The 203,776-nt window shown below is 38.3% G+C and overlaps 1 protein-coding gene across 3 annotated transcripts; it reads left to right on the top strand.

Moving 5' to 3' along the window:
- The first annotated feature begins 42,056 nt into the window (after positions 1-42,056).
- Positions 42,057-180,684, top strand: KIZ (kizuna centrosomal protein). Of its 3 annotated transcripts, none has more exons than XM_081290177.1 (13): positions 42,057-42,242; positions 47,467-47,529; positions 50,689-50,851; positions 59,403-59,495; positions 78,328-78,709; positions 79,483-79,783; positions 122,508-122,592; positions 131,875-132,040; positions 133,003-133,068; positions 146,047-146,151; positions 148,290-148,386; positions 179,131-179,174; positions 180,262-180,677. In XM_081290177.1, exons 1-13 carry the CDS (start codon positions 42,154-42,156, stop codon positions 180,363-180,365), a joined length of 1,758 nt encoding a protein of 585 aa, XP_081146303.1. In that variant the 5' UTR covers positions 42,057-42,153; the 3' UTR covers positions 180,366-180,677. The 3 variants fall into 3 exon arrangements, with proteins under 3 accessions (XP_081146303.1, XP_081146305.1, XP_081146304.1); XM_081290179.1 differs by having other exon boundaries at positions 42,151-42,242; positions 78,328-78,973; positions 180,262-180,678; XM_081290178.1 differs by lacking the exon at positions 50,689-50,851 and having other exon boundaries at positions 42,171-42,242; positions 78,328-78,973; positions 180,262-180,684.
- The last annotated feature ends 23,092 nt before the right edge of the window (positions 180,685-203,776 follow it).

Genomic DNA, 203,776 nt, shown 5'->3' on the forward strand with positions numbered 1-203,776 from the left:
AATTTTCCCAGCACCATTTGTTGAAGATGCTATCCTTCCTTTATAACTTCACTCAGTCTGCCTTGTTGGATGACTTTCTAATTATCAAATCCAATGGACACTTGTCAAGAGTGTTCCTTAAGGCTCTATCCTTTCTCCTTCTCTCTTTTCAATCTATTCAATCTTATGGGTAATGTTAACTTTATCTACATATTCAATCCCACATGTATATTGAGGGCTAACAAACCACTCTGGCCTCTCTAAGATGTCAGCTCTCTACCAGTGGCTGGTGAATATGTACAGATAATAGGCATCTCAAATTCAATAAGTGTAAGTCCCAAATCTCCACCTTCTCCTTTCCAACCTGCTTCTCACTCTATCTAGCATTTGCTATATTGATAAATGCCTCCTACACTGTTGCCTAAGCCAAAAATGAAGAAGTTGTTCCAGATTTCTACATTTCACCCACTGGAGACAAGCGAAAACAGGTAGAATTGACTCATTGAAAACAAAGATGAGAAGACCTTCAAAAAGCAACAAGTATATAAGAAAAATAAACAAGAAAATAGAAAAGGCAAGCTCAACAAGCAAATGAATCAACACCTAAAAAGAAAGATATATCTTGGTCTTCATTCATAAATGACACAATCATTTATGCTGAAAATCCAAAGAATTTACAATCTATAAAAACTAATGGGTGGGGCTGGGGATGTGGCTCAAGTGATAGTGCACTCGCCTGGCATGCGTGCGGCCCGGGTTCGATCCTCAGCACCACATACCAACAAAGATGTTGTGTCCGCTGAGAACTAAAAATAAATATTAAAAATTCTCTCTCTCTCCTCTCTCACTCTCTCTTAAAAAAAAAAAACTAATGGGTGAAGGGGCTTGGGTTGTAGCTCAGCAGTAGAGCGCTTGCCTAGTACCTGCAGGGCTCTGGGTTCCATCCTCAGCACCACACAAAAACAAAATAATGGTATTGTGTCCAACTACAATTAAAACAAAATATTTTTTTACAAAAACTAATGGGTGAAGCAAATAAGGCTGTTCAATAAGTTCAATATTTTTAAATAATTTTATTTCTACTATACCAGCAATAAACAATTGGAAAATGAATTATTTAAATACCACTTACAATGGTATCAAAAATCAAATACCTAGGAATGAATGTAAGAAATTATGTGCTAGACATTTACATTACTATAAAATTGTGCAAATAAACTAAAGATCTGAATAAATGTAAAAATATACCATTTTAACAGATTGGCAGATTCAACATTGTAAAGATGGAAATTCTTCTCAAACTGATCTATTCATTCTAATCAAAACCCCAGCAAGTTTTATTTTAGAAATTAAGAAGTTAATTTTATAATGTATATGGAAATGCAAAGGACCTAAATTAGCAAATACAATCATGATTTTTAAAAAGAGAGAGAGAAAAGTAAGAGGTCTACCAGATTTCAGGAGTTACTATAAAATTACATTAATTAAGACAGTGTACTATTGGTGTAAAGACAAATAGTCCAGTGTAACAGACTATAGTCAAAAAATAGACCCAAAAATGTATTCAATTATTTTTCAGCAGATTCCAAAACAGTTCAAAAGGAAAAAAGAATTAGTTAAAATATATAATATGGAACAATTTGAAATCTATATTTTTAAAATGACTTGACCTCTTACCTCACACCATCTAAAAAACCCCAAAACATTCATATATATATATATATATATATATATATATATATGTGTGTGTGTGTGTGTGTGTGTGTGTGTGTGTGTGTGATATATATATTGTGTATACATAAATATACATAACACATATACATATATGTATTTACACACACACACACATACACACACACACATTTGTGAATTTGGAGTAGAGAAAGATTTCTTAAACAGGACACAGCCTAGTAAAGAAGCACACACCTGTAATCCCAGTGTCTCAGAAGGCTAAGGCAGAAGGATCACAAGTTCAAGACCAGCCTCAGCAACTTAGTGAGGCCCTAAGCAACTTAGTGAGACCCTGTCTCAAAATAAAACATAAGGTCTGGGGATATAGCTCAGTTAGTAGAGTGCTTGCCTCACATGCACAAAGCCCTGGGTTCAATCCCCAACACCACCAAAAAAAAAAGAAAGAAAGAAAATAAATAAATAAGAAAAAGATCTGGAGTCTGGGAAAATGGCTCATATCTGTAATCCCAGTGGCTCCAGAGACTGAAGCAAGAGGATTGCAAGTTCAAAGTCAGCCTCAGCAACCTAGAAAGATCCTAAGCAACTTACAGAGACCCTGTCTCTAAATACAATATTTTTAAAAAGGAGGCTGAGGTGTGGCTCAGTGGTTAAGCACCCCTCTAGGTTCAATCCCTGGGTACCAAAAATAAATAAATACGACACAAAATTACTGACCATAAAAAAACTGGTAAATTTGACTTTATCAAAATTTAAAACTTCTAACCCTTAAAAAAAAACATTAAGAAATTGAAAAGAGGTTGAAGGTATATAGCTTAGGGGTAGAGTACATTCTTAGCCTGTCTGAAGCCCTGGATTCAACCTTCAGCCCAAAAGGAAAGAAAAAGAAAGTGAAAAGGCAAGATACATAGGAAAAAATGTTCTCAATTTTTATGTTTGACAAAGCACTTATACAGAATTTACAAAGTACACTTATTACAAGAAGAGATAATCAAACAACCCAATTTTGTAAGTGGACAAGAGGCTTGAACAGGCTCTCTCAAAAAGAAAATATCCAAATAAAAAATAAGCCTCAATAGCATCACTCATCAGGGAAATATAACTAAAAACCACAATGACATACCTGAAATAGACTTCCCTTCAATGCCTCAGTCTTAACACGGAGATCTGGGCAGTACATCACAGCATTCACTCTTTTTCTGAGAAACATCATATTGAGGGATACTTCTATGCTTTGAATATTCATGTCTCTCTAAAATTCATGTTGAAACTTAATCCTCATTGTGGTAGTACTAAAGATTGGGGCTTTGGGGCTAGGGTTGTGGCTCAGTGGTAGAGTGTTCACCTAGCCCCTGGGTTTGATCCTCAGCACCACATAAAAATAAAGGTATTGTGTCCAACTACACCTAAAAAAATAAATAAATATTTAAAAAAGGATTAGAGCTTTTGGGGAAAATGATGAAGACATGAGGGCCCCAACCTCCTGAATGGGAGGAATGCCCTTACAAAAGAAGATTTCAGCAATTTAGCAAGACTACCCCAAAATAAAAAATAAAAAAGGTAGAAGATATGGTTCAGTGGTTAAGCATCCCTGGATTCAATTCCCAGGACCAGAAAAAAAAAAGGGCAAGACCTGCTTGCCCTTTGCATCTGTTCTGACTTGTGAGAACTCAGCAAAGGTGTCGTCTTGGAAGCATGAAGCAACATTTGCCAGACACTGAATCTGCTGGTGTTTTGATCTTGGACTTGTCAGCACCCAGAACCATGAGAAAATAAATTTCTATTCTTCATAAATTACCCTGTTTAGGTATTCTATTATAGCAGCACATACAAACTAAGACAGATACCCAGAGAATCAAAACATAACCCTGGAATTCTGATTAGATTTGGGCAGTTAAGTATAAGTACTCCTGGCCCAGGTTCCCTGTGGCTCCACTGGATCCATGAACTTAGTTGATAGTATAAAATGGGCATATTTGGTAGTTGGTACAATCTCCATACTAGTTCTTTTACGAACAGAGTATGAGCTATCTGTGGAGAAGACTACGGGAAAACCTAGAACCAGCCCCCTCTGCACCTAGTCAAGAGGTTACATCAGAAATAATATAGTATTTGGGGAGAATGGAAAAACTGAGATCCACCCTTAAAGATCTAAATTAAAGAAGGATTGTACCCATTTATATCTTCATTTAACTCACCAATCCATCTTAGAAACACAAGACAAATCCTATAGAATGATAGTGGACAATGTATAAATGCAACCAAGTCAAAACTGCAATTGAGGTTGACTAACATGCTGCCATTGATTTGGAGAATGTATTCTATTCCATACATGTTGAGAATGAGTACCAGAAGCAGTTTGTGTCCACTTAACATGTCCCAGGGCTAGGTAAATTCTCCCTCCTTAAACTTATGGACCAAGTACTCTATAGTCCATAGAGACTTGAATGGTCAGATACCTACAGAACACATTAGTCTCAATGTCATGTATTAATGACATTATGTAAACAAGACCAAAGCATCAAGAACTGGCAAAACACATGTGCTCCAGAACATGGGAGATAAGCTGATAGAAAAATACACATCATTGCCTAAAGTGGCACCTTGATGATTTTCTCACCTTTGTCCCATCTGCTTTCCCCATTCCCTTATGTTTTCCCTAAGAGTAATTCCTTATAGGTCACTGGTACACACACCCCCCCAAGGAACCAGATTTAAAATGGTATCCAATCTGATATGTCACATTTATTAGAGAGGTTTGGGCTGGAGAAGTAAACTTGGATATTAAATGGATAAAGATAGAATTTAAAGCCACAAGACAGGGTGAGGTCACCATGAGGGTTGGTATTATTCTTTCATTATAGAGATTGTAAAATAGAGAACAAGATACTTTCATCTCAAAAATAACTCAGGAAGAATAAAGTATGCCTTTTTTCCATATTTTTATTGGTATATTACGGTTGTACATAATGGTGGAATTTGTTGTTGCAGATTCATACAAAAACACAATATAACAATATAATTTTGGTCAATATCATTCTTCAGTAGCCTATGCCTTTTTAAGTATTATTAAAATGTAATTACAATAGAATGATAATAGCTAAAGTTGATTCTTAAAATTGGGTATATACTGGCATCATTATACCATTGTTTTTATTTGTGTCCATGTTAGAAACTTTTATATAATAAACTTTATATAATAAAAATCATATAAGTAATATGCTCTCCTTTAAAATATAAATAATTATATAGTAAAAATCTGGAAATAATGTAAATTTTTTTAAAGAGAGAGTGAGAGAGGAGAGAGAGAGAGAGAGAGAGAGAGAGAGAGAGAGAGAGAGAGAGAATTTTTTAATATTTATTATTTTTTAGTTCTCGGTGGACACAACATCTTTGTTTGTATGTGGTGCCGAGGATCGAACCCGGGCCGCACGCATGCCAGGCGAACGCGCTTCCGCTTGAGCCACATCCCCAGCCCCTGTAAATATTTTTTATATGTTAACAATAGGCCATATTTATAAGGTAGTTTATTGGCACAATGAAATTTTGCACAGCAATGATAATGGTGGACTGTTTCTACCTATAATAATATGGATGAACCTTGCAAACATGATGTTATATAAATCCAGATAAAAAATAATACATATTGTATGATTCCATTTATGTAAAGTTCAAAAGCAGCAAAATTAATCCATGCTATGAGATAGGAGTGTAGTTACCCTTGGGAGGGTATTGACTGAAGGAGACTTCATAGGAGCTTCTGTCATGCTGGTAATGTTCTTTTCCTTGATAAGGTGATGGTTATATATGAGTCCATTTTATGAAGATTAGATGGCACACTTACCATTTGTGTACTTTTCAATACATACATTATACTTTCTGGTAATATGAACTGTGAAGGGTCTGAAATTTTAGCCTGCCACAGTCTCATGGATGCTGGTGGAAGACACAAGATCCCTGATCACAGATAAAGAATTTCATTACTCACAGGAATCATGAGTTTTGTGTTTGCATCAATTCCCTTTGACTCCAAAGTACCACAAGGGTCACATGAAGGGTGGCCTAGTGGGTGATATACACATAGTAGGTTTGCATCAGATCTGAGAACTTCTAGCTTAGGGAAACCACAGTCTTTTAAAGCAATTCTACTCACACATTGTCCTGAAAGGAGACATTATCTGTATTATACTGGACAGGAAACCAATCTGCTCCTCTTCAGAGGTTCAGAGATGCCCTCTCTATCTTCCAAATCTGTTCACTATACTAACATCCTTGAGAAGATAATTGATTTTATTCAGGTTGAGAGTAGAATGGTGGAGAGACTGTGGAGAATAGAGAGAAAGAATTGGGAGAGACTGATCAATGAGTCCTAAGTTATAGTTAGATAGGAATAAGAAATTCTAGTGCGCTATTATACAGTAGGATGACTATAGATAATGTGTAATACATACTTCAAAGAGCTAGAAGAAAAGATTTTGAATGTTTCTACCATAAAGAAATGATAAATGAAGACAGATATAGTTAACCCAATTTAAACATCACATAATATACATATATATCAAAATATCATATTAATATGTAATTTTTATATTTTATGCATTAGTTTAAATTGTTTTAATAAAATAAAATTAAAATATTTTTAAATAAAAGAAAAGATAGTCTGGAACAAAAACTGTCAATTCCTCTGCTCACAACACATTCAGAAATACAAGAGATCTATAGAGAACTTCCTAAAGAAAAATGTACATTCAAAAAAATCATTTAAGTATATCAAGATAGACAAAAGCAAAGATGAAGTTCCTTTGACATTCCCCTTTGCCAACTCCCAGAAGTGAACATGATTTGTTTGGTACATGTCTTTCCAGAACATTAGCTATACAATCACAAGTATTTCCATCTATCTTTCTGTATTTGTATACCAATATACATATACATTATACACACATACATTATATATGTATGTTTATATACACACACATCGTAGAGAGAGACAGTAGACAGACAGACATAATATTCTACATGTCAATCTGCAACTTGTTTTCACATAAGGGTTTTGGCATTACTTCCCTTCCTTTCCTTGTCACTTCATGCCAATGAATCTTCCCTCTTCCAACCTGCTGCCTAGAAAGCCACAGCATAGAAGTGCCACTGTTTAATGAAACATTCCCCTTTTGAATGTGTTCAGTTACCCTACCCTCACTCTCATTACATATGGTGCTTAGATAGCTATTGTCAGATAGGACTTATTATAAATTTGTGTAAATATTTACATAGAGTGGATCCCAGGGAGGATTGCTGCCAAATTGCCCTCCAAAAACATCATCCCAGTTACATCTTGCTAGTAGCTTATGTGAGTGCTCATTTCCCCATGACCTTACCAACCTCATACATATACTTCTCTTTAATCTTTGTCAATTGGAACAAAGAGAAAAATGGTGTCCTGTTGGTGTTTTAGTTCACATTTTCCTAATCTCTAGTAAGGCTGAGCATATTTTCATACCTCATTTCTTGGGTTGCCACTTGCCAGAAACTACAATTGGCACTTCATGGAACCAACTTTTTTCTTCACAACCTGTGCCAGTCAGTTTTCTATTACTTTAAGAAACATCTGAGATAATAAACTTATAAGGAGAAAAGGCTTATTTTGGCTCTTAGTTTCAGAGGTTTCAGTGCATAATCAGTTGGCTTCATTGCTTTTGGGCCTATGATGAGGCAGCACAATATGGCAGGGAGCATGTGGTAGAGCCAACCACTCACCTTATGGTGACCAGGTAGCAAAAAAAAAAAAAGAGAGAGAAAGAGACTGGCACCTCATAATCCCCTTCAAGGACACACCTCCACTGACCTAAGGCCTTTCCCTAGACCCCATTTCTTGAAGCTTTCACCACTTCTCAACAGCACCAGGGGCTGAAGACCAGGTCTTTAACACATGGTCTTGGGGCACATTTCTGATCCAAACTATAGCACAATTCATCCCTGGTATAGTAGTGGGGAAAGAGCCATTATTTTTCCCATGTGACAAATGAATAAATTGAGACTTGAAAGTTAAATGATGAACTTAAATTCACACATTTACTGTTTGTAGCAGCAAATTATTCCTGCAAATTCCACAATTTCTGTTCTCTTCTTGTTAGTTAAGAAAAAAAAAACTCAATTGTGGTAGGAGCAGCAACCTGTCCACCCTCAAATTCACAATTCTCAGCTTCCTTCTAGGTAGAGATAGCTATATGACTAAGTTCTTAACCAGGACTAAGTTCTTAACAAGGGGGAAGATGAAGCTGTTCCCCATTTAAGGGAATGATGACTGGTCTGGCTCTTTCACCTTTCTATCCTTCTGTTTTCCTCCTTCAAATGAAATGATTAAATCTGCAGCAGCCATGGTAGGACCATGAGGCAATCTTGAAATGGAACTGAGATTATAAAAGAGGTGAAGTAGAGAATCCAAAGGAACCAGGGACATTGATAGCATCATAGAACCTATTCTCTTCCATCCTAGAGTACCCACTTCTGGAATTCTGGTTATATAAGCAAACCTGCTCTGCTTTTCTTTTACAACTGATGCAGTGTTAGAGCCAGGATTTGAACCGAAGCTAAGCCCATGTCCTTGACCCTTAAACTACATTGAGTTACTTTATCTTACCCAAGCAATAGTTACCATTCAAAAGGGATGATATTACTAATTCAAGTCTCTATCAGTGGCCAATAAAAACTGGAAAATTCTTGCTCTGACTATTCTTTTTCAAGACAATTGGAGTTGCAAGTTTTAACTCCAAGTAAGAATAATTTCAACTTCCCAACAGCAATAGAAGAGGTAGTGCTTGTGAAAGATGAAAGGAGAAGTTAGCTAACACTGCATAACTGTCTTTACTGATAGTATCTGCACCAATGAGTGTGGACTTATAGAAAAAAATATGACAAATGTTTAAAACAAAAAGTTCTGATCCTGGCTTCACCAGGATCACCACTGGCTTCACCATTGTGTTTTCTGTGGATCTTATTTTTTTTAAAATCACATCATTCCTCCCTGTCTCCCTTTTCTTACATGTTAATAAAATTGATCCTTGTGCCATAGGCTTACAATAGAAGTGCAGTGACAAAATATAAATAAAAGCTTTTTTTGAGAAAAATCAATGCTGCTCTGAACATGGAAGGAATCATTCTATAAATATTGAATTCCTAGTGTATGTGTCCCCATGCACAGAGAGAGCCTGTAGTTATCATTATCAGATTTTAGTGACCTCAATTTTCTCCCTCTTTTTTAGCCATTATGTCATGGGAGATCCCATGAGACACAAGAATAAAGTCAGAATGGAGCAACATTGTCACAGTGAAGGGCAGGTGTGCTTCTCTACTGTGTGTGTGTTTGTGTGTGTGTATGTGTGTATGTGTGTATGCATGCCTGTATGCACTTGAGATTTAACCTATTTCTCATTGAGTTTCATATATTTCATGCAAAGAATTGCTGAATATTCATTGATCTATCTAGTATCCACAAGTATGCTATTAGAAATGCATTACTTATCTATAGTTTTGAAATGTTGAAATAATTCAGTGTTGATCCTTTGCAAGATAGGTTTGCTACCTTTAAACCAAAGTGACAATAACACCCAAGCCTCCTTCGGTGTCTCTCAAGTTGTGCTCATATCCTTGATGCTTCTAACAAACCAGACACTGCCTGTGAGAATCCTGGATGTCACCATTAAATTGAAAAAGGCCTGAAATATCAAAACCTCACTTCTGGTAGGGAAGGGAAGCGAGGAAAGAGCAAACGGATGGTTATTCATGAATCACTCCCAGCCTGCCATGATAAATAACAGTGGTCTCGCTCTCTCTTCATCAGGCTCATAATTTTCTCCCTGAAGGTGTTTCACCTGCATGGAAAGAACTGGGCTGGAGGGATGTATAGTAAAAAATGATTTTTAAGGCCTCTTAAAGCACAAAAGCCAGTGTTTCGGTTATGAGCCCTTCTTTTTGCATATAGCAATGTCCAACTCATCTCAGCTAACAGGGGAGACTGGACTAAAACAGCTTGCTGGGTTTGGTCTGGGGTCTTATGACAATCTAGGAATGTTATTAAGAGAAAACTAAATAATTGATTATAGGAAGTCCAGATTTGAGCTTCTGCTACATTAAACATGGAGATTTACTGTCCAGATATAGATTCTGCATACAGGTGCAGAGTATTCTTGTCATTTCCATGTAAGAAGGATGGTATGTTAGTTATTTGGAATGAAATAGAGCAATGCAAAAATGATCTGCAAAAGTGGGGCTTCTGGATGCTTCTCTGCAGATTTCTGAATGTCCTTCCATTGTTTCAACAGAGAGTTGCTGCTTTCATGGGCACTGACAGGCAATGCAATATGACACGTTAGCAAACAATTTTACTGTTTTCCTCTCTCTCCTTATGAAGGATATTTATAGACTCTGAATTGCATTCCGTTCAGCTTTCCCACACAGTTCTCTTCTTGGGCGTGGATTAAGTGTAGATCTGGGTGTTGAAAGACATTTACATAAGTGCTGTTTGTGAACATGAAGGCCAGTTCGTCTATTATCGCCAGAACATTTAAATCTTAATGACTGGCATTGTTGTCTAAAAGACGGTGTTTTTCCTGCTGAGAAACTGCATTAGATTCAAGAAACGGAGCTCATTTCCATTCTCTCAGCAGTCTCTCTAGAAATGACATGCAGTGCTTGAAACTGTTTATTTCCAAATTCAGGCCTCCCTCGCATCAGTCATCAGCTTCAATTACCAGTTTTCCGGAGCCGAGCCATCAGGCAGTCTGACACCGGGGTCCGGCCTAATTCCCACCTTCTCCAGAGTCAAGAGCATAATGTGCGGATGAAAAGGTGCAAAATAGCCTGGACTTCATTAGCATGCAGGGCCTGGCTGTTCATTTGCTGGCTGCGAATGGAAGTTCTGACGCTCCGAGCTTGCTGCAAAATGAGAAAAGTCCTCTTCAGGGGAGATGAGGTCCTCAGTGGTGAGGAAAGGTCATCAAAAAGACAGCCGCTGCCCTTGCTCCCTGCTCTCCATGACTGCTTATTGATTCCAGGAACACCTCATTACACGCCGGATCAACATATTATTGCCATGTTCTGGGACTGAATTGTTTACAAGTGTCTTTATCGCCGGCAAAGGCCTGCCCGGAGATGCGTGACTACACTCATTTGGCTGTGACCCGCCAATTATGTGTTATCCGATATGTTGCTGGGTATCTTGATCTTTGCCCAGGTCTTCTCCTGGCATCAACACAGTCCCATTTACTACTTCTTTCTAACCACTCTTTGGGAAAGTAGCCATTAGCCTGTCAGTGTGTGTAAATGTGTGTGTGTGTGTGTGTGTGTGTGTATTAGTTACCTCTGTTACAGGAAATCTGAGCATCATTGCTCCATTACTTACTATGCATGAGGTTCATAATCATTTGGGGGAAAGAAATCCTTTATCTCTCTCTCTCTCTCTCTCTCTCTCTCTCTCTCTCACACACACACACACACACACACAACCACCTGCATCTTTTATTGCATCCAGAATAACCCACACAATTTGCAATCAGTATGCACAGCAGAGTGTGATACAGCTTGTTCCCAAGCCCCTCTGCTTACATATAGGCCCTATGCGAGAGCTGTCATATTTTATTTGGGCAGGCCACTGCAAACCACTGCATAGGACCATTTTAATCTTTCATTACAGACACTTCTATGGCTCCATAAAAGGAAGAGTAGAATAGCAACTCGATTAAAAACTCAGTAAAGAGATTGTACAAACCCTCCACCCCCAAAAGAGGAAAGATAAAGCCATCATTTGGAACTGAGTGCACTGATTAAGCAAACCTGTTTTACATATCCCTCCACTGAGAAGAACTGACATGACTGTAACAGTGCTGCAAATTGACAACTTTCACTTGTTTTCATGAATATTGGTGGAGTAGGTTTAATGATTGCCCCAAACATTTGTGTCCCATCTTAACTAGATCTTTAAAAAGGGGCCATTTCACTTTTACTTCTGGTTGCCATTGGAAAGATGACACCTGTAGTATATTTATTTTCAGAATTTTCCCAGATTTGTGTGGTAATTATCTTTAATTTTCTCCAGGCATGTTTTTTCTTTCAATTTTTACACAGGCATTTTGCAAAGTCACTGAATTATTCTTTCTGAAATTCCTCAGTCCTGGCTTTCTGACAAATGACTGACTAAAAAGAATAAATAAAGACCCCCTTATCAGGTGCTTCAGCTAAATTGGAGTCAATGGAGAGATGTTTGCTCCACCAAGTGTTTAAGGGCACTGCAGATTATGTAGTATCATCAACCAACAAATAGCCTTTGGAAGAGAGGAAGATGATTGGAAGGATTACTCTGGGTTTATTTTTGGAGACATAATTGCCAGTGGAGAAGTTTGGTCAAGGGATAAAGATGGAACAAGAGGGTCTGTTTACAGAGGTTCCCATCTGAGGAGTAAGTCTCAATGTGATTGGGACTCAGAATAAAAAAGGGTGACTCTCAATACCTAGGAGTCATCAAAAAGGAATGTCTTTTAAATCTTTACAAACTTAGAGTGTAACGATGTCACAGTAGCAATGTCTGATCCACGGGCCATTTAGGATTGAATGTTCTAGGCAGAAACTTCTATCCAGAAGCTTTTGCTAATTTTTACAACCAGCTCATCTGTTATTTCAACCATAAAAGAGAACTCAACTCTGTTATATATTTAACACCTCATTTTCTTTATGGATCCCAAAACTGGTACCAAAATATTTTTCTCAATTAACAGAATGGCCAGTAATCCCAGATTCTCTGGCCTTCTTCCCATTTTTAGAAGTCTCAGGTACCTACTTATATTTTCTGATGAGTAATGGAAATGCATACAACAGTCTGCAAGTACAATGATATGGTAAAATAATAACAAAAAAATTACCTTGTTTTAAAAGTCATTTATTAAGTACAATTTTGCTTCAGGGAATTTTCTAGAAATTTTACATACATTTACTTATTAAATACAACTTTGTGCTAGAGACCTTTCTAGAAACTTAGCATACATTTATTTATTGATTTCTCACAATATCCGTGTGACTTAGATATTGCTATTCTCATTTTACAAATGAGGAAAAGTTTTCACAAATCTAATAGAGCTTTTCCAGTGTTCTCAAGGTCACATGGCTAGTGACACAAGCAGAATCTAAACACAGGTGTGACCCATGGCACAGCCCATATTCTATTCTGCCTCCTCTAGAACAGAACATCAATTACAAATTTCCAAGAACCTAGGAGAGTAGGGGTATAGCTCAATGGTAGAGTGCCTACCAAGCATGCATGAGGTCCTGGGTTCAATTCCCAGTACTGCCAAAAAAAAAAAAAAGTAAGAAAGGACCCAGAAAAAAGCATTTCTGCATGCCAGCCACTGATGCACAAAGAGTTACTACTAGTTGGGATAATGAATAGGACAAAACCATCATTCAATATCCTTAGCAATGACATAGGCTGAAGTCAGCCATCTTTGGTTGATATAGTGAAGAAAGTTTTGATCTAAAAGGGCAATTTAGCCATTTAATAAAAATTGGGGTTGGAGTTGCAGGGAGAATAGGTTCAAGGAGTTATAGAAATGGCCCCCACTAATCAGTAGGAGCAATTGAGGAAGTCTTGTCAGTCTTTGTCTCTTCTATTCATCCTGGTTGTCCACCAATCTTCCTTTAGGGTTCTACTAAAACAAAACAAACAAAAACCACTTAACAAAACTCATTTTCAGGGGTTTATAATGGCCCATCATCCTACAAGCTTACTTGGCCTTTAGAAAATTAATGATTAAGAGTCGAATCACAACACAGGAGACAGGATTCCAAAGACTTGAGAGATATCCATCCACTGACTGCAAGAGCCTGTTCATAGGTTCTGGAATCTTCCCTTGGCTCATGGTTCCATTTTTCTCTGCTGTCCCTGAGAATGAGAGCCACTTTCTAACGCCCAGTATAATGCATAATTTGGCATCACCTCCTGTATTACTGGTCTAGCTGAAGTGAAGAGAGATGACTCATTCACAGAGATCCCTCCTCAGTTCACTTTCTTCAGTATTAGGGATCTCTAATCTTCCAGTGCATCTTTGCTGCTCCAGCTTATTCTGTGAGAGAAAAAGAAACACTGTTCTCATCAGTTAATTTGCACTAAGATGCCGATCCAAATTCATACCCTTTCTTTTCCAATTTCACTGCCAACAGGTAGTAGTCACATTTTAAAAGTAGGCAATAGTACATCATGCGAGGAGGGATGGAATTTGAGCCTTCCTGGCAATTCATTCCATTCACAAATGTGGACATTCCTGCAGGTAGATATGTCTGTCACCTGAGTCTCACTTAGGCTGGGAAGATTCCAGAAATATTTGGTTTTCAGAATATGCAATTGAGGATTCTAGATAAACATACTAGAAATGAGATCTACTAATCTAGGTATTAACACAGGGGCATATGCTTGCTGGTTACTTTCTCCCTCAGCTCTTACTATGGCCAATGTCTTGGCATATATATGCCTTAAGAGTCTACCATGTGGGCTGGGGATATAGCTCAGTTGCACAAGGTCCTGGGTTCAATCACCACCTTAAAAAAAAAAAAAAAAAAAAAAAAAAAGTCTATCATGTGCTCCAAACCATTTCAAGGAGGGTTGTTCAATCTCTAACCTGAATTTTCTGTCCTTAAGGAGCTAAGAAGAGGCATCAGTAGAGTGTCACACAACATTAAATGATTAAGGAAAAAATAGAAAGTGTATATAATAAAAGATGGCCCAGGATTTTGAGCAGGAGAAGAAATAGAAGATCCCTTTGGACTAGCTTATGAAAAAAAGATTTCCTAGCTGGGCATGATGGTGCACACCTATAATCCCAGCTGGTTGGGAGGCTGAGGCGGAAGAATCACAAGTTCAAAACCAGCCTCATCAACTTAGCAAGGCCTGAGCAACTTGGTGACATCCTGTCTCAAAATAAAATATAAAAAAGGGCTGGGAATGTGGGCTCAGTGGTTAAGTGTCCCTGGGTTCAACCCCCAGTTTAAAAAAAAAAGAAAGAAATACAAGAAAAATTTCTATATAAAGTAGGATAAAAATTTGTCTTGGGGAATTGAATAAAAGAAAGAGGGGTAAATAAATGTGGCAGTATCCAAATATGGCCTCTGTCAGTTCCTTCCATCCCATGAAACTTTTTCTACTAAGAGAAGGAGAACTATTTCCCCCCCCTCCTTGAATGTGGCCCAAACTTATGACTTGCTTTGACCAATAAAATGAGACCACAGTGACATTCTGGGATTTTTGGTTACACAGGTCTTAAAAGGACTAGCAAATTCCACTGCCTCCTTCTGAAATCCCAGTTGTCATGCTGTAGAGAAGTCTAAGATAGGCTGTGGAATGATTAAAGGCCACATGAATATAGGCCCTGGGAAATGAGAGACTATCTTAGAATTTCCACATGAATGAACCCAGCTGACCCATTTTGCTCAGAAAGTCCTATATGAATTCTTGACCCTCAGAACTGTGACCACTAAATTATGGAGTTGTTGACTAAGCAGCAATAGATACATGATAGAGGAAAGATTAAAGGGAATATAACAGTGATAAGCTGCTTTCCACATTTAAAAAATGGCATAAGTAAAATAAAAATTAATTCATATGGTATTTGGGGAGCTTGAAATTGAGTAAACCAATCTGGCTAGAATAGGCATTTCAGATGAGCAAGTGGAAGAATATAGATTGATAAACTTGGCCCAAATAACTTTAATGAAGGAAAGAGATCTTCAAGACTATCCATCTGGTACCCTCTGTAGTGGGTGCTGTCAATGTCCTGTCCCTTATACATCAGGGTATATCAGTCAATGTCCAACCATGAGCACCTGCATTTCATGGCTTGGGAGGTTTTATGTTTTGCTTTGTTTTTTTGGTGTTTTTATTTGTTGACCCCTGAAGTTCATTCTGTCTATGCAACAGGCTGGGGAAGTGCTGAAGAAGACATACTTGCAAAGAATAGCCTTCAGTTAATGACTGAAGGGAGTCATGTATAAATATCCCAGCTCAAATGGATTCACCATAAGGCAACTGTTTTATATTGTTTCTCAGAGTTCCTGCAGTAGAATCAAATTCCAATTGCCCAGAGTGGTAATTTGCTGTATGATCCACTTTAATGTCTGCCTTCCCTTCTTTTTCTCTCAACCCTACTGGTATTTTTTGAGATCACCTTCCAAAACACTATTTGCTTTTGGAGAAACCCAAACTAAGATGTTTTTATTTTACACTTACAAAAAAATTAAGCCAGGAGGTAGATTACTTTGAGTGGATGCTGTAATAAAATGAACCAAAATATGCGATTTTCAACCAAAATAGAAATTTACTTGTCTCCATATTACAGTCCAGAGTGGGAGGGCAGGCTCTGCTCTAGGAAGTCATCTTGACAGCCCAGGCCATTCTGGGAAGTTTTGCCATCCTCAATACATGACTTGGGTTAGCATCATCCCCAGAAAACTAGAAAGAAAAGAAAGTTACAAGTATAAGATAGTAAGTAGTCACATCACTTCTGCTTGCATGCCATTGGTAAGAACTTAAGCACATGGGCCATATATAACTGCCAAGGAGGTTGGGAAATGTTGTTCAGCTGAGGAGCCATAGGTACAACAAGAAAAATAATTGGTGAGAAGTGATAGACAGAGTGTGTAACACTGGGACATTAGGTGACTACCCAAATGCCTGCAGTTTTTCTGCCCACCACCGTTTTTTACCTTCTATTTTCACTTTGATTCCAATCAGACAGTAGGTCTCAAATGCATGTTGTTGAGTCTATTGGATTGAACTTTCTGGCCAAAGCAAATAGCATAGGAGGCACAGAGTCCCTATTGAAGTAGGACAGAATTTTCAGGAAGCAGGTTTATTAGCTGAAGCTGGCTGGTCCAGAAAGCAGCTAATGCCTGAAAGTCTCCTCTGGACCAAGAATCTAGAAATTCTTTGAACTTTATACCCAGTAGGGGCAGGGAGGAGACTTGATGTTTCACATTTTTGCAGAAGTCTACATAAAAGTAGTTTTTTTTTTCCTTTGAGTTCTCAGAAAGTGCTTTTTGCCCCATTTCTTAGAATAGTCAGGGGTTTTACAGGTTATACCACAAAAGCAGAGTAACATTCATCAAATCAGTGATTAAATTTAGTTTTTGCAAGACAGAACCCAGCAACAGGAAATAGGATGTCCAACCACATCCAGCCCTTTTTTCAGAGATCTTTGCTGATATTTTGTTAACAAGAACAATTGTGGAGAGAGTCCCTGGAGAAGCTTAATTAAGATGCATTGGTGCTGGGCATGGTGGCCATGCCTCTAATCCCAGAGGCTCTGGAGGCTGAGGCAGAAGGATTGCGAATTCAAAGCCAGTCTGAGTAATTTAGCAAGGCACTTAGCAACTCAAAGAGACCCTATCTCTAAATAAAAACACAAAAAAAGGTCTGAGGATGTGCCCCTGAGTTCAATCCCTGGTACAAGGGGCGGGGTGCATTGGTGGAGGAAGGGGTGACACTGCACTATTACCTGTGTCCCTTTTTTTTTTTTTTAAATAGAGCTAGCCAGTTTCTTTGCTGGCCCATGTTGTCCCTCCATACAGATTTTAAAATGACATCTGTACTGCTTTGTTCAGAAGAGTGTCTTACAAAACATACAATCTATAGTGACAATAGTGTGTAGGGTTCCCCTGAAGTTATATGAAGTTCAGCTTGACTGATTGTAATCCTGGCCAAGAGTGGGAAAGGAAAGAATCAGGAGGCTCACTGACATCCATGTTGTAAAGAGACATCTTACAGTCATATCTGAAGAAACTGGTCTTGTTTCTGTAGCTTCCAATTATCTTCTACAAATCAACACAGCTGCTCCTTTTTGAACCCAGTATCTGGGGTGGGGAATGCTAGAAGACTAAGCACAGTTCATTTAAATATTAAAACAAAGGAAAATGAGAGCAAACAGGTTTATCTAAGTGAACCCTATTCAAAACTTTTACTTGCTAACCTATTTTTCTAATTCAATATTTTATAGAGTTGGATTTAAACTGGATACACACACACACACACACACACACACATATACTGTATTTTTTAAAGACAGTGGGAGTAAATGAATTGGAAGAATTTGTTTAATAGCTCTGCACTGTTCATATCTCTCAAATTTAAAAAAATGGGGGCGCTGGGGATGTAGCTCATGGTAGAGCACTTATGCACACGACCCAGGGCCCTGGCTTTAATCCCCAGCACTAGGGAGGGAAAGGAGAGAGAAATTTTACCCTAATAGAGATTACACTGAGTCTTTAGATCATTATTCTGTCCTATGGCCCTTCTTTAACTTTCCCCAAGAAAAAGATTATGCATCTTTTATAGATATGCTGGAAATCACCATGGCTTTATCATTATTGAATACCACCTATTATTATATTCCCAATGTTTTTATTGCATGTGAACATGAGTAGGAGTTTCCTCTGATTTGAACCCTATATGCAAAGACAGTACTCTGGATTTTTTAATCCAACAATGTCTGGTTATATTCATAAATGAGTATAGTCAATAAATGAGTATAACCAGAGATTCCTTCCAAATGTAGACCTTAGCTCAGTAGACTGTTTTGAAAATATGTGTCTAATCACCAAAAAGCCAAGCATTTATCAGGATAATCCTTCTAAACTCATCAACTTTAATGGTATCCAGACGGCTTTTCTGGAGAGGGCTCATTAGTAGAAAAAAAAATCTCAAAATTTTCATGTTCAGTGATTTTACTTACACAGTCAAAAATATAATCAGAGTTCCCTGCCTTCTTGTTTAATAGCCATTTTCTGCCCATATACTGCTTTGAAAAATAGTCAAACAAATGTAAAGAAGATAAATATGGAGCATAAACGAACTACCGCCAAAGGGGGTAGGTTGTGTGCATAAAAATGAGTAACACCAGAGCTGCAGATTTAGAAACTGAATATGTTGGTGTTTAAAATTAGAATGGCTCCCAAAAGAATTGATAATGTTCCATTTAAGAAAAGAAATGTTTTCAAATCACTCTGCTGACTAGAGATGTCTGAATCAAAGTCAGAAATTAATAAAAGGATGCAGACGGACCCCCCCCATCATAAATAACAGAGATGATCTGTATGCATATAAAAGCCTACAAGGCCTGGCAGTGTCTATAGTTCTACGGGGAAAAATCTAATGAAATGCAAGAAGAAAATGTTAAATATAGAAATGAATATGCCTAGTAGAAATGCTATTGTCCTATTTGTATCACACAATGAGTTGTTTTCTGAAAAAGTAATTCTTCAATTGAGTCCAGGCAAGCTCGTATTCATTGTAAAGTTGTATATTTAGACCTATAGACTGAAGAGTTTGCCTATCTTTAAAGCTCGATGCTACCAGAGCTCATTAGAGTACAAGGACAAAACTCTATCATATTACTGCTTCGATCCTACTCAGAACTTCTGGGTAGTTTTCAGTGGCTTCAAGTACTTAGATTGTCAGCAGTATAGGAAATAGAAAGTAGAATATTGAATGCATGAGGTGTGTACATCAAACACGTGGGAATGCATAGACAGGGAGATAAAGACCCTCTTCCAACATTCTGTTATATTGAAGTCGCTGCAGAACAATTCCAGGGTAAACACAGATTTGTAGTCCACAGAGCTGCAATGTGCAGGATGCAAGAATTTGAGCAGTCTGAATCTCATTCAAAATCAAATGGTTCCTTTCTATTAGGAACAGGCTCTGCTACGGGTGTCGGAAATATAAAAGACCATAATCGCAGTCACAAAATCTTCAAATAGAGAAGGATAGCAAGGGGGAAGTATCTAAATTTGGGCCTGTTTGGACACAGGACAGCATCATTCTACAAGTGCTCCTTCCCTATTTGGGACAACACAATATTATGGCTGAAGTGTAGGAAAATGTGTGCCCTCTCCATATGTCTTCCCACATATTTATGCTTTGTGGGAAACTGCTTTCAGGATGAGGGTGGATCATCTTGGGGTGAAGGTAGGAAGGAAGGTAGCCCTGTCAAAGAGGACAAGTCAATTAAGGACTACTCCCACCCAAAATAACTTACCCCTGTTTTATGGTGATTCAACTTATTTTTACATATTTATTTTTGGAATAAATAATACCTGCATATAGGGAGAAAAGTGAAAGGTACAAGAATCAATACAGTGAAAAGTTGGTCTCCCTCTAGCCCACTACCTTGGCTCCCTTCCAGTAGCTCCCCCAGAGCCCTTTCTTGCAGATTTTTCCAAGCACAAGTCCAGTCACTCAATTTCAAGAGTTAAAAAAAAATCATAAAACAGCCCTCCCCACAACACCCAGGTCTTTCCTTCCTAGCAGGTTGTTCTTCATTCAGCTGTACTGCCCAGCCTGTTTATGCACCTCCGAGTCTCTAACAGAGGACCTGCACCACCTTGATGACCCCAGTGGATTTTTTATTTAAGGGTTAGGGTTATTACTTAATGATAATGGCTTATTTTACACATTGTCGTCTGTTGATGTTTAAAAGATAAGAAGACATTTGTTGGGGCTGGTGCCTACAGCCCTCAGAGGACTCCGGGAGACCCTGCCAAAACGTTTCCAAACTGAATAGTCATTGGGCTGCCAGATAATTCAGAAACTATTTGTATGAGCTGTTTATCAAATTATTAACCGCACAGATGTTGTTTGGTTGAAGAGCAGCTGAATCCCCTCTCTGGCAGCCGTGGAGACAAAGGTCTCCAGGAATAATTGGAGATGTGCACGGAATATTAAATTAATTTACTGCTCTTAATTCTTATGCAAATTCTGACCTCTGATGGCGCCTATCAATTACCCCGCGCTCAGTGAAAGCGAAGGCGACAGTTTCTTTTCTTCTCTTTGCTTTTTTTTTTAAGAACTCGAAAAAGGAAATATTTGCAATAAGCAGGCAGTAGGAGCACCGCGTAACTGGAATTGTTTAATTGAATCTCCTAGTTTTCTGGGACGACCGTGGAGGATAAAACCCCAGGGTACCGGGGAGAAGGCGGGAGGGGTGCAGGGGAAGGAGGAATTTGTTGGTTTGACTGAACACCTGAGGACTGCGGGGAAATGCAGCAAAGAAAAGGGACCGGTGAAGTCAAATAAACATGGGCTTACAGGCGGACTCGCGTCTTAGTAATAGCGCCAGTTTGCGTTAGCGCGGGGCTTCACGGTGGCTGGCTATACCAATTAATGCTGCGCGTTTTGGCAAATCGAAAAGCTCGGGGTCCAACCTGGAAGCACCTTTGCATGGCTTTCCTCTACCGTTGCCTACAAGGTCTCTATCGGAACACTGACTTCCATTTACTTTCCTTTTAAGGGTTTTAACCAGCCTTTACAACCTGGAACCAACAAAAAATTTTGTTGCTGTTCTTTGTTTTGAAAAAACAAACTATTCTGCAGCTTCATGTTCAATTCTACTGAAATCCCGGGTGGGCCGAAATAAGATTTAATTGTCTCCTGCGTGGAGAAGTGACACCCACTCGTTTCCCTAAATTGAGCAAACGCCCGTGCTTTGTCTGAATGTGTGGCTTAACGCTATGCGGTTTCTACGACCGGGTGGTGAGTTCTAAGACTGGGGTTTCCAAGTCTTTCATCATCTTTCTAATAAGGGAAACCAAATCGGGCGCATAATGTCATCAGTCCCGGCCCGACCTCGCCGGGACCTCAGCAGCCCGATGAGGTCGCCAGCGGCCCCCAGCGCAGTCACGACGCGCCGCCTTTCAGCTCCTGGCGGTCCCCACAAAAGCCAGACAACAATATCAATTAATCATGCAGCGGGCAAACAAGGAGATTTATCCCGCGACAAACAGCCCCACCGAGAGCCGCTGAATGGGCGTGATTAGCATGTGAAAAGGCGAGCAAAACTCCGCGGTTCAACAGCTAAAGAGCAATTTGATGGGGCTGGGATGGGGAAATTACTTGATTAGCGTCCGTCGGAGAAGAGAGCGGTTACTGCCCCTCGGCCAGGAATCTGAAACGGGAACAAAACGCGCTGGTAAACTCGGCGACTTGGAGGGAGCGCGGGCGAAGGAGGGTAGCGTGGGGACCCGCATGGCAACGTGATCGAGGGTGGGGGCAGAACAGTGGGCAAAAGGGCTGACCTGCCAGCCACCGCCGATGCTGGTGGCCAGAGCAGACAGGAGCCGCACCAACTGGCTCTCACTGCCCTAACTTAGGACTCTCAGGCCTGGACGGGGCGGACACAAGATTCCCCCACCCAGTGCTGGAGTTCGACCCTAATTTAATGCGTTGCTGGGGTTCCGGCCGCGAAGAAGGTGAGCGCGGAGGGAAAGGCCCACCCACGCAGTCCCTGGAGTCTCCTCTGGTGTCCTCAGGGGAGCAGCCCGCTGGCATAGCAGCCTCCGCCAACCCGCGGGCTCCGGACCCAAGTCAGAGTCGCTACGTTGGCGGCGCGGCCATTCAATCAGTAGCTTTGCGGTTTGGTTCGCAAGGGCAGTGAACTTTGGAGCAGAGCAGTTTTCCCGAACTTCGAATTTAACCATTCTGTTCCTGGCATCTTGGAAAAGCCGCCTGTTTGGGTTTAGTACTCGGCAAGAAAGGGTTCTTCGGTTGCACCCTCCACCAGGAGGAGATGGAGAGTTAAAAGGGAGCGCCCTCACTGCGTGCGGGCGCCGCTGGAGGCACGCAGGTGGGCGGAGTGTGGCGTTAGGTGAGGGCACCACAGCCTGGGGTTACCGACGGAATGGAGCAGACTCCGGGGCTCTCCCTGGGCTCTGTTGGACAGTCAGTCACAGGCTGCCTTGGATTTGGACAGCAGGAGCAGATTTGGTGGGGTGGGAAATTGGGCTTCGTGGCGTTCTCCCCAGATCTAGAGTGAAGCGCCAAAGCCCGTGGCCCAGATTTTGGCTTGGATACACTTGGGCCTTGTGGATAGGCTCTTATCTGCGGGGTAGAAGTGTGTCCTGGAGAAACGCTATAGAGAGTAGCAGCGAGGGTCCGCAGGACAAGGACTAGTGGTGAATGAAGGCACGCTGAAACCTTCTGCTCCTCATCCCCCCTCCCTGTTGGACAGCGCCTACGTCTGCCCAGCAACCTTCGACCTTGCCCCAGAGCCAAAGCCTGGGCCTATCCAAGAAAGGGCAACTTGGTTGCTCCCGGACCTTCCCTCTGGGCTCACAAAACTCCCTGCTCCCTGGCTCCTCCCAGTGCCAAAGAAGGGGAAAGGCTCCCACCTTGTCCCCAAACGCCTAGACTAACAAGCTTCTGTTCTCTAGACCCGGTAAAAGGGTGCTTCCAGCTCATGCCCCCAAATAGGGGTACACCGGTGAGGCTCCAGCATCTGGCTTTCAATTTGCTTACGAGAGGGAGTTTCTTACAAGGCCTTCCTGAAGTGCATTAACACAAATATAATAAAGACTTAACGGAAACGGGAGGGAGGGGAATAGGGCGGGGGTACTTCAACCGGCAGATTTGGCGGTCATAAATACACCCCGCCCCTTGTCACAAAAGAACCAAGAACCAAGGCGTCAAATCTTATTTTGCGTATTAAAAAATAAGTGGGGAGTGTATCGCCCCCATCCAACTGAACAATTGTCACTCAGTTGAACAGTGTCAATTAAATCACAGTAAGTGGTCGACTTCAAAAGGCTTAATTCTGTCTGAAATGTCTCTGGTGGCGGGTGTGCAGAAAACTGCAGCTCGCTGCTCGCCTTCTTCTCTTTCTTTCTCGACTTGGCGCTAATACCGGAATGCTGCTCCCTCCTCCTTCTGCCTCCTTGGTCCGACCCTTGGAGCCCTGGCTCTCGGCTTGGCGCCAGTTGTGAGATCAAAAATGGGCGCCACGCCTTGGCAGACTTTGAGGGCGCACCAGTAAGCAGGGCGCGTCAACTGGACCCGCGCGGTTCTGTGGCCGCCGGACACTCTGTGCTAAGAACCAGAGACCCTTGAACTCGGTGCACGCCGGGGCCGCAGCTCCCCAAATCCGAAGCGGTCTCCGAATATGCGAATCCTGCAGGCAATTTAGAAAAGAAAAAAAAAAAAAACAGAAATTTGTGTCTCTTGCTCATCTTTCTTTGCTCTGCGACTTGTGGCTCGAAGCGCTTCCTCCGGATGGCTGGAATTGTACGTTTTAATGCTAAAGCCAAGTGGCTGAACCATCCAAAGTTGACGGGTGGAGGGGGCGGTGGCAGGGAACTGAGTAGCTGGATGCCTTTGCCTGAGGGGTGGCAGAGCTATTCTCATCAATAGCAACGACTCTGTAGTGACTTTGTAGTTATTTTTACAAGTTCTGCCCGGTGCCCATCGTATTGCCCTGAAAAGCAAAAGAGGCCGCTGCAATTTATTCCAATGGGCGGTTTTTAAGAAGCTGGCAATTTGAACCGGCTGGGTGTTATTTAGTGCAATATGAAATCAAATGATCCTATTTCTCAAATAACAGTGTCTGTGAGGAGAAGTGAATCCTCTGAAAGGGTAATTGTCTGCTGATGGTGTTTCCCATTATACCCGATCTTGGCCTAAATGGTGTTCGGCAGCAGGGCGGAGAGTGAAGGGTGAAATCAATGCGCGCCAACTCCCGCACCTCTCTCGTCCTGGCAACGTGGAACAACGCCATCCAATGCACCACTGATTTCGATATCATTTTACAGGTGTCCGAAATCATTAGAAGTGAATGTTAATGTGAATGACAAAATAAAACTCACTCTTCCTCCTTTATCAACTTTGGGAATCGTTAGTGTCCTGGTCTTGATTAATCAGCAGATTATCGGTAATCTGGGAAATAAAAACCCTATTTTGGTGCCCCACATCTCCGCTACCCTCCACCCCCGTGTTTATTGAGAACTCGGAATTCTTGGGAGGGCATACTTAACGTCTATGACCTTCTTGGTCGGATTTCTAGAACCCAAACTTAATTTCTGGGAAAGGTACTGTGTCTGCCAGAGACACGTTATTTATCCTAAAGTGTGTGGGATCTTTGGGAGAAAAAGATTGGCCCTGGAATTTTAAAGTTGCCCGACACGGGTCCCACAATGTTTTTGGTAACCAGATGTAGAGATCAGCTTGTGTCTGGAAGCATGGACAAGGAGTAAATTGAAGGAATTACTTTAATAACAGGGACAAAAGTGGCACCCTGGAACCTGCTGTCGACCTTGGGGAGTGTGAGTACCCTAGGTCGAACGCCAGCAGCGGGCACACAGGAAATACCCCAGGCGCCTCTCCTTAAAATTATTTTTGACTACAGAGGCCACTGCTTGCAAAAGCCTTACGGGTAAACACTCTTTTATTATTACTAACGTACCTTGAGGGGAGTGGTCTCTTTGGATTCTGTTGGCCCAGGCAATGCGGTAGGAGTGGTGGCCTAAAAGAAAGGCACATCCAGGTTTAAAATCACCCGGTCCAGGAACGCAGCACGGCTTCCCGGGTATCTCCCCCTCTGGTCCCCTTTCAGATTTTACCCTCCCCCAGAGTTTTGTGTATACCAAATATCCTGAAATTATAGTCACAGCCTACAGCCTGGATTTGCTAATTTGGAGAATTTCAACTGAGCCTCTTAAAATCAATGTGTGGTTTGTTTCTGCTCTAGGTAGGCAAGTTTTTCCAGTTCTTTTGGGGTGTTTTGGGAGGGGTGTGTGTGTGTGTGTGTGTGTGTGTGTGTGTGTGTGTGTTTTTCTCCATACTATGACCTATTTACAAGCCCATTTGGTTGTTCATGATTTTCCTCCTTCCTTGGTGCTATTTCCAAATATTTGAAGAAACTGACAAAGAAATGGTCATTCCTGCATATCCAAGGAGCTGGTCCTAGGAAGTTGCCATCCCTTTCTCAGAAGATTTGGCTATCGCACCTGGAGCTAAAGGCCCAGGACTCCAGGAGCGCTGTTCCTGACATTTTCTCCGGCCTCTGGCCCTGATTTCAGTCCACGGGCATCTCCTTCTGGATACCATATCCCGTCTGAAAATCCAACCAGGGGACAGCCTGGACTCGGGTTACTCTGGGGCCCTGGTGATGGAGCTTTAATTTCCACCCTCTAGCTCTGGGTCTGGAGAAATCCCCGGGGGTCCAGTTTGCTAGGGTCTTCTGGGGACCCTCCTGCTGGGGGTCCTACCTTATTCGACTGGAGGTTAAGCCCTAAAATCTTTTCTGTGTTCCGCAGTGGCCTCTCAGGTGCCGATCTGAGGCTGCGGTGCCCAGCGAACAGCCAGCCGGCGTTGTACACAGCCACCTACATCGTTCGAGGTGAAACTACGTGGCAACGGTACTTTTACCTGGAGCGGTTCTGCGTTCACACTTTTTCCCAGGGGAAGGAGTGGCCACACCCGAGTCTCTACTCGTTCTCTACTCCCCATTCGGGAGGAAAGAGCGATGACCAGGAGTCCCTCCAGTACATCAGTTACACGCCTCTACCCCCACGAAACCTGCATCTAGTGTAATCTTTCCTCTTCTGCGTAGCTTCGGGCTCTTGTGCTGCTTAATACGCCCCGGTTTTCCCCACAACGTACCGGAACCCAGGATGGAGTGAACCCCGCGTGCCACTAGATAGGGTTGGGGGTCCGTGGACTGCGGAATATACGCGGCTTCGGGTGACCCAATTTGACCACCACCTGGGCCCTGTCTGCAAGAGAACCCTCTCTTAGTCGAAGGTGCGCAGGGAGGTGGGGACCGGAAAAAGACCCAGTTGGGCCAAGCCACACGCCCCCTCTTCCCGGGGATCTCGGGGTCCCTGAAATTCTTCAAGCCTCTGTGGTGGAGCGAAGTGGGATTTAAAAATCGGCTCTCTCCCTGCCTGGGGCCATTTTCCAGCCCCTTCGTCTCCCTTCGCTTTGGGAAGAGTTAGCGGCTCTAGGGCTCAGACCTAAGCTGTCCGGTGTCTTACCCCTCCCCTTGGCCATTCCGGCTTCCCCCATCTCCCACCCCATGCACCCTCTCCTCCCCAGACCCACTGACCTTGGGAAGGCGCAGACTCGGGGTTGCCCAGCCTAGCCAGGCACTGTGCAAAGGATGAGCGCGTCTCTCTGCGCAGCCCAGACCCGCTGGCTGGTCGGCTTCCGCCCAGGCGGTCGAGATAGTGCAGAGCTCCCCTCCCCCACACCTTATAATTTAATCACATGCGATATTAAATTATCAAGCCGCTCATTAATCATCCGCTAGTTACTGGGATTGAACACGCAGCCGTGTGTTTTGACAGCCCAGAATTGTTCATGGGACTCGGGGTGTGTCTGGGTTTGGGGGATGGGGGCTCGCTAACCACTCTTGAGAAACACTTTGAGGCCCAGGCAGGAGGATGGGGGCTCTTACCCGGAAAAAGATTTGGAGAAGCACAGGCTGGGCTTCAGAGTTTGGTGGAGGGTTTGACAACAGCCCAAACGCATCCCTCCCAGGCCCCTTTCCTTAATATTTGGATTTTGACCACGGTGATTAAGACAGCCGGTGGTGTATAATCAACATCTTAATTTGCAGTTTTTCAGAAGGGTGAATTTGACCCGAATCTGCGCATCTTTATTACCCACTGTGGATGGTGTGAAGTTAATGCGTTTGAAATACAGATGGAGCCAAATCACTGAAGTCATTTCGAAGGATAACTTTTCCCTAATTCAAATGGGGCTGTCTTTCGCATACTACAAATGCGAACAAAGGAAAATAAAGAACTTTTTTCAATTAAATGCTTAGTTTGGGTTTTTTATTTTATAATTGATGAGTTCTCCTCTAAAGTCTTTAGAAGCTGGCTTTATTTTCTGTGATTTCCCTCCCTTTCCCTGTTTCCATTAGATTGACCTTTTTCAGTGAATATACTAATTAAAATTAAGTTATGTTTTTATTCCACAAAATACAAAAAGCAAGTGCTCATAAAAAGCTGTCTTAATGGTACAAAGAAGGGTTATTAGCTCTCAGTATTTAGACAATAACATACCAGCAGAACAATAAGCAAAAAGGAAAGCATTCCCCACCTCTTTTGAAGGGGTAATGTAGCTATGAATCTGTTAACCAACATATTTTTTTAAATATTTAATTTGAAATTGATCTTTAGAAGAAATGTAATCTCCATGTTGAGTCTCTTCCCACCTTAGCATAAGACTAAGCTGGATGTACCAGAAGGCCAGTTTCCCTAGGAAAGGGCCACAAATTTAGCTAAGTTAGTAAGCAAAGTTTCTGAACAAATCTTAGATCCAATCAAATTGTTTTCCCTTTTTAAAATATAAAATAAAAACAGATATCAACCCAAATCAGGTTCAAAATCCTTAGCCATTTAATTGCATTTGATTTTCCTACCAGAAACTGTGATCAATTTAGTAAACAAATAAATACATAAATCCTGACCCCATGGTTATGTTTTATCGTAGAATATCATCAATAATATTAAATGTGTCCCAGTGTATTCATGAGCTGTTTTCTCTCCTATTAGTCTGTTGTCTGCATTTTTCTACCCTGTTCACTACACACAAAGAGATAGGTATCAAAACTCAACACACACACTGACACACACATACACATACGGACACACAGAGTTAGGTAAAATTCATAAATCCTACAAAGCTAGTGGGGGGTGGGGGGAGGAAGCCATAATATGGTGTGATATTTTTTCATAAGCCAATGAAAAAAAATATCTTGTCCACCTTTATCTAGGCAATTCATGCCTACGTATGTTGTAGAGTGACAGAAATATTTGTTATCAGGGACTGAGAGATCACTTTCCATCTTAGGATCTCTTTCTAGTTAAAGTGGGCCATTCGCATCTGCCTACTTAAAAAAAAAGTATTTGAACACTTTGTCTTAAAACTTGGGACTTTGAACACAATCTTTCAGACAGCATGATTTTCAGAATTCTAATTGTCTGATTCGGAAATATAGAATAAGGGTCATGACTGGATAAGAAACTTTCAAAAATCTTTTTTCAAAAATAAAGTTTTTGTTGACTAGAGTCACTGAAATGAGAAAAATCAATTCTTTCCATTAATTTGCCTTTTACATATATCATTCCATTTCACTCTTGCTGGATTGGTAGAGATATGAATGGGGATGAGAATTTAATTTCTACTCCTAAGTCTCAGGGAATTTATGGCACTAGTTTACAACTCACAGCCAGAGCAAGAACTTAAATTTCTTTACTCCTAGTCCAGTGCTCCTTCCAAACAACACTGCTTAAAATAGCTAACATATGAACTTTGGAATATTTCTCTTTTATAAACCCTTCCCCATCAATTGAGCGGAACACTTTGGTTTTTCTGGACCTCTTTCAGAATATAACAATTGTAAAAAGTGTTTTCTTTTCCTTCCTTCCTTCCTTTCTTCATTCTTCCCTCTCTCCCTCCCTCCCTTCCTTCTTTCTTTCTTTTCTTTCTGATGCTGGGAACAAAACCTAGGTCATTCATTCTAGGCAACTGAGCTACACTTCCAGTCCCAGGGAAAAATACTTTTGACTGGGAGGTCATCTCATCTTAGTCCCAAGTCTCAGATATATGACCTTGGAGAGGTCATTCACCAACTTGAACTGGGTTCTCTCAGAAGACAGCCCTGAGCCTAAGATATGAACGTAAGTAGATGTTTTGAGATTCCATTTCAGGAAGTAGGGGAAGTAGAGGAAAAAACTAGGAAGGGGAACAGCAATACACAAGTTAACATTTTCTGCAATGGAACTTAATTGTACTAGAGGAACTCTGGGAGGCAGTGTAGACACCTGGCTTTAGGGATAAGAAATAGTAGTATCTATCTCATTGGTTGAACAATACTGCAGGTAGGTGTTAATTTATTCTGCCTCACATTGGCACCACAGGAGGCAGAGCCTACTCTGGCTAAAGAAAACCCTTAAGCAAAGAGCTGCAGGTTCTGGATAGCAAACCAAAGTGCATGGAAATTGCAAGAGCCTTGTATTTTCCCAAAATGGCCATATCTTTATCTCCCAGCCTATATGGTCTGCAATGTAGCCTTGCCATTCTCCTTGAGAAGTAGATGCTGTGACTAAAGGACCCACCCAGAACAATTGTAGAGGGAAAGTGTGTTTGAGGGCTCAGAGTTTCAGAGGTCTCAGGCCACAGAAGACCGGCTCTGTTCCTCAGGGCTTGAGGTGGGGCAGAAAGTCGTGGGGGAAGAGTGTGACAGAGGGAAGCAGCTCAGAAAGCAGAGTGGGGGGTCTCTACTTGCCAGAAACCAATATACATCCCAAAGCTATGTCCTAATTCCCGCCTCCTCCAGCCACACCCTACCATTTCAGTTACATTCAGTTAATCCTTATCAGGGGATTAATTCTAAATTAATTGAATTAATTAATTACACTAATTAGGTTAAGACTCTCACAACCCAATCATTTCTCCTTTGAATCTTCTTGCATTGTCTCACATGTGAGCTTTTGGGGACATCCACACCCAAACCATAATGATGAGTGGGCCCAGTGATTGTTTCCACCAATAGAACACAGTGGAAATGTGTGGTATAAGTTCTAGGTGTAGGCATTAACTGGCTTTGTAGCCTCTATTTCCTGTTTCTTGAATGCTGGCTCTTTAGACATACCCTATAGAAACACCCTTTCAGAACCTAGCCAGTGGAGGGGGATCCTATAGGCAGGCATGCAGTGCATAGCCCCAGTGAGCTCCCAGAAAACAGCCAGCAGCAGCCAGCAGCTTTTGGAGTGAGTCATCTTGCATTGTTCAGCCCACTTGAGCCTTTGGAATACTGCAATTCAGCCTACATCTGACTAACCACATAAGAGCCACAGCAATATTTGGTTTTGCCTGTCAATTTGATTAAGCCATAGCCCCCAGACATTTAATCAAATACAAATCTAGGGGTTGCTGTGAAGGTATTTTATAGATGTAGTTAACATCTAAAATCAATTGATTTTTTTACACCCCTGGGGATTGAATGCAGGGGTGCTCTACCACTAAGCTACATCTCCATCTTTTTTAAAAAAAAATATTCTTTTATTTGTAGATGGACACAATAACTTTATTTATTTTTATGTGGTGCTGAGGAGTGAACCCAGTGCCTTACACATACAAGGTAGCACTCCACCACTGAGCTACAACCCCAGCCCCCACCATCTCCACCCTTTTTATTTTGAGACAGGGTCTCACTAAGTTACCTAGGCTAACTCTGAACTTGTGATCCTCCTGCCTCAGCCTCCAGAGTTGCTGGGATTTAAAATCAGTTGACTTTAAAATAAAGGACACTATCCTTGGTAAATGTGGGTGGGCAATATGGAATTAGTTGAAAGCCTTTAGAGGAGAAAATGGGTTTCCTGGAGAAGAAATTCTGCCTCAACTGCAGCATGGACTCCTGCCTGAGTTTTCAGCCTGCCATACAGATTTCAGATTTGTCAAACCCTACAATCATGTGAGTCAATTACTTTACACATGCACCTGTGCAAATACACACACACACACACACACACACACACACACACACACAATCATTCCTTGGTAGGGATTGATTCCCAGATCTTCCAAATTTGCACACACTCAAATCCCTTTTATAAGATGGCATAATACTTACATATAAATCATGCACATCCTCCCATAAACTTTTCTATTTTGCACTAGAGATGGAACTGAGGGCTCTGCTTGTCCAGCTCCCCTCCTATATTCTTTAAATCATTTCTAGATGACTTAGAATACCTAAAAAATGGAAAAGATCTACAAATAGTTTTTTTTTTTTTTTTAAAGAGAGAGTGAGAGAGGAGAGAGAGAAAGAGAGAGAGAGAGAGAGAGAGAGAGAGAGAGAGAGAGAGAGAGAGAGAGAGAGAGAATTTTTAATATTTATTTTTTAGTTCTTGGCGGACACAACATCTTTGTTGGTATGTGGTGCTGAGGATCGAACCCGGGCCGCACGCATGCCAGGCGAGCGCGCTACCGCTTGAGCCACATCCCCAGCCCCTACAAATAGTTTTTATACTATGTTGTCTAGGGAATAATGACAAGAAAAAAAATCTGTATATGTCCTGTAGAGTTGCAACCTTTTGTAGACCTAACTATATACTATATGTCAGCAACAAGGTCATATTTTCCCCTCTATTTTTAATCCCCAGTTGGTCAAATCCATGGGTGAAATTTGAAACTCAGGAAATCAGGATTATGTTTGTGTATGTATGCATATGTATTTGTGTGTGTGTGTGTGTATTCTGTTTCCCTGGAAAACTTGATAAAGGCCCCAAGCAAGAAACAGCAGAACCCAGTAAACCCATAAAACCATAAAAAGTAATCTAAAATATTGCTTATCATACAGCAATAGATACAACAGGAGGTGACTGTGTGTACTGTATTCTGCCTCAGTTTCACCATCTTTATAGTGAGTATCTTGTTCTAGACTGACCTATTAGATCTTTTCAAACAATGAACAGTTGTTGTGTGGATGATCATGGGTTAACTTTGATTTCTCTGTCTTCTATGGGACCTTGTACAAGAGAATAAACTCTCCAAGTCTCAGGATAAAAGTGCTTACTTTGTGCTATTGTTAGGATTGATGGGATCCTGAATGTTAAAGGCCCATCTGGGAGCTGAATCTGGAACTGAATCACAGCGCTCACTCAGTACACATCAGTGTCTTTTGACTCATATTTTACGCTCTCTGCAAAACCTTTTTTTGTGTCCCTAAGTGCTAACTAGTACCTTTAAGCCCCAGTGCTCAAAAAGTCCATACTTACTGATCCATCATAAAGTGTTCCACTAAGGAGATAAAGGCTATATTCATAGCTAATGTATATTGTGTTTCTAAACAGCAGATTCTGTCAGAGTCCATTTTCCCTTGACCCTTCCTGGAGGTTTCATTCATAGTTTCTGTGCAGTCAAGGGCATCCTGCATTCTTTGCTTGAGAATATTCTTTGGGGCTAGGACTGCTTGACAGAATACATGGAAAATGGGAAATACTAGGAAGTAGCCTTAGTCCACTCAGTCTGCTATAACAAAATATCTCAGAATGGGTACTATGGCAACAACAGAAATATCACTCAGAGTTCTAGAGACTTGGACGTACAAATCAAGGTGTTAGCAGATTCAGTAGCTGGTAAGGGCTCCCCACTTTACAGATGGTGCCTTCTTGCTGGATCTTCATGTGGCAGAAGGGCAAAAGGGACAAATGGTCTACCTCAGGTCTCTTTTGTAAGGCACTAACTCCATTCACAAAAGCTCTACCATCACACCTAGTTACTTCCCAAATGCCACACCTTTCAATGCCAACACACTGAGTGCTAGATTTTAACATGTGAATTTTAGAGGGCCTCAAACAACTGTAGTTGGAGTTAATACCTCAGGAGGACCGCAGCATTGATGGGTGATGCGAGTGGGTTGATTAAAAAGCCTACTTTCTCATAATCAATAGGATTCTTTTCCATTCTATATGATTCCTTAGAGGTCCCCAGTTGAACTGAACCATAGCTGCCCATAGTGGTAATCTGCTCATTCAGGCCCCTGATATCTGCTCCTGTTTATAGGAGTGTCAATTATAGACCAGTGGGCATTATGCTGCCATTGTTTCAAGTGTATTATTACTCATCTGGTAAGATTAAAGAATATAGTCTATAGTCAGAAGACCTGATTTCTTTTTAGTTTACCTTTGTTAATATGCACTAGTTTGATCATTTGTCAAATGAGCTGTCTTGGTTTCAAATCTCAAAAGCAGATCTAACACAAGATTTTTGAATACAATTAGTTCATTTAGGAGGCAATCCCAGGAAGTGATTAAGAGAGAGAGGGCATGAGAAGGGAAGGGAAGAAAGCCAGATATCAGGCACCTAAATGAGCAGGTTACTACTGTGGGCAGCTGTGGCTAATTTCACCTGAGGACCTCTAAAGGACCATGTAGAATGGAACAGCAGCATCTTGATTAAGTAGTAGGCTTTTAAATCTACCCACTCATCAAGGCTGGGCATCTCATTGGCATACATTATATAAAAAATATATGTGTGTGTGGCTGGTGGTGGTGGGGTGGACCCCAGAATCTTGTGCATACTGGGCAATCACTTTATCATTAAGCAACAACACAATTCATTTACATTTTAAAATTATATAATAACTAGATATTGAAATGTATATACAAACATACACACATGTATATGCACACAGACATAATACAGCCATGTGCTTAGAGTAACTTAGGAAGGCCACATAAAAGAAGCAGTAAGCCAGGAAATCCCAGTGACTTGGGAGGCTGAGGCAGGAGGATCACAAGTTCAAACCAGCCTCAGCAACTTAGTGAGGCCATAAGCAACTTAGCAAGACCCTGTCTCAAAACAAAAAGGGCTGGGATATGGCTCAGTGGTTAAGTGCTCCTGGTTCAATCCCTGTCACGGGGGGAGGGGGGAGGAAGGAAAATAAGAAAGCAGAAAAGAGGGGCTTGAAATGTAACTCAGTGCTTGCTTAGCATGCTTAAGGCCCTGGGATTGATCCCCAGTACACACACACACACACAGTGGGAAAAAATACTGAAGGGCTGATAACAGGGATAAAAAAAGGGACATTTTTCATGGTGTTTTCCTACTCACAAATGAATTTTGTACGTTTGGCTTCAAAAATAATAATGGAAACATATATGTGAGTTTTTGGAAGCTGCCACCACAGAGAGAAGCTAAACCATGAAATGATACAGACTATATGGAAAAGCAGGTCAAGGTCTCTGAACATGTACCCTACCAAAATCCCAAAGGGATATTCTTCTTGCCTCCTGACAAAGCAATGCTTCCTTGTGCTGCTTGGAGGCAAATTCTACCCAGTGTGATTCCAACAGCATCACACAGTTCACTCTTTAAACCTCTCAATAACCTTGAGTGGAAGAGTACTATTACTGATCTACAGGTGAAGAATTTGAGGTGTAACTAGGGTCACACAGCTTGTAAGAGGAGGTAGTAGTATACCACATCACTGAGGCACCTCAGTCAAAATTCTCAACCTCTGAATTCAAGCACTTCTCAAGGACATAATGGTTAAGCATTGCTTTGAGTGGGGAGGGTGTTCTGTGTAGCTTCACCACTGAGATGCCCATGAATGAATGAAGCCAACATTTCTACAAAGACCCATGGATAATTGTAGACAATGAGAAGTAGAACATTCTACACCCAGTGCCTTGACACCTTATAAACATAAACATATTGCTAACGAATGAAATGACATTTATTATGCAAAATTCCTTGGTTTTAACTTGCTTGTGAGTGAATCATAAGAGAAGGTCTAGAGCATCCCTTTGTTTCCAACCTTTATAGTTAGAAGTACTTGTTGAACCCTGATGAGAAGTTCATCTGAGTGGCAATTATGAAATCTATCAAATGATTTCTGAGGAGAATCTTGGCATTGAAAAGATTGCTGATATGTGAGATCAGCACCTACAGTCTGCCACTCATGCACCCAGGGATTCAGGGTTGCAGTGCTGTCCCTGTTTGGCACATCAAGGTCCACTCCTGCAGGGAGAAAAGGGTATGAGGATTTGGAGCTTTAAGTCTAGTCAAAAAAGCTGATTCCTTTTTGTCTACAAAGGGATAATCCTGGAAACCTCATGGAAGCACAAATTCAAGGACTTCAGTAGAATCATAGGTATACAAATGTTGTAAGACAGAATGAGCCTATTTCATTTAACCAGTATTTATAGTTAGAACAAGCATTAAACTATAACATTTTTCTACTACTACTCTATTATTTTGCATTTGAGTTGTTATTTGGCTTTCATATAGTTCATATATTTTTAGAAACCCATTTATTAGCTGCTAGTTTATATGATTTGAAATAAAATGAGGAAATCTATTGTTTTTATTTTATTATTATTATTAGTGTTGGGGAATGGAGTCAGGGACTCATGCATGAGTTTTCATTTTATTTATTGGAATGTGAACTTACTTCTTATTCTCTTAAATTAGCTATTACAAGTGTCATTAAACCAAATGCTCTCAGTAATCAAGCCTTCCTGTATAAATCAGGGTTTATCAGAGAAAAAGAACCAAAAGGAAATATGCGTGTGTGTGTGTGCGCGCGCGCGCGCACACACACACACACACACACACACACACAGATTTTGGGGACAGGTTCATGAGATCATGGGGATGGGGGATATGAGTCTTTTCTCCTAAATCCTCAATTGACTGAATGAAGGCCCACCTACATAAGAGAAGGTGCTTTTAATATGATTTGATATCATATCAAATAATATTTGGATGTGATCTGAGTGTGTCCCTCAATGGTTCATGTTTAGGAAGCTTGGTCCTCAATTTGGTGGTGTAGAAGTATTGGAATCTTTAAGAGGTGGGGCTTAGTGCAAGGTAATTAGGTCACTGCCAGTGCTCCCCTCAGAAGAGCTCAATATAGTTTTCATGGGACCCCAGTTAGTTCTTACAAGAGTGAGTTATTATAAAAGAATGAGCCTGACCCCTGATTCACTCTCTGGGTTCCTATCAGACCATGTAATTGCTCTCAAATGTGCTCCAACATTCTGATGCCATCCTTTCTTAGGCTCTAATCAGAGGCCCAAACAGTGGGACCACCTGATCTTGAACTTCCAGCCTCCAAAACTGTGAGCTAAATAACCTCTTGTATTTACAAAGTATCCAATTCCAGGTATTTTGTTATAGCAATGGAAAATGGACTAATACAGACTATAATTTACTTTAAAGTCTACTGATTTAAATGTTAAACCCATCTCAAAAATACTTCACAGAAACAACTAGACTGGTATTAATAAAACATGGTGCACCATAGCCTATATAGGTTGATGCATAAAACTGACCGAATCACCTCCCATCAAGGACAGCATCACTCATTCTAATTCCTGTGTTTCCACTTCCCAGTGAAAGTCCTCTCTCTTTTTCTACTATGTTTCTCCATCTTTCCACTTTAGATCTACATTGTCCAACACAGTAGTTACTAGCTACATGAGGTCCTTTAATTTTAAATGTTAATTATTAACATTAAGTTAAATGAAAAATTCAGTTTTTCAGTTGTATTAGCCACATTCAGTTACACAATAGCCACATGTGGCTAGTGGCTACCATATTCATAAGGCAGAATGGAACATTTCCATCATTCTAGAAAGTCCCATTAGATAGAGCTACACTAGATGGTTCTTCATTATATCTTGCTTTCATTATCTAAGCCTCTCCTCTCTTAATCTTCTCATTCTAGGTTTGTGGTTTCTCTTATTATCTGTACAGTCACATAAATCCTCATTTGAGAATTCTTTGAAAAGATAATTTGATGTATTTTCATACTCTCCATGGAATGCTTGTGTATGAGTCAGGATAAGCAAGGCAAGCTGGTGAAACAAAACTCCAAAATACCAGTCGTTCGATACAACAGAGGTTTATTTCTTGCTCAAGTCATACTTACATCCTCTTTGTAGTCATCCACTCTTCTTCCAGTGCCTAAGAGTTCTCCATTCGATCCACTGCATCTAACCAGACAACTAATGAAAACTGGGGGAAAAAGATCATGTGGGATGTTTGGGGACTAAGCCTGAAAGTGTCTACATCATTTCTGCTCATATTTCATTGGCTGAACTTGATCATGTAGACCCATGTAACTGCTAGAGATAATGAAAAATATAGTTTTTCTGAGCTTCAAGGAGAAAAATGAAATAGAATATTGAACACATAATGTTGTATCATAGTATGTAGAAAAATGCATTCTATGTTAATGTATATTATTCTCCAAACAATAAATCACCTATATGTAAAAACCTTAAGGATCACATAGTATATGTTTTACATATAATATGAAATTATTTGGATATAATTTGAATTTGTCCTCCAAGTTTTTATGTATTGAAAGTTCATCCCCAGTGTGCAGTATTAGGAGGGTGGAAACAATCTAAGATGTTTAGATATAGGACCTTTGGGAGGTGCTCAGTATTAGATAAAGTCATTAAAGTGGTACCCCTGTGGTTGAATTCTGGTGGCTTTATAAAAAGAAAGAGACCACAACAGAAACACTTTCACATATGTGCTCTTTGTCTCTTGCCAACTGATGCTGTGTGCTACTTTGGGACCCTGCCAGCAAGAAGGCCAACAGCAGCGGCCAAACCAAAGGAGATATCTAAACTTTGAGCCTCCTCAACAATAGGCCAAAAGAAAACTCTTTTCTCTAAAACTTACCCAATCTGTGGTTCTTCATTATTAGCAATAGATAACAGATTAATATATCACATAAAGAAATTAAAGGGCTAGGGATATGGCTCAAGTGGTAGCATGCTTGCCTAGCATGCATGAGGCACGGGGTTCTATTCTGACTACCACATAAAAATAAAATAAATATATTGTGTCCACCTAAAACTAAAAAATAAATATTAAAAAAAGAAATTAAAAATGTCAATTAATGAGTTTCAAGATCATAAAAAGAAGGATAAGAGAAGACTGGGGTTGGGGCTGGGGATGTGGCTCAAGCGGTAGCGCGCTCGCTCGGCATGCGTGCGGCCCGGTTCGATCCTCAGCACCACATACCAACAAAGATGTTGTGTCTGCCGAAAACTAAAAAAAAAAAAAAAAAAAAAAAAAAAGAAGGCTGGGGTTGTAGTTCGGTGGTAAAGCACTTGTGTAGCATGTGTGAAGCACTGGGTTCAATCCTCAGTACCGCATATAAATAAATAAAAATAAAGGTCTATCAACAACTGAAAAATACATTTAAATAAAAGAAGGATAAGAGATATGGACTCTGGAATAACTCTGTGTCCAAATCCTATCACTAGCATTAGCTTGACAACATACTCGTAATGTGATCTTAGGAGTGTTGTTTAATATTATGATCCTTTAAAGGAATGTCATAGGTTTAAATGAAGCAATAATGCTTGCATCAGTATAAGTCCTCAATGGCAGAAAAAGTTACATACACAGATATATATGATATCATAACTCTACTTCCAAAGCATAGGATACAATAGTGATTAAAAGATGAAATATTTTCCCATATCTCTTATGACTTCAATCGCATCCCCTCTAAAATACACATTGAAGTCCTAACTCTCAATATCTCAGAATATGACCTTATTTGGAAATAGGGTTATTGCAGATGTAATTAGTTAAAATGAGATCATAATGGAGGAAGGTGGGCCCTTAATCTAACATGATTGGTGCCCTTACACAGAGGAAGAACATTATGTGAACATCAAGGCAGGGGATGTGCTTATAAGCCGAGGGAACACCAAGGATTACCTGAAAACTACCAGCAGATAGGAGAGAGGTATGGAGCAGATTCTTCTTCATCAGCCCTCAGAAAGAACCAACCCTGAAGATATCCTGACCTTGCTCTTTAGCTCCCAGAACTGTGACACAATAAATCGTCTTGTTTAAGCCACCTAATCTGTGGTGCTCTGATATGGCAGCCTTAGCAAATTAATACAATATCCAATTTGTTGACTCAGATATACAGGATTTAGTGGTGTGGGGGAGAAAAGTACATGGTAAATGCATTTTAAAATGTAAAATTCTAATTTTAATATATCTCTAAAGCCAACTTTTTCATTCATTAATTTAATTGTTTTTGAGTTTCAAAAATGACAATTTCATGTGGTTCACCATAAGATCACATGATTACTGAGCTGAAACAAGGGTTTCCCTTGCTGTTTGCTTAATAAGGCTATCAGGGACACATATCTTGAACTAGAATTTTTACACAGATCACCAGCTATATGACCTTGGCCAACTCCCTTACTCTTCCAGAACCTTTTTTCTCCTTTTTAATATAAGGGGGTGAGGATAGACTCCTCCTCCTCCTCGTCTCTAGCCAAGACATCATGAGTCTTATAGGAAGCCTTGACAATCTAGCAGATTATGGCTCACAGTCCAGGTAGGCTAAAAGCAGAGCTGCTTACAGTAATCAGCTTTGATAATATAAAAAAAAAAATTGAAGGAAAATACTAAAAGAGATTTCCCCAGCAAATTAAATATTCAAAGAGAAGAACTCTAAATTATTAAAGTCTGTCACCATTTAGAATGCACATTTTTAACATAAACACATTAGAAATATTTCATTCACTATGTGTTGTTAGTAGAGGGTGTCCTCCATCTAGATTTCATGGTATTAATGAATCAACGATAGAATGCAAATTGTCATTATTTTGAATTATCTATTTATTATTGAATTATACTTAATTTTAGACTTTCCTAAAATGGCCTAATAAATGGCTAATATCATCCTAATAAATGATACTAAATCTGTATCATCTGCTTCCTCTATGCTATTTACTGAAAATAATTATAAAATAGCTATATTGTTTGGGAATTTCATCTCCCCCTGAGATGAAAGCTAACCTGAATGGGGGTGGACCTAAATAAAATATCCTAAAAATGTAATGCATATTTTTTTGGTGAAGGTTATTAGTAAAATTTTGGTCACACTAAAATCAATAAAATCAACAGTTGTATACTACCTCAGAATCAATTTGATACAATGATTTCATATAGCAACTAAATAAAGTTACATCATTGCTACCCTTAGACCTGGGCAAGAGAACCGTGCCCTTAGCTTCTGTATATTATAAGCCTGTTCTGACTCTCCTCTGGCTACTTATTTGAACAAGGCAAGGAGGCTCCAGGGTCAGAGGACATGCCATCAGAAGCTTACACACTCATATTCCCTTGTAGGACACGTTACAGGTATCCACTCCCTGATTCCTGCTTAAAGAAGCTACTTTCCAAGGCCTTCAAAAACCTCTTTCCTGGGCTGGGGCTGTAGCTGAATGGCAGAGTGCTTGCCTAGCACATGTGAGGCACTGGGTTCGATCCTCAGCACCACATAAAAATAAAAAACAAAAGATTGCTGTCCATCTACAACTACAAAAAAAAATAAACAAACAAAAAAACCCTCTTTCCTGGTTCACTGAAGTTCAACCTGAAGTTCACCCTGAGGCCAAGAGAAGGTAGGCATGTAAACCGCTGGGATTTGTGGGTGTGGGGAGCAGGAAAGGCACACATATCTTTGTCCCTGGGTGAGGTCCTTCACGGTGCAAGACTGAGCCTGGGGTGAGAAATTAGGGTGTAGACTAGGGAAGGAGTCAGAATGAAATTCCATCCTGGATTTCCAGGATTTTGTGAGAGCATATGGGTCAATGTATGAGAAGAGATCCTTTTTTACTTAGTTTATTATCTTGATTTGTAACTGTTCATATTTAGGCAGATGGTAGGAGGACCTTCATCCCTATTCTTGTTCTGGACCACCAGAGTGTGAAAGAAAGACTAAGTAATATTATGATTTTATATTCTTGACTGTTGAGTGTCTCCTGTTCTAATGATCAATTTACTAGTGTAAGTCACAAGTTGCACATAAGTGAAATTAATAACTGAATCACCAAAAGAAGTGAACAATAAGGGATTAAAGTTTCTTTTTTTTTCTGCCCTGTGGATTTTAGAATATGGTTGCCTTTCTTCAGGAAGCTTTTTGTCATGTTGATGATGGTGTTGTAAAAGCTAATGCTTCCTAAGTGCTGGGCCCTCTTATAAACAATAACACACTGCCAGGCATGTGCCATCAAGCTGGTAATTCCAGTAGCTCCGGAGGCTGAGGCAGGAGGATCACGAGTTCAAAGCCAGCCTCAGCAAAATGGAGATGCTATTTAACTCAGTGAGACTCTGTCTCTAAATAAAATACAAAATAGGGCTGGGGATGTTACTCAGTGGTCGAGTGCCCCTGAGTTCAATCCCAGGTACGTCTCCTCCCCCGCAGCCAAACAAAAACAAAAACAAATCAATAACACACATTAACTAATCTAATTTTAAATTAATCCTGCTGTAACAGCCTCATCATTTTACGTATAAGGAAACCTGGGCTTCAGTGAAGAAGGTAATTGCAGGTGGCCACAGCCTGGTAGTGGAAGAAGATATCTGAGCCCAAGCTGTCTCAGTCCACAGCTTCTGCTGGAGGATTCTACAGGATGTCCGGAATATTGTCCATCAGAGAGGTCTGCACAAATAAATGTCTGTTTCCCAAGCAACTAGTTAACAACCTTTCCCTCTCCACCCATGAGCACCTGCAGCACTAAACACATCCTTAGAGGCAGCGTGGATTTTCAAGTAAGGGGTTGAACACAGCAGTATTTGGGGTTGTTTTTTGTGTGGTATTTGTTTTGCTTTTAGGTGCTGGTGGGGAAACAAGCTTACCACAGTGCCTGGCTCTCAGCAAATCCTGAGAAAAAAGGAGGGAGGGCAAGTGGAAGGAAGCGAGAGAATGCATTTTGTAACGCAATTTGTGCAAATCCCGAAGGATGAGGCAAGGGAAACACGGGGGAGAAGAGGGAAGCACACCCAGGACTCAGGGCCGCTTACCCAGCCATCTGCCTGTAGTCTCCGCCCGTGGGCTCAGAGGCCGTGGGATCTGCATTCACCACCTCCCCGCACTAGTTCGGCTCTCGGAAGACGTCTGCCCCGCCTTTCCGTGACGTCCTGCCTTCGCCCTCTACGGCGCCCCGCCCCGCCCCGCTTGGCATCTCGCCCCGCCCCACGTAGCCCCGCCCCCTGCAGGAGGCCTGGCGGCGTGTTTACCCGCAGTGCATGATGGGGCGGTCTCCTCGGGCAACCGAGACCCATCCGCTGCCCAGCGGCGAGGCGAAGAGGCCGGGTGAAGTGGCGGCAACATGCACCAGGCCCCCGCCTCGTCAGCACCCCTGGCGAGCCCCGACTACTACGAGAGGGTGGGCCATCTTCAGCATGGGCTACGGGACAGGTAGGGACCATGGGAGAGGGCGGGGAGTGGGCCCGCGCCTCTGAGGGTCTTCTGTATGCCCTGCCCTCTGTTCCTTACCATTTTCCCCTACTTGCGGTTCACCTGGGCCCGGAGTCCGCCTGCGACGCCCCAGAAGCTCCGAGTGGAGCCTGGAGTGCAAAGTTTGCCAGAAATACCTCTTGTGTAAGTGGTGCGCGCCGAGAAAGGTGAGACACCCCTCCCCCTACAGAAACTAAAGCCGGGTCCCCCCTTGAGGATGCGGCTATAAGTGACTCTGGATTTGCCCATAAGTGAGAGTGTGAGTTCTCCTGCCTGTCACTCTCCATCAAGTCTTATGAATTTCTCTAGCCCCCTTCTTCATGCCCCCTCCTCACTCTCTCTTCAAATTGTCATCCCACCTTGACAGCTGCACTGCATCAATGATGACAGGTCCAGGAACACAGGCTGGAGAGAGTGAGTGTGTTTGTCAAACATATGCCCTATTCAAATGCTGGAGACTTTTTTGGGGGGGAAGCTGGGCCTAGCTAGATATCCAGGAAAAAGATGAAATTTCTAGCAGGAGAAGTTCAGCTTCCAGAGGATTCGTATTGCCTTTGATTAAGACATGAAAGATGAGAACCATCGAAAACAGTTACATCTAAGAGTGCATAAAGAGGGAAAATTATGAAGCAATTGACTATTAATAACCAAATGAAAGATAAGTTGTTGGAACTCTTATTTAGCTACTAAATTAATTGGAGTTAGAAATCTCATTAGTTGACAAGAAAGGAAATAGATTTTTGGATCTCTTGATAAACAAAACGTTTAATGAGTATTAAAAGTTATAAAACCATTCTAGTAAACGGGAGAGCTGCGTATGTCACAATTCTAAAATGATAACAGTACAGTAATTACATGTAAGGTAAAGGCAGAAGTGATTTTGAAAATGAATTGCATTCATCTTATGCTGGATTTAATTTTTGTCAGTTATTTTACAGAGCATCTACAACAGGCCTCCTTAATTGTCCTCATTATATTTTATCTTCTTTTGAACATCCAAATTTCTCCCTAACATACTGTCATTCGCCTACTCCAGGATCTTCTTCATCTGCAAATCAAAAAAAAAAAAAAATTGTTCCCTATAGAACCTTCCCTGCCCCAACACATTTTTTGCACCCTCAGCATTCCTATAGCACTCTTCATGGAGGCTTAAGTTCTTGTTGCCTAGACTAAGAATTCTAGGGGCACAGGAACCATATCTAGCTGAATTTTCAGCTCACAGTAGAGGACCTGTGGTGAAGGAGGCCCTTGATAAATATTTGTTGAATTTATGAAAGAAATCCCAAAGTTCAACTAGCTATGTCTAGGAGTTATGAATATCTTAAATAGAACTGAGCAGCCACATATTGTTACTAAATAATGACCATTTTCCAGCCAACCAGGTAGAATGGATCCTATGATATTTCCAAGATGATCTTAAGTGTCTGCATATACCTGATAATTAAAAAAACAAGTTAACGTGTTTCAGTACATGTAAAGTGTTTTTTTTGACTTTGTGTCTATTCTATTTGAAGGGTGGCTAAGCTATCCCAGGTTTTTAGCTATTTGTGTCTTAGCCAAAGATTTGATCTTAAAATGTTACTGATTTAAATGGTTTTCTTTCTGAACTAAGTTAACTGTGAGTTATTTTTGATTCCTATACTAGGAATAAATGGCTGTTTATAGTCTTTATGGTACAATAACTGTGAAATGATTGCCCACTTTATGTTTAACACTTATTCCTTTAATTATTAAGCAAGGTGAGGCTGTTGAAATTGAGAAATTCAAGTCAAATTTTATGGCCTATTCACACTTCTGTTTTTGGATTCATGTTTTACTCCTAATTTAGAATGTATCTATTGCTGTGTGTATTCATTTTTCATTTGAAGAATCCATTACTAATTCTAATTAATACACAGTACACACAAAATAGAAGCAAATAACTTTAAATACATAGAAAGCTACGGTAAAAATGTGGAAATCCGAGTTCTAATCCATGACCAGTTTTGAGATCTTGAGCAGTCATTTGGCCTTTCTGAACCTTGATTCTTTTCTAGAAATAAGGGGACTTGACTATTAGAGCCACATTTTTTTTTCTACTATAATGGGTTTGAAAGTTTTTTTTTTTAATTGTAAGCTCTAATTTTGCAAAACAATATATAAAGAATATCATTGTCCATGTCCTATTTGAATGTTTGGGTGTACTTTTTCCTAAAAATCAATCTCATTGACTACAGGGTTCATTGTCTCTTAAAATTCTAGTAATTTCAAAGGTTGTAAGCTGGGAAGTAGTCAGATGTTTAAATTTAGAAACTTCTTGAGAGTGGAAGATTAAAAAATAAGACAAAAAACAAATGAACAACAACAACAACAAAAAAAACCCACCTTTTATTCTTTCTCAGCCCCTTTAGAGGAGGTCATTGAAATTTTACCTGATCTAATAATCATGCTTTTCCCTTGTAACTGCCATGTTTCAAGCCCAAGTCATCTTATCTGTATTCTCCCATAGATGGAATTTTATTATCTGAATGTTTTCCTGTGTTTATACACTATTTTCTTTTCATTGTGGTAAAAGTCAATAATTGAATCTAGAAGAGTCTAATGGAGTAACTTGTTATAGTATGTATACTGCCCTGCCCATAAACATGGTAGAAACATAAGTAGAATCAACTCTTAGAATTATTGTATATAAAAACATCTTTTTAAAAGGCCCATTAATTAGTTCCAGTTTTTTCTCTGCCAATATTGATTCAAGGTGACATATCATAATAGTCTAGAAATTGACACAGATCTTAGTTGAATAAAGTTGAAGACAATGGAGAGTTGTGCTGTTGAAGCAAAAAGATGAAACTCAGACATATAAGGACTATCCAGCTGTGTAAAACTTCACAAGATCCAGATGAGGAAGGGGTATAATGGACTAAAAATGAGGACTATTTAAGTATCCCAGGACAGGATTCTGTAGTAGAAACTTAATATGTAGGAATTATAAGGTAATCCAACAATAGGCTTTTCCCTGCCTTTTTACTGGGATAACAATCTACTTTAAGTCTTACATCTAAAACAGATGCGAATGACTTAGCATTCAGAGGTGCTGCAGCATGGATGAGGGGTTTAGAAAATAGGTCAGTGATAAGATTAGCAGCATTTTTGCCTAAAATAGAGGACCAAGAGGTGTTTGATTTTGGTTTTTTAGTATGTGAAATGTTCTGATAGAGAGTGTGACCAGTAGGTATCTGCATCTACTTGAATAAAGGACAGGAAAAAAGAAGTTTTGCTTTCATTATTAAAAAGAACTTGCTGCTTGGGAGGTGATGGATTTCCAAAAATTGTGATCTTTTTTCACTAGATACCATGATTAATCTTTTAAATTACTTTAAAGTAAATTCAAGATTACAGAAAAGTTGGAAATGTGGGACAAAGACTTCTAATATTCCCCTTACCCAGATTCTTCAACTACTGTTTTATTACATTTTCATTTTCTCTATCTACCTATCTAAAATCATTAGTCTTTTTAAAACCAGTTGACAGATAGGATGCCCCATTACTCCTAAAATCTCTAGTGTGTATTTCCATAAAACAATGACACTTTCGTATATAATCACCATACAACCTTCCCAGTCAGGATTCATCCTTGATCTACCAGTCTACAGATTACCAGCAGATTTTACCAGTAGTCCTAACAATGTATGTTAGGACTATCCGATTACATTTTGTTTACCATGTCTCTTTAGCCGTTTCCAATCTGAAATGATTCCTCAGTTTTTCCCTTTTTCATGTTTTTGATAATTTGAAAGAGTTCAATATTTGCTCTAGAAAGTGACTCTCAAGCTGGATCCATCTGATGCCTCATGAGCATACCACAGTCATTCATTTTTGTCAAGAATACCACAGAAATAAAGCATTGCATTGGTGGCACAGGGTCATAGATGCACTTAAAAGTCTTTCTGGCCTACTAATTTAATGACAAATTGCCCATACTACCCAATGATTCATTCTTTTTATGGTTGTTCCTTTTAGTTATACATGACAGTTCATTCCTCATGATCAAAGTACTCAACTGATTTATGAACTCTTTGAAGGGAGAAAAGTGATTAATAAAAATTTCTAATGTTGAATTTGTCTTAATAGCCTTTAGTTAAGGTTGAACCTGCCAAAAACCACCAGCCTCATGGTTTTGGCTACTATTGCCACCTTTGCTACCCAGTTTCTCCAGCTTCTTCTCCAGGCTTCCTCCTCTACTTCACTGCCAGCACTCACCTGACCATCACAGATTAAGTCTATTAGTAGGAGCTGACAAGCTGGGCATGGTGGTGCATGCCTGTAATCCCAGCAGCTCAGGAGGCTGAGGCAGGAGGATTGCAAGTTCAAAGCCAGCTTCAGCAAAAGCAAGGCGCTAAGCAACATCTGTAAGATTCTGTCTCTAAATAAAATGCAAAATAGGGCTGGGGATGCTCAGTGGTTGAATGCCCCTGAGTTCAATCCCCAGTACCCGCCCCCCCCCCAAAATAGCTGACAAGTAATGGTGACATTACAAAGTTATAAAAAGACATTTCCTGAAATTTGAAGTGATAAGTGTTAAGCAGCTTGCTCTTCATCAAATGTGAAGCCAGATTTGCTTTTCAGAATCCTCTTCTGAACTCAGCCATTTGGCTATGCCCCAGCTTTGCTGATTGGGAGCAGAGGAAGCTGCCAATCTTCAGTCCAAAGTGGATTTGGAGAAGAATCGTTGTCCAGGCCTATGTTCAAATGCTGCTGACTTAGAGAAAACTGGCCATATTTTACTGATTTATCTTCTTTTTTATTTATCCTTCCCCTGATATGTCACCTGCCTTAGGACAGGGCCTTTGGCTAGCCATGTTAGTCTTCAGACTTAGAATAGTACCTGACTTAGCACAGGCATGCAAGAAATGCTTGCCAAATTAATGAACTTGCTTCCCAGCCTTTTTTCAGGATATACTTTCCCCCTGATTTCAAAAATCTTTTTGCTTCATATTTATGTCTTTTGTTTTTTAGACTTCCCTGGTGAGTGGTAAATATTTTTGTGTCTTTGTATTTCAAACACATTTGGCATTTTCTTCTTAGAAATACCAAGAGAAGTAGTCTCTCAAAGTGATATGATTTTGAAGATGATCATGGTCTAAATTTATCAGTTTATTACTTATCAGTGTAATGATTTATGCAATGCTTTCTTTTTGTATAATAGTGAAAAGAAGAGGTTGGACCTGGAAAAGAAACTTTGTGAATATAATCAGTCTGATATATGCAGGTAAGAGATGATAGTGGTGACATTTTTCAAGCCAATTTACATATGATGCCATGACATCATATGTAAATATGTTTAAATTTTAAATCAAAATTTAAACCCTAATATGTCATAAATTCTGTATTTGTAATGATTTGAAGTGAATGCTGCAATTTAATATAATCACTATCAATAAAAATTATTTTAATCATTTGGTATTTGTGTTATTTCAAGACTGTTTTGCATAAGTATTTTAATGTGAGATACAGTATATAGTCTTATCTTTTTGATCACAGTTTAAATGTATTGAGCTCCTATAATGGTTAAGGCATATAACTATAATAGCCAAATTTTGAAGAAAACTGCAATAGGCAGGATTACCTAGTATCTCGTTTGTTTATGGATATATGAGAATTACTATTAAAAGTATTATAAGCAGTAGTAAATATATATGTATGTGTGTATATATATATATGCATATACATGTAATATATGTTAAGAATAGATTTTTAATGTTTAATTTTATTAAACTTCATCCTTAAGCCAAATGGATAGCGTTATCTCCTATATAATTCATATGAAGAGTTTCTGACTATAATAGCATTAAACTTGTGATTTATCCATGCCACACTAAGAGTGAAAAATGAAAAGATCTCATCTAAAAAAGAGGTCTAAGAATTCTTTAAAACCAAATCACCATTAAGTCAATTTATTTTCTTATCTTCAAAATTATTCTTTGGTTTTAAAATTTAGTATTTCTAAGGTTTCCAGTCAAGGAAGACATCCTTGACTGGAAGAGATGACCATTCTCTCTGGAAAAGAGACCATAGGCTTGTCTTGTCTCTGGAAGAAATAGTATTGAGAATGTCATGGCATCAAGAGTGGGCCCAAGGGGCTGGGGATGTGGCTCAAGCGGTAGCGCGCTCGCCTGGCATGCGTGCGGCCCGGGTTCGATCCTCAGTACCACATACCAACAAAGATGTTGTGTCCGCCGAAAACTAAGAAATAAATATAAAAAAAAAATTCTCTCTCTCTCTCTCTCTCTCTCTCTCTCTCTCTCTCTCTCTCTCCTCTCTCACTCTCTCTTAAAAAAAAAAAAAAAAGAGTGGGCCCAAGTCTGAAGAGATCTGTGCAGTGCCATTTTTCTCACTGATGGTTACAGGGGCAGACAGAAGACAGAATACAGTCTGTTCTTGGGCAGCTTCTTGGTATGGTAGTATAGGAAAGTGAGTGTGAGAGAAGTATGTGGATAGCTGAGGCTAATGCTATATTAGGTTGCTGCAGCTGAGGGATTCTCTGTTGTCCCTCCATATTTCATTTTCATCATCTCTTTTCCCCCTTCCCCAAAATTCTGCACTAACTGAAACTTCAATATCTTAAGCACTATAAGATTTTTTGTAGTATAGTGTAAGCAGCAGGCTCTATTGGCAAGTGCTTTAGTTAAGTTTGAGACTCTCCACTTCTTAGTCAAGTGACCTTGAGAGATTATTTCAATATTCTGTGACTACATCTGTCAAATGGTAATAGTGATACTTATGAGAACTCAATGAGTTAATATGTAAAGAGCCTTAAAACACTGACCCAGAGGTAGAGTTAATAATTTTATTTTTATTGTATTTTTGTTAATATCCTCATTATTTTTCCTATTTATTGCTTTTGTGCTTTTCAACATGCTGTTGCCTCTGCCTGGAATGTTTTCCTCTACATCTCTTCATTCTTGCTTTTCCTCAGTTTGGGTTTACTTTTATTCATCTTTCAGGTCTTAGCTGAAAACTTATTTACACTGGGAAGGCCTCCCTGCCCTTTCAACTAGGTCAGATTGCTTGGTCTAGAAAAATTTCTTTAGTTTGCCTCATAGCATTTATCACACTGTTTTTAGTTGTTTTCTTTTCTTTTTTTTTTTAGAGAGAGAGAGAGAGAGAGAGAGAGAAGAGAGAGAATTTCAATATTTATTTTTCAGTTTTTGGTGTACACAACATCTTTGTTTGTATGTGGTGCTGAGGATCGAACCCGGGCCGCACGCATGCCAGGCGAGTGCACTACCGCTTGAGCCACATCCCCAGCCCAGTTGTTTGTTTTCTTATTGACTGTAGCTGCATCTATGAATGATTACATGGATGGATAGATGACTTACTTATTTAATCAGCTTTGAAGAGTATTGGGTAGCAGAAGGCATGGTTACTATTGTACTTACTTCAGGTAGACACTGGATACCACCACCAGCTTACTAATATGCTTGAGTATGAAAGACAGTATGTTAGGTTCTGCCTCTATTACTGTCAAAAATACAGCAGCAATAAAAATAAACTTTTTATTCAGTAAGAAAAATGGAGACAGCCAACCATAGCCAGAGCACAGCATTATTAGCACAATAATTTCTTGAAAATTGTTGGTTTAGGGTTAAAGGTTTAAGGTCTATGATTAATTAATTTTGGAAACCTTCCCCCATCTTTGCAAATTGGTGTTTTGAGAATGAATATGTTTGTGACTTTTTAAACTATTTTTGCTTGATGAAAAAGTATTGAATAGTTTTTTGAGGCAACAACATAAATGCTGCACAACCGGTGCTCTTTTATAATTTAAATATTTTGTGAAGCATTAAGAATCAGAATTAGCAGTGTCAGTACCATGGAGAGTAAGCTGTGGGTTTTTTTTTCCACATAGTCCATATATTATTAGAGAATACTTTAATAATATTGTTGTAATGTCTAAAAATATTTTTATGTAATCTAAATGAAGCTTTTCTGGTATTTAAAAATTTCTGCATTTTTTTGGATTATGGTTTATCGTTTGATTCTGTTTCCATGTGAGCAGATAGTTTTAACATTGTTTTATAAAGATGTCTGTAGGTTGTGTATCCTAAAATGGTCATGTAGATACCACTGTTGAAATCACATTTAATTTTGAGAAATAAATCCATATAAATCTTTATAATAAACACTATTATCATGTGTTCTTATATACATTTCTCAGGAGAGTTTTTGCCATGATGTAACCAACACAGTATCTTAGTGGCATCATATTAATTTTCTGTAAAAAATATATATGTTCTGTCCTTTGGATTTTATTGTTTGGTTAAAATATCTTAGATTTGATTTTCTCATCAACAGTTTTATTAAAGAATACTCTTCTGCTTAGGTTGAGTCAAAGTCTAACTCTGTTGTTAAAAACATCTTTTTTCAGAGTTAAGCTGAAATATGTAAAACTAAAGAAATACCTGAAGGAAATATGTGAATCTGAAAAGAAGGCTCGTACTCGAAACCAAGAATATTTAAAACGATTTGAGTGTGCTAAAGCTCATGTTGGACACTTTACCACAAATATAGAGAAGCTTCAAGAACTGAAGGTGATGTCTTGTTTTGTACTGTTTTGTAAAATCTTTTTTTTTTTTTTTTGTACTGGAGATTGAACCCAGGGGCACTTAACCCTGATCTTTTGTAGTATAGTGTATATTTTGTAATATAGTGCAGTATACTGTGCCATGTCCCCAACCCTTTTATTATTTTATTTTATTTTGTTTTTTTTTTTTGATTTTTTTTAAATTATTTTATTGTTGGTTGTTCAAAACATTACATAGTTCTTAATATACCATATTTCACAGATTGATTCAAGTGGGTTATGAACTCCCATTTTTACCCCGTATACAGGGTTTTGCTAACTTACTTTGTTGCTCCAAGCCACTGGGAATACAGGCTTACATCACTGCACTCAGCTAAAATCTTTTTCACATTAGTGGCAGTCACTAATGTTCAGCTGTTTGTGTTGAAGACTAAGTATCAGCTTTTTTCTGTAAATTACCACATGACCAATATTGATCTTAAACCTTTAAGTTATATTTTATAATATTCCTGCTATAGTTGAAGAATTAATGGAATATTTACAACATAGGCAAGGTCTGTAGTCAGTACAAGGTATAGGGTCTAACGTGGTATTTATTGAAGCAATCATTGAATGTGAGCAGCATTAGGGTTTCTTTTAGAAATTTTTTCCTTCTTAAAAAAAAATCATTTTTATGTGGTCTGAGCTCTTTCAGGTCAAATGTGCACTTGGGAAGCCCTGAGGGGTGGAAATGGCCCTCAGGATTCTTTCATGCTCCTTGGCTATGTGACCTAGAGCAACTGCTTTCTGAGACCATCTCTGATTCGGGCTCCTTATTCTTCTCCAGTATTTGGCTTCCTGCTGCTCCACAAATTATGCTTAGTGTGGCAAGCCAGGAAAGAGGCATTCTTCCTTACTATTTTCCCTGATTAGGCATGATACCCAAATTAACCAAATAAACACTAGTTACAGGAAAAATTGGCTTATGTATTTCCCTTTCTTTTTGTTCTAGCAGATTTTCGCTAGCTTAATTTTATTGCAGAAATTTCAAATATACAGAAAAAATCATAAAAGTTCTTTTAATGAGCACTTATGTATTATCTACTTAGATGCAACAATTTAAATATTGGCTATATTGCTTTTTGCATGCCATTTGTATTTTTTTTTCTTTGAGCCATTGCAAGTCTGTTGCATATATCATGACACTTTTCTCCTGAGCACTGGAGTGTGGATCTCCTGAAAATAAGGGTGGGCTCCTACATAATCATAATGCATTGTTATATAAGAAAATTAATAAGAATTCCATAATATGATTTAATATATATAGTTCATATTCAAATTTCCCCAGTTCTCCCCAAAAGTACCTTATATTTCCAGACTATAAGCCCACTATTATTTGTTGTGTTGTGTTGTTAGTTATTTTTTTAATTTTTTAAATCGGATTTCATCTCCTATGGCCTGCCACTTAACATTTTTTCTTTTTCCATGACATTGGGTATTTTGAAAGTAGGTCAGCTACTGACCATTGTGAATTTCCCCATTTTTACTGTAAAATGGAAATGTGGTTGACACCAGCACTACCCAACTAAAATTTCTGCAGATAGAAATGTTCTATATCTATGCTAATGCTAATTCGATGGCTACTAGCCATATGTGGCTTCTGAGCCATTAAAATGTGGATCATGACACTAAGGACTGTATTTTTAATTCTGTTAATTTTAATTAATTTAAGTAGTTACAGGCAATATTATACTTACTACAACATCCCATAAGGAAGCCCATGATATAAGATAGTCCCACCTGAGTGATGCTGACTTTGATCTTCTGGGTAAGATAGTGATCTCTAAATGTGATCTCTGTTGTTCAGCTTTGTAAGTAGTAAATTATCTGTGGAGTAATGTTTTGGCATCACTGGACTATCGTGTTCATCACTAGAATTTTATCTAGTGATTTTGGGATCTGTTAATAAATCTTGCCTGAATCAGTTATTACAGTGGAGATTATGAAATGATGATTTTTCTGTTTTTATCTTCTGGTGGCTTACTTTTCTATAACAAAGAGCATTTTCTTCCCTCCCTCTACGTATTCTCTTTCTTTTTTTTTTAAATATCACAGTGGACTTATGAATTCCTTAATCAGTATATTATCAATTACTATAATTATTTTTTGTTGCTCCTGTTGTCCCAAACTTGGCTAGTGGGAGTCTGTTTTTAGGGTGCTGGTTATGGAACCAGCGTTTTGTGTATGCCAACTTCACGTTCTACCACTGAGCTACACTTCCAGCCAATGGGAATCTCTTAAGATTGGCTCCTGTGTCCTTTTGACAAAACCCCTTAAATTCTAAGCCTTCTTTGCTTTAAACATAACAAGATATTTCAGGTTGCCTAATATTTTCCCTGTCTTAGAAATAGATATTGCCTTTTACCTAGAGAGCTATGGTTGCTCTAAGCAGGGAAGGGTGTTTAGCAACCAAGCTCTGGGGGTTAACTGTGCTCAATCCATAGCAAGTTTTAGCTACAGCACTTCAGTTTTGTCTCTTACTAGTATTCAAGTAGAATGCTTAAATTCCAAAAACCACTTTTTGGAGATTTCACAGAGAAAAGTGAGAAAAGTGTCTACCAGAGAAAAGTGGTAGACAAAACAGGGAATTTTTACCTTCCCAACTGAATAAAGGACATAAAAGCAAATGTCCTCTTACTTTCATAAAATAATAATTAAATTATATTTATTAAAATTAATAATTAAAATAATTCTGCTAATGGCTTAAAAGAACAGATCATGTAGCTACAGTTGTGAAAGACAAGAGTTCTATGAAAAACTGTTCTGTAACCATCACCCTGAGTCTAAAGTCAAGTGCTTATTGTGTGTCCATAAAACTAGACAGTGGTGTCAGTAACTCAGCCAGTGATACCAGTAGTTCAGTAGACTGGCCACTAAGCATAGATTCAAGTAGGGGATGTTGGTCCTTTGTGTCTTCTCATTTCTTTCTGCTGCTTTTTTCTATGCCAGTGTCTGGTAGTGACCTTAGATATGATGGAACCACTCATCTCCTGTTAATGCTTCTGCATTCAGGTATGAGATCTTTACCTTCTTTGTAGGCCAACCTCAGATAAATCGTAGGAGAATGGTGTCCATAGTGCTTTGCCCACACACCCCAAAGTGCCAGGGATATTTCCCCCTGAGAAGTGTATACTTAATGCAAATGAATTCCAAATTGGTAGAATTTCAGAAAGTGAAACAAAGTAAAACAGTGTGGGAGAGGTGGGTATTTTGCCCGAATTTTACTAAGATTTCTCCTTCTTTATAGAAATGGGATGGGCCCTCCTTAGTACCTATGTAATGTTAAAATATTTTAAAATGGGATAAAAGCTGAAAAAGAGTTTCAATTGATTTTATGAATCATAATGTTTTCTGGGGGCCTATAATAATTTTTAGGGCTTGCTAAAGATATTGCTCTTCTTAAATTGTTTTGAGAATATTGTGTGGCTGTGTTGCCACTTGTCAGATGGGTGAAGAGGCTGAATAAACTCAATGCAAGAATGTAAATTTTGTCAGGCACAGTGGCATACACCTGTAATCCAAGCAACTTGGGAGACTGAGGCAGGAGGATTGCAAGTTCAAAACCAGCCTCAGCAAAAGCGAGGTGCTAAGCAAGTCAGTGAGACCCTGTCTCTAAATAAAATACAAAATAAGGCTGGGGATGTGGCTCAGTTGTCATGTTCAATCCCTGGTAAATGCAACCCCCTCCCAGAAAAAAAAAAGAGAAAATGTAAATTTTAGTATTAATAGTGCTGGAAGATTATGTCTTTCACTTCCTCATTCTGCTCCCCAGAATGCTTTTATAGAGGGGACCCCAGTTGGTCCTAACTTAGAGCAGTTTTTCCCAGGTGCCCTTTGTCCTTGTCTCAGATTGGATTCTCCCTAAGCAAACCCAGAGATAATGACTATAAGTGGTTTATTTGTAAGATAAAGAAACATCAGTAGGCAATGAGAGAAGTGAGGCAGGGGATGTGACAGGGTATGTTATTGAGCCAACTTTCACAGTAGGCACTAAAGCTTAAGCATACAGGGAAATTGGCAAGTGGTTGGAAGCATTTGGGATATGTATACAGTGGCTCCTGAGCAGCATGAATTGAGAATTGATAGGTGGAGGTACAGGGAGTAGAGAGCCAACCATATGCTCCTATGAGCAGAGCAGCCTCCCCAGGTTCTGAGGAGGCATAGAGACCCAAATACTGGAACTTGGGAGCCCCCAGAAAGGTCCCAGGGACAGGTGTAGAGCATTGCAAACATCTGCATAACTTCCCTCACAACAGCAGTGACGTGCATGGAGCTGACACATCAGGGCATTCAAGAAGGGTCCCCTTACTGGGTGAGAGTTATCATCTTATTATGTTTCTCCCCTGCCTGAAGTGCTGTTTCAGTATTTTTAGGACAAACCCTAGATGCTGATCTCTGCCTGCATACAGCCCATCTAGCCTCAGTCTTGCATATAAACACACATGTGCGCATGCTCTCTTTCTGCCTCTCCTTGTTTCTCTCTCTTACACAAGTATACAGATGTGTACAATTTTCTGCCTCCTTTCTCCCTGACATGTCCCCATCTCCTTATTCCCATTTCTGTCTCTCCCTTTCATCTCTTCCCTATTTCTGTCTCCTTGCCTCTCCCTACGCTCAATACCCCACCTCTTTCTCCCCGAGGTCCTCTAGCTTGTTCACCTCCATATCTTCCCACTGTTTCTATACATCTTTTATCTCCTGTACACATGTGTACTTGCTTTCTCTCACACTTTCTCTAACATGCACATATGTACACACTCATACTTACTCACATGCATCCTCAGTACTTTAAACCTGCTGAATAATTTAGATTTCTTTGAAATTTTCACATTATCTTATAACCGTTTTTCAACTAGAAGGCCTTTATACCCTGACCTGCCTTAAGTCTGTGTCATAATTAGTAAGCACTTCCTTCATGGTATTATAATTGTTTACATGTCTGCTTTCCCATTTTGCATCAAGATCCTTGTCTTGTTATTTCAATGCTCTCAAATGTCTGACCCAGAATATGGCATGCAGTAAGCACTCAGTAAGCATTGAGATTCCCCCCTTGACTGAAAATTAATTCCACCATATTTTTTTTGTCTCTTTCTCTTATGGACCATGAACAGCTATGAAAGAATTAATGTGGAATTGATTATACCAAATGTTATACCTTCCCAGGAAGCATTTGGGCTTAATAGCAGAGACATCATGAAAATATGTCACTATTAAAAGCTGTGATTCTCCTTGAAAATTCTGTCATTAGGTTATCTGTGCTGAAAGGGGATAAAATTTGAGAACAGTTCTCTTGAGTGCTCATTCAGATTTCTACTAAACATTATGGCAGACATTGTGGGCAGGTCATGACATTCAGACTCCTGAAGGACAAGATCTGTAGCAAATCCTATTCTTTATCAACTAGTATGTCTTGCCTGTTAATAGTTATTAATTGAATAAATAAATGTTCCCCCAAATCTTTTGGTAAAAGTTCACCATCTAGAAGGAAGCAGAGAAGAAAAAAAACTGTGAATTATAGTCTCATATTTTGTATTCACCCAAGAATCAAATCAACTTACTTAATAAAACCCATTTTTTCAACTGTAATATGAGGAGGTAGATCCAGCTGATCTTAAATATCTATTCAATTCAACTATTCACTTTTCTATAATTGAGAATTACTGTGCAATCCCAAGGACCAAGTGAAACAAGGAAGCTTGTGAAAAAGATAGTGGTGGCATCATCAGGCAAACAACAGTGTGACAAAAGAAAATGGAGGAGGGAAAGTAAGAATATAGAAAGATGAAGGAAGCAAAAAGGAAAATGGGATGGTCACAGAGACATATATATCCCAGTGATTTGAAACATCTGCAAGAACCTTCATCTCCTCTTCCCATGTTCACAGCTTATTGTTAACAGATTTTTGTAATTAAGCTAAAATAAATTGTGCAGTGAGGTACTAAATGGGAAGATCCTTTTAATGTTTAGGTGGGAAGCATCAAGCTAATATCATGAAGCAGTATAGTAATGAGAAGAGTGACTTACCAGGTGGGCTAATTCAATGCTCTTAGGTTTATTAAAATAGCTTTCATTTCCCAGGTTGAGGGCAAAGATGAGAGGATTATCCTTACAGGAATCAGACAGTGCTACTAGGGCATGGGTTGTTTAGCCCATGAAGCAACAAATTTGACCATGAAAAGTTTAGGTCATGTGGCAGGAAGGGGACAGGAATACATTCTAAACCCTGATGTATTGTGAAAATAGAAGAAACACAGAGGGCCTGATTGGAGAAGAAATTAGGAATGGAATGTTGAAAGACTGACGATTAGAGATAGAGGTGCAAATAAGGTCATATGTACTCTGATGTCACATGAGATGTTTTTAACTGGGAAAGTCTTAGAAAGATTAATCTACCTAGTATTTTCCAAATTAAAAAAAAAAATCTTTAAAGTAGTAGAATCCTTTGTTTATAATGCAATTAGAACGAAGTGGGACTAGGGAACCTTATGGTCCAGCAGAGCCTAGTTGAAAACCCCCCCTCTCCAGCTTTTCAGAAGGTGGATTTTATTGTTAATAACCAAGTAAAAATAAATGTATAAAAACAAAAGGCAAAAAATAAATAAAAGGCGAAAGAGAACAAAGTACTTTTAGGTAGTGATGTGTCTGTCCTCTTAGTGGTTGCAGAGTTATTGTTTTATCAATTTGTCAGTAGTACAACTCTGGTTTCAAAATACATTGTACAGTTTTTCTGTGCGTTAGTACTTTAGAAAGAGTAACCTATAGTTCAGTAAAATTTTCAGATATATTAAGAAAAATCTAAATTGGACTCTTTAAGATACTTTTCTTACTCTTTTTATTTTCCTTGGTACTGGGAGTTGAACCTAGGAATGCTCTCCCACTGAGCTACATCCCCAGCTCTTATTATTTTTTATTTTGAGATGATCTCACTAAGTTGCCCAGGCTGGCCTTGAACTTGTGATCATCCTGCCTCAGCTTCTAGGGTAGCTGGGATTTCAGGCACATGCCACCATACCCTGTATTTTTTTTTAACTATTCTTTATGAAGCCTTTATGTAGTTATCACTTTTATTTTGCTTCAACAAAATGAATTGAATAAAACTCATGTTTCCATAAGAAAATGCTTTATCTTTGGAAGGTATTACTTAAATGATCCCATAATGAAAATATCAGGTACAAAGCCCACTGATCTCAAAGAGCAAAAGGAAATGTTTGTAGCCACAAGAAAAAATAATTTTTAAAAAATCTCTAATTAGATGTTTATATCGTAATCTAGTTAACCTCCCTTTTTAAAGATACTTTCCTTTGGAATCTGTAAAGTATGCCTGTTTAAGGCACTTAAAGTTAAAAACTTAACATCTATAAATTTAAAGGAGTAGATGTAAAACACAGAAATGTAAATTGTATTTTCATAATTGCCTTATTTGTTTATCTTTTATTGGTTTATTTTATTGTCACTTGTACTGGCTTTATAAAATTTTAATTAGGTATCTATTTTATCTATTTAGATTATTACTGCCCTTCATCATGTTAATAACATTTTGCTACAGAAAAAATGCCTATTATTAAAAAGGGGGCAGCATATAATACCTTTTAAAATATTTTGAGGGAAAGAAATCAGTTTTGGCCATTATTGCCTATGCATTTTTTGTTTGTCAAAACAAAGCTTAGGCCTGTTTACCATTCAGACTGAGAACTGATGAAATAGCTTTCTAATTTGATTATCTCATAGGTGTGTTTCTTTTTTAACTTTATTTTTATGTATGTTTTTATTGCAAAGAGCAGCTGTTTTATTTAGAAAATGTTCTGATACTTATCTGTGATGGAACACAAGCAGTGACTTTTTTAAGGCTTTAATTACTAGTGTACTGAATCAAGGTGCTTTTTCTATGCCTTGCATTTAAGAAAAGTCATTTGATGATTTAATCATTTCAATCTATTACAGTGTGGTAATGATGCAGACATTCTTAATGTAGTTATTAGTACCAGAGCAAACTTGATTTTTAAGGTACTGATGACTGACTGCAGTATATTTCTACTTTAAGTTGATGTCTAGCAAATAATATACATAATGGCTGTGACTGTTAGGACCATGATATAATGTAGATGTCATGTAGATAAAAATCAGTTGGACTGATTTTTTTCCCCTTTAAGATATAACTTTTCAAAGAAAATCTTTGATGTCAAATGTTTTACTTTCATAACCAAGTAACTAGATTTACATGATAATATAATGAAAGAATCAAGCTGTTAAATATATCAAAGTTTTATTCCCTAAATAGATTTTAATAAGTGAAACTCCATCAATCCTTGTTTTATTTCAAAATGTATGTAAAGTTTTATTGAATTCAACTTTTTGGTATATGTTACTTTTGAAATTGTCTATTTTTCTAAGTTGAATTTCTTGATAACATCAGCTTTTACTTTCTCATTTACTATTCCTTTTATGTTATTAAGACTGCAAGATATGAATAAGTTCTAGTTAATAATATCCAGCACAAAATCAAATTTGTTTATATTTAGATTGAATATGAGTCTCAACTTAAGAAGATGCAGCTACTCTCAAAAGATAGACTGGGAATAAAGGGTGAACTGAAAAATGAAGACAGACAGAAGGTAACAAATTAACATGATAAAATTTCTATTAACAAACATCTTTTTGGTTAAATTTTTAAGTGATTATTTAAAGATTTTTACCTATTTCCTCTTGCTTTAATGTCTAACTTTAATTAAATTGGCTGAAAGCAATCACTTTGGGGTTAAGATTTAGATTTCCAAGAAAACCTCAGGGTTAGTAGGTAAAATTGTGTTTTTCTAAATAATGCTTTGTAACTACTTTTTCTTAGTTGGAGAAATGTTTTCAATGAAAATGTGGTATTTTGATTCTTTCCTTTATATATAATTTTGTACATTTTAACCTTCTCACAGAGAAAGTGGAAAGAAGAGATTGCATATCTAAGCAATAGACAAAAAGACCAGCAAGGAATACTTAAATAAATTCTGCTATGTATCTGCCATAATGCAGGCTTCTAATCCTCCTGCCTATCTCCATATAAATGATTCTGTTCAAGACCATAGATGTTTTCTTCACTAAAAGCAGTAAAGCTCTTTTAGATGAAATGTCTAAAAACATCTTGTAATAACTTGGAGCATGCTGGCAAGAGTAGTCACTTGTGACTATATGTGAAACCCCCTCAGCCAGTCGATATTGTAATAAGCAAAAATGGTAGCATCACTCCATTATTCAGAAAAGCCAACAGCGTGCTTGTTCCTTAGGCTGCAGCATTCATTAAGAAAAGCTTACTGGGCTGAAAGCTGGAAACAGATGATAACGGGATATGATTTTCATATTTAATGCTTTCCTTGGAAGAGTATGTGTGCTACAGATTGATAGAAGAATCAACTGCTACTTTACTAAAAGACTTTCAGGTTTGCCCTATAGCTACCGATGGAATCATTCAGCCAAGAAATTAACTTTTTCTCCTTTTACCTGCTTTATATATCTGCTAAGCAGGCTGCCTGGCTGCCAGTAAATGTTATTATGCAGTTAACTGTTTGGTATTTAAGACTCTTATCAGAAAAGAAACAGAGGCCACACTATTTTGTTTTTATAGTAGGAGGAAGGTTTTAGTTTTTCTTTCTTCCGTGCATTAGCAGGCATTAATCTGAGTTTATAGGAAGTTTTAGTTTTTCTTCCCCATAGATTAAAAAGTTAAAAAACCTAGAATTTAGAGCATTCTTTAAACTGTAAGATACAAAACACCAAGCTCCAACAACCTTGACCTATATAAAAAGGCCTTTAATGATAAATGATTTATATGCCATTAGATGTAGACCAAATGTGGTATGATGTGATAGACTTCTAAACCATTCAGCCAGTTTTCCTGTTTGACATTCAGTCATGAAATAATTGACATGTTTTTAATCTACAAACTAGCATGTTCTTTCTATGCCATTTCTGATAGACACATTCTTAGTATGGCAGTGTCAATGGTACTTAAGTAATGTGGGAGACTTTTTTTCTATTTGCGCTACCTTTTTTTCTATTTGCACTACCTTGCACAAAGTTATGGAGTCTTTTAAGTTATATTTAAACAGAAACAAGAGACACAGTGCTGACAACACTGTAAAATGTTTAATAACTAGAATGAAGTTTTTCCCTTTTGATTGAAAATTGTCATCTTTGACTATTTGACTGTAAGAATCAATTAGGTAACATTTTGAGAAACTTATATCTTGCCTTTTTCAATTTTCTATTAATGTTCAGTCAATTAAAAGGTAAATATATTGCAAAAAAATCATGACTTAGTTAATCCTTATTATACACTAATTCCCAGATTCTTTATAATATGAGTAATGTTGTATTTTTATTGGAAATCCAAGTTCCTTTTCTTTTAGTAGTCATATGAATTAGCCTCTGAGCCTAGTGTCTCTGGTCTCCAAGGACTTACCTAGTGCACATACAGTCTCACTGACTGAATTCAGTATATAGTTGTTGAGCAACTGTTCTGTTTGAGAAGCCACAGTAGGTCCCTCTATAAATGTCACAACTCTTGCTCCCAAGGTGCTTTCTCACAAAGCAGTACTCTTTCTAAGGCACAGGATAGTGTATGATAAGTGACAATTACAGGGAACAGGCATGAGCAACATGAAGAAAGGTGGGACTGCTTCTTTTGCAGTGAGTAACCCAAGCCTTGGTGGAGGGGTTGGTGCTTGAGCAAGCATTGAAGGATGAGTAGAATAACGATCAGTGGAGGTGTGTAGATACTCTAGAAGTAGGAGATGTTTTAAATAAAGGAGTAGAAATAGGAAAGACCAGAGGGTAGTTGTCCAGTCTGCCTGAAATCTAAAGAGCTTGTAGAGATAATGGACAGATAAATCTTGAGACTTGGTACCTGGAACTAATGTCCCAGGCTCAAGAATTGAGATTTACTCCTAGAATTATCATTGTAAGAGTGTGTATTGGGGCAGATGATGGAAAGACTTGTGAGTACAGTGGTTCTCTTATAGGACTGAAGCTGCAGGAAGATGAGGCTAGCAGTACAAAGCAGTATGAACCTGGGGAATGAGTGTATGGAGCTGAGGAAATCAGGGACAGTGTGAACATGAGGAATTAACCAAGGGCCTGGATTTGGGGTGGTTGTTGCAGGGGAAAGCACTAATAAGAGGGGAGGCTGTATCAAATTAGTGATGATTCTGAATCATAAAAAGATAGTTTTAAAAATTTAGCAAAAAGCAATGACTTGCATGCCAAGAAGAAAATCATCAAGTAGTGGTTGTCAATTTTTTAAATGTAAAACTCTGGCTCAGTTTTGTTGTAAGACATCCATTGTTTGCATGCATCCAGTGGCTGCTCTTTAGAGTCACATATTCTCTTAAAAGGATGAATAACTGGTTATTATCCCCCAAGTTTATTTGCATTCTTTTATAAAAAATGTTTATTTGCTTTTTTTAGTTCTACATGACAGTAGAATGTATTTTGACATATCATACATACATGCAGTATAGCTTCCCATTTTTGTGGTTGTACATGATGTGAAGTTACACTGGTCATATATTCCTATATGAACATAGGAAAGTTATGTCCAATTCATCCCACTGTCTTTTTCCTATTCCCATCCCCCCTCCCTTCCCTTCATTCCTCTTTGTCCACTCTTAATTTAGTTAGAAACTTAAAAAAGTAGATAGTGAAAAGACAAAGTCAAGGCCTCATTTGAATTCTCACAAATTTTACTATAATTTAATAATCCTCCTCTCTATTACATATTGTTATTTTTTATTTTGGGGTAAACTCTAATTCTTTTTATCCATAGGCATGTTCTTCGACATGTTCTTCTGATTGCTGAGTGTTTTGGTATGAGCTGTGATTAGAGAATATATATATATAAAAACATCAAAACGTATGTAGTCATGGCATTTTTGAGTGAGAGTATAAATTTTCTATTGTCCTGTGACATATATTCTATTAGAAACAGAAATGAACTGATAATACTTTGCCAGGGCTGGAGAACACTGCAAGATCAGGGAATCTCATCACAGGACTAAAGTCTGCTTGGGGAGTGTCCCCTCCATTGTTGTAACCCTACCTGCAAGGATCATGGGGAGAATGGCTGTGTAGGTTGTTATTTCTACAATAGTTAGTGACTTTTTCTGTGTGTTAAGTGCTACATTCACATTTTATGTGCATCAATTCTAACCCTTTCACATCTTTATTTTATTTATTTATTTTTATCTGATGCTGAGGATTGAACCTAGTGCCTTGTGTGTGAGACAAGTGCTCTACCACTAAGCCACAAACCCAGCCCAATTCTAACCCTTTCAATAATCCTGAAAATAGATGCTATTATTATTCCTATTTTATAAGGCTCAGAAAGGTTAGTTAACTTGCTCAAGGCTACATAGCTAAACAGAGCCAAAATTCAAATCCAGAACACTTGTGCTATTAGCCACCTTGCCACAATGTCTTCAAGGTAGTATGAAGGCAGTGCTTTTCAAAGTCAGGAGAAATTCCCATTGTGATAAAAACAACTTTAGGGACTACATTTTTTTTTTTTAATTATAGTTGTAGAGGACAAAATGCCTTTATTTTATTTTTATTTTTATGTGGTGCTGAGGATCAAACCCAGTGCCTCACACATGCTAGGCAAACACTCTGCCACTGAGCTACAGCCCCAGCTCTAGGTACTACTATTTAACCTAACCACAGGAGGAAATGAAATAGTCTCCCTTGGTGCTGTAAGATTCCAGTTAAATCAGGTCAACCATGGCAAGCAGAGTGCCCATTTCTAAACTGCCCAGAAAGGAGCATCCAACCTTGTCCAAGCAGAAGAAATACTTTCAGCTCAACTGAAGAAGAACTTGAAGAGAGAAAGCCTGAATAGTCATCAAAAACAGATGTATGCCTTCTGTGCAGGGATGAGCCATGCAGTAGCTTTAGCCATGAATTTTAACTTGTCAGCAGAGGTGACTGAACTGCAACCAGGAATAGCCCTACTGTAGGAGAGGCATCAGACAGAAAGTGACACCCCAGTGTTAGATGGCAAGAAGCATTCTTTCATTCCTAATAGGTCAAGACTGCTTCTCTCAGAATCTGAGCAGTATATATAAGACCAGAGCAGCCACTGTAGGGCAAAGCCCGTTGCCTATGGGTAAAGGAACAGACACCTTTATATAAAGTGTCCTAAAACTATCCTGCAATATCCCCATTGAAAAGCAAATGACTGAGGTTGGAATTCCCTGGAAGTATATCCCAAGATAAGAATTTGAGTGCAAACAGTTTATTTAGTAGGTAGTCCCAGGAAGTACATACAATGGAGGAGGGAGTAATGTTGACACAGGGAAGAGAAAGAAGCCATTGGGAGTGTGTAATTGAGTAGATCACCATTGTGAGCCTGTGACACTCAGATCCACAGGGAAGCCTGGAATACTGTATAGCATGTGCTCCAGAAGTATCCTATCCATGAGGAAGGCAAGAAAGGTGTTTCCCTTCTAACTCAGCCACTGAGTGATGTATCTGGCTGCACTACCAGCTGCTGCATGGCTGCTGACAAAAGCACTCAGGACGGGCTGGGAATGTGGCTCAAGCGGTAGCACGCTCGCCTGGCATGCGTGCAGCCCGGGTTCGATCCTCAGCACCACATACCAACAAAGATGTTGTGTCCGCCGAGAACTAAAAAATAAATATTAAAAATTCTCTCTCTCTCTCTCTCTCTCTCTCTCCTCTCTCACTCTCTCTAAAAAAAACAAAAAACAAGCACTCAGGACAAGAGACACAGGTGTTTGCAGGACACTATGTATGTATTAGGATGATGAGGGACCAGGGATATGGGCCAGTCTTTCTCATACCTACTGTGGGAAAGAACAGTGAGTAGAGGAAGTAGAGTTGAATTATTAGAGTTATCTATGCAAGGCCAATTTCTTACCTTACCAACTCACAGTGTTGCCCTCAAAAACAGCCTCCTTGAATCACTGCTCAATTTTAAATAATACAAAAGCTCTCAAATGGAGTTCTAAGCTGCTACCTTCATGGGGATGACAACCTTCGACCCTCAAAGTTATGGCTGTATTTGACTCTGAGCCATAACAAGTAGAAAGGTTTTCTTTTTGTATTCAGTGGACGTCTTCTACATTAATAGCATTTTATTTATATGTTTTGGTTCATAAAACAATGAAAAATTATACCGAATTATACACATAGTTCCTCAAAACTAGATGCCTTAAAACTAGATGCACAGACCTTTTTTCTAGGAGAGGGTAGAAAGTGCTCTTCTCACAATTCTCTAGATTATGAGCTGTTGCAGGGCAGGGCCTGGGCCCTTTCCGCCTGCACCAGCATGGCCTACCATCATGAAAGGATGAAGAACTGAGATCTGTTCTCTTTGAATGAGGTTTGTGCCCTATTTCATGTGGAGCTGAAAGATAGATGAAGTTTGGACTCTTCTTTCTTTGATTCCTTTTGGGGATACCTTTGAAGTAGCGGATGGAGAGTATGGCTCAAATCAACAGCTAATATTTATATTAGTCTTTCTTTGTTTTATGTACTGTTCTAGGAAATATGTATATATATATATATATATATATATATATATATATATATATATATATACACATATACACATCCATTATAACAACCTTACAAAATATATACTATTTTAATACTCATTTTACAGATTAGGAAATAGGTACTCAAATAAATTAAGCAACTTGTCTCCAAGTCACACAATTAGTAAGAGGTAGAGTTATGAATCACATTCCAGCAGACTTGTCTGGAAGCTTTTGTTGTTGTTTATTTAAATTTGTTTTCTATTTTTTTTTTTTTGTCTTTTAGAAACATTTTTTTTTGGGGGGGGTCTGTGGCCTTAATTAAAAATTTGTTGGCTCTGGGGATGTCATGTGGTGGCAGAGTGCTTGCCTGGCATATGCATGGCCCTGGGTTTAAGCCCCAGCACTGCAAAAAATAAATAAATAAATAAATACATACATACATACATACATACATACATACATACTTCTTGCCCCTCCACCCCCCAAAAATTGACCTACTTTTCAGTTACTGGATGAAGTCATTTACTTTGGAAAATAGTGGAAGAGGGCATTTCTTGAAAGAATTTGTTTTCTGTCATAGTCAAAAATGAAAAAGGGCTGGGGTTGTGGCTCAGTGGCAGAGCGCTCACCCACCACGTTCAAGATCCCGGGTTCAATCCCCAGCACCAAATAAAAAAAATAAATGAATAAAATAGAGATGATATTGTGTCCAACTAAAAAATAAATATTAAAAGAAAGAGAAACAGATATTTTAAAAACAGCTTTTGAAGGAACATTTGGCTAGGTAACTATCTTCTTTTGCTCTCCTTAATGTTAAAATACATGCGACATGTTTGTTAAATGAAAGAGGCTCTCACAAATGAGAAAATTGTATTCACAGATATAAGTACATGATATGGAGTGACAGAAAAGGAGAGAAAGTGAATGAGAAAGTGAAAAGAAACGTAAGTCAATTTAGCAAGAGGAAAATGCATTTTGTGGAAAATACTGTTTCTTTTGATAGTGCAGAAGATTAGAGAAGTTCCACAGAACAAATATTTATTTCTTATTCTTCAGAAAACTTTCCAAATATCATTTGCTTATATTTTTTTCACTATATTTTTAGAAAGAGATATTTTCTAAAATATCTGAAATCTAAAAATAAGTGTTACTGCCTAGAAATTTTGGGGGAGTAATCTGACAATGACCATCATAATTAATATACACATATTTTGTCCTAGTAGTTTTGCTTTTGATCATCTATTCCTTAGGAATAAGAACTTTAGTTCAAAATGACAAAATATCCTTTGTCTGTTGTAGCATTATCCATAGTCTCAGAAAATTGGAAACAGCTGTGCACGCCTGTAATCCCAGCAGCTCGGGAGGCTGAGGCAAGATGATTGAGAGTTCAAAGCCAGCCTCAGCAACTTAATAACAACCCTAAGCAACTCAGCGAGACCCTGTCTCTAAATAAAAAATAAAAAGGGCTGGGGATGTAGCTCAGTGGTCTAGTGCACCTGAGTTCAATCCCCAATATCCCAGAAACAAAACAAAAAAACATGTAAACAATCCGAAAGACCAGACATAGAATTGGCTGAGCTGAGGGAGGGGATGGTACATCCTCATGTTCCGGTACTCTGCACATATTAAACAGAACCAAGTGTGTTCCTCTTGATCAAGGCAGGGCAGGTGTCCAGGGTATATTGCTAAGAGAGAAAAGCAAATTGAAGAGGGCTATGAATGATTGTGCATGCTCTCTCTTTTGCACAAATGCCCAAACCCTTATCTGGGGGAATTAGGTTTATGTGTGTTTGAAGAAAAACATGAAGGATAATATAGTAAGTGTTTTGGCTTAATTACCTCATGGAGAGGATGGAGAGATAAATAATAGAGCTTGTTCATTTTTTAACATTTTATTTTTTTAGCTGTAGTTGGACACAATACCTTTATTTTATTTATTTACTTTTTATGTGATCCTGAGGCTCAAACCCAGCGCTTCACTGCCGAACCACAACCCCAGCCCCTAGAACTTGTTCTTTTTTTTTTTTTTAATTTAAATTTCTTTATTAGTAGTGTGATCTGGGATGAAAACCACTTACGTGTGCACATTCTCTAGAACATTTTAAATGTGAAAAGATGAGTCCAAGAATAAATCTTTTCTGGAATTAATCTCCTCTATTAAATCTCATATTTAAAATATGAATTTTGAATTCCTGGTCTTAGTACCAGTTTTGCAGCACTGCCTCAAATTGTGCTTGTCTTTTGAGGTAGTATACATCATGCCAAGAATTTACAATGAATTTAAATAGACTTTCAGTAAAATATGACACATTATCTTCTGTTCTGAATTGAAGTCAGATCCAAACCCCTAGAACAAGCAAATCATTCAAGCTTATGCTTATTCAGCAAGTATGTACCAAGCATCTACTATTAGGAATATTTTGTTTTTATAAAGTACTTGTGTTTCCTGAAGCTTTAGAGTGCTATTCAAAAGCATACTTGCATTAGTTGTAAATGTACATTGCCAACTCCAGGGCAATCACTTAAATTTTTTTTTTAATTTTAATTTTAATTTTTTTTATTGTTGGTCGTTCAAAACATTACATAGTTCTTAATATATCATATTTCACAGTTTGATTCAAGTGGGTTTTGAACTCCCATTTTTACCCCGTATACAGATTGCTGTATCACATCAGTTACACTTCCATTGATTTACATATTGCCATTCTAGTGTCTGATGTATTCTGCTGTCTATCCTATTCTCTACTATCCCCCCTCCCCTCCCCTCCCCTCCCCTCCCCTCTCCTCTTCTCTCTCTACCCCCTCTACTGTAAATCATTACTTCCACTTGTATTATTCTTCTCTTACCCCTCATTTCCTCTTATATGTAATTTTGTATAACCCTGAGGATCACCTTCCATTTCCATGCAATTTCCCTTCTTTCTCCCTTTCCCTCCCACCTCTCATCCCTGTTTAATGTTAATCTTCTTCTCAAGCTCTTCGTCCCTACTCTGTCCTTAGTTACTCTCCTTATATCAAAGAAGTCATTTGGCATTTGTTTTTTAAGGATTGGCTAGCTTCACTTAGCATAATCTGCTCTAATGCCATCCATTTCCCTCCAAATTCTATGATTTTGTCATTTTTTAATGCAGAGTAATACTCCATTGTGTATAAATGCCACATTTTTTTTATCCATTCGTCTATTGAAGGGCATCTAGGTTGGTTCCACAATCTTGCTATCGTGAATTGTGTTGCTATGAACATCGATGTAGCAGTGTCCCTGTAGCATGCTCTTATTAGGTCTTTAGGGAATAGACCGAGAAGGGGAATAGCTGGGTCAAATGGTGGTTCCATTCCCAGCTTTCCAAGAAATCTCCATACTGCTTTCCAAATCGGCTGCACCAATTTGCAGTCCCACCAACAATGAACAAGTGTACCCTTTTCCCCGCATCCTCTCCAGCACTTGTTGTTGTTGGACTTCATAATGGCTGCCAATCTTACTAGAGTGAGATGGTATCTTAGGGTGGTTTTGATTTGCATTTCTCTGACTGCTAGCGATGGTGAGCATTTTTTCATGTACTTATTGATTGATTGTATGTCCTCCTCTGAGAAGTGTCTGTTCAGGTCCTTGGCCCATTTGTTGATTGGGTTATTTGTTATCTTATTGTCTAATTTTTTGAGTTCTTTGTATACTCTGGATATTAGGGCTCTATCTGAAGTGTGAGGAGTAAAGATTTGTAGAACTTGTTCTTTACATACCTTTACATTGAGCCTTATTTCTATAACTTATTAATATTAATAAAATAGTTTGTAGTGCTGCCATGACAAAATACCACAAACTGTGTAGTCAAAACAACAGAAATTTATTTTTCACAGTTTTAGAGGCTACAAGTCCAAGATTAAGGTGCTAGTAGGGTTAGTTTCTGGTGAATTCTCTCTCCTTGATTTACAGACAGTGTTTTCTTCTATTGTTCACACATGGTCTGTTCTCTGTGTGCACACATACACACAAAGAGAACACAGTCTGATGGTGTCTCTGACTTTTTAAATAAGGACATTGATCCTTTTGGATTAAAAATCCCACCTTTATTATCTCATTTAACATGAATTACGTCCTTAGGACCTTTCTCCAAATAGTCACATTGGTGAGGAGAATTTCAGCATGTGAATGGGAGAGGGAGGTCACAATTCAGTCCTTAACAATGGTAAAGTAAGATATTTCCTTTGAGAATGTGACATGTTAGTTATTATTAAGGGATTAAGTAAAAACAAAAATTTACCAATTTGACTTAAAGACTTGCTTATACAGAAATTAAGAGTGATAACTTGTACTATGTGAAAAACTGAAAATTTTGTCTAATAGCTCCATTTCTACTTAACTTGCCTGTAGAAACAAATATTAAGACAAAATTTAAATTTTCTTAGCATTTTGTAAAACATGAACTATATATAGCAAATATATTGTTTCAAAGTGAAATAATGATGATGATCTACCTACTTGGAATACTGACTAATAACATTCATAATAAGACATCATTATATCAATTCTAAACTTGCTAATATCTCCTTGTTTGCTTTGCTGTTATTTTCCCCAACTTCCAACATTTTGGGGTGTGTGTGCCAGGGACGAATTCAGGGGTACTCGACCACTGAGCCACATCCCCAGCCCTGTTTTATATTTTATTTAGAGACAATGTCTGACTGAGTTGCTTAGTGCCTTGTTTTTGCTGAGGCTGGCTTTGAACTCAAAATCCTCCTGCCTCAGTCTCCCAAACCACTGGAATTACAGGCATACAACATTTTTTAAGAGATTGAAGATGGATAATTATGACAGGAAAAGAAAGAACTGACCTAACATCTTGGATTATAGATGTAGCATTAGCATTCAACAATCAAAAGTAATGAGGGCATGGAAAAGATAGTCAGACCCTTAAATACTGATATATGTGCCTTCTTTTCTCAATAACATTTTTTTTCAAAATCTTTTGAATTCCTAATACTATTACAATGTCAACAATGATGTAAACATGGCATTCTCTTTTCAGTTTCAGACTGCTCTGAGAAGATACATAATAAGGCTCAGAATTTAAGATTAAAGAGTACCTTATTTCTTCTTGTTAAGAAAATAACATTTTAAAAAGAAAAGACATCTGTCTTAAGACTTGATCTCAGCAAATGGGAAAACTGTTAGCCTACAAAAGCCTGGCTTATATTTTATAGTGTTGAGCCAGTACAAAAGTATTAGCAGTTAATTTTTTCAATTTTCTCATAGATTTTTAAATAAAGTTTTAAATAGTTGCTGGAGATAATGTAGAATTTACATTTTTAGTAAATTTATATGTGGTGGAAAGGAGGGATAAAAGTTTTTTCTTTAGTATGTGACTGTCCTTACACTATTTGTTCAAAAGACTTTTCTTTTCCCCCTTGTATTATCTTGACTTCTTATCAAAAACCAGTTCACTATAGACACATTTATTTATTTTTTAAAAAAACATCTATTTATTTATTTATTATTTAGTTGTAGATGGAAAACAATGCCTTTATTTATTTTTATATGGTGCTGAGGATCGAACCCAGGGCCTTGCAGGTGCTAGGTGAGTACTCTACTGCTGAGCCATAGCCCCAGCCCAACACATTTATTTCTAAACAATCAATTCTATTCCACTGTCTGTTTTTATCCAGTACCACATAGTATAAAATTACTCTAATAAGTAAATTTTGTAGTGAGTTTTAAAATTGGAAAATGGGAGTACTACAACCTTTTTCTTCTTTGGAATATTGTTTTGGGTATTCTGTATTCATTGTATTTCCATATGAATATTAGTATCAGCTTGTCAGTTTCTGTAAAGATGCCAGCTAGGATTTTGAATCTGTAAATCAATTTGGGGAGTATTGTCCTCTTAACAACATATTGTTAAGAGGACAATTCTTTCTACTTGTTTAGGTTTTTAATTTCTTTCATCACTGTTTTGTAGTTTTAACTATACAAATCTTGAACTTCTTTGTTAAATTCATTCTAGTGCATTTTATTCTCTTTGATGCTATTGTTAACAAAATTGTTTTCCGATTTCCATTACAGATTCTTTATTGATAATGTAAAAAAATTATTTCTACTTGTATGTTGGTATTTATATGTTGATTCTGTATCCTATAACCTTGCTGAACATGTTTTTACTTCTAACAGTGTGTGTGTGTGTGTGTGTGTGTGTGTGTGTGTGTATTCCTGAGAATTTTCTTTATACAAGATCATGTCATCTTCAAATAAAGGTAGTTTATTTGAATATGCCTTTCTCCTCCTCCTCCTCCTTCTTCCTCCTCCTCCTCCTCCTCCTCCTCCTCCCCCTCCTCTTCCTTCTCCTCCTCCTCTTCCTCTTCCTCCTCTCCCTCTCCTCCTCCTCCTCCTCTTCCTCCTCCTCCTTTCCTCCTCCTTCTCCTCCTCCTCTTCTTCCTCCTTCTCCTCCTCCTCTTCTTCCTCCTTCTCCTCCTCCTCTTCTTCCTCCTTCTCCTCCTCCTCTTCTTCTTTCTCCTCCTCCTCTTCTTCCTCATTCTCCTCTTCCTCTTCCTCCTTCTCCTCTTCCTCTCTTCCTCCTTCTCCTCCTCCTCTTCTTCCTCCTTCTCCTCCTCCTCTTCTTCCTCCTTCTCCTCCTCCTCTTCTTCTTTCTCCTCCTCCTCTTCTTCCTCATTCTCCTCTTCCTCTTCCTCCTTCTCCTCTTCCTCTCTTCCTCCTTCTCCTCCTCCTCTTCCTCCTTCTCCTCTTCCTCTCTTCCTCCTTCTCCTCCTCCTCTCCCTCCTTCTCCTCTTCCTCTTCCTCCTTCTCCTCTTCTTTCTCCTTCTCCTCTTCCTCTTCCTCCTTCTCCTCCTCCTCTTCCTCCTTCTCCTCCTCTTCCTCCTCCTCCTCCTCTTCCTCCTTCTCTCCTCCTCCTTTTCATCCTCCTCTTCTTCCTCCTCCTCCTCTTCCCCCTTCTCCTCCTCCTCTTCCTCCTCCTCCTCCTTCTTCTACTTCTTTTTTTCCCCTTCTTCTATTTCTTTTTTCCCCCTTGCCTTCCTGCCCTTGCTGGGGCCTGTAGCACATCATTAAGTGAAAGTGATAAAAGGGGTATTCTTGTGTCAATTCTAATCTTGAGGGGAATGCTTTCCATCTTTTACTATTCACTGTGACTGTGGTTTTTTTCATAGATGCATTTTATCAGGTTGGGGGAGTTCCCTTCTGTTGAGGAATATTCATCATGAATTTGTGTTAGATTGTGTTAAATGCTTTTTCTGTGTGTATAGAGATAATCGTATTTATTCTCTTTATCCAATTAATAGGATATATTTCTTTAATTGATTTTTTAAAATCTGAGAATATTTTTCCTATTTTGACACCAGATTTATTTTATTATTTTATTTTTTACATTGACAGGTAAAATTGTATGTGTTTGCCATGTACAGCATGTTGTTTTTGAAGTATATATGAATTGTGGAGTTTATTGATTTTTGTATGTTGAATAAAGATTGCATTCCTGGGTAAAACTCCTATTTAGTAATAATGTGCAATCCTGTTTATATGTTGCTTGATTTGGTTTGCTTTATTTCATTAAGAACTTTTTATCTCTATGCATAAGAAATAGGGCCCTGCAGTTTTCTTGTGACATCTTTGAGTTGGGTGTCAAAAACCAGCATGATAAACTGGGCAAGAAATGTTTTTTTCTCTCTATTTTTGGAAGAGTTTGTGAAGGATTGATTTTAATTCTTTAAGTATGGGTAGAATTCATCAGTGAACCCCTTTAGTCCTGGATTTTCTTTGTGGAAAGTTTTTGATCAGTAATTAAGTTGCTTAACTTCTTATGGGTCTATTCAGATTTTCTATTTCTTGAGTCAGTTTTGATAGTAACTTTGTAAGATTTTTATCTAATTTGTCAAGGTGGTCTAATATGTTGGCATACATCTATTCAAGATTTCCCTTGTAATATTTTTTATTTCTGAAAAGTATATATGCATTGTTTAAAAAAACAGTCATGTTATTTTAAAGTACATTCTTTTAGTCTCTGGCCTCAATTGAAGTGTTTAATACATTTATGTTTAATAGAATTACTGGTATTTACCTATTTTGTTCCTTTATTTCTCCAACACTACTTCCTTTTGTGTTAAACAGAATATTCTAATGCACCATTTTAATTTTCTTGTCATTTATTTTCCTATTAGTGCCCTGGTATTTCAGTTAGCATCTTTTATAGTTTGGATATATTTGAGTGTGTTTCCCAAAAGTTCATTTGCTAGAAGGTTGGTCTTTAGCATTGTGATATTTAAGTGATGAAACCTTTAAAAGGTGGGACCTAGTGGAAAGCTAGGTTAGTGGAAAGTTAGAGGGTGCTGCCCCTGGAAAAGATTGTCATTGTTGTTGAACCCTGGTTAATTTCTGTAAGAATAGTTATTTATAAAAGCAAGCATGACTTGTGAATATTTCCTGACTCACCATGTGATTTCTGCCCCTTACACATGCTTTCATAGTGATGCCATTTACCATCTAATGTAGCCATCTTCACAAGAGCCAATCATATGGTAACACCATTCTCTTGAGTTTCCAGAACTTTGGTATAAATAAAACTCTTTTCTTTATAAAGTAGACAGCTTTAGGTATTTTGTTATTGCAGTAGAAAATGGACTAAGACAACATTTATAATAATCTAGTTTGTATTAATACCAACTTAATTTCAGGAGCATATAAAAAGTTTGCATCTATATAACTCCATTCTTTCTTTACTTCTTTGTCATATTATTATAATACAAGCTATAGCTTTGTATCTTACATGTTACATATTTTTAAAAAATTGTTTTTAGTCGTTGATGGACATTTATTATTTATTTATTTATATGTGGTGCTGAGAATTGAACCCAGTGCCCCACCCATGCTAGGCAAGTGCACTACCACAGAGTTACAACCCAGCCCCTTATATGTTGGATATTAATACAGATTTATAATTATTGTTTTACAAAGATGTCTTTATATAGGAGAAAAAAGTTGTAAAACAGCAACAAAATATATGTATATCTCATCACCTTTTGTATTTACCAGTTCCTTTACTAGTATTCTTTATTTCTTAATGTAGATTTGAGTTACTCTTGAGTGTTGTTTTATTTCAGCCTGAAGTGTTTTTGTAGTATTTCCTTGGGCAGGTATGGTAGTAACAGAGTCTGTCTTTGTTTATCTAGGACTACCTTAATTTCTCCTTCAGTTTTGAAGGAAAGTGTTGGCCAGTATAGAATTCTTGATTGACAGTCTTTTACTTTCAGTACTTTGAATGTGCCAGCTGACCTCCATGGTTTCTTTTTGGGGGGTGGGTGTTACTGGGGATTGAACTCAGGGGCATTCAACCACTGAGCCACATCCCCCAGCCCTATTTTGTATTTTATTTAGAGACAAAGTCTCAATGAGTTGTTTAGCTCCTCGCCATTGCTGAGGCTGGCTTTGAACTCACAATCCTCCTATCTCAGCCTCCCAAACTTCTGGGTTTACAGGCATGCACCACTGTACCCAGCCCTCCATAGTTTCTAATGAGAAATCAGCTTTTGTCCTTATTGAGGAATCCTTGGATGTGACAGCATCACTTCTCTATATTTGCTTCCAAGATTCTCTCTTTGAGGGTTGGGTATAGCTCAGTAATAGAGCACTTTTCTAGCACATACAAGTCTCTGGGTTGCATCATCAGCATCATATATACACCAAAAGATTCTTTGTCTTTTAGTCATTCGATTATGATGTGTCTAGATGTGAGTCTTTATGGGTTTCTCACACTTTGACTCTATTTAGCTTCTTTCATGTGTAGCTTATTTTTAATCTAATTTAGAAAGTTTTCTTTCATTATTTTTTTAGAACTCTTTCCTTCCTTTTCTTTCTGAGACTTTTAATTGTATGCTTATGTGTCTCACAGGTCTCTTGAGGCTGTATTCATTTTTCTTTGTTTTCTATTCATTTCTCTTTCTTTTCCTCAGACCAGAGAAATTCAATATTGCTGATTCTTTCTTCTGTCTAGTCAAATCTGCTGCTGAGGCCCTATAGTTAATTTTTCATTCTGGCAATTGTACTTTTTAACTGCATAAATTCCACAATTATATTCATTTCTATTTTTTATAACTTAGATTTCTTGTATTGATTTTTTTTGTGTGTATTTGTGTGCGATGCTGGAGATGGAACCTAGGTCTTGTGTATACTAGGCAAGCACCCTTAACACTATACTACCCTCAGGACCTATTGATATTTCTTTATATCAATAAATCTCTATTTGTACATTATTTTCATACTTTATGTTAGTTATTTAGACCTGATTTCCTTTAGTTCCTTGAACATATCTAATATAACTTTTAATGCCTTTAGTAAGTTTAATACCATACTTAGGCTTCCTGAGGAATGGTTTCTAATGACTGCTTTTTTTTTCTCCATGTAAGACCCGTAGTTTCTTGTTTCTTTTCATTTTTCCTGCTTTTTTATTGAAACAAACATTTTAAACAATAAAATGTGACAATTCTCCCCTTCTCAGAATTGTTTTTGTGTTTTTTGTTTAAGTGACTTTCTGAACTAATATGTAAAATCTGTATTATTTTTCATGTCTGTTCACTGATGTTTCTGTTTAGTTTACTTAGTGAGGGCAGGTAATGACTAGACAGAGCTTTCTTTAATACTTAGAACTAGAATTCTCATAGTCTTTGCCAATAGGCCCTGATGTGTGTTGGGGGCATATTTTGTACACTCATCCAGGTAGTTTGCAGCCCTACCTTAGTCTTTACTTCCTGCTTGTACAGTGCTTCAAGGCAAGCCAGAGGTGAAAGTTTAGGAACTTCTTGAAATATTTCCTGAGCATAAACACATCCCTGAGCATATAGGTAGCCATCTAGATTCCCAGAAATAGGTTGGAGCTTTTCAAACCCTCCACATGGCAGCTCTTTCACTGGCTTTTCCTTTAATTTTTTTTAAAATACATGACAATAGTGGAATGCATTACACTCATTATTACCCATATACAGCACAATTTTTCGTAATTTTGTATATAAAGTATGTTCACGCCAAATTATGCCATTATAAATGAACTCTTTTTTTGGCATTACAATTCTTAATACACATATATACTACAATTTTTCATATCTCTGTTTGTATATAAGGTATGTTGACACCAAATTCAAATCTTCATACATGTATTTTGTATAATGTTGACCTTCATATTCCACCATCCTTGCTAATACCTTTCCCCCGTCCCTTTCCCTCCCACCCCTCTTCCCTATATAGAAATAATCTTCCTCCCATGCTCTCCCTCCCTACCCAACTTTGAGACAGCCTCCTTATATCAGAGAAAACATTTGGCATTTGTTTTTTTGGGATTGGCTAACTTCACTTAGCATAATCTTCTCTAACATTGCTGCTGGTTTTCATTGTGAGTACAAGTTTTGAAGTTTACTGCAGACCTCTGGGGAAGGAATGGGAATAAGATAAGTTAACATACCATAAAGCTCTCTGTTGTTATCAAGATACAGCTGTTTTTCTTAAATGCACTCCCAGGTTGCTGCAAGCCTGGTTAATTTCCAGAGTTCTGAAAAGTCATTCTGAAAAAATTTTCCCAGTATTATCATCTCTTTTGTGGAGCAGAGAAATTTTAGAGGTCCTGATTCTACCACTTTCTCTGATATCCCTGTCATTGGTTGGTTCACATCAAAGTTATTTCTTTTACTTTTGCATAGAAAAGACAGTATATTTGAAGAGAAGCAAGATCTGGATTGTTTCAGCTGTGTGTATGACATTTTCTCTCTTAATAGTTGACCCTTGATTTTTTCATCTGCAGAGGGGTGCAAATACATCTCCCTATATACTCTATTTACCTCTGTGAAATAAATGTTCTTATATGTGTGGAAGTGTTTTGGTTCCTTTTGAAGAAAAGCACTTAACTTTCTGAAGTCTTCATGCTTGTTACCTCTAGTTCCTCTTCCCTCTATGCATCCTTGATGAAGCCAACAAACTAGTTGCTTCAGTGTCTCCTTGCTCTCTCTCTATATATCTCTGTAAGAGATTATGCTCATTCTTCCTATACACATGCCAATAAGTGGAAATTGCTTGAAATTTCTGTAAAATTACTTGAAGATGGTCAGGAAAAGTAGATATTGTTTACAGTTGGACTATAAATTATGAATATTTTGTACATGATCCAATATATTTTAATTCTGTCCTTAAGGCTATTATTAGAATTTTTTTAGAGAGAGAGAGAGAGAGAAGAGAGAGAGAGAGAGAGAGAGAGAGAGAGAGAGAGAGAGAATTTTTTAATATTTATTTTTCAGTTTTCGGTGGACACAACATCTTTATTTTATTTTTATGTGGTGCTGAGGATCGAACCCAGCGCCCCGTGCATGCCAGGCGAGCTCATTACCGCTTGAGCCACATCCCCAGCCCAAGAAATTTTTATATTACTTATAATACTAGAAATAGAACTTTGAAACCTCCAATAGTTTTTTGTATACCCATTCCCATACCATTTTTTTCCTTTGGTCAAGTTACTTTGATCAAATAGCTCCATTGAATCTGAGCTTCTCCATGGTGTGCTTTTAAAACTCATAGCTTTTTTGTTTTTTTTTAATTGTAAAATCTATACATATCATAAAATTTACCTTTTTAATTTAATTTTAAGCATGCAGTTTAATTATATTAAGTACATATATTTCTTTTTTTTTCAAAAAAATTTCATAGTTTCTTGGCATTAGTTGCTTTGTGGATCACATTAGTATTAAAATTAAATAGCATGGACTGTACTGTTTTTGTTCATCATTACATGGGGAGGAACAAGTTTTATAAATTATGGTAAGTGCTGATTTCCATGGTCATGGTTCTTTCATTTTTTAAAACAATCTGATTGAAAAAAAAAAACCTGATTGTTACACATAATGTTTAACTCACATCTCATTGCAGGTTGCAGTGCAAGCAAGAATTAACTTGGGGACAACTGTGTCAAAAGGATTGTATCAACCAGCAACAATGTTTATGGGCCGCCAAATGTCAGCTGTCTCAAGCCTTGGAGCTTTTAGTATAGAGCAGAAATCTCCCCAACCCACAAAGAACTTTTCAATTCCTGACCCACATTCACACCAACAGACAGCCCAGAGAAGCAATGTGACAGACAGCTGTGTAGTACAAACTAATAGTGACACAGAGTGCTTAAATAAGTCTGACAGAATAGATGGAAAGACATCTCTTCAGATTGGTGAGAAAACGCCAGTCACAGCCAGTGTATTGTCTGAGGAGGAACAAACTCATTGCTTGGAGATAGGAAGCAACATACATCATAGCAATGGTAATTTATCAGAAGGCAAAAAGTCTGCTGAACTTCATTCCTCGTTACAAAAAAGATTAAGTCTAGAGAACAGGACCACTGATTTAAAGTGTGACAGTTCCAGCAGATCAGAGGGATCAGAGGGAGAAATACTGACACGAGAACATATTGAAGTTGAGGAAGAAAGAGCCAGCCCGCCTGTCTCTGCGATATCAGTTTCAGAACACTGTGCATCTGAAAATAAGTGGTCTCAAGAGAAGCATTCTGCTTGGGAAGGTTTCTCAGGTGGGGTGAGAGGCTGACTGAGTTTGCAGATTTTTGTTAGTGTTTCATTTTTCTGGGTGTTAGTGATCTTACATAAGGATAAAATATACTCTATTTTTTTTCTTTGCCAGAAACCCAAATAGTGATTATTATGTGAATGAATTCCATTTTAATGAATTCATAAATATGTACATGTAAATGGTATTTTACAGTTAGTTTACCTGATAATTTAAACTCACTATGATTTTTAAAAAATATTTTAAAGTATTTTTTGAGGGTGGAGGGTGTAGCTCATTGGTAGAGCACATGTTTAGCATACATGAGGCCCTGGATTTGCTCAAACCCAGCACAAAAATAACAAATTTTTGAATATAATAAAAAATAAGATAAAAATATTTTTGGGTTTTTAAATACTATCATTAGTTGTGGGTTTTTCTGCATATTTTTAACTGATGGATAATTCTATTCCACGTTACCTTGATTCTCCAGAAAGTTCTTGATCAATAATCTGTTCATATCCCCTTTTACAGATCATCTTGCCCATGAGGACCCACAGTTACAAAAAATGCAGGAAGAACAGGAGAAGGAAAGTTTATGCAGTAGCAATGACCTCACAGTCTCTATAAGTGAAGATGATCTGATTTTAAAGAGTCCAGAACCACAACCAAATCCAAGTGACAAGATAGAGGGAGAAAATGGAACAGAGGCTTTAAAATTAATCCACCCTGAGCAAGAAAGAGATGCCCTCTCCACTGAAAAAAATAATCGTGTTTGGCAAACCCTAAGCTTTCCTGATTCAGAAGAGGAATTCTCTGCTAACTCACCGAGACAGTAAGCCTTTTTTAAAAAAACTGTTCTGTATTAATTATAGATATTTTTAGAGACCATTCCACTGGGAATGTTTTGTTGAATACTCAGCCACAAATGTGTAAATTTCTTAAGTTTCATAATTAGTTCATTAGATAATATCTGATTTTCTTTCTTCTTTCCTTTTTTTAACAAAATAACTTTTAAAAGTCTAAGTATCATTTAATTGTGGTGATTGGCAATTTATAATTATATCCAAACAATCCCTGGTTAGTGCATAAGTTATTTTACCCACTTTCTATCTTCAGGCCTTTTAAAAATAAATCCATTTTGAAGTTTTGTTATGATAAAAAGTGACAAATGGGTAAACTTACTAGGTATTCAGCTTTAGAAACTAAAAGTTTTAAAGATTTAGAGACTAAATTAATTACTTTATCCTCATATACTTGTCATTTTTTATCATATGATTAAATAAGCTAGTAAGGTTTTGTCATGTCATTCTAAGTCATATTTCCTCTTAGGAATATAAATATCTAGCTATTGGAGTCTCTAATGTAAGACAGGAACACAGTGTTATATATTTTGTGCACTTACAATATTGAACTCATAAAGACTAATGTATACTTTATACTGTTGATTTATTTCATCCAAGTTTTCTATCTACTGTGTTGAAAACTGATTCTGTGATTTAAAAAAAAATTAGCATCAATAGAATCAAATCTCTTTTAGGTGGAGAAGGAACCTAAGTAAACCTAAGATAAATCTCACCTTGTACATGTATCACATAGTAGTGTTACGTTTTACAAATGGGGCAGAACACTCTATACAGCTTGCCTTCCAATCCCCCCACGCCACCCTCAGAACTTTCAGTTACGCTGTGATGCTGGTCACTTTTCACCTCAATCATCCTGACAACAGTGGAAAACTGAGTAAGAATTCTTTTATATGAGGGCATATGTTCTGTTTCAGAGCACCCTTATGTTTTTTAATACATTGCCTCTTGCTGGATACAGGAGCACATGCCTATAATCCCAGCTACTCAGAAGACTGAGGCAGGAGGATCCAAATTTGAGACCAGTCTAGGCAACTTAGTAAGATCCTACCTGCCTGAGAAATAAATAAATATATAAATAAATAAAAGGGCTGGGGATGTAACTCAGTGGTAGAACACCCCTGGGTTTAATTTCCAGTACCACTTTAAAAAAATTGCCTCTTATTATTCAGTATACACTTACAACAAAAAGTTTAATTGATAGTCTGACTCAGATGTTCAGGATATATTTATTAAGAGCATGTGTAAGTTCAAAATACATGTTACTATGGTTTCTGCCATTGGTAAATTTGATCCATTGGAGAACCAAGCCAAATGGATTTTTTTTCTAGCAATAATATATCTCATCAAAGAGGTATTACTTCACAAATTTTTACACCAGAAACTTTGTTCCTAGAGGTAGAAATGATCTGTTTTGCATTTTGTGTTTGTAGGCTTATTTTTGGAAAAGTTTTGCATTTTGTGTTTGTAGGCTTATTATTGGATAAGTTAGTACATTGGTAGGCTAATTAAGGGACTACCATATTTACCCAAGAATTGGTGGTTTTCTGAAATTAAAAAAATAGTTGTGTAAATATGTGGAATTACTGTTTAACATTTCTCTAAATGTCAAGAATATTCTATCTCCCATTCTCCTGCACAAATGACCTTTTTCTATGACCTTAAATCCAAGCTTCTTTGAATTTTTGGATGTAGTTTTCAAATATTTATTAGAAAAATTGGCATTTGGTGAATTTTTGAATACTTACATAAATAAGATGCCCTGCAGAATGAAAAGGTCAGTCAATAATTGGTGTGTCACTCTTACCAAATTTGAGATTATTGATTTTTTGTGGTAAAGCATTCCCCAGAAATAGGTTGAAAGTGGTTTTTAAATAATGCTGGCTCACTTGCTCCCCACTGCTTTTAAAGACATATATTCTTTCTCTTAAAAAAATATATATGTATATATATATGTGTGTGTGTGTGTGTGTATTAGTTGTAGATGGACACAATACCTTTATTTGTTTATTTTTATGTGGTGCCAGTGATCGAACCCAGTGCCTCACACATGCTAGGCAAGCACTCTACCACTGAGCCACAACCCCAGCACATATTCTCTTAATTTATTTTTTAGCATGATCTCTTATTTTCCTTGCTCTGAGAGTTATTAGTCTGGGATTATAGCATTGTATTTATGGTGTTAATACCATAATTGCAGAAGTTTAGGATCTCAGTTTACTTTAGAGTCTGTCAGGGGCCTGGATAAAAATCATGTGAATTAATTTTAGTTAACAAAGATGAAGAAATGGTACAAAGAAAAATACACCAAGAGGATGTAGGCTGGGCATGGCAGTTCATGCCTGAATCCTAGCGTCTCAGGAAGCTGAGACAGGAGGATCGCAAATTCAAAGCCAGCCTCAGCAACAGTGAGGTGCTAAGCAACTCAGTGAGACCCTGTCTCTAAATAAAATACAAAATAGGTCTGGAGATGTGGCTCACTACTTGAGTGCCCCTGAGTTCAATCCCTGGTACCGCCCCCCCCCCCAAAAAAAAAGAGGATATAAACAGGAATTTGGAACCTCTGATATGGTGACAGTGATAAGAACAATGATGATAGCTATTATGGTTTAGCACATCTATGTACCATCCAAGTTGCTGTGCTTGAACTTGGTCTTGAGTTTTCTAGCAGCAGAGGTGAAAAGGGATGTGTAATATTTTTGGATAGTTCACATCTAAAAAGAAAATTGAAACCAGGTGTTGTTTTGGGTTTTTGCTTGTATTTTTAATTTTTATAAAACAGTGTTATTGAGGTATAGTTCACATGCTATTCAAGTCACACATTTTGAGTGTACAGTTTAAGGCAATTAATTTAAAATGTTACAGTAAAGTATATGTAACATAAAGCTTGCCATCTTTAGGGATGTGGTAAGGTTCTTGCCTAGCATACCCAAGGTACTGGCCAGTACCACAAAAAAACAAAACTTGTCATCTTTAAATACATAATTTGGTGGTGTTAGTTATACTCTAGTTACTGGCAAGTGCTAATCTACTGCTCTATGAATTTTCCTATTCTAAGTACTAATTATAAGTGGAATCATATAATATTTAACCTTTTTATGTCTAGCTAATTTCAGTTAGCATAATGTCTTCAAGATTTATCCATGTTGTAACATATATCAGACCCTCATTCCTTTTTTATGATTGAACACTATTCTCTTGTATGGATATACCACACTTCGTTGTCCATTCATCTTTCAGTGGACATTTGGGTTATTTAAACCCTAAAAGTCAAGTTTGGGTTTTTGTTTTTGTTTTTTTTTTTTTTTGAAGTTTCATGACACCCTCCAAAAGATGCTTCCAGATATTGAAAACCAGACTGTAGTTCATGTACAATTTCTCCATCACAAGCTATAATCAACTCTTTCACAAGAAAGTATACTAGAATGAAACCAAGTAAAATAAATGTTACTAAAAGGATGACCTTGAATTTCTATTCTTAGTAAATAATTTGCTACAAAAGTTGGTACAAAGCTGTATAACTTGTAGTAAAATAACATTTGTTATTTTTCATGTGGCAAATGGTTGGCAGAGTGTCAGTTGAGGCCACAAGGATGACTTTCTTCATGCCTTTCATCATCTGGGAGGCTAGTCTGGCCTCTCACCTAGTGGTGGTAGCAAGGTTCCCAAGACAGCAAGAGAACAAGCCCAAGCACATAAGTGCCTTATAGTGTCTTCTTGTATCATATTTGCCAATATCACAGGGCCCAGCTCAGAGTCAGGACTAGAGAAATCCAGTTCATCTTTTGGGCTGAGCAGTAAAATTGCATTGAAAAAGGGTACACACTCGGGGATGGGAAGTTATGATCATTTTGGCAGTCTACCATAGTGATTCAGGACAAATGCAAATGAAGAAAAGGTCAGTGTGAGTCCAAATAATCAGAAAAGGTTTTATGGGAGGACCAATGAAATATCTAGAAGGCTGGGTCAGTTTTAAATAAGGAGTGAAAGAGCAACTTAGGTTTGGAGGAAAAATGCATGAAGGAATGCAGACACAGAGGACATAGGGGCATGGGATGGCCAGAGCAAAGGGACGTGACTGAGGGCTTATTGATGGGGGACCTGTGGGAGTTGAGCTTTACTGTCACCTAAGGAAAAATTGAGAAAGGGCTTGAATATAACAAACAAAGGATTTTACAGATATTATAAAGGTCCCAAATCAGTTGACCTTGAACTAATCAAAATGGGTGGGTCCAACCTAATCAGATGAGGCTTTAAAAGAAAATGGGCCCTTACTGAAATCAGATTCAGAGCAGCTGAAATATTCTGAAAGAAGCCAAATACCATCTTGTTGAAAAACTACATTGTATGGAATGGTTTTTACAGCCTTAAGAAAGGCTGAGGACCTCAGTCCTGCAGCTACAAGAAAATGAATTCTGCTGAAAACCATTGAGCTTAGAATTGTACCCGGAGCCTTACCTGAGATTGCAGCCCCAGCTGATACCTTAATTTTAGGCTGATGAGACCCTGAGTGAAGGACCCCATTAACTCATATCCAGATTCCTGTCCCATAACAGCTATGAAATAATGTTTGTGCTAAGTGCCAAATTTGTGATACTTTGTTATGTAGTAATAAACAATTAATACAATCCAACTGAAGAATTTGGAAGCAAGGATTTTATCTTTGGAAGCACTGTATGGGTTAAAAGTATCTACTCATAACAACCAGAAGCAGGCTCAGTCACATGTGTTCCAGGAATGAATGGGAATAGGGAGCCAAGCAACAAGCAGCCCAGCAGGCAAGGGAACCTGAGCTTTTCCTCGATTTGTACTCTCATCATCTGAGGAAATGTGTTTCCATGCATGGCCACTTTCAGGTAAGCAAGGATAGAACATGGTAGAATGATAAGGACTTGGAAAAGTGGTTGTGCATGTCTACATTAACCAACAAGCCATTTCTTGTGCTAACATATTTCTCTGGCTCTTCTCTAGACCTTTATCATATCTGTAAAAACCTTTGTTATATAAAATGCCATAATCACAGGAATGAAATTTTGAGGATTTTTATTTTGCTTTGTTTTTTTATAAATGCACAATAACATGTATCTGCCTTTATAGCAGTATACAAAATACAGAATAGTTTTACTGCCTAAAAATCCCTCATGCTCCATCTGTTCATCCCTCTTCTCTTTCCTCAACTTGAATGCCTGGCAAGGGTTGGATTTTTTACTGTCTCTGTAGCTTTGGCTTTCCCAGAATGTCATATAGGTGGAATCAAGCCTTTCAGATGAACTTTTTCACTAAGCAGTATTTATTTTAGGTTCCTTCATATCTTTTTGTGGCTTGCTAGTTCATTTTTTTTAGCACTGAAAAATATTTTATTATCTAGATATAATATGGTTTATTTATCCATTTACTTATTGAAGGACATCTAGTGGCTTCCAAGTTTTGTCATTTATGAAAAAAGCTGTAATAAACATCCATGTACAGGTGTGTGGACATACATTTTCAACTTATCAAGAATGCAATTGCTTGGGGCTGGGGATGTGGCTCAGTAGCGCGCTCACCTGGCATGCGTGCGGCCCGGGTTCGATCCTCAGCACCAAACAAAAATGTGTCCGCCGAGAACTAAAAAATAAATAAATAAAAGAATGCAATTGCTGAATCATATGACAAGCTTATGTTTAGCTGTACCATTGCATTATAATAGTAGTGGATGAAAGTTGTTAGTCCACATACTTGTGAACATTTGGTATTCTCAGTTATTTTTTTAAATTTTAGCCATTCTTATGAGTGTGTAATATCTCACTGTTGTTTTAATTTACAATTCCCTAATGGCATATGTTGCCATTCTTTTCATATGATATTTGCTATCTCTTTATCTTCTTTGAAGAGAAATCCATTTGAATCTCTTGCCCATTTTTAATTCAGTTCTGTATTTTCTTATTGTTGAGTTTTAATAGCTTTTTTGGTATTTTGCTTACAAATCCTTTATCAGAAATATATGTCTCCTGGTCTCTGTCTTGACTTTTCCATCTATTATAACAGTATCTTTTGCACAATAGAGATTGTAGACAATTGGCATATATTATTACTTAAATATTTGATATAATTCACTAATGAATGAGGCTGGAGGATCACAATTTCAAAGCCAGCCTCAGCAACTTACCAAGACCTAAGTAACATAGGGGAGACCCTGTCTCCAAGGGCTTGGGATGTAGCTCCTCACTATTAGAGCACTTCTGTGTTAAATCCTCAGCACCAAAAAAAAAAAAAAAAAAAGAGGAAGAAGAGGAAGAATTCACTAGTGAACCTATTTGATCTGGGTTTTGGAAGGTTAAATATTGATTCAGTTTATTTAATACATACAGATATTCAGATTATCCAGTTCTCTTTCTATAAATTTTGGTAGATTGTGCCCTTCAAGGATGGTCCATTTCATCAAAATTATCAAATTTCTAGGTATATAATGTTCACAACTGTTCCTTTATTATTCTTTTACTATCTATGGGATAACTAATGATGGTATCTTTCTGATTTTCACATTTTCTGATATTTGTGTCTTTTTTCTTTAGTTAGCTTGATGTAATGGTCTAGATAGTTGTATCTTCACTAAATTCCTGTGTTGTAAACCTAACCTCCAGTGTGGCTATAATTGGAAACAGGTCCTGTGAGGACATAATAAAAGTTATATAAGGTCACAAGGATGATGCCCTAATCCTGTAGGACTCTTGCCTTTATCGATGGAAGAAGCACCAGAACTCACTGTCCTCAACCATGTGAAGAAATAAAAAGGTGGACACCTGCAAGCCTTACCAGAAACTGAGTTCGCTGATACCTTGATTTTGAACTTTCCAACCTCCAAAACTATAGGAAATAAATTTGGTTGTTTAAGCCAACCACTCTGTGGGATTTTATATTTTGTTTGCTCTGAAAGCATACTTCCTAATCACAATAATGATTTTGTTATTGTATTTAAATGTGTCAAGGTATGTTTTGTTGCCCAGAATGTGGTCTTTCTTGGCATATGCTCCATGTGAGTTTGAGAAGAATCTATATTTTGCTATTGTTGGATGATGTATTCTATAAACGTCACTTAGATCTAATTGATTGATAATGCTATTCAGTTTGTCTGTTTCATTACTAAATGCCTGCTGGATCTGTCAGTTACTGATAGAGGTATGTGCAAGTCTCCAACTATAAGGATTTATCTCTCTCTACCTACCAGTTTTTGCCTATGTATTTTGATGCCTTATTGTCAGGCATGTACGCATTAAGGATTTTAATGATATTCATAGATACAAATTTTTTGGTATTTTTTCCTTGGTGTTCTCTGAGCTTTCCAGATTATGGTTTGGTCTGTCATTAATTATGGAAAACTCTCAGCCATCATTACTGCAGATATTTCTTCTCTTCCTTTCTCTATTTGTTGTTGTTCTGGTATTCCCATTACATGTATGTTACATCCTTAGTAGTTCTCCGACAGTTCTTGGATATTCTATTTCATTTTTCTATTTCTTCTTTTTTCTTTATACTTTAATTTTGGAGGTTTGTTTTGACATGAACTTCAAGCCCACCAATTCTTTCTTTTTTAAAGAGACGGGGGTCTTGCTACATTGCTGAGGCTGACCTTGAACTCCTGGGCTCAGGGAGGATAAAGGGATCCTTCTGCCTGATCCTCCCACGTAGCTGGGACTGTAGGCACATGTCACCACACCTGACTACTGATTCTTTTTTCTTGACTATGTCCAGTCTACTAGACATTATGTATTAACTTTTGATGTTTACCTTTTTTTATGATTTGAAAGTATATAATTCTTCCTTCTAAGGCCCCATATTAAAGAATTAAGATAGTCTCCCTTCTAAATATAGTACAATAATTGAAAAAATCCATCCTTTAATTCCATTTTGATTCAACCAAAATTTCCTGAATACCATTAGGCCCAAAGCTCTTGCGTAAGCTATGGGTTGTGATAATTTAAAATATGACTGAAAATTCTTTAGCATTCCTCTTAACCTTCCTTTGAATATGGGTAGGCTTTAAATAAGTAGAGCATGGGTAGAAGTTGATGCTATGACTTCTGAAGTTGAGTTATAAAAAGTCATGTAGTTTCTAACCCTGTTTGCTGGAACACTCATTCTCAGAACCAAGAGCTGTCATATAAGAAGTCTGGTCATGCCATGGCTATTGTTGCTAAAGAAGTTATGCCTATTTAGGCATATTTACTATGGTCTGTAGTCCCAGTAGAATCTTCTCCTTCCGCCATCCTCACCAGGGTTTCAGATGCACAGGTGAGTTTCCAGAGAAGCCCATCTTCAATATCACCAAATGAACTTTCCTGATAGCATGTGAAACAGGAGTATTGCTCAGCCAAGCCCTGTCTGATTTCTTTTTTTTAAATATTTATTTTTTTTAAGTTTTTGGCGGACACAACATCTTTATTGTATGTGGTGCTGAGGATCGAACCCAGGCCGCACGCATGTCAGGCGAGCACGCTACCGCTTGAGCCACATCCCCAGCCCCCTGACTGATTTCTTAATCTACAAAACCATGAACTACTAATAAATTAATAAATTGGTTACTGTTTTAAGCTACTAAAATTTTTGGTTTTGTTTTATTTTAAAAAATTTGTTTTTTAGGGGCTGGGGTTGTAGCTCACCTAGCATGCATGAGGCACTGAATTCGATCTTCAGCACCACATAAAAATAAAATACAGGTATTGTGTCCACCTACAACTAAAAATATATATATATATATTAAAAATTTATTTTTTAAGTGATTCAGGGGAGGTGCTGTTGTTTTGGACTAGGATGGTAGCAGTGAAGTTATAAGAAGTAAATAGATCCTGGGCATATTTTTTACAAATACCAGCACAATTAGTTACAAATTGGATGTGAATTGTGAGCAAAAGGGAGCAGAAGGATGATCCTAGTTTGGGGGCAGAGTTACAAAGGGAGTAGCTATTGAGGTATTTATTGAGATAAGAAGCATATAGGAGACACAGGTTTGAGGGAAAAGAAAACTAAGATGGAAGTTTGGAATATGTTAACTTGAGATACCTTTTTGACATTGAAGTGGAAATGCTGAGTAGACAGATGAATTTTATGAATCTGGAATTTAGAGAGATGTTAGGACTAGAGAAATAAATTTTTAAATCATATGAGGATAAATGTATTTTAAAGCCATGTGCCCTGAGAAGATTGCTAGGGAGTGAACATAAATAAGAAACAGACCCAAGGCCTAACTCCACATTCAAGGTCAGGAAGATCAAAAAGAACCAATTCAGACCAATTCAGAATTATAGGGGAGTTCAAGGAGAATCAAGAAGTTGTTGCAGATGCCAAGTAGTGTTTTGAGTGGAGTTTAGAAAGATTAAATAACCTTTAAAAAACTGTTCAGTGGTGCTTCCAGGATCCAAACTGACAGTCTAACGTCCACATTCATGCTCTTACTCTTTTATGTTTTATCACCCAAATCCTAATCATAATGGTGAGATACCCTTCAAAAGCACCAACTCTGCCAGGCACTCTTGTAAGAGTTGTTTATTTTGTTTGTTTGGTTTTTTTTATAAATATAATAATTAGTTTAATCCTATCATCATCACTATTTTACAGATGAGAAAACTGAAGCACAGAGAGTTGGGTAACATACCCAGAGTCACAGAGTAGCTCAGTACACTTTGAACATGGCCATCTGGGTTCAGAGTTAGCATTCTTTTTTTTTTTTAAATATGTTTTTTAGTTGTAGATGGACACAGTACTTTTATTTATTTATTTTTATGTGGTGCTGATGATCAAACCCAGTGCCTCACACATACTAGGCAAGTGCACTATCACTGAGCTACAACTCCAGCTCTCAAAGTTGGCATTCTTAGGGGCTGGGGTTGTGGCTCAGTGGTAGAGTTCTTGCCGCACATGTGTGAAACACTGGGTTCAATTCTCAGAACTGCATTTAAATAAATGAATAAAATAAAGGTCCATCAACACTAAAAATATATATATATTAAAAAAAGTTGACATTCTTAACTATTACCAGTAACTCTTTACTCCTAGTATACTGTTTCCCAGTAATGCTCATAGCTGGTTTATCATCAAAGGTATTTTGTAAGGTTAAATATGGAAGCTTAATAAACAAATTAGATTCTTTAATAAGGAAAAAAAACTAAGCAGTGACAATTTGACCTTTTGCTCCACCATATTGATTTTTGTGCCTTCTAGCTGCAAATAAGCTGATGAAGTACTATGTGCCTTTCTTCAAGATTGAACAAAGTACAGAGTTGCTTTGTTCTTTCTCTGACTGGAGTGAAATGAAACCCTTGGTTTCTCAAGGTCGTAAAAATGTGATCACATAGATTGAATCCCATTCTACTGATTTTAATTTAACCCCTTTTCAAAGTTAAATATAGGTAAGAAGTTATTTCATTAGAGAAAGATTTGCTGCTAGAAATCATATCATCTAGAATAATAGGTTAGAATGATGTTCTCTTAAAATTTAAATTTACTTTATAAGGAACTGGAAGCATATTTAAAAATTCAGTATTTCTTTAAATATGATGATGTCTTCAGATGTTCTTAGATGGCTGGTTTCTTCAACACACTTTTGTTTATATATGTATATAATTTGTTATATATATATATAATTTGTTATATATATATATATAATTTGTTTATATATATACATATATACATGTGTGTGTATGTGTGTGTGTGTGTGTGTGTGTGTGTATAATATACCCTCTGCCCTCTCATTACGGGTGACCTTTGACACCATAAAGATTCTGGTCTTTGTTCCCAAAATAAGGTGATTGTGTGTTATACTTTTGGAAAAACAACCCAGTGCTGTTAGGTATGGCCATTAGAGTATTCCCTTTGTGTTCTGCCTGGAACTTCATTTTCCCAGTCTGGCCTCTTCTTTCCTATTGGCTGACCTATTTTCATCTAAAAAAATGCAAGACTTTCCTTATCCTTATTTTGGTTTAAATATTCTTTTTTTTTTTTTAAAGAGAGAGTGAGGGGGGGGGGAGAGAGAGAGAGAGAGAGAGAGAGAGAGAGAGAGAGAGAGAATTTTTAATATTTATTTATTTATTTTTAGTTCTCGGCAGACACAACATCTTTGTTGGTATGTGGTGCTGAGGATCAAACCCGGGCCGCACGCATGCCAGGCGAGCGCACTACCGCTTGAGCCACATCCCCAGCCCTGGTTTAAATATTCAAAAGTTTAGAACTAGGTTTCCTGGGAAGGAGTACTGAGACCTGATCATCAGAAAAGTAGGTGATAATCAGAGTTATTATCACCAAGTGTCTATACAAGAGATGTTAAAAGAAGTCTCCATTATCCAACTTGAACCTAGTTCCCCAGCCTTTGCCATCCATCTCACCAGAGGCTTCTGGCCTTTGTCAGAGTACAGGTGACTTGGAGCAAAAGGGATTATAAGTACTTATAATGGTGCTCAGGAGCATAGGTCTCTAATCCTAAAACTATATAATACTCCTCTCTCCCTCCCCCCCTCTTTCTCCCTCCATCTTCCCCTCTCCCCATGCACACTCATGCCTGTGCACACAGACACACACTATTACCATGTCAGTAAGGTTCCTGTATAATAACGGGAATACAGCTAAAAGAACTATCTGTTCATAACTTTTTAAAGAAAAAGTCTTGGTTGTTTCTCCCTTGAGATGGCCTGTATTCTACCTTGAATGGGTATTCTGGGCTTTCCTAAATAAATTTTTGTTCCTTTATAAAATTTTTTTTTAATTAAAAGAAGAGGAAAGTCTCTAGGGAAACCAGAAGACAACAGGGAGACAAAAACAAGAAACAAGGGCACCCAAGGAAATTTTAGCTTCTGATTACTACATTTACAACTATAGCAAACAGTAAACACAGTCTTACTACTAGGCAGATGAACATAAAACCTCCTCCTGAAGGCCTGTTAATCTGTTTACCCTAAAGACCTATTTACTTACTACATCATGTCTGCTTTTCAACAGAAAATTAAAAGGTTATACTAGAAGAAGATATGGCAGATTTGGGGAATCAGACTGGGAATTTAAAGTAACTGTGGTAGAGGTAGAATAGAAAAAAATGTACAGCATGAAAAACAGGTGAGTGATGTATAAGCAGAAAGAAAATAGGTTAGGACTATAGCTCAGGGGCATGCTTAGCATGTGTAAAGCCCTGGGTTCAATTCACAGTATCAAAAAGAAAAGATATCTAAATAAAATACTAAAAGTGAAACACAGTAACAGAAATGAAAATACCTTTGATGGGCCTGTCATTGGTTTGGACATGGTGGAGGAAGATAGATCAGTAGAAACTTCTATATCTAGATTAGTTAACCCAATCAGGGTTCATCCATGTTATAGATCAGTAATACTCCAAAGTAGGTACTACATTTTCTTTAATCATTTATCAGTTGTTTCTACATCTTGACTCTTTTGAATAGTGCTGCAGTGAGCATTGGAATACTTTTTTTTTTTTTTTTTTTTTAAGATCCTGATTTTCTCTTCTGGATAAATAACCAGACGTGGGATTGCAAGATCATATTGTAGTTCTATTTTTATTTTTTAATTAATTAATTAATTTTTGGTACCAGGGATTGAACCCAGGGATGCATAATCACTGAGCTACATCTCCAGCCCTTTTAATTTTTTATTTTAAGACTGGGTCTTACTAAGTTGCTTAGGGACTCACTAAGTGCTGAGACTGGCTTTGAACTTAAGGTCCTCCTGCCTAGCCTCCCAACCTGCTGGGATTACAGGCATGCATCAACATGCCCAGCTGAGAACTAACAGTAGTTTATTCTAAGTGGAACAGGTTTACCCATGGTTTCAGAACTTAGATCTATCTGGAAATCAGACCCTGGTTGTTCAAATGCAAATAATGTAGAAGAAAGCAAAACATGGGTAGATTTCCAGGAAAATAAGCTTAATCACAAACAGGCCTCAGAGAAAGACCATGAATAGTAGCTTCAGTCATTTATCCCAACTAAGCCTAAAGTCATCCCAGCTCAGGCTTCGGACATGAAAGCAGGAACTTCCAAATAATTCCTGACCCTGCATTTCAAGTCACACCAAAATTTTCAAGGGGTCACTTCAGACATTGTGGAACCAAAAAACCCACCTATACTGTGCCCTGACCTCATCCGAATTCCTGACCCACAGAATCCATAAGCATTAAAAAAAGAAAAAAAAAAACTTGTTGAATTGCTTAAAATGCTAAATTTGTGTTATTTTGTTACATAGCAGTAGCTAAGTAGAACAGCCATGATGGTTGGTTTGGCTGGTGAAGGAAATTAGCCCTTCCACATTATGTGGGAGGTCTGCAGTATGAGTAAAGGCCTGAAGACAAGCCAATGTGGCCTTTGTCTAGGAAACTGTTGGCTGCTCCAGCCAAAGTGGTAGCTCACAAATCAACATATAGCACCAATGCAGGCCAAGGGATGCGTTCAGGATCTGCACAGTCTTTTCCTCATTTCTCCAGTCGCATCATATAAGCAGTCACATAGTCTAGATTCATACTGGTCAAGCCACACCAAGGGCAAGAATTCTACGGTGCTGAGGATCGAACCCAGTGCCTTCCACATGTGAGGCAAGCACTTTACCACTGAGCTACAACCCCAGTCCTTATTATTCAGCCTTTTATAGAAAAGGATTTTCTAGGCCATATTGCTAGTGATTATCTTTGGAATGGGCCTGTGCTTTGTGATTAAGCTCATTTTCTTCAAAAATGCTAACTCATTTTTGAAACAGGTTGCACGTTTGTCATTTTAAGGTAACTCCTAAATTCTTTTCAGTGAAACATAAATTTGAATGACTGAAAAGCCTCCATTAAGAGTTTTTTCCAAACTCAGCTTTCTGGCCTTATTGAACATTCAGTTATTAATTATCTTGATGTCTCAGGATGTGGCTCAAGTAACAGGAACACTGCCTTAAATACTAAGCACGTTAGTTATGTTTTATTTCTGTAAGTCCAAAGATAGAGGAGGCCTTTTAGTTGGTTAATAATTCCTCACTTTTGTCATCAAAGACTCAGGTCCTTTTCATTTTTCTTCTTAGTCTTTTTGATTGACCTTATCCTAAGTCCATGAGCAAAATGGTGGCAGCAGTACTATTATGGACTATTATATAACTCCCAGTATGATGGTATTTGGAGATGGGGCCTTTGAGAGGTAATTAAGGTTAGATGAGGTCAAAATGGTGGGTCCTCATGATGAGTATAAGTGTTTTTATGAAAGAAGAGATTTAAGAGAGTCTCCCTTTATTCACCATGGGAGGACACAGCAAGAATGTAGTCATTTGTAAGCCAAAAAGTGGGCCCTCCCAGGAACCAAATTAGTTGACCCTTGATTTTAGACTTTCTAACCTCCAGAGGTATGAGAAATAGATTTTATCGTTTAAGTCCCTTGATCTATTGTATTTTGTTGTAGTATCCTGACATATATGCCACAAATTTCGTCTGGATATCACAGCTTCCAAAGACAGAAAAAGACTCTCTTCTTGAGAGAGAACAAAAAAGAAAGTCTTCCATAGACTTTCCTTCAGTTCGTGTTGACTAAAATTTAACCACAGGCCCATTCCAAAGATAATCACTAGCAATATGTATTATAATTGACCTAGAAAATCCTTTTCTATAAAAGGCTGAATAATAGGGGCTGGGGTTGTAGCTCAGTGGTAGAGTGCTTGCCTCACATGTGGAAGGCACTAGGTTCGACCCTCAGCACCACGTAAAAATAAATAAAGGTATTGTGTCCATCTACAGCTAAAAAAATATTTTTTATAAAAGGCTGGATAATAAATAATTTAGGCTCTCCTCCTCCTCTTCCTCCTCCTCCTCTTCCTCCTCTTTATTTTCCCTTTAAATCTTACCTCGAGGGCTGTACAAAACAGATTGAGACTCTATATGTCATCCCTGGCTTAGACTAATCATGATCTACTCCTGAACCAGGCACAGAGTTACTTTCCCTGCAGAGGAGAGAGAACCTTTGGTTGTGTAGGTGGTGTCACAGCTTTTGTTAATGGCCTTCAGAATCTTCCTATAAAGGGGATGCTTTTAACCCCCATTTTTAAAAACATCTGTACCAAACATTTTTCATGCCATACAAAGTATTTTATATTTTATAATCAAATCTTTTGTATGCTTACAATAAAAATAAAACTGATACAGAAGCAGTAAATTATTGGACATTTTTATCCTTTTCATCCTCTTTGTAAAATTCATTTTCTGTTTATACCTATTAGGACTCTGTTATAAATCATAGAGGACCCAATTTCAACAGGTTTAAGTAAAAAGAGACTCTACTAGCACATGTCAATGAAGCCAAAAGTCTGCATGGTGGCCTTGCCCAAAGCTCAACTGTTGCCAGTGGGCTCTGACTTCTGTTTCTTGGCTCTTCTTTCTCTAGACTGGCTCAGTTCTCAGACACAGTAGCCAGAGATCTTTGTCCTGTCATTCTGAATCAAAATCTCTCATTGACTGTGACCATGTCATGTGCCCAGCTCCTATATAATCGCTGTAGCAAAAGGAGTATACCATTGGTGCATGCCTGGACCCTATGCTTCGTGCCCCACTCAATGTGTATGGGTTCAAATGGGGGAGTTGTGGTTCATCAGAACAGTTGGCATTTGTTACTGGTGACTGGTTGGCAAATCATAGAACTGTCCTTGTTTCTCTCTGTCCTTGGCTTCACTTCTCAGCCAATACCCTGATTCCCTCTATCAACCTGTAGATACTGACTTAAAAGAAACCCAAGAGAGCAAGAGTAAATCTTTCCAACCTTTACCTTCTCAACCACGAGGGTTTTTATCAATGCATTTGTTAAGTGTAGGATGGTAGAGTTGTCAGAGAATGGACTGAGAACATGTATCCATTTCTTACAGGGAGTCTGCAGCCATCACTAATGATTCTTGGCTACTAGAAACGCATAAGGAGTTCAGGCTGGTTACCCCTTTATGGGTGGAGGGAAGCATCCATTGTAAATTCTCCCAGGCCTTTCAGCTCCTCATTAAGGAACTTAAAAAAAAGTTGTTCAGGCAGCGGGGGAGGCTAGTTCGGAGAATGAAAATGGAACAGAATGATGAGCTCTGTTTGGAGGCCATGGCAAGGGAAAGGCAAGGATTTTACTTCTGCAGTCACTGCTACAATGAAGAGGACTTCAGCACAGACGGACAGTACCCTGCAAAATGTAGCCCATAATTCAAGCTGTCAGCTTAATCACACTGTTTCCAGGTAAAGAGAAGGAGCCCTTGTTTCCTGGGTAAAGAGAAGCAGCGTTGTTTGCTGACCCCCGGTCCACAGCCTGCCACAGACCGCCCTGCTCTGTTGGCCTTTGTGTCACTGTCCCCTCCTTCTCCCCTTTTGGGCATTGTGCTCCCTTCAAGTGGCCCCCTAGAAGGGACCACCCAGGGGGCTACACAATGGGGACCAAAGTAGCCACCAAAACATAGGTTTTGTAAGATAGGCTGTTAAAAGAAAAATACTGTTTAACTATGTATGTGTTTGTCCTTTCTACACCCGTTTTGTGTGGCAAACAAAACCCCACATACAAACTTCACTGTGGCCTCACATACAGCTGTTTCAGCCATAGGGTATCAGGCTTGAGATAGTTGCCTCCAGTTTATTTTCCCAGGGCACTAATTCTTAATATGGTTTATATTCACATGCTTGGATTTATGACCAGGATATTTGATATCAAAACAAACATGTTGCACTGGCCTTATTATACTGTTTTATCTGTAGGCCTTAGAGTTGGAGTCTGGGCATTGCTCTTGAGTGAAATTTGTCTGTAATGCTGCTGAACAAAAGCTAGCAGCCCGGAATTCGTTCTCAATAGCCATTTACACCTCTGTAAAAGGATTAGCTCCAGCCGATTGTTACACTGTTTAAATCTTAATTTGCATCCTTATGGAGGTAGCACTTCTGCAGACCTCTCTGTGGTCTTAGTTGTATTTGTATACCTGAGGGTGAGAGGTCACTAGAGGGTTTCTCTTACTGGTGAAGGTACTAAATGGTTTCAGTCTGCCACACACAAATTGCATTAGTGTCTCAGGTTTTGACTGACAAGTCTGATTTGGTTCATTAGTTATATCTTATAGTAGTTGTTGTCCTTATGTGTTTGGTACGTGGATACATCTTGCTACATCTGTTTAAATCTAAAAATCTTTGTGGGTCTTAGGAGGATTTTACAAAGTTAATTATAACCAACAGATTTCTTTCAAAATTAAATATAAAATAAACAGCCATAACATAATAAAATGATAGTCTTAAAAGTAATTTCTATTCCAGATTATATCTTAGTATGATTGCCCTATGGCAATAAATGAAATTCTTTTCACTAGTGTAAAGTTGAGTTTCAGATGCTCAGCACTGGCCTGAAGTGAGTTTTATAGCGTAAGATAGTGGAATGGCAAGAGATAGAGGGCAAAGCAATGGATGGACACTAGAAGGTCATGAGTTCAGTCTAAAAAAAAGAAAGAGTTATGATTCAGCTGTATTAAACAAATGAAAATTGAACCAGGCATGGTGGTAGATGCCTGCAATCCCAGCTACTCAAGAGGCTCAGGCAGGAAGATGGCAAGTTCAACAACTTAGTGAGACCCTGTCTCAAAATAAAAAATAAAAAGGTGATGTAGCTCAACTGTAAAGCTTCTCTGGGTTTAATTCCTATTTCAAAAAAAGAAAGGAAGGGAGAGAGGAAGGAGAAAAGAAAGGAAAGAAAAAAAAAGGTACAGGAGGAAAATGGGGAGAGAAATTTGGCTTGGTTGGGATGGAAATAGAAAATTTGGAACATTTGAATGACCACTCCCACCATTTTTCCATCATGAAATATTTGTCCATTTACTCACCAGATATTTATGATGTCTTTGCCAAACTTTGTGCTAGCCATTATAATGATGTTGTACATAGAGCAAAAATAATTATATTGTTTGCTAAGAGTGGTCAAGATGGAAAATATAATTTAAAAGGACCCTGCAGTCTACACACTTTCTATGTAACAGATATGCCAGACAGAAGGAAGGTAGATGCAATTGTCTATAAGTAAATATTACCCTTTTAAGAAATCTTAAAGAAAATTGAATGCATGGCTGAAGGGTATTTGAGGGCTCCCCAGGAAATGACAGCAGCATCTTGGTGTTTTCAGACCTGTGAAGAAAGGCACTGTGGCCAGGCATTGGAGCGGCAGGGGCCGAGGGGGGTTGGCGCAGGAAGGGGGAGGTGGGCGAAAGCAGGGTCTTTGGTGTTCCAAGGAAACAACCACAATTAGATTGTTTTTTGTTTTATAACTTTCAAAAATGTTGAGACAGTGGCTGGGCCTCACAGAGGCAAAAAGAAAGTATTATGATTTAAAATTGTAAGTAATTAGGAAGCAAGGAAACTTGTGTATTTTACTTTTATCTGTCTACTTTTTGTGTTTACTTTTTTGTGCACATGTGCCAAAAGAGAACAAAGGGGGGAAAATCCAGAGAACTTACTTTTGATTTGCACCTGAAAAGAAGTTTTTAGTATATGAGCTTGACCAGAAAGTTTATTTTAATTTGTTTCTTTGTTAGAAGAAAAAAAAAAGAAAAGCATGGAGCCACAGACCAAAGAAGTTTAATGTAAGAAAGCAGTAAAGCTGGGATTTAAAGAAGGGAAGCTAGAGCTCCTGGGAGCCAGACCAGGAAGATAGGGCCAAACCTGTAAAAGCAGCAGGTGAATTTCCCAGTTCTTAGCAGACACTGGAATTTGCCCCTTTCCCACCTCTGTGGATATGGGTAGTTCCTAAATTAAATATTCTTTACTTATGGGCCACTTCTCTAAGAATTGCTTTTTGTGTGTGCACGCTTCATTTTGAAATAGTTTCTTTCCTTAAAACTTTGTTCTGGATGGGACCAACAATGCCTCTTACTGAAAATTCACCCACTTTATGATTCTTTAGTCTCATTAAAAACCTAGTAAAAATATTTTACATAACATGTAAATTATGCAGTTGAACTTGTCACTATTATTATCACTGGTTTCCACACTGTTTTGAGACTGCTGACCCTAGAGAAAATAATACCTGCAAGTCAAGCTTATTGTGCTGCAGTTGAAGCATGAAGCATGGAGTTTAATTCCCTAAAAGGTAGCATTCTAGGAATATGCAAAAATTATCTGGTAGGATTAAGGACAAGTTTAGTTTCTGTAGCTCTTATCAGATTATTTTTGCCATGAAGTAATTCTCAACTGGCAGAATCAAAAGAAAAAGCACCGTACCTTTTCTATCTTCTGTTATTTTTTTTAAACTGTTTCTTAATTTGAGTGTTCACAATGGCTTGCAGTGGAGTTGTTTTCTTTTAAATTATCTCCTAAATTATGTATGACTAAAAGATGAAATGTGGCAAGAAAGCAATTATTTTAAATTTGGCCCAAAAAACTTTTAAAATTTATTATGATTTAACTGCTGCTGAATAAAAGAAAATATCCCTCTTTAAAGTGTAATTGGTGTTTCTAGGGATTGCTTGCCATTCAGCAGTTGTGTTCACCTGCTAGACTTTACAGGGAACAAGAGGATGATGATAGGGCTGGCATGTTGGTGTCAGGCCATTTCATATATTCTCATGAAAGATTGGACAAGGTACCTGAGGTCAGTTCCCTTCCAGCTGGGATTATTTTGTAGAAATGCACATAGGAGATGAAACAAATTGAGGTCTTGAGTTCCACAGTAGTTATAGTGTTTTTATAACACATAATCTTTAATATTTTGCTCCATACAATTTTGGAATTCTTTAGTAGAGTTATTTTCAGCAAAAGAACTACTGAATATTTTATAATTAAAGTCTGGTGTAAAGGTATGGTAGAAAAATATAGGTAGAAAGGAGGGAAAAAAATAGGAAGGACAAGGAGATTATAACCTTAATCTGAAAGCTTTATATTAAGTTCAGTCCCAAAGCCAGTTTTCCACCAGGCCTGTCTGCTTCCAAATTTCTGGGAAATCTGAGACCTTTGCTCACCATCTTAAAATTACTGAAAATTTAACCACTTATGAAAATTTCCCCTGCCCAGCTTTCACCAAGTTTCCTTTAAAAGAAGGACCTAACACCTTCAAGGTGCACCTCACTGTCCACAGTTTCCCTGAATGTGTACTTCTTGTTTTCCTAAACAAATCTCTATGCCTCAGTATTTGAAGCATGCTGAAATTCTTTTCTGTCATGTACCTTTTCTGTCAAGGACCACATGGTCCTGAATTGTGATATTTCTCTCTGGGACCTCCTTGGACCCCCTTGGGTAGAACTCTGTTAGAATTTCTCAGCACAGACTAATCATATTTTAGCTAGAGAAAATTCTACATTAATCTAGAGTAGCTCATAAGTTTTGTACAGACAATTCTTGTGGCCATTTTATTTTTTTTTTAAATTTTTTTATTGGTTGTTCACAACATTACAAAGCTCTTGACATATCATATTTCATACATTAGATTGAAGTGGGTTATGAACCCCCAATTTTACCCCAAATGCAGGTTGCAGAATCACGTCGGTTACACATCCACAATTTTACATAATGCCCTATTAGTAATTGTTGTATTCTGCTACCTTTCCTATCCCCTACTATCCCCCCTCCTCTCCCCTCCCAACTTCTCTCTCTACCCCATCTACTGTAATTCATTTCTCTCTTTGTTTATTTTCCCATTCCCCTCACAACCTCTTATATGTAATTTTGTTTAGCAATGAGGGTCTCCCTTCATTTCCATGCAATTTCCCTTTTCTCTCCCTTTCCCTCCCACCTCATGTCTCTGTTTAATGTTAATCTTTTCTTCCTACTCTTCCTCCCTGCTCTGTTCATAGTTGCTCTCATTATATCAAAGAAGACATTTGGTATTTGTTTTTTAGGGATTGGCTAGCTTCACTAAGCATAATTTGCTCTAGTGCCATCCATTTCCCTGCAAATTCTATGATTTTGTCATTTTTTATTGCTGCATAGTACTCCATTGTGTATAGATGCCACATTTTTTTTTATCCATTCATCTATTGAAGGGCATCTGGGTTGGTTCCACAGTCTAGCTATTGTGAATTGTGCTGCTATGAACATCGATGTGGCAGTATCCCTGTAGCATGCTCTTTTAAGGTCTTCAGGGAATAGTCCGAGAAGGGCAATAGCAGGGTCAAATGGTGGTTCCATTCCCAGCTTTCCCAGGAATCTCCAAACTGCTTTCCAAATTGGCCGCACCAATTTGCAGTCCCACCAGCAATGTACAAGTGTACCCTTTTCTCCACATCCTCGCCAGCACTTGTTGTTGTTTGACTTCATAGTGGCTGCCAATCTTACTGGAGTGAGATGGTATCTTAGGGTGGTTTTGATTTGCATTTCTCTGACTGCTAGAGATGGAGAGCATTTTTTCATGTACTTGTTGATTGATTGTATATCCTCCTCTGAGAAGTGTCTGTTCAGGTCCTTGGTGGCCATTTTATTGATCACCCTGTGCCAAGACCATAGGAAGCACTAGACTGATAAAATAACCATAAAAAATACATACTGTAAAAATAGATGTGTCATTTAATTTCTTTTATCTGTGTTTAAATTTGATCTCTCTTTCAATGCATAGTGTCATTAAGTTGTATGTTCAGCCTTGTGCTGAGTTCTGTGAAAAACTTAAAAATTCAGAAGTTCAGTTACTGTTCTCAACAAGTTTTTGGTCTTGTTGAAGAGATTAGGCAGACATGATATAACCAGAGAACTGTGCAATATAAGAAGTTGTCTACATTGTGCTAAAGGAATTCAGGATAAGAAGATCCCTATGCATGAGGTAGTCAGGGAACTTCTAGAGGGGCATGAGCCAGTCCAAGTAAGCCTGACACTGAAGATTAGGTTGGAACAAAGGTTATCTGACATTTGCCCTGGAGAGGCAGTCAGGTGTTTCTGAGCATTGACATGCTGTGGTGGTGGTAAGAGGGAATTGGGGAGATTCAGATGCCTACAATAAGGGGATGCATTTTCTGTGGAGAATTTTAAACAGTATCTAAACCACTAAAAATAGGACTGCATTTTCTTAACACCATTACTAAGAATGTCAGATAAAATTCTCTCCCATGGAGGAGACTTACCCACTGCAATACTTACATTTCCACCAGCATTATCACAAGCCTGCCAAGTTCCACCATTACATTCACGTTTTAGAGGATGGGCAAAGATATTAAGCTGTGGGCCTTGCTCCAGGTTTCCAGTCTTGTTGGAGAAGTGAGACTAAAGACTGTCTAAGCAGGCGATCATAGCCAGTGGTCCACGGGTCTGCCATGGGCTGCAGATGCCTTCTATTTATCCAGTGCAGCGCTTATCCTTGTTTTGAATTTGTTGCCATGATTAAAAAATTAGATTTCACATAAAAATAAAATTTGCAGTTGTTAATTTCTAGCTTCTTTTAAGAACTAGAAAGATCTAGCCTTACTGGGACACATAGTAGGAGCTGAGGGTGATTGACCCTTTGATGGAGGCATTTGCCCAACCCTCTGAAGACTCAGCCCCAACCCCAGCCCCAGCCCCAGCCCAACAGCAGACAGCAGAGCTCCAACTCCAGCCTTCTCCATTACCTTCCCAATAAGCAGTGAACACCTGCCTCCTTCTCACACTTACCTGCTTTCCTTTGCATAAGATCAGCCTCTTTGTTACTGGCTGCCAAACCAGGGAACCTGCCTGGATCCTGGTTGGTGATAGGGTTCAGCACCCACCCACATTAAGAAATGTGGAAAGGAAAATTGAATTTAATGCAATTTTATCAAACCAGGGAGAAGCAATTAGATTGTTTCTCAGCCTGTCCTACAGAAGCAGTTTTAATTTATAGAAACAAAAGCCAGGAGATATATGCATATGGATATTTAGCTAGGCTTTGTTAGTGAACATGTTCATTTTAGCTTCCTTACATGCCTGCCCCAGATATTGTTTGTTTGTTTGTAGTTTTTATTTGTTTTGTTTTCATTCTCAGCATGAGGGAATTCAGGAGCAGAAACACTTGGGACCTTTTAATTTCAAAGGGACTTTGTTTAATCTCCTCACCAACTCTGTCCAGGTCAGACTGCCAGGCTAAACCCTCTCAAAAACACTGCTATCAAGAAACCAGAGATGGATCAGAAATCCATGAGTTTATTGCTGTACTCTGTCAAAAGTTTCATATTAAATTTATTTCTGTTACTATCCTGTTACCACCAACAGCAACCCCCACCCATCCAAACTTTTCTCTCTGGCTGGTCTTCATACCCCTTTTACCCTGCCACTTCTTGTTACCTTTGCCTGTGTCTTGGCTTCAAACATTACTACCTCTGTCCTACACTCTAAAATCTGGCTAACGTTCCTCTTCTTTAATCAGATCCTTGGTACTCCAAGGATCTCTCTGTTACTTTATAATTCCTGCTAGTGTGATGGTCTCTTAAACTACTCTGAAGTTGGTTTACCTCTTGGGAATTAAGGGCATGTGTTGTTCTGGGAGTTTAAGTTTTCCAGGAAGAATCAAGATCTAGATTTTGCCTAAGTAGCAAGAGGTTTTTCATATGTATATAAGTCAGGTAGGCCTGGATTCAGAAAGTTTAAGGGCAGCAAAGCTCATGGGCAGAGGACCCATCAGAGTCTGAGTTGTACCTTACCTCCAGCAGATGGACCACATCTCCTCCATATTTTTTGTGGTGTCAGACATGGCCATTAATTAGATTTAGTAACTTATCCAACTGTAATACTAATTATCAATGAGTAATATTTTGTAAATTAACAGATTGCTTTGTAAGTTGCTTTGTAAATAATCTTCATCTTCTTTTTGTGACACATGTTGAATATTCCTGTCGCAGTCTGGCTGGGCACAAAATCACGAACCACTCACAGCCTTGTAGATTCAAACAGCAATTCTTTATTCCCGAACTCACACCAGCCCTCTACAAACTCGTTCTGGGGCAAATTCACGTTCTGGGTTCTGGGCAAATCCAAGTTCTGCCGCCAAATTCACGTACTCCACCAGGCTTTGAATCCCAAATACTTTCTGAATCCCAGGAGAACTCAAGGATCCGGCGTGCCTGAGGCAGCAGGATACGCCATATTCCCAGCAGGGTACACCTTAAACCTGGAACCGCCCTAAACCCAAGGAGCTGGATACTCCCTATTCCCAGCAGGATACACCCTAAACCTGGATCCGCCCTAATCCAGTAGGATCCTCCCTAAACTCGGATCCACCCTGGTCCTTGAGCAGGGTCACCTTTCTCAAACATACATGCATTGTCATAGCAAATGTCCAAGGCAAGTCCATTTCCACAAGTCCTTCCTCTAAGCAACATGGGGTACGCTGGCAAGGAAATTTCGATGCGTCATTCCTACTTGGCAGTGGCTCTCAGCATATTCCCAACTGTAAATTGTTATGTATCATGTACATGTACAAATATGTAACCACAGCTGTTGTTGAACCATGATGAAAAGAAAGACCACCAACTCCAATTTTAAATTAAATTAAAGCAAGCTTATATTGTGTACACAGAGAGAGCTGGCCAGCGACTGTCTCACCCAAAGCCAGGCTGAGAACAGTCCCCCAGCCCAGGAAAAAGGTTTTATAGCACAAAAAGTTACAAAGGGGGGTGTCTTGGGAACTTATGGCTAACAGGATTCTGGCAAGCATAAAACAAAGGAAGATAGCAGGTTAATAATCTACATGGCTTTACATTTCAAGGTAGGGAGTAAATTGAGATTCCAACATCAGAATTTATGAGGTGCTTCTGAGGTTTTAGGGAGGGTTGTTATCTTGTCAAGGAAAGCCAGAGTTTATGAGGGTCTACTAAAGTTTTAGGAAGGGTTGTTATCTGGTTAAGTAGAGCCCGGCATGGGTGAGTTTGGAATTAACCAAGATTAGCCCACAGAATATGGTCATGCCAAATAAATATCTTTGTAAAACAGAAATGAACTTTTCATAACTTTGTGACGAGATGGTTCCCAATCTTAGGATAGAATTATTGGGTTCATCACTGTCATTATTATGCTAATTATAATGCACTAAGCCAGGTGTGGTAATGCATACCTGAAACCCCAGCTATTCTAGAGGCCATGCAGGAGGATCACAAGTTCATGGCCAACCTGAGCAATTTAGCAAGATACTGTCTCAAAATAAAAAACATGTGTTTTGGTATCAGGGATTGAACCCAGAGGGCACTTAACCATTGAGCCACATTCCCAGCCCTTTTTTATTTATTTATTTTTTTTTTTTTTTGAGACAGGATCACTAAGTTGCTGAGGCTAGCCTCAAACTTGCAATCCTCCTGCCTCAGACTCCTGAGCCACTGATATTACAGGCATGTGCCATCATGCCTGGCTCACTGTGTTGTTGTTGATATCTTCTCCCATAGTGTTTTAGAATCATGCTCTCCCCACCCCGTATAGACATATTTTAAAAGGTAGTCACAATCCAGTCTGTTTGGAGACTGCTATGATTTGGAGACTACTATGATATAGTGGTAGACTTATAAGATTATACTACTTATCAGTGAATACCTTTCCTCTTTCCAAACCTTACTTTTCTTCTTGAGTATATGGAAAATTTGCCAGGTGCAATAGTTATAATCCTAACTACTTGGGAGGCTGAGACAGGAGGCTTTCAAGTTCAAAGCCAGCCTCAGCAACTTAGTGAGGCCCTGCCTCTAAATAAAATATAAAAAGGGCTGGGATATGGCTCGATGGTTAAGTGGGTTCAGTCCTCAGTACCAAAAAGAAAAGAATATAGAAAATTTTACTGCAGTGGTGTCTGAATAGGAAAATGAGTGTCATTTTTCTCCATTTAGAAATAGAGTATGTAACCTATATTTCAGCCAAATTTTCAATTTCTTAGTGGTGACAATTTAAGTAAATTTTATATGAATTGTGGAGATCTAACTTTGTTATTATGATTGACAATATAAAATTAGCCTTTTCTGCTGTTAAGATTTTATCTAACATTTCTATCAGTCTTGGAATGTGGAATGAGATTGCCCAGCTGTGTATTTGAACATCATTAAAGTCATCAAAGGGTTAGAAGTTACTTCCTCAGATGAATTTAAAATTGCCACATACAAACAAGTTTTTCAGCCTCAGATGGATTTAAAACTGCTGCAAACATACAAACAAGTTTTTCAAGCTGCCCTGTTTTACATCTTTGTCAAGAGACAGTATAGTTGTTGCATTTTTATGTCTAGATTATATTACAGATATATTTCAATAAACCACAGCAAACCACCATAGATTCTAGAAACTGGCGGTCTATGCTTAAATAAACATCTCCTAGTAGCACCTGTTTTATTTTATAGGCCCTGTAATCACAGTGACATTCTGAATGAAGACCTTGAAGCTTTCAGAGAAGCTGTCCTTCACTAGCTTTCCAGATTCTCAGTTTAGGGCCACAGCAATGAAAAGCAAGTCAGGTATTACTGACATGAAATTGCTACTGTGGTAGAATAGCTATTCTTGTTCCCAGTGCTTCAAATCTAAAGGATCACAAAGTGGCAAAATACTAATCCATACTGCCCACAGAGGGATACATACTTGTCATCATCAATACAATATTTTTATGAACTTCCCCATCTATTATAAATGTATTTGGTTCTAATTGTTAACTGGACTTATCCACTCAGTGCCTGCTAATAGCAGTGTTTGATTAGGTTTGTACCTAAACTAAGGGATACAGAAAAGTACATGCTTTGATGGGAGAGGCAGGGAGGCATAGCTTTTATTGTATTCGTGTCCTGATTAACAATGCAAGATATATCCAGCATAGCTAGAGGGAAGTCCTTAGCAAGTCCAAGTCCCAGGTGTTTTCCCCAGATTTTCAAGGTCAGCCTATCTAGTTCTTCAAATGTGATCTCTGGGCCAGCAGTATCAACAAGATCTGAGAGCTAGTTGGAAATGTTGAGTTCGCAGACCCCATCCCAAACCACTAAATCAGGAATTCTGAGGGTGGAGCCCAGTTTCTGGGCTTTTTTTTTTTTTTAAATACATGACAGTGGAATGCATTACAATTCATATTACATATATAGAGCACAGTTTTTCATATTTCTGGTTGTATACATAGTATATTCACAGCAATTCATGTCTTCATACCTGTACTTTGGATAATAGTGATCATCATATTCCACCATCAATAATTACCCCATGCCCCCTCCCTTCCCCTCCAACCCCTCTGCACTATCTAGAGTTTGTCTATTCCTCCCATGCTCCCTCTCCCTACCCCACTACGAATCAGCCAGTATTGGGGCTTTAATGAACCCTTGAGGGGACTTTAGTTCCAATTTGAGAACCACCATCCTAAAGGTGTACCTTAAATGGCCATAAAGCTGGAATTAGAGAGAGGAATAGTGGTTTCTAGGGTAGCAGGCACATATTGGCCAAGATTCTTAGACCTCCTTTCTATATTAGTCAGAAATCTATTCTACACCATCCACCCGCTGTTTAGATAGTCTTGAGTTTCTATTCATGGCTTTGTGGCATCTGGGCCATTTCATTCATAGTATCACAAATGTGTCCAAGCACATTGCCACAAGGCTGTAATCTTAGCTACTTGGGAGGCTGAGGCAGGAGGATCACTGGTTCAAGGCCATCCTGGTGTAACCCTGTCTCAAAATATGGGGATGTCGCTCAATAGTAGTGATATTGATAACATTTATCAATGAGATTGCCCAGCTAACTAACTCTTACTTTTGGTGGGAGAACTGACTATATTTTCTCTTATTCAAATATATGTACATTGCTTACTAGCAGAGAACAAATTATTACCCAGGAGTAGTCAGTAAATGCTTATTCGTGAAAACCTGTCCTATGTGTTTGGCTAAGAGAGCCAGTGACTTTTGGCTCAGCTCACATCTAATACCATCTTCTCCACTTTTCTTTTTTTCTTTTTTTTTTAGAGAGAGAATTTTTTAATATTTATTTTTTAGTTTTTGGTGGACACAACATCTTTATTTTATTTTTATGTGGTGCCGAGGATTGAACCCGGGCTGCACGCATGCCAGGCAAGCGCACAACCGCTTGAGCCACATCCCCAGCCCAATCTTCTCCACTTTTCTTATGAAACATTGGCTATTTTATGTTCATGATACAAACAGGGAGGAGGACAACTGCATTTTTTTTAGAGTAGAATTCAGCATACATTGAATATATCTTGGATTACATCATAGGGTGGATAGAAGTCAGGATACTAGTCTCTGAAGGGACGCAGACACAAACTTAACGAGATTAGGCAGTTCCATTTTACATTAGCTTCTGCATCTGCCCTAGTGATATCTGAACTAAGGAGGATGCTAGAAATGACCATTTAAGTCAGTAGTTTTTTTAAACTTCTTTCCCATTTTTATCATACAGAATAAAACCTGCAGTCTTAAAATGCTCTTCCACAAAGTGGTGGAAGAAGCTCACATGGGAGGAGCTCCACAAGGTGTTTGGTGTTGATGCATTGCAAGGCTCTTTAACTGATCTCCTGCTTCTTTCTGGCTGCCTTTTATATCTGTTTATGTACTATTTGGCATACCAAATAATGTGGTATGTGACATAGAAAGTCTATTTGCATTTATAATTCTCTGGGCAAACTGACTTTTTATCCTAAATGATTCATCATGTGACTCTCTTAACTCAGGCTGCCAAACTGAGATTGTGGGTGATAAGATATGATGTCTACATCTACTAGACTAACGATTGTTAAAAGTTTCTCAGCATTCATAACACAGCCTTGATTTCCATTATGAAAGGTTGCATTTTATAGGACTATTGATCTACAGTTCTGTATAAATCAGCTTTCCATAAGAAGCAATCCTTCTTTATGACCAACACAAATTTTAAAATTAATATCTAGAGACTTCAAGGATGCTTTTTTACCACAGTGATTTTTAAAAGCCAGATAAAGAAGTCAGAAATGATGTCTGCTGTCAGCATTATGTTCTGTTATGATTAGAATTGCCACATATGTTGTCACTATAGATGCTTTTTTTTTTTTATGCACACTGATTGTCACTGGTTTACTCTCTGGCCTTGGAATAAGTTCCAAGTGTGTTTGACCTATGAAAGATAATCAGTCAGTTTTTGAAATGCAGATTCTTTATAATGGATTTTAATCAGCAAGTGACCTCTTTTTCCCTCCCCCCCATTCTCCTTGCACCAGCTACTGGCTGAATCTGTTAACACCCAGGAGTTCTTTCTGGGAACTCCCCTAAATGAAATATTTCTCTCTGCTTGGTGATCTCCTTGTAAGGGTCCGGCGAAACGTCGGAGAAGGAAAGACCACACGAGACTAGCTTCATGCAATGGCAAGGGGGATTTTATTAGGGATCCGTTCCAACGCGTTGGGACTCTGTGCTCACTCAAGAAGGGAGAGTAGCCCAGAGCCCAGAGCAGAGGTCAAGCAGAGCTTAAGTACACTTTTTGGAGAGGGCGGTGGGCTTTGCATACATCAGAACAAATCATCATGAGGCGCGGGGAAATTGAACAACAATTCTGATACGTGATTAGTCCATTCATTGGCGGGAACAGTTTGGGCAGGGGTGATTGGTCACTTCTAAGTGGGGTACACATTCAAACTGATTGGTTCTGGGGCCTGGATGCCTACGTGCCATGTTACCTGGAGCCCTTAGCTATTAAACAACCAGGGAATCAATGGAGATATTTACTGAGCAGCTCCCGCATTGTCCTAACAAGTTTACAGAGATTGCAGGTTCCGGGGATAGCAGGGGAATTGTAACAATAGGCTTTTACCTTTTAGCCCAGGCCTTGTAATCTAGAAGCTTTACAATGCCCTAGTCTTTTACACTTTAACTCAGACTTTTGCAGCTTAGAATCAGCTTAGAAATTTTACCTTTACATCCTGAACCCAAGTAATCAACCAGCCAATTAAATCAACTATTCTAGAAACATTGATTTGGAAAGAATGATCTATTTTTAATTTTCCCCCATACTGGAGATTGAACCCAGGGCCTCCAGCATTGCTAGGCAGGTTCTCTAGTGCTGAGCTACATCACCAGTCATACATCATACTTTTGTTTATTAATTGTCTCTGATGTTATATAATTCAAATCCAGGCAAGATGGAAAGGCTCTAACAGGTTATGAAATCCTTAAAGCTTGTCAGAGTGATGTTCAATGTAGCAGTGGCCCTGCCTTGTCCCTGATGAAACAACAGCAGCTGCATCTTTTTTAATCTTTTCTGTAAAGTGGAACATACTCTAGAAGATATGTAAAGATTTCTGAATTCATGCTCACAGAATGAAGCAGAAAAAAGTTCAAAACCACTGCTGTCATCATTATTGATTTATGTTATATCAAGGATTAAATATTCAAAGACCTTTATATTAAAGCCTTATTACTATAAGGTGAAGGGCCAAATATTAATTTAGACAATTATGAATTATTAAAATATGATTCATGTCATTTGGGTAATTGATTAAAAATTTTTACTCGTTATTACTTTTAGGAAAACTTATTTTAACATTAGGTAGTTTTATCATATATGAAAAACACAAGACTACCCACCAATTGTTCATTTTTTTCCAGGAGTAATTAATTGTCTATTAGTACCTAGATATATTCCAGATATATTATGCTCTTAAACTCAGGCTTACATTGAGTCAGGCTTATACTGTTCAGACTACATTATGTAAAAAAAACCTTTATTTTATTCTGTCTATATTCAGAATAAAATTCAAAATATTTACTACTTTTCATTAAAAACTTTGGTCAAATTATCAGTCTGTTATAAAACAATTGTAGTTAGAAAATGCTGATATATTTAACTTGTAGTTTTCTGATTACAAGCCACTTTAAGAATATGAAACTGGGGCTAGGGTTGTGCTCAGTGATAGAGCACTTGCCTAGCATGTGAAAGGCCTTGGGTTCGATTATCAGCACCACATAAAAATAAATAAATAAATAAAGCTTTAAAAAAAAGAATATGAAACTAATTAAACATGACTTACAGTACAATACTTTTATTATGTTTTGAATTAAAGGAGTACATAAGTATCAAACATCAAATTTTTTATTTTTTTTATTTTTTATTTTTTTTTTGCTATTTGCTTCTTTTATTTTATTGGCATTAGCACTGTTGGTGCAGAAACAGTGGTGAGCAAAACTGCTGGGCCTTACGGGTCCAACTTCCTAAGTACAGTATCCACACTTGAGTACAATGGTGGTCTTTTTTTTTTTTACTTTTTTTTAATTGATTATTTAAAGCATTACATAGCTCATGATATATCATCTTTCATACATTTGACTCAAATTGTGTTTTGAACTCCCATTTTCACCCCATCTTTTTTTTTTATTATTGGTTGTTCAAAACATTACAAAGCTCTTGACATATCATATTTCATACATTAGATTCAACTGGGTTATGAACTCCCATTTTTACCCCAAATACAGATTGCAGAATCACATCGGTTACACATCCACATTTTTACATGATGCCATATTAGTGACTGTTGTATTCTGCTACCTTTCCTATCCTCTACTATCCCCTCTCCCCTCCCCTCCCCTCCCATCTTCTCTTTCTACCCCATCTACTATAATTCATTTCTCTCCTTGTTTTTTTTCCCATTCCCCTCACAACCTCTTATATGTAATCTTGTATAACAATGAGGGTCTCCTTCCATTTCCATGCAATTTCCCTTTTCTCTCCCTTTCCCTCCCACCTCATGTCTCTGTTTAATGTTAATCTTTTCCTACTGCTCTTCCTCCCTGCTCTGTTCTTAGTTGCTCTCGTTATATCAAAGAAGACATTTGGCATTTGTTTTTTAGGGATTGACTAGCTTCACTTAGCATAATCTGCTCTAATGCTATCCATTTCCCTGCAAATTCCATGATTTTCTCATTTTTTAGTGCTGCGTAATACTCCATTGTGTATAAATGCCACATTTTTTTTTATCCATTCATCTATTGAAGGGCATCTGGGTTGGTTCCACAGTCTAACTATTGTGAATTGTGCTGCTATGAACATCGATGTGGCAGTATCCCTGTAGTACGCTCTTTTAAGGTCTTCAGGGAATAGTCCGAGAAGGGCAATAGCTGGGTCAAATGGTGGTTCCATTCCCAGCTTTCCCAGGAATCTCCATACTGCTTTCCAAATTGGCCACACCAATTTGCAGTCCCACCAGCAATGTACAAGAGTACCCTTTTCCCCACATCCTCACCAGCACTTGTTGTTGTTTGACTTCATAATGGCTGCCAATCTTACTGGAGTGAGATGGTATCTTAGGGTGGTTTTGATTTGCATTTCTCTGGCTGCTAGAGATGGTGAGCATTTTTTCATGTACTTGTTGATTGATGGTATGTCCTCCTCTGAGAAGTGTCTGTTCAGGTCCTTGGCCCATTTGTTGATTGGGTTATTTGTTATCTTATTGTTTAATTTTTTGAGTTCTTTGTATACTCTGGATGTTAGGGCTCTATCTGAAGTGTGAGGAGTAAAGATTCGTTCCCAGGATGTAGGCTCCCTATTTACCTCTCATTGTTTCTCTTGCTGAGAAAAAACTTTTTAGTTTGAGTAAGTCCCATTTGTTGATTCTAGTTATTAACTCTTGTGCTATGGGCGTCCTATTAAGGAATTTGGAGCCCAACCCAACAATATGTAGATCGGAGCCAACTTTTACTTCTATCAGGCGCAGAGTCTCTGGTTTGATATCAAGCTCTTTGATCCATTTTGAGTTAACTTTTGTGCATGGCAAGAGATAGGGATTCAGTTTCATTTTGTTGCATATGGATTTCCAGTTTTCCCAGCACCATTTGTTGAAGATGCTATCCTTCCTCCATTGCATGCTTTTAGCCCCTTTATCAAATATAAGAAAGTCGTAATTTTGTGGATTGGTCTCTGTGTCCTCTATTCTGTACCATTGGTCCACCCGCCTGTTTTGGTACCAGTACCATGCTGTTTTTGTTACTATTGCTCTGTACTATAGTTCGAAATCTGGTATCGCTGTACCGCCTGACTCACATGTCCTGCTTAGAATTGCTTTTGCTATTCTGGGTCTTTTGTTTTTCCATATGAATTTCATAATTGCTTTATCTATTTCTACAAGAAATGCCCTTGGGATTTTGATTGGCATTGCATTAAACCTCTAGAGAACTTTGGGTAATATCGCCATTTTGATGATGTTAGTTCTTCCTATCCATGAACAGGGTATATTTTTCCATTTTCTAAGGTCTTCTTCTATTTCTCTCTTTTGCGTTCTGTAGTTTTCATTGTATAAATCTTTCACCTCTTTTGTTAGGTTGATTCCCAAGTATTTTATTTTTTTTTTGAGGATATTGTGAATGGGGTGGTTGTCCTCATTTCCATTTCAGAAGATTTGTCGCTGATATACAGGAATGCCTTTGATTTATGTGTGTTTATTTTATATCCTGCCACTTTGCTGAATTCATTTATTAACTCTAGTAGTTTCTTTGTAGACCCTTTTGGGTCTCTTAGATATAGTATCATATCATCCGCAAATAATGATAATTTAAGTTCTTCTTTTCCTATTTTTATGCCTGTAATTTCTTTTGTCTGTCTAATTGCTCTGGCTAGTATTTCAAGAACTAAATTGAATAGAAGTGGTGAGAGAGGGCATCCCTGTCTTGTTCCAGATTTTAGAGGGAATGCCTTCAGTTTTTCTCCAATCAGAATGATGCTAGCCTGAGGCTTAGGATATACAGCTTTTACGATGTTGAGGTAAGTTCCTGTTATCCCTAGTTTTTCTAGTGTTTTGAACATAAAGGGATGCTGTACTTTGTCGAATGCTTTTTCTGCATCTATCGAGATGATCATGTGGTTCTTATTTTTAAGTCTATTGATGTGGTGAATAACATTTATTGATTTCCGTATATTGAACCATCCTTGCATCCCAGGGATGAATCCTACTTGATCATGGTGCACAATTTTTTTTGATATGCTTTTGTATTTGATTCGCCAGGATTTTATTGAGGATTTTTGCATCTAAGTTCATTAGAGATATTGGTCTGTAGTTTTCTTTCTTTGAAGTGTCTTTGTCTGGTTTCGAGATCAGGGTGATGTTGGCCTCATAGAATGAATTTGGAAGATCTCCTTCTTTTTCTGTTTCTTGAAATAACTTGAAAAATATTGGTATTAATTCTTCTTTGAAGGTTTTGTAAAACTCTGCTGTATACCCATCCGGTCCAGGGCTTTTCTTGGTTGGTAGTCTGTTGATGGCTTCTTCTATTTCCTCCTTTGTTATTGGTCTGTTTAAATTGTGTGTATCTTCCTGACTCAATCTGGGCAGATCATATGACTTAAGAAATTTATCGAAATCTTCACTATCTTCTATTTTATTGGAATATAGGGTTTCAAAATAATTTCTAATTATCTTCTGTATTTCTGTAGTGTCCATTGTGATATTGCCTTTTTCATCCCGTATGTAATTTGAGTTCTCTCTCTTCTCTTCATTAGCATGGCTAAGGGTCTGGCGATCTTATTTATTTTTTAAAAAAACCAACTTTTAGTTTTATCAATTTTTTCAATTTTTTTTTGTTTCAATTTCGTTGATTTCCGCTCTGATTTTAATTATTTCTTGCCTTCTACTACATTTGCTATTGTTTTGCTCTAACTTTTCTAGGGTTTTGAGATGAAGTGTGAGTTCATTTATTTGTTGTTTTTTTTTTTTTTTCTTTTATTGAGGAATGAACTCCAGGCAATGAATTTCCCTCTTAAAACTGCTTTCATTGTGTCCCATAGATTCCGATATGTTGTGTCTGTATTTTCATTTGTCTCTAAGAATTTTTTGATTTCCTCCTTTATGTCTTCTGTAACCCATTGTCATTCAGTAACATATTGTTCATTTCCCAGGTGATGCAGGATTTTTCCCTCCTTCTTTTATCATTGATTTCCAGTTTCATTCCATTATGATCAGATAAGATGCATGGTATTATCTCCACACCTTTATATTTACTAAGAGTTGCCTTATGGCATAATATATGGTCTGTCTTTGAGAAGGATCCATGTGCTGCTGAGAAGAACATGTATCCACTTGATGATGGTTGATATATTCTATATATGTTGGTTAAGTCTAGGTTATTGATTGTGTTATTGAGTTCTATAGTTTCTTTATTCAGCTTTTGTCTGGTGGATCTGTCCAAGGGAGACAGCGGTATGTTGAAGTCACCGATAATTATTGTGTTGTGGTCTATTTGACTCTTGAACTTGAGGAGAGTTTGTTTTATGAACGTTGCAGCACCATTATTTGGTGCATACATATTGATAATTGTTATGTCTTGTTGGTGGATGGTTCCTTTTAACAGTATATAGTGTCCTTCTTTATCCTTTTTGATTAACTTAGGTTTGAAGTTGATTTTATTCGATATGAGTATGGCCACTCCTGCTTGCTTTTGAGGACCATGTGAGTGGTATGATTTTTACCCCCAACCTTTCACTTTCAACCTGTGTATGTCTTTTCCTATCATATGAGTCTCCTGAAGGCAGCATATTGTTGGATTTGTTTTTTTAGTCCAGGTTACTAGCCTTTGTCTCTTGATTGGTGAATTTAAGCCATTAACGTTTAAAGTTACTATTGATATATTGTTTGTACTTCCAGTCATGCTTATTTATTTATTTATTTTAATATGGCTCATTTTTCCTTTTTGGTTATTTTTTTTCTTCCCTTTACTGAGTTACCTCCCACTGTTAGTTTTGGGTGCTGTTTTTCAATTCCTCTTCTTGTAGTGTTTTGCTCAAAATGCCTTGCAGTGCTGGTTTTCTGGCTGCGAATTCTTTTAACTTTTGTTTGTCGTGAAATATTTTAATTTCATTGTCAAATCTGAAGCTTAATTTTGCTGGATACAGTATTCTTGGTTGGAATCCAGTATTTTTCAGCGTTTGAAATACGTTGTTCCAGGATCTTCTTGCTTTCAACGTCTGTGATGAAAAATCAGCCGTTAACCTAATTGGTTTACCCCTGAATGTAATCTGCCTTCTTTCTCTCGTAGCTTTTAATATTCTCTCCTTATTCTGTATGTTGGATATCTTCATAATTATGTGTCTTGGAGTTGGTCTATTACGGTTTTGTATGTTTGGGGTCCTGTAGGCTTCCAGGGTTTGGCAATCCATTCCATCTTTCATATCTGGGAAGTTTTCTAGGATTATTTCATTGAATAGATTGTTCATTCCTTTGGTTTGAACCTCTATACCTTCTTCTGTCCCGATGACTCTCAAGTTTGGTTTTTTTATGACATCCCATATCTCTTGGATAGATTGCTGGTGATTTCTTAGGATCCTTTCTGTGTTGACTATATTCTTTTCAAGTTGATAAATTTTGTCTTCATTATCTGATGTTCTGACTTCTATTTGATCTAGTCTATTTGTAATATTCTCGTTTGAGTTTTTAATTTGGTTTATGGTTTCCTGCATTTCTAGGATTACTGTTTGATTTTTTTTTTAAATCTCTATCTCATGGTAGAGCTCATTCTTTGCCATTTGAATTTGCTTATGTAATTTGTTTTCAAAGTATACTTTCGTTGTTTGGACTTGCTGTCTAATGTGTTCTCTAAGATTCCATTCCATCTGAGTTAGGTATGCCCTGAGTTCTTTCTCTGTCCATTTTTCTGATGCCTCTAGGTTCTCCTGTTAATTTAAGTTTTCCTGCATTGTTTGTAATCCTTTTTTCCCTTGTTTTTTTTCATGGTGCTCACGTTACTTTCCAACTCTGTTTGACTGCTGCGTTTCTGTTTTCTTCTTTAAATTTGTTTTGGTTTTTATAGTTCCAATATCTCTCCTTTGTGTTGGGAGACAATGTTTAGAGATATTAGATTTAATTGTGATTTAAGGTAAATTCATTAGTTTCATTAAAGGCCTACAGAATTTGATGGCATATATAGAATTGAGGTTTGAACTTAGGATTTTATGTTGAGGTCGGGCGCTTTGATGGTATGGAGGTTAGTATATGTTCGCTTCTTTGGGGGGTTGCTCAAATGCAGGCGGATATTAACAAGATAATAGACAGGAGTACTTAGTGGTAGTTAAGGGCTTAGGCGGACTATGGACCGATTCGTAGTATTCATCTATTTGCATTTAGTAAGTTGTACGTAGTCTGGGTGTTCATGCTTAAGAGGAAAGATGGGGAAAAGGTAAGGAAACAAACCAAGAAAGAGAGAGGGAGAGAGGAAAGAAAGAGAAAAGAATAGAAAAGAAAAATAAATGATAATAAAAAACAATAAAATGCAGTAAAATAAAAAGTACATTTAAAAAAATAATAATATAATTATAGAAAAGAAAAAAATTACAATTTAAAATTTTTAAAAAATAAAAAATAAATAAAAAAGGGACACTGTTAGGCTTCTATTTTCTTCGCTTCCAGTAAGTGGTGCTGTGCCTTCCGGGCCAAGATTTTGCCCTCTGGCTGTAGGAAACAATCTGTGTGAGGCTGCTCCCTCCTCCCCCCACTGGTGTCTCTCAAAACCTGTTAGCTTAGGTTAATTCTTGGTTTCTAGTCCCCTGGCTTCTCCTGTCAGCCAGGCCTTTCCCAGTGTGATACCTCTCAGCAGTTCAAGCTACACTCTGTGCCTGCAGTTTCCTGGATGTGGAGCGCGGCTTTTGGGAACCGGCACCTTATTGTTTTGATTCCCTCCACTAGCCCCTCCTCTGAGAGCTGGCGAGACAGGTTTTGTTTTCGCCGCTGGTTGGAGGTCAGGTGCCTTTACCTTTCCCCACGCCTCTATTTACGCTCACTCTGTTAATCACACCCCCGGAAAGCTGGGGAGAGATTTTATGCAATTTCCCCGCTGTATGGGAGATGGTTTAAGTGACACACACCTGTTCTATCGCTGAATGAGCTGCAATCTGTCGAAAACTGGCGATGGTGACGTCACCTCTCCAAGATGGTGGCCGCTGGCTTCCTCGGTGGGCTGACCGGTGTGGAGGACAGAACTGGACCACTTCCTTCCCCCGTCTCAAACCCAGAACCCAGCCCAGAGCACAGTGAGGTCACAGCCGGCAGGAGCCCACAGAATCTGCAGCACCGTTTCTCTGTGTTGCTAGCTCACCGTTTCCCAGCGCACCGCAGTCTCTAGCAGTGGGGTGGGCCGCTGAATAAACAGTTTGTATCTCCAGGCGGACAGTTTACTCATGGTTGAGCCCCAGTAACCAATCCTCGGGCGATGGAAATCCTTCCTCTAGGTTTCGGTGCACCCCAATTTTGCTGGAAATTCCTAACAAGATAGCTTTTGGCCATTCTAACTTGTCATTCACCCGTGCAGTGACGCGGTACACAGGGGTGATGCACTCCATTCACTGCCATCTTCCCTCTTAAAAAATTTTTTTGGTTGTTGATTGATCTTTATTTTATTTATTTTTATGCAGGGCTGAGAATCGAACCCAGTGCCTCACAATGCCAGGCAAGTGTGTTACTGCTGAGCCACAGCCTCATCTCAAGCTTTTTTTATTTTGCATTTTTTTGGCATTTTTGGGGTTTTTGTTGTTGTTGTCGTTTTGTTTTGCTTTTCAGTGAGGCATCAATGTTACACATTTTCCAATTGTAAAATTCAAGAGAAAAAAAAATTCTTTAAATTCATCATACCCACATATCAGTTCCTGATTTGGTGTGTTTATGTAGAGACATAAGCAAGACTTCATTCAAGGATAGCCATGATTCTTACACTTCTTGCCTAATATGTATTAAAGTAAATCTGCAGGAAAGCTTGGTTTGGGGCTTTATGGATTGGCTCAGCTGCGCAGAAGTCACAAATCCTAGACTGTTGTACATCCTTTAACAGTTCATTTGCTATTTGACCATGAGCAAATAAGTTAATTGGTTTAGCCCTTTTGTGGGAAATAAATACAATAAATGGAAACCTTAGCTGCTAGTTCTTGCACACTGCGATCCAAAGGGCAGTTGCACTTGGCTGGAGTGATAGTAAGTATAACCTCACCTTGGCTTTGTTTCTGCAGAAAACCACATGTATGCATCACCAGAAAGACTCTCTCTCATTATTTAATTCATCCTAATTAAATTTGCTTTCAAAAACACAATTGACTTATGGGAAATATAATTGCTGAATAGACTAGAATTTGCTAGAGGCTAGTCAGTGCATTTTCTCAATAGGAAAATCTAGTGAAAAACTAAATATAAATGTAAAGATTTCTTCACCTATGACATGGAGTCAGAACAAAGGAATTGAATGTTAATTTTTTTTAATATCATTGAGGTATAGTAGGAACCAGCAAAGACAAGTTGCTGAAGGGGGCTTTCTATTAAATGAGTCAGAAGCCTTAGAATCATCCTTGGAAGCTTTTCCATAAGTTACAGGATCCCATTGATTTATCCCACTTTATTCAAGCCTTAGTAAAAACTAAGGTCGGGTTAGGCAAATGTTTTAATATAATATATTCAATAAAATTTTGAATTGACCTATCCTTACTTTTTTCTAATTTAATTGGTTACTTTTTAAAATTTATTTTCATTGTTGCTTAGGATCAAACCCAGGGCCTTACACATGCTACATAAATGCTGTACTATTGAGTGACATCTCTAGCTCCTTCCAAACATTTTTTTTGAGCTCCAAGTACAAACTTTATTTCTATTACAAGAAAACTGATATTAATTATAATAGTAAAATAAGAAGAGAAAGGGGCTCTGACCCTTGGTTTTCAGAGCAAGTATGAGACTGGGACTTTAATCTTGATCAAGGCAGAGCCCCAGCATGGCCCTAATGGGGACAGGAAGCCCATAACTGTCCCCATTAGAAGACAAAGGATTCAGTGAGGACACTGTACCCATGAAGAGCAGAAGGCAGTGATACCAAATGACAAGGAAGCAGCTTAAAACATCTCCTTGTCCACACATCTTCTAAACATTTTACTATAAAAAAATTGCAATCATACTGAAAAGTGAACATCTACCACTCAGATTCTGCCATTGATGTTTTAATGCACCCTCATATTTTTCTATCCATTATTCTGTTCATTTATCAGTCTCTTATACCTGTGTATTTCAGAGTAAGTGTCAAATATCAGTACTCTTTTTTAAAACTTTGTATTTGAAAATTTTTAAACATTTGAAGCTCCACATACCTGTCACTTAGCTCCATCAACTGTCCACATTTTGCCAGTCTTGTTTTATATCTCTCCTTTACCTGCATACTTCTCTTGAGTAGTTTAAAACAAACAACATATCATTTCACTTACAAATACTTGCATCACTAACATATAAGGATCTAATACAAAATTCTTTAGTTATCCAATGACTGGATATTAATTTAATTACCTAATTAGAATTCAGTTAGTTTACTTAATGCCTAGTCCATGTTTTTTTTACATTTGTTTTGTTTGAATCAGGGTTCAAATAAGGTCCCCCTGTTACAATTGGTTGGTAGGTCTCTTAAAATCTCTTATTTAAAATTTTATAACAGTCTCTCCTTCTGCTTTTTTATACCATCAGTTTGTTAAAAGAGTGAAGTCATTTGTCCTGGAGAATTCACATGCTGGATTTGGCTGGTTATATTTTTATGGTATTCTTTAACCAGTTCCTCTCTCCCTCTATTACCTGTAAACTGTTAGAGATCTGGATATGTGATTGTGTTTCAGACTAAGCAAAAGGATGTTATAGGTGGCACTGATACTTCTCATTCCATCTCCTCAGGCAGCATATGACATCTTATCATCCCATTGTTAGTGATGCTGAGACTGCATTGGCAGATTGACGCCACCAGTATAAAAGTGTATTGTTATATAATTTTCTTAGTCATCTCATATATGTGGAATCATACAGTGTTTGTCTTTTTTGTGTCTGGTTTATTTCAGAAAGCATAGTGTCCTCAGGATTCATGTATATCATTATATTGGATGAGGTTTTCTCCCTTTTTAGGACTGACTCCCAAGGCTTTTATTATTTTTTAAAGTTTTATTTATTTTTATTATTTACTTTTAAATGAACTCACAGATTGTTATGCTGTGTTTCAGTCCATTACATTTGTTATTCTTTTTGTGGCTCAGATTGTCCCATCTTTGACCAATGGGAGCCCCTTCAAGATGATAGCCCTTAAGTCCTTTTGACATGACTCAGTAATCTTTAAGAGCTTCCTTATTTTCTGATACAGCAGGATGCTCCAGATTCATCTTGTACATTTTCTGCAACCATATAATGAGACATTTCTTTTGGTTGCTTTTAGTTTAATAATATCACTGTCTACACAGCAGTATAGACTTACTTTTTAAAAATGTTTTATTTGTTTTAATTAGCTATATGTGACATAGAATGCATTTATGCACTTTGATACATAGATGAAATATAATTTCTCATTTTTCTGAGTGTACATGTTGCAGAATCATATTGGTCATACAGTTACATATATACATATAATAATAATGTCTGTTCCATTCTAATATCTTTCCTATCCTCACATCCCCTCCCTTTCCCTCCCATCACTTCCCTCTACCTAATCTATGGTAACATTATTCTTCCCTAGTGCCCACCCTCCCACCTCCAGGGCCTTATTGTGACTTAGTGTTTGCATATTAGAGAAAACATTCAGCCTTTGGTTTTGTGAGATTGGCTTATTTGACTTAGCATGACATTCTCCAACTCCAACCATTTACTGTCAGATAACATAAATTTACTCTTCTTTAAAGCTGAGTAATATTCCATTGAGTATATATACCACATTTTCTCTATCCTTTCAACCATTAAGGGACACCTAGGTTGATTCCATAGTTTAGCTATTGTGAATTGAGCTGCTATAAACATTGATGTGGCTGTGTCACTATAGTATGCTGATTTTAAGTCCTTTGGGTATAGACCAAGGAGTGGGATAGCTGGGTCAAATGATGGTTCCATTACCAGTATCCTGAGGAATCTCCATACTGCTTTCCATAGTGGTTGCACCAATTTGCAGTCCCACCAGCAATGTATGAGTGTGCCTTTTTCACCACATCCTCGCCAACATTTATTGTTGCCTAGATTCTTTTTTTTTTAAATATTTTCTTTTAGTTGTAGGTGGACACAATATCTTTATTTTTATGTGGTGCTGAGGATTGAACCCAGTGCCTCACATGTGTGAGGCAGGCACTCTACCACTGAGCTACAGCCCCAGCCTGTGTTGCCTGTATTCTTGATGATTGCGAGGCTAAGGAACTGAACAGACACTTCACAGAAGAAGAAATACAATTGATCAACAAATATATGAAAAAGTGTTCAACATCTCTAGCAATTAGAGAAATGCAAATCAAAACTACTCTAAGATTTCATCCTGTCAGACTTACTTTTTAACTTTCTGATAATAGTATCTTAATTTTTTCTTAAATTATAAGCAGAACATGGTAAAAGTGAAACAAATGTGATCTGTTTCTCTTAAGAACATTTAGGAAATTAACCATTCACACAGTACTTCCTACACAAGTTACAGGAACGATTGAAATACTTTAAAAAAAAAAAGTCTTTCTACTTACCTTTAATTGGAGGGACTTCCAAAGTTCATGGCTACACTTTGGAATCACTTCATGAGTTTAAAAAAACCAACAGTTAGGCCATACCATAGCCCAATTCCATTATACTCTGTAAGATATTAGGTACCAGATTTTACAAAGCTTCCCAGGTGGTTCTCTGTGCAGCCAAAGTTGAGAATGCTCATTTAGCAATGAAATCATAACCAAAAACTTTAAAATTAAAAAAAAAATATTTGGACTTAAAGCTCATAGTTTCTTTAGTTCAGAATATGTTTGGTTCCAGACTTTTCTGGATAAACTTTCTCCTACTAACTTGCCTTTAAAAATGTGGGAATATTATGCTGTAAATCTGTGGTGTGTCTTCTGTTTCTGTTTTACAGATCTAAACAAGTCCCAGACTTACTGGGGGCACATTTGGGTCAGTGTATTACCACCTTGAAAGAACATAATCCTCTGAAAGAAGAGGTAAGTAACCTGTTTTCTTAATCAAAATTGTGGACCAGCCAGGCATGGTGGCACATGCCTATAATCCCAGTGGCTTGGGAGGAGAATTACAAGTTCAAAGCCAGACTCAGCAAAAGTGAGGCACTAAACAACTCAGTGAGACCCTGTCTCTAAATAAAATATAAAATAGGGCTGGGGATGTGGCTCAGTGGCCAAGTGCCCCTGATTTCAATCCCTGGCCATATTGTGCGCTACTCTAGTCCCAAGCTAGAGAGACTTTGTTCAGTTAGTAGGTTTTAGAGAGCTACTGGAGGTGTTTGGACAGTGCTATGAAATGATTTCTATAGTCCCTTAGGGAATTTTATTTATTTGTTTTAGGATTGAGGCAGTAAAAGAGGGAGCTCTGCCATGGTTTGGGAAAGAGAAAGGAAAAACCTGACTCTGGAGCTGGCGCGGAGGGAGAGTTTGAATATGCTGAATAGAAAATGAAAACAGTGAGCAAATTCCTGAGGAGCACAATGAAAGGACCAAGAAGCCCAGATTTAGTGTTTCTATTATTTATCATTCCCTGAAAAAGTCATATTCAGAGAAACACCTTTCTTCTAAGTTGATTGTCTTGTGAAAGGTCTTGTTTCAAAGTATGTTTTTTTTTTTTTTTTCCATTTATATAACAAGATTTTCAGACTTCTAAGTTGGTTGGTTGGGGGTTTTGTTTTTGTCATCCACATAGTTCAAGGATTCTACATGTGTCCCTCCCTCTATCTCTAATGTCACATACCCGTGTGGCTATGCCTTCTAAAGCCCCTTAAGCCTTTCAGAGCACCTTTAGTAGTCCTCAAGCCCCTCCTTTCCTTGCCCCCCCAAATTAAAAGAAAGTAGAAGGACTTTTTTTTAAGCATTCCAACCACGTCTGTATACAAAATAGGATGCACCCACCAATCCCATGCCCCAAATCCACCAGTCCTTTCCCCACTTCTTCTGCCCTCCCACATTCACTTATCTTTTGTCATTTTCTCCTGTTCTTTTTCTCTTCTCACCCCCTCCTCTGCTAATCCTTCCCCCTATCTTTTTCTTAGTGGGAAAGATATTTTAAATGATTATAGATAGAGACAGAGCCTCCTGTGTGTCCTTTATAGATTACAAGCCCATCTTCAGAGGTCATCTTGTGCATATCCTTCCTGTGAATTTTCATTTATTACATTGTGTGTGACTCAATAAACAATGTATCATTTTTTTGGTTAGAGATGGATACCATTTGTATGAATTTTTCAGTATGCTTTAAGAAAAGCAAGACATTTGTGGGGTCTTTTTTTTTTTTTTTTTTTGGTGGGGAGGGGTTGGCATAATGAGGATTGAACTCAGAGATGCTCTACCACTAAGCCACATCCCCAGCTTTTTAAATTTTTGTTTTGAGACAGGGTCTTACTAAGTTACTGAGGCTGACCTCAAATTTGCAATCCTCCTGCCTCAGCCTCTTGAGTTGCTAGGATTACATACTTGGCTCTACTGTACACAGCTGATTAACATAGATCTTAAGAATTTTGTTTCTATTTTTTCATTTTCTTTGACACTCTTTTGTAACAACATTGTTTTCTATTTTTGTTCATTCCAAGTATATCATATCTCAGCCACATTAAGAATGAAATAATTATTGGTTGACTTCCTTTTATTATCTAATCTTTTTTTAAAAGGTATTATTTACATTAGAAGACATGCTTCAAGTTACAAGCAACCAACCTATTCATAATTTTTCAAATAATACCTTCATTTAGTGGGGAAGAGCGCTGCCCAACTAATAACTAATGAGTCAAATAATATTCTGCCTCCCCCAGTGGATGTTTATTCCTTTTTAACTTATCATAGTCTCATCTTAGTGATAATCATAAAATGTACCAATAAATTAATGACACAACCCATTTTTAAAAATGGAAAAGGCAGTTTTTCAAACATTTAAATCTTTAGGTGTGGCTGAAGAAATGCACACCCCCAAAGAAGCAATGTTACCAAAATGATTGAGGCAAGGCAAGCCTTATGAACTTTAGAAATTTCCAAAATGTTTTTGTGGGCTCTGAAACTGTTTAGGTTTTACACATAGTGTGTGTGTGTGTGAGGGTGGGTGTGTGTGTGTGTTGCAGGGAATCAAACTCAGGCTCTCACACATGCTAAGCAAGAGTTCTACCACTGAGCTTTGTCCCCACACCACACCATCCTTTTATGATTAGCCAAATACAGTATCTTTTAATTGTTTTGTGTATTGAAGTAATATATAAATTTAGTAAATACTATGGGTTAAATATCTCTCTTTGGATAAAATCTTAAAAATAAGTCATTTTCAAAATTTAAGAAAGCTTTATTAGAAATTACTCAACCGAGTCTGGTAAAGATTAAAATATTTACTTTGATCTCTTGGGTAAATGGCTAATTAAACAGCCACATGAAAATCATGTTTACCTGTGGGTCCCTGTGCTGTCAGCTCCAGTCAATCCCTTCTCTTGAGTAAATACATCATCAAAGCCACAGAAACTCAGATTATATCCTCTTGAGACCAGATAAGATCCAGCAGTGCCCATATAACCATTGAGCAATTACATAATTGAGCTGCATGCTTTTAATTCAGAAATATTTGTAATTACTTTATCTGGAAAAAAATGTGAGTTGGGTGCTTCATTAAAATACAAATTGGGCTGGTGCAGTGGCACTTGCAGCAGCTAAGACAGGAGGATCACTAGTTCAAAGCCAGCCTCAGGAACAGCAAGGCCCTAAGCAACTCAGTGAGACTCTGTCTCTAAATAAAATACAAAAGAGGATTGGGATGTGGCTCAGTGGTCCAGTTCCCCTGAGTTCAATTCCTGGTACCCTTCTCAAAAAAAAAAAAAAATACAAATTGACTTAAAAGTCCTTTTTTTCCTAAGTGATACTTATTTCCAATTGGGAGAACTTCAACAAGGCAGAGCAACTCAGAATAAGTCAAGTCATGTCCCCCATCATACACATACTAATTTTATTCACCAGTAAGATTCAGTCCCTAAATGATAGACTGTTTTCTTGTTCTTATTTCCTAAATACTCATTTGCAGACTCATATGAATATTTCCTCTTTCTTATAATTGTTAAATGCACAAAATATTTTCCTCTCCTTTCACTTAAGTATAATTTAAGTGATGGTGCTGTTTTCCTTTTAAACACTAAAAAATTACTTCTGGTGTCCAGAAAGAAGTTTCTTGAGGAAAAGTCAATTAAATCTGTGTACTAGGGGAAAATGTCATCTACCATCTATAGCCATAGTTTTTAATTCCCTTGCTTTTTTGCAACTGTGTTAGTAGAACTGGTTTATATGTAGAAGGGAATTTAATTTTATCAGCTCCTTTCATATTCAGTTTGTATTTGTACCACCCTTACAGAAATCAGATTCCTTTAGAGCTATCATGTGTTTTCTTTAAAAATCAAGAGGAAGCAAGAAAACTTTGAAATACCAAGATAAACAAATATAATTCATATATAACTGTTGGCATTGAGGTTAACATTTAATATTATTGACAAACATGTGTTCCATTTTTTATACACATAACCTCCTTTTTTTCTCCACTTGCCTCAAAAGAATTTTCTTTCATACATGTTCTTCTACCTCACTTCAAATGAGTTTACACAGGTTCCTTGTCATTCTCTCTTTAACTAGTTACCTGTTGTTGAACAAATAAATTTATTCTAATATTTCATCCCGTAAGAAAGCTTCAGAGAACATCTGTACAATTTGGTTTCTTCAAGTATCTATGATATATCCCTAAAATGAATTCCTAGGTATTAGATTGTTAGGTCAAAAAATATGTACATCTTTCAGGCTTTTGCTATTCATTGCTAGATCTCATTCTGGAAGGGTCATAGGAATTAGCCATAATAAATGAAAATATCATTTCTCTGATTTCTTTATAAAACAAATATTATCAATTTTTTGGAACCAATTTGAGAAGTAAAAATGATATCCCTTTTTTTGTTGTTGTTCATTTGACCTTTTTATTCCAATTGAGGTCAAACTTTTTCCTACCCAATTGTTAGCCATTTGTACTTTTTTATAATTTGCCAGTTCATGTTCTTGGCTCATTTGTACATTAGATAAGTAATACCTTTTCTTACTGATTTATGAGAACTTTTAAAATATAAATTTGTACATTTTGTTTAAATATTTTTAGCAGCCTTTCCTTTTTCTTAATGGTGTCAGAACACAATGTCCTTTCCATTAATAGCTATGTATGCATTTGAATATATAAATTGGTAAATTGTTTCTTGGTGTAACTTAAGTCAACCTAGATGATTCTTGTGTTTCTAAACATTATAAAATCCATATTTAAACTGAACTTTGAGGAAAGTTCTAATAGAATTGGGTCTATAATTCTAGAAATAAACTACTAAGTATAGTTCATAGAGTGACTTAACTGCTGTAAAATCTGAAATACAGAGGTATCAGCATCAGTCACTCATAGATGCCCTGGTGCTTGATTTCCAAGTCTTGTCTCCTGCTCCTGGAAAGGCAGAAAGGTGAGGGACTTATTTGTTGGTATTGATCTAGGCTTCAGACTACTGAGAACAGTGAGATACTCTTCAGTTTCCCTTCCTGGGCTCCAAAAATATGTAATTCAAAGACAGCCTTTATTAGTAGTAGACAAGTTAAAAGCTCTGCATAGGCCATTCATAAGCCCTATCAGAAGGACCACGGTAGATTATCTGGCAGTATTTTTTTGAGAGGGAACTCTAATTTGCAAAACTCATTCAGTCCCAGTGTGAGATGTGTAAAACAGCTTGCTAACCCTTCTCTGGGCCTTTGTCCCTTTGCAGGCATGAGTTTGTTTCCTCACTCTTAGATAAGCTCTTTCAAATTGGGGCTTCCCCACAAGTACCTATTTTGGGAACATCTGCAAGCATTGTGTGTTGAGAGTTTTTTACAGATGTTTTCCCTGACTCTGAAGAAGTTGTCTTTGACTAGAATACTTATAACCTCTCCTTGCCTAAGACTGACTTTTGTTTCTGTATCCCCTTATCATTATTTCCTGCTTGTTAGGAACTTGTGGATTCCTTTACAGATGACCAATTAGGCAGATCCACAGCTCTCTCTTTTGGTTCCATGGTCTAGTAGAGTCAAATCATTCATTCTTATGTTGCAATTTTACCATCCGCCAAAATCTTTATGGATATAAATTACTCATTTTTGAGAAATTGCCTACAGAAGTATTCTAAAAGATGAGTGCTTTTTAATTTTTTTTAGTTGTAGATGGACACAATACCTTTATCTTAGTTATTTATTTTTATGTGATGCTGAGGATTGAACCCAGTGCCTCACATGTGCTTGGCAAGTGCTCTATCACAGAGCTACAACCTCAGCCTGAGATGAGTGCTTTCTTTTATAAATGTTTCTGTCAAAAAAATTCTGGAAATGAATATTGAGTGGTGAACATAAATGGGATAAAATACATAAAATCAATTAACCCATTAAATCCTATCATCCCAGATGAGCAAAACCTGTAAAAACTTAAATTGGGCAATCAATATACCACTTATAGTAATTTTGAAATAATGTTATGCTTTTAGAGTTGTATTCTTTTAAGAAAAGTAATAAATAGATGGTTTTTCAAGCATTTGAAAATATATGTATATTTCATATATATATATATATATATATGAAAATTTTGTAGGATATATAAGGATATGTAAAGTTTAGATTATGATTTTCAACATATTTTAAGTGTTAATTTTATTGAAATATTCATAGAATTCAAAATATGGGTTTAATGTGTTAAATTTGGAGTAGTATGCCCACCACATTACTTACTTCACCATCGAGTAGAGATCTCACCATGGAGAAGAGATCTCAGCACAGAACCAGTTGGTAGTATTGTTATTCTTATCAAACATATGGGGACATATTAGAAAGATATTACAGCATTTTATTCTGTATTCTTTTGAAGCCCAGTTCAAATCCATCTCAAACAAGAAAAGTGTCTATATGAAACAGACACATGAAACAGATCAATTTGTAGCATTAGGAGTGTCAGTCTAAAATGCTTAACAGATACCAGCTCTCTGAAGCAGAGTTTATTTGTGATTATAGATACATGCAATCCTGGATACACATGCTGTGGTGGACCATAGGTGCATCCAAAGTGGTTAGACAAAGGGGCAGCTTTAAAAGAGAAGTGCTAGAAATGGAGAGGTCCACATAACTATCTTAAAACAAAGACCTTGATTATAGGAGCTTGTTGCAGAAGTTAGTGTTCATGCCCCAGTGGAGACAGCTATTGTTAGGCAAATGTACTTGTTTAAACAGCATACCAGGAATATTGCAGCTGGCTTGTGTGGAGTGGAATACTGCAGTTTTGAGGAATTCCTTGCATAGATTCTGTCATAAGCATATATATAAAGGACTTTTCTTATATGGCCTTCTGGTTCCATTTTGTTAATTTGACATGTCTCCTTTTGATTCTGATACCTTGCATGGGGACTAGAGAGAAATAATCTGAGTCATTTATAATCCAAAACAGTTTCAGGATTTAGGGGAGGAGAGCAATGATAAAGTTGTTTTATTTTAAATTACTTAAAAATGTCTGAATCTGGGACAGGCCCAGTGGTGCATGCCTGTAATCTCAGCTACTTAAAAGGCTGAGACAGTAGAATTGTAAATTTTGAGGCCAGCCTCAGAGATTTAATGAGATCCCATCAAAAGACAAAACAAAAAGGAAAGCCAGACATGATGGACTATGCCTGTAATCCCAGCAACTCAGGAGGCTGAGGCAGGAGGATGATGAGTTTGAAGCCAGCCTCAGCAAATTAGCAAGGCCCTAAGCAACTTCCCTGTCTCAAAAAATAAAAAGGGCTGGGGATGTGGTTCAGTGCTTAAGCACCCCTGGGTTTAATTCCCCAGTACCAAAAAAGTCAAAACAACAACAACAACAAAAAGGGGTTTGGAGATATAGCTCAGTGGTGAAGTCACTGGGTTCAATCTCAATACTGGGGAGAGAAAAAAAGAAATATAAATCTTTGCATTACAGATTCTACAGGAAAAAAGTTTTAAAAACTTCAAAAGACCTTTAACAATTTTATTCTTAAAATGTGTGCTAAGACAGTGATTATTGCCAGGCATGGTAGCACACACCTATAATCCCAGCTACTCAAGAAACTGAGACAAGAGGATCACAAGTTCAAAAGGCCAAGCCTGGTGAGATCCTAATTTAGTGAGGTCCTATCTCCAAAAAACAGGGTGGGTGGGGTGGCTCAGTGGGGCAGGGGCGATGTAGCTCTGTGGTAAAGTGCCTCTGGGTTCAGTACTCTAATTTGTTTTAAAAAACTTATTATTAAGAAGTCACATCATAAATTATTAATTATAGCTATTACATAAAGTAATATAATTTAGAAGTACAGATGTGAAGCCTCTGAGAATCAACTTTTTTAAACCTCAGCAAAGGAAAATTATAGCTTTTGCTACAGGATTTAGCCCAGTTGTTTTTGTTCATATTTTTAAATGCTTTTCATATGCTTAGGATTACTAGGCACCAACTAGATCAGGATGGATGGAGACCCTCAGGACAGTCCAGAGGGCACATTCATAGTTGAGTGATGGCAGTTCAAATAGGCAATATCTACTCTCTTCCTTTTTCTTTCTGGGCAGATTTTGGAAGCAGGTAAGTTAAAGAGTTCCACATATGCTGTTGGGATAGAGGCAGTATGACAGCTAGTGATGGGAACCAGCTTTGGCCTGAGCTTTAAAGGCCCAGTCTCCCAGTCTTCAGAAATGAGAATACTGAGCAGACCACTCCAACAGAGATTTATCTCAATTAGAATAAAACCCAGGAACTAGTTTACACAAACAGAGCAAAAGCTTCTGGTCGCTAGAACTAGACTGCAGCAAGGTCCTGCCTACAAGGCTAACTTGACCCCAAGTCCTTTGACCAATGACTAGAATCCCTTATCCCTATCTCCCAAATCAGCTGTTCTTTCCCTGAGTCCAAGAAACCAGTCAGTTCTAGGAAGGCAGAAGGCAATAGCCTTGCAGGGATGTCAGGACTAAAGACAGTGGTTTGAAATATCTTCAGAGCTAAATGAGGCAGGCTAGTTCTCCCATGCTCTGCTTCATTGATTCTCCCTGCCAGAGCATCTCTGTCTTCTTCTGTGTTAATTACAAGCATAGATTATTTTTTTCTTCATTGTTTGCTGAGTAATTGTACTACTTATACAGTCATGGACTAAAGATGACCTGTGAGGTTTTGGCCAGTTATTTTATTCATATTATAAAGTCTTGTGTCCACTCCTCACATGTTGAGTTGGACACTGCCCTGTCTTTCTGTCATCAGATAGCAGTGAAAGGTGACCACCACTACCACCTAAGTTTTTTCTTCAACTACCTTAGCAAATTGTCGTTTTTTAATAGGATGTGATCAATGGTTGTGTACTAAACATTTAACTCTCTTACCAGCATATTTTTATGTCTTTGGGGAAAAGTGCTGACTGAAAAATTAAAAGATATGAGTTCTAACCTTGCTCCTGTTTATTGCCACTTTTTCATCTCTCAAGTTGGCTATGATAAAATCTGTGTCCCCCTACTTAAGAAAGACAGTCTAGTGCACTTTGAAAAAAAGATAGGCAGTATGGCAGGTAAGTTTTCCCATCTCACCAGCAGACTTAAAGGCAAAGTGCAGATTTTCTTTAACCTTGATTGAAGATTAGGATTTAGAATCAGGTCAGTTATCTTTTTGCTCAGTGTATCTTCCTTGGCCACAAAGTTTTTCTGCCATCTTCTCATTTGGAGGGAGTTCAGGAGTCACCTCTAGGAGATTGGGATACTTCATGGTCATGTTTTTTTCCAGATGTCTTTCTCAATCCAGACCACCTCTGTGTTACATGCCTGGAAAATAGGATTTGTGCAATGAAAGTGTAAATCTTTTCTTCAGAAAGGAGGTCAGGCACTCTGACTTTTATATATATTGAAGGAAGGATAAAACAGCCCAGATTAACAGAAGTGATCACATTTTATACACATAATTCACAAGTAGAAGAACATTTCTGCACTACATAAGATTCATTCCTCAGAAAATATATTATTATAAGTGTAAATGGTTGTGAAGAATTAAGTTATGCTGGAAAAATAACCAGATATTATTTTATCTTGAGGACATTTTAATTTCAGTTAATGTTAGGAAGCAAATTAAATCCTAAGTAAGACTTAACCCAAAGTTAAATTTGAAGGCTGGGTCTTTGAGACCAAGGAGAATGTGGTTACAATTTGTTTTGATTTCTTTGTGCTTTCTTTGAAACACTGTAGGCAACAGCATTATTGAAAAAAGCCCTTACAGAAGAGTGTGGTGATAGGTCAGCTATTCATAGTAATGAATCATCTTGCAGCTTGCCATCTATTCTGAATGACAATAGTGGAATAAAGGAAGCAAAACCGGCTCTGTGGCTCAACAGTGTTTGTACAAGGGAACAAGGTAATTATTGTTAGTCTATCCACAGCAAAAAGGCATTCAGAGTGAATGCAACATAGTCTTTCTTAAGGTATACCTATAAAATACCATGACTAGAAGCTATCTCTGATTTTAAGATGCAAAATGTTCTTTGTTTTATTTCACCTTGCAATAGATATATACATTCTCATTTAGTCCAACAGGATTGGAAAACTTAATTGTAGGTCTGTAGCTCTGCAGAATTTCTAATGGAGTAAGAATTTATAAGTTATGAAATCTTAGCAAATCTAATCAATTGGCAGTGGATAATTTTGATCCCATAAAGATGAGGATGATTTCATTAAAATTATTCTGTGAAGTACTATGAAGTTTTTGATGCCACTTAATTTTATTTTATTTATTTATTTTTTAATTGTAATAGAACCTTACCAGAGTCTACACAGATAATTAGGAATCAGTGAATTTATGCTCCAAATTTTAATAATCAATTGTTAGTACCTAGAAACTGTGGTTATTTTGGCATTACTAGTAAGACCTGCCAGTAAACCACTTTAATGGTATTTCCAAGACAGCTATGAGTTGCTTAAAAAATATCCATAAGTCAATTTACATGCAGAGGATTTGAGGCTCATTTGTTTTAAGTCCCTTCCAAATTTGATAGATGTCAAAACTAAATTATTTTTCATGACATCAACATAGAGACACCTTAGTATAAGTTTCCTCTTAGAAGCAGTGCTATTTCAGACAAGAAATAAACTAACCAAAAATAGGAATGAAGAGACAGTGAAAATAAAATGAATGGCAGTTAAAAGCCCAAAGTGGAGCTAGGAGGATAACTTAGTAGTAAAGCACTTGCCTAGCATGTGCAAAGCTCTCTGTTCCATCCCTAGCACAACAAAAATAGGGAGGGAGGGAGGGATAGAGGAAACAAAACTCTGTTCCATCACTTTGAAATACATTTTTATGATCATGTATTCAACTTTTAGAAGCTTCAAGTGACAGCAAAGACGAAAGTAAGGAAGAAAGCCTGGCTGCAAAGGTCCCAATCACAGGTAAAATTATGGTTGCCTGACAGTTTCAAACATAGTCTGTAGTCTTTTTACATAACCAGAACATTATAATTAGTGGTTTGTGAACCCTGCTAGGAGCAAGTATATTCAACTACAGTATGCTGGAGCATTAATTATAGGATCATAACATACAAACTTACATTATCCTAGACTAAGGTGGCAGAAGACCATGTCTATTGAACTCTTCATCATGATGTTGTTATACATTTACACATGTGAGCATCCTCCATCATGCGCCTTTTAGCACCTGCATCTGTATGAGAATGGTCAGTCCCCAGAGGAACACCCAGTCATTGCATGATGAAGTACAGATGTTTCTGATTTTACTCTTTTCTTTCCCGTAATAATTACAGGTGTATCCATAAAATAAGAACAGGGGAAAAAAGTTCCAGACAGGAAATTTTCTGGTGCCTCATTACACATCCTACCTGGTAATTCAAAAATTTCACCAGTCAGCCTTCATCAAGACCTATTAAGATTTCCGCACAAGTATTAGGTGTGTTTAGAGGGAATCTGAATGATATAATTACTGTTTTTAGGTTTAGAATATCAACAGCAGCAATTAGTATTCTAAACAGAGTTCTATTTATTATACATCTAAATTTACTAGCACCTTACTTTGTAAAGTGGTGTACTACTTCATTATAAATTCGAAGGTCTGACTTTAAATATTTATACAAGTAAATACACCATTGCACTGAGGTATTAAGGCATGCATCTGCATATGTGGAAGTTTTGTTCTTGTTTATAAGCAGAAAAGAATGGTTTGTTTTTATGGCAGTACAATTCATGGCATGATGATTAATTTTTTAAACTCATGCTTCTGTGATGAACTCTGGTTTTTAAAAAAGGAGCTTATAATGGAACAATTATTATTTATTTTGTATATCAGATAGTATTTCACTCCAAAATACAGGGGTTTTCTTTCCTTTTAAATTTTTTTTCAGTGATATTTATTGTTTTGAGAAAACTGTTATGGTCCCCACTTGATTATTTTTATTAATAGGAGAAATTTAGAAGATCCTAAACTGAAGATAACTAGGAAATCATTTGGATGCCTTTTACTTGTATTTACTTTTGAATGTAGAAGTATGTAATGAATGGTCTCTGAATTTGTTTGAGTTAAAATTATAAGGCTTATTGAGAAGAAACCAGAAAATGACCTCATTGCCCTTTCTTAATTCTCTTTTCTGTACTTTTTCCCATCTCCCTTGCTGTAAGTAATGCCCCAAAATTAATGCAAATGTTATTACCTCATAGACTTTCTTTTTTAAAAATTTTATTGGTACATTATAATTATGCATAATAATGGGGTTCATTATGTCATATCATACATGCACATAACATAATTTGATCAATCCCATTCCCCAGTATCTACCCTTTCCCTCCCTCTTCCCTTCCCTAACCCTATTACTCTGCTCTACTGATCTTCCTTCTATAATTATTATTTTAATTATAGTGCATTATAATTATATAAGCAGTATTCATTGTGGTGTATTAGTACATGGACACAGCATTGTTTGGTAGATTTAGAATTCATTCTCTCCCCCATTTCCCCCGTCCTTAAGTTTCACATAAGAGAAAACATTCAATCCTTGACTTTCTAAATCAGGCTTATTTCACTTAGCTCAATGTTTCATCCGTTTACCAGCAAATGACATAATTTCATTCTTCATTATGTCTGTGTCACTTACTTTCTCAAGGTTTTAAATCTTCTTTTCATGCAGAAAGAAGTATGATGTGTCTAAAAGTAATCAAGTCTATTTGCAAGTAAGACTTTATAAAAGAAACTACAATTCCATCAACCTGCTGGACATGAAAAACTTTTGGAAAGCCACTTGCTTGTTTAAGCATTGCTGTTCTCTGTCTTTGCCACCAAACTTTCATTCTTCTGTGCCCCCAACCCTTGAATCTCCCACAAAGTTTTTATTGAAGGGCGTTTTGCATCTTGGTTCTGCTTATTACTGTTGCTGTCATTGTAGCCACCTTGGTCTCTTAAGTTTCTGACCATCATTAAATTTTTGTGGTTTTGGCATAATTATTTAAAGATTTGTGTTTTAGTAGAATAAAGCAAGTGTATTGTTTGATTTAAGACAGATTCCACTCACCCCTTTATAATAGTTCTGTTGAAGTATGGGTTTGTATAGGTGCTTACTGGTTGTGTTTGTATGGTCTGAATTCTTTCTAAAATATTCCAAAGAAAAGGAATATCAGACTCTCCCCTAGAAGTTAAGGCAGTATAGCAGTTGAGCCTAAGCTTTGGCATCGGCCATCAATGTCTTTTCACTCCCTGCTCTGTTTCTCTACCTACTGAGCCTTTGTACAGAGAAAGCAGACTTGACAGGATTGTCTTCCAAGTTTAAATGCAGTCATGTTCATCTGCCACATAAAAACTAGATACTTGGTACATATTATGTCTGATGTATAATAATAATCTTGTAAATAATAGTAGGGTTGTTGGTCTTCTGTGCTGGTTCTAAACCAAAATTCTAAACCAATAACATCTAGTCAAAGGAACCACACAAAGCAAACTCTAAAGAAGAAAAGAAGCAGAGGAAATGGGATGCCATGTCACAGAAAGAGAAATTTGATGACAAGCTCCCAGATGGTATCTGGATACCTCCAGTCTGTCATTTGTCACCTGCTTACTTTCCCTGATTTGTGGTAGCCTCTTAGGACTAAGACCAGCCCAAGCATGGACCTACTGTAATTTAGTACCATCAAGTTAGTTCCTGCAAAATTTCCACTTGAGTACATACTTGATTATTTGAATCCAGAAGGATGTTTACCTTATCAAAAAGGAATCTTGAAGAGAGTTTCATGTTACTTTGGGACTTCTAATTAGGAAAACTTAGAGAAGAATCTCAGAAAGCTGATGGATTCAGCTGGGGTCTCAGGTCAAAGCTGGATCTCTGCCCATGGGTGCCTGCCTGCCCCTAGTAACCCTCATGTGCTCACAGCTGAAGGCATTGCAGGGCACCTGATCACCAGGCAGCAAGCCTCCCCTAATGTGCAGCCTTATAAGTGTATATAGACAATGTAGCATTTTTCAAAATGTGTTCTATGCAATGCTTCACCCAGAAAATACTTCAACAATGTGTCATTTTTTATAGCCAAACCCTGTGTGATCTGTCTCCTTCTGCAGTATACAGAATACACAGGAGCATATTGAAGATGTGAAGAAAACCTTCAGTGGAGAAATTATTTAAAAAGTATAAATGTAGAGTTTCAAATAAGTTATCATCTATTTGAAAATGGAATCCTTCCTATTAACAGCCAATAGAATTAATGTTTCATGGAACATGGAGTAGGAAGAACACAAACATGGATGGAATGTTTTTTAAAACAACCAATCTAATAGGGGCAGTTTTCTCATTACAGTAAAGTTATCTTTGTTGTTTTCTTGTAGTTCTGTTTTGTGTGAACCTCCCTGGTGGACAGTATTGCTTTCAAATGAGACTTTTGGTTACTCTAATGTAACTACAACCAGATGTTTTAGTTAAAAGCTTTATGTTAAAGCAGTTCTTCAAATTGACCAGATTACAGTAGTTAGTTTTTTTTTTTTTAATTAGGCATTGAACTTAGAGGCAGTCTACCACTAAGCTACATCCCAGTCATTTTTATTTTTTTATTTTGAGACAGGGTCTTACTAAGTTCCCATGGCTGGCCTTGAACTTGCTATCCTCCTGTCTCAGCCTCCAAATAACTGAGATTATAGGCATTAAACATCACACCTGGTGCTGGTAACTTTCAGTAGTCCAGAGTGCTTTTCTTTAGTGTGGGTCCTTCTCTCTGTGTCTGTTAGCTTTGCAGCCATTACAGAAGACACATAGTAAAGAAAGAGGGTGAGGTGGGATCCAAGGCAAGTACAAGAGGTGTTGGAGTGTGAAACTCTGAAGTTACACCATTTTCACAATGATGAAACATCCTGGGCATGTTTAACCTGATAAGGGCATAATGCTATCTTTAAATATTTGAGAGACTGCCATATACAAAGCAGAACATTTATAGAACACAATTATAGAGTATAGTTCAGTAATAAAAGAACTTTCAAGCTCTTCATTTCAGCAACACTAAGCTGTCTTCCAGGTGTAAGATTCTGTGCCGGATGTTTGAACTGTGGCAGGAATCGTGGCTCTCTTAAGGGAACAAATTCCTGTTTCTGGGAACTTTGGCATCATTCTAATACTGAGACCATAATTCTTATTCTATACTAAAGGAATCAATATGCCAACATTCTCATATTTTATTTTCCCTTCTTATTTCCTGATCACCCCAAAACTTGAGTTTTCTTGGCAGAGGGCTCATCCTTAAGGAGTTTGCTGTCATTCCAAAGGCATTTGCTTTGTTAATCACCATTATGTGAGTTTTCTGTCCTAAGATTTACGTAGAAGCCCTCATGTACACAAATCTACACACACAACCAGAGTAAACATTCCCATAGTCTTAACAATCCTCTGTTGTTAATACAGTCTACACTTTTATTTGTCTGTTGTTCTCACTAAAGTATCCAGATGGAAATTAAAGATTAATTTTGATATCTGTATGTAGTTTTCCATATATAATAAGTAGTATCATTTACATGTGTATTACATCTTTTCTTGTGCTGAATTCTGGGATACCAACAACAGCACTGACTGGGCCCCTGTCTTCAGTAAGCCTCCATCATTTTTAATCTTAATAATAATCCTGTAAGGTAAATATTAGTAACTCATCTTACAATGGTCAAACAGAAACTTAGAAAGGTTTGTATGTCTTGCTCAGGGCTGTGTAATTAGTGTGTTGGATCAGGAATAAAACTTACTTTAGGATTTGAGTCCTGAATTCCTTTTATTCTGTCACCCTGTATCTTTTGTTTTACTAAAAAGGCAATTGCAACAGAGTGTCTAGTTCAATCAAATATCAGTATATATCATAACAAAGATGAGCTCCACAAGAATGCTTTTGAAAGCAATGATATACAAAGCCACATCTTTTCTTTCTCTTGGGCTATGCCTGGAGAAGTGAGCAACTCCCAACAATTTCCAAGTACAGGTTATACTGAGAGGAAAGTAGGGCTAGTCAACATAGCTAGGCCTCTGAGATCATGTGCAGGTAAAAGGAAATTCTGAACAGTATTTCCCAGAAATACTCAGGCCAGGAGGACAGTGAGGATTATCAATATTATAAGAGAATATTGCCCTTTGAACTACTTATAACCCTCCAAGGTCAAATTCTTCTGTTGGAAATTTTGTTTGTATTTACACTAAATTTAACTTTTAGCAGTGAGTTTTCATTTTACCTTATGTTAAATGTCATGAAAATCCAGCACCTAACACAGTGTTTGCCACATAGTGGACACTTAATTTGTCAAACAAATGAATAAAAATGGGGATATTAAGTAGTTTCTTTAAATTATTGATTCAGACCAGAATACTGTCTCTTTCAGTCATTTACTCCACCAATGCTTTTCCCACCCACGTGCCCATCCTGGCAAAACTCATCTCCTTAAGCTCCATGTGAAAAGGGCTCTCTGCTTTTATCTCAAGAGGATTAAGTCTCTAAGAATGTCCATTCAGCCTCTTATTCTTTTGACACCAATTCTCTTGGTCAAGCTGTGTTGAAAGTGGTTGCCTCACTGTGCCATTCCTCACTGATATTCTTTGGCAAGCTGAAATATTTCAGGTCATACTAACACATCCATTTAGCATCTTTCCTGGGGGTCAGCATAGATTTGCACGATGCCACTTGGAGTTCTGGGGGACTACCTCCCAAACATTGTTATTTGAGTTTTACACTAAACTTGAAAAGAGTTAGAAACGTACAATGGCCAGGTTGTCATCAGTGATTAGATTTATCCTGGAAGAAAAGACTGCACTGACAACTTTGGACCTCCAAAATATAGTGGCATATCATCTCCAGTATCAAGGCTTTGCTTAGAATGTGCTTCTCCTGTCTTGTCTCAGATGCTTTACTAATTAGAATCAGTGGAGACATATTACCTGCTGTGCTTGGGACAGGGAATCCCCTACTTATATAAAACCAGGGAAGCCATCATACACTGTGGGATTGTCCATTGCAGTCTACATGGTCCTGTCTCTTGGGCAGGAGTCAGTCTGCTGGGGCTTCTCCCATGGGGCCTCCTATCTGCTGCTTCCAATAGCCATTCCTTATTTCATTGTTGGGTGGTGGTGTTTAGTTAATGTGGTCATTAAAGAATAAAAGACACCTTTCTGATGAGTGCTGTTGATGAGTGCTTCTGCATTCAAGGAAATTAACTGCTTCTGTGGAGAGATGCTCCACAGTGGTTGCATGATAGAATCCCATGTGGGATCCCCATGACATACCCCTGGCCAATTACATTAGAACCCTTGGTGGGTGGAACCTAGGCATAAGCATTTTCTAACACATCCAGGTGAATACCCAAGTTTGGGAGTAGAGCAGATGTCTCAAAGCCATCATAGTGCCTTTGTAGATCATGTTTTGAAGTACCACCTAAAAAGTTATTTAGGATTGGGAACATAGCTCAGTGGTATAGCACATGCTTTTCATGCAAGAGGCCCTGGGTTCAATCTTTGCACGGGAGACAAACTAAAAGAGAAAAGAAGTCATGGTTTAGGTATTTTGATAAAATCGGGGCCCAGAAGGTTTATTATTTTCCTAGAGCAGCTGTAACAAAGTACCACAAACATAGTGAGTCATAGTGGCACAAACTTAGTAGTTTCAACTACTCAAGAGGCTGAGGCAGGAAGATCACTTGAGTTCCAGAAGTTTGAGACTATCCTGGGCAAGTCTCAAAAACAAACTACCATAAACTTGAAATAACAGAAATTTATTCCCTCACAGTTATGGATGCAGAAGTTTGAAATCAAGGTGTCAGCACAGTTGTACTCCCTCCAGAGACTCTGGGGGGAAATTCTTCCTTTTCTTTTTCAGCCTCTGATGGCTTATGGTGGCACAACTTCAATGTTTGCCTCCATCTTCACATTATCTTCTTTTCTGTCTCTGGGTCATTTCCTCTTATTAAAGGGACTTAAGGCCCACTGTAAGTGCATGAGGATTTCATCTTGACCTTCTAGCTAGTACATCTGCAAGAACCTATTTCCTAATAAGATCACATTCTGAGTTTCTGGATGGACATGAATTTGGGTGGAGGTGGCTGAGTAGGGGAAATACCATTCAACCTGCTACAGTCAGTGGTGGGAGTGGGGGGGTCCATATTTGACATTTCTAACATATAGTTTATCTCATACAGATTATTTCTAGTCTTTCTTTAGATGATAAAGATAATACTGATTGCCATTATTTCTGATTCCTCTCTTGAATTATTAAGTACAAATTGATTAAAATGTTTTTTAAAAAGTTATTTAGGATTGGGAGCATAGCTCAATGGTATAGCACATGCTTTTCATGCATGAGGCCCTGGGTTCAATCTTAGCACCAGAAAAAAAAAAAAAGAAAGAAAGAAAATTAGCTTCTGATCAAGATTATACCGGCTTAAGGGTTCCATGAGTTTGAGAGTTGAAAAATCACCTCCCATGAACAGTGTTGGAAGTATATCCTTTGGTATTCATGGGGAATCAGTTGCAGAATTCTCTTGAATACCAAAATCTGCAAAGACTGCAACTCCCATATATAAAATAGCTTGGTATTTGCATAAAACTCACGAACATTATATACTTTAAGGCATCTCTAGATGCCTTAGGATATGTAATACAGTGTAAATGCTATGTAAATAGTTGTTATACTGTCTTGTTTAGGAAATAATTTTTTAAAAATCTGTACGTTTTCAGTACAGATGCATTTTTTTCTCCCAAGTATTTCCAATCTAGGTTTGAATCTGGTTGCAGAACCCAAGTATAGAGAGGGCTTAATGTAATATCCCCAAAACTGTCTCAGATAATCTTGGGAATGTTCATTAAATACCAGTTACAAACCTGGCATTTATTTTCAAGTTTCAGTGTTGAGTTGTTTCATAGAAATTAAGACAGTAATGTAAATCTCTGTCTCGTGGGTCATCCCCATGCAGCTCCTACAAATTAAGAGTTATTCATTTCCTGCACCAACTCTCTTGGTGAAACCACAGAGAGAAACCTCTGCAGTAAGTTTACAGGACCAGGTCTACTGGAGGAATTGAGTTTATCATAGAAAGTCTGTGAAAAGTAATTTTTGTTTTGGATCAAAAATTATTATTCTCAACTCACATAGACATAGTTTTATTTAAAGTCCTAAATATAGGTGAATTTTCTGGATTTTAAGAACTGAAAAGGCACATACCACCTAATATTTTATCATTTTTGTTTGAGCAGATTATAAGATAATTTCTGGATATTCAGTGATGATATTTGTCTTTTAAATTAACAAATATATCTTAGACATTTTACTTTATTTTACAAAAGCAAGTAAAATCCCTATGGACAAAAGATATTTTTCAAGTTTAGTTTTAAAATTTCTAACCACTTCATCTAGGAATAGTGCTTATCCTTACTCGAAGATGCCCAGTTCTTTGTGGGTTCAAGGTTGTTTTTTTCCTAGCTTTAGTGATAGTACTGTTTGCATCTATCTCCCTTTGTTATTTCCTGTCTAGGCCCAACTCTTTTTCATTAAGGATTTCTGCAGAAGCTATGGGCAAATTCCCTGCCTCCAGACACCCTTAGAGACTGATGAGCCACGCCTTTATCTGGCTCTTGTAATAGATTGCAAAAAGCACTTGTTCATCAGATATTTTCTTCTTCTTTTTATTTGTAGATTTAGAAGTATTTTGGCAGGTGTACATTTGCATATAAAAGAGAATAAAAGATAACTTAGGCTTTTTCTTTCTCCTTTCTTCAACATCATCTCTCTCCTACCTCTCTCTATTCATCAGGTTTTCACTTTCTTTCTCTAGCTGTTTCTATTTTCTAGACACAAAAATATATATCAAAAAGGGAAAAAAAATAGTCTTAGTGATCCTTCAGCACTGTGCAAGAAGGTGGAAGATTGGGTTCAGTCAGCTTATGTAACAAAGTAGGGACAATATGTTTATCTTATTGTGTCATCAGTCTGGAATAGACAAGGATAGATTTTAATCTCCTGGAGTTGGATACTACAAAGGATGGGACCCAGTGCCATGTTTTATGATTGAAACTGCTATATTTTCCACTTTCTAAACTCAATCTTGACACAGATTCGAGTATATAATAGATGCTTGACTGAGATTCAGAACTGCAAGCTTGAGCACGTATGTGTATTTGTTTCTGTGTATATGAGAACATTCCAACTGAAAATAATTGAATCCTTTAGAAATGTCTGTTTTATCTCATTATTTTCACTACTCAATAGTTTTTGAGAGTTTAATATTATTGTTGGGAGGAAATATTTCTCTGGAATTCTAAGTCACAGGCTAGGAAGTGAAGCCTTTAATGATCACTCTGTTCTCAAATTTTCAGACTCAGGTTTACTTGTGGCTCATGTGTCTTTTACATCATGAAGTTGACATCCTGGCTGTTAGAGGAGAATATTTGAATTGCTTGAAAACCCCTAGCAAAAAGTATTCTCTTCAATCCAAAGAATCTGTAACCTGGTCCATTTAATACAGATAGCTACTTAAAAATCTTCATATAACTGTTGCAGCCTCCCTTGATAATGTTCCAGGGTTTCAACCCTTTCAACAAAAAGCTTTTTTCAGCATATAGCTTGATATCCTTTGGCTGCAGTTTCCCTAAGTGTTCTTGTGCCACTTTTAGTAAACATAAAAATTATTTACTAACATCTAGTTTCTAGGTTGCAAATGTGTTTCATTTAGCTTGTGTAGTGTTTCATGTAAAGAAAAAAGAAAAGGCACAAGTCCGGCAAGACTAGGCCCACTTTCCCACCTGGCAGCAATAGGCTATAGCCAGGGAACAGCTGTCCCTGTGGACAGGGGTATGCCCCCAGCCTGCTACAGGGCTCTTCTTTTTCATTGTGTCCACCTGGACAGAGTCACTTCTTTGTGTACTTTCTTGGCCCTAAAAGGTATCTGCAATCATAGTACCCTTCCTGTCTACTCCATTTGCAATATCTGTCTTTGAGCTCCCTCCCTTACCCAACTTTGTTTCTATGCAGACTGCGTATCCTTTAACTTCTGATTTTTTAAAATCAAACCTTATTAATTTTGTTTTTCTTCTTTGGATCATCTCCTAATCCTTCATATGTTGTTTTGTGCAGTAATTATGACTAAAATAAAATAGTTCACTATTTCAGTTCTGATACATCTGACTCTTCAATCAGAATGTCCTGTTCCTGTGCTGGTTTGTGTCTCTGGCCCTGCCTCAATTCCTGTTAATTCCTCCAAGTGTTTGCACTTCATCTTTGTTCCTTGTAAACTTCACTTTGTCCTTAAATCATCAAAAGAAGCATGAACTGAGCAGGTAGTAAGCGACATGTCCAGCAGTCCTCAGCCTGATTTTATCAACCTTTTACTCAGGTCAGGGCCACTACATCCTAGATACAAATTGATTTTCTCCAGGCAACTATCAATGACTCTATGATTGGAGAAGGGCTACAGAAGGCTTATAGATGCAATACTGGAGAATCCTGGTAAGGAAAGGGTAGTCCTGGTGGGATGCGATAGGAGAGTGAGCCATCTCCCTCCAAGTCTATAGGTCAGCAGAAAGCAGACTTGGGCAGCCTTGAGGGAAAAGCCTGATGACTGGGCCTGAGTCCTTCAAATAGGAAAAGAAAGAGACCAGATAGAAAGTGTGGGGAAAATGAAAAGGGCCCATCATTTTCAGAGTGTTGTTTAAAGTCAATTCACTTTACACTGATAATTTTCTCCCTTCTCGACATTAGCATTATCTTATGTTTGACAGAATGCTTAATTCCCCCAAATCTGAAATTATTTCATAAGCCTGATATTTCTCCCAGAAATCCTCTTCTGAAAGTCGGTGACACAGTTTTTACCAGTTTCTGAAAAGCAGGAGAGAGTCTCCCTGGAGTCAGATGATTTTTACCTTGAAATAGTATATAGGAATTGCAAACTCTGGTCTAGCTTCTAGGGGCCAGTAACCAGAATCTTTTTTTTTTTTTTTTTGAAACAGCTACTTCCCTTTTTATTCTTTTTTTTTATATTTTTATTTTTTAGTTGTAGTTGGACACAATATCTTTATTTTATTTATTTATTTTTATGTGGTGCTGAGGATCGAACCCAGGGTCTTGCACATGCTAGACGAGTGCTCTACCGCTGAGCCACAACCCCAGCCCCTCTTTTTTTAGTTTCAATCTTTGCTGTCTCTCTTTTTAATTTTTTTTAATATTTATTTTTTAGTTTTTTTTTTAAGGTGGACACCATATCTTTATTTTACATTTATGTGGTGCTGAGGATTGAACCCAGTGCCTTGTGCATGCTAGGAGAGCACTCTACCACTGAGCCACAACCCTGGTCCCTCTCTTTTTTTAATTAAATAAATTTAATTGAATGTAGTAATAGTTTGTGGTTATTAAGATCTGGACTGTTTCCTAAGAGCTGAAAAAAAATATATGTATGTATATTCTTTACCTTTAAGTTCAGACATTTTAATTTTTCCTCCCCAAATCACTTAACAACACATTGGCAATAGTATGGAATGTTAGGATCAATTGAATAGTGTTTCAGAGCCATCCTATTGGAGCCATACTTCCACCAGTAAATACTTTCTACCCTAGGCCACACTCAATATATTTTTCCCTAGATCTCATGATTTCCTTATTAAAGTTTTAAAAATATTAGTTCCATCACATCTAATTTATTTTACAATCCAGTAAACTAAAAAAGTATGGCCTTAGGATTTCTTTTCTTCAGAGTTAAGAGTACCAGATCTGTAAGTATTTTAATTATTCAACATTTAGTATTCCCAAGTATGGTGCTCATTTTAAAGACTCATTTTTTAACTTGATTGATTCTCAGTAAAGCATACTTTATTCTTCAATGTAATAGTTTTTATTTAGTAATAAAGAAGTTGCACTTAAGTTCTTAAATTGAGCCAGCAAAAGCAGGAGTACAACTGATTCCTGACACTGTCAGCAGTGGCCCTATTGAAGATGTGGACAAGGATGCTGTTTGTCTTATCTGTGCTAAAACTCTTAATTCTTCAGTTTCCATTTCATCCAGATGTCCTCAAGATGTAAGGTAATGGGAAAGGTTATAACACTCAGGTCCTTTTCATAATTTTTGATTACTGTTTTTCCCAAAAACCTTCAATGTAACTTATAGCAAATGCCATTAGAAACCCTGCATGGCCAAGGGCATCCTGAACCTGAGCCAGGTCTAGGCTGCTGCTGACCCTCTGGGCATTTGGCTTTACTCTCTTCAGATACCTTCCCTCTTCAATCCCATGGGGTTAAATCCTCAATTATGGGACTCTGAACTTACCCTGCTGTCACTGTCCTTCCTGACCCTCTCACCACTCACCCAGCCCTCTCCCAGAACTTCCCAGCTCCAGTGAAAGAACCTGAGACCTGGAGCAGGGAGCATTCCCAGTGACCTTACCACCTAGGAAGTCAGTACTGTTTCTTCAAGTTCATTCCTGGGGGATGCTTCTGTAAGGTCTGGATGCAAGATATCTATTGTACTATGATGTTGAGCCTATCCACAGACCTGCTCCCCTAATAACGGGCATTTGCTGCCTCAAATGTTCTCTTAAAACTCATCTTTGAGTCTTGAAACCTGGATTCAACTAAATTGTGTTTTTTGTTGTTGTAGTTAGAGTTTCTAAAAAGGTGACAGTTCAAAAAAAGTCATTTTTACGCATTTGAAATATTAACATTATAGGAAACATTTAAGAAACCTCTCTGGGGGGGCTGGGGTTGTGGCTCAGTGTAGAGCATTTGCCTAGTATGTGTGAGGCACAGGGTTCGGTTCTCAGCACCACATATAAAAAAAATGAATAAAATAAAGGTCTATTAACTACTTAAAAATATTTTTAAAAAAGAAACCTCTCTGGAGAGTAGAAAATTTAGTATTTGTGTGCTTTTTTTAAATTATAGAAACAAAAGCCTACAAGTTGCTGAAGAAGTCTACCCTTCAGGATAATACAAACCATATTGAAGACAGATTTCCAAAGGCACATGCTTCTACATCACAATTTTCAGGTAAATAAGGGCAAATTTAGCACTCAAAGCCAGTGTCCAGAGGCCTAGGCAGCAACCAGTACTGGGTTGAGGGAAAGGTGGTCATTCTTTGAAGGTTTCTGGAACTTGCTTTGTAACAGTTTGTCACTGGATCAAAATGAATAAGCACTTTTTCATCTTAGGGAAGTAGTCATTTGGAAGTCCTTCCTTCTGGATGTGCACTGACCCAGCATGGAAGTTCCCTCTACAGACCTTGGATTCTGCCTGCCATGTAGCTTGTCACTAAACACCAGAGGAGATGCCCCAAATTCATTCTTTTTTCTACATCTCCTAGTTCTTTAATCATCAAATGGGCAGAGTTGTGCTGGGCTGCCCTCACTAGAATGTTTGAGGTTTTTGAGTTCTTTTAACAAAAAGACTAAAAATCTTGTTCCAAGCATGACAGCTGCTTGCAGAAACACATAATCGGGAAGGTAACTCCACAAATATTTTTGGAAAGCATCTTTTGGTACCTAACTGTACAGGTGCAAAAGATGAATAAATTTGGCATAAGTTGTAGTCCCTTGGGTATGTATAAAAAGGTATGGTACTATTATTAATGTATTTATAAGTAAAATGATACTTCATAAATCAAACATCTTGAGATTCAATTCCCTCACTTCGTAGCCCAAATTATATTGTATACTTTGTAAGACTCCAAACATTCCAGGTAGAATCACACAAGTGCAGCCAGGTGTCTATTAATCCCAGCAGTTTGGGAGGTTGAGGCAGGAAGATCACAATTTTGAGGTCAGCCTCTACAACTTAGATTCTCAGCAACTGAGTAAGACCCTGTCCCAAAATAAAAAATAGAAATGGTTGGAGCTAGGTCGTAAAATGACAATGGGATCAATTTCCAGTGTGTATGGAAGAAGAGAGAAAGGAAGGAAGGTGGGTGGGCAGGCACAAGTGCTTCTGGTGGCGTTGGCCTTTGTTATACTTAGATAGGGCCTCTGGTTTTCATTTTTACATGTGGTCAGGAACTATCTTTTTACCCCTTCTCTCCCTCTGATCCTGGGACCTTTTTGAGTTCCAATGGGAAGCAGAAGGCCAGTTGGAAGGGTAAAAGGGAACTTCACAGCACTGTTATAGGTAGTGGTGTAAATGTGCTTTGAACATAGATCTTACCTCCAAATCTAACTGTGAAGAAGCATTTCATTTTTCAGTTACTTTCTGAATCAGATATTTTAGGTCTCTGTCCCTGGACCTGTCACTATGGAAAGCCACTTAAACCTGGAGCCTCAGTTTTCATTTCTAAAAATCCTTCTCCTGCTAATCATGTTGGAGACTCTGTTGAGCCTTAGTGTGAACATATGGTTCAGAGAAATGCTTTGCTGCTGAGGTTACATGAAGGCAAACAGGTTACAGATTAGAAACTCAGTAAATCCTTTGCTAAGATGCCCATGCACTATCTATTTGAGATCTTAGGTGACTACCAACTAAGAACCAGATGTAGCAGAAATATCCAAGGCTGAAGGCACCCAGGAAGCAGTGATCAGAGAAGCTGGGAGCAGTGGATACAGTTCAGTTCCTTCAGCCCTAGGCAAAGAGGTGGATTGTGTATCTTCTTCCTCCACCTTTTCAGACTGGGAAGAGTGGCATTGATGGTTTTTCAGTGCAGATTTATTTTCCTCTGTGGGGTGAAAAATAGAGGATTTGGTAGAGGGGCTTAAAAGTGAATGGGGTAGGTAACTATCACCAGGATTGTCGATTATTTCTGAGCCCCAGCTTCCAGCACCTGATACTTTGGTGAGTTGTCGCTGCCTGTTTGTCATAACAATTTGAATTATCCAATTCTCCATCCCGTAGTCGAGACTTACGTGATTATTATCAACATGCATCTTTGTCATTTAAAATAGGGTTCTTTGGGTGGTTTTATTTTTTACATTTTTACATTTTGCGGCTTCTGTTTGAGTGTCACAAGGAAACCCCCTCATTTCTTTTCAGTATGTTAGAAACATTTCAGTCTGCCTCAAAAGCTCCCATGACTTCTTTGGCTTGAACATCTTTCTCTGTTGGTGTTTGTTTTACCAAAGTTAGTGGGAGGCCGCTCATCATTCATTTGTTCCGTTGCTGCACAGAAGCTAAGGCTCGCTCTCCATGTTTTGTGCTTACCACAGGTTTGAATATTGGCAGCAGTACACTCAAGACAAAGACAACTCACAAAATCCCTTCGGAAGCTAGTTTTTCATCTAGCGAAGGAAGTCCTTTGTCAAGGTAAAGTCGTGAAAGCCTCTTTGAATAGCAGCAACAAGATGAGAAATGTCACCATACAATGAATTAAACTCTGGCCACATATTATTTTGTTGTGTGACTTGATGGAGGGTGATGGTTTGGGTTTTTGTTTATCTAAAATAACAGTTGAAACTTTAGTCTACCTTTGAAAATATTTGCACCAGAGCCAAGTATTGTTTTGCAGCTGTTGTTTCCTTGGTTTAAGACTCAATTGACACCTCAGTGAACCACAAATTAGCGTCTACAGCTGCTCTCAGTAGGACTGCTTAGAGACCACACAATGGAGTTTGTCAGAAAAAGGGCAGAGAGAAAACATCAGGCCTTAAAAGAAATAAAGTGGCATTTTTCTTCTTTCTGAGACCACTGATACATAACCTAGCAAATGTTGGATATTAGGTTTTGTATTCTTCTTTTATGTCAAGTATTTAGGCTACAGTACTCTTTCCTTTTCTGGCACTTTCTTATTTTACTTAAAGAACACAATTTTTTTTCTCACATTTGATAAAAAGTGAAACTTCTTGTGTAAATTTTTGAACTACAATAAGTGAGTCGTATGCTGAATTTGTCATCAGGATAAAATACTAATCATTCAGTGGCTTCAAGTCTTAAAAAGAATTTATAGATGGGAATATAAGCAACTATCTGTTGAAATGCCTACCCTTTTGCTTTGGGCTAAATATCATTTAAAACAGCATAGCAAGTTTCTTTTGTAATAGCATCGGTCATTAAAAAGATGTCCTTTAGATGATTGCTTTACATTTGAATTTACTACTTGACCCTGGTGAAGTTCTAAAACAGGAACTTTACATTTCTAATGTTATGTCCCATAATATAAAATGATCTGATCCAGAAATGTCCTATTAAAATGAACTGAAAATGAAAATGAAAAGAATCTTGCTTTTATTTATATTTTATAAAAAACATTATAATATTTTAGGACTTGGAATATAATAAAATGAGGTAGGTTTTCTAAAAGTCTTGCTTTTTAAACTTGACAAGCATCCAGATTGCTCATTTAATTATCAGAAATTACTGTCTTTATATTCAAGTTTTTATCCATATTGTTAAAGAAAGTGGGAGATAACTGGGTCAGGTAGAGTCTTAAAGTATTATATTATTATGATTATATCATAAATTCAAGTTGTTAAAGGACAATAAATTTACAGATAGTTTTCAGGGTTTAATGTTACAGTTTGGCTTAATAAATATACCCCTGTAGTTTTAAGATTATTAGAAGTATTTTTCATTACATTTTTTTAGATATACATGTATATATATATAATTTTTATTAATATTACTTTGTATTTTTCCTCACAATTTTTAACTAGGTATCATTATTTTTAACATGAATATAGAAGCAATGCAAAGAGATCCACCTTTTTAAATGATATTTTTTGACCACATAGAATTTGCATATCATTTGGGGAAACTTAATATCTTAATGACACTGAAATTACCAAGGACATGAGATTGCTATTCCTTTATTTAAGTCTATATTGGTGATTTTCAGAGACATTTTTCCTCAAATAGGTTTGGTACATATATATATTTTTTCTCCATTACATTTTAAAGACACTAAAACAATTCTTTTTAAACTTACTTTATATATGATCTTTGGGTAGTTTTTAATACATTCAAAAGCAATTGGGTTTTGCAGAACATTTTATCAGCTTGAAAATTTCACATCATGTCTATATTTCACCATCTAAAATTGAACTTTTTTGTTCCTCAAATTAAGTCAGGGACCTTTTCTTATTACTATTGCTTCTTTATGAAAATGAATTACAAGTAATCTTATGACCTTTAAGGAAAAAAAAAAAAAAACCTCAAAAAGATCTTCAAGGAACCCTTGGTTTTAGACACTTGATAATAATCCAGTGATGAAAAGACCTGGCCATCGAGTGCCTGGGTTTGGTGTGCTGTTTGTCACAGTTTGGTTCTTGTGCCGGGTTTGGTATTGTTAATACCCCACCCTGGGCTTTGGAGAGCTCTGGTTTTGCTGTTTGTGCCTGGCTTCACTGAAATTTCTTAGAGGCTTACATTTAAGGATCCCACTTACTGCAGTCACTCCTTGTGCTTTATTGCTTTTACAAGTGGTCTCGAAACCCAGTACTTGAGAATAAACATAACAGTGCAGCGCTGCTGTAGCACTTTTAAAAATTCTTCTTTGCTCTATTTTGTCAGTGAGCTGATGAGCGACCTCAAAAAAAAAAAAAAAAAAAAGGCCCCGCTGGACCTAAAAAAAAAAAAAAAAAAAAAAATGGCTTCCTCTGATGTCCTAGAGACAATAATTATGATGTGCTAGTTAAGCCCAAACTACAGCTGAGGGATTTTACTTTAAAGCAGCGGCTTGGGCGCAAAAATGCATTTATAGCTCTTTGTCTGCACCTTATTATGTGTGGGCCTGATTCATTAAGTAATTGGTTTGCAGTTGTTTACATGAGTATTAAGGCCTTCTTTTCAGCCGCCTTTGAGAGATACATTGTGCAAATGTTGCCTGTGATGAATGCAGAATGAAGGCCAGAGGGTCCGTCCTATTGGCTAAACAGTGCACTCTGTTGAAAAGCCAGAGAAAGGGATTGGGTGCTGCTTTGCATAGCAATGACTTTCTTAATAAGCGTTACAGATTAATACACACAAGCTATAAAAGATGCAAAGAGATACTCTTAGCACATTTATACATGCTCATTTCATTGTGATGGTGGTGGGGTCTGGGTGCTTTCATATTCCGTTTTTCAGAGCAACGGCTTCAGTGCATGAGCCGTAATAGAATCCGATGTTTATTGTATTATAAATCACGGGCAAGTAGGCAGATCGGCAACAGTTTATTATTAAAGATTCTTTCAGTGTAAATCTTTTTCTACCATTGTATTTGCTTTAGCAAAATCATTTTGTGGTTGAGTGGGGATGAAAGGCATAATGTACGAAGGAGTGAGTCCTAATAGGAAGCCGTTCTCCAAGTAAAGACCACTTGTTCCCTTTTGTTCAGGGGTGCATGCCAGAGCTTCCTCTCTTCTGCAAACATTGTCTCGCTTTACCTTCCCCAGGAAGCCGTTTTCACTCTCCCTGATCCATTTATTCAATGGAGAGTATATCTTAAACGACTGCCTTGTAACTTCAGCTTACTGGTTGGTTGGAGATGCCAGGTTTTGCCAAAAGAACCAAGGGGTGTGTGCTTGCAACATAATTTCCTGGAGGAAAGGTAGCAGAAGTCACCCAGCCAATGCACACTGATAGGGCCGCTGTGGGTGGCATTCCGTGCCAGCCATGCAGCAATAGGAGCGACCAGTGGGGGGCGCCAGCCTGCTGCTGATGCTCTGATGGGGGCCCTGGATTCCTTTTGCCTGGTCACTGTGCTGTTTTCCCTGGGATATTATAAAGATTACAAAGAACCAAATTGTCCAGTGAAATAAAAATGAGTTTTTCCTGGAAGTTATTTAGTTTATCTTATAAAAGTGCCCATCTCCATCTCTGGCTTAGCATATCTGCATTCTCTTTAAATTCTACTGAATTAGCAGCTTCCAAAATATTTCACATTTCTTATCATAAGCCCATCCATATACTTTGATTTTTTTTTTAATACACAGAGCAATTCTGTAATATGAACAGTACACTCATTATTTGAAGGGAAGAAGTTAACAAGTTGTCCCCAGGCAGCTGAAAAATGGTATCTGTTGTAGGATCCTCAATTAACCATCAGGGGGCACTCAGACTTTGTCAAATCAAAACAGCCTCCAATTTGAATGGATCTTTAAAACTTAAAATTAGTATTTACAGATTTATTGGCTTTGTCATTGGACTTTTTTCTTTCTGGATTATTTTCTTCTATCTTTTTAGAAACCTATGTCTGCTTTAGGAAAATTCCAACTAAAGATGCTATTAAAGGAATTTAATATTGATTTCAGCTAGCAGTCAAAATCATAAAATTTTTAGAATTCAAAACCTAGAGACCACAGCTTGAGTTAATTATTTTCAATCATCATTATACTAGTCCCTAGAACTAGAAGGACACTACTTGGAGCCATTCCTGTCCCCAGCACCAAACTATAGACTGTGCTCTTAGCAGAACCCCTCAATTTCATCTCCAAATTCAACTGACATGTCCTCAAAGTGACAGTAATTTGGATATGTTTGTTAATAGACTTTGGATATATTTTTCTGTTACCAAAAAAAAAGAGATACTGTCCATGCAGTTGAGAGTCAATGTGTTATTAACAGGACATCCCCAAGATGTGCTGTTCTTCAAATTTCTCCTCCCCTGAGAGCCAGGAACAAGAATCTGAGTCCCCAACCCAATATCTTCACCTCTGTTGCTGCCTATCTTTCAGAAGGCCCTTGTCACCTGCACCCCCTCTAGCACAGAGAAGCTATACACAGTGTGTCCTTGCCAGCCTATCTCCTATGTCCCCTGCTCCCAGAATATGCTTCACAGCACCAGGCTACGTGTCATACCCTGAAACAACATGCTGTTCCATGTCCATGTCTTTTGCACCTGTTCTCTTGCTGGAATGCTCTTCGCCTGGTTTCGTTCAGCCTTCTTAAAGTTTCCTGAGCAAAGGATCTGGCTGTACAGGATGCCCCTCCTGTGGCCCCTGGGGCTGTTCCTATCATAATCTAACACAGGCACCTTCTACTCCTTACCCCCTGTGTAAGCTTTCCTTTGGGGTGGCAGGTTTCTCAATCTCAAGCACTGAATAATAGTTGAATTTCCTGAGTGAGTGGGCATCAATATAGAGTTTCACCATTTACTGAAGTGTTATTTCTTACAAGAGTCAATAATACAAGTGCCCTCATCTCCATATGGCATCACATATAGAGATATATGGAGTCATGTATGCTATAGTTATCTGCACGTGTGGAATATGTATGTGGGGTGTGTGTGTGTGTGTACACATGTTCAAAGAGAAATATCATGGTCAATTTTGACTCGGCTCTCTCTGCTCTGCCATTACATTTTTACAGTTTCAGGAAGCAGAACCTGGAGGAGTGTACTTATAGAGAATCTTATTGGGTCCCTTCCTGACTGCTGTCCTGTCTGCTGATGGAAAGGTTATCTGGCTCTTGCCCTGACCTTGGCATAGGTGTACAGACTTTTGGCACATGTCAGGAACCTGGAATGTCATCCTGCAGTTCCACTGCCATCAATTCTCAGCAATTCTCACAGATTGCCTATATCACAGTTAGTATTTTGGTATCTGTCTTCCCCAGTGGAGCATGAGCTCCTTGAGAGCAGAGATCAAGCACCAGGCTACATGTCATACCCTGAAACAACAGGCCATTGAAAATCAAGGTTTGGGACAGGCTGAGAGGAGACAAACCTATGTTTCCTTGAGGGGTCTGACAGGTGGGAACACTGAGGATGACCTGTCAGAACCTCAGAGGAAGAAAAGTGCCTTAGCTAGGCCTTAAAATGAGTGGGTAGGCAGAGTATTTAGTCTTAAAGTTTCCTGAGCAAAGGATACATGTCAAACCCTGAAACACAGCCAAGTATATTCCTGCCACCCCAAAGGAAAGCTTACACAGGGGGTAGGGAGTAGAAGGTGCCTGTGTTAGATTATGATAGGAACAGCCCCAGAGGCCACAGGAGGGGCATCCTGTACAGCCAGATCCTTTGCTTTAAGAAGGTTGAACGAAACTAGGTGAAGAGCATTCCAGCAAGAGAACAGGTATAAAAGACATGAACATGGAACAGCATGTTGTTTAAGGATATGACATGTAGCTTGGTGCTGTGGTGTTTTGTTCACTGCTGCCTCATCCTAGAGCCTGACTCATAATGTCCTATTTTGTTGTTGTTGTTGTTTTGGTTTTTGGTTTTTTGATTTTTGTTTGCATTTGCTCAAAGAAGAAATGAAAAAAACAAAAAAGAGTGCATGAACTCAGACTAGATACTCTGCCCACCCACTCATTTTAAGGCCTAGCTAAGGTACTTCCTCTGGGGTTCTGATAGATCATCCTCAGTGTTCTCACCTGTCAGGCCCCTGAAGGAAACACAGGCTTGTCTCCTCTCAGCCTGTCCCAAACCTTGATTTTCATTGGCCTTGTACCTGAGGACTCATCACCACCAGTTTGAGCCCACACCTGCACATTACCAGATAAGTATTACTTTATTCACGAAAATGCTCTTGACAGTGCAGCACCTGTTTACTGAAGTCTGCTGCTCATGCTTTCATTTGACATGATCTTTTAACTTCTCAGAACACATTAAGAAAGAAATTACTATTCTCATTTTGCAGACCAGAAGACTGATGCTCAGAGAGGTAGGGAACTTGCCCATAACCACAAAGTGAACAGAGTTGGATATTGGAAGCCAAGACTGTCTTGATACAGAGTAGATACATCCTAGTTCCTGAAAGCAACTCAACACAACCAGTCCCACATTGGGGCAGGGTCCCTGTGGAACTGACACAAGGTTTGCCTTCACCCTGGTATTGTATTGCTTCTCACAAGGCTGGTGAAAAGGTGAAAACAGGTGCTTGCAACTTATACATACATTTTATAAGACTCAGTATACCATAAGTCCATTTTGTTCCATTTCTGTTCTATTAGGATGTTTCTTGTGTCCTGGGACACATCCCTCAACCCCTTTGGGCTCAATATGCCCATACAGTGAAGGATCTGGATTTGCAGTACATAAATGCTCTGTTTAATTTAAGAATTGATTTCTTAGTGTTAGGTTTTCTTCATCTCATTTTTTTCCATTTGCTAGCTTCACAGAGGAAAACCTAGTACTTGCAATAATCTTTACCATCTAATTTTGTGTTTATGTTGACTGTGTAGACTTTTTCTATGAGCCTTTTGCTCATAGAAAGCGAACAACTGATGCACATAATTTCATTAATATGCTCTGCCACTATAATTACTTAGGTAGGAATGTTCATCTGTGCCAGGGCTGCTTTTAAAGAAAGCTATTATAAGATTATGGCCGATCTTAAATTCTTAAGTTTAACAAGAGTGAGAACCAAGAGAGTGGCTTTGAATTACATCATTCTAACCTGATTTATTCATAGCAGGAGAACTCAAAAAGTTACCAAAATGCATCTGAAAATGGGATGGTTTGATGGATAAACAGGAAAGTATGGCAAGATGTTAATCATTGAACATCCCCCTGATGGGTATGTGGTAGTTCATGGTACAGCTGGAGGAAAAATTATCAAAGCCACTGAGAAATTCTGCAGAGATAATTGTCCAATATAATGAGACAAGCAGAACCAGCAGTTATGTTGTAGTTTACTCAATCCATTGTCTGTTGTTTGTTTTGAAATAGGTCCTCCAGTCTAATTGTAAACTTTTAAGGAAAAAAAATTCAAGTTGTCTGTTTTGGGTTCCAAGAGTTACCCTTGAGAGGCCATGAAGGGGAAAGGCAGGCTGTCTGTTTTGCTGCACGTGTGTTACATACTGGCAGTGCTCAAAACAGGTTCAGCAAATAACAGTTCTTGAGCCAAGACCAGACTTGGTTCTGTATAGCCTACAAGGTAAAATTGATTTTTATATGTTGAAGAGTTAGAGGAAAAGAATGTTTCATGATACCTGAAAGTATATGAAATTCAAATTTCAGTATCTATAAAATGAAGTTTCATTGGAAAACAGCCATATCCATTAGTTTACCTATTGTCCATGGCTGATTTCTTGCTACAACCACAGAATTGGCAGGCCATATGGCCCACAAAACCTGAACTGTTTACTTTCTGGTTTGTTCTTCCTTTCTTTCCTTCCTTTTCTTTCTTTCTTTTTTTCTTTCTTTAATTAACAACAACAACTGTACAAATCAGTGAGTTTCACTGTGACATTTCCACACATGCATATGTCATGCACTGATCACAACCACCCTCCTTTTTACCTTTTCTTGCCCTCTTCTCCCTTCCCTTTTCTCTGCCCCCTTCCCAAACCCTAATAGTCCCTCTTCTACTTTTACTTTTTTGTTGTTGTTAATGCATATGATAGAAAATATGGATACTTTTCTTCCTGTGTCTGACTATTGCACTTGATATGATGTACTCCAGTTTCATCTATTTTCCTGCAAATTATAGGCTTTCATTCTTTTTATGGCTTAGTAATATTCCTATATGTGTGTGCACGTGTGTATATATGTGCTGTATTTTTTTAATCCATTCATCTGTTGCTGGACAACAAGGCTGATTCTATATCTTGACTATTATGAATAGTGTCACAACAAACATGGGTACGCAGGTGTCTCTTTTATATACTAACTCCATTTTCTTATAATGTAAACCAAGGAGTAGTATAGCTGAATCATGGTAATTCTAGTTTTAGTTTTTTGAGGAACCTCCATTCTATTTTCCATAGTGGCTGTACTAGCTTACATTCCCACCAATGGTGCATAAGCCTTCCTTTCTTTTTACATCCTTGCCAGCATTTATATATATATATATATATATATATATATATATATATATATATATATATATATAAAATAGCCATCTAACTGGGATGAGGTATAATCTCAGTGTAGTTTTCTTGTTTTGTTTTTTGCTGCTGTTTTGAGATTGGGTCTCACTATGTTGCACAGGCTGGCAACTCATATCTCCCCACTTCAGCCTCCAGAGTTACTGATGTTACAAGTGTTACAGGGGCATGCCACCAGGCCTGGCCTCAGTGTAGTTTTAATTTGTATTTCTCTGATGGCTAAATTTGAGCTTTTTTTCATAAATTTATTGGCCAATTGTTCTTATTTTGAGAAGTCTCTATTTATTTTTTTTTATTTTTTATTTTTTTTTATTGGTTATTCACAACATTACAAAGCTCTTGACATCTCATATTTCATACATTAGATTGAAGTGGGTTATGAACCCCCAATTTTACCCCAAATGCAGATTGCAGAATCACGTCGGTTACACATCCACAATTTTACATAATGCCCTATTAGTAATTGTTGTATTCTGCTACCTTTCCTATCCCCTACTATCCCCCCTCCCCTCCCCTCACATCTTCTCTCTCTACCCCATCTACTGTAATTCATTTCTCTCCTTGTTTATTTTCCCATTCCCCTCAAAACCTCTTATATGTAATTTTATATAGCAATGAGGGTCTCCCTTCATTTCCATGCAATTTCCCTTTTCTCTCCCTTTCCCTCCCATCTCATGTCTCTGTTTAATGTTAATCTTTTCTTCCTACTCTTCCTCCCTGCTCTGTTCATAGTTGCTCTCATTATATCAAAGAAGACATTTGGTATTTGTTTTTTAGGGATTGGCTAGCTTCACTAAGCATAATCTGCTCTAGTGCCATCCATTTCCCTGCAAATTCTATGATTTTGTCATTTTTTATTGCTGCATAGTACTCCATTGTGTATAGATGCCACATTTTTTTTTATCCATTCATCTATTGAAGGGCATCTGGGTTGGTTCCACAGTCTAGCTATTGTGAATTGTGCTGCTATGAACATCGATGTGGCAGTATCCCTGTAGCATGCTCTTTTAAGGTCTTCAGGGAATAGTCCGAGAAGGGCAATAGCAGGGTCAAATGGTGGTTCCATTCCCAGCTTTCCCAGGAATCTCCAAACTGCTTTCCAAATTGGCCGCACCAATTTGCAGTCCCACCAGCAATGTACAAGTATACCCTTTTCTCCACATCCTCGCCAGCACTTGTTGTTGTTTGACTTCATAGTGGCTGCCAATCTTGCTGGAGTGAGATGGTATCTTAGGGTGGTTTTGATTTGCATTTCTCTGACTGCTAGAGATGGTGAGCATTTTTTCATGTACTTGTTGATTGATTGTATATCCTCCTCTGAGAAGTGTCTGTTCAGGTCCTTGGCCCATTTGTTGATTGGGTTATTTGTTATCTTATTGTCTAATTTTTTGAGTTCTTTGTATACTCTGGATATTAGGGCTCTATCTGAAGTGCGAGGAGTAAAAATTTGTTCCCAGGATGTAGGCTCCCTATTTACCTCTCTTATTCTCTTGCTGAGAAAAAAAACTTTTTAGTTTAAGTAAGTCCCATTTGTTGATTCTTGTTATTAACTCTTGTGCTGTGGGTGTCCTATTAAGGAATTTAGAGCCCAACCCCACAATATGTAGATTGGAGCCAACTTTTTCTTCTTTCAGACGCAGAGTCTCTGATTTGATATCAAGCTCCTTGATCCATTTTGAGTTAACTTTTGTGCATGGTGAGAGAAAGGGATTCAGTTTCATTTTGTTGCATATGGATTTCCAGTTTTCCCAACACCATTTGTTGAAGATGCTATCCTTCCTCCATTGCATGCTTTTAGCCCCTTTATCAAATATAAGATAGTTGTAATTTTGTGGATTAGTCTCTGTGTCCTCTATTCTATACCATTGGTCCACCCGCCTGTTTTGGTACCAGTACCATGCTGTTTTTGTCACTATTGCTCTGTAATATAGTTTGAAATCTGGTATCGCTATACTGCCTGATTCACACTTCCTGCTTAGAATTGCTTTTGCTATTCTGGGTCTTTTATTTTTCCATATGAATTTCATGATTGCTTTATCTATTTCTACAAAAAATGCCGTTGGGATTTTGATTGGCATTGCATTAAACCTATAGAGAACTTTTGGTAATATCGCCATTTTGATGATGTTAGTTCTGCCTATCCATGAACAGGGTATATTTTTCCATCTTCTAAGATCTTCTTCTACTTCTCTCTTTAGGGTTCTGTAGTTTTCATTGTATAAATCTTTCACCTCTTTTGTTAGGTTGATTCCCAAGTATTTTATTTTTTTTTTTTGAGGATATTGTGAATGGAGTGTTTTTCCTCATTTTCGTTTCAGAAGTTTTGTCGCTGATATACAGAAATGCCTTTGATTTATGCGTGTTGATTTTATATCCTGCCACTTTGCTCAATTCATTTATTAGTTCTAGTAGTTTCTTTGTAGACCCTTTTGGGTCTTCTAGGTATAGAATCATGTCATCTGCAAATAGTGATAATTTAAGTTCTTCTTTTCCAATTTTTATGCCTTTAATTTCTTTCGTCTGTCTAATTGCTCTGGCCAGTGTTTCGAGAACTATATTGAATAGAAGTGGTGATAGGGGGCATCCCTGTCTTGTTCCAGATTTTAGAGGGAATGCCTTCAACTTTTCTCCATTCAGAATGATGCTAGCCTGAGGCTTAGCATCGATAGCTTTTACAATGTCAAGGTAAGTTCCTGTTATCCCTAGTTTTTCTAGTGTTTTGAACATAAAGGGATGCTGTACTTTGTCGAATGCTTTCTCTGCATCTATCGAGATGATCATATGGTTCTTATCTTTAAGTCTACTGATGTGGTGAATAACATTTACTGATTTCCGTATGTTGAACCATCCTTGCATCCCAGGGATGAATCCTACTTGATCATGGGGCACAATTTTTTTGATGTGTTTTTGTATTTGATTCGCCAGAATTTTATTGAGGATTTTTGCATCTAGGTTCATTAGAGATATTGGTCTGTAGTTTTCTTTCTTTGAGGTGTCTTTGTCTGGTTTCGGAATCAGGGTGATGTTGGCCTCATAGAATGAATTTGGAAGAGCTCCCTCTTTTTCTATTTCCTGAAATAACTTGAAAAGTATTGGTATTAATTCTTCTTTAAAGGTTTTGTAAAACTCCGCTATATACCCATCCGGTCCTGGGCTTTTCTTGGTTGGTAGTCTTTTGATGGCTTCTTCTATTTCATCCATTGATATTGGTCTGTTCAAATTGTGTGTATCCTCCTGACTCATTCTGGTCAAATCTTATGACTTAAGAAATTTATTGATGTCTTCACTATCTTCTATTTTATTGGAATATAGGTTTTCAAAATAATTTCTAATTGTCTTCTGTATTTCTGTAGTGTCTGTTGTGATATTGCCTTTTTCATCCCATGTGTTAGTAATTTGAGTTCTCTCTCTTCTTCTCTTCGTTATCATGGCTAAAGGTCTGTCGATCTTATTTATTTTTTCGAAGAACCAACTTTTAGTTTTGTTAATTTTTTCAATAGTTTCTTTTGTTTCAATTTCATTGATTTCCACTCTGATTTTAATTATTTCTTGCCTTCTGCTACATTTGCTGTTGTTTTGCTCTTCCTTTTCTAGGGCTTTGAGATGAAGTGTGAGCTCATTTATTTGTTGTTTTTTTCTTTTTTTAAGGAATGACCACCAGGCAATGAATTTTCCTCTTAAAACTGCTTTCATTGTGTCCCATAGATTCCGATATGTTGTGTCTGTATTTTCATTTATCTCTAAGAATTTTTTGATTTCCTCCTTTATGTCTTCTGTAACCCACTGATCATTCAGTAAGATATTGTTCATTTTCCATGTGATGTAGGATTTTTCCTTCCTTCTTTTATCATTGATTTCCAGTTTCATTGCATTATGATCAGATAAAATGCAAGGTATTATCTCCACCCCTTTATATTTACTGAGGGTTGCCCTATGGCATAATATATGGTTTATTTTTGAGAAGGATCCATGTGCTGCTGAGAAAAAAGTATATCCATTTGATGATGGTTGATATATTCTATATATGTCAGTTAAGTCTAGGTTATTGATTGTGATATTGAGTTCTATAGTTTCTTTATTCAACTTTTGTTTGGAGGATCTGTCCAATGGTGAGAGAGGTGTGTTGAAGTCACCCATAATTATTGTGTTGTGGTCTATTTGATTCTTGAACTTGAGGAGAAGTTGTTTTATGAACGTCGCAGCACCATTATTTGGTGCATAAATATTGATAATTGTTATGTCTTGTTGGTGAATGGTTCCTTTTAACAGTATATAATGACCTTCTTTATCCCTTTTGATTAACTTAGTCTTGAAGTCGATTTTATTCGATATGAGGATGGCCACCCCTGCTTGCTTACGAGGACCGTGTGCGTGGTATATTTTTTCCCATCCTTTCATTTTCAGCCTGTGTATGTCTTTTCCAATCAGATGTGTCTCCTGGAGGCAGCATATTGTTGGATTTGTTTTTTTAATCCATGATACCAGCCTATGTCGCTTTATTGGAGAGTTTAAGCCATTAACATTCCGAGTTACTATTGATATATGGTTTGTACTTCCATCCATGTTTGATTGTTTATCCTTTTTTAAAAAAAATTTAGTTTGTTTCTCCATGATTATCTTTCCCCTCGCCCTCTGTCTTTACTGAGGCACTTCCCACTGATGGTTTTGGTTATTGTTTTTCATTTCTTCCTCGTGTAGTGTTTTGCTCAAAATGCTTTGCAATGCTGGTTTTCTGGCTGCAAATTCTTTTAACTTTTGTTTATCATGAAAGATTTTTATTTCGTTGTCATACCTGAAGCTTAATTTTGCTGGATACAGAATTCTTGGTTGGCATCCATTGTCTTTCAGTGTTTGAAATACATTGTTCCATGACCTTCTTGCTTTCAGTGTCTCTGATGAAAAATCCGTTGTTAACCTTATTGGTTTACCCCTGAATGTAATCTGTCTCCTTTCTCTTGTAGCTTTTAATATTTTCTCTTTGTTCTGTATATTGGATATCTTCATAACAGTGTGTCTTGGTGTTGGTCTACTGTGATTTTGTGTGCTCGGTGTCCTGTATGCATCTTCAATTTGTATATCTGTTTCCTTTTTTATTTCTGGAAAGTTTTCTGTAATTATTTCATTCAGCAGGTTACTCATTCCCTTGGTTTGAATCTCTGTACCCTTCTTCTATCCCGATGACTCGTAAGTTTGGTTTTTTTATGTTATCCCATAACTCTTGGATGTTTTTCTCGTGATTTTTTACCAGCGTTTCTGAGTTGGCTAGACTCTTTTCAAGATGATATATTTTGTCTTCATTATCTGACGTTCTGGCTTCTACTTGCTCCACTCTGTTAGTGATACTCTCAATTGAGTTTTTAATTTGGTTTATCGTTTCCTTCATTTCTAAAATTATTGTTTGATTATTTTTAATAATCTCTATCTCCTGATAAAGATGCTTAACTTCTTCTTTTATCTGTTTATGTAATTCATTCTCAATGTGTTCTTTCGCTGCTTGAATTTGCTGTCTTGTATCCTCTTTAAGGTTCCATTCCATCTGTCTAAGGTGTTCCTTGAGTTCTTTATATGACCATTTTTCTGATGACTCTACGTCCTCCTGAATATTTAGGCTGTCCTGCATTGTTTGTACTCCTTTTCTTCCTTGCTTTTTGAAGCTGCTCATGTTACTTCTTGTTCTGTATGACTGCTGAGTTACTGTTTACTCCTATAAATTTATTTGATGCTTGGGAGGAAAGGTATTAGAAGGGAAGGGAAGAAGTCACTAAAGAGAATGAGAGTAAGCAGGTAGAATTCAAGGAAGGGGGATAAGAAAAATGAAAAGACAAAAGAAGAAAAAATAGGAAATAAAAAAAGAAAAAAAATTTAAAAAACATAATAATTAAAAAAGTTAAAATTAAAATTAGAAGAAAAAAAATTTTTTAAAAATGTAAAAAAAATTAAAAAAACAACAAGAAAGAAAAATGAAAATGAAAGAAAAACCCAAATCAAAAAAAAAAGAGAAAAGAAAAAAAGGAAAAAAAGAACTAATAAATGCAGTCTTAGAGTTTGATTAACTTCTCTTCCAGTAGGTGGCGCTTTGCCCACCAGGTCACGTTTCTCCTGTCAATACGCGGGAACCAATCACTGTGCAGCAGCTCCTCCCAGACTGGGCGAGTCTCCAATCCTGAGAGCCTAGGGCCTCCTCTTGTGTCTAGTCACTTCCGACTTTTCCTCTAGCCAGGCCCCTCTCACGGGTGCAGCTCACCACAATACTGGCTACACGCCAGGTCTGCTGCTCCCGGGAGCCCTGTTTTCATGAACGACTGGGCACACTCTTCCAGTTTGCCATTCCCTCAGACCCTAAGTTTGTAGAGCTTGGGGCTGAGAATCCTCAGCGAATTTTACTTGCCCTCCGGCAGCCACTCCCCCTGTAGCTGGTGCAAGAGACCTCAGCAGTCAGCCCTGGTGGGAGCGGTAGTTCCGCGCTGCGGAGTCCCACGCCACCTGATTCCCTCGGGCTGGCTGTCGCACTCACGGGAGAGCTGGGAGGGGCCCTTAAGGTTTCCCCAATGTGTGGAGAGGGAAGGCTAGGGGATTACACACCTGTAGTCGCAGGTTTCAATGAGGTTATCTCCTCCGCCGCAGTCTGATGACGTCAGTTCTCTGCCATAGTGGTGTCTCTTGCAAATGGCGACAGTTCGTTTCCCTTTGCCGGGTGACCAATGCAACGGGTGGGTCCTTACTGTCTCTCCCAAGCCCCGTTTCAAACCTGTGGCCACTACTTATGAAGGCTCGGTAGGCATTTACCTCCGTAGGATGAGAAGGGCTGACCAGTTGTTTCAGCCGGATGGATTAATGCTGAGTCACAGCTGTTTGTCTGCGGGAAGCAGGCGAACGGGAGCTTGAATTCAGCCGATGTGGGCTCAGTGTGTGTTCTGAGAGGCCCAGACTGTTTGTCCCAGATCCACGTCAGCTCAGCATTGCCTAGTGATCCTGAGCAAACAGATTTAGGTTGTTTACGACTCCCTATGCCTGCACAGCTGAAGAGGTCAGAGACTTGATCTCTCCGCGCCCGCCGCCATGTTGGAATCCGAGAAGTCTCTATTTAGGTGGTATGCCCATTTTTAAAATTGGATTACTTGGGTCTTTATTTTTAAATATTTTTGTTCTGGATATTAATCCTTTATCAGATGAATTGCTGATTAAGATTTTCTCCCATTCAAAAATTATCTTCTTCATCCTCTTTTTTCCTTAGTTTAATTTGATGTAATTCCACTTGTTAATTCATTTTTCTTATTTTTTCCTGAGGTATTAGAGCCATATACAAGAAATTGTTACCTGTGCCAGTATGTTGAAGCATTTCTCCAAGCATTTATATCTTTGGTCCACTTTGAGTAAAGTTTTATATAGGGTGAGAAGTGTCTATAGTTTCGGCTTTCTTTGTGTGAATATCTTATCATCAGCAAACAGGGATAATTTGACTTTCCTATTTGTTTACCTTTTATTTCTTTCTCTTGCCTGATTGCTCTGGCTAAAATTTCTAGTACCATATTGAATAAGAATTGTTGAGAGTGGGTACCCTGGTCTTTTTCCCCATGTAGTAAGATGTTGGCAATAGGTTTGTCATATATAGCATTAATTATATTGAGATAAGAGCCTTCTATTCCTAATTTATTCAGAGTTTTTGTCATGAAGGGATGTTAAATCTTTTTTTTTTAAAGAGAGAGTGAGAGAGGAGAGAGAGAGAGAGAGAGAGAGAGAGAGAGAATTTTTAATATTTATTTTTTAGTTCTCAGCGGATACAACATCTTTTGTTGGTATGTGGTGCTGAGGATCGAACCCGGGCCGCACGCATGCCAGGCGAGCGTGCTACCGCTTGAGCCACATCCCCAGCCCGGGATGTTAAATCTTATCAAAGACTTTCTGTATCCATTGAGATGATTATGTGATTTTTATCCTTGAATCTATTTGTGTGGTATATTAATTTTTTATTTGCATATGTTTTACCATCCTTACATCATTGGAATGAAATAAATTTGATCATGATGAATTATCTTTTTAATGTGCCATTGAATTGAAATTGCAAGTGTTTTAGTGAGAATTCTTATTAATCTGTATTCATCAGGGATATTGGTCTATAGCTCTCTTTTTTGTTGTGTCCTTATCAGATTTTGGTAGCAAGGTAATACTGGCTTCATAGAATGAATTTGAAAAGTTCCTTTCCATTATATTTTATGGAATAGTTTGTGGGGCATTTGTGTTAGTGCTTAAATCTGGTAATATTCAGCAGTGAATCTAGCTAGTCCTGAGCTTTTCTTTTGGGGGAGTCTTTTATTACTGTTTCAGTTACATTACTTGTTGACCTATTGATCTGTTTAGGTTATTTATATTTTCTTTGGTTCAATCTTGTTTTTTTTTTTTTTTTTGAGAGAGAGAGAGAGAGAGAGAGAGAGAGAGAGAGAGAGAGAGAATTTTTAATATGTATTTTTTAGTTCTCGGTAGACACAACATCTTTGTTGGTATGTGGTGCTGAGGATCGAACCCGGGCCGCACGCATGCCAGACGAGCGCGCTACCGCTTGAGCCACATCCCCAGCCCTTTGGTTCAATCTTGATAGGTTATTTGCATCAGGAAGTTTGTTTCTTCTAGGTTTTACAATTTTTTGCCATATAATTTTTCCAGGTATTCCCCAATGACCCTTTGAATTTCAGTGCTATTTGTTGTAATGTCTTCCTTTTCATTTATAATTTTATTTGGTTCTTGACATCACTTTTAGATAGTTTAGCTAAAGATTTGTTAGTTTTGTTTATCTTTTCAAAGAACCAACTCTGTTCCATCAATGCTTTGTATTATTCTTATTATTTCTTTCCTTTTATTAATTTGGGGTTTGAGTTTTTTCTTGTTTTCCTAATTTAAAACACCTAATGACATTATTTATTTGAGATATTTATCTCCTTATCCCCATTTCCCTTTAGGTAGGCGCTTACCACTATAAATTTCCTTCTTAGTATTTCTTAGTATTGCTTTCATGTCTCATAGTTCTGGTATATTGTATTTCCATTTTTGTTTGATTCAAGGAAGTTTTAAATCTCACCTCTGAAAATGACCCACTGTTCATTCAGTAGTGTGTTGTTTCATCATTATGAATTTGTATAATTTCTGCAGTTTTTCTTGCTATTTATTTGTAGTTTCACTCCATTGTAATCAGATATGATGCAAGAAATTGTTTCAATTTTTAAAAATTTCTTCAGGTTTGCTTTTTGGCCTAATATATGATCTGTTTTGGTTATGTTCCACATGCTAATAAATATCTACAGCTATTGAGTGGAATATCCTACAGATGTCTGTTAAGTTTATTCAATCTATAGTATGATTTTTTTTTCTTTTTGTTTTGTATTACTGGGGTTTGAACCCAGCTCCACCACTGAGCTATACCCCCTACTCTTTTTATTTTATCTTTTTGACAAATTATTCCCTTGATCAATATATAGCGACCTTTGTCTCTTCTGATTTTGCTTTAAAGTCTATTTTGTCAAATGCAGGCATAGCTACTTCCACTTGCTTTCAGATTCCATTTGCTTAGAGTATCATTTTTCATCCTTTCACTTTCAGTCTGTATTTGTCTTTGCAAGTGAGGTGAGTTTCTTGTAGGCAGCCTATTGTTGGGTCTTGGGGTTTTCTGTTTGTTTGTTTGTTTGTTTGTTTGTTTGTTTTGTACCAGGGATTGAACTGTGGGGAACTTAACCACATAGCCACATCCCCAGCCCTTTTTATTCTATATTTTGAGACAGGAGCTTGCTAAGTTGCTTGGGGCCTTGCTAAATTGCTGAGGCTAGCCTTGAACTTGCAGTCCTGCCTTACCCTCCCAAGCCTCTGAGATTACAAGTTTGTGCCACTGCACCTAGCTTGAGTCTTGGATTCTAATCTAGTCACCCATTCTACATCTTCAAATTGGAGAATTGCAGACTTTAATATTATTTCTTTGTTCTGTAGTTTGGGCCATTTAAATGTAATATGTTGTAGAGTGGTTCTTTGTTCATGGCTGTTTGAGGTTTTAAATGTATCCTATACTTGACTGTCCATGTCTTTCCCAAAATTTGGGAAAGTTTTTGCTATTTATTCAATGAATTAATTTTCTATGCCTTTAGTCTAATAGCTTTTCTCTCTAAGTATTCCAATTATATATACATTTGATCTTTTAATGTTGTCCCAGTAATCCTGTATGTGGTGTTCATACTTTCCTGAAAATGATATTTCATCAGACTTGTCTTGAAGCTCTGATATTCTTTGTTCTGCCTGATCTATTCTGCTTGTGAACTTTCAACTGAGTTTCTATCTGACTTTTGAGCTTTTCATTTCCAAGATTTCTGTTTGACTCTTTATCAAAATCTTTATATTAAATTTATCATTATATTCCTCATTATCTTTCTGTAACTCATTCATTGATTTATCTGTATTCTCTTGGAATTCACTGAGCTTTCAAAAGACATTCTTTTGAATTTTTTATGCAACATTTCATCAATTTTGATGTCTTTGGAATGTGAGGACCTTCTTTTTTTAAGTTATTTCTTTTTTTTAATTGTTTTTTAGTTGGACACAGTATCTTTATTTATTTATTTTTTAATGTGGTGCTGAGGATCGAACCCAGGGCCTTGAACATGCTAGGTGAGCACTCTACCCCTGAGCCACAATCCCAGCCCCTTGAGGACCTTCTTAATAGGCAACCTCTTGGCCATGTATGTTAGGATCTCAGTTTATTCTGTAGAATTTATTTTCAGTTAAGCTTCACAGTGTAATCTCCCTGTGGCTTCTTTAGCTGTCATTAGTGATTTTTGATACAATGTGTACTGTATCAGAGCCCAAGTGTCCCACTTTATCTATAGATCATGCAAGAGTAAGATTCCTCTGATGATTTAGTATAGTGTGGTGTAGACCATAGTGTATATGAGGTATTCCCTTTGTGGTTACTTGTACAATAGGAGAGGAAGCCCCTATTACATAGTGGGGGTTTCAGTGGGTACTGCTGATACTGACTCTATTACTCATTCTGATAATAGCTGCTCCAGTCACAGTGAAGGGCCTGAAGCTTTTTATCCTCTGTTTATCTACTAGTACAGTTCCTGGTGGTTCATGTGGCAAGGCAAATGCCAGGATCAGAGCTCCCTCTCTTTGGCACTCACTTTCAGTCTTATTGCCGATGTGAGATCTGACATGGTGTAGGAGCAACCAATGCTAAGAACCCTCATAAGTATAGTGTTCACAATAATTATTTCTCTTTGCTATTTCTATGGGAGTGACTATCTAGGAGTAGAACATCGGACCCCTTACCCACCATCTATACCCACTTGTGGACATATCATTGACCTGGAACTTTTGTCCCCTCTATCCTTTAGGTTGGGCAGGGCTGGGTCATGGCTGGAGTTAGATACAGTTCCTCTCAGCTAGGCTGAGAGTGTAACTCAGTGGCATAGCACCCACCTAATGTGTTCAGATTTCTGAACTTGACTATTGTTTTGGCTCTATCTCATGGAAAAGCGGGAGAATGCTGGGTGCCTCTGATCCACCATCTTGACTCCTTACTATCTGATTATTTATAGAAAACCTTTGCCAACCTCTACCATATAAGACAGACATGTCACTTTCACATTTGCAGATATTAGGCAATCAGATTCCAAGCATATATGATGGAGTGTGGTGACCATATCCCCTAGTCTGTAACTTTTTTAAAAAAAATTTTTTTAGGTGTAGTTGGACACAATGCCTTTATTTTATTTATTTATATGTGGTGCTGAGGATCAAACCTAGGGCCTTGCACATGCTAGGCAAATGCTCTACCACTGAGCCACAATCCAGCCCCTAGTCTGTAACTTTTAACTCATTCATTTCTTTTGCTTTCAGAAGTAAATTTGGTTGTTTTTCTCTCATTGACTATGGCAGCTAACAAGTTGGCTCTATCCAGCACTCTAAGGGAAATTTTCCCTCTGTTCTTTTCAGCCTTGCCATAGCTTTACATGTTAGGTATGACCCAGAGAAAGAAATGTTGACCCTAAGAATTGTACTTAATAAAAATCAACCTTGAGGGAGAGGGAAGATGGCGGCAATGGGAGTGCAGCACCCCAGTGCGCCGCGTCACTGTGCAGGAGAAAGACGAGGTGAAACGGCTGAAGGCTACCTTGTTGGGAATTTCCAGTGAAATTGAGGTGCTCCAGAATCTAGAGGACAGATTTCCAGCGCGCGGGATTCGGCTGCGGGGGCTCGGTCGCGGGCGATTTCTCCGCACGGAGGGTAGCAGTACCTGGTGGGCGGACCGCCCCGCGGATAGAGTCTGGGGCGCGCGCTAGTTAGTTAGCGGCGAGGTACCAGAGTGGGAATACAGCGAAGCGGATTCTGGAGGCTCCTGCCAGCGGTGCACTGGCCGCGCTTAGTGCTGAGTTCCGGCTTTGAGACAGAGGTGAGAACCGGTCCAGTTCGATTCCCGACACCGGTCGGAACACGGAGGAGGACAGCAGCCGCCATCTTGGAGAGCTGATGCAATCATCCCTGTTTTCTACTGATCTCAGCTCATTCAACTACGGAACAGGTGATTCCAGGCTGGTATTTGCCTGCGTCTCGCAGACAGATCGCTCAGGCTCGGGACTGGAGAACCTGAGGAGAATACTCTTCGGGGCTCGCTCCTGGCAAGGCAGGCGCCGGACTTTGAGCGGCCAGATTCTAGCTCCCCGGGTTGTTTTGGCCCAGGGCGGGGGATCCTACGGGGACTCCGGGCTGAGGCCAGTTACAAGTGGATCGTGCGCTGAGGGGCGGCATGGCTCTGACTCCCGGAACAGTTTTGGCCCGGGGCTGGGGAGCCCACGGGGACTGCGTCTTTGACCCTGCCCCTCGCGGAGCGTACACCGAGCTGGGAGAGATTGGAGCGGCCAGGCTCGGGCTCCCGGGGCTGCTTGGGCCTGAGGCTGGGGTACCCGCGGGGGTCGCTCTGTGGAGCCTGCTCCTAGCAGAGCGTGGCAGGGATCGGAGAGGCCGGGTTCTGGCTCCCGTAGCTGCTTTGGCCCAGGGTTGGGGATCCTACAGGGACTGCTTCTCGGTCCGGGTCCTGCTGGGTGCTGCGGGGGCCTGGGGGGCAGAGTGGAGCTGCCACCTGCGCCCAGAGCAGGCTAAGGGACCCGCCGGTGTGGTATCACGACACCCCAACTGCAGCTGGGGCTGAGGAGAGTAGCCACCCACGCCTGGAACAGGACCAGCGACCCGACAGCGCGGTAGCCAAGTCACCCCATTTGGAGTGGAGGCTGTGAAGAGCCACCATCTGGTCCTGCATGGTAGGCAGACCTGCGTCCCACTGGCAGGACAGGCTCGGCAGCCTGCCAGTGTGGTGGACAAGTAGCATCGAGGCAGTCACGTCACACTGGTTGGAGTGGGGGTTGAGCAGAGCCGCCGCCAGTGTCCGGAAAAGGCCCAGCGACCCGTTGGAGAGGCAGTTAGGTACCCCCACTGGGAGTGGGGGCTGAGCAGAACTGCTGCCCAAGCCCGCAAGGTAGGCGGATCTGAGACCCACCGGCGGAACAGGCTTAGAGGCCGACCAGCGTGGTAGACACGTCACACCAATTGGAGTAGGGGTGGAGCAGAGCTGCCGCCCACATCCGGATCAGGACCAACGATCCGAGGACGTGGTAGTTACGTCACCACAATTGGAGTGGGGGCAGAGTAGAGCAGCCACCCGCGCCCGCAGGGTGGGCAGACCTACGACCAACCAGCGCGGTAGATAGATCACCCTAATTGGAGGAGGAGCACAGCCACTACCCGCCCTACAAGAGAGATCTCCCAACTATACAAGAGCAATATAAATAAATAGGGGGAAATTTTCAAAAACACAACAGTTTCACCAAGCAGAAAGAAACGCAAGCAATATGAAAAGACAAGGAAAGAAAGGACCACAAGCAATGCAGGTCAACTCAACTCTAGAAGAGGTAATAGCTGCAACAGATGGAATGTCAGATAAAGAGTTCAGGATATACATGCTTCAGATGATCTGGAGTCTCAAGGAAGACATGAGACAGCAAAATCAGACAATGAAAGATCACATTGACAAGGAACTACAGAAACAAATCCAGGAAGTAAAAGATCAATTTCACAGGGAGATAGAGGTAATAAAAAACAAACAAATAGAAATCCTAGAAATGCAGGAAGCAATAAACCAACTTAAAACCTCAATTGACAATACTACCAGCAGAATAGATCACTTAGAAGATAGAACATCAGACAATGAAGACAAAGTATTTCAACTTGAAAAGAACATAGACAGCTCAGCAAGACTGCTAAGAAACCATGAACAGAACATTCAAGAATTATGGGATAACATTAAAAGACCAAACTTAAGAGTCATTGGGATACAGGAAGGCACAGAGCTCCAAACCAAAGGAATAAACAATCTATTTAATGAAATAATACGAGAAAACTTCCCAGACTTGAAGAATGAAATAGAATCCCATATCCTAGAACCCTACAAGACGCCGAAAGTGCAAAATCATAAGAGATCCACACCTAGACACATTATAATGAAGATGCCCAACATACAGAATAAGGAGAGAATTTTAAAAGCTACAAGAGAAAGAAAGCAGATTACATTTAGGGGCAAACCAATCAGGATAACAGCTGATCTCTCCACACAGACTCTGAAAGCTAGAAGATCCTGGAATAACATTTTTCAAACACTGAAAGAAAATGGGTTCCAACCAAGAATCGTGTATCCGGCGAAATTAAGCTTCAGGATGGAAGATGAAATTAAAACCTTTCACGATAAACAAAAGTTAAAAGAATTCGCAGCTAGAAAACCATCTCTTCAAAAAATCCTTGGCAAAACATTACAGGAAGAGGAAACTGAAAATAACATTGAAAACCATCAGTGGGAGGTAGGACAGTAAAGGGGGGAAAGTAATCAAAGAGGAAAACTAATCAGGTTCAATAACATAAATAAACAAATATGACTGGAGGAACAAACCAAATCTCAATAATAACCCTAAATGTTAATGGCTTAAACTCACCAATTAAGAGACACAGGCTAGTCGAATGGATCACAAAACAAGATCCAACAATATGCTGCCTACAGGAGACGCATTTGATAGGAAAAGATATACATAGACTGAAGGTGAAAGGCCGGGAAAAATCATTCCACTCATATGGACTGCGGAAACAAGCAGGAGTGTCCATACTCATATCAAACAAAATAGATTTCAAGCCAAAGTTAATCAAAAAGGATAAAGAGGGACACTGCATACTGCTCAAGGGAACCATACACCAACAAGACATAACAATCATAAATATATATGCCCCAAACAATGGTGCAGCTACGTTCATCAAGCAAACTCTTCTCAAGTTCAAGAGTCTAATAGACCACCATACAATAATCATGGGAGACTTCAACACACCTCTCTCACCACTGGACAGATCTTCCAAACAAAAGTTAAATAAGGAAACTATAGAACTCAACAACACAATTAACAACCTAGAGTTAATTGACATATATAGAATATACCACCCAACATCAAGTAGTTACACTTTTTTCTCAGCAGCACATGGATCCTTCACAAAAATAGATCATATATTATGTCACAGGGCAACTCTTAGACAATATAAAGGAGTAGAAATAATACCATGCATCTTATCTGATCATAATGGAATGAAACTGAAAATCAATGATAAAAGAAGGAAGGAAAAATCATGCATCACTTGGACAATGAACAATAGGTTACTGAATGATCAATGGGTTATAGAAGACATTAAGGAGGAAATTAAAAACTTCTTAGAGTTAAATGAAATCACAGACACAACATATCGGAATCTATGGGACACATTGAAAGCAGTTTTAAGAGGAAAATTCATTGCTTGGAGCGCATTCCTTAAAAAAAGAAAAAAACAACAAATAAACGATCTCATATTTCATCTCAAAATCCTAGAAAAAGAAGAGCAAAACAACAGCAAAAGAAGTAGAAGGCTAGAAATAATTAAAATCAGAGCTGAAATTAATGAAATCGAAACAAAAGAAACAATTGAAAAAATTGACAAAACCAAAAGTTGGTTCTTTGAAAAAATAAATAAAATCGACAGACCCTTAGCCATGCTAACGAAGAGAAGAAGAGAGAGAACCCAAATTACTAGCATACGGGATGAAAAAGGCAATATCACAACAGACACTTCAGAAATAGAAGATAATCAGAAATTATTTTGAATCCTTATACTCCAATAAAATAGAAGATAGTGAAGGCATCGATAAATTTCTTAAGTCATATGATCTGCCCAGATTGAGTCAGGAAGATATAGACAACCTAAACAGACCAATAACAATAGAGGAAATAGAAGAAACCATCAAAAGACTACCAACTAAGAAAAGCCCAGGACCGGACGGGTATACAGCAGAGTTTTACAAAACCTTTAAAGAGGAACTAACACCAATACTTTTCAAGCTATTTCAGGAAATAGAAAAAGAGGGAGAACTTCCAAATACATTCTATGAGGCCAACATCACCCTGATGCCTAAACCAGACAGAGACACTTCAAAGAAAGAAAACTACAGACCTATATCTCTAATGAACCTAGATGCAAAAATCCTCAATAAAATTCTGACGAATCGGATTCAAAATCATATCAAAAAAATTATACACCATGATCAAGTAGGATTCATCCCTGGGATGCAAGGCTGGTTCAATATACGGAAATCAATAAATGTTATTCACCACATCAATAGACTTAAAAATAAGAACCATATGATCATCTCGATAGATGCAGAAAAAGCATTCGACAAAGTACAGCATCCCTTTATGTTCAAAACTCTAGAAAAATTAGGGATAACAGGATCATACCTCAACATTGTAAAAGCAATCTATGATAAGCCACAGGCCAGCATCATTCTGAATGGAGAAAAATTGAAGGCATTCCCTCTAAGATCTGGTACAAGACAGGGATGCCCTCTCTCACCACTTCTGTTCAACATAGTCCTCGAAACACTGGCCAGAGCAATTAGACAGATGAAAGAAATTAAAGGCATAAAAATAGGAAAAGAAGAACTTAAATTATCACTATTTGCAGACGATATGATTCTATACCTAACAGACCCAAAAGGGTCTACAAAGAAACTATTAGAGCTAATAAATGAATTCAGCAAAGTGGCAGAATATAAAATCAACACGCATAAATCAAATGCATTCCTGTATATCAGTGACAAATCCTCTGAAACGGAAATGAGGACAACTACTGCATTCACAATATCCCCCCCAAAAATAAAATACTTGGGAATCAACCTAACAAAAGAGGTGAAAGACCTATACAATGAAAACTACAGAACCCTAAAGAGAGATATAGAAGAAGACCTCAGAAGATGGAAAAATATACCCTGTTCATGGATAGGCAGAACTAACATCATCAGAATGGCGATATTACCAAAAGTTCTCTATAAGTTCAATGCTATCCCAATCAAAATCCCAACAGCATTTCTTGTAGAAATAGATAAAACAATCAGGAAATTCATATGGAATAATAAAAGACCCAGAATAGCAAAAACAATGCTAAGCAGGAAGTGTGAATCAGGCGGTATAGCGATACCAGACTTCAAACTATACTACAGAGCAATAGTAACAAAAACAGCATGGTACTGGTACCAAAACAGGCGGGTGGACCAATGGTACAGAATAGAAGACACAGTAACCAATCCACAAATCTACAACTATCTTATATTTGATAAAGGGGCTAAAAGCATGCAATGGAGGAAGGATAGCATCTTCAACAAATGGTGTTGGGAAAACTGGAAATCCATTTGCATCAAAATGAAACTGAATCCCTCTCTCTTGCCATGCACAAAAGTTAACTCAAAATGGATCAAGGAGCTCGATATTAAATCAGAGACACGGCGTCTGATAGAAGAAAAAGTCGGCTATGATCTACATACTGTGGGGTCGGGCTCCAAACTCCTCAATAGGACACCCATAGCGCAAGAGTTAACAACTAGAATCAACAAATGGGACTTACTCAAACTAAAAAGTTTTCTCTCAACAAAAGAAACAATAAGAGAGATAAACAGGGAGCCTACATCCTGGGAACAAATCTCTACTCCACACACTTCAGATAGAGCCCTAATATCCAGAGTATACAAAGAACTCAAAAAATTAGACAATAAGATAACAAATAACCCAATCAACAAATGGGCCAAGGACCTGAACAGACAGTTCTCAGAGGAGGACATACAATCAATTAACAAGTACATGAAAAAATGCTCACCATCTCTAGCAGTCAGAGAAATGCAAATCAAAACCACCCTAAGATACCATCTCACTCCAGTAAGATTGGCAGCCATTATGAAGTCCAACAACAACAAGTGCTGGCGAGGATGCGGGGAAATGGGTACACTTGTTCATTGTTGGTGGGACTGCAAATTGGTGCAGCCAATTTGGAAAGCAGTATGGAGATTTCTTGGAAAGCTGGGAATGGAACCACCATTTGACCCAGCTATTCCCCTTCTCGGTCTATTCCCTAAAGACCTAACAAGAGCATGCTACAGCGACACTGCTACATCGATGTTCATAGCAGCACAATTCACAATAGCAAGATTGTGGAACCAGCCTAGAAGCCCTTCAATAGATGAATGGATTAAAAAATGTGGCATTTATACACAATGGAGTATTACTCTGCATTAAGAAATGACAAAATCATAGAATTTGGAGGGAAATGGATGGCATTAGAGCAGATTATGCTAAGCGAAGCTAGCCAATCCTTAAAAAACAAATGCCAAATGTCTTCTTTGATATAAGAGGAGTAACCAAGGACAGGGTAGAGACGAAGAGCTTGAGAAGAAGATTAACATTAAACAGGGATGATAGGCGGGAGGGAAAGGGAGAGAGAAGGGAAATTGCATGGAATTGGAAGGTGAGCCTCAGGGTTATACACAATTGCATATAAGAGGAAAGGAGGGGTATGAGAAAAATTATACAAGTGGAAGAAATGATTTATAGTAGAGGGGGTGGAGAGAGAGAAGGGGAGGGGAGGGGAGGGGAGGGGGGATAGTGGAGAATGGGATAGACAGCAGAATACATCAGTCACTAGAAAGGCAATATGTAAATCAATGGAAATGTAACTGATGTGATACAGCAATCTGTATACGGGGTAAAAATGGGAGTTCATAACCCACTTGAATCAAACTGTGAAATATGGTATATTAAGAACTATGTAATGTTTTGAACAACCAACAATAAAAAAAATAATTAAAAAAATCAACCTTGAATTGCAGTGTCATATTGACTCTTTGAGGTGGATTCCCAAAGGAAAAAATAATTGCTTCTTAGGTTAGAGTGGAGTAGAAAACACTTAAAAGCATCCTCCACCTTTCTCAGTGGGTGAACTGTGGTGCATGTAGTTCTGAAATATATTTCTCTTGAAAAAAATCTAATAAATCAGAAAATTAAGAACTATTGCATAATTAATTCATATGTTACTGAGATGTTCACCGGATTCCTGTGGCTTAAATGTTCTCAAAGTCACATTGTATAACTACAGGACAAATGGAAAATATAAGTTCAAGTGGCCTCACAACGACATGGTAAGCCTAGAATGCCCTGTGCAGAATGAGAGAGTCCCTGACATGCTCTGTGGGTCACCTTCCATGGTAGCACTCAGCATTGCTAGCTCACTTGCTTTTGATGAGTTGTGTGATTATGAACAGTAACTTGCATAGATGATTTCCACTTGGCCATTATGCAGCATTGTGCAAGGCTTTTTCTTTTCTTTTTTTGGCTTCTCTGGGTCCCTTTCCCACCACTCCCACCTCCTGCCACTTGCAAGCTTATAAAAGCCAAAAAAAAAAAAAAGGTGAACAAGTGATTCTAAAGCTACATATTAATTAAAAACATGCAAATCAAATATTATATCATTGTACATTGATAATGTTCCTTTAAGCAGAGTTTGGTGCTGAGTGAGGTTCATTTATTCATTCCACCCTGAGCACCTACTAAGTGCTAAGCACCAGGTTACCCAGGTAAGCTAAGCAGGTATGGTTGCTTCCATCATGGAGCTTCTAGCCTAGCAGGGAAATCAATTAGTGACACAAATGGGTGGAAAACAGCAACTTTGATGAGGACTTGGTGGTGGGATGGGGTAGGGTGAGGGATAGGAAAGACTATAGTGGGAGAACCCAGTCTCATTTGGGAGATCAGTCTTGGAGGCACTGTTCAGCATTTAGGTCTTTGTGCCCAAAGCACTGTGAAGGCATTAAAGAGTTTTATGCAAGGAAATAAAGTGCCAGGTTTGTGTTTCAAAGAACTCACTTTTGCTATTGAGTAGAAAATGAATGACAGACAGTAGGACAAGGTAAATGTGGCCAGAGTGAAGAGGCTTTTGCAGAGATCCAGAAAGGAGATATCAATTTATTTATCAGTGTGGGGGCAGTATGCAGGGAAATGATGAAGACCTGAAAAGTATTGGGAGGTCTACTTGGCAGGACATATAGGCTGATTGGGTGTACTTGGGAAGAAATGGAAGGTTATGGATCATTTACTGAGATGAGAGGAAAACCTGGTTTGGCAAGGGAGGGGGATCACACTGGAAGGATGGTGAGTTTGTTCATAGATGGGAATATTGACCACAAGGTGCTTTGGAAGAGGCCAAATGTACTACCAGCTGGACACTGGACACATTTCTGGAGCTCAGAAAAGTGGCCCAGATTCTAGGAACCTGGCCTGAGCTTGCCTGCCTCTGTGCCCTTGATCCTGTATCAAGACTCCCTACTGCCTCCTCCTCCTTGTCTTGAGATATATCCTCACCATCTCTTGAGTCTGAGTCCAGAGGCACCTTGCCTCCTTGGGGATCCTGCAGTCCCTTACCCATCCCTCAACACTGAGTTCCCAGTTCTCCCAGGCAGCAGCAAACTTGCCTTCTCCCCCTGAGGCTTATTATTTGAACCATGCCTGGAAAATTTGCATATTTGAATGCCTACAGGTATTTTTGTAATCCACCCCTCCCCTTAAGCACCTAGCCCAATGTCTTCAGGTAATGGGAGATGGGTAAATAGTGACTCAACCCACAGTCACATTTATTGTCTGCATGTGCACACACACACATGTGTTTTCACTTTTTATAATACAAATTATTTTAAGCTCCCTTCATTGGTTGCCCGCTTTAATTGTAGCTTGACTACTGGTTAGCTGCTAGGTCCTTTCTGAGAGTGATAGGGGTTTTCTGCTTTCGTGGAGAAACAACACAGGTACTATTTGATTATAGCAAATAACAGGCACAAAATTTCAAGGGAGTATTGATAGTTACTGAGCCTATAAAATTTTACCTCATTGGAGTTTATTTTACTGAAAGAAAAAAATAAGTAAATTATGGCAGCTATGACAAAAGGCAGATTTTTAAACCATAAGTTAACCAGGCTTGGCCCAAGGGGAAGAAAAGTATGAATTTTTAGGGTTTCCTGCATCAAGAGGAACAGTGTCCCAGCCATGAGAAGAGCGATGGTGGCCCCAAATAGAGACAGTAACTCACACTTTCCTAATATCTCCTTTGACCACTTGTCCATTCTACACAGGCCTTCAAGGATTTAAGTATAATAAAAATTAAACACTGCTCCCAGTGTGGACTTCAGAATTCATTGAAATTGCAAAAGCTCCTAAAAAGGCACAGTAAGAAATCCCATCCCACAGAGCCAGGTTCCTGGTTTTCAGCAGACAAGTCATTGGGTGCTAACTAGATGCCACCAATTCTAGCATTTTTATGTATTTGATACATAGAAACCTAAACATGTAAGTGTCTATCATGCTTGCATTTTTCTACCACATGTTTGTTGGTGACCTCCTTTAGTTAGTTTAGTTAGCATTGCTGTCACTGGCAGTAGAGAGATACATATTTTAACTTCTTCACTAACATCTCTTTGCATTGTAACATCTTGAATTCCTTACTTCAGGTAGTTCCCTTTGTGTTTACCTAAAAGCAATAAAACTTTATACATTAGTGTTTTAAGAGGACTGTTGGATAGAAATCATCCTCTGCCTACCCTCCCAGGTGATCACCCTCCAGCAAGAACCCACTGTGCTCAATGTACACATGGCACATCAGGGCAGAGGGGACCTGGGCAGAGCCTGTTGAGAGGAACATGCAAAGGTCACTGGTGATGCTGTTGGAGTAGCAGTGTACCACCAAAGCATCAGCAAATAGCTCTGGCCACAATAAGTCTTGACATTTTCTTTGTGTTTTAAAAAATCTGAGAAGTATATGAAATTTCTGGCCTTCTAATGAACAATAGTGCTTCTTCCCTAATGTAGTCTGTAATTTGCTTTCTTTATTTCACAGGCATGAAAACAAAAAGAAAATTATGACCAATATAAAGTCAAATGGTAAGAGAAATAACTGGACAAATTTTTTTTTATTTTTAATTTTAATCAAAACAGTTGTTTATGACATGTATTAGTCTTCTACATCCTTATGTGAGGACTGTGAAGTGTGCCTGCATCCTTGCAGTGCCTATAGGGTGGGATCTGAGGACTTCTCAAGACGTGAGAAGATATCAGTAGTCATGCAGATTGTCAGAGTAGTAGTACTCACTGTTGGTGACCTCACCACATCCTAACAGTTGTCCAGAGGTTACTTCAGCTCCAGTTCATGGACATGCCTGCTGCCTTCTATATCAAGCAGCCATGAATCTCTGTCTAAAGGCTTTCTCTGGCCACAGGATGCAGCATGTCTAGCCTTCACAGGGCAGCCCAAGTGCAGAGAGTTGATGCCCTGAGTTGAGAACTCTCAACCAGGAAACGGGAGTTGATGGATCAATATCCCTACTTCTTTAGTCTTCACTGGGACAATGTGAAGTGAGTTCTAGTTCTACACAGTCTTTGAGAGCAGAATTTAGTCCCTTTTGTGCCCTGCCAGCACCCACTTGTTAATATATGTTTTACTGCTTCACCTTTTCCCTGTGGCACTCTCCCACTCCCCTCCACATGGCTCATAAGATCACCTCTCAAAATAAATGATGTGTTTCCACATCCTGTCTTAGGCTTAGCATCACTGCTTATTCCTCTACCATACCTCCCCCTTCTCTCTGCTCTTAGAAAGAACAGAGGAAGCTAGTTAGTATCAGGCCTGATGAAAACCCCCAGCAGCCCTGTTTCCTTGTGAAGCCTGATTTTAAATCCCTATCCTATAGTAAAAAATTGGGCACAAGAGAAAAGAAATAGTCTGCAAAGGAATTTCCATAACAATGCATAGAATACACTGAAATATTTTGATTTTTACAGTACCTACATTCATTCTGTGTGTGTCTGGTAAGGTACATTATGTGGTATCCCTGTTAGATCTCTTGCAGGCCAGTGCTCTAATTAACCAGTCCCACTGTGCTGTTTCATAAACTTTTTTTTGACAGTAGAGTGCTGTTCTACAAACTCATATGCAGAAAATGTTAAATAGCTGTCTGCTTTTCTTTTCCAGCTTTCTGGGGAGAGTCTGATGACAGTAACTCAGAAATTGAAGCTGCTTTGCGTCCTAGAAACTATAACACATCCACTGATGATTTTGATGATTTTTACGACTAGTAAGCTATAACATCTGTTGGAAATAAAGACTTTAAATAAACTGAAACCCTTTGTTTATATGTGATATCCAATCCTGTGTTTATATGTGGTATCCAAAATAAACATGTCCTTTTAAATTTGTTCAAGAGGAAAACATGGGAACACATTTGCTCTTCAAGTGAAATCTCCTGATAGAAATATGAACTAGCATATTTATAAGTGTCACCAAGAAACAAAGTGATGAGTGCAGTGTCCATTAAATTCAAGTTGACCACTGCTTCTCCTTCTATAGATGGCCCATATTCTCCATTGAATGTCTAGAGTTCCTTGTTTTTCCCCAAAACTTTTTACTCTCAAGATAGCCCACATTTTTCCTTGAATATATCTCTGTGCTTTCCTAAATAAATCTTGTCTGTGTCTCTGAAATAGAAATTCAAGTTACTTTCTCTGTAGAAATTGACAAGATGAAATTCAAGGGACCTAGAATAGTGAAAAACAATCTTGAAAAAGAAAAAGTTGACACTCCTGCACTTCCTGATTTTAACTCCTACCAAAAACCTACAGTAATTAAGACATTTTGGTCCTGGATAGACACATAGATTAATGGAATATTGATTCACGGGGAAAGAATAGTCTTTTCAACAAAAGATGAGGGAACAACTAGACAGCCACATGCAAAAATAGAAATTCAGTCTCTACATTATATACAAAAATTTACTTAGATCAGACGTATTAGTACACACTTATAGTCTAAACTACTTAGGAGACACACCCTCAGCCACCTACCTCCTCTATCCATACCCTACTTGCCTACAGTTAACTACCCAGTTAATTCATATCAGTGGATTAATGCACTGATAAAGTTATAACTCTCACAATCTATTTCACCTCAGAACATTCTTGCATTGTCTCACACATGAGCTTTTGGTAAGAACTCATATTTAAACCATATATAAAAAGGTTCATATGTAGTAAAGGTAAAAACATGCATAAGAGATTCGTGAGATCTTCAAGAAAGTGATTGGCTCTGAGAAGAAAAAAAAAGGATGGATAAAATAAAGGTCTGGAGTATAATTTAGTAATATAGTGCTTGCTTAGCAGGCACTAGGCCCTGGATTTGATCCCTAGCATCACAAAAATAAATGAATAAGTGCAAAGAAGGGGCAGGAAGGTGGGTGGGATAAGAAGAATTTCAGTGCATTAGTAGCAGCTTATTTCTTTAAAATATACATATATATACACACACACACACACACACACACACATACATACACATTCCATATATATATCTACCATATATATATTGTAAATTCTGGTCAAAATATTCCCTCAACTTCATGTGAGTATAAAAAGATAAGACCATATTCTTCACTCATCATTGATAGCCACTCATTTTCTAATAAATTTTTAAAGATTGTTTACTATAAAAATGCAAGATGGAGCCAAAAATCTTTAGTATATATTACAGTGTAATTTTGGTTTTGTCTTTCTAGAATTTTCTACCATACATTGGAAAATGTATATTTTAAAATATTTTTGAATGATTTTAATATGTTGGTCTTATCATTTACCCTGAATTTATAAATATTATTTATGCTTACAATATGAAAATATATATTCTAGGCAAATATGGCAAATTATTAAGATTTATCAAATATTTGTCAAATCTGACGGGTGTCTACATGTTTTTCATGTTGTCTGCATTTTTCTATGTTGAAAATAATTCACAATTTTAAAAAGAAGCAGGTTGTGAAGTGTTTTTTGATGATAAGGAATTTGGACTTTATTCTGGAAGCCATTAAAGGATTTAATAGGAGATTTGCATTTTGAGAGCACATTTGCATTTTGGCATTCTCCTGTAGGATCATCCAGCCCACCACTAATAAAAGTCAAGAAAAGCATTATCATGTTTCTTTGCTTCTGTCACACTTTTTTTCCTTTACATTTTAACAGTCCTGAAATAAAGATGTGTCCTATTGGTCAGACAGCAGTCATAACATGGTTATCATTGCAGTTTGGGTGTCAGCTGCTCAGGTGTTAGAGTCTGTAAACAAGTCTGGATGGTGCCTGGCATTTTGCCAGAGGGAGTGGTTTGTGAAGTAATGCCAGCGAGCCATTAAGTGTGGAGATTCCTTATTGGTTGACTGCTGTATCTAGTTTATGTTAATTAGATAAGCTGTGTGGAATGTATAAATACCTCTGTTGTCCTACAATAAAGGGCTCCCACTCCTGCTGTATCAATGTGCACAAGTTGTTCGTCACCCGGCCCCCCGGTTATTTTGCTGCAGCCGGACTGCGGCACTCAAGTGTAAGTCTCAGAGGCAATGGAGGACCATGCTACATCACCAAATGCACTTAAGGGTGCCATGGAAAATACAATGTGGCAAATAGTGACATTGGCCACTTGGAATCCAAAAGTTATTTACGAGAAGCAGGTTCTATATGTGGAGAAGTTTTAGAGAAAGCATGAACTTATTTAGTTGGCCTATATTTTATTTTCTATAGGTGCACAAGAAAGATTTTTTTAAATTGTTTTTTGAAAATTTTGGTAAAATACTCATAAAATTTACCAACTACCCATAAGTGAATGTGCAGTTTAATGGCATTAGCACACTCACATCATTGTGGCACCATCACCACCATCCACCTCCACAAGTTTTCATCTTGTAAAACAAACTGGACCATTGAACATCGACTTCCATACTTTCCCATACTTCCATTCCTCTCTTCCCCTGTCCCTGGCAACTATGTTCTAACTTCTGGGTTTTTTTAAACAGTACTGGGGATGGAACCCAGGGGTGCTCTACACTGAGCTACCTCCCTAGCCTTTTTTAATTTGAGACAGTGTCTGCTCAGGCTATCCTCAACGATTCTCATTCCTCAGCCTCTTGAATAGCTGGGATTATAGGCATGCACCATTGTGACTGGATAACTCCGTCTTCATGAATTTGCCTACTCTAGGTATCTCACAGAAGTGGAATTATACAATCTTTGACCTTTTGTGTCTGCCTTATTTCACTTTGTATAGTGTGTGTTCCAGTTTATTCATGTTGTAGCATATCAGAATTTCCTTCCTTTCTAAATTAGCTGAAGAATTTTAATATTCCATTGTGTATATGTATTATGTGTGTGGATATATGTGTGTTTGTGTACATGTATACACACAAATGTAGGACTTAAAATACATTTAAATAAGAGATTATTTTGGATCCAAATATTGTAGCAAATGAATTATAATAAATGAATTGGCAACAAATTATCATAATTTTACTTAGGCAAATAGGAATCTGGTTTTGCAAAAAAAAAAAAAGAGAGAGACTATGTCAATGTGTGTTTGTTTTAATGTTATTTAAAAAATTATCTTTCACAGGATGATTCATTAGTCCACACAGGAAACTCTACTTCTCACCTAAAAGAATCAAGTCAGATCTAGCAGAATTGGTCTCAGGAATACAACTGTTGCTATTGTAGAAAATCCTTAGATTGCCTCCTCTACCTCTTCTGCTCCTTTGTTACTAATTCCTGAAATGAAATTCATTTCACTGAATAAAAAGTCTCACTTTTGATTCTCAATGAGAGACATTTAAAATATGATTGCCTGATTGCAGTAATCTCTCCCAATGGTCAGAGTTCTTAGTTGAAGATGATGGTGTCCACTCTCACTGAGATTAGGCAGAAAGGGATTTACTGAGGAACAGTTGATAGCTTCCAAATCTTTTTTTTTTTTTTCATTCAAGTCAAGCACTCAACCAACTCCCCAGCCCCTAGCTTCCAAATCTTTAGGACTTGTGTGTACATACAGCCACTACAATGAAACCAGGAAAAATGTCCAAGTTACTGTTGTAGTGAAAATATTTCCCCTTCCGTTGCCTGCCAACTGTGATTTCACCACTCTGTTGCCTCTGCTGCCATGTTCTCCAGAAGGCCACACTTTCACACCAAGCTGCATAGTTATCACATGGTTCACTTCTGCATCAGAGTTTGTAGGGGTACATCTGATTGTAAGGTTCTAGGTTATCTGCATGACTCATAGCTGCAAGGGGATCTAGGAATATTTCCATCTTCATGATGTAGGGAGGCAAATAAAAGAGGTTGAAGTAGAAAATGGGGGTTGGGCTGTTAAATTCAACAGTAGCTACAGACCTCTGGACTGAAACTCAAGCTGAAATATAAACAAACAACAATTACAAATAGTTAATTTCATATCTTTCCCAAATGCAATAAAATAGGAGCTTGGGACCTTTGGGGCATATGAAGTAGAAGAGGTGTCAACTTCAGAGGAAGAAAAGCAATCAGATAAGGCAGATGACCAAGACTGGAACAGGCAAATCCCCAACCCAACATTTGTTACCAGGAAGACCTGCTTATCTTTAATTAAATAGGACAAACAGGAATTGTCATCAGTTTCAAATGCTTGCGACATTGCTGAGTTTCTATTATGAAAGGTTTTTTTTTTCCCCTCTGTCTTTGAAGGGGAAAATGTATACATTGACTCCATTCCCAAAGAAGTTGAATACCACACAAATATTACAGTATATATGGCTGAGTTATGGCTCAGTGGTAGAGCCCTTGCCTAGCATGTATGAGGCACTGTGTTCAATTCTCAGCACTGCATATAAAAAATTAATTAAATAAAGGTCCATCAACAACTAAAGAAAAATTTTTAAAAGATTACAGTATATAATTATATTATAATAGACATATTAGATTGAAATATTTTTTCCCCTAATGATCTCTGATAATGTACACTGTCTGGGCTCCATGAAGCCAGGTATCAGACACATCTATAGAGGTCACTCACTCACCTACCTTTAAAACCTGGGCAATGGCTTGATCTCCAGAGAGCTGACAACTTCATTCAAATCAACTTTATTGAGTTATTATTTATATCAAATAAAATGCTCCAATATTAAGTAGAATTTTGATAAATGTGTACACTCATTCATGTTTTTACCACTACAATGAAAAGTAGTTAACATGGGCTCTTTGGAAGAACAAACAAAAGGCAAGTATTTGTAATGTGACACTTCATTTTCCTATCCAGTACACAAAATGGATTCATGTGGCATGAATGTGAGCTTCATTGAAGAAGAGCACCTCAGACCATCACAGAAATATCATCCACACACTCCTCTTGCTCTCATTCTTGCTCTCATTCTTGTTCAGCAATTTATCTCCTGACCATAGTTGGCTCCCCATGTGGTTATCATGTTGGGCTTCTTCAAAGCATGGAAGTCTTAAGCAAGACTCAAGCCAACTTGGATTCCCTACATGGAAGCTCAGTCCTTTAAAAGTGAGCATTCCAAGAGACCCAGGAAGAAACTGCAATGCTTCTTGTGACCTACCCTCAAAAATCCAAGAACATCATTTCCACTGCATCCTGTTCATCAAGTAAGTCACTCAGTCCAGAAAGGGTAGGGGAATTAGATTTCACCTTTAACTAGGTAGAGGAGGAGGAGGAGAAGGAGGAGGAGGTAGGAGGGAGAGGGGGAGGAGGAGGAGGGAGAGGGGAATGGAGAGGGAAAGGAGGAGTAGGGAGGGGGGAGGAGGAGGAGGAAGGAGAGGGGTAGGAGGAGAAGGGGGGAGGGGAGGAGGGGGAGGGGAGGAGAGGGAAGATGGGGAGGAGGAGGAGGAGATGGGAGGGGGAGGAGGAAGAAATAGTCTTTAGCTTTCAGGCTCTGCAAAATAGCAAGGCATACCATATAAGGTTGGAATGGATGTTAAGTGTTCTACCATAACCTCTGTAAATATCCACCAGTCCTGGCCTGTAAATATAATTGAAAATAATTGTTCTAAACAGAGAAAACAAATTCCAGAGGCAAATTCTGGGAGCCACAAAAACCAACCATGCTAAATCCCTTTCCTAGGAGTCTACCTGTGTGATTTCCCACACTTCATCCATACATGAACCCTAACAAGGCAAGTCTTGACTGAAAACTTTACACAGATAAATCCCATAAAATTTCCTGCATTTGCTGCCAATGGGACTTGGCTGTCCTTGAATTCTTTCATTTCAATGAATTGCTTTTCTAATTTCACATTTTAAAAATTCTGATTGATGGATGGATACAGTTCTAGAGATTAAACCCAGGAATACTCTATTACTGAGCTACAGTCTCAACCTTTCTTATTCAGTGATTTGTTTGTTTGGGGAGGGAGGGAGGGAGGGAGGGAGGGAGGGAGAGAGAGAGAGAGAGAGAGAGAGAGAGAGAGAGAGAGAGAGAGACTTGCTAAGTTGCAGAGGCTGTCCTTGAATTGCAGTCCTCCTGCCTTGAAGATGCTGGGATCACAGGTGTGCACACCATGCCCCGCTAAATTTCACATTTTTAAAAAGTGATCAACATGCTTCTGTGTCCTCCCTGACTTTCCTGGTTACCATGTGGTTTGATATGCTTAGCATTTAGCTGTATTATTGATTGATGAGATTTTATTAAGGCCCCATTTTTCATATTTGTGACAGTTTGTGAACAACTTCTTTCTTTCCCTCTGCCTCCCCCTCAAAAAAAAAAAAAAAGAGAGAGAGAAAATCAAACAACTACAAATCCTAACAGCTTTTATCTGATTCTAAAGCTTTCATCCACTTTCGATATTCCTGTCACTGATGACTGTGTCCTCAGCACAGTGCTTCGGTGACCATCACATTTCAATGGATCAAACTGGCAAAAATACATTAAAGATGGTCAAAATAATTTCAGCCCCAAATCCAAGCAGATAAAGATGATAGGACTCAAGAACTTGCCTTGAGTGACAAGAACTGAACTTGTCCAATGGAAAGACTCATTAGCATTCAACAGCTAAGATTTCAAGTCTAACTGCTTTTAGGAGTAGTTGCAGATACTTATTTCAAAATCATCTGGAAATCTCTGGCTCCTTTAGGTAGTTCCCCTTAAATCTTTTTGAACAACACACTGTCGTCATTTGCCTTCCTCCACTGATGTTTTCCATTTCCTCAATCCAGTCCAGCCATTGACACAAAGACTAATATTTGATGACAGATGGCTCTGTGAGCTTCTGTTAAGGCCATATCTCACTTTTGGAATGCAAGTGATAACTGAGTTCCTCTAGAGCCTTATTTATTATACTATTATTGTGCACAAACTCATTAGATGTAAAACATTCTGCCAGTCAACTTGATCCTACTCTTCCCCAGCTGTCACACTGGCAGCTCAAAGATGACAACAGATGACACCATTGGACAGTACCACACCATCTCTTGCCTTCCCAAATTTAAAGCTGGGTGCTACTCAACCCAGGGAATGTGCTAGAGAAAAGAGCTAGGGAGGCTTTCTGTGACATCCTGTGGTTTAATCACCATGGTAGTTTACTAAATGGCATTTGTAGGGTCCTGCTGGCTGGCTGGCTGGCTTTTCCTAGCCCTCGCAAGCACACTTACAGCCACTGTGAAATCGAATGAAATCAGACGGCATCTCTCCCTGCATTCCCACAAGAATACTGTCAGTTCTGCATGGGGACTGGATCCTTGCTTAGACAAGTCTTTCTGCTTTTCCAGTTATGCCTCATCCAGTCTCAATGTGCAAAGTTCTCCTGGGCATTTTTGCTGTAATATAAGAAGTAGCCTGTGTTAGTCAGTATTTTGTAGCTGTTACCAAAATACCCAACAAGAACAACTTGGAGGAGAAAAACATTTATTTTGGCTTTATGGTTTCAGAGGTTTAGTCCATGGTAAACTGACTCCACTGCTTAGGGCCCAAGGTGAGGTAGAACATCACAATGAAAGGGTGTGGTAGAGGCATTCTGCTTTGTTCATGGTGGCCAGGAAGCAGAGAGAGAGAGAGACTGCCAGAAAGATGGATGAACCCTTCCAGGTCATCCCTCCAGCGGTCCGCCTCCTCCAGCCTTGTCCCACCTACCTCTAGTAACTACCCAGATAGTCCATCTTACTATGGTTGACTACTTTTTTTTTTAAAGGCAATTATTTGGAACATCAGGACCTAAACTCCAGTTTATATTCTTATCCTCCAGACATGAAGGACTAGGAGTTCTCATTGGATTACAGTCCTGGCTGCTTTGCTGCCTGTCCTAAATGCCACCATGACACTTGATGATCTTTCTTTTCCCACATCCTCCCAAGGGACTCTTCTGAAGTTCAGTGTCACAAAGGGCCAGAATATGAATCTTGGGAGCCCAGTACAAGCTCCCATGGTATGAGAAAACTCTAATTGCTCACAGGGAAAAGTGATATCCTGATTATGCACTTGCTTCACCCATGCCAGCAATGATTAAACCCCAGAGGTCACTTTGATGATCTTCTATTGGGCTTTTGAGACTCAGCTCAAAAGGTTATCTTCATATCCAAGCCTAATAGTACCTACCTCACAGGCAGTCTATCCAATTCATTAAGTGCATTTTGATGGAGTGGCAAATAATACTATTGTCAGATAATATTTACTGGACTTGCTGTATGTATGTCCTATAGAAGTACTGGGATTCAAGTATAGGCTTGCTATACTTCTGAACTTAAATGTTTAACCATTGCATGGTTCAGTTTCTCTTGTATATTCTTCTATATTTAGCATATAGTACTGGAAAGCAAAGACTTCCGGTTTCTCTTCAAAATTGACTTTCCTCTTCTTTCTAGGAACATGGTTGCCCAGTTGGCAATTGTTTTCCAACTTACTTTATGGCTAGGTGTGGCCAAGTACTAAGTGTTCACCAGTGACATGTAAGAAATTCCCATGTCACTCCTGAAAGAGAAATCTTTCCTAGGACTTCTACTCTTTGTTTTCCAATGCCTGGAACCCAGCATGACCACACAGACCAGGATGATACTATGGGGGATGGTGAAGGAACCAGATGGAAAGGATCTGGGTTTCTGAACACATGGAACAGAGTCATCTGCTAAATCTAGGGCTATTAATGTTGTGAAACAAACAGTCCTATTCCCTAAGCCACTATGTTTTGGGGCCTGCTTATCATAGCAGCTAAAACCTCACTCTAAACAATTCACATTGAGATGATCTTTTTTATTTTTCATTTGATATAGAAAAGTCCTTGATGGCAGATACCATGCCAAATTCATCTTTCTATATATCTGACCTGGCATAGTGCCTAGGGCATAGCAGGTCCTCCAGAATGAATGCACCTATAATGAGGGATTCCATGAATGGCTTTGGTTTAGATATAATGTGTCCACTCAAAGTACCTGTGTTGACATAGGAATAGTCAGAGGTAAAATTATTGGATTATGAGAGTTGTAATCTATCAGTTCATCCTAGTTTGAATGGACTTACTGGGTGGTAACTGTAGGTTAGGTAGGACGAGGCTGAAGGAGGCGGGTCACGGGGGGCATGCCTTGGAAGGGAAATGCTTTTCTTGTATCCATAAGCACATTATCTTAAGTTCCTAGAAAGTTCCTGCAATAAGGAAACTCTTGTTTTCCTCCTTTTTCATGGAACACTTGACCACTGTTTTCAAATGAAATGCCCTGATATGGTCAAGGAGATGAAGAATTTTGAAACACAGTCACCCTTTGGGTATCCTGTTCCTGTGGTTGCTGACCTACAGGAAATTTGCACTGACCACAGCTTGTCTTTCCTATATGTGGTACACAGTCCCTTTACTGGTCTACCATGAGCCTCTCTACCTGGCATTAAAGTCCTATGAAGCTGACCTGGCCCTGTGACCTGCAGCAGAATTGACATTATGCCCCTTTTAGGCCTGAGCCTCATAAGTGTCTGGCAGCTTCTTCTTTTGCACATTGTGGGGAACCAGCTGTCATGTAAGAAGTCTGATCTTTGAGACCACCATGTTGTGAGGAAGCTCAAGCTAACCACATGGGGAGGGCACCTGGAGGAAACCAAGGAATCCAGCTGACAGCAAGTTATCCCATTCAGCCACTAACATTTTGAGCATCACAGGAGATGCCACATAAAGAAGAAATGAATGTCTGTCCAGAGTGCAGACCAGGAACAAATAAGAAGTTACTGGTTTAGGCCTCCACTACACTCACACCACTGTATTTTCCATGTGATTGAGTGGACTCCTAAGTTGATATGCTGGGTCCTCTGACACCTTCAATCTCCTTTCTTCTATGGTGTCTGCTTTTTTCCTGGTAGCCTACATGTTCCAGCCAGCATCTCCAAAGAAAAGGAATATCCCCCTACCCGATTATAATAATAATATTTTATTTAAGATCATATCACCAATTATTGATCTCACGATATAAAATAAAATCGCTGGGATGTAGCTCAGTGGTAAAGCATCCCTGGGTTCCATCCCCAGTGCCCAAAAGGAAAGAAAATTAAAAAAAAAAAAAGTGAGCCCTGGAGGGAGAGAACAAAGAAGAAGGCATAGCAGTCTTTGCAGTGTGGTGTTGAGAGAAAGTGAAGGAGTTATAATTTTATTCTAATATACATTGTTTTCAAGGATGTTCAAAGGTTCACTTTTGGTCTCAGGCCCTTTTGGTGTGAGCCCTTTACTGTGACTACTTTGCTTGGAGGGAAAGAGGCCACGACCCATGTGTGGACAGCTCCCCTTATCTACCCTCTTCCTTAGGAAGCTAAGAAAGCAGAATCTGTAGTGACCCCACAGGCTATAACTGGGATCTTGGGAGTCAGATGTAAATGTTCCTATAAGGAAACCTCTCTGCCAGAACTGAGAAGAGAGAGAGAGAGAGAGAGAGAGAGAGAGAGAGAAGGGGGGGGGCGGGGAGGGCAAAAGAACAGATTGCAGTCTCTATCTTCTGTGAAGCCTCTAGGGAAGAACCACTGATTATAAATAGAAGGTCAATATTGTTCCTGCTGGGCAAACTTGAGATCCTTGAAGAGCCTCTCAGCCCAGCAGAACTCTCAAAACCTGCTCTGGAGTGAGCAGAAAAGAGACTCAGTAGGTTTTCCCTCACGGCTAATCTTGGCCTGAGTTCATCATTAAATAAAAAGTGTTGGATCTTTATGTTGCCTGAGCTGCCCTGGTCCAAACGGCATTCGTCACAGTTCTGACCTTTATAATTTCCTGAAGGAGCACAAGGTTGAAGTCACTCCAGTTCTTCCTTTTCAGAAAATGGGAAATGATCTTTGAACTGTCCAGAATAGCTCACACCAGGTGCCTTTTGGAATAGCTCCTCCACAAGGCTTGTCTGTGACCTCTCCTGACCCTTCCATTCTAACTGCATTCATTTGCTAAAAATGACCAGCCTCTTTTCTGGGGCAGCAAACAATTTTATTCATAGATTTTAAAGTAGATGCCAAATATTATTATAGCTGTGGTTTAGGATCACAGCCACCTTCTTCCATCCCAGCAGCTATAAAAGGAAACTCTGAGGTAACCATATTCCCATGCAGGGTGGGAATAAGGAATTGATTCCTGGCCCTTAAGAGGCAAAGCAGACAAGAAGGTCAGAGGGAAGTTCCTCTGACCTTTGCTCCCACTTACCCACCAGCCATAAGCCCTGGCCTTGACCTCTCTGTTAATAATGTCCTGTACAGCCAGGCATAGTGACACATGCCTTAAATCACAGAGACTTGGAGGCTGAGACAGCAGGATTGCATATTTGAAGCCAGCCTCAGCAACTTATTAAGACCCTGTCTCAAAATAAAAAATAGAAAGGGCTAGGGATATGGCTCAGTGGTCGAAAGTCACTGGATTCAGGACTGGGGTTGTAGCTCAGTGGTAGTTGCCTCACAAGTGTGAGGCACTGGGTTTGATTCTCAGCACCACATAAAAATAAATAAATAAAATAAAGATATTATTTTTTAAAAAAAGAAAGAAAGAAAGATAAAGTCACTGAATTCAATCCCTAGTACTGGAAAAAAAATCCTGCAGGGATTCTCATGACTATTTGCCTTGAATTCATCCTCACCTGTTAGAAGAGACTCAATAAGAAGAAAAAGCAACCCCCGAAGAACACTATTCTGAAATCAGAACTAAGACTAGAACAGAATCAGAACCTCTGGAGATGGCAAATACACCATATACTCAGTTCTTCTTGAACGCTCTACTTGGTAACTTTTTTCTTGCAGGTTCTGGCTTAATTTAATCCCTCAGTGTGTTTGAGTATCACTACTCCACGTCCAGAGTATGCTTTCCTCTTCTGTTCCCTGGCTGGAGGCTGCTGGGAAACCAGCTAGCTTGTTAAGTGCACAGTTCTGACCCCTGAGCCTTCTCCTTAGAGCAGTGGTACCCAAACTTGAGTGGCATCAGAATCCAAGGGTGGGGGAGCATATAAAATCTTGATTCCTAGAGCTCACCCCCAGGGATTCAAATCCAGAAGTCTGGGATGGAGCCTGAGAATATGCCTTTCTCACCAGTTCCCAGAAGGTGCTGCTGCTGCGGGATAGGAGACTGAAACCAGAGAACTTCTACCTTTAGATCTCTGAGCCATCAACTAATTACTCTCTCACCTTGTTTTCCATGCACATCCTCACACTGAGGGAAAACTATGCCCCCAATACACATGTGACATGGGAGGAAATGCTTTTCTCTGGGACTCCTGTGACAGTTATCTTTTGACCTGACTCCTGGGATAATGTGGAAAGGCATTATGGTTTGGATCTGAAATGTTCCCCCAAACCCATGTGTTAGGCAAGATTGCAATGTTCAGAGGCAAAATAATTGGATCCTGAGGCCTGTAACCTCATTAGTGATTAATCCATTGATGGCTGAAGAGATCACTAGGAGGTGGGATCCAGTTGGAGGAAGTAGGTCACTGAGGGTGTACGGTGGAAGGGTTTACTTTCCCCAGCCTTTTTCTCTTTCTCCTCCACCCTTTCTCTCTCTTTCCCTCCTTTCGGGCAACATGAACTGAGCCACCTTCCTCTTCCATGCTCTTCCACCATAGTATTTCAACCAATAATGAACTGAGTTCTCTGAAACCATGAGCTAAAATAAATCTTTCCTCCTCTCAGTTGTTCCTGTCAGATATTTTGGTCAGAGTGATGAAAACTGACTAACATAAAAGGAATACAAGCAAAGAGTCATGTACTAAAACTACACGGGCCACCAATTGCAAGACTTGAGCTTTTGTAAGTCTTGAGGTTTGTGCAGGATGCAGTGGTGCATGCCTGTAATCCCAGTGGCTTAGGAGGCTGAGGCAGGAGGATCACGAGTTCAAAGCCATCCTCAGCCACTTCGCAACTTAGGGAGACCCTGTTTCTAAATAAAATATGAAAATGGCTGGGGATGTGGGCTTAATAGTTAAGCACCCCTGGGTTTAATCTCTGGTACCTTCCAAAAAAGACTTGAACTTTACATTGATTTACAGGGAAAGGTAATCCTAGATGAATAAAGGCAAAGGAATTTTAAGAGTGCAGGAAAATTTAAACTTTATCAACTATTTCAACTGCTTTTGATCCAATCTTACAAATATTCTGTCTTCCAAGACTAATTTATAAATTGGTTGCTTCACCCTCAGAATGCACTTTCTCATGACAAGTATGCTACATGGTGGCTAGGTTCAGATCAGCCCATCAAAAGTTATGCAAGTGTATTAAGTATGGCTGCAATTGCTCATTTTGCACAAAAACTAAATGTAGCAAATCATGTTTTATTTTCTCCTTAATTTAATATGGCACATAAACATATAGTGTATACAAAAAGCCTCTTATTTAATTTTTTAATTTTTGGATACTAATTTTTATTTTTTTTAATTTTTATTATGGAGAATTTCAAATGTACACAAAATCTTTCTTCACTTATATTTCCTTTCATTACTCTACAAACCACCTATATTATTTTAAAACATAATATATTTTGTTTATACGGGTTTACTTTAAACCCTTCCACCGCACCACCACTGCACCCTGCACAAACCTCAAGACTTACAAAAGCTCAAGTCTTGCAATATTTTAAAACAAATGCAAAGTATCACATTATTTTATTGGTAAGCAGTTTTGCATGTATATATAAGTAATAAGCATTCTTTTTTAAAAAATCTATTCTAATTAGTTATACATGACAGTAGAATGCATTTCAACACAACATACACAAGTGGAGTATAACTTCTCATTCTTCTGATGTACATGATGTAGAGTTACACAGGTCATGTACTCATATATAGGGTCATAGGGTCATAATCATAGGGTCATAATGTATGATTCATTTTACTATCATTCCTATACCCATACCCCCTCTCCTCCCTGCTCCCATCTGTCTAATCCAAAGTACCTCTATTCTTCCCTAGCCCCACCCCCTTATTGTGAATTAGCATCCACATATCAGAGAAAACATTTGGCCTTCGGTTCTTTGGGACTGGCTTAATTCATTTAGCATAATATTCTCCAGTTCCACTGATTTACCAGCAAATGCCATAATTTCATTCTTCTTTAAAGCTGACTAATAGTTCATTGTGTGTGTGTGTGTATAAATTTCTTTATCCATTCTTCTGTTGAAGGGCACCTAGGTTGGTTCCATAGTCTAGCTATTGTGAATTGAGCTGCTATAAACATTGATGTGGCTGCATCACTATAGTATGCTGATTTTAAGTCCTTTGGGTATAAACTGAGGAGTGTGATAACTAGGTCAAATGGTGGTTCTAGTCCAAGTTTTCTGAGGGAATCTCCATCTGCTTTCCATAGTGGTTACACCAATTTGCAGTCCCACCAGCAATGTATGAGTGTACCTTTTCACCACATCCTCGCCAACATTTATTGTTGTTTGGATTCTTGATAATTGACATTCTGACTGGAGTGAGATAAAGTATCAGTGTAGTTCTGATTTACATTTCTCTAATTGCTAGAGATGTTGAACATTTTTTCATATATTTGTTGATCGATTGTATTGTTTCTTCTGTGAAGTGTCTGTTCAGTTAGCCCATTTATTGATTGGGTTATTTGGTTTTTGCTGTTAAGATTTTTGAGTTCTTTATATATCCTGGAGCTAGTGCTCCATCTGAGGTGCATGTGGTTAAGATTTTCTCCCATTTTTTAGGCTCTCTCTTCACATTATTATTTCATTTGCTGTGAAGAAGCTTTTTAGTCTAGTTCCACCCCATTTATTGTTTCTTGGTTTTGTTTCTTGAGCTTTAGGAATCTTGTTAAGGAAGTCGGTTTCTAAGCTGACATGGTGAAGATTTGGGCCTATTATTTCTTCTATTTGGCACAGCGTCTCTGTTCTAGTGCCTAAGTCCTTGATCCACATTGAGTTGATTATTGTGCAGGGTGAGATATTGAAGTTTAATTTCATTTTGCTACATAAGGATTTCCAGTTTTCCCAGCACCATGTCTTGAAGAGGGTATTTTTTTCTCTCCAATGTATGTTTTTGGTGCCTTTGTCTAGTATGAGATAACTGTATTTATGTGGATTTGTCTCTGTGTCCTCTATTCTGTATCATTGTTCTATGTGTCTGTTTTGGTGTCAATACCATACTGTTTTTGTTACTGTTGCTGCCGGACTGCAGCAAACTAACCGGGGGGCGACAAACAACTTGTGTACATTGATGCAGCAGGAGTGGGAACTGTTTATTGTAGGACAGGAGGGGTATATATACATTCCACGCAGCTTATCTTAATTAACATAAACTAGATACAGCAGTCAACCAATAAGGAATCTCCACACTTAATGGCTCGCTGGCTTTACTTCACAAACCACTCCCTCTGGCAAAATGCCAGGCGCCATCTTGACTTGTTTACAGACCCTAACATGGTTTAAGGTCTGGTATTGTGTGATGTCTCCTGCTTCACTTTTCTTGCTAAGGATTGCTTTGTCTATTCTGGGTCTTTTATTTTTCCATATGAATTTCACAATAGATTTTTCTATTTCTATGAAGAACATCATTGGGCTTTTAACAGGAATTGCATTAAATCTGTATAATGTTTTGATAGTATGGCCATTTTGACTGTATTAATTCTGCCTATCCAAGAGCATGGAGATCTTTCCATCTTCTAAGGTCTTCTTCAACGTCTTTCTTTAGTGTTCTGTATTTTTCATTGTATAAGTCTTTAACCTCTTTTGTTAGATTAATTCTCAAGTATTTTTGTTGTTGTTGTTGTTGAGGCTACTGGGAATGGGGTAGTTTTCTAATTTCTTTTTTAGTGGTTTCATCACTGATATCTATGAGTGCATTTGATTTAATGGTGTTGATTTTACATCCTGCTACTTTATTGAATTCATTTATCAGTTTTAGGAAATTTCTGATGTTGGCTTTGGGCTTAGCATGCATAGCTTTTATAATGTTGAGCTATGTTTCTACTATTCCTAGTTTTTCTAGAGTTTTGAACATGAAGTGGTGCTGTATTTTGTCAAATGCTTTTTCTGCTTATATTGAGATCTATCTGTTTATATTAAGTCTATTGATGTGATGAATTACATTTATTGATTTCTTTATATTGAAATAACCTTGCATACCTGGGATGAAACCCACTTTATCATGATGAACTATCTTTTTAATATGTTTTTGTATGCAATTTGCCAGAATTTTCTTGAAAATTTTTGCATTTATGTTCATCAGGGATATTGGTCTGAAGTTTTCTTTCCTTGAGGTATGTTTGATTGGTTTGGGTATCAGGGTGATTCTAGCTTCATAGAATAAGTTTGGAAGGATTCCCTCCTTTTCTATTTCATGGAATAATTTGAATAATATTGGTGTTAATTCTCCTTTGAAGGTCTTGTAGAACTCAGCTGCGAATCCGTCTGGTTCTGGGCTTTTTTTTTATTGGTAGGCATCTCTTGGCATCTTCTATTTCATTGCTTGAAATTGATCTATTTAAATTGTGTATGTTCATCTGATTCAGTTTGGGTGGATCATACATCTCTAGAAATTTGTTGATGTTGTCAAGATTTTCCATTTTATTTAAGTATAAATTTTCAAAACAGTTTCTAATTATCTTCTGTATTTCAATAGTGTCCATCGTGATATTTCCTTTTTCAACACAAATTTTAGTAATTTGATTTTTCTCTCTCTTTCTTTTCATTAGTGCACTGAAGGGTTTATTGATTTTATTTATTTTTTCAAAGAACCAACTTTTCATTTTGTCAATTTTTTGAATTGTTTCTTTTGTTTCAATTTCATTGATTTCAGCTCTGATTCAGAATCTGTCTCTTTACTGAAGTGATCTTTCACTTCCTGTATGTTCTCTCTGATTTCATTCCTTATACATCTTTTACTTTGCAGATCAGTTTAACTGTGTACATTCTGAACTCCTTCTCTGACATTTCTTCCACTGTGGTGTCAATGGATCCTTTTATTGGAGTACCTTGGTTTGTTTGGGGCAATTTTTTTTTCCTTGCTTTTTCATGTTGTTTGTGTTTCTACCCATCTAACAATATGAATCTGAGGCAGAGTTTCTGTCTTGGGGATTTATAGTGTCCCTGAAGGTTTCCAGTATCTCACTGTTTAGGGGGAGATAAATAATAACAACAACCAATGCAAACAATATACAAATTAATCTAAATAGCTCTTACTATGACATTTACAATGTCAATTATCACAATAAACAGAAATGATATGATCAGTTATTTCCTACAATAAAATGAGCAAGTTTGAATAGGATTTATAATTTCAAATGGTGGACAGGGAGAGAAAAGAAAGTGATATAGGATGTGATATTTATGAGCAAGGAGGATAGAAGACAGAAGTAAAATATTAAAGAAAGAGAGAATAATAGATAGTCTATTTTGAAAAAAAACAGGAAATAGAAGGAAAAAATATATATATAAATTTAAAATTTTTTAAATTTTTAAAACAAAAATAAAATACATAATAAAACTAAAACATACTAATCAAATATCCTAGTTCACAAAAAAAACTAATCCATGAAAAACAACTGGCTTCAAAAATACTAGAAATGAGAAAAAATATATAAAAATGTATAAATATCCATGTACCATCAAAGTCACAATTAAACAAAGAAAAAGAACAAAACAAAAAAAAATTTTGATGAAAAGTTAATAAATTCTTCCATTGCAGTTCAAAATATTCTCAGCAGTTTTAGGTGGGGTCATCTGGAGAGTGATGCTGGAGTGAGAGATGTAGTCCCATAGGTGGAGTTCCTGAAGGCAGGGTTTAGGCTCAGATGGGCTCCAGGCTCTTCCTTGAATGCCAATTGGTCTGGAGATTTTAAATCAGTACACCTCCAGCACCCAGTACTTGCTGGTCCCTGCTGGAAGACTGTACCCCAGGTATCTCTCCTGGGTTCCACTCATATGGTGGGGGAGCCAATTTTTAATCTCCTACATCATCGGTGTACCCCAAGTTTCATAAGTCTTGGGTTCAGTCTTCAATCTCTCCTGCCCCCATCCTTCCTAGTTCCCAGCCAGATGCATCTCTCCCAGCCAGTCCTGCAATGAGTCAGATTGGAGGGGATGAGGTAGAGCCAGATAGGTTTCCTATGACCAGTTGTACCCTGTGTAAATCTCTCTCCACATTTGATTTTCTCTTGGTCACTCAAGCACACTCTATGTCGTGCAGTATGTGTCACTGGGCCTGTATGTCAGGTCAACACCGGGTTTGCCAGGAATTGGCTTCCTCAGCTGCCAGCCCCACACCAAGGCTGCAAAATGGTTTCTTCCTTTGTCCTCCACACAGCACACCCCCTGGGGAGATGGCAGCTTCTTTCCCCACACAGGGATATTGTGCAGCCTGTGTTGGGCAATGTCCTCGATCTCTAAATGTTCTGTACCCAGACACACCTCAGGCCTTCCAAAAATGTGGGTTAATTTAATTCCCTTATCCTTCTTCTATGCTCATGGAAGGACTGCTCTGGCTGGTGCTTCTGGCCTAACCATGGTAGTTGCTGTGCCACTGGGGATTTTTTCCTTATTTTATTATATCCAACCTCCTGAGTCCCTGATCTGCTTTGAATGTCCAGTTTTAAATTTCAGTAAAGTCCCCCCACACACTTTTTGTTGTTGTTGTTCACCCACCTCACAGGGAAGCTGCCTGTCTGTTTTCTTGGTTTCATGCCTCAGAGCAGCCAGGAATGCAACCTCCTCTATTCTGCCATCTTGAAAAAACCCAAAGTATTCTTTTTAAAAGTCATGCTATTATGATTATTTCACCCCAAAAGGTTGGCATATTCCAATTTCTCTTTGTGTTATTGATTTGTAGTTAAATTTGACTATAACCCGAGAGCAGACATAGTATAATTTGAATTCTTTGGAAATGGTTAAGATATGTTTAGGGCTCACAGTATGGTCTATGTTGGTGAATGCTCCATGTGAGCCTGAAAAGAATGCGTTTTCTGTTCTTTCAGATAAATTAATCTACAGATGCCAATTATAGTCAGGTGTTATAAGTTCAACTCTGTCTTTACCGGTTTTATATCTGCTGGATGTATCTATTTCATTTTTAAATTTTCTTTATTTTTTTATTAACACACATTGATTGTACAATATTAATAGGATTCACTGTGATATTTTCACACATGTATACAGTATGCATGGTTCATATCCATCCACGCTTCTTCCACCTTCAATCTCCACCTGCTGAACCTCTTCCAGTCCCTAGTAATCACTCTTCTTAAAAGTCTTCTCTTTTAATAAGCAGCCGTTTTGCAATGTATGGCATTACAATAGATGTCACTGATGGAACATACTAAGAAGAGAAGAGCATTGCATCTGTGATATTGCTTCCAAAAATGTGTGATCTAAAATGAATCAGGAATAAATATCAGACAAGCCCATGCTGAGGGACACTTTATAAGAGAACTGGCATGTGGGCATGTGCTTTTTAAAAAATGGTAAGGTAGTCCATTGCAGTGGCACATACCTGTAATCCCAGCAGTTTGGAAAGCTGAGGCAAGAGGATCGTGAGTTCAAAGCCAGCCTCAGTAACTTAGCAATGCCTTAAGCAACTCAGTGAGATCCTATCTCAAAAGAAAATATTTTAAAAGGCTATGGATGTGGCTCAATGGTTAAGAGGCCCTGGGTCCAATCCCTAGTTCCCAAAACAAGACAAAAAATGGTAAGGTCAAGAAAGATTTAAAAAAAAAAAAAAAAAGCAGTGCTAACTGATAGAGACTAACTTAGAATAATGGCAACTCAGTGCAAATATGTGATCTTTGTGGATCCTGGACTGGAAAAAAATGCTATAGTATATGCTATTAGGACACCTGACAACATTTGTCGGTGGTGGCAACTTGGTGGCGACTTAGTGGCAACTTAGAAAAAAGCAGCCCGCGCCGGAAAAGAACATCAATCAGATGCGGCAGAAATGCCTGTCAATCAGCCAGATCTCCTGACTACCACCGGCAATCAGTAGGACCCCCTGGCCAATTCTGGAGTTCAGCCAACTCCCCTGACCAACTCCAAGGGGGCAAGGGACCCTAGAAACACCTTTTCCTGTCCCAAGCCCGTCCCTTCCTGCTGTAAGCCCCATAAAAGTCCAGTCCGGTCGAGCTTCCACACGGTTTCTCCTCAGACCCTTCTCCTGTCCCCTCTGTGGGTCTGATCGAGTTCCACCCGGGAGTGATATCTTAATAAAGCCTGTTCAGCTGCCCTTTTAAATCTGCCTCCTTTGGTCGCTGCCTGCCTCGCCTGATCTGACAATTTGAATCTGAAATGTTTAGTAATGACATTGTGCTGATAATTTTCTGAATCTTGATAATTGAACAGAAGTTGTGAGAGTGAGTTCCTTTGTTCTTAAAAAAATACATTCATGGGTAAAGGAGTATTGTATCTTTAACTTTACCCAAATGGTTAAAAAAATTGTATGTGTGTATGTGTGTGTGTGTGTGTGTGTGAGAGAGAGAGAGAGAGAGAGAGAGGGAGAGAGAGGAGAGAGAGAGAAAATAATGATTAAAAAAAACAGGGCAAAATGTTTACAATTCTTGAAATCTTTCAATAAAGATCATACAGGGGCTCTTTGCACTATTCTTGAAATTTTTTCTGAGAGTTTGAAAATATTTAAAAATAAAACAAGTTTCTAAAATCATTAGTTTTCTTATTTCCTAATGTGGGACACCACAAATCCTTGTTGGTGCCCATAGGTCCTGTCAGTACTGCCTCACTTCCAAATAGAGTAAATGTACAAAGAATTTTATTTGGATGGCAAAGCAATTTCTTTGTCTTTCCCTAGAGCATTATTTGTGCCCTTCTTGTCTTAAAGCTCTCTAGTCTTGAGGACTAATTCTTTTCTAATCTCTTAGAATTTCTTTTTCATGGTCCCACCCACAGTCTTTGGCCTGATTAGGAGCCAGGTCCTAACAAATAAAAGTTAATGTTCAACTTTGTGTTTTGTTTATAGTTCCAAGAGACACACCACACTCAGTTTTCACACCTGACCTCTGAGCTCTGCCAGGATACAGGATCCTTGGTCAATTAACATGCAACCAGGACCAACAGAATCCAGAGAATGAGGAAACCAGAGATGGGAATGAGAATGGGAAGGCTTGAACCCCAAATTAGTGCTAGTGGTTAGGACAAACTGAGTGGTCCTTGCTCAAGACTAGGTTTTAGAATATCAGCACTATGGGAGGGAAGGAGAGAGATCCTTGGGCAGGGGCAGGTAGTCTTTTGCTTGCAAATGACCCATTCCAGTTTGCTGATCAGCAGGAGTAGAGGCAGAGGGAGAAGGAAGGGAAATTTTAGTGTCTGGCAGTTGATGGGAATGCAACTCCATTCAGCAAAGATATTGGTGGTGGGGTTGCCAAAGAGCCTTGCAGAGTAGTCACCCAAAGCTTGTCTATGGAATCTGTTTTCTCTCTAGAGCAAGACAACTGTGCCCACAGAGATACCCCCTACTACCTGGTCATAATAGGCTTCTATTTCAAATCTGGGTCTCTGAAAAAGAAAGATTCCAGAAGTTTCTCAGTCTTTCTTCACCCCACTGCTATATTCAGTCCTCCCTTAGGAGGTTTAGACCCCATGGGAAGAAGATTCCTGAACATGCTCAGGAATTCTCACTGTGTAATATCATGCATCCTTTCATGAGCATATTGTGTGTGTGTGTGTGTGTGTGTGTGTGTGTGTGTGTGTGGTGGGAGAAAGTATCTCTTCTTAATTCTATTGTTATTTCAACATTGTCTTTTCCGCACCAATAATACCTATTTTAAAAAATGTAGTTAATGTGAATAAGAAATTGCAAGGGGATGAACATCAATGTCTTACCCTCCCAAGAAAGTATTATAAATATTTGGCTTCATGCACTTCTAATTTCTCTACAAATTTTGTTTTTAATGTACAGGTAATTCATGAATGAGTTCTCCATCTATAATACTGAAGTAATAAATAGTTAAGTATCTTTAGGGGTGTTTTACTATGTATTTACAAACATACATTTAGAAATCCAAATTTTTATGATTTTGATTATGAAAGTGCTACAAATTACAAAATGTAACTACTTATAGTTTTACCTTGGTCTTTTAAAATTTCTACAAGTCAGGTGCAGTGGCACACATCTGTAATCCTAGTGCCTCAGAAGACTGAAGCAGGAGGGCCACAAGTTTGAAACCAGCCTCAGCAACCTAGAAAGACCCTGTCTCATAATAAAAAATAAAAAGGGCTGAGTATATAGCTCAGTGGTAGAGCACTGCTGGGTTCAATTCCCAGTATCAATAAACTAATAAATAAAACAAAAATAAAAATAAAGTTGCTAAGGAGTATTTCTTTATACAAATATATCAGCTTGACTTAACCATTTCTCCTTTCTATTACAAAAAATGTCCATACCTGCTTGTACACAAGGACATTTCTCTAGATAGTGAGATGAGAATGCTGGTACGGTTTGATTTCTACTGCCAAGTTGACCTTCAAAAGGCTGCACTGATTTTCACTTCCATGTTTTATGAAATTACCCATTTCCCCATAACTCAAAACCATGAGAGTTATTGTCAAATATAATAGAGAAAAGCCTAGCATCATTTTTACTTAATTTGCCTTACTTAGGTTGAACATCTAGTCAGGTTTACCATTAGGGAATAAATCACTTTCATTGAGGTCAGAAAAATAAAGCTGGCAGATTATTGCTTTTTGTAATTTGCAGTGCCAGGTTCAATATGTCAGTTTGGTAAATACTCTAAGGCTGTCTGGAAAGGACAATTTTGGAAGCTTGATGATTTAACTTTTAGGATGGGAGTGTATGTTCTGCTTTAGAGTGCAAGGAAAGGGGGTCTCCCCATGCACAGCCCACTTCAGCCCCTATTGAGGGTTTAGACCAGACTTGGTCTCCCCTCCTTGTGGCTATTCCAAAAATGGTTGCTAAAGAACTCTGGGGTGACCCTGCAAAACTGCTTTGCTCATCAACAAAAAAGGATAAGATGCTGAGAAACACTACTCTCCAAATCATAGACACTAAAACTTCTGCCATTTGAAACCCTATCAGTGTGAAGGCAGCATCTGCCTCTTGCATGGAGGGTCTGAGCTTTGAGGGACATTTTGGCCTAGGGAAGCAGCCTCTATTTCCACCTAGTATTACTTGAACCTTTAACTTTAACTTCCAGTTTCCAAGGACACAGGACCCTGGTCCTTTTCTCAGTCAGGACCTAATATTTCCTCCTTCATATGCAAACTTGCTTGGCTTTGGGTTTAACAAAATACTGCTT

The sequence above is a fragment of the Spermophilus citellus genome (genome assembly GCF_964194105.1).
Source record: "Spermophilus citellus genome assembly, chromosome: 4".
Classification (NCBI taxonomy): domain Eukaryota; kingdom Metazoa; phylum Chordata; class Mammalia; order Rodentia; family Sciuridae; genus Spermophilus; species Spermophilus citellus.

Excerpts from the sequence above, each read along its gene's own strand:
- KIZ (XM_081290179.1), top strand. The coding sequence starts at position 42,154 with ATGCACCAGGCCCCCGCCTCGTCAGCACCCCTGGCGAGCCCCGACTAC. Across the intron at positions 42,243-47,466 it reads CAGCATGGGCTACGGGACAG|TGAAAAGAAGAGGTTGGACC; the intron begins GTAGGGACCATG and ends TTTGTATAATAG. Across the intron at positions 59,496-78,327 it reads AAAATGAAGACAGACAGAAG|GTTGCAGTGCAAGCAAGAAT; the intron begins GTAACAAATTAA and ends ATCTCATTGCAG.